The sequence below is a fragment of the Oncorhynchus kisutch genome, linkage group LG5 (assembly GCF_002021735.2).
Source record: "Oncorhynchus kisutch isolate 150728-3 linkage group LG5, Okis_V2, whole genome shotgun sequence".
Lineage (NCBI taxonomy): Eukaryota > Metazoa > Chordata > Actinopteri > Salmoniformes > Salmonidae > Oncorhynchus > Oncorhynchus kisutch.
Genome location: NC_034178.2, coordinates 50,147,570 through 50,394,454, shown reverse-complemented (window position 1 = coordinate 50,394,454; position 246,885 = coordinate 50,147,570). Strand labels below are relative to the sequence as shown.

The 246,885-nt window shown below is 44.4% G+C and overlaps 2 protein-coding genes across 7 annotated transcripts; one reads left to right on the top strand and one right to left on the bottom strand.

Moving 5' to 3' along the window:
- The first annotated feature begins 82,531 nt into the window (after positions 1-82,531).
- On the top strand, positions 82,532-231,759 carry LOC109891584 (low-density lipoprotein receptor-related protein 1-like). Of its 5 annotated transcripts, none has more exons than XM_031825268.1 (88): positions 82,532-83,087; positions 125,873-125,995; positions 149,068-149,205; positions 152,117-152,236; positions 152,420-152,548; positions 152,782-153,042; positions 160,405-160,567; positions 162,030-162,252; positions 163,324-163,513; positions 163,634-163,777; positions 164,641-164,877; positions 165,088-165,268; positions 166,057-166,279; positions 166,667-166,856; positions 167,496-167,621; positions 168,205-168,345; positions 168,607-168,732; positions 169,148-169,264; positions 169,478-169,558; positions 171,745-171,912; positions 172,617-172,799; positions 173,072-173,269; positions 173,527-173,772; positions 174,276-174,473; positions 175,287-175,491; positions 175,741-175,905; positions 175,996-176,240; positions 178,782-178,913; positions 180,227-180,454; positions 180,713-180,887; positions 184,994-185,088; positions 185,187-185,330; positions 185,554-185,694; positions 185,838-185,963; positions 186,835-186,966; positions 187,187-187,321; positions 190,121-190,250; positions 190,345-190,471; positions 191,079-191,230; positions 192,314-192,438; positions 192,857-193,231; positions 197,182-197,371; positions 199,888-200,092; positions 200,221-200,413; positions 201,134-201,265; positions 201,785-201,913; positions 202,299-202,418; positions 202,533-202,646; positions 202,968-203,114; positions 204,107-204,229; positions 204,332-204,448; positions 204,601-204,729; positions 204,916-205,038; positions 205,233-205,373; positions 205,612-205,799; positions 205,931-206,114; positions 206,556-206,641; positions 206,759-206,878; positions 206,987-207,174; positions 207,427-207,632; positions 208,101-208,289; positions 208,397-208,545; positions 208,918-209,011; positions 209,109-209,345; positions 210,716-210,838; positions 211,383-211,508; positions 211,691-211,807; positions 212,582-212,688; positions 213,061-213,193; positions 213,615-213,737; positions 213,856-213,978; positions 214,086-214,226; positions 214,318-214,455; positions 214,553-214,672; positions 215,281-215,546; positions 215,736-215,914; positions 216,136-216,242; positions 216,797-216,916; positions 217,163-217,339; positions 217,630-217,770; positions 217,915-218,088; positions 219,795-219,956; positions 228,889-229,072; positions 229,156-229,257; positions 229,362-229,435; positions 229,593-229,686; positions 230,213-230,357; positions 230,519-231,759. In XM_031825268.1, exons 1-88 carry the CDS (start codon positions 82,991-82,993, stop codon positions 230,657-230,659), a joined length of 13,656 nt encoding a protein of 4,551 aa, XP_031681128.1. In that variant the 5' UTR covers positions 82,532-82,990; the 3' UTR covers positions 230,660-231,759. The 5 variants fall into 5 exon arrangements, with proteins under 5 accessions (XP_031681128.1, XP_031681125.1, XP_031681126.1 ...); XM_031825265.1 differs by having other exon boundaries at positions 230,213-230,366; XM_031825266.1 differs by having other exon boundaries at positions 208,101-208,295.
- Positions 231,760-232,578: 819 nt separating this feature from the next.
- On the bottom strand, positions 232,579-240,425 carry LOC109891199 (E3 ubiquitin-protein ligase DTX3L-like). Of its 2 annotated transcripts, none has more exons than XM_020483555.2 (10): positions 240,222-240,425; positions 239,499-239,585; positions 236,887-236,988; positions 236,655-236,708; positions 236,366-236,410; positions 235,935-236,175; positions 235,475-235,647; positions 233,819-235,354; positions 233,459-233,676; positions 232,579-233,211 (listed from the first exon to the last, which is right to left on the bottom strand). In XM_020483555.2, the coding sequence occupies exons 2-10, from the start codon at positions 239,538-239,540 to the stop codon at positions 233,142-233,144; spliced, it is 2,481 nt and encodes an 826-aa protein (XP_020339144.1). In that variant the 5' UTR covers positions 239,541-239,585; positions 240,222-240,425; the 3' UTR covers positions 232,579-233,141. The 2 variants fall into 2 exon arrangements, with proteins under 2 accessions (XP_020339144.1, XP_020339143.1); XM_020483554.2 differs by lacking the exon at positions 240,222-240,425 and adding an exon at positions 240,027-240,186.
- Positions 240,426-246,885: the final 6,460 nt, after the last annotated feature.

Below are 246,885 nucleotides of genomic sequence, written 5' to 3'. Positions count from 1 at the left end.
CCAGTGTGTCTCCCCAGCCTGGTAAGCCCTGTGGCAACTCCACGCATCAGGCTTCTAGTACGTCTCCTCAGTCCGGTGAGACCTGTTCTGGCTCCATGTACGAAGCCTCCAGTGATGATCCATGGCTCGAGCCTCCAGTGATGATCCATGGCACAAAGCCTCCAGTGATGATCCATGGCCCGAAGCCTCCAGTGATGATACATGGCCCGGAGCCTGCAGTGATGATCCATGGCACGAAGCCTCCAGTGATGATCCATGGCCCGGAGCCTGCAGGGATGAACCATGGCACGAAGCATGCAGTGATGATCCAGGGTAAGGAGCCTCCAGCGATGGTCCCCAGTCCGGAGCCTGCAGCGACGGTCCCCAGTCCGTCCGGAGTCTCCAGCGACGGTCCCCAGTCCAGAGCCTCCAGTGACGGTCCTCTATGTATTCTGTTTCTTTGTTTTTGGCCGAGTGTGGTTCCCAATCAGAGGCAGCTGTCTATCGTTGTCTCTGATTGGGGATCATACTTAGGTAGCCCTTTTTCCCACATTTAGGTTGTGGGATCTTGTCTTTGTTTGTTGAATGTGTTGCACTCCGAAGCTTTACGTTCGTTGGGTTCGTTTATTGTCTTTTTGGTGGAACATTTAATAAAGAAAATGTACACCTACCACGCTGCACCTTGGTCCGGTCATTCTACCACTAACGACGGACGTAACAGCTGCCCTATGGTACTCCCAATTACAACCGGTTGTGATACAGCCTGGAATCAAACCTGGGTCTGTAGTGATGCCTCTAGCACTGAGATGCAGTGCCTTAGACCACTGCGCCAGTCGGGAACCCTTGTGAGGTGCTGTACAAATTTGACAGTCACAAGACGGGACTTCAAATAGGCCCATGGCATGTCAAGGGAACTGTAGCCTACTGTCTAGATGGATTAAATGGAAACTGAAATCTGGACACTGACTGTAGGTGTATAACCTCTCACATAGCCTTAATAATAACTCCTGCAGAATTAAGCATTTCTGATACACAATGTATCTTTGTTCCATGGTATAGTTTCTTCTTCTTTTTGTTAAGTTACATGATTTCTCAATTTACTGTATGTTTGCCAATCTGCTGTGTTCTCAGACTTATTTGCTATTCCCTTTGCCTCATCACTCTCAGCCATACAGTTTTTCAATTAATCGTCTATCAATGGGGATTTGGCAGTTCTAACAGTCAGTTTCTTGATGGGCGCAAAAGGCACATGACAGCCTGCTTGGAGTTTGACAAAAGGCACATAAAGACTCTCTGTCACGCCCTGACCTGAGTTATCTCTGTTTTCGTTATTATTTTGATTAGGTCAGGGTGTGATGAGGGTGGGTAGGCTTGTTTTGTCTTGTCTAGGGTTTTTGTATGTCTAGGTATTTTGTACGTCTAGGTAATTGTATGTCTATGGTGGCCTGAATTGGTTCCCAATCAGAGGCAGCTGTTTATCGTTGACTCTGATTGGGGATGCTATTTAGGTTAACATTTTCCCTTTTGGTTTTGTGGGTTCTTGTATATGTGTAGTTGCCTGTCAGCACTCGTTTTGTATAGCTTCACGTTCGTTTTGTTATTTTGTTAGTTTGTTCAGTGTTCTTTCTTCATTAACCTCTCTGGGATAGGAGGGACGGTAGCGTCCCACTTGGCCAATAGCCATGGAAAATCCAGAAATCACATGTAAGATACCAAATTAAAGCTACACTCGTTGTGAATCCAGCTAACATGTCAGATTTCAAAAAAGTCTTTTCGGCGAAAGCATAAGATGCTTTATGATGATAGCACAACAGTAAACAATGAGAGAGTAGCATATTTCACCTCTGCAGGCGCGATACAAAACACAGAAATAAAATATAAATCATGCCTTACCTTTGACAAGCTTCTTTTTTTGGCACTCCAATATGTCCCATAAACATCACAAATGGTCCTTTAGTTCGATTAATTCCATCCATATATATCCAAAATGTCCATTCATTTGGCGCGTTTGATCCAGAAAAACACTTGTTCCAACTTGACCAACGTCACTACAAAATACCTCAAAAGTTACCTGTAAATTTTGCGAAAAACATTTCAAACTACTTTTGTAATATAACTTTAGGTATTTTTAAACACAAATAATCGATAACATTGAAGACGGGATGATCTGTGTTCAATACAGGAAGACAACAAACTCAAGCATGCTTTCTGGTCTTGCGCAACTATCAAACAGTACACATGACGTGACACTTGTTCAAGATGGCCGTACTCCTTCATTACACAAAGGAATAACCTCAACCAATTTCTAAAGACTGGTGAAGTGGAAGCCATAAGAACTGCAAAAAAGTCCCTTAGAAATCTGGTTTCCCAATGAAATCCCATTGAATAGACAGTGACCTCAAAAAGAAAATCTGAATGGTTTGTCCTCTGGGTTTTACCTGCTACATAGGTTCTGTTATACTCACAGACATGATTTAAACAGTTTTAGAAACTTCAGAGTGTTTTCTATACAAATCTACTAATAATATGCATATCTTATATTCTGGGGATGAGTAGCAGGAAGTTGAATTTGGACATGCTATTTATCCAAAAGTGAAAATGCTGCCCCCTATCCCGAAGAAGTTTTAAAATAAGAATGTATGCATATCACGCTGCACCTTTGTCTCCTCATTACAATGAATGTGACACTCTCAGACCATGAGAAACAAGATTCACTTCCTACGTGAATAGGCTTTAGGTGAGGCAGAGGAACATGTACAGTCGTGGCCAAATGTTTTGAAAATGACACAAATATTAGTTTTCACCAAGTCTGCTGCCTCAGTTTGTATGATGGAAATTTGCATATACTCAAGAATGTTATGAAGAGTGATCAGATGAATTGCAATTAATTGCAAATTCCCTCTTTGCCATGCAAATGAACTGAATCCCCAAAAACATTTCCACTGGATTTCAGCCCTGCCACAAAAGGATCAACTAACATCATGTCAGTGATTCTCTCGTTAGCACAGGTGTGAGTGTTGACGAGGACAAAGCTGGAGATCACTCTGTCAAGCTGATTGAGTTCGAATAACAGACTGGAAGCTTCAAAAGGAGGGTGGTGCTTGGAATCATTGTTCTTCCTCTGTCAACCATGGTTACCTAAAGGAAACACGTGTTGTCTTCATTGCTTTGCACACAAGGGCTTCAGAGTCAAGGATATTGCTGCCAGTAAGATTGCACCTAAATCAAACATTTATCGGATCATCAAGAACTTCAAGGAGAGCAGTTCAATTTGAGTGAAGAAGGCTTCAGGGCACCCAAAAAAGTCCAGCAAGCGCCAGGATCGTCTCCTAAAGTTGATTCAGCTGCGGGATCGGGGCACCACCAGCACAGAGCTTGCTCAGGAATGGCAGCATCTGCCATTGAGGCGAACCCCAACTCACGCCCTGACCAAACCAAAATAGAGACATAAAAAGGATCTCTAAGGTCAGGGCATGACAGTACCCCCCCCCCCCCCCCCCCAAAGGTGCGGACTCCGGCCGCAAAACCTAAACCCATAGGGGAGAGTCTGGATGGGCATCTATCCGCAGGCTCTGGCCGCTCCGGACAGGAGGGAGGCTCTGGCCGCTCCAGACAGGAGGGAGACTCTGGCCGCTCCGGACAGGAGGGAGTCTCAGGCCGCTCCGGACAGGAGGGAGTCTCAGGCCGCTCCGGACAGGAGGGAGTCTCTGGCCGCTCCGGACAGGAGGGAGGCTCTGGCCGCTCCGGACAGGAGGGAGACTCTGGCAGGTCCGGACAGGAGGGAGTCTCTGGCCGCTCCGGACAGGAGGGAGTCTCTGGCCGCTCCGGACAGGAGGGAGGCTCTGGCCGCTCCGGACAGGAGGGAGGCTCTGGCCGCTCCGCACACGAGGGAGACTCTGGCCGCTCCGGACAGGAGGGAGACTCTGGCCGCTCCGGACAGGAGGGAGACTCTGGCCGCTCCGGACAGGAGGGAGACTCTGGCCGCTCCGGACAGGAGGGAGACTCTGGCCTCTCCGGACAGGAGGGAGACTCTGGCCGCTCCGGACAGGAGGGAGACTCTGGCCGCTCCGGACAGGAGGGAGTCTCTGGCCGCTCCGGACAGGAGGGAGTCTCTGGCCGCTCCGGACAGGAGGGAGACTCTGGCAGCTCCGGACAGGAGGGAGTCTCTGGCCGCTCCGGACAGGAGGCAGTCTCTGGCCGCTCCGGACAGGAGGGTGGCTCTGGCCGCTCCGGACAGGAGGGAGGCTCTGGCCGCTCCGGACAGGAGGGAGTCTCTGGCCGCTCCGGACAGGAGGGAGACTCTGGCAGCTCCGGACAGGAGGGAGTCTCTGGCCGCTCCGGACAGGAGGCAGTCTCTGGCCGCTCCGGACAGGAGGGTGGCTCTGGCCGCTCCGGACAGGAGGGAGGCTCTGGCCGCTCCGGACAGGAGGGAGGCTCTGGCCGCTCCGGACAGGAGGGAGGCCCTGGCCACTCCGGACAGGAGACAGGCACAGAACTAACCAGGCTGGGGGGACACACAGGAGACCTGGTTCTGGGAACAGGCACAGGACTCACCATATTGGGGAGACATACAGGCGGCCTCCTCCTTGGCCGAGACACCGGACACAATGGGCCGTGGAGGCGCACTGCGGTTTCGAGCGCAGAGCTGGCCCCACCCGTTCTGGCTGGATGCCAGCTTCCACCCAGCAAATGCGGGACGCTGGCACCGAGCACACCGCCTGTGAATCCTCGGCCGAGACACAATGCGCATCACCCCATAGCACGAGGCCTGACCAATTCCATGTTCGCCACGGTAAGCACGGGGAGTGGGTTCAGGTCTCCAACCTGACTCTGCCACATTCCCTGTGTGCCCCCCCAAAAGGGGGCTGCCTCTCAGGCTTCCTTGCCAGCCGTGTTCCCTCACACCGCTGGTTCCCTTCTCCTGCTGCCCCCGCTCTCCTGGCTCACCTGTTCGCATGAAAAGCGATCCCTTCCAGCCAGGATCTCCTCCCATGTGTAGGATCCCTTGCCATCCAGAATGTCCTCCCATGTCCAGTCCTCTCTTCCACGCTGCTTGGTCCTTTGGCGGTGGGTTGTTCTGCAACGGTTGTTTGAAGAAGAGGACCAAGGTGCAGCGTGGTACATGTTCATGATTTTTAATAAAACTGAACACTGAATAACAAAACAACAAAGAGAACGAACGAAGCCGAACCAGTTCTGTCTGGTGCAGACACAAAAACAGAAAACAACTACAAACAAACACAGGTGGGAAAAGGCTACCTAAGTATGGTTCTCAATCAGAGACAACGATAGACAGCTGCCTCTGATTGAGAATCACACCTGGCCAAACACACAGAAATAGAAAACATAGAACAAAACATAGATTGCCCACCCCAACTCACGCCCTGACCAAACCAAAATAGAGACATAAAAAGGATCTCTCAAGTCAGGCCGTGACAGATAGGGAACCTAAAGTTGTTTCCAGGTCAGGATCTGGGTAAAACTAGTGATACATCTAACTAAGATCATATCTTATGTGCCAGCTAACAGCCATGAACTATCTTTATTTATTCAAACTTATTCATTTGAATAACCTCTTTTACTTATTATGTGACTTCACAATTTAGAAAGGGATTATTTTTTAAATAATTTACACTTTATCGCTTCTGACAACAATTCAACTCAAGCAGGATAAAAACCTCCACCACCCCCCCCTTGCATGCAGGGAGAACCCCATATCCCCCATACATCTATACGCCAAGCTCAAAGCAACACTTTTGTGGGAATGAACAGTGTGCACCAACCTTAAAGTGGGTGGATGTGGGAGGAGAGGAGGGAAGGAGCTTGTGGCGTCGCTGTGAATGGCAGTAGTACAGGGTTCAGGGGGTTCATGTGTGTCTGTGTGTGAGGGGGTGGGAAGGGGTTAGGGGGTTGAGTCATTGAGACTGTCATCAAGATCAGAATGTGGACAGAGCAATAGGAGAAAGAGCAGAGAAGCGGTCATAACACAGGCACCTTGGCTACAGAGTGAGAGAAAGAGGGAAGCCAAAAGAGAGGATAAAGGGACAGAGAAAACGGGGGAAATTATGGAGAAAAGGTGGAGAGTGAAGAAACTGGTAGAGAAGCAGAAAAAAAGAGTCACATTTTAATTGATCAGAAATTGAGTCTAGACACAGATGCACAGAGAGAATTTCATAGACTGAGACAGCGTGTGTATTGGTGACTCCAGATAAAAGTGATCGTCTCCAGAAGAGACCACACACACAACACAGACAACATCAGTCAGTCAGTTCTGTTCCTGAGGGCTGGAATGTGTGTGTGTGAAAGAGGAGGATTGGGGCTTTGTAGAGGGTTAAAGGGAAGGTGGGTAATTGGTGCACAAGCCCCACTTAGCCATTAACAGATGAAAGACAATACTCATATGGGCATTGTTGATTATATGTGTGTGTGTGTGTGTGTGTGTGTGTGTGTGTGTGTGTGTGTGTGTGTGTGTGTGTGTGTGTGTGTGTGTGTGTGTGTGTGTGTGTGTGTGTGTGTGTGTGTGTGTGTGTGTGTGTGTGTGTGTGTGTGTGTCTGTGTATATGGGAGATGAGTTTGTGAGTAGTGTCTCAATAACAGAAAACAGTATCTTGTTGCTCATTTAGGCACCAAAGATATGTTTAGGAGGACCTAAAAAAAATGGTTGTTCTCAGAAGACATGATAGTGATTTATATGTCGAATGAAGACAGAGATGGCATTATGTCTGCACCAGCACTGGGAAATCACTCTAAACACAACCAACCCGTCTTGACTGGAACCACCAGTCTTCCACAAGCAGTGTTTTACAGCTTTAAGAATGCTTTGTGTATGGTGTGGAAGGAACTACAGTTGAAGTCGGAAGTTTACATGCACTTAGGTTGGAGTCATTAAAACTAGTTTTTTAACCACTCCACAAATTTCTTGTTAACAAACTATAGTTTTGGCAAGTTGGTTAGGACATCTACTTTGTGCATGGCACAAGTAATTTTCCCAACAATTGTTTGCAGACTGATTATTTCACTTATAATTCACTGTATCACAATTAAAGTGGGTCAGAAGTTTACATACACTAAGTTGACTGTGCCTTTAAACAGCTTGGAAAATTCTTGAAAATTAAGTTATGTCTTTAAGAAGCTTCTGCTAGGCTATTTGACATAATTTGAGTCAATTGGAGGTGTACCTGTGGATGTATTTCAAGGCCTACTTTCAAACTCAGTGCCTCTTCGCTTGACATCATGGGAAAATCAAAAGAAATCAGCCAAGACCTCAGAAGAAAACTGTAGACCTCAACAAATCTGGTTCATCCTTGGGAGCAATTTCCAAATGCCTGAAGGTACCACATGCATCTGTACAAACAATAGTACGCAAGTACAGTGGGGCAAAAAAGTATTTAGTCAGCCACCAATTGTGCAAGTTCTCCCACTTAAAAAGATGAGAGAGGCCTGTAATTTTCATCACAGGTACACTTCAACTATGACAGACAAAATTATAAATTGTTACCAGAAAATCACATTGTAGGATTTTTAATGATTTTGAAGTTTATCTCAATACTTTGTTATATACCCTTTGTTGGCAATGACAGAGGTCAAACGTTTTCTGTAAGTCTTCACAAGGTTTTCACACACTGTTGCTGGTATTTTGGCCCATTCCTCCATGCAGATCTCCTCTAGAGCAGTGATGTTTTGGGGCTGTTGCTGGGCTACACGGACTTTCAACTCCCTCCAAAGATTTCCTATGGGGTTGAGATCTGGAGACTGGCTAGGCCACTCCAGCACATTGAAATGCTTCTTACGAAACCACTCCTTCGTTGCCCGGGCGGTGTGTTTGGGATCATTGTCATGCTGAAAGACCCAGCCACATTTCATCTTCAATGCCCTTGCTGATGGAAGGAGGTTTTCACTCAAAATCTCACGATACATGGCCCCATTCATTCTTTCCTTTACACGGATCAGTCATCCTGGTCCCTTTGCAGAAAAACAGCCCCAAAGCATGATGATTCCACCCCCATGCTTCACAGTAGGTATGGTGTTCTTTGGATGCAACTCAGCATTCTTTGTCCTCCAAACACGACGAGTTGAATTTTTACCAAAAAGTTCTATTTTGGTTTCTTCTGACCATATGACATTTTCCCAATTTTCTTCTGGATCATCCAAATGCTCTCTAGCAAACTTCAGACGGGCCTGGAGATGTACTGTACTTAAGCAGGGGGACACGTCTGGCACTGCAGGATTTGAGTCCCTGGCGGCGTAGTGTGTTACTGATGGTAGGCGAAGTGTACCTATGAAAATTACAGGCCTCTCTCATCTTTTTAAGTGGGAGAACTTGCACAATTGGTGGCTGACTAAATAATTTTTTGCCCCACTGTATAAACACCATGGGACAACGCAGCCGTCATACTGCTCAGGAAGGAGACGCATTCTGTCTCCTAGAGATGAATGTACTTTGGTGCGAAAAGTGCAAATCAATCCAAGAGCAACAGCAAAGGACCTTGTGAAGATGCTGGAAGAAACAGGTACAAAAGTATCTATATCCACAGTAAAAACGAGTCCTATATCGAGACAACCTGAAAGGCCGCTCAGCAAGGAAGAAGCCACTGCTCCAAGAATGGCATAAAAAAGCCAGACTACGGTTTGCAACTGCACATGGGGACTAAGATTGTACATTTTGGAGAAATGTCCTCTGGTCTGATGAAACAAAAATAGAACTGTTTGGCCATAATGACCATCGAAATGTTTGGAGGAAAAAGGGGGAGGCTTGCAAGCCGAAGAACACCATCCCAACCATTAAGCACGGGGGTGGCAGCATCATGTTGTGGGGGTGCTTTGCTACAGGAGGGACTGGTGCACTTCACAAAATAGATGGCATCATGAGGCAGAAAAATTATGTGGATATATTGAAGCAACTTCTCAAGACATCAGTCAGGAAGTTAAAGCTTGGTCACAAATGGGTCTTCCAAATGAACAATGACCCCAAGCATACTTCAAAAGTTGTGGCAAAATGGCTAAAGGACAACAAAGTCAAGCTATTGGAATGGCCATTACAAAGCCCTGACCTCAATCCTATAGAGAATTTGTGGGCAGAACTGAAAAAATGTGCCTTTAAACAATTTAAAGGCAATTCTACCAAATACTAATTGAGTGTACGTAAACTTCTGACCCACTGGGAATGTGATGAAAGAAAAAAAGCTGAAATAAATAATTTGCTCTGTCACGCCCTGGCCATAGAGAGGCTTTTTATTCTCTATTTTGGTCAGGCCAGGGCGTGACAGAGCAAATTATTTATTTCAGCTTTTTTTCTTTCATCACATTCCCAGTGGGTCAGAAGTTTACGTACACTCAATTAGTATGTGACTAGGGTGGGCATTCTATGTTCTTTTTTCTATGTTTTCGTATTTCTTTGTTTTTGGCCGGGTATGGTCCTCAATCAGGGACAGCTGTCTGTCGTTGTCTCTGATTGAGCTCTTGCCCACATGGTTTTTTGTGGGTAGTTGCTTTCTGTTTTTGTGTCTGCACCAGACAGAACTGTTTTGGTTGTTCCTTTGTTTTGTCATTCAGTGTTCTGTTCTATTAAATAATGATGATCACATACCACGCTGCACCTTGGTCCTCACCTTTTTCCACTAACAGACGTTACAGAACTACCCACCAACAATGGACCAAGCAGCGTGGTAAAAAGGAGGAATGGACATGGGAGGACATTCTGGACGGGAAGGGATCCTACACATGGGAGGAGTTCCTGGCTGGAAGGGATCGGACACACTAGGCCGTGGAGGCGCACTGACGGTCTCGAGCGCAGAGCTGGCCCCACCCGTTCTGGCTGGATGCCAGCTTCCACCCAGCAAATGCGGGACGCTGGCACCGAGCACACCGTCCTGTGAATACTCGGCCGAGACACAGTGCACATCAACCCATAGCACGGGGCCTGACCAATCCCATGCTCACCACGGTAAGCACAGGGAGTGGGCTCAGGTCTCCAACCTGACTCTGCCACACTCCCTGTGTGCACCCCCCATTTTTGGGGGAGGGGCTGCCTCTCGGGCTTCCCTGCCAGCCGTGTTCCCTCATACCGCTGGTTCCCTTCTCCTGCTGCCTCCGCTCTCCTGGCTGCCTCCACCTGTTCCCATGGGAGGCGATCCCTTCCAGCCAGGATCTCCTCCCATGTGTAGGATCCCTTGCCGTCCAGAATGTCCTCCCATGTCCAGTCCTCTCTTCCACACTGCTTGGTCCTTTGGTGGTGGGTTGTTCTGTAACAACTGTTTGAAGAAGAGGACCAAGGTGCCGCGTGGTACATGTTCATGGTTTTTATTAAAACTGATCACTGAATAACAAAACAACAAAGAGAACGAACGAAGCCGAACCAGTTCTGTCTGGTGCAGACACAAAAACAGAAAACAACTACCCACAAACACAGGTGGGAAAAGGCTACTTAAGTATGGTTCTCAATCAGAGACAACGATAGACAGCTACCTCTGATTGAGAGCCACACCCTGCCAAACACACAGAAATAGAAAACATAGAACAAAACATAGAATGCCCACTCCAACTCCCGCCCTGACCAAACCAAAATAGAGACATAAAAAGGATCTCTAAGGTCAGGGCGTGACAGACATGGAACCTAAAGTTGTTTCCAGGTCAGGATCTGGGTCAAACTAGTGATACATCTAACTAAGATCATATCTTATGTGCCAGCTAACAGCCATGAACTATCTTTATTTATTCAAACTTATTCATTTGAATAACCTCCTTACTTATTATGTGACTTCACAATTTAGAAAGGGATTATTTTAAAATAATTTACACTTTATCGCTTCTGACAACAATTCAACTCAAGCAGGATAAAAACCTCCACCACCCCCTCCTTGCATGGAGGGAGAACCCCATATCCCCCATACATAGATACGCCAAGCTCAAAGCAACACTCTTGTGGGAATGAACAATGTGCACCAACCTTAAAGTGGGTGGATGTGGGAGGAAAGGAGGGAAGGAGCTTGTGGCGTCGCTGTGAATGGCAGTAGTACAGGGTTCAGGGGGTTCATGTGTGTCTGTGTGTGAGGGGGTGGGAAGGGGTTAGGGGGTTGAGTCATTGAGACTGTCATCAAGATCAGAATGTGGACAGAGCAATAGGAGAAAGAGCAGAGAAGCAGTCATAACACAGGCACCTTGGCTACAGAGTGAGAGAAAGAGGGAAGCCAAAAGAGAGGATAAAGGGACAGAGAAAACGGGGGAAATTATGGAGAAAAGGTGGAGAGTGAAGAAACTGGTAGAGAAGCAGAAAAAAAGAGCCACATTTTAATTGATCAGAAATTGAGTCTAGACACAGATGCACAGAGAGAATTTCATAGACTGAGACAGCGTGTGTATTGGTGACTCCAGATGAAAGTGATCGTCTCCAGAAGAGACCACACACACAACATCAGTCAGTCAGTTCTGTTCCTGAGGGCTGGAATGTGTTTGTCAGAGTGTGTGAAACAGGAGGATTGGGGCTTTGTAGAGGGTTAATTGGTGCACAAGCCCCCTTAGTCATTAGCAGAGGAAAAACAATACTCATATGGGCATTGTTGATTATATGTGTGTGTGTGTGTGTGTGTGTGTGTGTGTGTGTGTGTGTGTGTGTGTGTGTGTGTGTGTGTGTGTGTGTGTGTGTGTGTGTGTGTGTGTGTATGTGTGTGTGTGTGTGTGTGTGTGTGTGTGTGTGTGTGTGTGTGTGTGTGTGTGTGTGTGTGTGTGTGTGTGTGTGTGTGTGTGTGTGTGTGTGTGCTTGCGTGTGTGTGCTTGCGTGCATGCGTGTGTGTGCGTGTGTGTGCGTGTGTATATGGGAGACGAGTTTGTGAGTAGTGTCTCAATAACAGAACACAGTATCTTGTTGCTCATTTATGCACCAAAGATATGTTTTCAAGGACCCCAAAAAAATGGTTGTTCTCAGAAGACATGATAGTGATTTATATGTCGAATGAAGACAGAGATGGCATTATGTCTGCACCAGCACTGGGAAATCACTCTAAACACAACCAACCCGTCTTGACTGGAACCACCAGTCTTCCACAAGCAGTGTTTTACAGCTTTAAGAATGCTTTGTGTATGGTGTGGAAGGAACTACAGTTGAAGTCGGAAGTTTACATGCACTTAGGTTGGAGTCATTAAAACTAGTTTTTTAACCACTCCACAAATTTCTTGTTAACAAACTATAGTTTTGGCAAGTTGGTTAGGACATCTACTTTGTGCATGGCACAAGTCATTTTTCCAACAATTGTTTGCAGACTGATTATTTCACTTATAATTCACTGTATCACAATTAAAGTGGGTCAGAAGATTACATACACTAAAGTTGACTGTGCCTTTAAACAGCTTGAACAATTCCAGAAAATTAAGTTATGTCTTTAGAAACTTCTGATAGGCTAATTGACATCATTTGAGTCAATTGGAGGGGTACCTGTGGATGTATTTCAAGGCCTACCTTCAAACTCAGTGCCTCTTTGCTTGACATCATGGGAAAATCAAAAGAAATCAGCCAAGACCTCAGAAGAAAACTGTAGGCCTCCACAAGTCTGGTTCATCCTTGGGAGCAATTTCCAAATGCCTGAAGGTACCACGTGCATCTGTACAAACAACAGTACGCAAGTATAAACACCATGGGACAACGCAGTCGTCATACTGCTCAGGAAGGAGACGTATTCTGTCTCCTAGAGATGAATGTACTTGGTGCGAAAAGTGAAAATCAATCCAAGAGCAACAGCAAAGAACCTTGTGAAGAAGCTGAAAGAAACAGGTACAAAAGTATCTATATCCACAGTAAAACGAGTCCTATATCGAGATAACCTGAAAGGCTGCTCAGCAAGGAAGAAGCCACTGCTCCAAGAACGGTATAAAAAAGCCAGACTACGGTTTGCATCTGCACATGGGGACAAAGATTGTACATTTTGGAGAAATGTCCTCTGGTCTGATGAAACAAAAATAGAACTGTTTGGCCATAATGACCATCGTTATGTTTGGTGGAAAAAGGGGGAGGCTTGCAAGCCGAAAAACACCATCCCAACCATGAAGCACGGGGGTGGCAGCATCATGTTGTGGGGGTGCTTTGCTGCAGGAGGGACTGGTGCACTTCACAAAATAGATGGCATCGTGAAGCAGAAAAAGTATGTGGATATATTGAAGCAACATCTCAAGACATCAGTCAGGAAGTTAAAGCTTTGTCGCTAATGGGTCTTCCAAATGAACAATGACCCCAAGCACACTTCAAAAGTTATGGCAAAATGGCTTGAGGACAACAAAGTCAAGCTATTGGAATGGCCATCACAAAGCCCTGACCTCAATCCCATAGAAAATGTGTGGGCAGAACTGAAAAAGTGTGCCTTTAAACAATTTAAAGGCAATTCTACCAAATACTAATTGAGTGTACGTAAACATCTGACCCACTCTGTCACGCCTTGGTCTTAGTATTTTGTGTTTTCTTTCATTATTTGTTCAGGCCAGGGTGTGACATGGGTTTGTGTGTTGTGTTTCATATTGGGGTTTGTAGTATTTGGGATCGCGGCTGATTAGGGGTGTTGTATAGGCTTGGCTGCCTGAGGCGGTTCTCAATCAGCAGTCAGGTGCTTCTCGTTGCCTCTGATTGGGAACCGTATTTAGGTAGCCTGAGTTCGCTTTGTCTTTCGTGGGTGATTGTTCCTGTCTCTGTGTTGTGTCACCAGATAGGCTGTATTAGGTTTCACGTTCCGTTTGTTGTTTTTGTATTTATTAGTTATTTCATGTATCGTCACCATTTCCTCATTAAAGATCATGATTAACCACCACGCTGCATTTCGGTCCGACTCTCTTTCGACAAACGAAGAACGCCGTTACAGAATCACCCACCACATACGGACCGAGCGGCGTGGTTACAGGCAGCGACCGCAGGGGAAAGCGAAAGGAGGACGTTATGGACAGCAATGGCATGGAGTATACGACGTGGGTAGAAATCGACAGGTGGGCGGCCGACCCAGAGAGAGTGCAGGAGCCCGCATGGGATTCGCTAGAACAGTGCGAAGAAGGCTATAGGCGAATGGAGTTGGAGAAACAGACACGGCGGCGCAGAGCGAAACCCGAGAGTCACCCCAAAAAATGTATTGGGGGGGGGCTCAGAGGGAGAGTGGCTGAGTCAGGAGATGGACCTGAACCAACTCTCCTTGTTTTTCGTGAGGAGCCAAGGAGGAGACCAGAACCAGAGCCGGTGTTAGAGGTGATCGAAGCAGAGACTGTGAAGGAGTTAATGGGGAAAGTGGAGTGGAGAGTAATGAGGGAGTTGCTAGCTTGGTGCTATAGATATCATATTCGTCCGACGGATCGTGTCGGGGATTTGATGGCACCTGAGTTAGCGCTCCATACTCGTCCTGAGGTGCGTGTTAGTCGGCTGGTGAAGTTGGTGCCAGCCTCACGCACCAGGCCTCCTGTGCACATCCCTAGCCTTGCACATCCTGCGCCACCTCCACACACCAGTCCTCCGGTAGCAGCTCCCCGCACCAGGCTTCCTGTGCGTGTCCTCGCTCCAGTATCACCAGTGCCCGCACCATGCATCAGGCCTACAGTGCGCCTCGCCTCTCCTGCGCTGTCGGAGTCTCCCGCCTGTTCAGCACAGCCAGAGCCTTCCTTCCCTCCTGCGCTGTCGGAGTCTCCCGCCTGTTCAGCACAGCCAGAGCCTTCCTTCCCTCCTGCGCTGTCGGAGTCTCCGGCCTGTTCAGCGCTATCAGAGCCTTCTCTCTCTACAGCGCTGCCGGAGCCTCCTGCCTGTTTGAAGCAGCCTGAACCGCCAGTCTGCAGGGTGCTGTCAGCCTGCATGAAGCAGCCAGAGATGTCAGTCTGCATGAAGCAGCCAGAGATGTCAGTCTGCAAGGAGCTTTCAGTCTGCAAGGAGCTGTCAGTCTGCAAGGAGCTGTCAGTCTGCAAGGAGCTGCCAGTCTGCAAGGAGCTGCCAGTCTGCAAGGAGCTGTCAGCCTGCATGGAGCAGTTAGAGCTGTCAGTCTGCATGAAGCAGCCAGAGATGTCAGTCTGCATGAAGCAGCCAGAGCTGTCAGTCTGCAAGGAGCTGCCAGTCTGCATGAAGCAGCCAGTCTGCAAGGAGCTGTCAGTCTGCATAGAGCAGCTAGATCCGCCAGTCAACCAGATTCTTCCAGATCAGCCTGTCAACCAGAATCTTCCAGATCTGCTAGTCAACCTGAATCTTCCAGATCCGCCAGCCAGCCAGGATCTACCGGAGCCTACTACCTACCTGAGCTTCATCTCAGTACTGGGCTTCCTCTCAGTACTGGGCTTCCTCTCAGTACTGGGCTTCCCCTCAGTTCCGGGCTGCCCCTCAGTTCCGGGCTGCCCCTCAATCCCGAGCTGCCCCTCAGTCCCGAGCTGCCTCAGTCCCGAGCTGCCCCTCAGTCCCGAGTTGCCCCTCAGTCCCGAGCTGTCCCTCAGTCCCGAGCTGTCCCTCAGTCCCGAGATGCCCCTCAGTCACGAGCTGCTCCTCAGTTCTGTGGGGTTCTGGTTGAGGACTATTAGGACATGGTCGGCGGCGAGGGTGGATTATCCCAGGACGCGAAGGGGAGGAACTATGACATTTATGGAGTGGGGTCCACGTCCCGAGCCGGAGCCGCCACCATGGACAGACGCCCACCCGGACCCTCCCTATGGTTTTGAGGTGCGTCCGGGAGTCCGCACCTTGGGGGGGGGGGGGGGGGGTTCTGTCACGCCCTGGTCTTAGTATTTTGTGTTTTCTTTAATTATTTGTTCAGGCCAGGGTGTGACATGGGTTTGTGTGTTGTGTTTCGTATTGGGGTTTGTAGTATTTGGGATCGCGGCTGATTAGGGGTGTTGTATAGGCTTGGCTGCCTGAGGCGGTTCTCAATCAGCAGTCAGGTGCTTCTCGTTGCCTCTGATTGGGAACCGTATTTAGGTAGCCTGAGTTCGCTTTGTCTTTCGTGGGTGATTGTTCCTGTCTCTGTGTTGTGTCACCAGATAGGCTGTATTAGGTTTCACGTTCCGTTTGTTGTTTTTGTATTTATTAGTTATTTCATGTATCGTCACCATTTCCTCATTAAAGATCATGATTAACCACCACGCTGCATTTCGGTCCGACTCTCTTTCGACAAACGAAGAACGCCGTTACACACTGGGAATGTGATGAAAGAAAAAAATCTGAAAGACAACGACAGACAGCTGTCGTTGTCACACCCTGGCCATAGAGAGGCTTTTTTATTCTCTATTTTGGTTAGGCCAAGGTGTGACTAGGGTGGGCATTCTATGTTCTTTTTTCTATGTTTTTGTATTTCTTTGTTTTTGGCGGGGTATGGTTCTCAATCAGGGACAGCTGTCTGTCGTTGTCTCTGATTGAGAACCATACTTAGGTAGCTCTTGCCCACATGGGTTTTCTGGGTAGTCGCTTTCTGTTTTTGTGTCTGCACCAGACAGAACTGTTTCGGTTGTTCCCTTTGTTGTTTTGTCATTCAGTGTTCTGTTCTATTAAATAATGATGAACACGTACCACGCGGCACCTTGGTCCTCACCTTCTTCCACCAACAGCCGTTACACTCTCTACTATTATTCTGACATTTCACATTCTTAAAATAATGTTGTGATCCTAAATGACCTAAAACAGGGCATTCCTACTAGTATTAAATGTCAGGAATTGTGAAAAACTGAGTTTAAATGTGTTTGGCTAAGGTGTATGTAAACGTCCGACTTCAACTGTATTTACCCTGTAGCTGTTCATTCAAATGTTTCATTTTAATGTGTTGTAAATGCACACTCCATGTATTATATTATCGTAATGAAAATGTAAGAGAGGAACATAAGCAAAGAGTGAGAGCGTCACATCAATAACTTGCCGTTTGCACCATGGTAACCTTCTCTCCTCTGGATTCCCCCTTCCATTGGCTGAATTAAAAATGCACCCTATCTTTAGAAGCAGCAGTTGTATAAAGCCTGTCCTGTCATTTAGGTAGGTACAGCCAACCACACCTCTTTATGTATGCTCAGTGGGAATGTTGTTGTTTTCATCTGAGCAGGTGTGTTTGTTTTTGAAATGGCTAGTCACAACATTCACATACTATATTTCAGTCCAATTTAAATTAACATATAATTTATAAAGGGTTTATAAAAGGTTTGTAAGTAGTTAATAAACGGTTAATTACTGGTTCATAGACTATTACTAGTTTGTGGAATAATGTAGACATCCATATTACGTTTTTCTGCGTTGAAATGGGTGTGACGATAGACTTGTTGTGGTCTCATAATGTTAATCATCACTGTCTAGAATGCACCTACTGTCAAATGAACACCCTGTTTACATTTTTGGTAATAATTCTTGAAACAACTTCTTATGAAGTAAAGTGAGAGAGGCGAGAGACGTCATGAAATATTGTGAATGTATTACATTACAGCTGACAATATCACAGCTTTCATGCCTTAATGTCCTGTTATACAGTTTGTTGATGCGTTATGACTGTCTGTAAGGTGTTGTACATGTTGTTAAGGCAACGCTTCATAAAAAGCCACATTAAGTAAAGTGTTACCCAAGTAGGTTGTTTGTTGTTCCTTCAATTAAGTAATTAGATAAGTAATTATGTGTCAATTACAGTGCCTTCAGAAAATATTAATACCACTTGATTTATTCCACATTTTGTTGTGCTACGGCCTGAATTCAAAAGGAATAAAAAATAATAATTCTCACCCATCTAACACACGATACCCCATAATGACAAAGTGAAAACAGATTTTTATAGATTTTAGCAAATTTATAAAAATGAAATACACAACTATCTCATTTACATAAGTATTCACACCCCTAAGTGAATACATTTTAGAATCACCTTTGGCAGTGATTACAGCTGTGAGTATTTCTTGGTAAGTCTCTAAGAGCTTTGCAGACCTGAATTGTAGAATATTTGCACTTTATTATAAAAAAAATTCTTCAAGTTCTGTCGAGTTGGTTGTTTATCATTGCTAGACAGCCATTTTCAAGTCTTGCCATAGATTTTAAGAGTCAAGCCTAGTGAGAGTTAAGCCTAGTGATCTTGGGGACCAGTATCTTCAGACTGTCTACTCTCCTTCTCTTCACACAAGTTCCCAGACTGCAGAAGATTTTCCTGAAGAGTCCGGTGGGTTAAAATCACCCAGCATTTGGGAGCGCTTAACTGTACACGCAGTGTTCTAGACTTATGACACTCTGTTTTCTTTCTCTTTTTTCTTTACTGGAGTCCAGAATCACCAAAGCTAAGTATTTACTCCACTCTCCAGATGGAAGTCATTTGAGAAACAGATTTCTGAGACTGAAGAGAGGGAGAAAGAGAAAGCGAGGGAAAGGGAGAGGAGGGCTGGGGGAAGGAAGGAGAAGGGAGGATAGGGAAGGGCGGGAAGGAGGGATATGGAGTAGAGCATATGGGGGAAGGGCTGTTTGTGCATGCTTGGCATTCCTTATGTGTTATCAGCATAGCCAGCTCTGTAAAACACACAGAAACTCTGCTACATGCTAATGCTCTTGCCTACTCGAGTATAGTAGAGCGAGAGTTTGTTGGTTAAGTCCTTAAGAGTCTATTGACGCACTAATAAACATAATAAAAACATTCCCATCAAAATCTGTCAGTTTAAAATAGAGATAGCAGTTTCTTTACATGGGCTGCATCTCAAGACACAGCATCTGCCTGAGGAAGAACTACAGCTGTTTGTTAGACCAGGAGACATCCCTAAAATCGGTATTATCACAAAAACGTCTGTAGCATCTGAACGGTTTGGCCTACTAACTAATATGTCTGAAGGTAGCCCAGTACCTGTTTAAAAAAACATATGGAGGTAGTTTTGTGCCAACAAAAAAGGCTATATTAGTAAAGCCCAAATTCAATATTTTATCAAATATATATACACTACCGGTCAAAAGTTTTAGAACATTTACTCATTCAATGGTTTTTGTGTCGGCATCGAGTAATTGTCTCTGGCCCCCTCCCAGTTAGGGGGAGTGATGAGCTCTACAGCAGTCTCACAACTCAATCGCTGGTTGAAAACTGTTTTCTGCCCCTCCCAAAAGATAGAATTTGTAGATAATTGGCCTCTTTCTGGGACTCACCCATAAACAGGATCAAGCCTGACCTGCTGAGGAGTGACGGACTCCATCGTAGCTGGAGGGGTGCTCTCATCTTATCTACCAACATAGACAGGGCTCTAACTCCTCTAGCTCCACAATGAAATAGGGTGCAGGCCAGGCAGCAGGCTGTTAGCCAGCCTGCCAGCATAGTGGAGTCTGCCACTAGCACAGTCAGTGTAGTCAGCTCAGCTATCCCCATTGAGACCGTGTCTGTGCCTCGACCTAGGTTGGGCAAAAATAGACATGGTGGTGTTCGCCTTAGCAATCTCACTAGGATAAAGACCTCCTCCATTTCTGTCATTATTGAAAGAGATCATGATACCTCACATCTCAAAATAGGGCTACTTAATGTTAGATCCCTTACTTCAAAGGCAATTATAGTCAATGAACTAATCACTGATCATAATCTTGATGTGATTGGCCTGACTGAAACATGGCTTATGCCTGATGAATTTACTGTGTTAAATGAGGCCTCACCTCCTGGCTACACTAGTGACCATATCCCCTGTGCATCCCGCAAAGGCGGAGGTGTTGCTAACATTTACGATAGCAAATTTAAATTTACCACAAAAAAAAGACATTTTCATCTTTTGAGCTTCTAGTCATGAAATCTATGCAGCCTACTCAATCACTTTTTATAGCTACTGTTTACAGGCCTCCTGGGCCATATACAGCGTTCCTCATTGAGTTCCCTGAATTCCTTGTAGTCATAGCAGATAATATTCTAATCTTTGGTGACTTTAATATTCACGCGGAAAAGTCCACAGACCCACAGACCCACTCCAAAAGGCTTTCGGAGCCTCTGGACCCACTCACTGTCACAGTCATACTCTGGACCTAGTTTTGTCCCATGGAATAAATGTTGTGGATCTTAATGTTTTTCCTCATAATCCTGGACTATCGGACCACCATTTTATTACATTTGCAATTGCAACAAATAATCTGCTCAGACCCCAACCAAGGAACATCAAAAGTCGTGCTATATATTCACAGACAACACAAAGATTCCTTGATGTCCTTCCAGATTCCCTCTGTCTACCCAAGGACGCCAGAGGACAAAAATCAGTTAACCACCTAACTGAGGAACTCAATTTAACCTTGTGCAATACCCTAGATGCAGTTGCACCCCTAAAAACTAAAAACATTTCTCATAAGAAACTAGCTCCCTGGTACACAGAAAATACCCGAGCTCTGAAGCAAGCTTCCAGAAAATTGGAACGGAAATGGCTCCACACCAAACTGGAAGTCTTCCGACTAGCTTGGAAAGACAGTACCGAAGAGCCCTCACTGCTGCTCAATCATCCTATTTTTCTAACTTAATTGAGGAAAATAAGAACAATCCGAAATTCCTTTTTGATACTGTCTCAAAGCTAACTAAAAAGCAACATTCCCCAAGAGAGGATGGCTTTCACTTCAGCAGTGATAAATTCATGAACTTCTTTGAGGAAAAGATCATGATTATTAGAAAGCAAATTACGGACTCCTCTTTAAATCTGCGTATTCCTTCAAAGCTCAGTTGTCCTGAGTCTGCACAACTCTGCCAGGACCTAGGATCAAGAGAGACGCTCAAGTGTTTTAGTACTATATCTCTTGACACAATGATGAAAATAATCATGGCCTCTAATCCTTCAAGCTGCATACTGGACCCTATTCCAACTAAACTACTGAAAGAGCTGCTTCCTGTGCTTGGCCCTCCTATGTTGAACATAATAAACATCTTTCTATCCACCGGATGTGTACCAAACTCACTAAAAGTGCCAGCAATAAAGCCTCTCTTGAAAAAGCCATACCTTGACCCAGAAAATATAAAAAAACTATCGGCCTTTATCAAATCTTCCATTCCTCTCAAAAATTTTAGAAAAGGCTGTTGCGCAGCAACTCACTGCCTTCCTGAAGACAAACAATGTATACGCTTCAGTCTGGTTTTAGACCCCATCATAGCACTGAGACTGCACTTGTGAAGGTGGTAAATGACCTTTTAATGGCATCAGACCGAGGCTCTGCATCTGTCCTCGTGCTCCTAGACCTTAGTGCTGCTTTTGATACCATCGATCACCACATCTTATCTGTTGGAAAGATATCAGTTTGTTACTGTGAATGGTTTGTCCTCTGACAAATCAACTGTAAATTTCCGTGTTCCTCAAGGTTCCGTTTTTGGACCACTATTGTTTTCACTATATATTTTACCTCTTGGGGATGTCATTCGAAAACATAATGTTAACTTTCACTGCTATGCGGATGACACACAGCTGTACATTTCAATGAAACATGGCGAAGCCCCAAAATTGCCCTCGCTAGAAGCATGTGTTTCAGACTTAAGGAAGTGGATGGCTGCAAACTTTCTACTTTTAAACTCGGACAAAACAGAGATGCTTGTTCTAGGTCCCAAGAAACAAAGAGATCTTCTGTTGAATCTGACAATTAATCTTAATGGTTGTACAGTCGTCTCAAATAAAACTGTGAAGGACCTCGGCGTTACTCTGGACCCTGATCTCTCTTTTGAAGAACATATCAAGACCATTTCAAGGACAGCTTTTTTTTTCCATCTACGTAACATTGCAAAAATCAGAAACTTTCTGTCCAAAAAATGATGCAGAAAAATGTATCCATGCTTTGGTCACTTCTACGTTAGACTACTGCAATGCTCTACTTTCCGGCTACCCGGATAAAGCACTAAATAAACTTCAGTTAGTGCTAAATACGGCTGATAGAATCCTGACTAGAACTAAAAAATTTGATCACATTACTCCAGTGGCTTCCTGTCAAGGCAAGGGCTGATTTCAAGGTTTTACTGCTAACCTACAAAGCATTACATGGGCTTGCTCCTACCTATCTCTCTGATTTGGTCCTGCCGTACATACCTACACGTACGCTACGGTCACAAGAAGCAGGCCTCCTAATTGTCCCTAGACTTTCTAAGCAAACAGCTGGAGGCAGGGCTTTCTCCTATAGAGCTCCATTTTTATGGAATGTTTTATTTATTTATTTATATTTTTATATATATTTTTGGAATTTTACCCCTTTTTCTCCCCAATTTCGTGGTATCCAATTGTTTTAGTAGTTACTATCTTGTCTCATCGCTACAACTCCCGTACGGGTTCGGGAGAGACGAAGGTTGAAAGTCATGCGTCCTCCGATACACAATCCAACCAAGCCGCACTGCTTCTTAACACAGCGCGCATCCAACCCTGAAGCCAGCCGCACCAATGTGTCGGAGGAAACACCATGCACCTGGCAACCTTGGTTAGCGCGCACTGTGCCCGGCCCGCCACAGGGGTCGCTGGTGCGCGATGAGACAAGGACATCCCTACCGGCCAAGCCCTCCCTAACCCGGACGACGCTAGGCCAATTGTGCGTCGCCCCACGGACCTCCCGGTCGTGGCCGGTTACGACAGAGCCTGGGCGCGAACCCAGAGTCTCTGATGGCATATGACCCACAGTCTCTGATGGCACTGCAGTACAGCGCCCTTCACCACTGCGCCACCCGGGAGGCCTGTGGGTCATATGATTGAGTGTAGTCTGGCCCAGGAGTGGGAAGCTGAACGGAAAGGCTCTGGAGCAACAAACCGCCCTTGCTGTCTCTGCTGGCCGGTTCCCCTCTTTCCACTGGGATTCTCTGCCTCTAACCCTATTACAGGGGCTGAATCACTGGCTTACTGGGGCTCTTTCATACCGTCCCTGGGAGGGGTGCGTCACTTGAGTGGGTTGAGTCACTGATGTGATCTTCCTGTCTGGGTTGGCGCCCCCCCTTGGGTTGTGCCGTGGCGGAGATCTTTGTGGGCTATACTCGGCCTTGTCTCAGGATGGTAAGTTGGTGGTTGATGATATCCCTCTAGTGGTGTGGGGGCTGTGCTTTGGCAAAGTGGGTGGGGTTATATCCGTCCTGTTTGGCCCTGTCTGGGGGTGTCCTCGGATGGGTCCACAGTGTCTCCTGACCCCTCCTGTCTCAGCCTCCAGTATTTATGCTGCAGTAGTTTATGTGTCGGGGGGCTAGGGTCAGTTTGTTATATCTGGAGTACTTCTCCTGGCCTATTCGGTGTCCTGTGTGAATTTAAGTGTGCTCTCTCTAATTCTCTCTTTCTCTCTTTCTTTCTCTCTCTCGGAGGACCTGAGCCCTAGGACCATGCCTCAGGACTACCTGACATGATGACTCCTTGCTGTCCCCAGTCCACCTGGCCGTGCTGCTGCTCCAGTTTCAACTGTTCTGCCTTATTATTATTGGACCATGCTGGTCATTTATGAACATTTGAACATCTTGGCCATGTTCTGTTTTATCTCCACCCGGCACAGCCAGAAGAGGACTGGCCACCCCACATAGCCTGGTTCCTCTCTAGGTTTCTTCCTAGGTTTTGGCCTTTCTAGGGAGTTTTTCCTAGCCACCGTGCTTCTACACCTGCATTGCTTGCTGTTTGGGGTTTTAGGCTGGGTTTCTGTACAGCACTTTGAGATATCAGCTGATGTACGAAGGGCTATATAAATACAATTTGATTTGATTTGATTTTCTTGATTTGTACTATTTTCTACATTGTAGATTAATAACCTTTTTAGAGATAGTGGGCAGCATTTTCACTTTGGATGAATTGCGTGCCCATAGTGAACTGCCTCCTACACTCTTCCAGATGCTAATATATGCATATTATTATTACTATTGGATAGAAAACACTCTGAAGTTTCTAAAACTGTTTGAATTATGTCTGTGAGTATAACAGAACTCATAGGGCAGACAAACTTCCAAACAGGAAGTGGAAATTCTGGGGCTGGTTGATTTTCAACTCATCGCCTATTCACATCCAAATAAGATATGGATCTGTTCGCACTTCCTACGCCTTCCACTAGATGTCAACAGTCAGTAGAACATAGAATGAAGCCTCTCGTGTGATGTGGGACCGGATGGCAGCTATTTGAGTCACTGGTCTGGCAGAATGCCAGTTCCTGGTTACGCGCAGTAGTCATTATATCGCCTTGCGTTCCATTACTCTGTAGACAAAACGAATGCTCCGGTTGGAACGTTATTGGATATATATGATAATAACATCCTGAAGATTGATTCTCTACTTAGTTTGACCAGTTTATTCGACTTGGAATATAACTTTTTGAAGTTTCCGTCCGAGTTCGCCTGGACCAGCGCCAGCTTTTGGACATGTGAACTAAACGTGCTAGCAAAAGTAGCTAATTGGACATTAGTAATGGACATTATGGAACAAAACAACAATTTATTGCGGAACTAGGATTCCTTGCACTGCATTCTGATGAAAGATCGTCAAAGGTAAGGGAATATTTATGATGTAATTTCGTATTTCTGTTGACTCCAACATGGAGAAATATATTTACGTCTACACTTTTTTCATAACGTTTTAAAAAAATCTGACACAGCGGTTGCATTAAGAACCAGTGTATCTTTAATTATATGTAAAACATGTATCTTTCATCAAAGTTTATGATGAGTATTTCTGTTATCTGACATAGCTCTCTGTAATTTCTCCGGATATTTTGGAGGCATTTCTGAACATGGAGCCAATGTAAACCGAGATTTGTGGATATAAATATGCATATTATTGAACAAAACATAAATGTATTGTGTAACATGATGTCATATGAGTGTCATCTGATGAAGATTATCAAAGGTTAGTGATTAATTTTATCTCTACTTCTGCTTTTGTGACTATCTTTGGCTGGGAAAAATGGCTGTGTGTTTTTGGATTTGGTGGTGATCTAACATAAATTTATGTTGTTTTTTCGCTGTACAACATTAAAAAAATCGGAAACGATGGGTAGATTTAATTTGCTGTATTGGACTTGTTAATGTGTGAAAGTTAAATATTTAAAAAATATATTTTTGAATTTCCAGCGCTGCCTTTTCATGTTGGGGGGGGGGGGTTCCATTAGCAGAATTTGTGTCCTAGACAGGTTAATAGTGAAGACATAAAAACTATGAAATAACACATATGGAATCATGTAGTAACCAAAGAAGTATTTTATATTTGAGATTCTTCAAATAGCCAAACTTTGCCTTGATGACAGCTTTGCACACTCTTGGCATTCTCTCAACCAGCTTTATGAGGTAGACACCTGGAATGCTTTTCAATTAACAGGTGTGCCTTCTTAAAAGTTCATTTGTGGAATTTTTTCCTTCTTAATGCGTTTGAGCCAATCAGTTGTTTTGTGACAAAGTAGGGGTAAAATACCAAATCCATATTATGGCAAGAACAGCTCAAATTAACAAAGAGAAATTACAGTCCATCATTACTTTAAGATACGAAGGTCAGTCAATATGGAACATTTCAAGAACTTTGAAAGTTTCTTCAAGTGCAGTCGCAAAAACCATCAAGCGCTATGATGAGACTGGCTCTCATGACGACTGCCACAGGAATATAAGATCCAGAGTTACCTCTGCTGCAGAGAAAAAGTTCATTAGAGTTACCAGCCTCAGAAAATGCAGCCCAAATAAATGCTTCACAGAGCTCATGTAACAGACACATTTCAACATAAACTGTTCATAGGAGACTCGGTGTGTCAGGCCTTCATGGTCGAATTGCTGCAAAGAAACCACTACTAAAAGACACCAATAATAAGAAGACACTTGGTTGGGCCAAGAACATTAGACCAGTGGAAATCTGTCCTTTGGTCTGATGAGTCCAAATTGGAGATTTTTGGTTCCAAACGCTGTGTCTTTCTGTTTATGTGTACTCCCCACCGTAAAGCAAGGAGGAGAAGGTGTTATGGTGTGGGGTTGGTTTGCTGGTGACACTGTCTGTGATCTATTTAGATTTAAAGGCACACTGAACCAGCATGGCTACCACAGCATTCTGCAGCGACACACCATCCCATCTGGTTTGGGCTTAGTGGGACTATCATTTGTTTTTCAACAGGACAATGACCCAACACACCTCCAGGCTGTGTAAGGGCTATTTTACCAAGAAGGAGAGTGATGGAGTGCTGCATCAGATGATCTGGCCTCCACAATCCCCCGACCTCAACCAAATTGAGATGGTTTGGGATGATTCAGACCGCAGAGGGAAGGAAAAGCAGCCAACAAATGCTCAGTATTATGTGGGAACTCCATCAACACTGTTGGAAAAGCATGCCAGGTGAAGCTGGTTGAGAGAATGCCAATAGTGTGCAAAGCTGTCATCAAGGTAAAGAGTAGCTATTTGAAGAATCTCAAGTATAAAATGTATTTTGATTTGTTTTTAACACTTTTTTTGGCTACTACATGATTCCATATGTGTTATTTCCTAGTGTTGATGTCTTCACTATTATTCTACAATGTAGAAAATAGTTTTGAAAAATAAGGAAAAACCCTTTGAGTCAGTGTCCTAAAACTTTTGATAGGTAGTATATATATATATATAGATTTTTTTCCTACGGAGGTCCTAAAATTCAAAATCAACTAGGTAAATGATCCATGGTATGACGATCTGAAAACAATTCCATACAGTACCTTCTCTCACACCCTGATCTGTTTTACATGTCTTTATGCTTGTCTCCACCCCCCTCCTGCTCCTGTTTCTAGTCCTTCCCAGTTCTGACCGTTCTGCCTGCCCTGACTCTGAGCCTCTTTACCTTGCCCCACTTCACTGGATTATTGACGCCTGCGCTGACCCTGAGACTGCCTGCCGTTCTGGATCTTTTGCACCCTGTTTGGTTTACTGACCTCTACCTGCTTTTGACCTGTCTTTTGCCTGTCCCTGTACTAGAAATAAACTTTTGTTTCTTTGATACTGTCTTCATCTGGGTCATACCTGAAACCTTCGTGAACTGTACCGAACCCTTGACTTTTTCCACATTTTGTTACGTTAAATCCTCAGCAATCTATACACAATACCCCATAATGAAGAAGCGAAAACAGGTTTAGACATTTTTGTTGATTTATTAAAAATAAAAAACAGAAATAGCTTAGATTAAGATTAATACAAAGGCAGTGTCACGATTGTTTGAAGCATACTCGGACCAACGTGCAGCATGATCTGGGTTCCACATCTTTATTTAGTGAAACACACAAAACAATAAAGCAAGAATGAAACGTGATGACAATGGAGTGCAACCCCCCCCCCCCCAAAAGGTGCGGACTCCGGCCGCAAAACCTGAAACCAAAAGGGAGGGTTTGGGGGGGGGTCTAGCGTCGGTGGCGGCTCTGATGCGGGGCGAAGTACCCGCTCTGCTCGCGGATCTACCAGCTCTGGTGCGGGCCGAAGAACCCACTCATCCCACGGATCCAGCCATGGACCTTGGCTGAACACTGTGCCAGGACTGGATGTAGATGCCGAGGAAGGTTCCTGCCATGGAGCAGGACTAACCGCAGTGTCTGGACTGGAGATTGGCACAGAGGAGAGCTCCTGCCATGGAACTGGACTGGATGCCGTGTTTGGAAGCTCCGGACCATTGACCCTCGCCGAAGGTTCCGGACCGTTGACCGTCGCCGGAGGGTCCCGGTCCGTGGACCGTCTCAGGAGGTTCCGGACTGTGGACCGTCATTGGAGGTTCCGGACTGGGGATCGTCGCCGGGAGCTCTGGACTGGGGATCGTCGCCGGGAGCTCTGGACTGGGGATCGTCGCCGGGAGCTCTGGACTGGGGATCGTCGCCGGGAGCTCTGGACTGGGGATCGTCGCCGGGAGCTCTGGACTGGGGATCGTCGCCGGGAGCTATGGACTGGGGATCGTCGTCGGGAGCTATGGACTGGGAACCGTCGCCGGGAGCTCTGGACTGTGAACCGTCGCCGGGAGCTCTGGACTGGGAACCGTCGCCGGAAGCTCTGGACTGGGGAGACGCACTGGAAGCCTGATGGGTGGGGCCGGCACAGGTGGCATCGGACTGGTGACACACACCTCAGGGCGAGTGCGGGGAGCAGGCACAGGACATACTGGGCTGTGGAGGCGTACTGGAGACCTGGTGCGTATAGCCGGCATCATTGGTACCGGTTCGATGACACACCTCGCACGGCAAGTGCGAGGAGCTGGCACAGGACGTCCTGGGCTGTGAAGGCGCACTGAAGACCTGGTGCGTAGAGCTGACACAGATGGTGCCAGGCTGAGAAGGCGCTTTTCAACGCGCCTGCGCTGCAGCAAACTCCTTTCCAAAACCTCTCTCCGGTATCTCTCATTACCTTCTTCTATCGACTCCCACAGAGGCTCTGGCTCACTCCCCGGTTCCGCCGACCACCCCATGAGCTCCCCCACCCCAAGAAAATTTGGTCTGTCTTTTGGGCTTTCTCTGTGGCCGCGAACCCCGGCATCGTCGCTGTCCTCCCTCTTCTCCTTGCGTCTCCCGCCAAGGATGGTGATCCTGTCCTGCCAGGATATCCTCCCAAGTCCAGGATCCCTTCCCATCCAGAATCTCCTCCCAAGTCCATGTTACCCCTTCCTGCTGGGCACGCTGCTTGGTCCTGTTGTGGTGGGATATTCGGTCACGATCGTTTGAAGCATACTCGAACCAACGTGCAGCGTGTTCTGGGTTCCACATCTTTATTTAGTGAAACGCACAAACAATAAAGCAAGAACGAAACATGACGACAATGGAGGGCTGACATATAACTACCCATAAACAATATCCCACAAAACACAGGTGGAAAAAATGCTACTTAAATATGATCCTCAATTAGAAACAACGATTACCAGCTGCCTCTTATTGGGAATCATACAAAATCACCAACATAGAAAAACAAAACTAGAACCCCACAGATAAATAATAAACTAGACTAAACCCCCAGTCAGGCCCTGACCTTTTTAATTTTTTTGTTAACCTTTATTTAACCAGGCAAGTCAGTTAAGAACACATTCTTATTTTCAATGATGGCCTGGGAACAGTGGGTTAACTGCCTGTTCAGGGGCAGAACGACAGATTTGTACCTTGTCAGCTCGGGGGTTTGAACTCGCAACCTTCCGGCTGCTAGTCCAATACTCTAACCACTAGGCTACGCTGCCGACCTACTCCACCATAGAAAATAACGGCTCTCTATGGTCAGTACGTGACAGGCAGATTATGTTTATGCTGTTCTTGGTTAAAATCAGATTAGTGGGCATCACCCTTGAATTGAGGTAATCTTGATTCTGAAAATTATATTTCCCTAGGGACTCTGCCTCTCCCAGACTTGATCTCAACTCAGTCTTCCTGTGAATTAATTCATCTCAGGTTTGTGACAGTATCCAGCAACCCCATAGTGTCTTTTGAATGTTGTTCCCTTGGTAACCCAGGTTGATTATGCTGTCCAATACTGCTAAATTCTGACAGGGAAGCCCTGACCTCCCAAGGTCAAGGTCAACCAATCACATAACAGTTTGCAAATCAAGGTTGGTGGCACCATAATTCACAACACACACTACTATGGAGGGTGGAACACTTAAATTGATAAGCCCTTTGCAGTATTGCATCTTTCTATCTGCCATGTCCTATCTGCCATGACAACTCATCTTCTATAATTTCAATAATGGTCATTGCATAATCCATTGCCAGCATAGTTTACATGAACGAACACACAGGAAGAACACACAGGAGAATCACACAGGAAGAACACAGAGGAGGATCACACAGGAGGATCACACATGAGGAACATACAGGAGAAACACACAGGAGGAACACATGCAACCCTCTGAGATATCCCCTGAGATAAAGTGAATAGTGTCTTGATTATAATGAGAGACAGACATCGCACTCACCTTACACAGGAGCACCAGAGCGATGAGCAGACCTGTAAGACCCCCCCCCCCCCCCACAAACCAAACCTGTACAACCCTTGACTGTTTCCAAATGTTTTGGTATTACAGCCTGAATTTAAAATGGATTCAATTGAGATTGTGTGGCAATGTCTTACAGACAATAACCTATAATGTGAAAATTGAATTCTGTTTCTCGACATTTTTACAAATTTACACAGATTGGAAAGCTGAAATGTCTTGAGTCAATAAGTATTCAACCTCTTTGTTATGGCAAGCCTAAATTATTTCAGGAGTAAAAATGTGCTTAACAAGTCACATAATAAGTTGCAATAATAGTGTTTAACATGATTTTTTAATGACTACCTCCTCTCTGTCCCCCCCCCCCCCCTAATACAATTATCTGTAAGTTCCCTCAGTCGAGCAGTGAATATCAAACACAGATTCAACCACAAAGACCAGGGAGGTTTTCCAATGCCTTACATAGAAGGGCACCAATTGGTAGTTGGGTAAAAAAAAAGCAGACATTGAATATCCCTTTGAGCATGGTGAAGTTATTAATTACACTTTGGATGGTGTATCAATACAAAGACACAGGCGTCCTTCCCAACTCAGTTGCCGGAGAGGAAGGAACCCGCTCAGAGATTTCACCATGAGGCCAATAGCGACTTTAAAACAGTTACAGAGTATAATGACTGTGATAGGAGAAAACTGAGGATGGATCAACAACATTGGAGTTACTCGACAATACTAACCTATTTTACAGAGTGAAAAGAAGGAAGCCTGTACAGAATAAAAAATATTCCAAAACATGCATCCTGTTCGCAATGAGGCACTAAAGTAAAACTGCAAAAAATGTAGCAAAGAAATTAATTGTATATCCGGAATACAAAGTGTTACGTTTGGGGAAAATCCAACAAAACACATCACTGAGTACCACTCTTCAGGGTTTCTGCGTCAATTTATGGGTATGCTTTTCATTGGCAAGGGAGTTTTTTGGGGGATAAAAATAAATGGAATAGAGCTAAGGACAGGAGGAAAACCTGGTTCAGTCTGCCCTCCAACAGACACTGGGAGATAAATTCACCTTTCCGCAGGACAATAACTTAAATCACAAGGCCAAAAATACACTGGAGTTGCTTACCAAGATGACATTGAATGTTCCTGAGTTGTCTAGATACAATCTTTACTGAAATCAGCTTAAAAATCTATGGCAAGACTTGAAAATGGCTGTCTCGTAATGATCAACAACTAACTTGACAGAGCTTGAAGAATTTTGTTGAACAATCCAGGTGTACAAAGCTTTTAGAGACTAACCCAGAAAGACTCAAAGAAGTAATTGCTGTCCAAGGGGATTCTAACATGTTGAATACTTATCTAATCATACATTTTTTTACATGTTAGAATCACAGAGTACTTTGTGTAGATCGTTAACAAAAAATGACAATTAAATCCACTTTAATCTCACCTTGTAACGCAAAGCCCCATCCAACGACCTAAGAGGCATTCACCAGATGCTCAGCATGCTCTGCTCACAAGTAATGGTCCAATACTAAAGCACACGAATAACACTGGACACTATGGAACACAAGGTTTTTACCTTCACATGCCTGGAGGTAATCTGCCTTTGGCCTAAAGAACAGGAACCCAGACTTCACCAAAGAAATCAGAGATACAGACATTCCTATTCTACAAGAAACATGGTATAGAATAGATGGACCCACTGGTTGCCCTCTAGGTTAAAGAGAGCTGGTAGTCCCATCCACCAAACTACCAGGATTTAAACAGGGAAGGGACTCACGGGGAATGTGAATTTGGTATAGATCAGACCTAACCCACTGTTTTCAATTAATCAAAACAGGAGCATTTTACATGTGGTTAGAAATGAATAGATAAATTATCTCAACAGAGAAACATTTCCTCTTGTATGCTACCTATATCCCCCCAATAGAACCCCATACTTTAATGACGACAGTTTCTCCACCCTAAAGGGGGAGATCAACCATTTCCATGCCCAGGGACATGTACTAGTCTGTGGCGACCTAAATGCCAGAACTGGACAAGAACCTGACACTGTCAGCACACAGGGGGGCAAACACCTACACGGAGGTGACAGCATTCCCTCCCCAATATCCACCCCTAAACACAACTGCGTCAAAACAACCAAAATGGCGGGTCACAACTCCTGCAGCTCTGTCGCAAGCTGGATCTGTACATAGTCAATAGCAGGCTGTAACGTAACAATATATGGAAAAAGTCAAGGGGTCTGAAAACATCAGTTTCAACGTCAACAGTGAAGAGGCGATTCCGGGATGCTGGCCTTCTAGACAGATTTCCTCTGTCCAGTGTCTGTGTTCTTTTGCCCATCTTAATCTTTTTAATCTTTGCCAGTCTGAGATATTGCCTTTTCTTTGCAACTCTGCCTAGAAGGACAGCATTCTGGAGTTGCCGCTTCACTGTTGACATTGAGACTGGTGGTTTTGTGGGTATTATTTAATGAAGCTGCCAGTTGAGGACTTGTGAGGCATCTGTTTCTCAAACTAGACACTCTAATGTACTTGTCTTCTTTCTCAGCTGTGCACCGGGGCCTCCCACTCCTCTTTCTATTCTGATTAGAAACAGTTTGAGCTGTTCTGTGGAGTAGTACACAGCGCTGTACGAGATCTTCAGTTTCTTGGCAATTTGTCGCATGGAATAGCCTTCATTTCTCAGAAAAAGAATAGACTGACGAGTTTCAGAAGAACGTTATTTGTTTGTGGCCATTTTGAGCCTGTAATCGAACCCACAAATGCTGATGTTCCAGATACTCAACTAGTCTAAAGAAGGCCAGTTTTATTGGTACTTTAATCAGCACAACAGTTTTCAGCTGTGCTAATGTAACGGATGTGAAATGGCTAGCTAGTTAGCGGTGTTCGTGCTAAATAGCGTTTCAATCGGTGACGTCACTTGCTCTGAGACCTTGAAGTAGTAGTTCCCCTTGCTCTGCAAGGGCCGTGGCTTTTGTGGAGCGATGGGTAACGACGCTTCGTGGGTGACTGTTGTTGATGTGTGCAGAAGGTCCCTGGTTCGCGCCCGGGTATGGGCGAGGGGATGAGGTATAGTTATACTGTTACACTAACATAATTGCAAAAGGGTTTTCTAATGATCAATTAGCTTTTAAAATTATAAACTTGGATTGGCTAACCCAATGTGCCATTGGAACACAGGAGTGATGGTTGCTGATTATGGGCCTCTGTATGCCTATGTAGATATTCCATTCAAAATCAGTTGTTTCCAGCTACAATAGTCATTCACAACATTAACAATGTCTACACTGTATTTCTGATCAATTTGATGTTATTTCAATGGATTTTTTTTTGTGCTTTTCTTTCAAAAACAAGGACATTTCTAAGTGACCCCAAACTTTTGAATGGTAGTGTATATCAATGAATTGGTGAGGGTACTAGAACAGTCTGCAGCTGTTTCTGTCCCCAACCAAGGAGGGCCTATAGCAGAACCTAGATCTTCTGCATGAATTCTGTCAGACTTGGGGCCTGACAGTGAATCTCAGTAAGACAAAAATAATGGTGTTCCAAAAAAGGTCCAGTTGCCAGGAAAACAAATACATATTCTACCTAGACACTGCTGCCCTATAGCACAGAAAGAATAATACCTACCTCTGCCTAAACATCAACACCACAAGTAACTTCCACAAGGCTGTGAACAATCTAAGAGACAAGGCAAGAAGGGCCTTCTATGCCATAAAAAGGAACATAAAACTCAACATCCCAATTAGGATCTGGCTAAAAAATACTTCAATCCATTATAGAACCCATTGCCCTCTATGTTTGTGAGGTCTGGGGTTCACTCACCACCAAGAATTCACAAAATGGGACAAACCAATTGAGACTGCATGCAGAAATCTGCAAAGATATACTTTGTGTACAACACAAATATCCAAACAATGCATGCAGTGCAGAATTATGACTATACCCGTTAGTTATCAAAATCCAGAAAAGAGCTATTACATTCTACAAGCACCTAAAAGTAAGCGACGCCCACACATTCCACTACAACAGCCAGCTGGTTCTGGGGCTCAAAAAGACTCCACGGAGCCCCAGGCCAGCAACACAATTAGACCCAAGAAAATTATGAGAAAGCAAAAAGATAACTATCGACACACTGGAAAAAATCAACCAAGAAAAAGAGCAAATTGGAACGCTATCTGGTCCTCAACAGAGAGTACACAGTGGCAGAATACCTGACCACTGTGACTGATCCAAAATTATGAAAATGTACAGACTCGGTGAGAATAGCCTTGCTATTGAGAGAGGTCACCATAGGCAGACCTGGCTCTCAAGGAAAGACAGGATATGTGCCCACTGTCCACAAAATGAGGTGGAAACTGAGTTGCACTTCCTAACCTCAAGCCAAATGTATGACCACATTCGAGACACATATTTCCCACAGATCACACAGATCCACAACGAATTTGAAATCAAATCCAACATACCACAATGTGCAATCGCAGCAGCAAGATGTGTGGCCCGTAGCCATGAGAAAAGGGCAACCAGTGGAGAAGAAACAACATTGTAAATACCACCAACACTTATCTGTTTATTTATCTTCCCTACTATTCCAACTACAACTATTTGCACATTGCTAAAACACTGTGTCACGCCCTGGTCTTAGTATTTTGTGTTTTCTTTATTATTTTGGTTATGCCAGGGTGTGACATGGGTTATTTATGTGGTGTGTTTTGTCTTGGGGTTTTTGTAGGTTTGGGATTGTGGTTAGTGGGGTTGTCTAGAAAAGTCTATGGTTGCCTGGAGGGGTTCTCAATCAGAGGCAGGTGTTTATCGTTGTCTCTGATTGGGAACCGTATTTAGGCAGCCATATTCTTTGAGTGTTTTGTGGGTGATTGTTCCTGTCTCTGTGTTTGTTTGCACCAGATAAGGCTGGTTCGGTTTTTCACGTTATGTTTTTGTATTGTTTATCATCTTTATTAAAGATGTTTAATAATAACCGCGCTGCATTTTGGTCCTCTCCTTCACCGGAAGAAAACCTTAACACACTGTACATAGTTGATAATATAACACTTAAAATGTCTTTATCATTTTGAAACCTTTGTGAGTGCAATGTTTGCTGTTAATTTCAAATATTTTTTTGTTTATGTTAAATTAGTTTCTTTTCACTTTTGTTTATTGTTTAATTCACTAGCTTTGGCAATGTAAACATAATTGAATTGAGAATGTGAGAGGGAGGGAGAGAGAGGGTTTTGCTGGGCTTGAAAAGGGATGCTCTCCTCTCTATATAGAACTCAGCTGGACTGTGTTGGGTTGGGAGAGCTGCTGTCTGATTGCCAGGAATCACTGTGTTCCTCTGTGGATAAGAGGACTGTGACAACCCCGCACTGATAAGAAGATCTTGTTCCTGTCTCTGGATTCTCTCTCAATTCAATTGAAGGACTTCTCTCTCTCCCCCCGTCGCCCACCTCTCTCTCGCCGTCGCCCCTGTCGTGTCTTTACTATCATTAAATTGAAGACTTCGTTTTTATCAAAGATTCTCTGTAATTAGTATTATGTGATCAAACTGATTAATCATGTAACTGTAATTAACTAGGAAGTCGGGGCACCAAGGAAAATATTCAGATTACAAAGTTATCATTTCCTAAAATAACTTTTCAGATATTTTCATATATGATCCATAGTCTTCTGATTAATTAATGATTTACTTTACCTCACGTTAGTCTCATTCCAAAAGTCGTAAATTGTTGGTTATCTGCACGAACCCAGTCTTCACTATGAGTCATCCATACATCAATTGTCTTAAATCATTTATTTATTACTAAGAAATTCACAGAAATGCATAAACAAACAGTAAATATGGTTACAAGAAATTATAGGAGAATGTGGGCTAAACCGGCATCGTGGCTTGGTGGACAAAATGGGGAGTGGGGGTCAGCTAAGAAGGCACTACAGAGTTGCTAATTATAACAATTGAAATGCTAATCCTTTATACATGAACGCTCACTCATTCGGGAACAATTGCAATTAATATATATATATTTACGCTCAGTGTGTCGTCTTGATCGCTGTTGAAAAGTTTGTTTCTTTTGTAGAATTGTCCGTCTCTCTCTCTCTCTGTCGTGGTTATAGTGGATAGTTCAGGGTGACATTCATTCATGTTGTTGTAGAATGGATGTTTCGGTGGTTGTCGTTCTTCGCGTTCAATGATACCGAATTCCTAGCTGCAGTCTAGTAATTAATATCAAAGACTTGTTCTTATTCTGTCGGGTATCATAGTCTAAGAGTTTAACCATTTGGTATGGTTAAAAGATTCAGCAATGGTCTGCAACCTTTGTCCCCTCCTAATGGAGAAAAACATGGTCTCGTGATCATTTCTCAAAGTTCAGTTTAATTCGGAATTGTAGAAAAGGGGCTGTCCCAGGATGCCTGACCCTAACAGGGCTCAGGGGCGGTCCTCTGATTTAGTTCAACTCAAAAGGGAATTGGAGTTTCCTTCATTAAACAGTCCAAAATCACATTGTACAATTGTGTAAACAGTGTCATACTCACTCATTCATCTTATACAGCAATTAGATGTAGTAAACCTCATATCTGAGGCTATTATATAAACAGCGTTATGGTAATGTGGCCACACCGTCTCCCATGAGCTTCCCCAAGTTGTAACAAACGGAATAGTTCGTAGCTGGATTCTTCACCGATCTTTTATACCTTTTCCGGAACATGAAATTTGTTCGGACCTCAAGTTCTGTGAGGTGGAAGAAATTCCTTTGTTCTCTATAAAAATTTACTCTGTCTCTTATACTGTGTGGCCATGAGGCAGGGTCTTCTCCTCAGGAATTTACAACCTCTCTCTGACCACAGCAGCCTAGTTGAAGGAGGCAGGGAGAGGGGGATGGGGCTTGCTGTACCCAAAGAGGGCAATGTCATGACACCCCCTCTCCGTCTCTCTCTCCGTCGCCCCCTCTCCGACTCTCTCTCCTTCGCCTTCCTCTCCGACTCTCTGTCCGTCGCCCCCTCTCCGACTCTCTGTCCGTCGCCCCCTCTCCGACTCTCTCTCCGTCGCCCCCTCTCCGACTCTCTCTCCGTCGCCCCCTCTCCGACTCTCTCTCCGTCGCCCCCTCTCCGACTCTCTCTCCGTCGCCCCCTCTCCGACTCTCTCTCCGTCGCCCCCTCTCCGTCTATCTCTCCGTCGCCCCCTCTCTGTCTCTCTATCCGTCTCTCTCTCCGTCGCCCCCTCTCCGACTCTCTCTCCATCGCCCTTTCTCCGACTCTCTCTCCTTCGCCTTCCTCTCCGACTCTCTCCGTCGCCCCCTCTCCGACTCTCTCTCCGTCGCCCCCTCTCCGACTCTCTCTCCTTCGCCTTCCTCTCCGACTCTCTGTCCGTCGCCCCCTCTCCGACTCTCTCTCCGTCGCCCCCTCTCCGACTCTCTCCGTCGCCCCCTCTCCGACTCTCTCTCCGTCGCCCCCTCTCCGAATCTCTCTCCGTCGCCCTTTCTCCGACTCTCTCTCCTTCGCCTTCCTCTCCGACTCTCTCCGTCGCCCCCTCTCCGACTCTCTCTCCGTCGCCCCCTCTCCGACTCTCTCTCCGTCGCCCCCTCTCCGTCTATCTCTCCGTCGCCCCCTCTCTGTCTCTCTATCCGTCTCTCTCTCCGTCGCCCCCTCTCCGACTCTCTCTCCATCGCCCTTTCTCCGACTCTCTCTCCTTCGCCTTCCTCTCCGACTCTCTCCGTCGCCCCCTCTCCGACTCTCTCTCCGTCGCCCCCTCTCCGACTCTCTCTCCATCGCCCTTTCTCCGACTCTCTCTCCTTCGCCTTCCTCTCCGACTCTCTCCGTCGCCCCCTCTCCGACTCTCTCTCCGTCGCCCCCTCTCCGACTCTCTCTCCATCGCCCTTTCTCCGACTCTCTCTCCTTCGCCTTCCTCTCCGACTCTCTCCGTCGCCCCCTCTCCGACTCTCTCTCCGTCGCCCCCTCTCCGACTCTCTCTCCGTCGCCCTTTCTCCGACTCTCTCTCCTTCGCCTTCCTCTCCGACTCTCTCCGTCGCCCCCTCTCCGACTCTCTCTCCGTCGCCCCCTCTCCGTCTATCTCTCCGTCGCCCCCTCTCTGTCTCTCTATCCGTCTCTCTCCGTCGCCCCCTCTCCGACTCTCTCTCCGTCGCCCTTTCTCCGACTCTCTCTCCTTCGCCTTCCTCTCCGACTCTCTCCGTCGCCCCCTCTCCGACTCTCTCTCCGTCGCCCCCTCTCCGACTCTCTCTCCGTCGCCCCCTCTCCGACTCTCTCTCCGTCGCCCCCTCTCCGACTCTCTCTCCGTCGCCCCCTCTCCGACTCTCTCTCCGTCGCCCCCTCTCCGTCTATCTCTCCGTCGCCCCCTCTGTCTCTCTATCCGTCTCTCTCTCCGTCGCACCCTCTCCATCTCCGTCTCTCTCTCTCCATCGACCCCTCTCCGACTCTCTCTCCGTCTCTCTGTCACCCCCTCTCCGCCTATCTCTCCGTCGGCCCCTCTCTGTCTCTCTATCCGTCTCTCTCTCTGTCGCCCCTCTTTGTCTCTCTCTCTCTCTCTCTCTCTCTGTGGAAAAGACTCTAGCTATCTCTATTGTTATGGATTACATTCCCAAACTCCTGCCAAACCCTTATGCAATGTATTTCTTTGAAGCACTGTTTTAAGAGGTTTTTGTGCCTGGGCTAGATTTGCTGTTTCCTGTTTGAGTCCTTTGCAAAGTGTAGATAAATAGAGAGTGGGGCTGATGAGGTCATTAACTTTTTTTCAGTGAAGAATTCTGACTGCTTTCTCATTGGCTGGGGATAAAGTATTGGTGGGATACACAGAGCAGGCATAGAGCTCTGGGAGACTTGACTGATGAGATAATCCATCTGGCTCTGAGGCTAGTGGAGGTAGGGAGGGGAGGGAGGGAATGAGGGAGAAATGGGAGGGGGAGCACAAACTAAGGAGGGGATGATTATAGTTCCAAATAATGATGTAACTCATTATCTTATTTAGGAGTTAGGGAATGTTAGAAATGTACATAATTGTTACTCAGAGGAAAATGGAGGGTCATGCTTTTAACATTCTTGTCAGGGCAAGGGTTTAGTATTTTTAAATTTAGTCCAGGGGAGGATCATGCAGTTCATTTGTAATTGATTAAATATCATTTTGCTTAGGGTTTAAGAATGAGTTGCTTATTATAGTATCTCGATGTGTGCCTTATGATGCTCCACACTAGGGCAATATCAATTGTGCCTAGTGTGGTCTCAATAATATTATCCATTGCCTATACTATAGGCCTAGGCTATATGAAGACCATGCTCGGAGAAGCACAGGGCAAAGTTATATTTTTAAGACCATGTACTTCCTTCCCAGGTTTTTGCTCTTCTGGTATGGTGTATATAAAACTAGGCTACACTGCGTTATACACTGCAATGGATAGGTGTTCTCAATCATGAGCCCCGGCCTGCCCTGCTCTTGCTGACGGAAATCCTTTTGTACTGCCTAATCAATGACTGTGCTGTGTACAGTGGCTGATGTAAGTCCTTTTGTACTGCCTAATCAATGACTGTGCTGTGTACAGTGGCTGATGTAAGTCCTTTTGTACTGCCTAATCAATGACTGTGCTGTGTACAGTGGCTGATGTAAGTCCTTTTGTACTGCCTAATCAATGACTGTGCTGTGTACAGTGGCTGATGTAAGTCCTTTTGTACTGCCTAATCAATGACTGTGCTGTGTACAGTGGCTGATGTAAGTCCTTTTGTACTGCCTAATCAATGACTGTGCTGTGTACAGTGGCTGATGTAAGTCCTTTTGTACTGCCTAATCAATGACTGTGCTGTGTACAGTAGCTGATGTAAGTCCTTTTGTACTGCCTAATCAATGACTGTGCTGTGTACAGTAGCTGATGTAAGTCCTTTTGTACTGCCTAATCAATGACTGTGCTGTGTACAGTGGCTGATGTAAGTCCTTTTGTACTGCCTAATCAATGACTGTGCTGTGTACAGTGGCTGATGTAAGTCCTTTTGTACTGCCTAATCAATGACTGTGCTGTGTACAGTGGCTGATGTAAGTCCTTTTGTACTGCCTAATCAATGACTGTGCTGTGTACAGTGGCTGATGTAAGTCCTTTTGTACTGCCTAATCAATGACTGTGCTGTGTACAGTGGCTGATGTAAGTCCTTTTGTACTGCCTAATCAATGACTGTGCTGTGTACAGTAGCTGATGTAAGTCCTTTTGTACTGCCTAATCAATGACTGTGCTGTGTACAGTAGCTGATGTAAGTCCTTTTGTACTGCCTAATCAATGACTGTGCTGTGTACAGTAGCTGATGTAAGTCCTTTTGTACTGCCTAATCAATGACTGTGCTGTGTACAGTGGCTGATGTAAGTCCTTTTGTACTGCCTAATCAATGACTGTGCTGTGTACAGTGGCTGATGTAAGTCCTTTTGTACTGCCTAATCAATGACTGTGCTGTGTACAGTGGCTGATGTAAGTCCTTTTGTACTGCCTAATCAATGACTGTGCTGTGTACAGTGGCTGATGTAAGTCCTTTTGTACTGCCTAATCAATGACTGTGCTGTGTACAGTAGCTGATGTAAGTCCTTTTGTACTGCCTAATCAATGACTGTGCTGTGTACAGTAGCTGATGTAAGTCCTTTTGTACTGCCTAATCAATGACTGTGCTGTGTACAGTGGCTGATGTAAGTCCTTTTGTACTGCCTAATCAATGACTGTGCTGTGTACAGTAGCTGATGTAAGTCCTTTTGTACTGCCTAATCAATGACTGTGCTGTGTACAGTAGCTGATGTAAGTCCTTTTGTACTGCCTAATCAATGACTGTGCTGTGTACAGTGGCTGATGTAAGTCCTTTTGTACTGCCTAATCAATGACTGTGCTGTGTACAGTAGCTGATGTAAGTCCTTTTGTACTGCCTAATCAATGACTGTGCTGTGTACAGTAGCTGATGTAAGTCCTTTTGTACTGCCTAATCAATGACTGTGCTGTGTACAGTGGCTGATGTAAGTCCTTTTGTACTGCCTAATCAATGACTGTGCTGTGTACAGTAGCTGATGTAAGTCCTTTTGTACTGCCTAATCAATGACTGTGCTGTGTACAGTGGCTGATGTAAGTCCTTTTGTACTGCCTAATCAATGACTGTGCTGTGTACAGTGGCTGATGTAAGTCCTTTTGTACTGCCTAATCAATGACTGTGCTGTGTACAGTGGCTGATGTAAGTCCTTTTGTACTGCCTAATCAATGACTGTGCTGTGTACAGTGGCTGATGTAAGTCCTTTTGTACTGCCTAATCAATGACTGTGCTGTGTACAGTGGCTGATGTAAGTCCTTTTGTACTGCCTAATCAATGACTGTGCTGTGTACAGTGGCTGATGTAAGTCCTTTTGTACTGCCTAATCAATGACTGTGCTGTGTACAGTGGCTGATGTAAGTCCTTTTGTACTGCCTAATCAATGACTGTGCTGTGTACAGTGGCTGATGTAAGTCCTTTTGTACTGCCTAATCAATGACTGTGCTGTGTACAGGTTCTGATGTAAGTCCTTTTGTACTGCCTAATCAATGACTGTGCTGTGTACAGTGGCTGATGTAAGTCCTTTTGTACTGCCTAATCAATGACTGTGCTGTGTACAGTGGCTGATGTAAGTCCTTTTGTACTGCCTAATCAATGACTGTGCTGTGTACAGGTTCTGATGTAAGTCCTTTTGTACTGCCTAATCAATGACTGTGCTGTGTACAGTAGCTGATGTAAGTCCTTTTGTACTGCCTAATCAATGACTGTGCTGTGTACAGTAGCTGATGTAAGTCCTTTTGTACTGCCTAATCAATGACTGTGCTGTGTACAGTAGCTGATGTAAGTCCTTTTGTACTGCCTAATCAATGACTGTGCTGTGTACAGTGGCTGATGTAAGTCCTTTTGTACTGCCTAATCAATGACTGTGCTGTGTACAGTGGCTGATGTAAGTCCTTTTGTACTGCCTAATCAATGACTGTGCTGTGTACAGTGGCTGATGTAAGTCCTTTTGTACTGCCTAATCAATGACTGTGCTGTGTACAGTGGCTGATGTAAGTCCTTTTGTACTGCCTAATCAATGACTGTGCTGTGTACAGTAGCTGATGTAAGTCCTTTTGTACTGCCTAATCAATGACTGTGCTGTGTACAGTAGCTGATGTAAGTCCTTTTGTACTGCCTAATCAATGACTGTGCTGTGTACAGTGGCTGATGTAAGTCCTTTTGTACTGCCTAATCAATGACTGTGCTGTGTACAGTAGCTGATGTAAGTCCTTTTGTACTGCCTAATCAATGACTGTGCTGTGTACAGTAGCTGATGTAAGTCCTTTTGTACTGCCTAATCAATGACTGTGCTGTGTACAGTGGCTGATGTAAGTCCTTTTGTACTGCCTAATCAATGACTGTGCTGTGTACAGTAGCTGATGTAAGTCCTTTTGTACTGCCTAATCAATGACTGTGCTGTGTACAGTAGCTGATGTAAGTCCTTTTGTACTGCCTAATCAATGACTGTGCTGTGTACAGTGGCTGATGTAAGTCCTTTTGTACTGCCTAATCAATGACTGTGCTGTGTACAGTAGCTGATGTAAGTCCTTTTGTACTGCCTAATCAATGACTGTGCTGTGTACAGTGGCTGATGTAAGTCCTTTTGTACTGCCTAATCAATGACTGTGCTGTGTACAGTGGCTGATGTAAGTCCTTTTGTACTGCCTAATCAATGACTGTGCTGTGTACAGTGGCTGATGTAAGTCCTTTTGTACTGCCTAATCAATGACTGTGCTGTGTACAGTGGCTGATGTAAGTCCTTTTGTACTGCCTAATCAATGACTGTGCTGTGTACAGTGGCTGATGTAAGTCCTTTTGTACTGCCTAATCAATGACTGTGCTGTGTACAGTGGCTGATGTAAGTCCTTTTGTACTGCCTAATCAATGACTGTGCTGTGTACAGTGGCTGATGTAAGTCCTTTTGTACTGCCTAATCAATGACTGTGCTGTGTACAGTGGCTGATGTAAGTCCTTTTGTACTGCCTAATCAATGACTGTGCTGTGTACAGTGGCTGATGTAAGTCCTTTTGTACTGCCTAATCAATGACTGTGCTGTGTACAGTATCTGATGTAAGTCCTTTTGTACTGCCTAATCAATGACTGTGCTGTGTACAGTGGCTGATGTAAGTCCTTTTGTACTGCCTAATCAATGACTGTGCTGTGTACAGGTTCTGATGTAAGTCCTTTTGTACTGCCTAATCAATGACTGTGCTGTGTACAGTGGCTGATGTAAGTCCTTTTGTACTGCCTAATCAATGACTGTGCTGTGTACAGTGGCTGATGTAAGTCCTTTTGTACTGCCTAATCAATGACTGTGCTGTGTACAGGTTCTGATGTAAGTCCTTTTGTACTGCCTAATCAATGACTGTGCTGTGTACAGGTTCTGATGTAAGTCCTTTTGTACTGCCTAATCAATGACTGTGCTGTGTACAGTGGCTGATGTAAGTCCTTTTGTACTGCCTAATCAATGACTGTGCTGTGTACAGTGGCTGATGTAAGTCCTTTTGTACTGCCTAATCAATGACTGTGCTGTGTACAGTGGCTGATGTAAGTCCTTTTGTACTGCCTAATCAATGACTGTGCTGTGTACAGTATCTGATGTAAGTCCTTTTGTACTGCCTAATCAATGACTGTGCTGTGTACAGTATCTGATGTAAGTCCTTTTGTACTGCCTAATCAATGACTGTGCTGTGTACAGTAGCTGATGTAAGTCCTTTTGTACTGCCTAATCAATGACTGTGCTGTGTACAGTGGCTGATGTAAGTCCTTTTGTACTGCCTAATCAATGACTGTGCTGTGTACAGGTTCTGATGTAAGTCCTTTTGTACTGCCTAATCAATGACTGTGCTGTGTACAGGTTCTGATGTAAGTCCTTTTGTACTGCCTAATCAATGACTGTGCTGTGTACAGTGGCTGATGTAAGTCCTTTTGTACTGCCTAATCAATGACTGTGCTGTGTACAGTAGCTGATGTAAGTCCTTTTGTACTGCCTAATCAATGACTGTGCTGTGTACAGTAGCTGATGTAAGTCCTTTTGTACTGCCTAATCAATGACTGTGCTGTGTACAGTAGCTGATGTAAGTCCTTTTGTACTGCCTAATCAATGACTGTGCTGTGTACAGTAGCTGATGTAAGTCCTTTTGTACTGCCTAATCAATGACTGTGCTGTGTACAGTAGCTGATGTAAGTCCTTTTGTACTGCCTAATCAATGACTGTGCTGTGTACAGGTTCTGATGTAAGTCCTTTTGTACTGCCTAATCAATGACTGTGCTGTGTACAGTAGCTGATGTAAGTCCTTTTGTACTGCCTAATCAATGACTGTGCTGTGTACAGTGGCTGATGTAAGTCCTTTTGTACTGCCTAATCAATGACTGTGCTGTGTACAGTAGCTGATGTAAGTCCTTTTGTACTGCCTAATCAATGACTGTGCTGTGTACAGTAGCTGATGTAAGTCCTTTTGTACTGCCTAATCAATGACTGTGCTGTGTACAGTGGCTGATGTAAGTCCTTTTGTACTGCCTAATCAATGACTGTGCTGTGTACAGGTTCTGATGTAAGTCCTTTTGTACTGCCTAATCAATGACTGTGCTGTGTACAGGTTCTGATGTAAGTCCTTTTGTACTGCCTAATCAATGACTGTGCTGTGTACAGTGGCTGATGTAAGTCCTTTTGTACTGCCTAATCAATGACTGTGCTGTGTACAGTAGCTGATGTAAGTCCTTTTGTACTGCCTAATCAATGACTGTGCTGTGTACAGTAGCTGATGTAAGTCCTTTTGTACTGCCTAATCAATGACTGTGCTGTGTACAGTAGCTGATGTAAGTCCTTTTGTACTGCCTAATCAATGACTGTGCTGTGTACAGTGGCTGATGTAAGTCCTTTTGTACTGCCTAATCAATGACTGTGCTGTGTACAGTAGCTGATGTAAGTCCTTTTGTACTGCCTAATCAATGACTGTGCTGTGTACAGTGGCTGATGTAAGTCCTTTTGTACTGCCTAATCAATGACTGTGCTGTGTACAGTGGCTGATGTAAGTCCTTTTGTACTGCCTAATCAATGACTGTGCTGTGTACAGTAGCACATCAGGAGGTGAGTTAAAAGCTTCTTCTGAAAATACTTTTTTATTTGTTTTAAAAAAATCTATATCTGTGCGCACAGACTAGGCCTAATGATGTCCTGTTCCGTTTGAGAGGGAGAGTGTAAAGATGAGGACCGGGGGTAAGCTTGCTACTTCTATAATTGATTTGAATAAAAACAATATGTTTCGTTGCCCATAATGAAGCTATTTATCAGAGTTATTGACCTCAAAATAAGCCATATTCGAGTCATTTACATAACTTAGATTACTATGAAGCAGCAGCCGCGGAGATGGACAACGCATGGGTGCTGAAAGAAGGCTAATCGAGAAGGCCTAATTCATTTAAACAGTCTTCATTTTAATTTGACTTTAGGCAACTAACAACAAGAGGGCTTTGTGTTGGAGCCTAGTTCTTCCTATTCAAGAAATAAGAGGTAGACCTACCTGTTTGACAGATGGAATTATAGTGTACTATCCATAGATTTTGTCAGCCAGGTCCTTCAGTCACTGTGCACTCCTTAAATATCTCAGTGTCAGTGAAGAGCTTGGTGTGTTAAGTTAAAACCAGGGCTCGAATTGAGGAGGTATGTGAGGGTACTGTGGCTTTTGTTAAAGAAAATGGCTAAAAGCATAGGCTTACCCCTTGTTAGCTTTTGAAAACAATTTAATGGACCTGATTATTTAAAGCGATATACTGTATAACATTGTTTGAGTCTGCAATGCTTAGTGCTATAAAACAAGCTGTAAAAAGTTAATGGTCAATAATGTATTGTGTCATTTTGGAGTGACTTTTATTAAGAATATAATATGTTTCTAAACACTTCTACACTACCATGTTTACAGATAATCCTCAATGAATCGTGAATAATGAGAGTCACAGATCATACCCCCAAGACATGCTATCCTCTCTACATGCTAACATCCCCTGTTAAGGGTGAGAGGTTAGCATGCCTTGGGGGTATGATAGTTAATACTAATAGTATTAAATAATATAATTTCCATGTTTTTAGCTGAGTATTTAAATTATCTTAATTATTGCTCATCTTTATCAAGGGAGTCAAGCAGTTCAGACCATTTAACCCAATCCCTCTGAATCAGAGAGGTGCGGGGGATGCCTTAATCAACGTCATCAGCGCCCAAGGAGCAGTTGTTGGGTGTTAACTGCCTTGCTCAAGGGCAGAACGGCAGATTTCTCCACATTACTGGCTTGGGGATTCAAACCAGCAACCCTTTGGTTACTGGTCCAACACTCTTAACCGCTAGTCCACCTGCCACCTTCAACAGGGAACTCACATTATTGAATTAATGATTTTATATGAATATATTTGCAGTTTAAAATGTGGCAGGTCTGTCATTCATTTGCCTGTGTCACATGCTTACCAAAGAGGCATTTGCATCGTTTTTGACATCCCCTAGCCTGGTGCCTAGAAACGCCTCCCCTTACAACATTCTCTCAAACTATTTTCTAGTTCAGTTTTTTCCCTTGAATGTTCTGTTCTATGCTGTTCTCTTTCCCCCCCCCCCCCCCCTTAGTCTTATCTTCACCTCCCTGCACTCCACAGCTGGTCCTGCGAAGTCTGCTCTGCTCTGAAGTGGGATTGTCTACAGATGTGCCTGCCTCAGTCTTGAGAGTGGCCAGCCTCTCAGCCCCAGCACAAATACAAAATGGTCTGCCTCCCATGTTGCATGGCTGCCTGTCCTTGCACCTGTCACTGACTGCAACAGCTCAGGAACATCAAAATACTAAACAATGACACTCTTCCATTGTGTTTGGTTGAATAACCTCCAATGAATACAGACATGGCATTTTTAACATCATGGGACACCATTACTCATTAGCTGCTGCGTCAACTGATGCCATTAGACTAGACCGATGTCAAAAACACACTCACACCCACCAACTCACACACTGTGGGAGAGAATAAGGGGTGGTGTTGCAGAGTACACTCTTAGAAGAAAAAAATAAATAAAAAAAGGGTTCCAAAATGCTTCTTCGGCTGTCCCCTAGGGAGAACCCTTTTTGCTTCCAAGTAGAACCCTTTTTAGTTCCAGGTAGAACTCTTTTGGGTTCCATTTATAAAGGACCCTCTGGGGAAAGGGTTCTACCTGGAACCAAAACACGTTCTTCCTGGAACCAAAAGGGGTTCTTCAAAGGATTCTCCTATCGGGACAGCCAAATAACCTTTAGGTTCTAGATAGCACCTTTTTTGTAAAAGTGTAATGAAGGCCTGCATGTCCTGTCCCGGTTACACCCATATGGCCCTACGTCGCAGGACTGAGTCTTCGCCACTCACACTGATGCGCACCAGATCTCCAGCTGAGCCCTGTACCCATGGAGATGGTGTCAACAAACAGAGCAAGCAGCGAGCACTGATCCAACCGTACAACACCAGATAGTAGCCTAATCACCCAGTGAGCTACATCCCCACCATGGTAGACGGCTACCACTACTACTATTATCAAATCAGATTTATTTATATAGCCCTTCGTACATCAGCTGATATTTCAAAGTGCTATACAGAAACCCAGCCTAAAACCCCAAACAGCAAGCAATGCAGGTGGCACCTACTACCACTCTTCTATTATCACTACTACTACTCAAATTAAGTAACATTGTTTGGTCACATACACATGGATAGCGGATGTTATTGTGAGTGTAGCGAAATTCTTATGCTTCTAGATCCAATAGTGCAGCAGTATCAAACAGGTAATATCTAACAATTCCACAACAAAACCTAATATTTAACAAATTCCTCAAAACTAATACACACATTCATTAAAGGAAACGGATGAGAATATATAAGTATAAAATATATGGTTGAGCAGTGACAGAGCGGCTAAGACGCAGTAGATAGTAAAGAATAGATACCACCAATACTACTACCACCATTACTTCTACTACCACTTTTTATTTAGTATTTTATTAATTTAACTAGGCAAGTCAGTTAAGAACAAATTCGTACTTACAATGACGGCCTACCAAATGGCAAAAGGCATCCTGCAGGGATGGGGGCTGGGATTAAAAATAAAATAGTAGGACAAAACACACATCACAACAAGAGACAACACTACATAAGAGACTTAAGACAACACAGCATGGTAGCAACACAACATGACAACATGGTAGCAACACAACATGGCAGCAGCACAAAACAGGGTACAAACATTATTGGGCACAGACAACAGCACAAAGGGCAAGAAGGTAGAGACAACAATACTTCACACAAAACAACCACAACTGTCAGTAAGCGTGTCCATGATTGAGTCTTTGAATGACGAGATTGCGCTAAACCTGTCCAATACTCTGTGCAAACATGCAACATCACATAGACAATAACCCACAAACCACAATACAAAACAGGCTACCTAAATATGGTTCCCAATCAGAGACAACGACAAACACCTGCCACTGACTGAGAACCATATCAGGCCAAAACACATAGAAACAGACTAACTAGACATGCAACATAGAATGCCCACTCATATCACACCCTGACCAAACAACTCAAATAATGGTCAGAGTGTGACATTTTGACAGTTTTGGAAACTTTAGAGTGTTTTCTATCCAATACTAATAATAATATGCATATATTAGCAACTGAGACTGAGGAGCTGGCTGTTTACAATGGGCACCTTTTTATCCAAGCTACTCAATACTGTCCCTGCAGCCATAAAAAGTTAACAATATCACTGAAAATATAAAAAAAAGAAGGTCCAAGCGTCTTCGACAGAGGGGATCAAGCTGGTTCTATACCAATTTACAGAGACCAGGTCATGAAGGAATGCTTACTCTATAAAGTTATTTTAGCAAGCATCTATGACAAATCAGTACAGGTCATTTCACTGAGCAGCTATTGTGAACACAGGCTGTACAACAGTGATCACTAAGGTCATTACAGAAAACACCAGACTGATACGTGTCAGAATTATTTGTGAGGATAACATCAAGGAGAGTAGCCTTTTCTGGGTGTTTGGAGTCATACCTTGTGGGATTGGTAATAATCTGAGAAAGTTTTTGTCCCATTACTTTAGGACTTGGACAGGTGGTTGTAAAGGAGTGTGTAACTGGCTGCAGGGAAGTCAGGCTCAGGAAAGCAGAAATGGGTAGCAAACGGAGCCCTTTATTGAGGTGAACAAAACACGTTACTCAGAAAACTAAACACACATGGATTAACATAACCCGGCACAAACCAGCCTGGAGTGCACATACATTACACGTAACAATTCCACACACAGACATGGGGTGAAACAAAGGGTTATATACAAGATGAGTAATGAGGGGATGCAAACCATGTGTGCGGGAAAACAAGACAAAACAAATGGAAAATGAAAGGTGTATCGGCGATGGCTAGAAGACCGGTGACGTCGACCTCGGCAGAAGTCGTGACAGTGGTTTAAGTAGGTCCAGTTTAGGTAACCTAGCAGGACAAATTCAGACTTAGTGTAAAGGGCCAGGAGAGAGCTTAGGGCAGGTAGGGTACAGGCCGGAGCTAATGGAGGACCATAACACCCAGCAGTCATCGAAGAGCTATTTGAAAGTTTAAAGCTTAAAACCAGCAAATCAAATTGTTTGGGGACAAACTTGGTGGAGACAACCGAGCACTGAAGGTGATCCTTGGTAAATCCTTTCCATGCCCCACCTTTGGAAGATCTGTCTTGCCAAAAAAGGTTATAACCAGAAAAGCTTACATCAGTATTCAAAACACTCTTTCTTAACCACGTCTTAGTAATGACCAACACACTACTACCACTATTATCACTACTACTACTATTACTACTACCACTACTACCACTACTACCACTTCTACCACTACTACGTCCTGCGATGTCCATTGCTTTATATCAGTGCAAACTAGTATGGCTGCAAAAACAACACAAGGTTCTCATTGACATGTGAATTCTAGCAGTATATGCAGTGCAGGTCAGTATGCTGGTCTGGGATGCAGTTCTACAGGATGTGTTTAAACAAACTTAGCATCCAAAATTCCAACTGTCTGACATTAGAATCAGGTGTTAAGCAGGCAGAAGGATGAAATGGGTTTTTCCACTTCCTTTGATGTTAATAATAGGGGCTCGATGCCCTGTAATACAACATTGTATCCGTAAGTACGGTCCTTTCTGAAACTTAAAGAAGACCAACAGTCGCCTGATCTTCCCAAAAATCAACCTGTGTCTTCTTCAGGGGGGAATGTCAGATTATTATTTTTACTCTAGAGAAAAAAGGATGATTGTAAGTGGACATAATGACCAGCTGCAACATGACCCCTGTGTGTGTGTGTGTGTGTGTGTGTGTGTGTCTTACACCACATGCCTGCCAGACTTGAGCATTCAGAGTTTTGAGTAAAGCACCCTTTCAAGCTCACAGCTCCCATGAGAGTGAAGGGATGGTACGTGCCTTTCACTGAGTCCTCTGTAAAAAAGTTGGGAAAAGCAACTGTAAGGTGCCTTGTCAGAGGGGAGAAAACAAAATAGCTTGATTTGTTGATTGTCTCTCTGAATGGACAGAACGTCCAGTTTTAATCACTTTTCTGTTGACTGTTGGTTTGTGGAGCGAGTGTGACAAATGCCAGGAAGATGGCGCCATCTTGAGGTCAGGAGATGGACTGTGTGTGTGTGCGTGTGTGTGTGTGTGTGAGTGTTTGTGTGTGTGTGTGTGTGTGTGTGTGAGTGTTTGTGTGTGTGTGTGTGTGTGTGTGTGTGTGTGTGTGTGTGTGTGTGTGTGTGTGTGTGTGTGTGTGTGTGTGTGTGTGTGTGTGTACATATGTGGGGGGGGGGGGAGTGCGTGCGGTGGGTGTGTGTGTGTGTGAGTGTTTGTGTGTGTGTGTGTACATGAGAGTGTGCCCATTAATACACATAGTGTATTTTCTTGTAACTCCTTACTTTTCCTCATTCTCCCTCAAATTATGTCTCTGTGTCTGTTTTGATTTCATTTTAGGAAGTTGATCCAAAGTTCCTAGTAGGAGGAGCCTGCTTGGACCAGGCTGCTACATTTGATAGATTAACACGTCCCTGTCGTCAGTTACTGCTGCTATGTGGGCTATCAGACACTCAACTCTTGGAAACCAAGTAACAACAGCGGATTACGCCCTCAAGTTCCTGCCAAAGCACTCCAATATAGCAACTAGCTATGATGCCCAAGGTATCAGGCCCAGAAAAGCAGAAGGAAGAACAGAGCGATATTCTGTATGGAAGTGACTCTGAACAAAGGCTGTGTTTGAAGTGGTTTAATCTGGGAAGCCTTCACAGACGGAGACAGGAAGAGGAGGAAGTGGTAGTCCAGAGGGGTATAGGGAAGGTCAGGGTGACCTTATTCTGCATGGGGCTCCTGTTCTATCTCAATCCGTATTTGTCCAGGATTCTTCACCTCCGGTCTCCACGTCTACTCACCTCCCTCTCAACCGTATTGGGAGTTTCAAGGTCCTTCCCCTCTGATGTACTTCTTCAATGTCTTTTGAGCAGAAGGCGTGGAGAGAGGATGCTAGGAATCAAGGAAAGATGAATTGAGAAAGAGCCAAGAACACAAATGAAATAGGATAAAGCCAGTAACAGACAGCTACAGCAACATTAAGATATGAAAAGTATCATAACATTAACAAACACAACAATGATGATACAGCTATGGCCCGAGTTCCATTCCCCAGATCACCTTGGCTTCTAGACCTATTGTGCTGCACCTGGACAAAAAAACACACTGTGTTCCCTCAGAACCGCCAGGAAACTGTGAGCAGGATAAATACGGTGGTGAGGAAAGGGAAAGGGAGGACAGATGACATTCTATTGACGTTTCGTGGTGACCTTGTGTTCCTCCAGCGATGTCCTCAAGGGAGAATAGAATGCTGTGGTAGCCTTCAATGACAAGGATGATTTCGTCTCCCCTCTGTTTAATTGCAGTTTTTCCATGACCTTCCTCTCTTCTCATTCCTCTCCCTATCACTCTCATTGTTTGGAATGAGAAGAAGAAAAGTGTTTTGAACAAAGCTGAGGCATCACCAAGAAAGTTACCCCATAATGACAAAGTGGAATTATGTTTTCAACATTTTTACAAATTAATAAAAGTGAATAGAAGAAATGTCTTGAGTCAATAAGTATTCAACCCCTTTGTCATTACAAGCCTAAATTAGTTCAGGAGTAAAAGTGTGACAGCATGATGCTGCCACCACGATACTTCCCTGTGGAGATGGTGTTCTCGGGGTGATGAGAGATGTTGGGTTTGCGCCACACATAGCGTTTTCCTTGATGGTCAAAAAGTTACATTTTAGTCTCATCTGACCAGAGTACCTTCTTCTATATGTTTGAAGAGTCTCCCACATGCCTTTTTGTGAACACCAAACATGTTTGTTTATATTTTTCTGGCCACTCTTCCGTGAAGCCCAGCTCTGTGGAGTGTACGGCTTAAAGTGGTCCTATGGACAGGTACTCCAATCTCCACTGTGGAGCTTTGCAGCTCCTTCAGGGTTATCTTTGGTCTCTTTGTTGCCTCTCTGATTAATTCCCTCATTGCCTGGTTCGTGAGTTTTGGTGGGCGACCTTCTCTTGGCAAGTTTGTTGTGGTGCCATATTCTTTCAATGTTTTATTAATGGATTTCATGGTGCTCCGTGGGATGTTCAAAGTTATGGATATTTTTTTATAACACAAACCCTGATCTGTACATCTCCACAACTTTGTCACTGACCAGTTTGGAGCGCTCCTTGGTATTCATAGTGCCGCTTGCTTGGTGGTGCCCCTTGCTTAGTGGTGTTGCAGACTCTGGGGCCTTTCAGAACAGGTGTATGTACATGTGACACTTAGATTGCACACAGGTGGACTTTATTTAACTAATTCACAACTTCCGGCGCCGAAAGAGATGGCCGCCTCGCTTCGCGTTCCTAGGAAACTATGCAGTATTTTGTTTTTTTATGTGTTACATTGGTACCCCAGGTAATCTTAGATTTCATTACATACAGTCGGGAGGAACTACTGAATATAAGAGCAACGTCAACTCACCATCATTACTACCAGGAATATGACTTTCCCGAAGCGGATCCTGTGTTTTGCCTTCCACCCAGGACAATGGATCGGATCCCAGCCGGCGAACCTAAACAATGTCGCCGTAAAAGGGGCAAACGAAGCCGTCTTCTATTTCAGGCTCCGGAGACGGGCACATCGCGCACCACTCCCTAGCATACTACTCGCCAAAGTCCAGTCTCTTGACAACAAGGTTGATGAAATCCGAGCAAGGGTAGCATTAAAGAGAGACATCAGAGACTGTAACGTTCTTTGCTTCACGGAAACATGGCTCACTCGAGAGACGCTATCGGAGTCGGTGCAGCCAGCTGGTTTCTTCATGCATCTCGCCGACAGAAACAAGCATCTTTCTGGTAAGAAGAGGGGCGGGGGGGTATGACTTATGATTAACGAGACGTGGTGTGATCATAACAACATACAGGAACTCAAGTCCTTCTGTTCACCTGACTTAGAATTCCTCACAATCAAATGTCGACCGCATTATCTACCAAGGGAATTCTCTTCGATTATAATCACAGCCGTATATATTCCCCCTCAAGCAGACAAATCGATGGCCCTGAACTAACTTTATTTGACTCTATGTAAACTGGAAACCACATATCCTGAGGCTGCATTCATTTCAGGCTTTTCTTTTCAGAAAAGCTGACCACGACTCCATTTTGTTGCTTCCAGCCTACAGACAGAAACTAAAACAAGAAGCTCCCGCGCTCGGGTCTGTTCAACGCTGGTCCGACCAATCTGATTCCACGCTTCAAGACTGCTTCGATCACGTGGATTGGGATATGTTCCGCATTTTGTCCAACGACAACATTGACGAATACGCTGATTCGGTGAGCGAGTTCGTACCCACAGCAACAATTAAAACATTCCCAAACCAGAAACCGTGGAATGATGGCAGCATTCGCACGAAACTGAAAGCGCGAACCACTGCTTTTAACCAGGGCAAGGTGACCGGAAATATGACCGAATACAAACAGTGTAGCTATTCCCTCCGCAAGGCAATCAAACAAGCTAAGCGTCAGTATAGAGACAAAGTTGCAATTCAAAGGCTCAGACACAAGAGGTATGTGGCAGGGTCTACAGTCAATCACGGATTACAAAAAGAAAACCAGCCCCGTCGCGGACCAGGATATCTTGCTCCCAGACAGACTAAATAACTTCTTTGCTCGCTTTGAGGACAATACAGTGTACAGACAATCCGGTGTCCTGTGTGAATTTAAGTATGCTCGCCCTAATTCTCCCTTTCTCTCATTCTCTCGGAGGACCTGAGCCCTAGGACCATGCCTCAGGACTACCTGGCATGATGACTCCTTGCTGTCCCCAGTCCACCTGGCCGTGCTGCTACTCCAGTTTCAACTGTTCTGCCTGCAGCTATGGAATCCTGACCTGTTCACCGGACGTGCTACCTGTCCCAGACCTGCTGTTTCCAACTCTCTAGAGACAGCAGGAGTGGTAGAGACTCTTAATGATCGGCTATGAAAAGCCAACTGACATTTACTCCTGAGGTGCTGACTTGCTGCACCCTCGACAACTACTGACAACAACTATTATTATTATTTGACCATGCTGGTCATTTATGAACATTTGAACATCTTGGCCATGTTCTGTTATAATCTCCACCCGGCACAGCCAGAAGAGGACTGGCCACCCCTCATAGCCTGGTTCCTCTCTAGGTTTCTTCCTAGGTTTTGGCCTTTCTAGGGAGTTTTTCCTAGCCAGCGTGCTTTTGCACCTGCATTGCTTGCTGTTTGGGGATTTAGGCTGGTTTTCTGTACAGCACTTTGAGATATCAGTTGATGTACGAAGAGCTATATAAATACATTTGATTTGATCTGACACGGCCCGCTACCAAAACCTGCAGACTCCCCTTCACTGCAGCCGACGTGAGTAAAACATTTAAACGTGTTAACTCTCGCAAGGCTGCAGGTTCAGACGGCATCCCCAGCCGCGTCCTCAGAGCATGCACAGACCAGCTGGCTGGTGTGTTTACGGACATATTCAATCAATCCTTACACCAGTCTGCTGGTCCCACATGCTTCAAGAGGGCCAGTATTGTTCCTGTTCCCAAGAAAGCTAAGGTAACTGAGCTAAACGACTACCGCCCCATAGCACTCACTTCCGTCATCATGAAGTGCTTTGAGAGACTAGTCAAGGACCATATCACCTCCACCCTACCTGACACCCTAGACCCACTCCAATTTGCTTACCGCCCAAATAGGTCCACAGACGACGCAATCGCAACCACACTGCACACTGCCCTAACCCATCTGGACAAGAGGAATACCTATGTGACAATGCTGTTCATCGACTACAGCTCAGCATTTAACACCATAGTACCCTCCAAACTAGTCATTAAGCCCGAGACCCTGGGTCTCGACCCTGGGTCTCGACCCTGCTCTGTACTGGACTTCCTGACGGGCCCCAGGTGGTGAGGGTAGGTAACAACATCTCCACCCAGCTGATCCTCAACACTGGGGCCCCACAAGGGTGCGTTCTGAGCCCTCTCCTGTACTCCCTGTTCACCCACGACTGCGTGGCCATGCACGCCTCCAACTCAACCATCAAGTTTGCGAACGACACTACAGTGGTAGGCTTGATTACCAACAATGACGAGACAGCCTACAGGGAGGAGGGGAGGGCCCTCGGAGTGTGGTGTCAGGAAAATAACCTCACACTCAAAGTCAACAAAACAAAGGAGGTGATCGTGGACTTCAGGAAACAGCAGAGGGAGCAGCCCCTATCCACATCGACGAGACAGTAGTGGAGAGGGGAGTAAGTTTTAAGTTCCTCTGCATACACATTACGGACAAACTGAATTGGTCCACCCACACAGACAGCGTTGTGAAGAAGGCGCAGCAGCGCCTCTTCAACCTCAGGAGGCTGAAGAAATTTGGCTTGTCACCAATAGCACTAACAAACTTCTACAGATGCACAATCGAGAGCATCCTGTCGGGCTGTATCACCGCCTGGTACGGCAACTGCTCCGCCCACAACCGTAAAGCTCTCCAGAGGGTAGTGAGGTCTGCACAACGCATCACCGGGGCAAACTACCTGCCCTCCAGGACACCTACACCACCCGATGTCACAGGAAGGCCATAAAGATCATCAAGGACAACAACCACCGAGTCACTGCCTGTTCACCCCGCTATCATCCAGAAGGCGAGGTCAGTACAGGTGCATCAAAGCAGGGCCCGAGAGACTGAAAAACAGCTTCTATCTCAAGGCCATCAGACTGTTAAACAGCCACCACTAACATTGAGTGGCTGCTGCCAACATACTGACTCAACTCCAGCTCACTTTAATAATAGAAATTGATTTAAAAATTGTATCACTAGCCACTTTAAACAATGCCACTTAATATAATGTTTACATACCCTACATTACTCATCTCATATGTATATACTGTACTCGATACCATCTACTGCATCTTGCCTATGCCGTTCTGTACCATCACTCATTCATATATCTTTATGTACATATTCTTTTTCCCTTTACACTTGTGTGTATAAGGTAGTAGTTGTGGAATTGTTAGGTTAGATTACTCGTTGGTTATTACTGCATTGTCGGAACTAGAAGCACAAGCATTTCACTACACTTGCATTAACATCTGCTAACCATGTGAATGTGACAAATAAAATTTCATTTGATTTGATTTAATTATGTGACTTCTGAAGGTAATTGATTGCACCAGATCTTGTTTAGAGGCTTCATAGCAAAGGGGTGAATACACATGCACTTTTCCTATTTTTTTCTTTCTTTAGGAAACAAGTACATTTTTTCATTTCACTTCACCAATTTGGTCTATTTTGTATATGTTCATTACATACATTTTGTGTATGTCCATTAAATTACAGGTTGTAATGCAACAAAATAGGAAAAACGCCAAGGGGGTGAATACTTTTGCAAGGCACTGTATGTTTGGGGCAAATCAAATACAACACATTACTGAGTACCACTCTCCATATTTTCAAGCATAGTGGTCGCTGCATCATGTTATGGGTGTGCCTGTAATCTTTAAAGACTGGGGAGTTTTTCAGGATAAAAAAGCGCAGGCAAAATCCTAGAGGAAAACCTGGTTGTCTTCTTTCCACCAGACACTGGGAGAGGAATTCACCATTCAGCAGGACAATAACCTAAAACACAAGGCCAGTGAATGCTCCTGAGTGGCCAAGTTACAGTTTTGATGTAAATCTACTTGAAATTCTATGGCAAGACTTGGTTGTCTTGCAATGATCAACAACCAATTTGACAAAGCTTGAATAATTTTGAAAAGAATAATGGGCAAATGTTGCACAATCCAGGTGTGGAAAGCTGTTATAGACTTACCAAGAAAGACTCACAGCTGTAATCGCTGCCAAGGGTGCTTTTACAAAGTATTGACTCAGTACCAATCAAAGGTTTTGGACACACCTACTCATTCTAGGGTTTTTCTTTATTTTTAATATTTTCTACATTGTAAAATAATAGTGAAGACAACAAAACTATGGAATACCACATATGGAATCATGTAGTAACCAAGAAAGTGTTGCACAAATCAAAATATATTTTATATTTGAAATTCTTCAAAGTAGCCTCGCTTTGCCTTGATGACAGCTTTGCACACTCTTGGTATTCTCTCAACCAGCTTCGTGAGGTAGTCACCTGAAATGCATTTCAATTAACAGATGTGCCTTGTTAAAAGTTCATTTGTGTTTATGTTTAGTTGCCTGTTCGCACTGCATTGTCGTTACGGTTTGGTTATTCTTTATTTGTTTTGTATTTACTTAAGTTTCACTTTATTCATTAAAAGTATGTGGAACTCAAAGTACACTGCGCCTTGGTCCGACCATCACTATTACAAACATCGTGACAGAAACACAACCCACCCAAGCCGCACTGCTTCTTGACACAATGCACATCCAACCTGGAAGCCTGCCGCACCAATGTGTCAGAGGAAACACCATACACATGGCGACCTGGTCAGCGTGCACTGCGCCCAGCCCGCCACAGGAGTCACTTGTGCACCATGAGACAAGGATATCCCTGCCGGCCAAACCCGGACAACGCTGGGCCAATTGTGCCCCGCCTCATGGGCCTCCCGGTCACGGATGGCTGCGACAGAGCCTGGGCTTGAACCCAGAATCTCTGGTGGCACAGCCACCCGGGAGGCCTATTTCTTTCCTTCTTAATGCTTTGAGTGAGTCAGTTGTGTTGTGACAAGGTAATGGTGGTATACAGAAGACAGCCCTATTGGTAAAATACCAAGTCCATATTATAGCAAGAACAGCTCAAATAAGCAAAGAGAAATAACAGTCCATCATTACCTTAGACAGGAAGGTCAATTAAATCGGAAAATCTCAAGAACTTTGAAGGTTTCGTCAAGTGCAGTCATAAAAACCATCAAGTGCTATGATGAAACTGGCTCTCAGGAGGACCGCCACAGGAAAGGTAGACCCAGAGTTACCTCTGCTGCAGAGGATAAGTTCATAAGTTCACCAGCCTCAGAAATTGCAGCCCAAATAAGTGCTTCAGAGAGTTCATGTAACAGACAGATTTCAAAATCAAATTTTCAGAGGAGACTGGGTGAATCAGACCTTCATGGTCGAATTGCTGCAAAAAAATAACTATAAAGGACACCAATAAGAAGAAGAGACTTGCTTGGGCCAAGAAACATGAGCAATGGATATTAGACATTAGACTTTGTACCCATTAGACATTAACATGTACATATTACCTCAGCTAACCGGTGCCCCCGCACATTGACTCTGTACCGGTAGCCCCCTTTATATAGTCTCCCTATTGTTATTTTACTGCTGCTCTTTAATTACTTGTTACTTTTATTCCCTATTCTTACCCATATTTTTTACAACTGCATTGTTGGTTAGGGGCTCGTAAGTAAGCATTTCACTGTTCTATTTGGCGCATGTGACTAATAACATTTGATTTGATTCGAATTTGATTCGATCAGTCCAAACGTGAGATTTTGGGTTCCAACCACCGTGTCTTTGTAAGACACAGAGTTGGTGAACGGATGATCTCTGCATGTGTGGTTCCCACCTTGAAGCATGGAGGAGGAGGTGTGATGGTGTGGGGTTGCTTTGCTGGTGACACTTTCATGATTTGTTTAGAATTCAAGGCACACTTAACCAGCATGGCTACCATAGCATTCTGCAGCAATACACCATCTCATCTGGTTTGCGCATAGTGGGACTATCATTTGTTTTTCAACAGGACAATGACCCATCACACCTCCAGGCTGTGTAAGGGCTATTTGACCATCAGATGACCTGGCCAGCACAAGTGCTCAGCATATGTGGGAACTCCTTCAAGACTGTTGCAACAGCATTTCAGGTGAAGCTGGTTCAGAGAATGCCGAGAGTGTGCAATGCTGTCATCATGGCAAAGGGTGGTTACTTTGAAGAATCTAAAATCTAAAATATATTTTGATTTGTTTAACACGGTTTTTGGTTACTACATGATTCCATATGTGTTATTTCAAAAAATAAGTAAAAAATTGAATGAGTAGTTGTGTTATTTCAAAAAATAAGTTAAAAAAAATTATGAGTAGTTGTGTCCAAACTTGAGTAGTTGTGTCCAAACTTGACTGGTTTTATACGTAAATTAGATATCTGTATTTCATTTTCAATAAATGTGCTAATATTTCTGAACGTGTTTTCACTTTGTCATTATGGGATATTGTGTGTAGATTGGTGAGAGAAAAAAAAACAGTTTAATCCATTTTGAATTCAGGCTGTAACACAACAAAACGTGTAATGAGTCAAGGGGTATGAATACTTTCTGAAGGCACTGCATCTGTGGGCTACAATAGTGTAGGATATCTTCATCTTTAAATTAATGATCTAAGCTTCATAAGAGAGATTAAAGTAGATGTCACGTGTCAAATTTTTGATTGATGACCCTATGTGAACCTATGTGAACTCTATGTGAACCCTATGTAGTGATGACGTGTGCATGTCTTCTGGTCAGGCAAGCCTGGTTAGGTGGGGGCTATGGGGTGAGTAAGGGTCCATTTGACAGGCCGTTAATGATTGATGACCCAAGCCTGATAGGCAAGCCTGGTTAGGTGGGGGCTATGGGGTGAGTAAGGGTCCATTTGACAGGCCGTTAATGATTGATGACCCAAGCCTGATTTATGACCCTATGTAATGATTTATGACCCTATGTCATGTAGAAGGGTGCATGCCCAGGGTTGAGTAAGTGACCATGTGTCAGGTCAACCTGTTACTGTTTCTCACGGTTTGGGTTGGTTAATGCCCCTTATAAAGCGCCTGAACAATTCCTGTTTAAGAGTGCACATGATAACCCCCCTGAATATTAAACAAAAATGACACCTATGCCAATTTTAGGGATGTTATGCTCGGCTTGTCATGAACCCAGTGACCAAAGCCTTGAAGAAGTTCTGTGTGAAGCTCCAGAATGTTTTAAAGGATTTTTGGGTACGAGTGAGGGCCACATGTCTTACATATTCCACCCGGAGGATTCTACGGTAAAGATATTCACAGACCGTGGACCCAAACCCCTTTATCCTGCAAAACCTGGGAGTTTTCCCCCGGCTCTGGGGATGAGAGAATGGCTAAACATCAGGCTGGCTCTTTGTAAAATTGAACAGGTCCTGAGTGTTACAAATGTGCCAGGATATGCGTTGGAAGAACAGGTCTGCGGCCGCAGTGATCTCAAGGCTCTAAGAATTGCTTCAATGGACTATAGCCCTGACAACAAAGTGACAATTTTAGCCTGTGACCTTTATGATAAGTCTAATGCTACAAAGTCTGTCAATTCTCCTGTAGCTTCCAGAGCACGCAAACATGTAAACTTTTTTATTCCTGTGTTTAGTTTTAAATGGGTGGATTATCCAATTTTCATAACACTTATGAATAAGCTGGACATTCTCTTCCAAAATGGGGAACAGTTAAAGCGCTGGGCGAGGCTTTCCTTGAGACAGAGTCAAGACCAAAAGGCCCGACGGAGGATCTACCCCTGGAGTGAAAACTTACCAAGTGTTGATGGACCTAGCAAGAGAGCCTTGCCTTTTGAGGGCGAACTCGACACGGACAATGGCGGTTGGTTGCATAAGCTCCCAGGATCTGTAAGAAAGGCATCGTAAAATACCTTAAGAATGTAAGGATATAAAATGTATGTACTAAATATTTTGAATGAAATAAATGGTTTTAAAATCAGAATCTCACCACGTTATGAACTCTCGCGTTTGTTCACTCTTAGCGCAGTCTGTCCCTGAGAAAAAACTTGCGGAAAAAGCCATGTGCGCGCGTATGTGCGTGAGGGAGTTTTCTGTAGTGGCTGTGTGTGTGTGTGTGTGTGTGTGTGTGTGTGTGTGTGTGTGTGTGTGTGTGTGTGTGTGTGTGTTTCAAAAACAGAAAAAGGGGGGGGCGGGTTGTTTGTTAAAAAAATACCCTTGCATGCCTGGTGGGTCGTTTGAAACCAAGGTTTACACTAGCCTGCAAAACAGATGCCTACCCCCCAACAATAATATTGTGTCTTACGACTCCTAATCTTAAAGGCCTTTCATAAAACTATTTTTTTAGGTGGGCTAAAAAGTCATTCATCCCAGCGATGTCGAGACCAACCCACCCCCATGCATCTAGGTGCTAGCACCCCGGAGATTTTAGAAGATCCAAAAGGATCCTAATGTTTAGACACACCCAATACCATGTGTTTGAAATGTGTCAAATATACCATGGGCGGGGGTATAGCCCGAAAAAAACGACAAACCCCAAATGCTATGTAAAAAATCATTCAGGGGTTTTTCTCTAGGTCGTAGGGTACAAAAGCGCTAGAAACCATGGGCAATGTTAGCAGAGTTTTAGTTCCGATGCAAACAGCACCTCCAGAAACTCCAAGAATCGTTATCGGACTGAAGCGTTAAAAAAGATAATCGGGGAAAACAGTCTAATGGATCTATCGCAAGGTGAGTTCTTGAAATAAATCTTTATTAGATTTGGTTGTTGTGGGGAATTGTTTGAAAAGCGTGGGATGTTATAGAAATATTAAACAATCATTAGGATCAGTATGCTTACCGTATAACAAGGCAATATTAGCTAAAGTGATTATAGCTTTAATATTGTCGAATGTTTTATAGATTCTGAAGCATTCACGCAGATACTCCGAGGTATAACTGAGCTCGAACCATCCAATGGGGCTCCGGAACAAAGTGCAGACAAACAAACGCCTGCCCTGAATTGTAAACGTAAGTAAGCTCCAAGAATTCCATACATAAAAATATTTATACCTTAAAAACAAAAAGTGTGGGCATCTTATATTAAAAGTTATTTTATATGTTTACAGAGGACCTAAAGCCTAGAAGGTTAAACGAGGCCCTATGGAGCCTGAACGGTTTCTGCGAAGCATATGACTACGAGACAATTCTGCCCTACTCCCAGGATGTATTTACACAAAAGCAGCGAACAGAGACTTTAAACGGCAGGTCAACTCCCCTTGGCCAGGACAACGTTGTCCCCCATATTTCTAAACACCAAAGGATAATTAGTGCTCAGATCCACAGTTCCGCTTCACCCGAACAATTCTACTTGGCCGATATTCACGAGACGTCGTTCCAAGGACAAGGTATGAATCAATTATTATTTATATATATTATTATTTTAATATTTATATATTTTTTTTATGCCGGAATATTTTTTTTATGCCGGAATATGTTAAAACAAGGCCCAATGCTGTTTTTATTTTTTTTGTTTTTTTTTAGTTTTGTTTTTTTCAGGCTCACCATCTACCGAACCTGCAGATGCTGTAATACAGGTTGAACAAAGACATCAGCCCCTGGTTTCAGAGCTTCTTCAGAACAGCCCTCGTCAAAAAAGCCGAGGTATTTAATTAATGTATTGTTAATATATAGGCTTATATCTGAAATGTATTTGGCATTTTTAACATATTTTAGGGTTAATAACCTATTTTTGTATGTATTATTTTTATTTCAGACTCCTCACCGGCTTATAAACACAACGCACAAACATCGGAGGATGCCCAGACAAGCATCCCCGAGGAGGCTCCAAAGACACCAGTCAAGAAAACAGCGAAACCTGATGATGTCAAAGATTTAAATGACATTTCTGAGGTAGACGATTTGATGTTCTGTGAAGCTGCCAACCTTCTTGAATCGGCCAATTCTGTGGGGGAAACAGCAGATTCTGAAATAGACCAAGAACGTTTTTTCAAAGCGTTTACCCTGGGTTTAAAATCACGAAAGGCTCTACTCCAGAGGCGCATGTGTATTCTACTCGAGCATCAATACAATCAGGATGTGTCATTCTGGCGTAGCGAGCTACCCCGTATGTTAAAAAACATTAGGGCTAAAACAAGCAAATACCGCCGTTAAAAAACACACATGTAAACACACACACACACACATCCTTAATTAGACAGATGGCGCCCCCTATAGACCAAAGTGAGACAATTGAAACCCTCTTAGCCATGATCCCTACAGAGCTCCAAGATATAGTTAACCATATGAATGATTCGGGGGTAATTGACATAATGACAATAGATGAAAATCTATTATCACAGATTCCCTCCGAACTCATAGACATTATTACACGTATGAATGAGTCAGGGCCTTCCGAGGAAAACATGTTAACACAGATTCCCGAAACCATCATATCTCTAATTACCCAGCTTAACGCGAGCCCTAGGTTTAATTCGGCCCCACAGACACCTCTAAGACAGCCTTTAACAACATTGTCCGAAGAGTCTGAAAGTCAATATGATGTTTTTGAACAGTTGGACAAATGTCTAGCAAATCTGGAGGGGGGCGGTCTTGAGATCAGTGTACAGAACGAGAGCGCTAGGTTTAATTCGGCACCCCAGACACCTATAAATCAGCCTTTAACACCAATGTCCGAAGAGTCTGAAACCCAATACGATGTTTTTGAACAGTTGGACAATTGCCTAGCAAATCTGGAGGGGGGAGGTCTTGATCGAAGTGTACATGTTTTGCGTCGAAATAAATTCAGCAATATTGAGGTTCGCCAGTTTTTCAATTTCGCATGGGGGGGTCAGATTCGGGAATATGCTGTGTTTTACGTAATGCTTATGGACACTTTGAATGAACTGTTAGCGAGGATTAGAGATTATAGCGAACCTAGGGATCTCTTACAGTTGGAAATTTGTGGAGACAGTCTACAGAGCAAGGTATCGCTTATTTTACAGAATGGTGAAGCAGAGCTTGAACAATTTGTTAAACTGCTAGAACGCCTTGTTCAGTCAAATTTAAACGTGCTAGCAGATAGGACCCTCGAACTTGTAGTACAATTAGTACGCCAACCACAAGGGGGCGGGGGTCAGAGACGAAAGCTCGAGAGTTTAATGCAGTCCGAAATCATAAGCAATAAAAGGGCCTATCTCATAAACGTTCACAATCCAGGTAATAAGCTATGTTTTGCCATAGGTTTGGCCCACTTACTCAGCCCAGGATGTACTGATCAAGCCGCGTTACAAAAAGCTCGAGAGCTACAAACTGCGGTGGGTCTCGGTATACAGGATGCTGTGGCTTTCTCAGACATAGTCAAATTTGAAAACTTTCTGAACATCAAGATTGTGGTTTTGTACCACAGTAGGGCTAATGACGCTCTCCTCAAGTTCCAAAATATACCCGAACCACATCCTAAGACTATGTACTTTTATGTGCAAAATGAGCATTACTATGCCGTAACTAACATCACAGCCTTTTTAGGCGCGCCATATGTCTGTCCAGCCTGTCATACCGGCTACACACGCATGGGGGGGCACTCGTGCCGTTACAACTGTTCAGTATGTCTGGATAAACATTGCCCTATGCAGCCGCTAAACTTGACCCCCTGTGCGGATTGTCACCGCACATGTCGTTCGGCCTACTGTTACGAAAAACACAAAACTGAAACATGGCATCCCAAGGCATGTAAATCTGTAAGCAGTTGTGACATTAACAAGAAATGTCCAAAATGTCATTGCAATTACAACCTTAAAATAGATAGCCCTAAACCTCATGTTTGTGGAATTATACACTGCCCAATCTGTAAAGGTCCTTTGAAAAGCAGAGACGCGGAAGCGGTTCAAGAAGTAACACATGAGTGTTACATTCAGCCCTTGGCTGAAGATGAACATACAGAGAAATATGTGTTTTATGATTTTGAGACAAATCAGCAATCAGGGGTTCATTTGCCTATTTTTGTGTCAACCATGACTTTCAAGGGTGAAAAATGGTCGGCCGAGGGACCCAATTGTGCCCGGCTCTTTCTAAAACATTTTAGAAAAGCCCAGTACAGAAACTTCACGTTTATAGCTCACAATGCTAGGGCCTATGACGCCTATCTGCTTCTGAACCCTTTGATACAGCAAGGCGTGGCCCCCAGTGTCATAGCTCAAGGGAGTAAAATATTATGCTTTGTTGACCCCGCCTTCAAACAGAGATACATTGACAGCTTAAGCTTCTTACCCATGAGATTGGCTCAAATGCCAGAGGCCTTGGGTTTTGAAAACTCTGTCAAAGGCTATTTCCCTCATTTCTTCACATCTGAGGAGAATCTACATTATATAGGATCTTATCCAGCCCCCGAAATGTACGGGTGTGATCAAATGTCTCCCAAAGAGCGTGAGAGATTCATGACATGGTACGAGACCGTAAGACATGGCACTTTTGATTTCCATAAAGAGATGGAATCATACTGTGACAATGACGTTGTTATACTTCGTGAAGGATGCCTCAGATTCAGAGAAGAGGTAATCAAAGATGCGGGCATTGACCCCTGGAGCTGTACAACTATTGCATCAGCGTGCATGAAAACCTATCGTACACACTATCTAACTCCTGAATCTATAGCTATCCCATCGCCAGACAACTACCGACGCCAATTCAAGGCCTACTCTAGTGGTTCCATTCAATGGTTGGAGTACTTGGCCCAGGATAAAGATATTTTTATCCAACATGCTTTGAATCGGGGGGAGAAGGCTTTTGGGCCTTACCATGTAGATGGATACACACAGATTGACGGGGTTGAGACAGTGTATGAGTACAACGGTTGTTTCTTCCACGGTTGTAAATTATGCTTTGTCCCCCAGACCTTGTGTGTCCTAACCCAAAAGACTTTTGGGGAAATGTACCAAGAGTTTCAAGACAAACTGAATTCTTTAAAGGCTACTTACGGGTTAAAAGTTGTGGTTTTGTGGGAGCACGAATGGACAGCCCTCAAAAAGGCAGATCCTAGTGTTAAGGCCTTCCTTACCCATTATGACCCTCCAGAGCCCCTGGAACCGCGACAGGCCTTGTTTGGAGGCCGGACCAATGCTTTGACATTGCGTTATGTAGCTCAACCCGACGAGACAATAGGCTATGTAGATTTTACATCCCTATATCCTCATGTAATGAGTTCCTCATTCTATCCTATAGGGCATCCTGAAATTATTCACAGCGACTTTGACGAACCCCAAAATTATTTTGGTTTAATCAAAGCGACTGTCTACCCTCCTAGGGGGCTGTTTATACCTGTGTTGCCTTACAAGGGTCCTAAAGGAAAACTTTTCTTTCCCCTTTGTCGCACATGCTGTGAAAACCACAACCAGGAAAACCCCTGTGATCACACAGATCAAGAAAGAGCCCTGACCGGTGTATGGGTCACTGTAGAATTCTCTAAGGCTTTAGAGAAGGGGTATCGTGTGGCCAAAATCTTTGAAGTGTGGAACTTTTCCAGGAAATCAGACACACTTTTTAAAGAGTACATCAAAACCTTCTTGAGATGCAAGCAGATGGCTTCAGGCTATCCTGCATCGGTCACAGATCAAGAAAGTAAAGACCAGTACATTCAAGACTACCATGACAGAGAAGGCATACTTCTTGACCCTGACAGAATAGAGGTCAACAAAACCAAAAGAAATGTGTCGAAATTGTACTTGAACTCCCTTTGGGGGAAATTAGCGCAGAGATGCAATATGCTAACAACTTCGATCATTAAAGACCCCGAAGAATTTTTGGAATTTGTTTTTTCGGACCAATACGAAATTTCACATTTTTCCTTCTTGAGTCAAGACATTGCCTTGGTGCAATGGAGGCGCCACCAAAAGTGGGTTCTACCCCCGGGTAATGTAAATGTGTTTCTTGCAGCATTTACCACAGCCTATGGCCGCCTTGAACTGTACACCCTCATGGAACAGCTTCAGAGGCGGGTTCTTTACCACGACACAGACTCTGTGGTCTATGTAAGCAAACCGGGGGATTGGACCCCCCCACTTAGCAACTATCTTGGGGGTTTAACGAGTGAACTCGAAGAGGGTGACCATATTACAGAATGGTCCTCATGTGGTCCAAAAAGCTATGCTTTTAGGACTAAAGCCAATCACGTGGTGTTGAAAGCCAAAGGCGTGACTCAAAACTATGAAAATGCACCGCGTGTAAACTTGGAATCAATCACGCGCTTGGTCGAGGGGTTCGTAAAGGACAAGAATAGTGACTTGGAGATTTTGAGCTCCTACAACAAAATAGTGAGGGATAAAAAGGGGTTCCATCTAAGAAACGCACCACTCACTAAAAGATTCAGGGTAGTCTATGACAAGAGACAGCTATTGCCTGACGGTACCACATTGCCCTTTGGCTACTGACTTATGCTACAAGCCCCAGTGTGTCTTAAAGCTTAAGATATTATGACTGCTGTCGAGGGTTTTGACCCCCGTCTACAATTGCCTTTTTCAGCATTAATTGCAGGCCCTTCAAACAGTGGTAAAACTTTTTTTGTAAAAAGTATTTTAGAGAATTCTGAACATGTGTTATCTCAAAAGCCTGACAATATTGTATGGTGTTATTCATGTTACCAACCTCTGTATGATGAATTATTGAAGACAATAAAAATCAAGTTTGTTGAAGGAATACCCGATTCTCTGTCTGATGATGAACTTCTCCCCCCACATGTAAATAATCTGCTGGTTTTGGACGATATGCTATTTGCTGGTAGCGAACACCCTGAAATTGCACGAGCTTTTACCCAATATACTCATCATAGAAACCTGTCCGTGCTTTACTTGGTCCAGAATGTGTTTCACCAAGGTAAAAATAGTCGGACCATTAGCTTGAATGCCAACTACATGGTATTGTTTAAAAATCCTAGAGACAAACTGCAAATTAGCACTCTAGCTCAGCAGATGTACCCTGGACGGAAATCATACTTTATGGAGAGCTATGAGGACGCTACCAAAGAGCCATTTTCTTATTTAATCGTGGATTTAAAAGCAAATACTCCAGAACACCTTAGGCTACGTACAGGGCTGTTTCCGGGGGAGAGGCCTGCTGCATACCTTCCTAAAAAGTAAACGCTATGTCTCTGCGTTTAAAAAGAAACCTCCCCCTCTTGAGAAGGCTAGTAGGTTCTACAGCTAAAGAACGGAAGGCCATCTTGGGTCGCTGTTCTTCAGATCTCATATTAGCCCTATGTGAGATTGCTTTGAATCTTCTCAAAGGACGCATTCCACTCACCCTGAACCAATTGAAAAAATTAAGGAGACAAAAGACAGCGATCAAACTCTTTGCCAATAAAAGGGCCAGTCTTCAAAAGAAAAGACATAGTATACAACAGTCTGGGGGTTTTCTTCTACCTTTACTCAGTATAGCCGTGCCCTTCATCACCAGCCTTATTGCGGCCAGACGTGGGGGTTGAACACGTGGTGTGATGGCCACTAAAATGTACTTGGTGCCTCAACAAGAGTTGGATAGACTTAAAAAACAAATGCAGGGTCCTGAAGATATCAGACAAACAGCGGAAAATGATTTGGATACGGCCATGAAGGATGTTTTGAACCGAAAAGGATTGAACCCCTATGATAAGATTCAAAAATACACAAACCTAATGCAAAGGTATTTGACTCGGGTAAAGCAAGGGGAGAGAGAGACTAACCATTTAACCCTTTCCCTACCGGACCCTTTAACAGATGTCGAACCTAACGATAGCCATGCCCCTGTAAGGCCTGTACCGTCGATCTTACCTAGTGGAGATAATATGTCGGGTGAAGCTCAAATGCCATTTGAAGATAAAGTTATGCATGACCTACTGACACATGTGCCTTTACGTAACAGGAAGAATGTTAAATACATTATGAACAAGATAAAAGACTCAAAGGGGATAGCTGCTTGGAACGACTCTGGAGAGTTTATCCTTCAGGGCTCTGTGGTTAGGGGGTCCCATATGCAGGACTTGCTTAAAAGTACCACGGCTGCCCACAAGGTTGCTGATGACCGAAGGCCTCCCGGCTGGCGTCAGTTTCTTAAGGCCCTGGCAATCCTCAACATCCCCCTCTCCGGTGTACCCAACCATAAGCTTCGTCAACAGATTCAAGCTTTAAAACAAAAGCCTTCAACGAGATACAGCACCCCTAAAGATGCCCCAACGACACCGTCCCCCTATGAAAGCGATGATGCTAACTCATTTACTCCCATGAACGTCTCAGGACCTTTTCCTAAACCCGATCTCTCGGCGTGGTTAGACTTTTGAAAATGACTTTTGAATGACTATGATTAAATTCAATAAATTTTTTATTTGAAAAATAAGCAAGTTAACATTTGTGGCATTCTTGAAACATATGACGTGAGCATACGCCTTGATTACGCGTTCTTAAAGGACACACATTTGAACACTTTTGATATTTTCTAACAAAACAAGATACAAGGTTATCATTACTTCTTAAATCATCCTTATAAAGAGACATAACATCTTCAAAAGAAACTCCCCGGGCTCTTTGGCACAGGTAAAATACACAGTGGTGACCGCATGTAGTGGAAAGGTTATCTTGCACTTGTTTGATGTTGTAGTAGATCTTTGTACCGTTTAGGGTCAAAAAATCTTTAATAGATTTAGGGAAATGTGAAAAACCGGGGGGAAAGCCATAGGAATCAAAAAAAGTTGAGATTTTTCGTCCACCTTCCTGTTCTAATGTCATAGCTAGCCAATGTTCACCAGGCATGTGTTTAGGATGGGTATTGACAATAAACATTGCAGGCCTCTCAGGCCATATCTCAATAGGTAATGCATCACAAGCCAACACTCCACAAAATTGTTTTCCAATCAAGCGGCTCATGAGCCCGTCCAACTCTTGGGTATTCATGTCTTTGTTCAAAGGTCCTTAATAATAATCCACTAAGACCTGTCTTCGGGCATTCACTTCCAAGATTGAATCAGAGCATGCGTAAACAATCATGCTAACTGTACAGGCTAAAGGTGTACGGAAACGCATTTCCAGCCTGAGGTTACCTTGGGACACCACAGACAGATTTCCTGAGGTGTCATCATCAGGTGATAAATTGAAAGCATACAATGTGTAACCCTCTGCAAAATCATTTCTGTCAATAGGTAAAGAGAGATCTTTTAGATGTCGCCCTGTAGCCAGGAATAGATTGTAAAATTCTCGCACAGATATGTTGTTATTAAATTGTGGTTGGAAAGCCTTCGCCGGAACCTGACGTCCGTCCTGACAGAGCGCTACATACTCTGCATTGAAGTGCTGAAAATTAAAGGGGTTTTTATCTAAACTGCCCGTATTAGAGGCGTGATCAACCAGACCTATAACCACATATCTAGGTAAAGGGCCTAGAAATAGGTTTTCTTGACTGCAGATTCTACTGCCCACAGGTATGCTAAAGGTTTTCATGGTAATTCTTTGGAGAGGGTAAAGGGCATTTCCTTTCATCAAAGCATGTGAGTGACCCAGGCGCACGGCCGGAGATACAGATACTTTTTTAATAAAAAGGGTTGCCCCCAACACTTTCAAACTAAAATCCCCGTCTTGGGGAGACATCAGGCAAAAATCATCCTTGGCCCTGGTTAATTTTAATCTTAAATCAACCGAATTTAAGAGTAACCGTTCTTGAAAGAAAATGTCAGAGTGTATAGGGCCTAGCAAATGAAACTCTCGAGATTCGGCGCAGTAGCGAGCTCGTGCCGCTAGTCCTTTGTTTGCACCGGTGGAAGGGTCTGTCGATTCCATAGAGGCTCCTGCAGTATCCTTGCTAAACAGCCCGGCGCTAAATTGGGTTTTGAGAGTGTCTTCGGAGTAGTTTAGTAAACACTCCATGATGGCTCTATAAGGGTATGTAGCGCTGCTTTGACTGATTAGGCGTTCACCCAAAGTCACATCAACTTGGGAGAAAATGGTGGCCAAGGGGTAATTAATGAGACTCACTTTGGCATCGTCTGCAATATTAGACCCATCTCTTTTGGTCACTTTTAGACGTAAATGCACCAAGGTGTTGTTGAGGTCCAGATAGTTGTCACCATGGCCTGGTATGAAAAATTCGATAGGCCCGTTATCGGTAATAGCAGAGAGAGGGGCTATCTCCACATAACTGGATCTATCTATTGAATGCTGCGTTAACGGTGCCGTGAAAAGATCAAGTTCTGTCTTTATAGCTTCAGAGGACATTCGATGTAAAAGAGCCATGTCACTTATTCTTTTAGAAAATACTTCCTAGTATTCTTTTAGCCTGTTTTGGTACAGACCTCCTCACTTTACCCCGTCTTTGACTTACTGAGGTTCTTTTAACAGTTAACCGCCGCTTTTTAGGTGCCGGCCTACGCCTTAAACCAGGGGGTCTCTTTTTTGGCCTTCGAGACAATATCATAAGCCCCGAGCCTTCTTGATGCTCCACCTCTGGTGACGCCCTTTGGGTCATAGCATTGGCTACAACCTCACTTACTATATTTTTAGCCGCTGATTTTAAATGTGGTTTGGCTATGCTGAAGCCTCTCTTCATAAACGGTAAAACCATCCTGAAGAGGTTACGGAATATACCTCCTATCCCCGAACCATACATTGTCGGCGTTCCATGATATCCTGGTAGTCCATTACCCACTTGATCCACATAGTATGAAACATAACGTTTAGGGTCGAGCTGATGGTGCTCCATAACACTTTTATTTGTATTATGTTTATAAATATAATACAGCTATTATATATGTAGAGAGGTTTTGGTGGGTCTAAAGTGGAGTTTTACAATCGTTTTACCATAAGTAAATTCAATGTTTTCGTTCTGATCCGTTTTAAGCTCAACCAGAATGTTTTCAATATAGTTCTTGCTGACATGTACGTAGTGCGGCTTGTCATAATTGACAGTGACGATGTCCCCATCCTTGCCGTCTATATGAACTGTTCGCAGGAGGGGCACACAGCTGTCTCCGACCCTTTGATAGGTTATGATGTCGGTATAGACAAATATGTTGTAAAAGCCTGCATGTATATCCGCAGGGAATGGGAATAATTTATCGTTCACATACGTCCATTTATTGGGACCCATCCCCAACATGTAGGATAAATTACCGCTGGTCTTTATACCTCCGTTAGCAGGCCCTGAGATTTGTATCCTTTTATGGATTGGATTGTAGAATAGGAATATTTCCATCTTGTTCAGGGTTAGGTGTTCATTCAACTCTGAGACGATCCTGTCGACGGTTCTATAGAAACCTTTTTTAAGCTTAATAAGTATCGCAGGTTCCGAGAACCTTTTGCAATAAAAATCACGGTCCTTAGCTTTGATATTATACCAACTATGGGGGTATGTAATCTCGCTGAGACCTACTTCCCAAGCCTCTGATAACTCTATAGGCTTTGGAAAATTGGTTGTATACTTCGAACTCTGATTATTACGATATATCTGTGCCGACGCATTACTGGGGAGAGTCAGGTAGAAGCCGCTGTGTTCCATGATGCCCAACTGTGTACACGCGAATGATGCGCTAGTTATCATGACTAGGGGTTTAAATTAAGCCCCGTTGCCTCCACCACATCCTGCTCCAATACCCAACTGTTGAACTTTTGAGGCCAGTTTTTCCAGCGGACCAGTAACCATTTTTTACCCTTTTCTCTCTTCTGATCTAGAATCTCCTCCACGTGAAAGACTTTGTCTTTACCCAACTGGACCTTCTGTAATTCCTTCTCATAAAAAGATCCCTCTATAAGATCCCCGTCATAATCTTTTAATTTGTAGACCGGCGGAATGCGTGGCAGACATTCGGTAACGGTAAACAACTCCGAGCTAAAGCCTTGTTCGTATTTTTTGTCGAAAACACCCCTCAACTTTGATATACGCACCAAGTCACCCACTAGGAATTTAAAAGTCATTTTTTTCTTACGGCGAAGTGGGAACAAACCATACATATTTTTAAAGACTTGAAAAGAGTTTTCCGAAGAGACCTCCGAGGGCTTCATACGTATAGTCTTATGGTAGCTGTGGTTGTACCCGTTTACTAAATCCTGAACTATGTCTGTATATCGGTTGGTGTTGTGAGCTGTAAAATAGCGCCACATCCGCTCTTTCAAAGTCCTATTAAAGCGTTCCACAACCGAAGCTTTCAAATCAGAGCCTGTAGCAAAATGTACTATATTATACTTATTCATTAGCTTCTGAAATGTTTTATTAAAAAATTATTTTCCGCCATCCGTCTGCACTTTCTTGGGGGCGCCTCCTGCCTTCAAGATCGATTCAAAGGCCCTGGTCACCTCTGCCCCGCTCTTATTTTTTAACACCCTTACATAGGCTAATTTAGAGAAAATATCTATAACCGTTAGCATGTAGCGATTTCCATCATTTTTATCGGCAAGGGACTGCATGTCACATAGATCCGCCTGAAATTGGGATAATGGATGCGTAGAAAAAACTCTATTTCTTGGAAAATGTTTTCTTACAGGTTTATGTAGAGTGTAGGCATCTTGCTCTGATAACCATTCATTCACTTTAGCATCGCTTAACAGACTACCTGTTTCTTCGACTATAGCTCTCTGTAAACGCTCTTTACCCCCATAAGACCCGGGGTTAGAGGGATTATAATATATGTTTTTCAACAGCTGCTCAGCCATCCTTCTTGCCTCTCTGAGGTACAATAACTGTAATGAGCCACTTTCATATAACGACAACATTTCAGTTTGTGAATTTTTATTTTAAGAATGCAACAATTATTACGTATACAGACAATTCAGGATTTGTTGCAAGATACAAGTCCCCGTTTTCTCAACAATCACAGCATGCAACACCCTGTATATATTGTTTAGATTTACAGGTTTGTTTCGCTGAATTTTTAAAACACACACGTCTGATATATAAGTATATAAACAACAAATATGATACACATTCACATTAAAGGGTGGTTCAAACAAATAATGTAAAATCTTAGCCAAAGTTATTTCTAGTTCTTCAGAATCCTCAACAAGCCTTGATACCATATGTGACCATTGTAAACTCTCGCCCGTATGTCGGACATGTTTCATGATTTGCTCCATTTTTAACACACGCTCTACAATAACCCCTGTATTGTGGGTTGTGTAGAACTTTACATTGTTCACTTTATTTTCAATAATCTGATGCATAACATTTGTAAGGTCTCTCAAAAGAAAAAATGTATTTATTCGCTCAAACATCGTAGACACATAGTTACCCATAGCTCTAAATAAACAAAATGTCACTCGGTCTCTTGGGATTTATTGAGCCAGAAAAGCATCACATCAGCCACCACAGCTTCCCTGTATTTGTTGTCGTCCACCAGGGTGTGTCGGATTTCTTTGAGTTTCTCATGGATGAAGATGGCCTCCTTCAGTTCATGTAGGAAGGCTTCGGTTACCCCGTAAACTCTAGGGATAGACGGCGCAATACCCATAGACTCCAGGGCGATGACCAGCGCTGGTATAAAACGGCAGGACCACAGTCTTTTCACCAGCTCCTCAAAATGATTGAAAAAGTAGTATCTAGGAGGGTCGTAGAGGCAAGGATGACGACGCTGGCTGGGATGATTGATCTCACAGCCGATGCATTTTTCTCGTATATATTCGCCAATCACCACGTTTAAAAGTGTAGCTACAGAGGCCTTGATTGTATCCACAAAAATAGTACTGGCCACCCCATCAAACACATCCTCAGGCTGGGTAAATGTCGGGGGTGTCACGGGTCTTGCCAGGGGTGCGTAGAGTGTAGGGCTTCGTGGCATAGAGTCTTTAGTGTCGGGCCCCCATGACGTAGTGGCTTCCTCGTAGATGGTCTGGAGATCCATGGTGTATGCTGAAATGAAGAACTGGCTGCTTTTTTCTTTTTATTGTAGAACAAGGCCCTTGGGTATCTGGGGGGGCGGGGTTAAAGCATCCGCTTACTTAGTTTTCTTCTGACGCTGTATCTTCTTGAGGCTCTTTTGCATCGTAATCTTTACGATTCGTATATATTATGCACTTCTTTAAATGAACAAGGCTCTGACGCTGTTGGCTCTGTACAAAGAGAGCATCCAACGGTTGCAACATTTTCAATTCCAGTACATCCCAACTCTTAAAAGGAATAAGTAGACGCAGTCGGGTATCCCCAGTCAGGCCACCACCCCTAAGGTTGTGGTTTCGGATTGCCTCGGTGCCGATATAGAACTCCACGCTGCCGCACGGTCGGCCATTCTTTCTTTGTATTTTCACCCTGTGAAATATTTGTCCTGAGGAGTCAGGGGTACCTTCCCAACGGGTCTCGTGGCCCGTGAACACACTATACCCCTTGGTGATAAGGCTCAGTTCAGGACATACAACCTTGCGAAAAACCGACCAGTCTTCAACACCATATTCCAAGCCTACAGTCTGGTCTGTATATTCTTCTCCTTCATCTACCGTATAGAGGGTCACTCTACAGGCCAGGTAATCAAACCGATACCCCCACTGCTGGCCATTAGACATCAACACTTGATCTGTCAGAGCATTTGCTGGCGGTATTTGGGTTCTATACACATTTAAAAAACGTTTTTTTGGCGCATCATATATTGCTGGTTGATACTTTGCCCTTGCTCTATGGGCAACCCGAGGGCCTGCTTCAGTTGTTACCGTCATCACTTGTTTGGTACCGATCCCAAATTCCATGGTTATTCTTAAGATCTTGTGCACTCTTAAACAGGAATTGTTCAGCGGCTTTATAAGGGGCCTTAACCAACCCAAACCGTGAGAAACAGTAACAGGTTGACCTGACACATGGTCACTTACTCAACCCTGGGCATGCACCCTTCTACATGACATAGGGTCATAAATCATTACATAGGGTCATAAATCAGGCTTGGGTCATCAATCATTAACGGCCTGTCAAATGGACCCTTACTCACCCCATAGCCCCCACCTAACCAGGCTTGCCTATCAGGCTTGGGTCATCAATCATTAACGGCCTGTCAAATGGACCCTTACTCACCCCATAGCCCCCACCTAACCAGGCTTGCCTGACCAGAAGACATGCACACGTCATCACTACATAGGGTTCACATAGAGTTCACATAGGTTCACATAGGGTCATCAATCAAAAATTTGACACGTGACATCTACTTTAATCTCTCTTTCATATCCTACCATATCCAATTCCTGAATCCTAAAATGTTAAAGAAAGTTGTTCATCATTCATGGAAATGTTCTATAAACATCTGGTTGGATATGTTGCTCATTTGAAAACGGTGTACTATGTTTCAAGTTTCACATTTTATTAATCACATGTATATGATCCACGTTTGTTCTCAACTATGCAACACCAATAAGAAATAATAAAATATACGAATACGGCGGACATGTGGCTGTTGACCAAGAACATTGGAAGCTTTATAACTAGATATACATGAATACAAACCATTTATCAACAGTGTGCTGACATATTTCCTTTTAATAGCTGTGTTACGTTGTAAAAGTATTTTCTTTCTCCAAAACACAAAGGGCCACTGTTCTACCGCTCGTTAGTGTATGCTATTTCATCATAGCCACAAGAGGTCCGACTTGTGCCACATGTTACTGTTAATGCATGCACTGAAGCTTTGGGCTCAACCTATCAGTCGCGGTCGGTGCTGTTTTAGATGAGGGAGTACGATTATTTTTTTATGAGCATGGCCTTATTTCTATTACAGCATATTGGATGACTGTCATTCATTTTCCATTCACCCAGCTCAATGTAACATCGATAGGTTTAGGCTACTTCATGATACTCAAATTTTCCCTATACCCATCATGAGGTTGCTGCAAACTCACATATGAATTAAAGTTTACAACATACGTTAATTGCTCAGGTTGAGAGAAATTTCAATCATCAAGGTGACAGACATTGACACATTCAATACCGCCTTGCACACTCTTGCCTGGATCTAGCTGATCTAGGGTGTAATAATTTATCCAAAGAGAGATTCTACTGGACAAATATAGGTATGTTTATTCCCATTTAGATCCGTTTGCTTCCGTTTAAGAAATGTTTTTCAACAGAGTCGGCGGATTGAATATACCCCTGATCACACGCAAACACAGTTCACTTTCATAGCAGCCACATACAGTACATACAGCATGATCCCTTTGATCATTGGATAATTTCTTCTCGCACCTACATGCTCTCCTCCTCTCACCTTTTCTCTTTGCTTGTGGACATCAGTGCACAACACATCAGCTGTCTGTGACCAGTCGAAAAAACCTTTCCAAGTTAAACTTTCATATCATAACCGCTACACACAGCCTACATCATTGTCACCATATCATAACGTCATAGTCAACATTGCTACTAGAACTAACGCCTTAGAAAACCTCCTAAAATCATGCAGTATAGTGTACAGTGTACAGTCAGCAAGGAATTTATCAGTTACACTGGTGAGCAACGTGGGGCAATAAATTACAATTTTTTCCAACTGCTTACACATGTTTTCAAAACGGTCTCCTTTTTTTCAAAACTCTACACACAATTCCCAAAACTGCACACACAAAATTCAAAATGCCTCACATCTCCTTCAAAATGTAACACTGCATTCAAAATGCCATAAACACATGTCAGAATGAAGCATTTGCATCAAATGGCAAACACTGCTTTCATAATAGTACATTTTGGGATATACCATGTAAACACTGTTGTTCTAAATCTAAAGCTCTTTGGTCTTTCATAGGCTTATATCTACATTTCAATTTAATGTTCTACAGTGAAAGTAATCTGCTGAGAGGGGTAACAAGTACACTGTAAACACCAATGCAATGTAGAAACAGAAAATATTTATTCGGCCAAACATTACTGTTGTATACAGTAGCATACGACAAAACCATAAACATATGTAAACCAAAAGTATATTCTTTAGAATACAGTAAAGAGCACAATTATGTGTGTGGGGTCCCGGGGGGACAGTGCAGGAATTGGTAGGGGGGGGCAGTCACCAGTGCTAAGCTACCCTTCATCTCTTCTCCGGCCTGGGTCTGGCCACAATACTTCGTCCACATCACAATATACGTTTTCTCTTGCCAAACATCGAGGGAAGTATCTCCTAGCGTGGCGTATCCAACCTTGGACAGAGGCAACCTCTATGTCTCCATATGCGTCCTCCATTGCCTGGAAAAGCGGCATGCGGGCATAGGGTTGGCGATCATACACTTTCCAGCGCCGTGACGAGAAGAATTCCTCTATGGGATTTAGAAAAGGTGAATATGGGGTAGGTACAAAACTACAAATTGTGGATGGGTGGCAAAGCAGTTTTGGACCAGAACAGCCCGGTGAAAACTAACATTGTCCCATAAAACCACTAATCTAGCAGGCTCCTGATCTGGATCAGGGACAAGCATTGTGTAAATTGCATCCAGAAAAGTGAGCATATGGCCGGTGTTGTACAGACCCAGTGTGGCATTGTGATGGAGGACCCCATTTTGAGTGATGGCAGCACACATAGTTATATTACCCCCACGCTGTCCGGGGACAGCCCTCTGTCCTATTACATTTCTTCCGCTGCGTCTGGTTTTGGTGAGGTTGGTTGAAGCCAACCTCATCCACATAAATAAATTAATGGTGAATTACATGGGCATCCAGCTCCAATACTCTCTGTAACAGACAAAAGGATATACAGATGAGGAAATATGGTATGTCTGAAGTACTGGAAGTAGTGTTGCATACATACCTCTGCAAAGTCATGTCGCATATTCTTGACTCTGTCAGAGTTTCTCTCAAATGGCACCTTGTAAAGTTGTTTCATCGTCACTCGGTGCCGTTGGAGGATGCGTTGTATGGTCGACAGGCTTACAGCATTGATGTTGTTAAATATGGTATCATTATTCAAGATATGCTCTCTTTTCTCTCGAATCCTAATTTGCCAAAACCATATATATAATTGCAGTCTCTTCTTCTTCTGTAAACAAGCGTCCTCGTCCTCCATGATGTCTTTGCCTTTCCACTCTGTACAGAATTCAAACACAGTATGTGTTCAGCATAGGAACTGTAAACAATGTACAAAAAAATTTAGTACAGCATGATAACCAACCTCATTCATTCAATGCAGTGCAGTAAATGGATGGCTTAGAGTTACAAATGTGTATGCAATACTATGCAGTCATACGTATTTTACAGTACATTACTGTAATGCTAAAATAGTCATTATATAGTTGCATACCTGTTCTCATTTCTGAAGGTTCGAATTATGGACGCCACTGTAAATCGACTCAAGTTGTACTCTCAGTCCAGCCTCTCTCATGGTCAAATCGTGGTTGATCACATGATCAACAAGTGTTGCCCTAATCTCATCAGAGATGGCTCTCCTTCCTTCTCTTCTTTTCCCTCATCCTCTTCTTCCTCTTCCTCTCCCTCCTACCCCTCTTGCTCTCTGTCCATTGTTGGCATCCATTGTTCAAAACAGGTAATCTGACCTATGACCTATTTATAGGCCTATACTACAGTAAAGCAGTGATTAGTTAGTGATCAGTTAAGCTATTAGTGTTTGCACATGTTTGCACATGTGAGGAGTGTGTGTGGTGAATAAGTGTAGCATTTTGATTGGTTGTGTTTGGAAAAGGAAAGCAAGTCACTTCCTGTTAGATTTTTGTGTTTTAGGTTGAGAATTGTGTGTAGTATTTTGAAAAAAGGGTTTTATGCAATTGACAACTAAGTCAAAGGCTGAGAAATAGCTTATGGTTTTTCACATTTGGTGTGTAGTTTTGCACTTTGAGTGAGAGGTTTCAAAAATTGTGTGACATGAAAAGATTTTGTGTGTAAGCAGTTGGAAAACACTGTAATAAAACCAAAAGCTTACCTTGACTTGGAAGAGTTCCAGTGGTAGATAGCCATAGCCAGCTAGCTAACATAGTATCCCTCTTTGTTTGAGCTGAGTGTTTGATTAGGTTTAACAAGCTAACGGTATCTGCATTCAATAGCTAAGTAAGTGAAAGTTTAAAAAATAGGAAATATAGATAGCTCCCTCTCTCTCCCTCTTGCTCTTTCCCTTTGAGTCAACTATACACCACATGTTATGCACTGCACTGCACTGCAAGCTGTAGCTTATGCTTTCAGTACTAGATTCCTTCTCTGATCCTTTGATTGGGTGAACAACATGTCAGTTCATTCTGCAAGAGCTCTGATAGATTGGAGGATGTCCTCCGGAAGTTGTCATAATTACTGTGTAAGTCTATGAAAGGGGGTGAGAACCACGTGCCTCCTAGGTTTTGTATTGAAGTGAATGTACCCAGATGAGGACGGAAACTAGCTGTTCTCCGGCTACACTACAGCGCTACCGTACAGAGTGCTGTTGATGCTCTATAGACCTTCATTGCAAAACAGTGTGTTTTAATCAAGTATTTTGTGGCATGTGAATATATTTGATATAGTTTTATGTAAAAGGGATAACTTTTTTAATGTGTCACTATTTGCATATTTCTGAAATTCACTCTTCCTCCCCTGAGGAGCCTCTACTATTCTCTGATAAGTTACCTCTCTCTGTTTCCGGAGTTAGAATGTACTAATTAACGATGCAATAATATAAACACATATCAAATCAGCAGAACTATTTCATTACCTGTGCTTTTGTTATCAGTATTTAGATGACTAACTAGAGGAGACCATCGTGTTTTAACCACTATTTAACCACACCGGCAGATGGGTTTTCAAGATCAACACAGATACCTTTCAAAGTATCCCATAAATCCTCTCACCAGCTTGCTGCTTTCTCCCCTAGAGAATGAATTGTCATTCCACTCATGTGAAGACAGCGAAAAGATAGAGAAGAACAGACAAACAGAGGAGGACGACAGGGGTAAAGCAAGATGTCCATTTAATTAACCTATTAAAGTGACACACTGCCCTGGCAATTTAATATTGTGTGTGTGTGTGTGTGTGTGTGTGTTATTGTACACGCCTGTGTGCATGTATGTATGTGTGACAGGCTGTCAGAAGACTAAACGCTTTTGGGAGACATTGGCCTCTCTCACTAAAGTGTTGCTGCCTCCGCATGCTTATTAGGGTTTATCCATCTACTGAGATAGAGAGACAGCTACAGCCTGGTGGAGAGAGAGGGGAGAGAGACAGACATGGAGAGGGAGAGGGACAAAGAGAGAGACACTATATCTCCTTCCTCCAAGCTTATCTGGGCAGTCAGTGTATACTAGCTCAAGCCAACAGATGTCAGAAAGTAGAACACAGCTGAACTCTCCTGTTGCTTTCTGGTGATTTATACGTCTTGGGCGGGGACCTGGGCCTTGTGTGGATTATAAAACCCTCTCTTAGAGATGGGCAGAGGACCAGGGGGGAAGGCTTTTCTCCGAAAATGGGACTGAGCTTTTAAAATATACCTCTGGTGAGTAGCCATCTTAGGCTATTAATCTTCCTCCGTGTACATACATAAACATTGTGTTAGGGTATGCCGTTTTTAGCATGTACTGCTCAACACTGTTCACAGTTCATTTTTTATGTATTATGGGATGTTTTAGCCCCCATCCCAGAAACAAAGTTTTCTACTGTTTAGATAGAGTCCTGAAAACAGTGCCAATAAATTATACATCTGGAAATATGACTATGTTAACACTTCTGAAATATGCACCTTTACCCAAACATAAATGGATCAAAATTATGTCATGTTTTCATAAATGTGTTTCTCTGCTATGACATAAACAAATCAAGGTTGCCGTGCCACTGTAGGCCTATCCATACTGAAAATATATATAAATGCAACATGTAAAGTGTTGGTCCCATGTTTCATGAGCTGAAATAAAAAAAATCCCAGAAATGTTCCATACACTCAAAACGCTTATTTCTTCAAAATGTTGTGCACACATTTGTTTACTTCCCTGTTAGTGAGCATTTCTCCTTAAACAAATTATTTAATCCATCTGACAGGTATCAGTATCAAGAAGCTGATTAAACAGCATGGTCATTACACAGGTGCACCTTGTGCTGGGGGACACACACAAAAAAAGCCCCTTTAAACTGCAGTTCTGTCACACAACACAATGCAGATGTCACAGATGTCTCAAGTATTTATGTCTGTAATAATGCCCCATTTGTGGGGAGAATGGCTGGGTCTGGCTCCCAAGTGAGTGTGCCTAAGGCCCTCCCATGGCTGCACCCCTACCTAGTCATGTGAAATCCTTAGATTAGGGCCTAATTAATGTATTTCAATTGAATTATTTCCCATATTGGCATCGGGAACAGCTTTTGGATGAGGAGTTGATTATGCCACTAGCATTTTAATGAAAACATATTATATTGAGACATCTAAAAATCGATGCCACTATGATAAACATACACTCATCGCCCTCTAGTTTGATTCGTGGAAATTGTCACCGAAAAGTATTTGGCCAATGGTCGCCTAGCACGCTGAATGCTAGTGGACAGAGATGTGGCCAGCCATTGGTATACCGACGTCACAAACATCAGCCCGTTTAACGGGTTGAGGCTCACTCGCGACTCATTCTGTGTTACCACCAGCAACAAAGGTGGTGGTGTTGGGGAACGACAAATTGCTATTACTTGTTTTTCCTGTAGTTGCTGTCAGAACTGTATCACCGGCTATCACGGAGAACAAAGAAAATGACACCCCCTTATGGTTTGGGCACATAGACGCTGTCTCTCCCTTGCCTTCATGTGCAGCAAAACTAACAGATAATTCCAACTAGCTAGGTGACATGGTATCCATGTATTAAATGAATCCGTAGCATTCCAGGGGCTTGAGAAGCCTTGGCTTTAGCTCTGAGAGAATACGCCGTTTTTATTCTCGTTGCGGGCACAAAGCCCTTGCGCTTTCTGATGCGCAACGGAGCTGCATGTCAGAAGAGCATCGCAAGAGCACGGCAACATTTCGTGGACTGCCTGCGAACTCCCGCTTGATGGGACTTAAAAGCTGTGGTGTACGAGTTTTATTTCGTTTGAAATATTCCAAACAAGATCATGTTGCGCGCCGCAGCAAACACGCTGGTGCGTGGGTTGCTTTTTTTTGGATTCTTGCACAGTTTGGAAGTAATCGTTCCAGCCAGAGCCATCGACGGTAAGCAGCACTGGTTTGCAAGTATCACCTTAACTAATAGTCTTTTACGCGCCTGTCCTTACTGCCTCTTCTTGAACCACTTTCAGAAAAGACCGTTTGAATCGCTTAGGCAGAAATGATCGCAAATAGCCTTATGTTTGCCCGGTACATTGCTACATGAAATGCACATTTGCGCTCAAGTGGTTAGGCTGTGGCAATTTAGTTTATCAATCAACACAGACACGCTGTGGAGGTGTGACGTGAGTAGCAAGGAAAGTTACTTAATTGTGTAGGCTAGCAGCCATTGGAATGAACATCTGTTATCAATTGCCACAACTCCGTTGAATAATCGAGTTATTTTGTTGCGAATGTTACATTGTGATATTCCTCACAGAAAACGATGCGATACATTGTCACATCTGCATTCATGTAGCTTGGTCTTTGGTTACAGACAAAATGTAATCAGTCATTAGTAGCCATTCATTTTGACATATGATATGAAGATGAGGGTTGAGGCTACTATGTTGCAACTGCTTACTGGCGTCCACTTTCAGCTCCTTATCAATATCTAATTAGTACTGCATTGGTTGTCGTTAAATCGGCTACTTCTCGTGAAATACCTGTAGCCTACCAGTTTTCTTTACTTGATTTCATATAGCCTGTGTTGTGTAATTCTTTAAACGGCAAGGCCTGCTTATTTCATGAGCTTGCTCAGTTTATTTTCATCAAACACCAACGCAGCTGCTTTCCTAAAGAAAGCGTTCAGGTTTAAAGCCTCTGTTCCAAGTCACAACTCCTCCTCACCCGGTCTCTTTTTATTCAATGCAACATGCTGATGAGGGTGATAAGCATGAGGCCTTCTGGAAGGCTAACCAACTTTAAAACAATATATAAGCCGAAGGAGTTTGCAATTGCCCGACGTCTGAGTGGCTCCAGAGGAGCCTTCTGTGCTGCCCATAACTTTGTTTTATACATTAAAGCGACACCCAACCTTGATTGGACACCCCAAATTACTAGCGTACACTTCATACAGGAAAAGGGCGTGTTCAACGGAGGTGTCAGACTTTAAGAATGATTCTTGAGTTAGCCAGTTGCAGTTTTTGTCCCAGCACTGCTAAACATACGTTATTTCTGTTCAGGGTAATGCATTGTTGGTACCATAGAATGTTTGTATGCCCTAAAGCCCTCCTTCATAATTTAGGTACTCATTATCTATTCTAAAGAACTGATAATCACAGATTTTGGGTTTGTCTGGAAAACATTTAGGAATTATCATCTGGGACTCATAATTGCAATGTAAGTAATTTAGTTGGTGATGGATAATAAATTGACCATACTGGGGATATAGGTCTACATGCCTCTTCAAATCATGCTTTTCTCTTCATGAAGCCTTTGCCCCATTCTTGTTCAGATACTGTATTGAAGACCAAGGTCCTGAACCATCAACATACCCTGTGTTTAATTGGACCCCAAATGCACTTTCTTCTCAAGGGAAATCTCATCTAATAGTCTGAAATCGTCCATTGAGAGCTGTTAATTTGGGGGCGCTACTTCCTGCAGCTATGGACCTTGACACAGAAAAATGTCATGTCATGCTGTTTTTTACCCTGTTTGTAAAACATACAGTGCCTTGCGAAAGTATTCGGCCCCCTTGAACTTTGCGACCTTTTGCCACATTTCAGGCTTCAAACATAAAGATATAAAACTGTATTTTTTTTTTTGTGAAGAATCAACAACAAGTGGGACACAATCATGAAGTGGAACGACATTTATTGGATATTTCAAACTTTTTTAACAAATCAAAAACTGAAATTGGGCGTGCAAAATTATTCAGCCCCTTTACTTTCAGTGGAGCAAACTCTCTCCAGAAGTTCAGTGAGGATCTCTGAATGATCCAATGTTGACCTAAATGACTAATGATGATAAATACAATCCACCTGTGTGTAATCAAGTCTCCGTATAAATGCACCTGCACTGTGATAGTCTCAGAGGTCCGTTAAAAGCGCAGAGAGCATCATGAAGAACAAGGAACACACCAGGCAGGTCCGAGATACTGTTGTGAAGAAGTTTAAAGCCGGATTTGGATACAAAAAGATTTCCCAAGCTTTAAGCATCCCAAGGAGCACTGTGCAAGCGATAATATTGAAATGGAAGGAGTATCAGACCACTGCAAATCTACCAAGACCTGGCTGTCCCTCAACTTTCAGCTCATACAAGGAGAAGACTGATCAGAGATGCAGCCAAGAGGCCCATGATCACTCTGGATGAACTGCAGAGATCTACAGCTGAGGTGGGAGACTCAGTCCATAGGACAATAATCAGTCGTATATTGCACAAATCTGGCCTTTATGGAAGAGTGGCAAGAAAGCCATTTCTTAAAGATATCCATAAAAAGTGTCGTTTAAAGTTTGCCACAAGCCACCTGGGAGACACACCAAACATGTGGAAGAAGGTGCTCTGGTCAGATGAAACCAAAATTGAACTTTTTGGCAACCATGCAAAACGTTATGTTTGGCGTAAAAGCAACACAGCTCATCACCCTGAACACACCATCCCCACTGTCAAACATGGTGGTGGCAGCATCATGGTTTGGGCCTGCTTTTCTTCAGCAGGGACAGGGAAGATGGTTAAAATAGATGGGAAGATGGCTGGAGCCAAATACAGGACCATTCTGGAAGAAAACTGCAGTCTGCAAAAGACCTGAGACTGGGACGGAGATTTGTCTTCCAACAAGACAATGATCCAAAACATAAAGCAAAATCTACAATGGAATGGTTCAAAAATAAACATATCCAGGTGTTAGAATGGCCAAGTCAAAGTCCAGACCTGAATCCAATCAAGAATCTGTGGAAAGAACTGAAAACTGCTGTTCACAAATGCGCTCCATCCAACCTCACTGAGCTCGAGCTGTTTTGCAAGGAGGAATGGGAATTTCAGTCTCTCGATGTGCAAAACTGATAGACATACCCCAAGCGACTTACAGCTGTAATCACAGCAAAAGGTGGCGCTACAAAGTATTAACTTAAGGGGGCTGAATAATTTTGCACGCCCAATTTTTTAGTTTTTGATTTGTTAAAAAAGTTTGAAATATCCAGTAAATGTCGTTCCACTTCATGATTGTGTCCCACTTGTTGTTGATTCTTCACAAAAAAATACAGTTTTATATCTTTATGTTTGAAGCCTGAAATGTGGCAAAAGGTCGCAAAGTTCAAGGGGGGCGAATACTTTCGCAAGGCACTGTAGTAGGCAGCACTTGGGCTGTGTCTCCTCCTATGTCAGTGATGTACTGTAGTCACCTACCTTGGCCAATGGGCTGTGTTACAGGGAGCCCTGTTAAGAAAATGGACATTCAATTGAAGCCCCAATTTGGGGCATTTCTTCACTGCAAAGGTGTTACATTTACATCCCAAGCTTGTTGACATCCCAGAGCCAAAAGGGGTTTGAAAGGGAAGGGGACGAGAGACCATATGAAACGGAGGGGGGAAACATTCCCCCTCACCCCACCCCTTCCAGGAACATCTGGATAGAGAAAGGTCATTCATCTGGGAAGTATGTGGAGTGTTGGGGATGGGATGTGTGGGGTGAACGGGATGGTTACCCCTCACTCACTCACTCCAGATGGAGTTCTCAGTTCTTCTTGGTGTTGACAGTCAAGATGAGGAAGGAGGAATGATTTTCATAGACTGATGAGAGGAGCCATGAACGTGAAAATCTTAATACTTAATGTTGACTGTACTGGGCAAAGGAGAGTTCTGCAGTCTCCCATTCTTGCCTCAACTCTCTTTCTCCACTCCCTAGTCCTGCCTCTCTGCTCCAATACCATGTTCTTTTCCAAGTTGACTCAATGCACTCAACCCTCAGTTATCATGGTGCTCCATTTATACAGCTGCCTGGCTATTTACCTAAGTCAGCCAGGTTAGGCACACTAGCTCAGGACTTGTATTGCAGCATGCCAGCTGCCTAGGTGGACTGGTGCTCGCGGGATATATTCATTTTATTGAATAAACTTTCATACACATGTGGCACCACTTACAAGGGATGGGTGACATCACCCCATAATGGAAATAACTATCAGGATTACGGTATAAAGTATATGAGCACTCCTATTATACTGAACAAAAATAAACGCAACATGCAACAATTTTACTGAGTTAGAGTTCATATGGAAAACAAATAATTAATAATCTGTGAATGTCATATGACTGGGAATACAGATGAGCATCTGTTGGCCATAGATACCATAAAAAAAGAGAGGTGTGTGTGGATCAGAACCAGTCAGTATCTGGTGTGACCATTTGCCTCATGCAGTGCGACACATCTCCTTCACATAAAGTTGATCAGGCTGTTGATTGTGGCCTGTGTAATGTTGTCCCACTCTTCAATAGCTGTGTGAAGTTGCTGGATGTGAAGGTCATGAAAAAACTGGGACATTTTCAGCTTCCAGGAATTCTGTACAGATCCTTGCGACATTGGACCGTGCATTATCATGCTGAAACATGAGGTGATTGCAGCAGATGAAGTGCACGACAATGTGCCTCAGGATCTTGTCACGGTATGTCAAATCAAATGTTATTAGTCACGTGCCGAATACAACCGGTGTCGACCTTACAGTGAAATCCTTACTTACGAGCCCCTAACCAACAATGCATATATATATTTTTTAAATATGGAAGAATAAGAAATAAAAGTAACAAGTAATTAAAGAACAGTAGTAAAGTAACCATAGCGAGACTATACACAGGGGGATACCGGACAGAGTCAGGGATACCGGACAGTGTCAGTGTTTTTGGGGGCACCGGTTAGTTGAGGTATTTTGTACATGTAGGTAGGGTTATTCAAGTGACTATGCACAAATGATAACAGAGTAGCAATGTGATGTACTGGGCCATTCACACTACTATGGAGGCTGAGCAGTTTCCATACCAGGCAGTGATGCAACCAGTGGTGCAGCTGTAGAACCTTTTGAGGATCTGAGGAGCCACAAATCTTTTCAGTCTCCTGAGGGGGAATAGATTTTTGTCGTGGTATGCTTGGACCATGTTGGTGATGTGGACACCAAGGAACTTGAAGCTCTCAACCTGCTCCACTGCAGCCCCGTCGATGAGAATGGGGGCATGCTTGGGTCTACTTTCCTGTAGTCCACAATAATCTCCTTTATTTTGATCACGTTGAGGGAGAGGCTGCTGCCTTGGCACCACATGGCCAGGTCTCTGACCTCCCTATAGGCTGTCTCTTCGTTTTCGGTGATCAGGCCTACCAAAGTTGCATCATCGGCAAACTTAATGAAGGTTTTGGAGTCGTGCCTGGCCGTGCAGTCATGAGTGTACAGGGAGTACAAGAGGACTGAGCACGCACCGCTGAGGGTCCCCTGTGTTGAGGATCAGTGTGGAGGATGTTGTTACCTACACGGCCCGTCAGGAACTCCAGGATCCAGTTGGAGGGGTTTAGTCCCAGGGTCCTTAGCTTATTGATGAGGTCTGAGGGCACTATGGTGTTGAACGCTGAGCTGTAGTCAATGAATAGCATTCTCACATAGGTGTTCCTTTTGTCCAGTTGAGAAAGGGCATTGTGGAGTGCAATAGAGATGGCATCATCTGTCGATCTGTTGGGGCGGTGTGCAAATTGGAGTGGGTTTACGGTTTCTGGGATAATGGTGTTGATGTGAGCCATGACCAGCCTTTCAAAGCATTTCATGGCTACAGGCGTGAGCGCTATGGGTCGGTAGTCATTTAGGCAGGTTACCTTAGTGTTCTTGTGCACGGGCACTATGGTGGTCAGCTTAAAACATGTTGGTATTACAGACTCGGAGAGGTTGAAAATGTCAGTGAAGACACTTGCTAGTTGGTCAGCGCATGCTCACATTACACGTCCTGGTAATCCGCCTGGCTCTGCGGCCTTGTGAATATGCTGTTTAAAGGTCTTACTCACATCGGCTGTGGAGAGCATGATCACACAGTCGTCCGGAACAGCTGATGCTCTCATGCATCTTTCATTGTTATTTGCCTCAAAGCAAGCATGAAGTAGTTTAGCTCGTCTGCTAGGCTCGTATCACTGGGCAGCTCTCGGCTGTGCTTCCCTTTGTAGTCTGTAATGGTTTGCAAGCCCAGCCACATCCGACGATAGTCAGAGCCGGTCTAGTATGAATCGATCTTAGTTCTGTATCGACGCTTGGCGTGTTTGATGGTTCGTCGGAGGGCATAGCAGGTTTTCTTATAAGCTTCCAGGTTAGAGTCCTGCTCTTTGAAAGCCGCAGCTCTAGCCTTTAGCTCAGTGCAGTTGTTGCCTATAATTTATGACTTCTGGTTCGGTTATGTACTAGAGGTGACCGATTTTATGATTTTTCGACACCGATTTATTGGTGCACCCAAAAAAAGCCGATACCGATTAACATTTTTAAACATTTAAAAATGTATTAAAATGTATCAACAGCCGACCTCGACGCATTGGTACCCATCACAATTCCAGTGGGTCAGAAGTTTACATACACTAAGTTGACTGTGCCTTTAAACCGATTAGAAAATTCCAGGAAATTAGGTACCACGTTCATCTGTGCAAACAATAGTACGCAAGTATAAACAACTTGGGACCACACAGCCGTCATACTGCTCAGGAAGGAGACGCGTTCTGTCTCCTAGAGATTAGTTAACGTACTTTGGTGCCAAAAGTGCAAATCAATCCCAGAAAAACAGCAAAGTACCTTGTGAAGATGCTAGAGGAAATAGGTACAAAAGTATCTGTATCCACAGTAGAATGAGTCCTATATCGCCATAACCTGAAAGACCCCTCAGCAAGGAAGAAGCCACTGCTCCAACACCGTCATAAGAAGCCAGACTACGGTTTGCAACTGCACACGAGGACAAAGATTGTACTTCTTGGAGAATTGTCCTCTGGTCTGATGAAACAAAAATTTAACTGTTTGGCCATAATGACCATCGTTACATTTTGAGGAAAAAGGGGGAGGCTTGCAAGCTGAAGAACAACATCCCAACCGTGAGGCACGGGGGTGGCAGCATCATGTTGTGGGAGGGACTGGTGGGAGGGACTGGTGCACTTCAAAAAATAGATGGCTTCATAGGGCAGGAAAATTATGTGGATATATTGAAGCAACATCTCAAGACATCAGTCAGGAAGTTAAAGCTTGGTCGGTGGGTCTTCCAAATAGACAATGACCCCAAGCATACTACTGAAGTTGTGGCAAAATGGCTTAAGGACAACAAGGTCAAGGTATTGGAGTGGCCATCACGAAGTCCTGACCTCAATCCTATAGAACATTTGTGGACAGAACTGGAAAAGCTTGTGTGTGCAAGGAGGCCTACAAACCTGGCTCAGTTACACCAGCTCTGTCAGGAGGAATGGGCCAACATTCACCCAACTTATTGTGGGAAGCTTGTGGAAGGCTACACAAAACTTTTGACACAAGTTAAACAATTTACAGGCAATGCTAACAAATACTAATATAGTTCTGTAATTGCTGGACTATTAAGTGCACCTGAATATAAACCGCACCCACTGAATTATAAAAAAATATGTATTTTGTACATATACGCCGCACATATCTATAAGCCACAGGTGCCTACCGGTACATTGAAACAAATGAACTTCCTCCTCCTGTGCACTGAAACCACTGAAGTCATCTCCTTCGGTGTCTGAGATGAATAGGCTCAGAATTGCTTCATCCGATGTTGGATCGTTTTCATTGTCGCTCTCGTCACTTTCAGCCGAAGGCAATGCTCCACGCTGTCAGGACCCACTGGCAGACTTGACCATAAGTTGCTCTTCGCATGCAGCCCATTTTAGTGAATGATTTCTCCCCTCTTGTCATCCAAGACTCCCACTGAACAAGGAGCGCCACCTTAAATGCACGATTTACACTGATGTCGAGTGGCTGCAAATACTTTGGGCCATCTGCTTTTCTTCCCTCTGAAAGCCTTTGTTGTCTTTTTGCACTGAGTCAGTTCCTCACGCTGCTGTTTCCAACGTCTTATCATCGACTCATTAAGGCCAAGCTCCCGTGCAGCAGCTCTCTTTCCAACAGCCAGATCGATCGCCTTCAACTTGAAAGCTGCATCATATGCATTTCTCCGTGTCTTTGCCATGATGAGGGTGACAAAATTACTACCGTAATCAAAATGATGAAGTTTGAGCGCGCTCGATTTTATGTCACATTATGTGATGGTGCTCAGTTTTTTGGCGGCATGAATCTTGTGAAGCGGGAAAAATCCATAAATTAGCCGCGTCATTGTATAAACCGCGAGGTTCAAAGCGTGAGAATAAAGTAGCGGCTTATAGTCCAGCAATTACGGTATATGTAAACTTCTGACCCACTGGGAAATGATGAATGATATTATTCTGACATTTCACATTCTTAAAATAAAGTGGTGATCTAACTGACCTAAAATTGGGCATTTTTAGTAGGATTAAATGTCAGGAATTGTGAAACTGAGTTTAAATGTATTTGGCTAAGGTGTATGTAAACTTCTGACTTCAACTGTGTGTGTGTGTGTGTGATATATATTTTCTTTTTTATATTCCTAGCAGGCTTTAAGGGATGATTTTGACCATATGGTTAATTAGGAGTATTTCTTAATGCAAATAGCCACGGTCTTGAATGACCCCTGAGGCTGAAAACCATTTGATATATATATATATATATATGATGCTTGCCAAAAACGTGTGATTTATCAAATAATTCAATGTGTATGTACATTCTAGTTTCTACACACTATTTGATGAAAAGGACCCTGGAGATGGTCAGAATGCCAGCAGTACAAATTTACCACACATCCATAACACAATACCAATGAATGCACAACATACTGCTCAGACCTACTGCTGGCAATGTTGCAACTTAGGCCCTACATCACTACAACAAGAATTCCAGGACTTGAAATGATCCACCACCTCTCACTGGTAGGCAACAGAGTGCTTGTGCAATTCAGGTATTGCATGCTGAGCTGTCAGTCTTGGGTAAGGGCTATGCAATTTGCCAGGCCATTGCTCGGGCCTGGACAGAGGTGATGGTAATGCTTCCTATAGATCAGAAACCATAGCTTGGACATTTAGTCATTTACCATGCTGGAGAGCGAGCCTGAGAAAGGGAATGTGTGAATTGGCAACAGAGGGGGTGTTGAAGTGAAGAAGCCCATATTTTTTTAAATAAATAAATGTTTATTTAACTAGGCAAGTTGGTTAAGAACAAATTCTTATTTTCAATGACGGCCTACCAAAAGGCCTCTTGCGTGGACAGGGGCCTGGGATTTAAAAAATAATAATAAATACAATATAAATATAAGACGAAACACACATCACAATAAAAAAGACAACCACTACATAAAGAGACCTAAGATGACAAAATAGCAAGGCAGCAACACATGACAACAGCACAAAACATGGTACAATTATTATTGGGCACAGTCAACAGCACAAAGGTCAAGAAGGTAGAGACAAAAATACATCACACAAAGCAGCCACAACTGTCAGTAAGAGTGTCCATGATTGAGTCTTTGAATGAAGAGATTGAGAACTGTCCAGTTTGAGTATTTGTTGCAGCTCGTTCCAGTCGCTAGCTGCAATGAACTGAAAAGATGACGAACCCAGGGATGTGTGTGCTTCGGGGACAGTTAACAGAATGTGACTGGCAGAACGGGTGTTTGTGGAGGATGAGGGCTGCAGTAGATATCTCATATAGGGGGGAGTGAGGCCTAAGACGGTTTTATAAATAAGCATCAACCAGTGGGTCTTGCGATGGGTACAGAGATGACCAGCTTACAGAAGAGTATAGAGTGCAGTGATGTGTCCTATAAGGAGCATTGGTGGCAAATCTGATGTCCGAATGGTGAAGAACATCTAGCCGCTCGAGAGCACCCTTACCTGCCAATATATAAATTACGTCTCCGTCATCTAGCATGGGTAGGATGGTCATCTGAATCAGGGTTAGTTTGGCAGCTGGGGTGAAAGAGGAGTGATTATGATAGAGGACACCAAGTCTAGATTTAACTTTAGCCTGCAGCTTTGATATGTGCTGAGAGAAGGACAGTGTACCATCTAGCCATACTCCCAAGTTCTTGTATGAGGTGACTACCTCAAGTTCTAAACCCTCAGAGGTAGTAATAACATCTGTGGGAAGAGGAGCATTCTTCTTACCAAATCACATGACCTTTTGATTTTGAGGTGTTCAGAACAAGGTTAAGGGTAGAGAAAGCTTGGTGGACACTAAGCAACCTTTGTTGTAGAGCCTTTAACACAAACTCTGGGGAGGGGCCAGCTGAGAATAAAACTATCTGCATATAAATGGATGAGAGAGCTTCCTACTGCCTGAGCTATGTTGTTGATGTAAATTGAGAAGAACGTGGGGCCTTGTATTGAGCCTTTGGGTACTCCCTTGTTGACAGGCTGTGGCTTAGACAGTAGATGTTCTGACTTCATACACTGCAGTCTTTGAGAGGTAGTTAGCAAACCAGGTCAAAGACCCCTCAGAGACACTAATACTCCTTAGCCGGCCCACAAGAATGGAATGGTCTACCGTATAAGACGCTTTAGCCAAGTCAATAAGTCAATTTGAGCTTCATCTGGTTGCAGTCACAAGAGTTCCTGTTACACAATAAATGTTTGTTTTGTTCAATAAAGTTCCTCTTTATGTCCCAAAAACTCTGTTTTCTTCAGTAATCCACTGGCTCAATGCCGGTCACAACATGCAGACGAATACATCCTAATAGTACCGGTAAAGTTTGTCAAACGATGTTTATAATTAATCCTCAGGTTGTCTATTGTCTAAATAATCTATAATAGTTCAACCAGACAATGGCGTCTTCAATAGAAAGGAAAAACAATGAACGGCGCTCAATCGGTCACACGTGCAAAGGAGCTCTGCTTAATTCTGCATGCCACTTACAATATGGTCTCATTCTTCCTCATTATTCAGAAAACAAGCCTGAAACAGTCTAAAAACTGTTGACATCTAGTGGAAGCCATAGGAACTGCAATCTGGGTCCTAACCCAACACATACTGTATAGGCAGACAGTTAAACTACACACATCAAAAATATCCCACTTCCTGGATGGATGTTCCTCAGGTTTTTGCCTGCCATATCAGTTCTGCTATACTCAGACATTATTTTAACAGTTTTAGAAACTTTATAGTATTCCATCCAAATCTACTAATTATATGCCTGAGCATATATGCCTGGGCCTGAGTAACAGGCAGTTTACTTTGCACACGTTTGTCATCTAGATGTCAAAATACTGCCCCCAAGCCATAACAAGTATTAAAGAAGAAAGAGTCTAAACCATCTGACCCAGATGTTTGTTTGGGGTCAAGTTTAAGGAGCTCCTTTAGCACCTCAGACTCGGTGACTGCCTACAGGGAGAAACTTTGTAGTGGGGCAGGGGAAGAAGAGGGAGAAGCATCGGAGATAGTCGTATTAGAAGGGGTGGGAGATGAGGAAATGTTGGACGGGCAGGAGGCATGGCTGAGTCAAATAGGAATCCTGACTTAATGAAGTGGTGATTTTAAAGAGCTCAGCCATGTGCTTCTTGTCAGTAACAACCACATTGTAAGGGACATGGGCAGCTGTGAGGAGGGAGGATTTATTCTCCAGGTCTTTAACCGTTTTCCTAAACTTCTTGGGGTTAGACCCACAGACCGAGAGCTGCTTAAAGTAACTAACTATGGCCTTCCGAATAGCTTGAGTGCACTTATTTCTCATTTGCCTACAAGAGAGCCAGTCAGCCTGAGTATGCGTGTGCCGAGCCAAATGTAATTCCTGAGGTGGAGTAACTCTGCAAGATCACTGTCGAACCACGGGCAAAACCTGTTTTTAATTCTCATTTTCTTTGGGGCCATGTTTTGTTAACAATACCACTGAAAATATCAAAAAAGAAGGTCCAAGCGTCTTCGACAGAGGGACTCAAGCTGATTCTTTACCATTTTAGAGGCCAATTCATGAAGGAAGGCTTGCTCATTAAAGTTTTTAGCAAGCGGCGTTGACAGATCAGGACAGGAGAGTTACAGAGTTGCAGAGTTACTCCACCTCAGGAATTACATTTGGCTCGGCACACGCATACTCAGGCTGACTGGCTCTCTTGTAGGCAAATGAGAAATAAGTGCACTCAAGCTATTCACCTTTGGAAGATCTGTCTTGCCGAAAAAGGTTATAACCAGAATGGTTAACATCAGTATTCAAAATACTTTCTTAACCACGTATCAGTAATGACCAACACATCTGGATTAGAGGTCGACCGATTCATCGGAATGGCCGATTTTAATTAGGGCCGATTTCTAGTTTTCATAACAATCGGAAATCTGTATTTTTGGGCGCCGATTTCCGATAATTTGTATTTTATTTGTATTTACCTTTTTATTTAACTAGGCAGGTCAGTTAAGAACACATTCTTATTTTCAATGACTGCCTAGGAACTGTGGGTTAACTGCCTTGTTCAGGGGCAGAACGACAGATTTTCACCTTGTCAGCTCAGGGGTTCCAATCTTACAACTGCACAGTTAACCATTGCACTCCACGAGTAGCCTGCCTGTTACGTGAATGCAGTAGAAGCCAAGGTAAATTGCTAGCTAGCATTAAACTTCTCTTATAAAAAACAATCAATCATAATCACTAGTTATAACTACTAATCCAGTTTAGCAGGCAATATTAACCAGGTGAAACTGTAATTTCTCTTGTGTTTATTGCACGCAGAGTCAGGGTATATGCAACAGTTTGGGCTGCCTGGCGAACTAATTTGCCAGAATTTTATGTAATTATGACATACATTGAAGGTTGTGCAATGTAACAAGAATATTTAGACTTGGGGATGCCACCTGTTAGATAAAATACAGAACGGTTCCGTATTTCACTGAAAGAATAAATGTCTTGTTTTCGAAGTTATAGTTTCCATATTCGATCATATTAATGACCAAAGGCTCGTATTTCTGTGTGTTATTATGTTATAATTAAGTCTGATTCAATAGAGCAGTCTGACTGAGCAGCAGCAGGCCCGTTTTCATTCATTCAAACAGCACTTTCGTGTGTTTTGCCAGCAGCTCTTCGCAAGCACAGCGCTGTTTATGACTTCAAGCCTATCAGCCTAATGGCTGGTGTAACCAATGTAAAATTGCTAGCTAGTTAGCTGGGTGTGCGCTAATACTGTTTCAAACGTCACTCGCTTTTAGATTTGGAGTAGTTATTCCCCGCGGCTTTTGTGGAGCGATGGGTAACGATGCTTCGAGTGTGGCTGTTGTCTATGTGTTCCTGGTTCGAGCCCAGGTAGGGGCGAGGAGGGGGACGGAAGCTATACTGTTACACTGGCAATACTATTGCCTATAAAAACATCCAATAGTCAAAGGTATATGAAATACAAATGGTATAGAGAGAAATAGTCTTATAAATACTATATTAACTACAACCTAAAACCTCTTACCTTGGAATATTGAAGTCTCATGTTAAAAGGAACCACCAACTTTCATATGTTCTCATGTTCTGAGCAAGGAACTTAAACGTTAGCTTTTTACATGGCACATATTTTACATGGCACACATTTTTACATGGCACATATTACGTTCTTCTCCAAAACTTTGTTTTTGCATTATTTTAAACCAAATTGAACATGTTTCATTATTTATTTGAGGCTAGATTTATTTTATTGATGTTTTATATTAAATTAAGTGTTAATTCAGTGTTGTTGTAATTGTCATTATTACAAATAAAAAAATTGGCAGATTAATCGGTATCGGCTTTTTTGGTCCTCCAATAACCGATATCGGTGTTGAAAAGTCATAATCGGTCGACCTCTAATCTGGATTGGAGCTGTGAACCCACACTTTCAATTGATCCATTTTAGGTAATACTCTTCTAGTGTTAACGTGCAGAAATCAGTGAAGCAGATATCTGAGCACATGTCAAAATTGGGGCTAGCAACAGTAGGTGGCCCAGGGTATACATGCCCCTTTCCAGATATCTCTTTGAACAGCAGGAGGTGGCGTCAAAGGCTCCTGACACTTGTTGGGCCCAAAGGCCTTTTACTTCACACCTTAGTGCTAATTGAATTTGTAATGTGGCCTGTCCTTGCAAACATGGGAGTCTTAACTCCGTATTGTCCCCATAAAGTACAATATATAATTGTAATCTACTTTATTTAAAAAAATTATTGGCTTTCAAAATGGCAGCAGACCAAACACTACTCACTCAGTTCCAGGTTGGAATGGTGTTTGGAGTTTTGATCTGGAGCGAAGGCCATGCTGTGGAGGGTAGCATCCTGCATATGTACCTGCCAAAAAATCTATCTCCAAATCTATCCTTTTGTAAAAAAACATGTTGAAAAATGTGAGCTCACATTAAGCTGTATCTCTCCGAGGGGGGCATATCTACATCTGTATGTTTTTCTCCTTGTGCATTTTGTTATTTTATCTAGTTCTGCTGCTTATCTGTCTGGGAGCAAGAGTGGGAAGAATAGGTGGAGGGAGGGATAATGTAAATAGCTTTTTATCAATTGCATACTCTACGTCCTATCTATCGGCTCATTCTCAAACCCATTGGAGGAGAAGGTCAGAGGGGAGGGACCTCTTTCTTTCTCATCCAATGTCAAATCAAATCAAATTTTATTTGTCACATACACATGGTTAGCAGATGTTAATGCGAGTGTAGCGAAATGCTTGTGCTTCTAGTTCCGACAATGCAGTAATAACGAACAAGTAATCTAACTAACAATTCCAAAAAACTACTGTGTACAATGTGTTTTGAGAGGGAGGACTCGACGAGTATGCTATTGACAAAATAGTCACCACTAGCCAGCCTCCGCCCAGTAACCTGCAATTGCGTCATCCGTGGATCTGTTGGGGTGGTATGCAAATTGTAGTAGGTCTATGGTGTCTGTTAAGGTGGAGATGGTATGATCCTTAACTACGCCTTGACAAATGCTAGGTTCAAACAGGACAGACCTCAATAACAAAGAGAAAGCAGATTTGATATAATTTAGGCCTACATGGGAAATGTTGGGTTGAACTTTTGGTGGAGAGATCAGTCTGTCATGGCTAAAAACTTTTCCCAGCTGCCCCTGGGTCGGTGTGATCTCGAAATGTCATATTTAAGAGATTATGTTCATGATATCTTTTAAAGAGGCCAGATTGTGGATTTAGATTGTATGTCGGTGAGAGTGTGTGAGACTGGCAGAGGAAGCTCATTTTAGATATAAAGGCTGTTACCATTGTGGAGCTGTGAAAAAGCTATTCACACATCCAAACCATCCTCCTAAGGCCTGGAGATGGAGGGAGGGAAAGAAAAATAGAGAGAGTAGGTGTTGGTGTGATATTGATCGATAAATGTCTGATTTAAAAAGGAGCAGATACAAAGGATTTGTCTTGGCAGGGCAGAGATGTGAGTGACTTATCCTGTGAGCAGTGATGTCATCTCATAAAGCCATTGCCCTTCTCACCCCCTATGAACCCCTAGATGTTTTGATTTAGTCCTGTACTTATCCGTCTTGTTCAACATTTTGTTTGTAAAACTAGGGGCAATCAGTGTTGGGTTCATTTGTATTGTATTTTACTGAGGAGTAGATCTAACTGCCCACCCCATAACCAATCTTCTTAATACAATTAGCTTCTCTAGCCTCCCTTTCCAGATCTCAAGTGTAACAAACTGTCAGCCTTTCTTCCATTTATTTTTTGGAATTTGAAAGCAATTTATTCTTGAGTGACTATTATTCTCTGTTGTGGGTTTCAGCTATTCCTAGGAAAAATGGACACCATTGGTTTAATGGCGCAATGATTTGGTATGAAGTTTTGGTCAAACTTTATTTGGCTAGCCAATCTGTAGTATGAACATGGGTAGAGCATCTATCTGTTGATAAGCAACTGCTTGCTAATGTTAAGAGTTAGGGTTAGTAGATAATTAGAGCCTCTACACTTTTTATAAATATACCGTCAGCTACACATATTACTAAAATGTAAACTTGCGTACTTCTAGACCTCTACCTCTGGAGTTAGAGCACGACATGCCTGAAAGTTTCCCCCCTTGAAGCAGGGCAGTGTAACCCGTTGTCTTGTTGAGTCAACACTCCTACAGTATAAATGGTAATAGCAGAGCAATGTTTTTGAAACTGCTGAAATATATAGACATTTTCCTAATTTTATACTTTTTTTGTAGTTTTTACGTGAAATTGCAGTAACATCCTGTAACATTTTGAAATTGTCGCAGTAGCTGCCATCTGCATTGAGCCACATAACTATGGAAGCCTATCCCCACCACCAAAAACATGTAAGATCATACAAATAGGATACGTCTTTTTCATTTGTAACATTGTGGTGATTTCAGGCGGCACCACAGGTCCCAGAGTGGTGGAGGGGAAATTGTCTTCCTGGTGCCCAGAGTTTTCCCTGATGTGGTAGTAGACAAACCTCAGTGGTGGAAAAAGTACTCAATTGTCATACTTGAGCAAAAGTAAAGATACCTTAATAGAAAAAGACTGGTAAAAGTCACTCAGTAAAATATTACTTGAGTAAAAGTCTAAAAGTATTTGGTTTGAAATATGCTTCAGTATCAAAAGTAAATGGAATTGATAATGTACTTAAGTATCAAAAGAAAGTATAAACCATTTAAAATTCCTTATTAAGCAAATGAGATGGCCCAATTATTATTATTTTTTATTTTTTTTACATATGTCCAGGGGCACACTCCAACACTCAGACATAATTTACAAACAAAGTATTTGTGTTTAGTGAGTCCGCCAGATCAGAGCCAGTAGGGATGGCCAGGGATGTTCTCTTGATAAGTGTGTGAATTGTATCATTTTCCTGTCAAAATGTAACGAGTACTTTTGAGTGTCAGGGAAAATGTATGGAGAAAAAAATATTTTCATTAGGAAAGTAGTAAAGTGGGCAAAAATATAAATAGTGAAGTACAGATACCCCCCAAAAATGAAGTAAAGATACTTTAAAGTATTACTTAGGTTTGTCAGCGGTGTAAAGTACCTATCCAACTCCGCACCCTAGTTGTTGTAGCGTATGACGGTAATAAATCAGCTTGAAAAAAGGTTTTATACGGGCTATGATGGGACAATAATTTTTTATCATTTGATTATATGCAAAAAAAAAAACAATCCTGGCCCAGGGAGGATGACAAAATGTAAAATCCTTTACACAGACAGAGACAACTGATTGGACACAACCTAACAAGGCTGACCTCGCTGTATGCAGGGTTGCATCATGTAAGGCTTTTGCATCTGTAATTAAAAAGATACTCATACAGTATGTCAACACTATGTTGATTAATTCAAGTCAATCCTTTTGGTTGAAGACCTAGGTAGCCTAGCCACCTGAAGTGTGAATATAAACCAAATTTGATCACGTTCCCATTTTAGGCTATAAATACAGTGCATTCGGAAAGTATTCAGACCCCTTCCCGTTTTCCCCATTTTGTTAAGTTACAGCCTCCATTTTAAAATGAATTAAACATTTGTTTATCCTCATCAATCTCTATACAATACCCCATAATGACAAAGTGAAAACAGGTTTTTAGAAATGTTTGCTAATTTATTATAAATTAACATAACTTACGTAAGTATTCAGACCCCTTGCTATGAGACTTGAAATTGAGCTCCGGTGCATCCCATTTCCATTGATCATCCTTGATGTTTCTATAATTTGATTGGAGTCCACCTGTGGTAAATGCAATTGATTGGACATGATTTGGAAAGGCACACAACTGTCTATATAAGGTCCCAAAGTTGACAGTGCATGTCAGAGCAAAAACCAAGCCATGAGGTCGAAGGAATTGTCCGTAGAGCTCTGAGAAGTTTTGTGTTTAGGCACAGATCTGGGGAAGGATACATTTCTGCAGTATTGAAGGTCCCCAAGAAGACAGTGGCCTCCATTGTTTTTAAATGGAAGAGGTTTGGAACCACCAAGAGTCTTCCTAGAGCTAGCCGCCCGGCCAAACTGAGCAATCCGGGGAGAAGGGCCATGGTCATGGAGGTGACCAAGAACCCAATGGTCACTTTGACAGACCTCTCCAGAGTTCCTCTGTGGCGATGAGAACCTTCCAGAAGTACAACCATCTCTGCAGCACTCCACCAATCAGGCCTTTATGGTAGAGTTGGCAGACAAAAGCCACTCCTCAGTAAAAGGCACATGACAGCCTGCTTGGAGAAATAAGATTCTCTGGTCTGATGAAACCAAGATTTGGCCTGAATGCCAAGCGTCACATCTGGAGGATACCTGGCACCACTTTCAGCGGCAGGGACTGGCAGACTAGTCAGGATCGAGGGGAAAGATGAACGAAGCAAAATACAGAGAGATCCTTGATGATAACCTGTTCCAGAACACCCAGACTGGGGCAAAGTTTCACCTTCCAACAGAACATGACCCGAAGCACACAGCCAAGACCACGCAGGAGTGGCATCGGGACAAGTCCCTGAATGTCCTTGAGTGGTCCAGCCAGAGCCCGTTCTTGAACCCAATCGAACATCACCTATGAGACCTGAAAATAGCTGTGCAGCCTCGCTCCCCATCCAATCTGAAAGACCCTGAGTGGATCTGCAGAGAAGAATGGGAGAAACTCCCCAAATACAGGTGTGCCAAGCTTGTAGCATCATATCCAAGAAGACTCGAGGCTGTAATTGCTGCTGTAGGTACCTCAAAGTACTGAGTAAAGGGTCTGAATACTAATGTAAATGTCATATTTCTGTTTTTTTGCTAACATTTAAAAAAATTATGTGAACGTGATCAACTTTAGTTTATAGTCACATTTTGGTTGGCCAATTACTGTTCATAGCTTAGGCTATAGAAACATGACATTACATTTCCCCTGGCCCAGATGGGGTCAGAGTGCATAAGCTTCTCTATGCTACCTGCAGCTGTAGTAGGCTACAGTGTTTTTTTTAAATGTATTTTTTACATTATGTATTGCAATAATCATCATGAATATTAAGGCTATATGCACTACATGTTACACACAGACACTCAACCATGTAAATTGGCAGTTATTATTTATTTGGACATCATGCATTGTAGTCTTACTCTTATACAGACATCGTACACACACTCACTAAATCACATCCAATATCATACACATCAACGTACTCAGATTTACTACACACACATCTTGTCTCAATTTTCTAACATCTGCGGCATTGTCTCACAGGAAAACAGGCAAGGGAATAAAACAAATATTTCTAGAACCTATTTCATGAATTCTAAATATCAGACATTTGAAAGCTCTTAATTTGACCGTCATAATATCTTTGATGGCAGTAACTTTGCAAGCACTAAATTATGGTCAATTTAGACTGAGTATAGTGTCTATGGTAAGGGGTGAAATAAGTATAGCTAATTGTAAAGGTTTAGCAGATTCTAAAAAAAGAACCGTCTTTACTTTGCTAAAAGAAAAGGAATACAACATACTGTTTACAGGAAACTCATTCTACAGTCGTGGCCAAAAGTTTTGAGAATGACACAAATATTAATTTTCAAAGTCTGCTGCCTCAGTTTGTATGATGGCAATTTGCATATACTCCAGAATGTTATGAAGAGTGATCAGATGAATTGCAATTAATTGGAAAGTCCCTTGCCAAGAAAATTAACTGAATCCCCAAAAATCATTTCCACTGAATTTCAGCCCTGCCACAAAAGGACCAGTTGACACCATGTCAGTGATTCTCTCGTTAACACAGGTGTGAGTGTTGACGAGGACAAGGCTGGAGAGCACTCTGTCATGCTGATTGAGTTCGAATAACAGACTGGAAGCTTCAAAAGGAGGGTGGTGCTTGGAATCATTGTTCTTCCTCTGTCAAATATGGTTACCTGCAAGGAAACACGTGCCGTCATCATTGCTTTGCATAAAAAGGGATTATTCTGTGTCGCTCTGAATGGGAGTTCTGTTGGATGACTGGTATGTAGTTGTTGTGCGGCCTCACTGCAAGTATATCTTCTCATGACTCTCAAACCTGCATGCGGGAGCGTAACCATAGCCTCAAACTAATTAGCATAACGCAAACATAAATCTTCCTAGAAAATCTTCCTATTCATGAAAATCACAAATGAAATATATTGAGACACAGCTTAGCCTTTTGTTAATCACACGGTCATCTCAGATTTTCTAAATATGCTTTACAGCCAACGCTAGACAAGCATTTGTGTAAGTTCATCATGGCATAATGCTATGGCTAGGCTCTGCTACCAGCAGGCAACATTTTCACGAAAATAAGAAAAGCAATCAAATTAAATCATTTACCTTTGAAGAACTTCAGATGTTTTAACTCAGGAGACTCCCAGTTAGATACCAAATGTTCCTTTTTTCCCAAAATATTATTTTTGTAGGCGAAATAGCTCTGTTTGTTCTTCACGTTTGGCTGAGAAATCGACCGGAAAATGCAGTCACTACAACGCCAAACTTTTTTCCAATTTAGCTCCATAATATCGACAGAAACATGGCAAACGTTGTTTGGAATCAACCCTCAAGGTGTTTTTCACATATCTATTCGATAATATATCCGTCGGGACAATTGGTTTCTCATAAGAAGCGATTGGAAAAATGGCTACTTGTGTACTTTACGCAAGATTTTCTGCGGGAGCCATCATGTGACCACTTGCTAAATGTGGTCCCTTACGGCTATTCTTCAACATAAATGCGTAAAAAAAGCCTTCACAATGCTGTAGACACCTTGGGGAATACGTAGAAAACGTAAGCTCATTCGTAGCTCATTCACAGCCATATAAGGAGTCATTGGCATGAGGCGGTTTCAAAAAATGCGGCACTTCCTGATTGGATTTTTATCTAGGTTTCGCCTGTAACATCAGTTCTGTTGCACTCACAGACAATATCTTTGCAGTTTTGGAAACGTAAGTGTTTTCTATCCAAATCTGTCAATTATATGCATAGTCGAGCATCTTGTCGTGACAAAATATCCCGTTTAAAACGTGAATGTTTTTTATCCAAAAATTAAAATACTGCCCCCTAGTCGTAAAAGGATATTGTATGTTTTGGATATTCAATAAAAAATACACCATAGGCAATTCAATGCTTTCCTTGTGAGGGAGAAAAATTGCTAGCAGTCATCAAAGGCTTATCACACCTGATTGGGCAGAGACAGAGAAAGTGGCTGTGTTTTCTATTGTTATATTTTTTTCTATTTTTTTAACCTTTATTTTACTAGGCAAGTCAGTTAAGAACAAATTCTTATTTTCAATGACGGCCTAGGAACAGTGGGTTAACTGCCTGTTCAAGGGCAGAACGACAGATTTTGTACCTTGTCAGCTAGGGGATTTGAACTTGCAACCTTTCGGTTACTAGTCCAATGCTCTAACCACTAGGCTACACTGCCGCCCCATGATGATGATGATGATGATGATGATGATGGGACATCAGGGACACACTGTCCCACTGATGTCCTCGATCTTCACACCTGATTGACCAGGGACAGAGCGAGAGAAGTGCACTGGTGATTGTGGACCAAAGGGGATCGACCCAGACACGGGTGATGTAACATCACTAAAGCAGAGGAAATGTCATGTCAGGCTGGTGTGTGCCAGCAGAGATGGAATACATACTGTATCTTGGCAGCTCTCACCCTCTTTCTCACTGCCCTTTTACTGTGAACGATAACATACTGACATAGCGTCTTCTGCTTACTGCATCTTTAATTATGTAGCATGTTGCATCAAGCTTTGTTAGACCTCCAGCCCACCAATTCAATTGAGGGTAGATTACTTATCTTGTGGTCAGTGGCTCCAGTCCATCACATTAGGTTTTCGGTTGGGTTGTAATTGTGCATCAGTTGCATGAACAGATTCGCTGGGACCACAGGTAAAATTGTGATGGTTTTGGTTACGATGCCACCACTGCTATTGAATCATCTTCCCTTGGGGTGTCTCTTACACACCTCATCTTTGGGTGTCTACAGTGGATGACAGACTGTTTGTTTCACCTTGTCGAATCAGATGTTCGTCCTGCAGGCATTGTGGGTAAGTGCAAGTGAGAACGTTCTAGAGAAATGAAGCTGGATCTTTGAAGCCCAGTGCTTCACACTGCGTGCTTCACACTGCGTGCTTCACACTGCGTGCTTCACACTGCGTGCATGATTGTGTTGGTCCCGTGAGAAGGCACTAAAGGATTTCATTATAATTCCCTCTAAAAATGTTTCCCTCAGCAGCAATCTAAGTAGCATTAATGGTCATGCCTGGCCTACTTCACTAGTTATAGACTGTACAGTGCCAGAATTGTGTGGTGAAGTTGGGTCTTGTTTGGAACATCATTACAGATTTCCTTATTGTTAACAGGGGAATAGGATTGGGGTTGCACAATGGAAGCAATAGTCTCGTGGCTTTTCCTCTTCTCTTGCAGTTGAACTTGTGTGTAATCCTCATGCCAATGTGATTGGAGGTTAAGTCTCCAACTTCTGTCCCAACATACTGTACGGAACACACACTGGTCACAGTCGATGACTGCCTCGCGGTTGATACACGTGATTCTCACAACTGACATTTGACCAAAACATTTTCTTGTCATTTTTCACAATTTCCACTTGGATCACTGAGTTTAGGATCTGTACTTTTCTTTTTCAAAATTGTCAGATATTATGCATTTTACCACAATTTACACACAATAGTCATTAACACAACAGTCAAAGAGTTATAAACAAACATCAATTAACAATTAACGTTGCTCTGTTAATGAAAAGGTCTGGGTTGAGTGGGGCAAAGGGGATGTTTTTAGGATAAGAACCTCATTCTGAATGTAAGCAAATAAATTCACGTCTACCACTCCTAGATGATGCATCATGGGTGACTACAACTTTATTTAAAAACGGATTGGCGTTTTTACAGGAACTTGAAAAAGTTCTACGTTAATAAGATGTAATAGTTTATTTATTTGACCTTCAACTGTCATATTTCTATGATTTTTTTTATGGGCTATAGGCTACAGCAACATGTTTTGTTCAAATAATTTAGAAAAAAAAGTAAAATTGCATAAAAGTACCAGAGAATTTAATTTGGATGCATTTCGGTATTGAGAATTTTGGGTAAAAAATTGACAAAGTTTTGCCAAATGTAATTAAAATAAGACACTTTGCCAAAAACTAGACATCTTAGTCCTCAGAATGATAGTTGATTTTTGCAGATGCATCATGGTTTTGTAACTGTTTGGTACAGACATTTATAAAACTGGCTTCGTGAGAATCACCCACATGGTACAAACTCAGGCAGATGTCCAATCAGCACATTAATAAGATCACATATGATGGGTTCATTCCCTTAATGGGGCTTGCTTCTCCATACCACAGAAGCATATGTAGATCGATAGTGTCTACTACTTAGATCTGACCTGTAAAATCTAAACAGGTCTCAGGGCTGTAGTGTCCCGCATGTCCAGACCTATTTTACTTGGTAGCCCTCCCCGGACATGAACGCATTCCTGCTGTTAATTCTCCACTGTGCTCTAACATATATATATATATATATATATATATATATATATATATATATACACACCATACTATAAATACATGCTGAACCACTCCTGCTGACGCACGTACACACACACACACACAAGCGTCCTATCCTCTTTGATATAACTTTAATGAAGACCTTTATTTACAGAGACATCTAGGAGACTCGGCTCATTAAAATGTCCTGCTTTCAAAACAAGAAAGTAACATCCTATATTAAAAGATCAGACACTGGCTGCATTTTCATAAAACATTTACCGCAGCCCCGAGTCTAAAGTTTCAGTTATTTCGTTCAATGGTGGATTTGGTCAAGTTTTAAGTTTACAGGCCTTGTGGACTACAGGAAAAAGAGGACCGAGCACGCCCCCATTCTCATCGACGGGGCTGCATTGGAGCAGGTTGAGAGCTTTAAGTTCCTTGGTTTCCACATCACCAACAAACTAACATGGTCCAAACACACCATGACAGTTGTGAAGCGGGCACGACAAAATTGATTCCCCCTCATGAGACTGAAAAGATTTGGCATGGGACCTCCGATCCTCAAAAGGTTCTACAGCTGCACCATCGAGAGCATCCTTTCATCACTGCCTGGTATGGCAACTGCTTGGCCTCTGACCGTAAGGCACTACAGAGGGTAGGGCGAATGGCCCAGTACATCACTGGGGCCAAGCTTCCTGCCATCCAGGACCTCCTATACAAGGCGGTGTCAGAGGAAGGCCCTGAGAACTGTCAAAGACTCCAGCCACCCTGTTCTCTCTGCTACAGCACGGCAAGCAGTACCGGAGCGCCAAGTCTATGTCCAAGATGCTTCTAAACAGGTTCTACCCCCAAGCCATAAGACTCCTGAACATCTAGTCAAATGGCTACCCAGACTATTCACCCCCCCCCCCCCCCCCCCCCCACTCCACACCACTGCCACTCTCTGTTGTCATCTGTGCATAGTCACTTTAATGAACTCTACCTACATGTACATATTACCTCAACCTACCGGTGCCCCCCCCCCCCCGCACATTGACTCTGTACAGGCATCCCCCTGTATATAGTCTCCACATTGACTCTGTACAGGCATCCCCCTGTATATAGTCTCCACATTGACTCTGTACAGGCATCCCCCTGTATATAGTCTCCACATTGACTCTGTACAGGCATCCCCCTGTATATAGTCTCCACATTGACTCTGTACAGGCATCCCCCTGTATATAGTCTCCACATTGACTCTGTACAGGCATCCCCCTGTATATAGTCTCCACATTGACTCTGTACAGGCATCCCCCTGTATATAGTCTCCACATTGACTCTGTACAGGCTTCCCCCTGTATATAGTCTCCACATTGACTCTGTACAGGCATCCCCCTGTATATAGTCTCCACATTGACTCTGTACAGGCATCCCCCTGTATATATTTTTTATTTTTCTTTATTTTTTGCTGCTCCTCTTTTAATTACTTGTTACTTTTATCTCTTATTCTTATCTGTATTTTTTTAACTGCACTGTTGGTTAGGGGCTCGTAAGTAAGCATTTCACTGTAAGGTCTACCTACACCTGTTGTATTTGGCGCATGTGACTAAGAAAATGTCATTTGATTCAAAACTCCCAGAGGGCTCCATATTTAAGAGGCACAGCTGGTGCCCAGGGCTTTTTTGTTGTTGTTGCGTTTTGCAACATGAAACATTTTGGGAACTTTTTCCCTGTGCTCTTTTCACTGTTTCCCATTACTAAATCTTGAACCGTGTGTGGCTCCTGGGTAGAGAGGGAGGGGAAGGGAAGGGAGGCCACTGTAGCCACAGGGAGTTCTTGATTTGGCCGTTAGATCTACAGCGTAACCTTTTTCAGGTCAGCCCAGAGGTCAGAATAGAGGACTTCTAAAGACATGACGGGGGGTTTCCTGGGGTCTCGGACACATCCCCTCAATCCCCCATCCTTCCCTTTTTCGTCCGTCCCCTCACTCCCTCTGTCCTCAGCCTTTGCAGCTGTTTGCGTTCCCATTATTGGTCACACCTGGGCTTGTGGCCAGTGAAATCCCCAGGGTTTTAACTCTGTGTTCCCAGGTCAAGGGTGGTCATGTTTTTGGAACGTCTTATCCATCTGAAGTTGCTTTCATGTCTTTTAGTTTTGACTGACCATAGAGTCCATTTTTGGCAGGAGTGGTAGATGTATCTGAGCACTTGGCCCTTTCTCTCTCTCCTGTGAATGGGGAAAGTGCTGTTTAAGATTTGTGTGTCTGAAAAGGAGGCCGGAACTGTAAGGCTAGCCAAGAGGGGACTTCATGATGGGAGGGATTACACACAAGTTGTTTCTTTCACCCTGATGTAAAGCATGAAACGCACAGACTGCCAATAGGCACTTATCAAAGTTCCTTGTCTTGCTGGAACAAAGCGGTACCTAATGTGTGCTGACCCGGTAGCGACAAACCTACCAATGTCTACTTTTAGAATCACAATGCTCTTCAACTTGACATTGAGTCAATCAGAGAGCACAAGGGGGGGAAAATTGAGAAAAAAATAGCATTTTTCTCCACATAGCCACAGATAAGCCAGTCACATTTCATATGCATTGTAGGCTATGGTATGATAGCTATTTAAGTGCAAAGACGCAATGCATACAACACTAAATACTTCCTCCAAGCTAGCTAACCACTGTAGCTAGTATTGACATTTTAATAAATCACAATAGTAGCTACTTTCCATGAAACAGCTGCCTGTGTTCGCTGCTGAGTTAGTGCAGTGTCCTGCATTTAAACTCAGTTTTTGCAATTCCTGACATTTAATCTTAGTAAAACGTCCCTGTCGTGAAGTCAGTTAGGATCACCACTTTATTTTAAGAATGTGAAATGTCAATAATAGTAGTGATTTATTTAAGCTTTTATTTATTTCCTCACATTCCCAGTGGGTCAGAAGTTTACATACACTCAATTAGTATTTAGTTGATTGCCATAAAAAAATTTAACTTGGTGCAAACATTTCAGGTAGCCTTCCACAAGCTCCCCTCAAAAAGTTGGGTGAATTTTGGGCCATTCCTCCTGTCAGAGCTGGTGTAACTGAGTCAGGTTTGTAGGCCTCCTTGCTTCCATACGGTTTTTCAGTTCTGCCCACAAGTTTTCTGAAGGATTGAGGTCAGGGCTTTGTGATGGCCACTCCAATACCTTGACTTTGTCCTTAAGCCATTTTGCCACAACTTTGGAAGTATGCTTGGGGTCATTGTCCATTTGGAAGATCCATTTGCGACCAAGCTTTAACTTCCTGACTTATGTCTTGAGATGCTGCGTCAACATATCCACATGTTGAATGGCAAACGTTTGACAATCCTACCGGTGTGTGAGCTTTGACCCCTTGTCTCCTTTTAAAAAAGGTAATTAAGTTTTTATCACTTGTTATATAACTAGACATTTAGGATTAGACTTGTTTACGCTGTATTGTGTTCTGTCTGCGATTTTAAAATGTAGTACAGTACATGCTATCTTCACAGGACCTTATTCCCATCAGTCATTTCATGGCCATTCTTTCTTCTCAGCCTCCCATCACACACCTGGTGTCTTGTATCCGTGCCAGCTTTTTTATTCTCAGTACACATTTTACATATGCTTACACACAATCTCACTAACAATAGACCATAGCTAAGAATCTCCCTCTCGGGTGGTCTGGATGATAATGCAGACGGTTTTCTCTCAGGAAGTTTATCCAAGTAGTAGTGTGTAGGTACGCTGATGGAAACTAGCTACACCCACACTCTGTAGAGTACACAGGGACAATGGTGGACCTGCCTGCTCTGTCATTAGAACAGTCTCCTGTGATTACAGGCTAGGGTTAATGGGGTGAGACTAACTGTAGCCTATGACGGAGAGTCTGAGTCACTGCCTGCAAGTGATCAAAGCTCCCCGTCAACATCTACTGTACTATCTATGCTACACCACAGTGACATTGTCAAATAAGGGTGGCGCTGGCGGGTCTCTGACTGCCTGGGGTATAGTAACTATTTCTGTCTGGTGAGTGAGCTATGTTATGTCTGTCTGACGGTCTTATCTACTTTGGGACAAATGCCAACTTTGATGACTGGATGTTTGAGTGTCACTACTGATTTTAAATACCATCTTGACTAGATGGCTAGAGTAAACACGAGACGAGGCAATTCTGAATTCATACATTTTTTTATGTTTCCCTTAATGATTCATGACTTCAGAGGGCCTATTGTTTGTTATTAAATGAAACCATTCAAAATGTAGTTTCCAATTGAATACGATCACTGCAACATTTTCAGAAATATTACTAGATCTCCATACATTTTAGGTTACTGTGAAGTTATTTACATGGTTTAAATGACCTTCCACCAGTGCTCTCGAGAGTTGATTGAAGCCTACTTTCAGACATCCAGTATCTCTTATCATTGGCTGTGTAAGTGGAGTGGTACAGTAGACCTGACTATTGTCTCTGCCTCTGTGTCGTATAGTGCTGTGCTGTGCCCTGTGTTGGTGGGTTCCCTGGTGCAGCTCCAGTTTGTTTTATTTCTATTTCTATACTGTGGTCACTGGAGGAAATGGGTTCTGTGGCCATAGGAGAGAAGGCTGTTTTACTTGAGGGCGCTTCCTCTCCAGCCTTATTGTGCCCTTCCTGGGTGACTGTGGACAGTGGTGGAGGGTGAGCTGTTATTCAAATGGTGGTAACCCAGACCGTTTTTATGCACCTCTAGTTGGGTAAACACCGTTGAGAGGAGGACTGCTCATTGATAGCAAGTGTGACCTTTCTCCTTTTTCGGTCCAATCTCAACTAGGGCTGTTGCAGTGAAATTCCACGTGACCATTTAGTCACGGTAATTAGGCTTCTCCAAGCTTGGATGCTGCTGATAATCATTAGTAGCCTAACAAACTTCCTAACTGCCTGGTACTCAGCACGCCAATGTCCCTCTAATCACTTTGACATCAATGCAAATGTAATCGAAAATCTAATCAAACAATTCATGAGAGCCCATGAGCTCATGTTGCACAACATTTCTATAGGCTATGCAATTGTGCGGGAAATTAAAATGATGGCCTCTACTAAAAAGAGGAGGATCCCATCAGCTTCTTTGAGACGGGTGCATGATAATGGTCCATTCTAAATCAAACAAATCTCACACATAATATATGTAAAGACAAGATTAGTTTGATGACATTATTAGCATATCACTTGTGAATTATAAATATTATCACTTGTGAATGATGCCCAGCATTAGAAACTGCCTTTTTTGTGTGACCTTGTTTCTAATCCTAGTCGCACACCTCATGTAGCTTAGCCCATAGGCCTATATGCTTTGAGAAGGTTTGTATCAACAACTAAGGTGCCAAAATAATACCTTCTAAAAAATGAAGCAGATTAATCTGCTTTACAGGGGGTTTAGAGCATTCCTGGCATACATAAGCAGCATGTGTGTTTCAAGTTTGGGTAAGACTTTTCACCATAATGCACCTTTTTATAATAAAAGCATTACATGCATAATCATATTTGCGATCACTTTTGATAGTGTTTTTCTGCTAATGGAACATTTGCGCTTATAGCTTACTGCCATGTGTGCATTGCTGCGTGTATATTGTGAAGAAATAGCCTAATAGTTTATCAACATTTGTTGCATCAGCCACATTGCGTAAAACTGTTTTTGATGCTAATGGTTGTATTCATTTGGGGTCTATTGCATCCCACAACTGTCCGAGACTATGTTTTGGAATATTAGTTTCTCGCACAGAATAGGTAAAGTTTTGTATTATGGGGGATAGTAGATTAACATAGGCTAGTGCTTTTGCTGTTCGTTGGGCCTGCTCATCTTGTTGGCTGATGAAAAGTAAATGTGGACAGGTCTTCCAATATCTTCAATATGCACCTCGGAATTGGATAAGGACGCACGCAGTTGCGTCAGTCTTCACTTGTAGCCTGTGAGAGACCTGATAAGGTGATGGCGAGCACCAGTAGCCATTGCTCAAAGGGCACAATGGCTACTGGCCGCAAAAGACATGAATTTGTTTTCAGTGTGCATTACGGCCACAAAGGGAATGCCGGCGGGAAATTCAAGGCATTGTCAAGTGCTTGTTAAATTGTGAATGAGAGACTAATGAAGTGTGTACAGCCTGCGCAAAAAAACTAAGCAGAGCTCATGCCTTTCAAGGGACTTAAAAAAAAAAATCTAGTCACGCAGACTTACAACGTATTAAAAATCAAAACATATAGCCCAACATTTGTAGAACAACTGAAGTGACATTAATATCTCTAAATTAAGCATATTGGAGTACCTACAGTTGAAGTCGGAAGTTTACATACACTTAGGTTGAAGTCATTAACTTGTTTTAAAACCACTCCACAAATTTCTTGTTCACAAACTATAGTTTTGAAAAGTCAGTTAGGACATATGTGCATGACACAAGTCATTTTTCCAACAATTTGTTTACAGTGAATTATAAGTGAAATAATGTATCACAATTCCAGTGTGTCAGACGTTTACATACACTAAGTTGCCTGTGCCTTTAAACAGCTTGGGAAATTCCAGAAAATGATGTCATGGCTTTAGAAGCTTCTGATAGGCTAATTGACATAATTTGAGTCAATTGGAGGTGTATCTGTGGATGTATTTCAGGGCATACCTTCAAACTCTGTGCCTCTTTTGCTTGACATCATGGGAAAATCAAAAGAAATCAGCCAAGACCTCAAACAAATTCTAGACCTCCACAAGTCTGGTTCATCCTTGGGAGCAATTTCCAAAAACCTGAAGATACCACATTCATCTGTACAAATAGTAGTACGCAAGTATAAACACAATGGGACCACGCAGCCATCACACCGCTCAGGAAGGAGACGCGTTCTGTCTCCTAGAGATGAACATACGTTGGTGTGAAAAGTGCAAATCAATCCCAAAACAACAGCAAAGGACCCTGTGAAGATGCTGGAGGAAACGGGTACAAAAGTATCTATATCCACAGTAAAACGAGTCTTATATCGATATAACCTGAAAGGCCGCTCTGCAAGGAAGAAGCCACTGCTCCTAAACCACCATTAAAAAAGCCAGACTACGGTTTGCAACTGCAGATGGAGACAAAGATCGTACTTTTTGGAGAAATGCAAATGGGTCTTCCAAATGGACAATGACCCCAAGCATACTACCAAAGTTGTGGGAAATGGCTTAAGGACAACAAAGTCAAGGATTTGGAGTGGCCATCACAAAGGCCTGACCTCATCCTATAGAACATTTGTGGGCACAACTGAAAAAGTGTGTGCAAGCAAGGAGGCCTACAAATTTGACTCAGTTACACCAGCTCTGTCTGGAGGAATGGGTCAAAATTCACGTAACTTATTGTGGGAAGCTTGTGGAAGACGACCCGAAACGTTTGCCCCAAGTTAAACAATTTAAAGGCAATGCTACCAAATACTAATTGAGTGTATGTGAACTTCTGACCGACTGGTAATGTGATGAAAGAAATAAAAGCTGAAATAAATCATTCTCTCTACTATTATTCTGGCATTTCACATTCTTAAAATAAAGTGGCGATCTTAACTGACCTAAGACAGGGAATTTTTAATTGGATTATATGTCAGGAATTGTGAACATCTGAGTTTAATGTATTTGGCTAAAGTGTATGTAAACTTCCAACTTCAACTGTATTTCTTTGTTAACCGCTCAACACAGTGCACACTCCCTCAAATCGTTTGGAGAAAATATCCTCGATTTTATTCAGCTATGTTAAATTGTATTCTTCATACTATAAAATAATGCCATAGATTTCTAAGCAAATCTTGTCTGCTAAATGAACTAGTGTAGCCCATAGCCATATGGCATAGCCACATCAGGACCTCACATAATAAGGACAACTCAGAGTATGCTATTCTGTTCTTCTGAAATAGATTACATTTTCTTCATATCATGCTTCTTTAGACCTGTCTAAAATAAGTAATGGATAAGTTGTGAAGGTGTAGGCTATATTACATGGATTTATTAGACTTTCAAATGTAGATGTTCCAAAGGTCTGCATCAGTGGCTTGTAGGAGATAGAAGCCAGGAGATGCTAAATGTGTTTGTTAATTAACGTTCAATTACCGTGAGACCGACCAAGGTATTTGCTTGACGATCACAGGCTGACTAAATTTCATGACCGCCACAGCCCTAATCTCAACTACTCCCTCCTTCTCCTGCCTCAGCCCTCCTCCCTCTGCTTTTCCCCTGTCCTGAGCTGGCCTGAACCTCAGGCCTTTTATCTCCTCTTCCTGCTGGTCAGCAGTGGAACTTGCTGTCTCGCCCTGGTGCTCTTCCTATACCTTCTTTTGTCTTCTCTCCTTCTTTCCCTTGTTCTGTCCTTTTCTCTCCACTTTCCTCCCTACCCCCCTCTGTCTTTCTCCTTTAGCCACTTGGATGTTATCCATCAGTGTACCATTGCATAATGTATTCATTAATATACGTTACTTAACCAGCATCGCCGTTTTGGGGCCACAGAGACCTGGTGGAGGGTGTGGTGAAATGGATAAGACAGTGTCTACTACTGAATACTGCTACTACTGAGTTTTGATGCTGAGTTTTTACCCCGACTTTAAAGTCAAGTTAGGATGTGTCAGTCATCCCGTGAGAGCTTTTGTCCGAAACCCAATACAGTGTTTTAAGTATCAAGTTTAATGTCATGTGGTGGCAGCAGTGTGTAGGAGGGAGATTCCTAGATGTGAGAAGAGTGCAGGAGGACATGACATAAAGGAATGTGTAGTATCGGTGGAAAAAGTTGTCTGTAAACTGTCGGGGCTGGAGATCAGAGGTGTTCGGTGAGAGAAAGGCAGGTTGAGGTTGCCAGGATCAGAGTAGTGCATAAGGTGTTGTCGGCTGAGGCAATGAATAGCGTAGTAGTGGAAGAAGAGTCCAGGGTGAAGGATACTAAGAGGATCCCTGTGAGTAGGCCGAGGTCAATAGTGATAGGAATAACGTGCCTCAGTAATTTTGTAATATCTTTTTTACTTTTATTTATTTCATGGCCATGATTGTCAACTGTACCGCAGGAATGGAATGTAAATCAGAGGATATATGGGGTGGTAGTACTTGCTGGCCTGGTGTAGGATTAGATGGGGCCAAAGTAGTGGAATAGGGTTGGTAGGGCATTGTTTTTGAAAGTGTAATGAATTCCTACTACAGAATAGTAGGCTTATACACAACCAATACAGTAGGTGGCAGCATGCACCTATAGCATTTGCTTGTGGACCGCTGTAATACCAAAGAACTAGGTGGAATATATGCTTTATGAAAACTACAACTCCTTCTGCCCAGCGGCACATATAGTTCTGGACTTAATCTATCTTGTGAATTATTTAATTACTCTCTCGAGAAATGGCATATTGGGCTCACAAAAACCCTGAACTAAATGGAATTCAAGTAATTGAACCAAGATCAGTTAGTTGTTAAACAACCTTCATACTGTTCCTGTGCCATCCCAGGATATACGGTATTAACGGTAATGCACACAAGGGGTGCTATTTTAATTTTTCCCAAAATGTAACCCCCCCCCCCCCCCCAAAAAAAAAATGTAATTTACCAGAATGCTGAGAAAAAGCTAACAAGTACCAAGGAATTCTCATTGCGGATGCTAGGTAAATGCTAACGAGGGCAAGTATCTCAAAATGCAGTTTGCAGAACGCACAAAAATAAATACAGTGCCTTGCGAAAGTATTCGGCCCCCTTGAACTTTGCAACCTTTTGCCACATTTCAGGCTTCAAACATAAAGATATAAAACTGTATTTTTTTGTGAAGAATCAACAACAAGTGGGACACAATCATGAAGTGGAATGACATTTATTGGATATTTCAAACTTTTTTAACAAATCAAAAACGGAAAAATTGGGCGTGCAAAATTATTCAGCCCCCTTAAGTTAATACATTGTAGCGCCACCTTTTGCTGCAATTACAGCTGTAAGTCGCTTGGGGTATGTCTCTATCAGTTTTGCACATCGAGAGACTGAAATGTTTTCCCATTCCTCCTTGCAAAACTGCTCGAGCTCAGTGAGGTTGGATGGAGAGCATTTGTGAACAGCAGTTTTCAGTTCTTTCCACAGATTCTCGATTGGATTCAGGTCTGGACTTTGACTTGGCCATTCTAACACCTGGATATGTTTATTTTTGAACCATTCCATTGTAAATTTTGCTTTATGTTTTGGATCAATCTCCATCCCAGTCTCAGGTCTTTTGCAGACTCCATCAGGGTTTCTTCCAGAATGGTCCTGTATTTGGCTCCATCCATCTTCCCATCAATTTTAACCATCTTCCCTGTCCCTGCTGAAGAAAAGCAGGCACAAACCATGATGCTGCCACCACCATGTTTGACAGTGGGGATGGTGTATTCAGGGTGATGAGCTGTGTTGCTTTTACGCCAAACATAACGTTTTGCATTGTTGCCAAAAAGTTCAATTTTGGTTTCATCTGACCAGAGCACCTTCTTCCACATGTTTGGTGTGTCTCCCAGGTGGCTTGTGGCAAACTTTAAACGACACTTTTTATGGATATCTTTTAAGAAATGGCTTTCTTCTTGCCACTCTTCCATAAAGGCCAGATTTGTGCAATATACGACTGATTGTTGTCCTATGGACAGAGTCTCCCACCTCAGCTGTAGATCTCTGCAGTTCATCCAGAGTGATCATGGGCCTCTTGGCTGCATCTCTGATCAGTCTTCTCCTTGTATGAGCTGAAAGTTTAGAGGGACGGCCAGGTCTTGGTAGATTTGCAGTGGTCTGATACTCCTTCCATTTCAATATTATCTTGCACAGTGCTCCTTGGGATGTTTAAAGCTTGGGAAATCTTTTTGTATCCAAATCCGGCTTTAAACTTCTTCACAACAGTATCTCGGACCTGCCTGGTGTGTTCCTTGTTCTTCATGATGCTCTCTGCGCTTTTAACGGACCTCTGAGACTATCACAGTGCAGGTGCATTTATACGGAGACTTGATTACACACAGGTGGATTGTATTTATCATCATTAGTCATTTAGGTCAACATTGGATCATTCAGAGATCCTCACTGAACTTCTGGAGAGTTTGCTCCACTGAAAGTAAAGGGGCTGAATAATTTTGCACGCCCAATTCTTCAGTTTTTGATTTGTTAAAAGTTTGAAATATCCAATAAATGTCGTTCCACTTCATGATTGTGTCCCACTTGTTGTTGATTCTTCACAAAAAAATACAGTTTTATATCTTTATGTTTGAAGCCTGAAATGTGGCAAAAGGTCGCAAAGTTCAAGGGGGCCGAATACTTTCGCAAGGCACTGTATTAGGCAGCTGGGATATTAATCAAGGAGGGGATTGTTTCTGCTGCTGTTACCAAGAAGCTTGACCTTGGAAGCTAACATTTGCCACTTAGGTAACATTAGCAAGTTAGCAAAACCCAGCTGGACAGAATTTATTTATGCACATCTTAATTAACTTCATGGTTAAACGATATATACAGTTGAAGTCGGAAGTTTACATACACCTTAGCCAAATACATTTAATCCTAGTCAAAACATTCCCTGTCTTAAGTCAGTTAGGATCACCACCTTATTTTAAGAATGTGAAATGTCAGAATAACAGTAGAGTGATTTTATTTCAGCTTTTTTCTTTCATCACATTCCCAGTGGGTCAGAAGTTACCATACACTCAATTAGTATTTGGTAGCATTGTCTTTTTAAATTGTTTAACTTGGGTAGCCTTCCACAAGCTCCCCACAATAAGTTGGGTGAATTTTGGCCCATTCCTCCTGACAGAGCTGGTGTAACTGAGTCAGGTTTGTAGGCCTCCTTGCTCGCACATGCTTTTTCAGTTCTGCCCACACATTTTCTATAGGATTGAGGTCAGGGCCACTCCAATATCTTGACTTTGTTGTCCTTAAGCCATTTTGCCACAACTTTGGAAGTATGCTTGGGGTCAATGTACAGTTGGAAGACCCATTTGCGACCAAGCTTTAACTTCCTGACTGATGTCTTGAGATGTTGCTTCAATATATCCACATCATTTTCTCTCCTCATGATCTATTTTGTGAAGTGCACCAGTCCCTCCTGCAGCAAAGCACCCCCACAATATGATGCTGCCACCCCTGTGCTTCACGGTTGAGATGGTGTTCTTCGGCCTGCAAGCTTCCCCCTTTTTCCTCTAAACATAACAATGGTCATTATGGCCAAACCGTTCTATTTTTGTTTCATCAGACCAGAGGACATTTCTCCAAAAAGTATTATCTTTGTCCCCATGTGCAGTTGCAAACTGTAGTCTGGCTTTTTTTATGGTGTTTTTGGAGCAGTGGCTTCTTCCTTGCTGAGTGGCCTTTCAGGTTATATCAATATAGGACTCGTTTTACTGTGGATAGAGATACCTTTGTACCGGTTTCTTCCAGCATCTTCACAAGGTCCTTTGCTGTTGTTCTGGGATTGATTTGCACTTTTCACACCAAAGTACGTTCAGAACGCGTCTCCTTCCTGAGCGGTGTGATGGCTGCGTGGTCCCATGGTGTTTATACTTGCGTACTATTGTTTGTACAGATGAACATGGTACCTTCAGGTGTTTGGAAATTGCTCCCAAGGATGAACCAGACTTGTCAGAGTCTACAGTGTTTTTTCCCCCCTAGGTCTTGGCTGATTTCTTTTGATTTTTCCCATGATGTCAAGAAACGAGGCACTGAGATTAAATTGTTGCCACCCCTCTTACTAGACTGTTCAACCTCTTTCATATCGTCTGAGATTCCCAAAGATTGGAAAGCTGCCGCGGTCATCCCCCTCTTCAAAGGGGGTGACACTCTAGACCCAAACTGCTACAGACCTATATCTATCCTACCCTGTCTTTCTAAGGTCTTCGAGAGCCAAGTTAACAAACAGATTACTGACCATTTCGAATCCCACCATACCTTCTCAGCTATGCAATCTGGTTTCAGAGCTGGTCATGGGTGGACCTCAGCCACGCTAAAGGTTCTAAACGACATTATAACCGCCATCGATAAGCGACATTACTGTGCAGCCGTATTCATCAACCTGGCCAAGGCTTTCGACTCTGTCAATCACAACATTCTTATTGGCAGACTCGACAGCCTTGGTTTCTCAAATGATTTCCTCGCCTGGTTCACTAACTACTTCTCAGATAGAGTTCAATGTGTCAAATAGGAGGGACTGTTGTCTGGACCTCTGACAGTCTCTATGGGTGTACCACAGGGTTAAATTCTCGGGACGACTCTCTTTTCTGTATACATCAATGATGTCGCTCTTGCTGCTGGTGATTCTCTGATCCATCTCTACGCAGACGACACCATTCTGTATACTTCTGGCGCCTCCTTGGACACTGTGTTAACTAACCTCCAGACGAGCTTCAATGCCATACAACTCTCCTTCCGTGGCCTCCAACTGCTCTTAAACGCAAGTAAAACTAAATGCATGCTCTTCAATCGATCGCTGCCCGCACATGCTCGCCCGTCCAGGCTCTGACTTAGAATACGTGGACTACAAATACCTGGGTGTCTGGTTAGACTGTAAACTCTCCTTCCAGACTCACATTAAGCATCTCCAATCCAAAATTAAATCTGGAATCGGCTTCCTATATCGCAGCAAAGCATCCTTCACTCATGCTGCCAAACATACCCTCGTAAAACTGACCATCCTACCGATCCTCGACTTCGGTGATGTCATCTACAAAATAGCCTCCAACACTCTACTCAACAAACTGGATGCAGTCTATCACAGTGACATCCTTTTTGTCACCAAAGCCCCATACACTACCCACCATTGCAACCTGTACGCTCTCTTTGGTTGGCCCTCGCTTCATACTCGTCGCCAAATCCACTGGCTACAGGTTCTCTACAAGTCTCTGCTAGGTAAAGCCCCGCCTTATCTTAGCTCACTGGTCACCATAGCAGCACCCACTCGTAGCACGCGATCCAGCAGGTATATCTCACTGGTCACCCTCAAAGCCAATTCCTCCTTTGGTCGTCTTTCCTTCCAGTTCTCTGCTGCCCATGACTGGAACGAACTGCAAAAACCTCTGAAGTTGGAGACTCATATCTCCCTCACTAGCTTTAAGCACCAGCTGTCAGAGCATCTTACAGATCACTGCACCTGTACTTAGCCTATCTGTAAACAGCCCATCTATCTACCTACCTCATCCCCATACTGGTATTATTATTTATTTTTTGTCTCCTTTGCACCCCAGTATCTCTACCTGCACATTCATCTTTTGCCGATCTACCATTCCAGTGTTTAATTGCTATATTGTAATTACTTTGCCACCATGCCCTATTTATTTCCTTAACTTACCTCATTTGCACTCACTGTATATAGACTTTTTGTTTTCTTTTGTTCTACTGCATTATTGACTGTATTTTTGTTTACTCCATGTGTAACTCTGTTGTTGTATGTGTCGAATTGCTACGCTTTATCTTGGCCAGGTCACAGTTGCAAATGAGAACTTGTTCTCAACTAGCCTACCTAGTTAAATAAAGGTGAAATAAAAAATACTTCTGACCCACTGGAATTGGGATACAGTGAGTTATAAGTGAAATAATTGGTCTGTAAACAATTGTTGGAAAAATGTATTGCATGTACAAAGTAGATGTCCTATCCGACTTGCCAAAACTATAGTTTGTTAACAAGAAGTTTGTGGACTGGTTGAAAAATGAGTTTTAATGACTCCAACCTAAGTGTATGGTAACTTCTGACTTAAACTGTAGCTGGCAAACATTAGTAGTGAATTTCATACAAGTGTAACTTGATCAGGATATTGGGGCGGCAGGTAGCCTAGTGGTTAGAGCGTTGGGCCAGTCACCGAAAGGTTGCTAGATTGAATCCCCGAGCTGACAAGGTAAAAGACAGTTAACCCACTGTTCCTAGGCCGTCATTGCAAATAGCAATTTGTTCTTAGCTGACTTTCCTAGTTAAAAAATAAAAATCACCTCCCTTAAGTTCACTACAGAAGTGACTCACCTCAGAAAGCGCCCATTTTGCTTGTTGTGCTTCTTTGTAAACAAACTCACTTGATGGCTAAAACCGCTGTTTTGGGAAACTAGTTTTGGTAACCTTCATAATGGAAAAAGCTGTATAATGAAAAATTATCTAACGGGAGAAATGATAAACACAATCTGCTTGATCTATTATGACACATTCTGTTGTAAATGCGACCGATGAAATGAAGAATGCAATGTATTGCACAAGTTGACTGCAGGTATTTATTAAAAAAATAGCTACAAATATATTCATAAAAAAATGTTAAAGAAATAGTTTTAACAGTATTGAAAAACCATTCCGTGGATTTTCCCAAATACCCCAATATATGGTATACTGCCCAATCCTATCACTCAGCACTAGCCCCACTTTTCCTGAATGGCTTTTTAGGTCAGAATTCCTAATGTTTCCTTCACAAGCTCCCAAGCCCCCATGTGCCTGCTTGGCCTTGCATGCTAAACCAGCACTCCCTCAGCCTCCTAGACTAGACAACTAGGCTGTTTAGTGTGTGTGCACCGGAGATGATTTGAGGTGGTGCGGCTTTGAATTCTTTCGCCCCTTTTGGCTCTGGCTAGAGGACTGTTTTACGGAACAAGATGTCCTTTGATAGCTTGGAGACGTGTTGCATCAATGCTGTTGGTCTGGGAACACTGACCTAGATATTTGGGGGCAAGCCGCAAAGGCCGACAAGGCCGAAGGCCGTTCTCTCGCTCTGTGTGCCTTGCCTGTGTGTGTGTGTGTGTGCCTTGCCTGTGTGTGTGTGCGCCTTGCGTGTGTGTGCGCCTTGCGTGTGTGTGCGCCTTGCGTGTGTGTGCGCCTTGCGTGTGTGTGCGCCTTGCGTGTGTGTGCGCCTTGCGTGTGTGTGCGCCTTGCGTGTGTGTGTGTGTGTGTGTGTGTGTGCGCCTTGCCTGTGTGTGTGTGTGCGCCTTGCCTGTGTGTGTGCGCGCCTTGCCTGTGTGTGTGTGTGTGCGCCTTGTGTGTGCGCCTTGCCTGTGTGTGTGTGTGTGTGCGCCTTGCCTGTGTGTGTGTGTGTGTGCGCCTTGCCTGTGTGTGTGTGCGCCTTGCCTGTGAGTGTGTGTGTGTGTGTGTGTGTGTGTGTGCCTTGCCTGTGAGTGTGTGTGTGTGCCTTGCCTGTGAGTGTGTGTGTGTGTGTGTGCCTTGCCTGTGAGTGTGTGTGTGCCTTGCCTGTGAGTGTGTGTGTGCCTTGCCTGTGAGTGTGTGTGTGTGTGTGTGTGCCTTGCCTGTGTGTGTGTGCCTTGCCTGTGAGTGTGTGTGTGTGTGTGCCTTGCCTGTGAGTGTGTGTGTGTGCCTTGCCTGTGAGTGTGTGTGTGTGTGTGTGCCTTGCCTGTGAGTGTGTGTGTGTGTGCCGTGAGTGTGTGTGTGCCTTGCCTGTGAGTGTGTGTGTGTGCCTTGCCTGTGAGTGTGTGTGTGTGTGTGCCTTGCCTGTGAGTGTGTGTGTGTGTGTGTGCCTTGCCTGTGAGTGTGTGTGTGTGTGTGCCTTGCCTGTGAGTGTGTGTGTGTGCCTTGCCTGTGAGTGTGTGTGTGTGCCTTGCCTGTGAGTGTGTGTGCCTTGCCTGTGAGTGTGTGTGTGTGTGTGTGCCTTGCCTGTGAGTGTGTGTGTGTGTGCCGTGAGTGTGTGTGTGTGTGCCTTGCCTGTGAGTGTGTGTGTGTGTGTGTGTGTGTGCCTTGCCTGTGAGTGTGTGTGTGTGTGCCTTGCCTGTGAGTGTGTGTGTGTGTGCCTTGCCTGTGAGTGTGTGTGTGTGTGCCTTGCCTGTGAGTGTGTGTGTGTGTGCCTTGCCTGTGAGTGTGTGTGTGTGTGCCTTGCCTGTGAGTGTGTGTGTGTGCCTTGCCTGTGAGTGTGTGTGTGTGCCTTGCCTGTGAGTGTGTGTGTGTGCCTTGCCTGTGAGTGTGTGTGTGTGCCTTGCCTGTGAGTGTGTGTGTGTGCCTTGCCTGTGAGTGTGTGTGTGTGCCTTGCCTGTGAGTGTGTGTGTGTGCCTTGCCTGTGAGTGTGTGTGTGTGCCTTGCCTGTGAGTGTGTGTGTGTGCCTTGCCTGTGAGTGTGTGTGTGCCTTGCCTGTGAGTGTGTGTGTGTGCGCCTTGCCTGTGAGTGTGTGTGTGTGTGCGCCTTGCCTGTGAGTGTGTGTGTGTGTGTGCGCCTTGCCTGTGAGTGTGTGTGTGTGTGTGCGCCTTGCCTGTGAGTGTGTGTGTGCGCCTTGCCTGTGAGTGTGTGTGTGTGTGTGTGCGCCTTGCCTGTGAGTGTGTGTGTGTGTGCGCCTTGCCTGTGAGTGTGTGTGTGTGTGTGTGTGCGCCTTGCCTGTGTGTGTGTGCGCCTTGCCTGTGAGTGTGTGTGTGTGTGTGTGTGCGCCTTGCCTGTGAGTGTGTGTGTGTGTGTGTGTGCGCCTTGCCTGTGTGTGTGTGTGTGTGCGCCTTGCCTGTGTGTGTGTGTGTGTGCGCCTTGCCTGTGAGTGTGTGTGTGTGTGTGTGCGCCTTGCCTGTGAGTGTGTGTGTGTGTGTGCGCCTTGCCTGTGAGTGTGTGTGTGTGTGCGCCTTGCCTGTGAGTGTGTGTGTGTGTGCGCCTTGCCTGTGAGTGTGTGTGTGTGTGCGCCTTGCCTGTGAGTGTGTGTGTGTGTGTGCGCCTTGCCTGTGAGTGTGTGTGTGTGTGTGTGCGCCTTGCCTGTGAGTGTGTGTGTGTGTGTGTGCGCCTTGCCTGTGAGTGTGTGTGTGTGTGTGCGCCTTGCCTGTGAGTGTGTGTGTGTGTGTGTGCGCCTTGCCTGTGAGTGTGTGTGTGTGTGTGTGTTTGCGCCTTGCCTGTGAGTGTGTGTGCGCCTTGCCTGTGAGTGTGTGTTGTGTGTGTGTGTGTGTGTGCGCCTTGCCTGTGAGTGTGTGTGTGTGTGTGTGTGTGCGCCTTGCCTGTGAGTGTGTGTGTGTGTGTGTGTGTGCGCCTTGCCTGTGAGTGTGTGTGTGTGTGCGCCTTGCCTGTGTGTGTGTGTGTGTGTGTGCGCCTTGCCTGTGAGTGTGTGTGTGTGTGTGCGCCTTGCCTGTGAGTGTGTGTGTGTGTGTGTGCGCCTTGCCTGTGAGTGTGTGTGTGTGTGTGTGCGCCTTGCGTGAGTGTGTGTGTGTGTGCGCCTTGCCTGTGTGTGTGTGTGCGCCTTGCCTGTGTGTGTGTGTGTGTGCGCCTTGCCTTGCCTTGCGTGTGTGCGGGCCTTGCCTTGCCTGTGCGGGCCTTGCCTTGCCTGTGCGGGCCTTGCCTTGCCTGTGCGGGCCTTGCCTTGCCTGTGCGGGCCTTGCCTTGCCTGTGCGTGTGTGGGCCTTGCCTTGCCTGTGCGTGTGTGCGCCTTGCCTTGCCTGTGCGTGTGTGCGCCTTGCCTGTGCGTGTGTGCACCTTGCCTTGCCTGTGCGTGTGTGCGCCTTGCCCCGCCTTGCGTGTGTGCACGCCTTGCCTTGCGTGTGCGCGCGCCTTGCCTTGCCTGTGCGCGCGCCTTGCCTTGCCTGTGCGCGCGCCTTGCCTTGCCTGTGCGCGCGCCTTGCCTTGCCTGTGCGCGCGCCTTGCCTTGCCTGTGCGCGCGCCTTGCCTTGCCTGTGCGCGCGCCTTGCCTTGCCTGTGCGCGCGCCTTGCCTTGCCTGTGCGCGCGCCTTGCCTTGCCTGTGCGCGCGCCTTGCCTTGCCTGTGCGCGCGCCTTGCCTTGCCTGTGCGCGCGCCTTGCCTTGCCTGTGCGCGCGCCTTGCCTTGCCTGCGCGCCTTGCCTTGCCTGTGCGCCTTGCCTGTGCGCGCGCCTTGCCTGTGCGTGGGCCTTGCGCGGGCCTTGCCTGTGCGCGGGCCTTGCCTGTGCGCGGGCCTTGCCTGTGCGCGGGCCTTGCCTGTGCGCGGGCCTTGCCTGTGCGTGCGCCTTGCGTGCGCCTTGCCTGTGCGTGTGCCTTGCCTGTGCGTGTGCCTTGCCTGTGCGTGTGCCTTGCCTGTGCGTGTGCCTTGCGTGTGCCTTGCCTGTGCGCGTGCCTTGCCTGTGCGTGTGTGCCCTTCCACTAACGAGCTGCCAATCAGGACAACATTCTCTGAGCCCAATTAGTCCCTGTTTTAACTGTTGAGATTCAAAGCTGCCTTAGTCTTCATTCTAACAGCCAGATGACTCCACAGAAATAGAAACGTCAACAGAAACTGCGTTTGTCTAATGATTCACCTATCAATCTGAAATAACATTTAATCAACGATGATTCAACATTCTTCACATTTTTATTATACAACACGTATTATGGGATGTCTGTCAAAACATCCTTTTATATTTTTACCTAACACTTCGTTATGCAGTTCACAATTATTGAGCCGCTTTTGCCTTCTCAAACAACCATAATGCATCAAACTTTCTATTTATCATTGTGTTTCATGTTTGCTGCTACATAGTGTTATCTGCTACAGACTTTTATTGTTAATTAATATTTGTCTTGTGTTTCAGCCCCAAAGACGTGCAGTCCAAAGCAGTTTGTGTGTAAGGACCAGGTAACGTGTATCTCCAAGGGCTGGCACTGCGATGGAGAGAAAGACTGCCCAGACGGCTCGGACGAGGCGCCGGATGTCTGTAAGTCTCATTCTCTCACATGCTATCTGTCCAGCCAGCATGTCCAGTGTTCACTGTTGTCGTGCTATGAAGGAAAATAGCAACACAATGCTACTAAGTGGTAGAGGACCAAGTGAGGAAAAGTTATGAATGTAGGATTTGATGGTCGCTTTGTTTATCCCTCCTGCATCTGCAGATATTCTGTAATCATTGGTTGGATGGAGTACTTTGTTGGTGTTCCATGTCAGTTGATCGTGGGTCATAAGTAGGGCTGGGCAACGCAATATTACGATAGCATCGTCTATTGATGATTGACAGCCATCGTTGATGGTTTAACCCATTTTAAACTTGATTCCATTGCACAGCAGGGCACTACACAGGTGATATTCCAAGTAATGTGCCTATTCCTATTTGGTCTTGCCTATTTCAAAAAATATTTTATGTAGCCTACAGAACGGAAGAGAGGGATGTAGGCCAGACAGAGCAGAGAATTCCACCAAAGCAGCGCAAAATGTCCAGTCATAAAATATTGTTTCTTTCTCTGTTGGATGCACGGACACTCCTTAACTATCTTATGTCTAGGTGTTCAAAAAAAGTACCCTATATTCCCTTCTCTCTCTCCATTCGATAGGCTATGAATAAAGGCTATGCTTCATTGTTTTATGTATGGCTTTCTCTCGATCAAACAATGAATGTAACGTTCCATCTCAAAGTTATTTGAATAGCTTACAAACATATGGTATCCAGAGGACTAATATTGAGAGAGAACAAACGGGTGGGAACATCCCTCCATGCGAGGTTGAAAAACAAATGGCCAATAACCTGTCCTCTTCCTAGGCCTATCTTAAAAGCTTTAAGACAGCTACTGTTCATAACTTTAACTTTATTTCCCAAATATTCTACCCCAAGAAGGTGTTGTCCTGAAGTTGTTGTGGCTTTCAAAAATAATACGAATGGACATCTATAGACTGAGCATAGGCTATTCTCAATCAGTTATACAATATTTGTTTATTTTTCTATAATTTTATCAGGCAAATAAATCAATTATTATCCAGTTATGAAGATTGATTCTATCCAGCCCATGATGTAGGCCTATAACCCACAGTAGCTCACTACAGTTATGAAGACTGACTCTATCCAGCCCATGATGTAGGCCTATAACCCACAGTAGCTCACTACAGTAAGACAGCCTGTTCCTCATCAGACAGTCACTGCTCCATCATTGGCACGCCACACACACACCCCCCTGTTCTGCTCCTTCACCATTAAAGCTTTGCCATTGCCTTCACTTAGCCTCTGTCCAGGCTTTCAACAACATTATCTTTCACCATGATTCGTCCAGTTGCATTCTAATTCGGCACTATCGCCTAACTGTCTATTTTATATTTGTAGGTGCGTTTGGGGTGGTGTTGGTCCTCTGGCTATGAGTTGCCTCTCTTACACCCTGATACCTGTAACCATGCCCCAGATATATGAATGAGTGATGGTACAGAGCAGCATAGGCAAGATACAGTAGATGGTATTGAGTGCAGTATATACATATGAGATGAGTATGTAAACAAAGTGGCATAGTTAAAGTGGCTAGTGATACATGTATTACATAAAGATGCAGTAGATGATATAGAGTACAGTATATACATATACATATGAGATTAATAATGTAGGGTATGTAAACATTATATTAGGTAGCATTGTTTAAAGTGGCTAGTGATATATTTTACATTTCCCATCAATTCCCATTATTAAAGTTAGTTGTGGCTGTTTAACAGTCTGATGGCCTTGAGATAGAAGCTGTTTTTCAGTCTCTCGGTCCCAGCTTTGATGCACCTGTACTGACCTCGCCTTCTGGATGATAGCGGGGTGAACAGGCAGTGGCTCGGGTGGTTGTTGTCCTTGATGATCTTTATGGCCTTCCTGTGACATCGGGTGGTGTAGGTGTCCTGGAGGGCAGGTAGTTTGCCCCCGGTGATGCGTTGTGCAGACCTCACTACCCTCTGGAGAGCCTTACGGTTGTGGGCGGAGCAGTTGCTGTACCAGGTGGTGATACAGCCCGACAGGATGCTCTCGATTGTGCATCTGTAGAAGTTTGAGTGCTTTTGGTGACAAGCCAAATTTCTTCAGCCTCCTGAGGTTGAAGAGGCGCTGCTGCGCCTTCTTCACGATGCTGTCTGTGTGGGTGGACCAATTCAGTTTGTCTGTGATGTGTACGCCGAGGAACTTAACTTACTACCCTCTCCACCACTGTTCCATCGATGTGGATAAGGGGGGTGTTCGCCCTGCTGTTTCCTGAAGTCCACAATCATCTCCTTAGTTTTGTTGAGTGTGAGGTTATTTTCCTGACACCACACTCCGAGGGCCCTCACCTCCTCCCTGTAGGCCGTTTCGTCGTTGTTGGTAATCAAGCCTACCACTGTTGTGTCGTCCGCAAACTTGATGATTGAGTTGGAGGCGTCCGTGGCCACGCAGTCGTGGGTGAACAGGGAGTACAGGAGAGGGCTCAGAACGCACCCTTGTGGGGCCCCAGTGTTGAGGATCAGCAGGGTGGAGATGTTGTTGCCTACCCTCACCACCTGGGGGCGGCCCGTCAGGAAGTCCAGTACCCAGTTGCACAGGGCGGGGTCGGGACCCAGGGTCTCGAGCTTGATGACGAGCTTGGAGGGCACTATGGTGTTAAATGCCGAGCTGTAGTCGATGAACAGCATTCTCACATAGGTATTCCTCTTGTCCAGATGGGTTAGGGCAGTGTGCAGTGTGGTTGAGATTGCATCGTCTGTGAACCTATTTGGGCGGTAAGCAAATTGGAGTGGGTCTAGGGTGTCAGGTAGGGTGGAGGTGATATGGTCCTTGACTAGTCTCTCAAAGCACTTCATGATGACGGAAGTGAGTGCTACGGGGCGGTAGTCATTTAGCTCCGTTACCTTAGCTTTCTTGGGAACAGGAACAATGGTGGCCCTCTTGAAGCATGTGGGAACAACAGACTGGGATAGGGATTGATTGAATATGTCCGTAAACACACCAGCCAGCTGGTCTGCGCATGCTCTGAGGGCGCGGCTGGGGATGCCGTCTGGGCCTGCAGCCTTGCGAGGGTTGACACGTTTAAATGTTTTCCTCACGTCGGCTGCAGTGAAGGAGAGTCCGCATGTTTTAGTTGCGGGCAGCAATCGATATGCTGATAAAATTTAGGGAGTCTTGTTTTCAGATTAGCCTTGTTAAAATCCCCAGCTACAATGAATGCAGCCTCCGGATATATGGATTCCAGTTTGCAAAGAGTCAAATAAAGTTTGTTCAGAGCCATCGATGTGTCTGCTTGGGGGGGAATATATACGGCTGTGATAATAATCGAAGAGAATTCCCTTGGTAGATAATGCGTTCGACATTTGATTGTGAGGAATTCTAAATCAGGTGAACAGAAGGACTTGAGTTCCTGTATGTTGTTGTGGCCACACCACGTCACGTTAACCATGAAGCATATGCCCCCGCCCCTCTTCTTACCAGAAAGATGTTTGTTTCTGTCGGCGCGATGCGTGGAGAAACCAGCTGGCTGCACCGACTCCGAGAGCGTCTCTCCAGTGAGCCATTTTTCCGTGAAGCAAAGAACGTTACAGTCTCTGATGTCCCTCTGGAATGCTACCCTTGCTCGGATTTCATCAACCTTGTTGTCAAGAGACTGGACATTGGCGAGGAGAATGCTAGGGAGTGGTGCACGATGTTCCCGTCTCCAGAGTCTGACCAGAAGACCGCTTCGTTTTCCCCTTTTACGAAGTCGTTTTTTGGGGTCGCCAGATGGGATCCATTCCGTTGTCCTGGGTGAAAGGCAGAACACAGGATCCGCTTCGCGAAAGTCATATTCTTGGTCGTACTGATGGTGAGTTGACGCTGCTCTTATGTTCAGTAGTTCTTCTCAACTGTATGTAATGAAACCTAAGATGACCTGGGGTACTAATGTAAGAAATGACACGTAAAAAAACAAAAAACTGCATAGTTTCCTAGGAACGCGAAGCGAGGCGGCCATCTCTGTCGGCGCCGGAAGTAACACTCAACTTTTCCCTGCACATAATTGCCTGGGGCCGAGTGCACAAACCACAAAAAATCTATTGAAACTTTCACTTCTGATTTACGCTGCTGATTAAGACGTGTAAAGGTTATGTTATTTCACTTTAAGAGTTCCGTGAATTTATCATTCTACCTTATCATCGATTTATAATTTCAATGCTATTGCAATAACCACTATTTTATTACGTTGCTTAATTTGATTGCATTTGTTAACCATACGTATGACTGGAGTCAAGACTCTAACGTTATCAACTACCCTGATGATGCTTACTTACGTTTCCCCTGTTAGAAGTAAAAGGAGGTTAAGTCTTTTCAATGGAGGAGGAGGCATCCTTGGCAGGGAGGGAGGATGATTTATGCGAATTAGATAAAATGACAGGAATTACGGCTGATTTGGCAGAAACCCTTTGATCACAGATAAGGACTCTGGTTGTTCAGTGTTTCCTACAGGGCTAGTGTGAAGAATAACACTGTTATAAACCATGACCATAGAAGCTCTATTAGATAGGGTATGAAAATACACTTATATACTATTATATTTGTCAGGTTACTTATGAGAGGATAGTGTGGTTCTGTAACCCTGGTTTAGATTGACACATAATCCGATTTTACACAGTGCCCTGGGTCTGGCTGGGGAAAAAACTAAGGGAGGATTAATCCGCTACAGAGAGCGTTGGCGATTCCTTCATGTCTGCTGTAATGTACAATATACCTTATTTTAGCGCCCAAAAATGTAATACTTTCAGGTCAACTGTAATATGAATACCATTGTAAAATACAATTTCTCCCCTTTCCAGCTAAAATCAATGACGAGATCATTCATGCTGCCCGTCTCTGCATGATTGAAGAAGGCAATGAGGTCCGTCGGGTCTTTTTTTTAAATAACGGGTGGGGAAGCGAAACCTACTGCGTGACAGGGAAAGGGGAGATAAGCTGTGTGGGGAAGTGAAACCTACTGCGTGACAGGGAAAGGGGGAGAAGCCGTGTGGGGAAGTGAAACCTACTGCGTGACAGTGAAAGGGGGAGATAAGCCGTGTGGGGAAGTGAAACTTACTGCGTGACAGGGAAAGGGGAGATGAGCTGTGTGGGGAAGTGAAACCTACTGCGTGACAGGGAAAGGGGGAGATAAGCCGTGTGGGGAAGCGAAACCTACTGCGTGACAGGGAAAGGGGAGATAAGCTTGGGGAAGTGAAACCTACTGTGTGACAGGGAAAGGGGGAGATAAGCCGTGTGGGGAAGCGAAACCTACTGCGTGACAGGGAAAGGGGAGATAAGCTGTGTGGGGAAGTGAAACCTACTGCGTGACAGGGAAAGGGGAGATAAGCCGTGTGGGGAAACTGCTTTTTTCACCCGATCTGTCCAATTTATCACCTCTAAAATGTAAATGAAACAATATAAAGAGTGAATATAATGTGTCATAACTTTAGTGCTGCCCTTCAAATAAAAGTTAACAGCGGCTGTCGCGGCTTTTGAGAGTCATGTTGGCTTGCAGGGATGAACATGAATGCATTCAGTTGTACAATTGACTAGGTATCCCCCTTTACCCTGTCCCTTTCTCGTTTTTAATCTGTGAGAGAAATGCTACAGCCGGTGGGGAGAGGTTGTACGACACCGAATGAGTTGCATTATACGTGATGTACATTACGTACTAGGACATGTCGCAATTTAACGTACAACGTCAAAGGGGTCAGTCCTTTCAACTTTTCTCCAATACTATCGGGCGATTACCATGCCAAACAACACTTGAATAGAAACGTAGTTCACACCCCAGATTTTGATGCTAACACAGTTGCTACAGTCCCATTAATTTTGATAGCAGCCGCGGTTTGGCAGGAAAGATTTTTTTTTTTAAATACATTTTTTATTTCACCTTTATTTAACCAGGTAGGCTAGTTGAGAACAAGTTCTCATTTGCAACTGCAACCTGGCCAAGATGAAGCATAGCAATTCAACACACAACACATGGATTAAACAAAACATACAGTCGATAATACAGTAGAACAACATTTTTAAAAGTCTATATACAGTGAGTGCAAATGAGATAGGTTAAGGCAATAAATAGGCCATGGTGGTGAAGTAATTACAATATAGCAATTAAACACTGGAATGGTAGATGTGCAGAAGATGATTGTGTAAGTAGAGATACTGGGGTGCAAAGAAGCAAGATAAATACAGTATGGGGATGAGGTAGGTAGGTAGATGGGCTGTTTACAGATGGGCTATGTACAGGTGCAGTGATCTGTGAGCTGCTCTGACAGCTGGTGCTTAAAGCTAGTGAGGGAGATCTGAGTCTCCTGCTTCAGAGATTTTTGCAGTTCGTTCCAGTCATTGGCAGTAGAGAACTGGAAGGAAATATGACCAAAGGAGGAATTTGCTTTGGGGGTGACCAGTGAGATATACCTGCTGGAGCGTGTGCTACGAGTGGGTGCTGCTATGGTGACCAGTGAGCTGAGATAAGCCGGGGCTTTACCTAGCAGAGACTTGTAGATAACCTGTAGCCAGTGGGTTTGGCGACGAATATGAAGCGAGGGCCAACCAACGAGAGCGTACAGGTCGCAATGGTGGGTAGTGTATGGGGCTTTGGTGACAAAACGGATGGCACTGTGATAGACTGCATCCAGTTTGTTGAGTAGAGTGTTGGAGGCTATTTTATAGATGACAGAGGGTATGTTTGGGCAGCGTGAGTGAAGGATGCTTTGTTGTGATATAGGAAGTCGATTCTATATTTAATTTTGGATTGGAGATGCTTAATGTGAGTCTGGAAGGAGAGTTTACAGTCTAACCAGACAGCCAGGTATTTGTAGTTGTAGTTTGTAGTTGTTAACATGCATGAAACCAAGGCTTTTACGGTTACTGAAGTCAACAAATGACACCTGGGGAGTGCGAGTGGAGCTAGGCACTGCAGGGCCTGGATTAACCTCTACATCACCAGAGGAGAAGTAGGATAAGGGTGCGGCTAAAGGCTATGCGAACTGGCTGTCTAGCACGTTCGGAACAGAGAGTGAACAGAGCAGGTTTCTGGGCACAATAGCATAGATTCAAGGCATAGTGTACAGACAAGGGTATGGTAGGATGTGAGTACATTGGAGGTAAGCCTAGGCATTGAGTAATGATGAGAGGGATATAGTCTCGAGAGACGTTTAAACCAGGTGATTTCATCGCATATGTAGGAGGTGGAAGAACATGGTTGGTTAAGGCATATTGAGCAGGGCTAGAGGCTCTACAGTGAAATAAGACAACAGTAGCTAGTGTTTGACAGCTAGTTTGCAACAGGTGTTATCAAAGAGGATTTTGCTACTTTGTTAGCTTATCTCTTTTCAAGAATAACTTTCAACAAGAAGTTCAGTTTCAAATAAATGTCATGTTTTATTTTTATTGCAGCGCGCTTGCATTTAGCCATCTCTTTTTCAAAATAACTTGTGTGGAAGACATTGTTGCATTTAAAGTGGAGCTGGCAGCATTTTAGCATCATCTTATTCAAATCTGTTCATATACACCCCCAGGAAGAATGAGACTTAAAAAACAAAGTTTTGACAAGCAACCACTTAGATATGGTCATTTTCACATTTTCATAAATTCTTAGAATGTTTGGGAACTGCTTATTATAAGGCATTTGTGAAAATTCTATTGCAATATAAAGTGGGAAAGCGGCTGTGCTTTTTGGACAATTAATAGACACTGCAGTAAATAAAATGAAACACAAACATCTGTCTTGTCCAGGACTGGCATCTTTTCAGACCGGTGCGCTATAGCCAATCAGAGCTACAGTAGGCCTTTATACAAACAAGGCATTTGCCACACGGGCCTGCCATCATTCACTTTGAACTGGACTGTCTTTATAGGCAGTTGCAACAGCGTGACTTGAGATCATTAGAACGTGTTTGCCAAAAGCCACAAACTTCACCTGAATGGATTTCTGCAAATATGTAAACACCAAGGGAGTCCTCTTAAATTTGGGAACTTTACAGTTCTATTGATCAAATGACCATGACAATGTAGGCTCTCTTTCCCTCAGTTATGTACAACAACAAGATCAACAAGTAATGCTAGCCAGAGCAAGATGAGCTAAAATCTAACGACGTAACATTAGATGGAACATTAGATAAACCCTCTCAAACTTTTTCAGCTAGTTGGCCGTCAAACTTGCACTGATAAACAATGGGGAATTGTAGCCTCCTCGCCTTTTTGCAGCTTGCCTGCCAATGCATGCACCCAAGCTAACTGGCTAAAGTTGGCTAGCTTGCTAGCTAGCTACTTCCAGGCACAAATGAGAGAACACCTCACTCTGACAATTTTACTCGCCGTAGCAGAGACAGGTTAGGCTGTTTACATGTTATCTAGCGCATTCTTGATTAACTATCACTTTTTTTGCCTACTTTTACTGGCACTAGTCATATTCAGCAGGTGTTGCGTGTTCGTAAAAATTTATAAATTCTGCACTCTGGCACACTCAGACGAGAGTGCTCTGAAATCGTATTAGATGGCCAGAGTGAATTTGCAAATGCAAGAGATATGCTAACTATATAGCAGTTGTTCAAGTTCTTGCTAGACAACTAAAAGGCATCTCTAGCTATCGAAAAACAATATGAGGGGGGAAAAGTCAGTCACTCACCCACTCCAATGACATCAAATCAAAATCAAATCAAATGTATTTATATAGCACTTCGTACATCAGCTGATATCTCAAAGTGCTGTACAGAAACCAAGCCTAAAACCCCAAACAGCAAGCAATGCAGGTGTAGAAGCACGGTGGCTAGGAAAAACTCCCTAGAAAGGCCAAAACCTAGGAAGAAACCTAGAGAGGAACCAGGCTATGTTGGGTGGCCAGTCCTCTTCTGGCTGTGCCGGGTGGAGATTATAACAGAACATGGCCAAGATGTTCAAATGTTCATAAATGACATCCTATCAGTGAGCTAGCTAGCTATCTAGCTAACCTTAGGCTCTGTTTTTTTAGTTTGCTACATAAATAGATATGCTAGCATATTAGCCATGTGATGACTGACTTGTGATCATTGCCCTTGCTAGTTTAATTGTATTGACATTCCCAGCCTTAAGTTACATTTGTCCATTTTTGTCCAGAATATTGAGTCATTAAAACTGAAACGGTGCATCCTGAATGGAGGCAGAAAACAATGTACCAGGCCAGCTGTGATTTACAACTTGATTGTAATATTTTTTGGACTACCAAGAAATGTGTTGGTGAATTATATTAGTCATGCATAGAACTGCATCCATCTATTCTGCCAACAATGCCTTGCTGTCATGGAACGTTGAGTCAAATGGAACCTACTGTATTTTTATAAACTCTTATGAAGTTGGTTTTGTAACACAAACTGGGAATTAGATTTTTTTTTTACTGATATGATTGTCTGTTTCATATCCGCAAAATAGTTAACGCTGTCCGTTCCACTTTAAACTTTAGGTCACTGGTTGCTTTTCGTGCTAAACACAATGTTTTTTGCAATGGTAAGTAATAGTTGCACAGTACATTTTGATTGGGAAATGCTCAATGATTGTGTTTGTGTATCATTATGATTGGAATCTACTGGCTTATTATTTCAGAGTTTATGGACTGCTTATCCTTTAACATCATGCTGTGTGTGACTGCTGTCTTTCCATCGGACCTATGCAATGGTATAGTGGTGTCTGGAGAAGTACGTATACTGTATGCATATTTTGCCCAAAAGTTCCCAAATGGAAAATCCTATATTTTCCTGTTGTTTTTGTTCATATTTTCACTCTCAAAAGCACACTTAATTTTTTTGGGGGGGAGAGAAAATACAACAATTTAAGTCCACAACAATGCTTAAACCACATCAATCTGATTGGGTGGGCCTGTCAGATTGGGTGGGCCTGTCTCCCCAGTGGGTGGGCCTCTGTCCACCCAGGCCCATCCATGTTTATGCCCCTGATGCGAACAGTGCAGGATGACAATTGCGCATCACAAATAGTCTACTAACCAACGCTTCAGACTAGGGCTGTGGCGGTCACAAAATCTCGTCAGCAGGTGATTGTCAAGCAAATAACTGTCGGTCTCACGGTAATTGACCGTAAGTTAACAAACACATGAGCATCTCCTGGCTTCCACACAAGCCACTGATTTTGGATCATCTACATTTTAAAAGTCTAATAAATCCATGAAATAGAGCCTACACAATCACAAGAAACATAATGATATAAAGAAAATGTAGTCTATTTCAGAAGAACACAATAGCAGACTAGTGGGCTACACTAGTTGATTTAGCAGAGAATATTTGCTTAGAATTCCATGGCATTGTTTTATAGTATGAAGAATACAATTGAACAAAGCTGAATAAAATAGAAATATGTTCTCTAAACGGGCTGCCCCCAGGTGGTAAGGGTAGGTAACAACACATGCGCCACACTGATCCCGCCCCTCAGGGGTGTGTGCTCAGTCATCTCTTGCTCTCCTTGCTCTTTCACTCATGACTCCAAAGCCATTCACGAATCCAACACCATCATTAACACCACCAACAGTGGTAGGCCTGATCACCGACAACGTCGAGACAGCCTATAGGGAGGAGGTCAGAGACCTGGCCGTGTGGTTCCAGGACAACAACCTCCCCTCAACGTGATCAAGACAAAGGAGATGATTGTGGACTACAGGAAAAGGAGGACCGAGCACGCCCCCATTCTCATCGACGGGGCTGCAGTGGAGCAGGTTGAGAGCTTCAAGTTCCTTGGCGTCCACATCACCAACAAACTAACATGGTCCAAGTACACCAAGACAGTCGTGAAGAGGGCACAACAAAACCTATTCCCCCTCAGGAGACTGAAAATATTTGGCATGGGTCCTCAGATCCTCAAAAGGTTCTACAGCTGCACCATCGAGGGCATCTTGACTGGTTGCATCACTGCCTGGTATGGCAACTGCTCGGCCTCCGATCACAAGGCATACAGAGGTTAGTGCGTACGACCCAGTACATCACTTGGGCCAAGCTTCCAGCCATCCAGTACCTTTATACCATGCGGTGTCAAACTCCTGCCACCCTAGTCATAGACTGGAGCGGAACGCCAAGTCTAGGTCCAAGAGGCAGAGGCTTCTAAACCTCTTCTACCCCCAAGCCACAAGACTCCTGAACATCTAATCAAATTACTGCTGCTCTGTAATTATTTGTTACTTTTATTTCTTATTCTCATGTTTTTTGTTGGTTAGGGTTTGAAGGTAAGCATTTCACTAAGGTTGTATTCGGCACGTGACGACAACAATTTTGATTTGATGTAGGGGTGAAGTGACTATACATAAATAAATAACTGTGAGTAGCAGCAGTGTAAGGTCTCGGCTGCATTTTGCCTGTCCAGCTACCGAATATGAGTAAGTATTTTGAAAGATTGTGCATGTGAATTGACATTGCCAAAAAACGGAAATATGTTCAGAAGAAATAAATATACACTATGTAAAAACCAGCTACTCCCTCGACAGAGATCTATCATCTCGAAAACCAAAGCAGAAAGCTTCCTACTGCGCACCACTTAAGAAGAGGGAATGGAAGCAGCCCTGTCTGTTTGGTCAGCTTCTCCCTGTGAGAGAAACGCAAAACATAAGAGAAATATAGAACCAGGGAGGGAGTGAGTGAGTGAGTGACAGAGAAGAAAGGGGAGAGGGCGGTGGAGACTGAGGGGGTGAAGGGGAGGGGAGGGAAGTCATTACAGGCTGGCCCAGACCAATGTAGAAACCTGCTGTTTTTTTGCGCCAGCCATGGCCTACACCCTTGTCTATCTAGGACAGAAACAACTGTGTGGGTGGGTGGAAAAACGAATTAAATGTGTCATGAAACTGTGAGAAAATGCCAGGAGTAGGATGATATTTGTGTTAGTAGCTGCACAGACAAATTATATAGCCCATGGTTCACTCCAGACCTGACTGACCTCGACCAGCACAAAAACACCCTGTGGCGTTCTGCATTAGCATTGAATAGCCCCCGTGATATGCAACTTTTCAGGGAAGTTAGGAACCAATACACGCAATTAGTCAGGAAAGCAAAGGCCAGCTTCTTCAGGCAGAAATTTGCATCCTGTAGCTCTAACTCCAAAAGGTTCTGGGACACTGAAGTCCATGGAGAACAAGAGCACCTCCTCCCAGCTGCCCACTGCACTGAGGCTAGGTAACACGGTCACCACCGATAAATCCATGATTATCGAAAACTTCAACAAGCATTTCTCAACGGCTGGCCATGCCTTCCTCCTGGCTACTCCAACCTCGGCCAACAGCTCCGCGCCCCCCGCAGCTACTCGCCCAAGCCTCTCCAGGTTCTCCTTTACCCAAATCCAGATAGCAGATGTTCTGAAAGCGCTGCAAAACCTGGACCCGTACAAATCAACTGGGCTTGACAGTCTGGACCCTCTATTTCTGAAACTATCCGCCGCCATTGTCGCAACCCCTATTACCAGCCTGTTCAACCTCTCTTTCATATCGTCTGAGATCCCCAAGGATTGGAAAGCTGCCGCAGTCATCCCCCTCTTCAAAGGGTGAGACACCCTGGACCCAAACTGTTACAGACCTATATCCGTCCTGCCCTGCCTATCTTAAGGTCTTCGAAAGCCAAGTCAACAAACAGGTCACTGACCATCTCGAATCCCACCGTACCTTCTCCGCTGTGCAATCTGGTTTCTGAGCTGGTCACGGGTGCACCTCAGCCACGCTCAAGGTACTAAAAGATATCATAACTGCCATCGATAAGACAGTACTGTGCAGCCGTCTTCATTGACCTTGCCAAGGCTTTCGACTCTGTCAATCACCATATTCTTATCGGCAGACTCAGTAGCCTCGGTTTTTCTGATGACTGCCTTGCCTGGTTCACCAACTACTTTGCAGACAGTTCAGTGTGTCAAATCGGAGGGCAAGCTGTCCGGTCCTTTGGCATTCTCTATGGGGGTGCCACAGGGTTCAATTCTCGGGCCGACTCTTTTCTCTGTATATATCAATGATGTTGCTCTTGCTGCGGGCGATTCCCTGATCCACCTCTACACAGACGACACCATTCTGTATACTTCCGGCCCGTCCTTGGACACTGCTATCTAACCTCCAAACGAGCTTCAATGTCATACAACACTCCTTCCGTGGCCTCCAACTGCTCTTAAACGCTAGTAAAACCAAAAGCATGCTTTTCAACCGATCGCTGCCTGCACCCGCACGCCCAACTAGCATCACCACCCTGGATGGTTCCGACCTAGAATATGTGGACATCTATAAGTACCTAGGTGTATGGCTAGACTGTAAACTCTCCTTCCAGACTCATATCAAACATCTCCAATCTAAAATCAAATCTAGAGTCAGCTTTCTATTCCGCAACAAAGACTCCTTCACTCACGCCGCCAAACTTACCCTAGTAAAACTGACTATCCTACCGATCCTCGACTTCGGTGATGTCATCTACAAAATAGCTTCCAACACTCTACTCAGCAAACTGGATGCAGTTTATCACAGTGCCATCAGTTTTGTTACTAAAGCACCTTATACCACCCACCACTGTGACCTGTATGCTCTAGTCGGCTGGCTCTCGCTACATATTCGTCGCCAGAACCACTGGCTCTAGGTTATCTACAAGTCCATGCTAGGTAAAGCTCCGCCTTATCTCAGTTCACTGGTCACCCATCCGTAGCACGTGCTCCAGCAGGTGTATCTCACTGATCATCCCTAAAGCCAACACCTAATTTGGCTGCCTTTCATTCCAGTTCTCTGCTGCCTGTGACTGGAACGAATTGCAAAAATCGCTGAAGTTGGAGACTTTTATTTCCCGCACCAACTTCAAACATCTGCTATCTGAGCAGCTAACCGATCGCTGCAGCTGTACATAGTCTATCGGTAAATAGCCCACCCAATTGTACCTACCTCATCCCCATACTGTTTTTATTTATTTACTTTTCTGCTCTTTTGCACACCAATATCTCTACCTGTACATGACCATCTGATCATTTATCACTCCAGTGTTAATCTGGAAAATTGTAATTATTCGCTTACCTCCTCATGCCTTTTGCACACAATGTATATAGACTCTCTTTTTTTCTACTGTGTTATTGACTTGTTAATTGTTTACCCCATGTGTAACTCTGTTGTCTGTTCACACTGCTATGCTTTATCTTGTCCAGGTCGCAGTTGCAAATGAGAACTTGTTCTCAACTTGCCTACCTGGTGAAATAAAATAAAATAAAAATGTAGAAGTGGGAATACAGAACAAAAAAAAAAAATAACAAAAGAGGCCAAGAAGACAAATTCAGACCAACAACAGGAATAGCTCTCATTATTTCAAAGATATGTGTGTGATATTGCATATTCTCTTGAGTGAAAGTTCAGGATGGATGCAAGAGTGGTGGTTGTTTTTTAATGCAGGCTGAATGATTCCCATGGTATTTTGTTGGTGTGTGTCTAGCGGCTATTTAAATGAAGTCGGCCACTGTGGCCATGCAGCTGGTCAGCAATCCTACGAACGGAGCAGAGCACAGCACACCCTCTACAATGGTCATCTTTGTATCCAGTCCTGCCTGGTCAGAACAGCAAGGCATTTTGATACGTTACAGCCTAATTCTAAAATTGATTCAATTGTTTTTCTTACCCTTATCAATCTATACACAATACCCCATAAAGACAAAGCAAAAACCAGTTTTAGACATTTTTACAAATGTATTAAATATGGAAATATGATATTTTACATTATTATTCAGACCCTTTACTCGGTACTTTGTTGAAGCACCTTTGGCAATGATTACAGCCTTGAGTCTTCTTGGGTATGACGCTACAAGCTTGGCACACCTGTATTTGTGGAGTTTCTCCCATTCTTCTCTGCACATCCTCAAGCTCTGTCAGGTTGGATGGGGAGTGTCGCTGCAGAGCTATTTTCAGGTCTCTCCAGAGATGTTTGATCGGGTTCAGGTCTGGGCTCTGGCTGGGCCACTCAAGGACATTCAGAGACTTGTCCCTAAGCCACTCCTTGGCTGTGTGCTTGGGTTGTTGTCCTGTTGGAAGGTGAACCTTCGCCCCAGTCTGAGGTCCTGAGTGCTCTGGAGCAGGTTTTCAGTAAGGATCTCTCTGTAATTTGCTCTGTTCATCTTTCCCTTGATCCTGACTAGTCTCCCAGTCCCTGCCGCTGAAAAACATCCCCACTACACAATGCTGCCACCACCATGCTTTACCATAGTAATGGTTACAGGTTACCTCCAGACGTGACTCTTGGAATTCAGGCCAAATAGTTTTATTCTTGGTTTCATCAGTCCAGATAATCTTGTTTCTTTAGGAGAGTCTTTAGGTGCCTTTTGGCAAACTCCAAGCGGGCTGTCATGTGAGGAGTTGCTTACGTCTGTCTGCCAATTCTACTATAAAGGCCTGATTGGTGGAGTGCTGCAGAGATGTTGTCCTCCTGGAAGGTTCTCCCTTCTCCACAGAGGAACTCTAGAGCTCGGTTAGTGACCATCTGGTTCTTGGTCACCTCCCTGGCTGGGCGACCAGTTTTAGTAAAAGTCTTGGTAGTTGCAAACTTCTTCCATTTAAGAATGATGGCGGCCACTGTGTTCTTGGGGACCTTCAATACTGCAGAAATGTTTTAGTACCCTTCCCCAGATCTGTTCCTCAACACAATTCTGTCTAGGAGCGCTATAGACAATTTCTTCGAACTCATTGCTTGGTTTTAACTCTGACATGCATTTAATCCATTTTAGAATAAGGCTGTGACGTGGAGAAAGTCATGGTCTGAATACATTCTGAAGGCACTTTATTTCCCTTATGTGGATGCTGCTTTGTTTTTTGTTTTTTTGTTTGGAGAGGACTGACCATTGTGTTGTTGAGCGAGCGAGGACGTGAGGCATGCTGAAGGCAGCACTGAATGGAAAATTGCATGCAGCAGCCAGCCTAACAGGCCATTTGGAGTTCAGTGACATTCAGGGCCAACCCAAGAACATGGGCCTTTGCTTCAGCCCCAGAAAGCACTGCCTCTCTTTTTCACTCTAAAGTGAAGCCACAAAAGAGCAGAGCATGGTGGTTCAGTTTAGTCGGTTGACTAATAATGGTCCAGGATCTGGCCTAACACCAGAGGTCACCCTCCACATGTGACGCTGCTAATGTACAATCTTACCGGGGCTTACCATACGGCTGAGGGCCACAGGCCAATTTGTGTCACCCAAACAATGGCCCCACTTATCCAGTCACTTCTTGCCCCATCCCACCTCACCATGTGACTACACCATTTATGTGAAGAAGCTTAAGGACTCAATGTGCACTTGTGCAAGCTGTCAAATCTGCCACTATCCCTGAAACCCATTGTTTTGATGGAGGCTTAAAAAAATAAATGCTTTGTTGAGTGCTGGAAAAATCACTGTACCGGTCTACTGTTATTCTTTGGAAAAGCTGTGACTCATTGTAGGGGCTTCTGACCACCTGACCTGCACCAGGACAAACTGGGCCCCTAGTTATAGACTACAACACTTAGGTCAGGTCACATAGTCAGGAAAATCTCCTGGCCCAAGCATGGGAGATTGACAGCACCCTCTAAATGAAGCCAGGAAGTTTAAGGCAGACCGCAGTTCTGCAAGCATTGTTTGCAGATGTAGGTCCTTGAACCAATTTTATTTAAAAATCGCACACAGAAGAAGTTCTAAGTATAATTTACTAGCTAATGGCAGCCTGTAGTGTCCCAGTAATCCCAGAAATATATGCATATACACTACATGACTAAAAGTAGGTCGACACCTGCTCGTCGAACATCTCATTCAAGAATCATGGGCATTAATATGGAATTGGTCCCCCCTTTGCTGCTATAATAACCTCCACTCTTCTGGGAAGGCTTTCTACTAGATGTTGGAACATTACTGCAGTGACTTGCTTCCATTCAGCCACGAGCATTAGTGAGGTCGGGCTCTGATGTTGGGAGATTAGGCCTGGCTCGCAGTCTGCGTTCCACTTCATCCCAAAAGTGTTCAATGGGGTTGAGGTCAGGTCAGTCAAGTTCTTCCACACCGATCTCGACAAACAGTTTCTGTATGGACCTCACTTTGTGCACGGGGGCATTGTCATGCTGAAACAGGAAATGGCCTTCCCCAAACTGTTGCCACAAAGTTGGAAGCATTGAATCGTCTAGAATATTATTGTATGCTGCAGCTTTAAGATTTCCCTTCACTGGAAATAAGGGGCCTAGCCTAAAACATTAAAAACAGCCCCATACCATTATTCCTCTTTATAGTTGGCACAATGCATTGTGGCAGGTAGTGTTCTCCTGGCATCTGCCAAACCCAGATTCATCTGTTGGACTGCCAGATGGTGAAACACGATTCATCACTCCAGAAAACGTGTTCCCACTGCTCCAGTGTCCAGAGTCAAACGGTGGCGAGCTTTACATCATTCCTGCCTACGCTTCGCATTGCGCATGGTGATCTTAGGCTTATGTGAAGCTGCCCGCCACTCAAACATTCAATGAAGCTCCCGACAAACAGTTATTATGCTGACATTTCTTCCAGAGGTAGTTTGGAGCTCAGTAGTGAATGTTGCAGCCGAGGACAGCGCGACGCATTTCAACACTCGGCAGTTCCGTTCTGTGAGCTTGTGTGGCCTACCACTTTGCGGCTGAGCCGTTGTTGATCCTAGACGTCACCATTTCACAATAACAGCTCTAACAGTTGACCAGGGCAGATATTGATGAACTGACTTGTTGGAATGGTGGCATCTTATGATGGTGCTATGTTGAAAGTCACTGAGCTCATCAGGAAGGCCATTCTACTGCGAATGTTTGTCTATGGAGATTGCATGGACATGTGCTCGATTTTATACACTACCAGTCAAAGGTTTTAGAACACCTACTTATTAAAGGGTTTATTTTTTTTCAACAATTTTCTGCATTGTAGAATAATAGTGAAGACATCAAAACTATGAAATAACACATAGGGAATCATGTAGTAACCAAAAAAGTGTTAATCAAACTATTTTAGGTTCTTCAAACAGCCACACTTTTGCCTTGATGACAACTTTGCGCACTCGTGGTATTCTCTCAACCAGCTTCACCTGGGATGCTTTTCCAACAGTCTTGAAGGAGTTCCCACATATGTTGAGCACTTGTTGGCTGCTATTTCCTTCACTCTGCGGTCCGACTTCTCCCAAACCCTCACAATTTAGTTGAGTTAGGGTGATTGTGGAAACCAGGTCATCTGATGCAGCACTCCATCACTCGCCTTCTTGGCTCTTGGTCCAGATTTCCACAGGTCTAATGTCCATTGTTCGTGTTTCTTAGCCCAAGCAAGTCTTTTTCTTATTGGTGTCCTTTAGTAGTGGTGTCTTTGCAGCAATTCAACCATGAAGGCCTGATTCACACAGTCTCCTGTGAACAGTTGATGTTGGGATGCCTGTTACTTGAAATCTGTGAAGCATTTATTTGTGTTGCAATCTGAGGCTGGTAACTCTGATGAACTTATACTCTGCAGAAGAGTAAACTCTGGATCTTCCTTTCCTGTGGCGGTCCTCGTGAGAGCCAGTTTCATCATAGCTCTTGATGGTTTTTGTGACTGCACTTGAAGAAACGTTCGACGTTCTTGAAATTTTCCGGATTGACTGACCTTCATGTCTTAAAGTAATGACGGACTATCGTTTCTCTTTGCTTATTTTAGCTGTTCTTAACCATATTTGGGAAAAGTCCATATCATGGTATCTTCTGTATACTCCCCAAACCTTGTCACAACACGACTGATTGGCTAAAAACTTATTAAGAAGGAAAGAAATTCCACAAATGAACTTCTAACAAGGCACACCTGTTAATTGAAATGCATTCCAGGTGACTACGTCATGAAGCTGGTTGAGAGAATGCCAAGAGTGTGCAAAGCTGTCATCAAGGCAAGGGGTGGCGATTTAATAAATGTTTGGTTATTACATGATTCCGTATGTGTTCTTTCATTGTTTTGATGTCTTCACTATTATTCTACAATGTAGAAAATAGTAAAAATAAAGAAACCTTGAATGAGTAGGTGTGGCCAAACTTTTGACTGGCACTGTATATGTGGATAAAACAGTGTGTGTAAATATTACATTACAGATTTTCAATGAGGGGGCAGCACTGAGCTAGCCTGCACTTCACTTCTTGGAGTGTCTCAAACAGCGCATGTTATGTCTCCATAGATCTCCCACATGAGACAGCATCTTCAATGACTTCCTTGTGCTATTGAGTCTTCCAATTAGAATGAATAGGGTCACGTGATCTGTGGCTTTGTCCATTCATACACTGCTCAAAAAAATAAAGGGAACACTAAAATAACACATCCTAGATCTGAATGAATGAAATATTCTTATTAAATACTTTTTTCTTTACACAGTTGAATGTGCTGACAACAAAATCACACAAATGATCAATGCAAATCATATTTATCAACCCATGGAGGTCTGGATTTGGAGTCACACTCAAAATTAAAGTGGAAATCCACACTACATGATGTCCCAGATGTGCTCAATTTGATTCAGGTCTGGGCAATGGGCAGGCCAGTCTATAGCATCAATGCCTTCCTCTTTCAGGAACTGCTGACACACTCCAGCCACATGAGGTCTAGCATTGTCTTGCATTAGGAGGAACCTAGGGCCATCCGCACCAGCATATGGTCTCACAAGGGGTCTGAGGATCTCATCTCGGTACCTAATGGCAGTCAGGCTACCTCTGGCGGGCACATGGAAGGCTGTGCGGCCCCCCAAAGAAATGCCACCCCACACCATGACTGACCCACCGCCAAACCGATCATGCTGGAGGATGTTGCAGGCAGCACAACGTTCTCCACGGCGTCTCCACACTGTCACGTCTGTCACATGTGCTCAGTGTGAACCTGCTTTCATCTGTGAAGAGCACAGGGCGCCAGTGGCGAATTTGCCAATCTTGGTGTTCTCTGGCAAATGCCAAACGTTCTGCACGGTGTTGGGCTGTAAACCCCCACCTGTGGACGTCGGACCCTCATACCACCCTCATGGAGTCTGTTTCTGACCATTTGAGCAGACACATGCACATTTGTGGCCTGCTGGAGGTCATTTTGCAGGGCTCTGGCAGTGCTCTTCCTGCTCCTTCTTGCACAAAGGCGGAGGTAGCGGTCCTGCTGCTGGGTTGTTGGCCTCCTCCAGGTCTCCTGATGTACTGGCCTGTCTCCTGGTAGCGCCTCCATGCTCTGGACACTACACTGACAGACACAGTGAACCTTCTTGCCACAGCTCGCATTGATGTGCCATCCTGGATGAGCTGCACTACCTGAGCCACTTGTGTGGGTTGTAGACTCCGTCTCATGCTACCACTAGAGTGAAAGCACCGCCAGCATTCAAAAGTGACCAAAACATCAGCCAGGAAGCATAGGAACTGAGAAGTGGTCTGTGGTTATCACCTGCAGAATCACTCCTTTATTGGGGGTGTCTTGCTAATTGCCTATTTCCACCTGTTGTCTCTTCCATTTGCACAATCGCATGTGAAATTTGTCAATCAGTGTTGCTTCCTAAGTGGACAGTTTGATTTCACAGAAGTGTGATTGACTAGGAGTTACATTGTGTTTAAGTGTTCCCTTTATTTTTTTGAGCAGTGTATATACAGTCATCGGGCCGAACTCGCGTTTCTAGAATTGCTAGCTCCCTAGAAGAGTAATCATATAGCCTGCCCATCTGTTGTATTCCTACTGAAATGTAGATATGGATTGAAACATTGAGAAGGCCATTTGGTTAGCGTAACTTATCTCTTGTAGTCTCAACAAGCATTGACTCTAGCAATGGCTTGGCTGGGGCTGATTGTGTTTGTACGAGCTCTGGTCTGGGTGTGGCCTGTGATGGAGGATGAATATGGGAATGAGTGTTTGTTTAGGGATGTGCTGGGGATGGGATGAACAGTGTACTGTACAGCCCAAGGCCTCTAGAGATTCAAACAGCCAGACCTATGGAAGAAGTGAGCAGCACAGCTCTGGTGTTTGGTGTGGCTGACTATATGATGTCTATGGGACTATCAGGACGGTCACTGGTAAAGGCCTCCCTCTAACCTGCATGGGACACTCTATGGCACTTCTTCAGTCCTCCACCAGTCTTCCATCAAGCTTCAGGGGAGAATGATAAACACAGTTTATGTAATTTGGCATTATCACAGTTTGTCATTTGTTAATGGAGGCACTAGGATGCTTTTATTTAACTTGTTTCTCCCTTAAGCTTTTTCTCATCTGGTCCCAACCCAATAGTCAGAGAACAGTTAATTTTGTGTGATCGCATGCGTGTGTGTGCAGTGCAGAGCGAAAGACCCATTGACAACAGATACCCTTTGGCCGGCATCATTTAAAAGTCATCTGTGCCTCCTGTAATCTCAAAACAAATGGTGAGAAAATAGTTGGTGTTAAACAATTTCAGTGTTTAAAATAGTTAAACAGTGTTGGTGTTAACTGTTACTACTAGTGTCCTAATGAGAGCATGAACTCTGGTGTTCCTGCTACCCTGGGTTTCTCTTCTAACCTGGCTCTTTCCACCCAGCTCACTTTAAAGTGGGGTTCATGCCTCTTCCTCCGAATGATCCCCTTTTTCTCTCGCGCTTTTTCTTTTCTTCTCTATTTCTTTCTTTTTCACAATTGTTTTCTTTCTCACATTATGCCCTCTATTGTTTTTAAATGAGTCAGCAGATGGGGTTGCCAAGACCAATAGTTTGGTTTTCTGCATTGGCAGAGAGAGATGGACCCTTAAGAGAAGAGAACGGAGTGTTCAGTTCCAGTCTTCTCCTGTTCTGCACCCCACAGACTGTCATCTGAATACCCTTGCATCTGAATACCCTGCAAAATACCATTCAGCAAGGAGGAACAGTTTACACATATCTATAAAGAAAACGCTGCCCCTTGACGTGTTACCAATCATAGCATGCTAATTTTGGCCAACACTAAGTTTCAGTGAAGGCTCATCTTGCAGCTAACTGGCAGTTAGCAGGATTTATGTTTGTATTCTGTTTGCAGTTTGAAAATATGGACCATTTAACCATAATCCATACACTCACTTCCCTGTTCTACACTGTTAGCAAACGTTGTTTTTGTGATCTTCTGATCTTTGCTACGTCTTCCTTGAAGTCCCCCTATGTAAACCCAGGGAATGTCCATGGTATTGTGTAAAGGCACTGAATCAAAGAGCGGGACAAACAGGAGAGTTCCATCCAGTCTGTCTGGGTGACTCAGTGAAAAACACATGATGCCATGAGCAGTCTGCCGCCGGGGGTTTGCGTTTGGCCACAGATTTATGAGCACGCTCCGAACATGATGCTACAGTACGCTCGCACAAACAATGATTTCATACAAATAACAGACTGACAGACAGACTGCGGGATTGGCTGGACCTGGACAACAGTCAGTCAGTCGACTGGCGTGGTTGGACTGATGTTCCTAATATAGTCTGTCATTCACAAAGACCCTCTTGTGGGCAAAGCTCTAGTCTGGTCTGGTCTACTCTGGCTGAGCAGCTCTGGGCAGGAGTCTGGCTGGGTCCTAGGTACACTAAGAGGACAACTCGCCTAAGCAGAGGCCCACCTTTGCTTGGCGAAGGCTTTTATGCATTTTAAACAGATTGATATTAAATGAAGCCATGTTGATGGAGTGTGTTGAAGAGAGTAGCGTTCTCTACCTGGCCTTTTGAGCTTAAGCAGGACTTGCTCGTCCCAGGGACCTACTGTGATGCACATCTTCGTTCTTGCCCAGCACTGAAAAGCATGATTCATTTTTGATAAAGGGCTTGATGATCAATTGAATCTGTTTATCCCCCAAGAGTTGTGCACATTTGTCTGTGGTTGAACTTGTCTATACAACTGCTGCAAAAGGTATGTCTAAATAGAATCAAGAGGATGTGCTGGAGACTGAAATGAGATGTTTGAAAGAAGGGTGGTGGTAGAGCACAGGCACATGGAGTGAAGTGAAGAGGATTCAGTGAAGGTGGGGAGCTGTGGAAGAGTGAATAATAGGAAAACAGGCCAGTAGAAAATGTTTGTATTTTTGAAGAAAAGTACCTCAGCTAATTCTTCCTTTTTCTCCTTGTTACAGTTGGTCTACATCATGTTTTATCCCTGTCTGTGTTTCAGGTCCACACAGCCATGTTTCACGGTGCCCCCCCAGTGAGTACCAGTGTGGGGGGACAGAGCTGTGTATCCACATGAGTAAACTGTGTAACGGGGTCCCGGACTGTACCGACGGCTGGGATGAGGGTCCACACTGCAGAGGTATTAAACACTCTCCCTCACTCCTCCATTTAAGTAGCCTGTCCAGATAGCTTAGTGTATTGTACCCTAACCCTCCCCATACATTCTCTAACCAGGCAGGGAATCTTGCAGCACTACAATGGAGGGGAGATGGCCTGGCAGATTTGATTCTAACATGGCCGTGCACTAAGGCTTATCCTCCTACCCCCACATTAATGTACATAGCACATGCATGCTGCCCACTTCAAATACAACACTCCATCTTTAAAATTGGATTATGATTATGACGGATTACTGCAGATTGACATGTAAAGAAGCATGTGGGAGTATAATAACATGAAAGTATAATAACATGAGTTGGTTTATTTTCCACCAAGCATTGTATGAACTCCCATGGGGGTTTGCAAGTCCAACTACCTACAGCAGGCCTGGCCAACCCTGTTCCTGGTGAGCTACTGTCCTGTAGATTTTCGCTCCAACTTTAATCTAGCACACCTGATTCTAATAATTAGCTGGTTGATAAACTGAATCAGGTTAGTTATAGTAGTACTGGGGTTGGAGCAAAAACCTTCAGGAGGGTAGCTCTCCAGGAACAGGTTTGGGCAGCTCTGACCTACAGTATTGCTCCTATTCTTGGCCCTGGTTTACTATAATTAAACTGAAATGTATAATTAAACTAATGTGTTTAATGTATAGTACAGAGTGGACAGACTCACATTATACTGCAAAATTATTTAAGATTTAGAGTGAATTTATTAACATTTAAAGAGCAAAATTATTAAACACATCTCCCATCACACACTTGTTTTTTTCTCATTATTACATCAATGAAAGTATTGTTCTGTAAGCAGGGTTGAGTATTAGATATGAGTGTATGAAGGTCCGACTTCTGGCTTTCCCAAAACAAAACCTGGAGCACACTCAAATCATGATTATGTGGCTTAGATGATCTATTTTTCAGATGAACCTTTGCATTCCTAGCTAAAACCATGTGCTGATTCTGATTCGGTTGGCCAAATGGAGACATAGGCACTCATTTCAGCCAATCACGGCTAGCTGGAAGGTTGCGTACTTTTTCCTTGGCTAACCCAACAAGGCCTCGTAATTTAACAATTGTATTCATAATTACAGATGTCATACAAGTTTATTATTATGGCACATGAAAGTTCACATGTTCAAGAAGGTATTTCTGCCCCCAAATAAGCTTGCGTTCAAATGGCACTCCTGTGAAGTAGTGACGCGCGACATATGCCTAGTTTCCTGAAACCAGTCACATATATCAATCACAAGTGATAGGCTAATATTCTCACCCATCACACAATTCTTGATTTAATCTGGTCTTTACATATACAAATAATGTGTGAAGTTTGCTTTGAGTTTAAAGGACCGTTATCATGTATCAGTCTCGAAACGGGCAGCAAAAAAAATACATGTCATCTATGCACTTAAATAGAGAATGGAGGACGCTTTTCCATGGTTAATTTTCATGCCAGCCAGGTAGGATATACTCCTGTTTTAAAGATAAGCAATGTGCTTAATATTTCGGAAAGTTGAGAAATAGAGTAAGCCTAGCCCATAGAAAGCTGATGGGGGACAATAGAGTACGGGGTACCAGGCAGTTAGCAAGTTTGGCAGGCTACTAATGACCATCAGCAGCATCAGAGCTTGGAGAAACTTAATTTCTGTGACTAAACGGTCACGTGGAATTTGACTGCCATCATGACTCGTGACCGCCGATATGGCAGTAATACGGTCACCATAACAGCCCTACCCAGAGACCCATTTTGCAACCCCAAGCTTTCCTGCTTCCCCATGCCCAGAGGCAAGACCCCAGCTCTGGGTCTGATGGCAGACAACAATATCCTTTAGGACGAGAGCCTGGGCTATTGATTCCTGCATATAAAATGACTAACGTTTTGTAGTTTTCCGCGTGGGTTAATGTCCATTATAGACAGACTATGACGTTTTTATAGATCACAGGCACATCTAAGGGAAAAATGATTGACCTACTATACATAACAACAAAGGCTGAGCTAGTCAATCTTCTAGTAGGCTATTTGGCAGCAGACACACTGACAGTAAAGTACACCCACAACTTCACTGTCTCATCTGCAGATACATATTTCTTAATGTCCTTATTGTTGGAGAATGTTTTTGAATTGTGACATTTATTTGCATGAATGCCCCTTTCTCCATCATACCCATACTATCTCCCTGGGTCCTGCTCTCTGCTCTACCCCATCTCCATCATACCCATACTCTCTCCCTGGGTCCTGCTCTCTGCTCTACCCCTTCTCCATCATACCCATACTATCTCCCTGGGTCCTGCGCTCTGCTCTACCCCTTCTCCATCATACCCATACTCTCTCCCTGGGTCCTGCTCTCTGCTCTACCCCTTCTCCATCATACCCATACCATCTCCCTGGGTCCTGCTCTCTGCTCTACCCCTTCTCCATCATACCCATACTCTCTCCCTGGGTCCTGCTCTCTGCTCTACCCCTTCTCCATCATACCCATACCATCTCCCTGGGTCCTGCTCTCTGCTCTACCCCTTCTCCATCATACCCATACTCTCTCCCTGGGTCCTGCTCTCTGCTCTACCCCTTCTCCATCATACCCATACCATCTCCCTGGGTCCTGCTCTCTGCTCTACCCCTTCTCCATCATACCCATACTCTCTCCCTGGGTCCTGCTCTCTGCTCTACCCCTTCTCCATCATACCCATACCATCTCCCTGGGTCCTGCTCTCTGCTCTACCCCTTCTCCATCATACCCATACTATCTCCCTGGGTCCTGCTCTCTGCTCCTTCTCCACCCTCCTCTAACCTCCTCCACCCCATCCCTTGTTTCTACAGAAATTGCCTCTTGATTGCTCCTCAAAGTGACCCCAACATATCATTACCTCCTTACCTCCTCCTCCCTGTCTCTACAGAATTCGCCACAAACTGCACTCTGTCAGGTTGCCAGGACAACTGTTCTGTGACTCCGTTGGGCGCTGCATGTTACTGTAAGAGTGGATATGAAATAGGGCTGGACGGCAAGACATGTAAAGGTGAGTTCTGACAACCTTTAGCCTTCTAGACATTGTGACAACCTGCTACTGACTTTACAAATAGTAGGCCTATACCTAGTTAAAGTCTGGTGGGCAATTGTCCCTATCCAGCTCAAAGGACCATCAAAAAGAGCTGGAGGGGTTTGTGCATAAACAGTAGCTAACCGTGTGTGTGTGGGTCAGATTTTGATGAGTGTAGTGTTTACGGGGCCTGCAGCCAGTCATGTACCAACACAGAGGGCTCCTACACGTGCAGCTGTGTGGAGGGCTACCTGCCCCAGCCCGACAACCGCTCCTGCAAGGCCAAAAATGGTATGTATTATTAGGACCTGCCACCACTCACCTCGTTATTTTATCGAAAGGTACCCTCGAAGCTTTCCATGGGGCTTTTAAACTAATGTACTGTAAATATACTGTAGGATTTGTATTAGCTGTTGACCACTTTTTTGATTGCCTACCCTTACACCTTGTCGAGACAACAACCTCTGCTCCAAAGTCCTCTCACACTCCTCCCTCCTCCCATTCCCCGATCTCTCCTCTCCAAGACCCAGTAGAAAGGAACTCGGTGCTGCTGATCGCCAACAGTCAGAACATCCAGGCCACGTCTCTGAGTGGCACCACGATCAGCCTGCTGTCTACCACCACCAAGCAGACCACCGCCATGGACTTCCTCTACGCCCAGGAGCAGGTCTGCTGGATCCACGTGGGCGACTCACCCGCCTCCACCCACCTCAAGTGTGCCAAGATCCCCAACCTCAAGAGCTTCACAGACGAGAGGGTCATCAACATCTCCCTCAGCCTGCACCGTGAGTTCTATAATAAAATATGATACAGTATGATACTCCAACATCTCACCCCGCTTAGACTGTGACTAAACTGTAGTATAGTACAGTATAGTGCAGTATAGTATTAGTTCATAACTATACAGTACAGTATACTACATCTCACACCACACTGCTCAAGGATTCTAGAGTGAGTAGCACAGTGGGATAATTCAACATCCACACCATCAATAATACCCCATCCACAAACTGGTAGTACAATGGAGGACACTGTTACAGCAGTACAACATGAAGAGTAAAGTAAGGTACGCTGTTACGACAAAGCAGGCACATTACATCATAGCATCAACATCTCCCTCCCTCTGTCTGCACCAGTCAACAGTTGAATATGACATACTTTAGCAGTTCTACATGTGTGTTCATGCATGTGTGTGGTGCTAGAAATGGCATGTGTGAGGGTGTGCCCACATTTTTCTGTGTGTGTGTGCCTGCGTTTCGTGTGTGTGTCACTGTTGATACTATAGCCGGAGTTGTGCAACGGCCAGTTTGGAAGAATACCAAAGCCAGTTCCCTTCCAGTAAAAAACGGAAAGATGGAGCCAGTGGATCTGAGGAAAAACATGTGTGTGTGTGTGTGAGCAGGTGTGTAGGTTATAGGTCAGCTCCCCCTTATCCCCTTCCTCTGTCTCCCTTCAGTCCCTCCCTCCTCCACATCAAGACAGACGCACAGACTCACGCAGGCAGGCAGACAGACTCACGCAGGCAGGCAGACAGACTCACGCAGGCAGGCAGACAGACTCACGCAGGCAGGCAGACAGACTCACGCAGGCAGGCAGACAGACTCACGCAGGCAGACAGACAGACTCACGCAGGCAGGCAGGCAGACAGACTCACGCAGGCAGGCAGGCAGGCAGGCAGACTCACGCAGGCAGGCAGGCAGACTCACGCAGGCAGGCAGACTCACGCAGGCAGGCAGACTCACGCAGGCAGGCAGACTCACGCAGGCAGGCAGGCAGGCAGGCAGACTCACGCAGGCAGGCAGGCAGGCAGGCAGACTCACGCAGGCAGGCAGGCAGGCAGGCAGACTCACGCAGGCAGGCAGGCAGGCAGGCAGACTCACGCAGGCAGGCAGGCAGGCAGGCAGACTCACGCAGGCAGGCAGGCAGGCAGACTCACGCAGGCAGGCAGGCAGGCAGACTCACGCAGGCAGGCAGGCAGGCAGGCAGACTCACGCAGGCAGGCAGACGCAGGCAGATGCAGGCACGCAGGCAGGCAGGCAGGCAGGCAGACTCACGCAGGCAGGCAGGCAGGCAGGCAGACTCACGCAGGCAGGCAGGCAGACTCACGCAGGCAGGCAGGCAGACTCACGCAGGCAGGCACAGACAGGCAGGCTGGCAGACACAGACAGGCAGGCAGGCTGGCAGGCACGCAGAGACGCACAGACAGGCACGCACACGGACGCACAGACAGGCACGCACACGGACGCACAGACAGGCACGCACACGGACGCACAGACAGGCACGCACACGGACGCACAGACAGGCACGCACACGGACGCACAGACAGGCACGCACACGGACGCACAGACAGGCACGCACACGGACGCACAGACAGGCACGCACACGGACGCACAGACAGGCACGCACACGGACGCACAGACAGGCACGCACACGGACGCACAGACAGGCACGCAGAGACGCGCACACACACGGACGCAGAGACACACAGACACACACACGCGCAGACACGCGCAGACAGAGAGACGCGCAGAGACGCGCAGACAGAGAGACGCGCAGACAGAGAGACGCGCAGACAGAGAGACGCGCAGACAGAGAGACGCGCAGACAGAGAGACGCGCAGACAGAGAGACGCGCAGACAGAGAGACGCGCAGACAGAGAGACGCGCAGACAGAGAGACGCGCAGACAGAGAGACGCGCAGACAGAGAGACGCGCAGAGAGAGGCGCGCAGAGAGAGGCGCGCAGAGAGAGGCGCGCAGAGAGAGGCGCGCAGAGAGAGGCGCGCAGAGAGAGGCGCGCAGAGAGAGGCGCAGGCAGGCAGACTCACGCAGGCAGGCAGACTCACGCAGGCAGGCAGGCAGGCAGACTCACGCAGGCAGGCAGGCAGGCAGGCAGACTCACGCAGGCAGGCAGGCAGGCAGGCAGACTCACGCAGGCAGGCAGGCAGGCAGGCAGACTCACGCAGGCAGGCAGGCAGGCAGGCAGACTCACGCAGGCAGGCAGGCAGACTCACGCAGGCAGGCAGGCAGGCAGACTCACGCAGGCAGGCAGGCAGGCAGGCAGACTCACGCAGGCAGGCAGACGCAGGCAGATGCAGGCACGCAGGCAGGCAGGCAGGCAGGCAGACTCACGCAGGCAGGCAGGCAGGCAGGCAGACTCACGCAGGCAGGCAGGCAGACTCACGCAGGCAGGCAGGCAGACTCACGCAGGCAGGCACAGACAGGCAGGCTGGCAGACACAGACAGGCAGGCAGGCTGGCAGGCACGCAGAGACGCACAGACAGGCACGCACACGGACGCACAGACAGGCACGCACACGGACGCACAGACAGGCACGCACACGGACGCACAGACAGGCACGCACACGGACGCACAGACAGGCACGCACACGGACGCACAGACAGGCACGCACACGGACGCACAGACAGGCACGCACACGGACGCACAGACAGGCACGCACACGGATGCACAGACAGGCACGCACACGGACGCACAGACAGGCACGCACACGGACGCACAGACAGGCACGCACACGGACGCACAGACAGGCACGCAGAGACGCGCACACACACGGACGCAGAGACACACAGACACACACACGCGCAGACACGCGCAGACAGAGAGACGCGCAGAGACGCGCAGACAGAGAGACGCGCAGAGACGCGCAGACAGAGAGACGCGCAGACAGAGAGACGCGCAGACAGAGAGACGCGCAGACAGAGAGACGCGCAGACAGAGAGACGCGCAGACAGAGAGACGCGCAGACAGAGAGACGCGCAGACAGAGAGACGCGCAGACAGAGAGACGCGCAGACAGAGAGACGCGCAGACAGAGAGACGCGCAGACAGAGAGACGCGCAGACAGAGAGACGCGCAGACAGAGAGACGCGCAGACAGAGAGACGCGCAGACAGAGAGACGCGCAGACAGAGAGACGCGCAGACAGAGAGACGCGCAGACAGAGAGACGCGCAGACAGAGAGACGCGCAGACAGAGAGACGCGCAGACAGAGAGACGCGCAGACAGAGAGACGCGCAGACAGAGAGACGCGCAGACAGAGAGACGCGCAGACAGAGAGACGCGCAGACAGAGAGACGCGCAGACAGAGGCGCGCAGAGAGAGGCGCGCAGAGAGAGGCGCGCAGAGAGAGGCGCGCAGAGAGAGGCGCGCAGAGAGAGGCGCGCAGAGAGAGGCGCGCAGAGAGAGGCGCGCAGAGAGAGGCGCGCAGAGAGAGGCGCGCAGAGAGAGGCGCGCAGAGAGAGGCGCGCAGAGAGAGGCGCGCAGAGAGAGGCGCGCAGAGATCCCCCCCCCCCCCTCCCCAGACAGACAGACAGTCTTTGGTCGATGGGCTGTTGGTCGACTTCTTTACTCGAGCAGTCGCAAATATATATATATATATATATTTTTTTAATGGTGCACAACACACCTGACTGATTTGGGCCTTTCTCAGTGGACTATTCCATTGTGGACGCCAGGGGGATGGTACAGTCTATCACTCTAAGACGTGATACTGAAATTGTATATAGTGATATATGTCAAAAATAATGTTGCAACACTAATAAATATAGTATTATTTTATAAGAAGAGCACTTTCTCCCATGTTAGATAGTGGTCTCTGTCTGCAGTTCTGAAACATAACCTTCAGTGCGCCGTTGAATTGGTGCCTTTCCCTATGTTGCTACTTACATAACAGCAAAGTTAACCAGAATATTGGTATTGAGAATAATGCGGCGGAGTGAGATGAGGAAACAGCCCTTGCCTTAATTGTCTAAGAAATTTGAGGAGAGAGGAACCCCAACTTAATTAGTTCTATAATAGCCTAACTGTTAAATGTGCCTGGATTTATAAATCATCTTTTACCAAATAGGGATATCTTCTGTATACCACCCCTACCTTGTCACAACACAACTGATTGGCTCAAACACATGAAGAATTCCACAAATTAACTTTTAACAAGGCACACCTGTTAATTGAAATGCATTACTGGTGACTACCTCATGAAGCTGGTTGAGAGAATGCCAAGAGTGTGCAAAGCTGTCATCAAGGCAAAGGGTGGCTACTTTGAAGAATCTCAAATATAAAATATATTTAGTTTAACACTATTTTGGTTACTTCATGATTTCATATGTGTTCATAGTGTTGATGTCTTCAGTATTATTCTACAATGTACGAAATAGTAAAAAATAAAGAAAAACCCTGGAATGAGTAGGTGTGTCAAACTCTGGGGTACACTTAATTAATTTAGTGTTTACACTGTTCCAAATGAACAATGTTGTAATCTAACAGCACCTGTTTGGTTAACGTAATACTCTCGCAACGCTTGCTCCTCTACCCTCCTTTTTCTTGATCTCCAATAGTTTCCACAACTAAATTAAATGTCTTCCATATATCTGACTTCCCCTTTCCCTCCTGAGCAACCAGTAAACATTTGCCCGTTTTGAGTTTCTTTTTCACGTCCTCCGCATCCATTTTGCTGTCACTTGTTATGTTGTTGTGAAAAATAGATAGCTAGGTAGTTGGCTATTTAAGATTCTTTACATCAGTTTGATCCAGTCAACACAAGCACTACCAGATGGGATGATGGATAACTAATGGAATCTACAAGTTTGTAGTCTGTATGGCTACTCTCTCGCACGCACCATATCAAACTCACCGGCCACTGCCCAAAACACTGCTGCAAGCAAGAGGTACCCAAGTCATGCAGGCTGCGCAGCAACCAGTTCCCAAGTTTAAACAAGTTATATTTGTATTTATTTTTTACATGTATTTAAACCAAGAATGGGCCATCCCTGGGAATTTAGTTGGGGTCTCAACTTACTGTTGCGAGTTAGAATAGTAAACACAAGGTACAATTTTGAAATCAGCTGTTTTTCTCTCATGTCAGGCACGGATAGTCAGTCAATTAGCCCATGTCAGCTAACATTTTTTTGATCGGTAAGTTAGTTTAACGGCCAGTTGTCAAAACTTGTAGTAATCATGGTGGAATTACCGTCCCCATCGATTTTATTTGTCAGTCTCACTTAGATATTGTATTAAAAACTGCAAACATTTCTATCCACCCTATGGAAAATGGGTGGTGGTGGCACAACTGCAACCCCTTATGATGAGTTCAGATTTTTTGTGGCCCCCACCACAATCAAAGTAGCCCATCCCGGATTTAGACTGTCCTAAAAAATATAATTATGTGAATAGGGATGTTATTTAAAATGCCCATCCCGTGTGTGTGTGTGTGTGTGTGTGTGTACATATTTTACTATACTTGTGAGTACCAGAAGTCCTGACAAGAATAGTAAACAAACTCAAATTCAGAGTAGTGAGGACATTTTGCCGATCCTCCTATTTTTGGCTAAGGGTTTACGTTAAGGGTTAGGGTCAGGGGTTAGGTTTAGGGAAAACAGGATTTTGAATGGGAATCAATTGTTGGTCTCCACAAGTATAGTAAGACATACAGTTGAAGTCGGAAGTTTACATACACTTAGGTTGGATTCATTAAAACTAGTTTTTCAACCACTCCACAAAATTCTTGTTAACAAACTATAGTTTTGGCAAGTCGGTTAGGACATCTACTTTGCATGACACAATACATTTTTTAACAATTGTTTACAGACAGATTATTTAACTTATAATTCACTGTATCACAATTCCAGTGGGTCAGAAGTTTACATACACTAAGTTGAATGTGCCTTTAAACAGCTTGGAAAATTCCAGAAAATGATGTCATGGCTTTAGAAGCTTCTAACAGGCTAATTGACATAATTTGAGTCAATTGGACCTGTGGGTGTATTTCAAGGCCTACCTTCAAACTCAGTGCCTCTTTGCTTGACATCATTGGAAAATCAAAAGAAATCAGCTGTCGTGACGTTGGACCGATGGGGGAGGTTTATGACCCCCATAAATACCTTTCCCCTTTTTCCTCTCTCTACTCTACCGACTTAAATCTCTGTTAATTAACATTGAGAGAGAGTATGGTGACATCAAAAGATGGGGAAACGGAACCATATTTTGGTAATCCAACCAGTTGAAAATATTTTTTGGAACTTATGGAATATGATGTCAGTTCAGTTGGTGTCTGAGACATGATTGCTGATGATAGGACAACATAAACTGTATCTTGGAAAATCTACACATTCTAGTTATCAGATAAACATGGAATTGTTGTGCAATTTATGGTCCCTCAGACCTTCAATACGTTATACTGCTGCACCATTGAGTGAATCTTGACTGGCTGCATCACCACTTGGTATGGCAACTGCTTGGCATCCGACCGTAAGACGCTATGGAGGGTCGTGCGTACGGCCCTGTACATCACTGCCGTCCAGGATCTCTATACCAGGGGGTGTCAGAGGAAGGGCCTAAAAATTGTCAGACTCCAGCCACACTAGTCATAGACTGTTTTCTCTGCTACCGCATGGCAAGAGGGTACCGGAGGACCAAGTCTGGAACCAAAAGATTCTACCCCCAGCTTCTATAAGTCTGCTAAATAGGTAACCAATATTATCTGCATTGACCCTTTTGACTCTTCACATGCGCTGCTGCTACTGTTTATCCTGTTGCCTAGTCACAGTTAACTCTTACCTATATGTACATATCTACCTCAGTTACCTCGTACCCCTGCATATCGACTTGGTACTGGTACCCTGCGTACAGAGACAGTTCCTCATTGTGTTATTATCCTTCTATGATTTATATTTTTCTCTCTGCATTGTTGGGAAGTAAGCTCTGCGTTGTTAGTCTAAACCTGTTGTTTACCAAGCATGTGACATACAGTTTCATTTGATGTTTACTTAGCAATTAGACAGTCTGACAGAAAGCTAAGCATAGCAGGACAGTTGCATGCAGTTCATGGGACTGCAAAGTCATGATGGAGCTCTCTACCATTACCTCAGTCTTACCCACCATTATGTTTACCACTGCACGACACAGTACATCCACGGATAGTACAGTATAGATGCCCTCAAAGATGACGCCAGAGAGAAATAACTGGTCTATGAAGATGCATCAGTCAATGGGAACATGTACAGTAAATTCATCTGTTTCTCATATTTTATGTTTTCTTTCTCCCTACCTCTCTCTGTCCCCTGCCTCTTCTCTCTCCCTCTCTGTGCCTCGTCTCTTTTTTCCCCCTTCTATCCTATTCTGTCTGCTGTCCAGATGTGGAGCAGATGGCTATTGACTGGCTGACAGGAAACTTCTACTTTGTGGATGATGTGGACGACCGGATCTTTGTGTGTGACAAGGACGGACAGACGTGTGTCACCCTGCTGGACCAGGAGCTGTACAACCCCAAGGGCATCGCCCTGGACCCCACCATGGGGTGAGGACACACGCAGGCAGGCACGCACATACACTTATGCATAGGCTGTATACACCTTTTAAGGTGTATACTCAGATTGCATACTGTAGGTGTCCATGTTTTGCCTTCCATGTTATGTTAAGTTCCATCCTACTAAATAACATGTATTTGAATTTAATAAATGTACATACCTGTAAAATCCAAACATAAGCATTTCACAAACACATGCTCATACACATTCACACTTACAATGATCCATGCTCCCATTTGTTGGTCAGGGTTGAATAGGCATGTGCTTGCATGGACCCAGTGAGTCACTGAAATACACACTGTGGTCTGTCGGTCTATCCTCCTTCCTTCATCCCATGGGAACAGACCAATGTCCCAAGGACTACAGCTGAGACACACACACACACACACACAACCCGCATCACAGTACGTGCATCTAACACACCATAACAGTCCCATGAGAAGCCCAATATTTTGGCCACAGTAGTCTGTCATTGTTACACAACTTAAAACAATGGGCTGAGGGGTGGGTTGAGGTTCGGAGGGGGTTTGAGTTCTCCGAAACACTTGGAAGGGTTCCTTTCCTCTCTCTGATTAGTACGTGGGCCACTGACTTGAAGAGCTCCCGAATCCTGCCTTTCCCCAAAACATTCTACAGTCAGGTTTTCATTTCAGCCCTGACATTTATGACGGAACTCAAACTCAATTCCTGGAGGTGTGTGTGTGTGTGTGTGTGTGTGTGTGTGTGTGTGTGTGTGTGTGTGTGTGTGTGTGTGTGTGTGTGTGTGTGTGTGTGTGTGTGCGCGCAGTTCTTTGTTTTTCATTCCAACCCATTTCCACAGCTATAATTGATTGTGCAGTAATATACTCTGGTATATTTACTCCAGACTCTTTCCCTGTGATGTTGTCCAGCTGCTGTTAGGGATGACAATAATATTCTTGGCTGTAATTTAGAGATTGTATAATATTAGTAGACAGATTCATTTTTTTCTAAAATAGTGAAAACAACAAACCTTCTAAGAATTGCATTGTGACTGATTTATCTTTTTCTGGGAGCACATCCAATATATGATTGTTTGATAGTTCCCTCCTGTTTAGGAATCCCAGTGAGAGGGCTATTTCAGCAGGGCTATTTCAGCAGGGCTATTCAGCAGGGCTATTCAGCAGGGCTATTCCAGCAGGGCTATTCCAGCAGGGCTATTCCAGCAGGGCTATTCAACCACATATGTTCTAACACCAGTTTGCCCTATACTTACATAGACATGGAAAGTAGGAATTTATTAATGAACCTGTCAATCAATCATTCACTCTGTCAAAACAGCTGTCGCTCTTCTTCCCTGCAACTCTTACCTACTGTAGCTTGTTGCTGTAACTGACAACATACTCATGCTCAGTCAACATACCTGCTAAAATACATTTGGAATAAATCCATCAATGAATTAGCTAATCACCCATCATCTCTTTCCTCCCAAAGTAAAGTGTTCTTCACAGACTACGGTCAGATCCCCAAGGTGGAGCGTTGTGACATGGATGGTCAGAACCGGACCAAGCTGGTGGACAGTAAGATCGTGTTCCCCCACGGTATCACCCTGGACCTGGTCAGCAGGCTGGTCTACTGGGCCGATGCCTACCTGGACTACATAGAGGTGGTGGACTACGAAGGCAAAAACAGACACACCATTATACAGGGCCTGCTGGTGAGGCTATCAACCTGCGACAGACTAGCACACTTCTTCAGGGTTCTGGAACGGAGCGTTTAGGAGGGTTTAACATTTAGGAATGTTGCAGATTTTTGGGTTGTTGTGAGGAGCGGAAGGGCATTTCCTTAATTTAGAGTAAAGAGTTTTACATAAGAAGACTTAATAGCTGTGAACTTTACATTCCTTGTTATCCAAGCAGAGTTAACTTAAATCCAAGGTAAATACTTGGTTGCCACTAAAACCAAATTCCCCCATCTATGTAGAGGTTCCTGTGTATTCTCTCCTGTGAGGATCCTCTCTCTCTCCTGCTGCTGTAGTAATGTGGTGCTGTTCAGTGAGCTATGGCCAGAGAGCAGGGAGCTTTTTATTAGAGAGCTGATTAATAGGAGTTAAAGCAGAGCTCTGTGGATGGTGCCGTGGCTGGTACCTATTAAACTTGTTAGCAGGGCTTTTAGCGCTAGCTGTGTATCTGCACAAGTAATGCCCTTCCTTTACTCAATGGACCTGGGGGCACAGCCAACTACACACACACACACAGCCCCTTTTAATTGTGTGTGTGTGCGTGCTCTATCAAGTCTGTGTGTGTATACAACCAGGTGTGTGTGATTGCCATCAGTGGCAGTTTAAAGTCTGTGGATGGTTATTGATGGTGAGGGTACAGGCACTATTGCAGAGGCCATGTATTTTATTCCTTCCCCAGCCTGATCTTAATGGATGCTAGTCACTCTGATCTGAAGAGATGATCGACCACCACTTTCATCTATTTCACTTTACTTTAGTGCTGTTTACTGGGACAGTGAGGCCGGCTTTCTTCTCCTCACAGATGGATAAGTGTGATATGCTTGTTTAGACCTGTTAGGGTGTGTTATGGGAAATGGAGGCCTGAGTCAGGCTATGGGTCATTTGGGATTCTGAATCAGCTGTATAGTGTTGGGCTCCATACATACTGAGTGAATGGGTGTTCAAGTGGAATTCTGTATTGATTGTGGTTTTTGGTTCTTTGTCACTCATTCTTTCTTCTTCGCTCTCCCTCCTCCCATCAATCTCTCCCTCCTCCCCCTCTCCCAGATTGAGCACCTGTACAGTCTGACAGTGTTTGAGAACTACCTGTATGCCACTAACTCAGATAGCGCCAACATGCAGCCTAAGACCAGTGTGATCAGAGTGAACCGCTTCAACAGTTCTGACTACCAGGTGGTGACCCGCGTCGAAAAGGGAGGGGCCCTGCACGTCTACCACCAGAGACGACAGCCGCCAGGTAATTGTTATAGGGTTCTATATTCTATGCTGCCTGCACATATTGTCAAATCAATTCTATATTTAACCCACCAACATAGTGGTATAGTTGAAATTCACTCAGAAATCTCCTCTCCTCCAGTGCGTAGCCATGCATGTGAGCCAGACCAGTTTGGGAAGGCTGGAGGCTGCTCTGACTTCTGCCTACTGGGGAACAGCCATAAGACCCGTACCTGCCGCTGTCGCTCTGGATTCAGTCTGGGGGGTGACGGGAAGTCCTGCAAGAGTAAGTACCACATAGCCAATCCCCTCTCAGATACTCCACAGTACAGCCAATTATCTGTTAGGCACTTTACAAAATAAGACAATAAAATGTTTCTACTTTTGTCTGCGTAGTAACAAAGTACATCTCCCTCCCTGATTGATTCAGCTTGCCTGAGAGGTGTGTATTAATATTCTATGCGGATATGAAAGCAACCACATATTGATCTGTTTCTTGACAACCCTTAGGTGCCCTTGAAACCACACCATTGCCGATAGATTCAGCCACAACCTATTCTGTCCACTACACCATATGGAACAAGTCGTCAAATGTGAATTAGAATTATTGAAAATACCTTACATTCCCGTGACGTTTACGGGGTTATGCTTCTCTTGCACAGTTTTTATCAGTTTAATCAATGCAAATGATATGGGGCAGTGCTATTTACAGTGTTACAGCATTTTAACTGTCAATTCTTTGGAGAAGATATTCATTACTAGACAGAGGAAAGGCAGGAATTGTGGAGGTGATTGGAATCCTATGGATGTTATTTAATGGTAAAGGCCTCATCAATGCTCTCCTCCTCTTCCTGTTTTGTCTGTCTGTTTATAGCATTGTAGTGTGATTTGAAATCGTTTCAGAAGCTACCTCCTCATGAGAAGGTTGGCCGGACTCGATTATGCGTTTTTATGAGTTTACAGGCCAGGGCCTGTCCTATTCATAAAGTATCTCCGAAAGTGATCTAGGATCAGTTTTGCCTAATTAGATGTAATGCGTAAGTTTAGGTGGACATGGGGGTCTGATCTGAGATCAGCACTCGTACTCTGAGACGCTTTATTTATGAATACAGGCCCAGTAAGTCCTCTCTCTCCCATGTTTTTTTCCAGAGCCGGAGCATGAGCTGTTCCTGGTGTATGGTAAAGGTCGTCCAGGGGTCATCCGAGGCATGGACATGAATGCTAAGGTCCCAGATGAGTACATGATCCCCATAGAGAACCTGATGAACCCCAGAGCCCTGGACTTCCACTCAGAGAGTGACTTCATATATTTCGCTGACGCCACCAGCTACCTCATCGGCCGCCAAAAGATCGACGGCACAGAGAGGGACACCATCCTGAAGGACGGTACAGTAACTGCCTTGCATGGTGGCCATTTTGGGGCATCATTGCTGTAATGGAGAGTAGTGGCCATTATGGCTCCAAAATCATGCTAGCAATGTGTCTTGGTAGTTTCTGCTGTTAGTGGCAAGGTGGCCGTTTTGGATCTACCATGTCAAGTTTTGTGGTGTATAATAGGGCAACTGGCCTCTCACCACCTGTTCCTCTGTGTTCCAGGAATCCACACAGTGGAGGGTATAGCGGTGGACTGGATGGCTGATAACCTGTACTGGACGGACGATGGGCCCAAGAAGACCATCAGTGTGGCCAGGCTGGAGAAGGCTTCCCAGACCCGCAAGACTCTCATCGAGGGCAAGATGACCCACCCCCGCGCCATCGTAGTGGACCCCCTACATGGGTGAGAGAAGGAAGGAGGGAGGGAGAAAGAAAAGAGGGAGGGAGAGGAGGCCTTGGGATGGAGTGATGCATGGAAGAGTTTAGGTAATGGTTGTTTGGGGATGGGGATGTTGGGGTGAGAGAGTGTGAAGGATTAGGCCTGCCAGAGGTTTTACTGCCATTAGCAGTAAAGTGTTACTGTCTGCGTGGTGGGACTGTCTGCTTCTTAATAGATTATTTAGATATTCTGCTGAGCCTTTCCCATGGGTGTGGGATGTGGCTGGAAGATGATTGGAAAGTTGACCCTGGGGTGTGTGGGTTTCTGTGTGTGTGTGTGTGTGTCCATGTTTGTTTGTTTGTTTGCATTTATACGTGAGTACGTACATGCATACCGGTGTGTGGGGATGAGAACAAAGCAGGCTGTTGGTATATTTTCCTGTCACTGATCCACCACTTTCTGCTCACAGCACCTTAAACCAATTATATCCCGCAAGTGTGTGTGTGTGTGCGCGCATTGCTTTTGTATGACCCATTTGTGTAGTCGCTTTTCTTTTCTATGGGAGAAGGGGGAGCGTCTTCATCGTGGTTTGTGAAAACGTAACAAAATGATTACAAAAGTTCAAATGAAGTCAGCATATTCACAGCCAGACTCGGACACTCCCCTGTGACCTGCGTAGTGTGTGTGTGTGTGGGGGGGGGGGGGGGGGGGGGGCAATAATAGAGTTCTACTCAATGTCCCCTGCGGCAGAATAGCCCGGTCACGACGGACCAAAACACACACCCCCTGCTCATCCCCCTCTCTCTCCCCAGGTGGATGTACTGGACAGACTGGGAGGAGGACCCTAAGGAGAGTAAGAGAGGGAAGATAGAGCGGGCCTGGATGGACGGTTCTAACAGGAACGTGTTCCTGACCAGTAAGATGGTCCTGTGGCCCAACGGTCTAAGTCTGGACATCCCACAGGGAATCCTGTACTGGGTGGACGCATACTACGACCGCATCGAGATGGTCTACCTTAACAACACTGAACGCAAGGTCAGTCAGACTGGTCACTAGCCCTAAAACTAACCCTAACCCCAAACCTACTACGACCGCATCGAGATGGTCTACCTTAACAACACTGAACGCAAGGTCAGTCAGACTGGTCACTAGCCCTAAAACTAACCCTAACCCCAAACCTACTACGACTGCATCGAGATGGTCTACCTTAACAACACTGACCGCAAGGTCAGTCAGACTGGTCACTAGCCCTAAAATTAACCCTAACCCTACTACGACCGCATCTGTTGTCTACAGTACCTCAACAACTCAGAACGCAAGGTCAGCACATGACAAATGTTACCATGATAATGTATAACTAGTTTATTGGATATGCAGTCTCTGAGTGTACTGGACACATCAACACCTGTATTGTGTTATCAGACGGTATATGAGGGTCAGGAGTTGAACCACGCCTTCGGTCTGTGTCACTACAAACACTTCCTGTTCTGGAACGAGTACCGCAGTGGCAGCATCTACAAATTGGACCAGGTCACCAAGACAGTCTCCCTGCTCCGCAACGAACGACCACCCATCTTCGAGATCCGCATGTATGATGCCCAGCAGCAGCAAGGTACAGGACACTAGTCTGTTCATCCATCTATTCACCTACCCTTCTATCTATCTATCCATCCATCCCCTTAGATAATACACATTAATGTCTGAACATATCTCTCTCCCCGCTCGCTCTCTGTCTGGCTCGCTAACTCGCTCTCTGTCTGTCTGGCTCGCTCTCTGTCTGTCTGGCTCGCTCTCTGTCTGTCTGGCTCGCTCTCTGTCTGTCTGGCTCGCTCTCTGTCTGTCTGGCTCGCTCTCTGTCTGTCTGGCTCGCTCTCTGTCTGTCTGGCTCGCTCTCTGTCTGTCTGGCTCGCTCTCTGTCTGTCTGGCTCGCTCTCTGTCTGTCTGGCTCGCTCTCTGTCTGTCTGGCTCGCTGTCTGGCGCGCTGTCTGTCTGTCTGGCTCGCTCGCTGTCTGTCTGGCTCGCTGTCTGTCTGTCTGTCTGTATGTCTGGCTCGCTGTCTCTGTCTGTCTGTCTGGCTCGCTGTCTGTCTGTCTGTCTGTCTGTCTGTCTGTCTGTCTGTCTGGCTCGCTGTCTGTCTGTCTGGCTCGCCCTCTGTCTGGCTCGCCCTCTGTCTGGCTCGCCCTCTGTCTGGCTCGCTCTCTGTCTGGCTCGCCCTCTGTCTCTGTCTCGCTGTGTCGCTCTCTGTCTACAGGTTCTAATGCGTGTCGTGTGAATAACGGGGGCTGCAGTAGTCTGTGTCTGGCCTGCCCTGATGGGAGGCAGTGTGCCTGTGCAGAGGACCAACAACTGGATGACAGAGACAACACCAGCTGTAAAGGTGAGAGGTCAGGGAGCAGGGGTCAGCTACAGGAGAGCAGGAGTTTAAATTCAAATCAAATGTTATTTGTCACATACACATGGTTAGCAGATGCTTAATGCGAATGTAGCGAAATGCTTGTGCTTCTAATTCCGACCATGCAGTAATATCTAACAACAATATACTAATGTGTATGTGCGTGTGTGTGATAAATCATATGGAAGGGAATTTTTTTGAGATTAGCCTAGGATGAAACGGTCTATTTCAAAGTTGAACTGTCAGTGTGTGTGTGTGAGTGTGGGAGGGAGAGCGAGAGAACAATTGTGTGTGTATATAGTATGCAAATTGAAATCCTTCTTACTCATGGAGCAGTCAGCCCAGATTTTGGTGTTGTGGAGAGGGGCGGGATTAGGGACTGACAGTAGTCCTGACACATACTAGGCTCATGTTGGCTCACTGCTCTGACAGGGTTTGTGTTTGTTGTGGACTGCTGAGATGTGACAGAATATTAGCTAGTATCTCACTGTCCCACCCCACTCATTTAGCTTTGTTGGGGAAATGTGTTATTTGAATGCTCAACTTCTCTCTCTCTCTCTCTCCCCAGTCAACCCGTCCTACATCCCTCCTCCTCAGTGTCAGCCCGGGGAGTTTGCCTGTAAGAACAACCGCTGTATCCAGGAGCGATGGAAGTGTGACGGTGACAACGACTGTCTGGACAGCAGTGACGAGGCCCCTGAGCTCTGCCGTGAGTTTACACACACTGATTGTAGAACGACTACCTTTCGCATGTATTTTTGTGTGTGTGAGGGGGGATGTTGGTGGTTCTGTAAAAAGCTTGGCTTGTTCGTAGTCAGATTGCAGACAGGTTCCACTTCCAGACAAAACACAAGCCTGGTCAGTCTGTCTGTCTCCTACAATCTGTACCCCTGCTCTCCCCCTCTATCCTTCCTCCATCAATCCCTCCCTCCATACTCCCTTTTCCTTCTCTCCCTGTCCCTCCCTCCAGACCAGCACACCTGTCCCGCTGATAAGTTTAAGTGTCAGAACAACCGCTGTATCCCGTTGCGCTGGCTGTGTGATGGAGACAACGACTGTGGCAAAGACGAGGATGAGTCCAACACCACCTGCTCTGGTAGGACGTTCAGACGTACACACACACGGTTGCATACGGTGCACACACAATACGTAACACACTCATACACACATTCTGTACAGACACACACCTTATTTTCTTTCTTTTTCTTATCTCTTTCCCTGTCTTCTCTCTCTCGGTCTTTCTGTCTCTGTCTCGGTCTCTCTCTTTAGTACACATCATTCAGACAATGGTTGTTGAGGGCTGACCTTTCTCTCAGCCTCGCCCAGTGTACATGGACTGTAGTCTCAATGCTCCCAAGATGCTCAAAATGCCATTTGCCATTTGTGGTCGCTGTATCCCAACTACTGTTATAATATTTCAAAGGACAACCTCATAACATCCTATTGGAGTCGTTCTCCTGGGGAGAAATGTTTAGTAATCTCAATGCCCCCCCCCCAACTCCTACCTTCAGCTCGCACCTGCCCCCCCAACCAGTACTCGTGTGCCAGTGGTCGCTGTATCCCAATCTCCTGGACATGTGACCTGGACGATGACTGTGGGGACCGCTCAGACGAGCCTGCATCATGTGGTGGGTCACCTGCCTCACTGTCACCTTTGACCCCTTGACCCTTATGTTTCAACACAGAACATTATCTTCCAATAAAAGACTAAACACGATGCCCATATCACTGAAACCCAGGCCCACAGGGAGTCCGGGAACTATAATGGTTATAGCAGATAAAGTAGTTAGTTACTGCTGGGTTCTTTCTCTTCCATTCTCTCTTTCTCTCTCTCCATCCAGCCTACCCCACCTGTTTCCCTCTCACCCAGTTCACCTGCAATAACGGACGTTGCATCAACATCAACTGGCGCTGTGACAATGGTACGTGTCCCTCCTCCTCATCTTCGTCCTACTGTGTGTGCTTGTATCTCCCAGTCATTATCAGATTTATCACTGGCTCGTTGCTACGTCATTTTATGTCCTCATACCTCCTTGCTACAGCTTTCTTTTCTCTATTTGGTATATTGTGTCTTCTGTTGTTGTTGTTGTTGTTCCATGCGTGTTGTTGTCGTGCCGTGCGCCCACTCCGCTGTCTCTCCATTCGTTTCTTTGTTTCAGAAAGTGATTGTGGGGACGGCTCTAGTTGAATTGTCCGACCCTGCCTGGTTAGAGCATACAGTCGTGGCCAAAAGTGATGAGAATGACACAAATATTAATTTCCACAAAGTCTGCTGCCTCAGTGTCTTTAGATATTTTTGTCAGATGTTACTATGGAATACTGAAGTATAATTACAAGCATTACATAAGTGTCAAAGGCTTTTATTGACAATTACATGACGTTGATGCAAAGAGTCAATATTTGCAGTGTTGACCCTTCTTTTTCAAGACCTCTGCAATCCACCCTGGCATGCTGTCAATTAACTTCTGAGCCACATCCTGACTGATGGAAGCCCATTCTTGCATAATCAATGCTTGGAGTTTGTCAGAATTTGAGCCACTTAGTTATCACTTTTGCCTTATGGCAAGGTGCTCCATCATGCTGGAAAAGGCATTGTTCGTCTTCTCCGGACAAGCTTTTTTTCCGGATGCACCAAACAATCGGAAAGGGGATTCATCAGAGAAAATGACTTTACCCCAGTCCTCAGCAGTCCAATCCCTGTACCTTTTGCAGAATATCAGTCTGTCCCTGATGTTTTTCCTGGAGAGAAGTGACTTCTTTGCTGCCCTTCTTGACACCAGGCCATCCTCCAAAAGTCTTCACCTCACTGTGCGTGCAGATGCACTCACACCTGCCTGCTGCCATTCCTAAGCAAGCTCTGTACTGGTGGTGCCCCGATCCCGCAGCTGAATCAACTTTAGGAGACGGTCCTGGCGCATTCTGGAATTTCTTGGGTGCCATGAAGCCTTCTTCACAACAATTGAACCGCTCTCCTTGAAGATCTTGATGATCCGATAAATGGTTGATTTAGGTGCAATCATACTGGCAGCAATATCCTTGCCTGTGAAGCCCTTTTTGTGCAAAGCAATGATGACGGCACATGTTTCCTTGCAGGTAACCATGTTTGACAGAGGAAGAACAATGATTCCAAGCGCCACCCTCCTTTTGAAGCTTCCAGTCTGTTATTCGAAGTCAATCAGCATGACAGAGTGCTCTCCAGCCCTGTCCTCGTCAACACTCACACCTGTGTTAACGAGAGAATCACTGACATGATGTCAGCTGGTCCTTTTGTGGCAGTGCTGAAATGCAGTGGAAAAGTTTTGGGGGATTCAGTTCATTTGCATGGCAAAGAGGAACTTTGCAATTAATCTGATCACTCTTCATAACATTCTGGAGTATATGCAAATTGCCATCATACAAACTGAGGCAGCAGACTTTGTGAAAATGTATATTTGTGTCATTCTCAAGTTTTGGCCACGACTGATAATGGAGGCTCTTGCTGCTTCTACTTATGCAGTAGAAATACATGTTCTATTGTAGTTCAATTGGACAAGAATCCAAGACAGAGAAAACAGGTTGTTTGTGGTGGTGAGGTATTATCATTATTGAGGAACAACCAATTAGAATATCTGTAATAGTGTGCTTGCTGTCTATTTATCTGACAGTGGACAATATTAAGGTTTAGTTACCAGAAGAACCTCCCTGTTAGAAGTGCTTAGATAAGGAAGGGTTTGGGGAAGCATCTCCTCTGCTGCCAAGCTCAATGTATCAGTGCTGGGTACATTCACTCATGGTGCATGTGCAGTTTCTGTGATTATTTTACCCTTCTCTTTTTTTCTCACATTGAAATGAATTTGTAAACGTACTTAAGTGTTTTGTATGTGAGTATGTATTTTCTGTTGTGGAGAGTAATGGGAATTGCATTGTGAACAATAGTTCTCTAACAGCTATTTACTTTAACTTGAATGTTGTCTGAGTGTAGAGATCACGGACATTGACAGTTCTTCGTAACTAACATAAATCACCAGGTACATATAACCTGGGTGATTTGTTTTAGCCTTTCCTTATAGTCTGTGTATGTTGTGTGTGTGACTGGTGTTACGTGGAGGTTTGACTGTGTTTTCCTTAGACAACGACTGTGGGGACAACAGTGATGAGGCAGGCTGCAGCCATTCCTGCTCCAGCGCCCAGTTCAAGTGTAACAGCGGCCGCTGCATCTCCAACTACTGGACCTGCGACGGGGACAATGACTGTGGAGACTACAGCGACGAGACCCACGCCAACTGCACCAATCAGGGTGAGTGTCAGCTCAGTAACCCACTAACCGGGACAACTTAATGCCATATTACTGTGTGTGCTATAGGCTACTTAAATGACAGGATGTGAGCTTATAGATAGCGATTGACTGTTTGAAACCTCAGTACAGGACAACAAGCCTAAGCACACAGCCAAGACAAGCAATCTGGGTCTGACTATGCCAGCTGTTTATTGATTTATGCAAGTCCCTTTGATTTTTCATTGAGTGAATAGTGATTTAATTGTGTCCATCACTGAAGCATGATGTTCTGTTAAAATGTGTTCCCTGTGACGGTGTGCTTGTTTCCCATTGGACCACCACAGTGGGAGAGAGGCGAGGTAGTGAATCACGTTGTGCTAGTTTCCCATTGGACCACCACAGTGGGAGAGAGGAGGTAGTGAATGACTGTGTGCTGTGAGAGCTCTGTCCTAATGAAGCCTGTGATTATGTCACGCTCACTATGACATCATGCAGCATCTTTCTTTACCGTAACTCAAATTTAGCCTGCTCAGAAAACTACAAACAGCAGGGCCCCCAGTTTTTCTTAACGATGTGACTTGACCAAGAAAAAGTTCTAGTTTATGACAAGGGCTCATAGTTCCTGTGATGTTTTGTTACATTTCCTTCTCTGTTCATGTTGTATAAGTGTTGTTTCAGTGTTATTGTAGTGACGTAAAACTCCTTATCCCCCTCTCCCTCCCCAGCCACGCGTCCTCCTGACGGCTGTCACATGGATGAGTTCCAGTGTCGTATGGACGGCCTGTGCATCCCCATGCGTTGGCGCTGCGACGGGGACACAGACTGCATGGACCTGAGCGACGAGAAGAACTGCGAAGGCGTCACACACACGTGTGACCCCGCCGTCAAGTTTGGTTGCAGGGACTCTGGTGAGGAGAATGGGGATGGTTGTGTCACATCAATAAAGAGCAAATGAGTGGAGTCTAAGTGAGAGAGGAGAGAATGGATGACTGGGTTATTTTCTGGTTGTAAAACATAACTGTAACAATATTGAAATGGGTAGCTTAGCATTATCTGGTGGAGATGAAGGACTGGATTTGGTTTTAGCTGCTGTGAAAAACTGTTGGGCATATTTGTTGTTGTGGACAGCGTCTGCCTGTAAGGTCAGACTTTTGACCTTTCCCCTCTGACCTGTCCCCAGCCCGCTGTATCAGTAAGGCCTGGGTGTGCGACGGGGACCGTGATTGTGAGGACAACTCTGATGAAGACAACTGTGAGGCGTTGGTGTGTAAGCTCTCTCACCATGTGTGTGCCAATGACTCCACCATCTGTCTGCCCGCTGAGAAGATGTGTGACGGCACTGACGACTGCCCCGACGGCTCTGACGAGAAACTCTGTGGTAAGACCTGCTGCTATTAAAAATGACATTACCCATGGTGCACTGGAAGATAGAACAAGGACCCCACTGCTGACACCAACAAGCCAGAGAAAAACCTTGAGCTGTCATGAATGTTTATGATACCGGTTATGTCATTATTATGACAGTGTTGTGTGTCCATCATGACAGAGGGCTCAAGAACAGTGTTACCCATTTGTTTTGTTCAGTGTTACCTCTCTTCTTAACACCCATCTCTCTTTTTCCCCTTTTCCCTGCAGACCTGTGCTATCTGGATAACGGGGACTGCAGCCATAACTGTACGGTAGCCCCTGGGGAGGGTGTGGTGTGTTCCTGCCCCCTGGGCATGGAGCTGGACCCCAACAACAAGACCTGTCAGATCCAGAGCTTCTGCGCCAAACACCTGAAGTGCAGCCAGCGCTGTGAACAAGACAAGTTCAGTGTCAAGTGTTCCTGCTACGAGGGCTGGGAACTGGAGCCTGACCAGGAGAACTGCAAGAGCACTGGTGAGGGAGGGAGGGAGGGAGGGAATGGAAGGGGAGGTTAGAGGGTAGGAAAGGAGAAGTAGAGAGGGGATATGGTCAGATGGTGGTTTGGAGTGAAATAATAGAGAAGGGGGGGGAAGCTAAGAAATCTAATGATCATGAGAATAAAACACACTGGCGTTGAGGTTGTGTGGTGAGGGAAAGATATTGGGGTTTGGGAGTGTTGTTTCCTGCAAGGGCAGGAGAAGGAGCATGGGTGAAAGAGGAGGCCATACAGTACATTTCCAGGAAATGTTGTGGTTTTGGTTCAGGGGAGTGAGTGAAGGAGGAGAGTGAGTAGGAGAGAGATGATGGGGTATTTCGGCAGGAAGCTGTGTGGTTTCAGTGGTCCCACTAAGCATACCTGTGCAAGAGGAGAGGGAGAGAAGGAACGGGATGGGAGGGGAGGGTGCACTGTGTGCAAAGTAGATACAACAAGCACCGCTATATCACAATGATCATGTGATCTCCTGTATTCTCCTCAGATCCCTTCAAGCCCTTCATCATCTTCTCCAACCGCCATGAGATCCGTCGGATTGACCTGAACAAGGGGGAGTTCAGCGTACTGGTGCCTGGCCTGAGGAACACCATTGCCCTGGACTTCCACCTGGCAGAGAATGCCCTCTACTGGACCGATGTGGTAGAGGACAAGATCTACCGTGGCAAAATGTCAGAGAACGGAGGTGAGTCTCTTCTTCTCCACGTTTTAGCACTAGATTGTTAATAAGCAGTGAGAAGAATAGCACACTTCTTTGTCTTTGGCGTAGTACTCCAGCTTTCATGACACATTTCCCAATTGTCTTTACAGCGGGAATGCTGGGAATCGTAGTTGTACTGTTGTGCAGCCTTTAGTCCTACAACTCCTGAGCGGAAGTTGCTAGTAAATAACAAAGCAGATGGTCCAGTTCCACGCCGAAAGACAAAACTAATCAATCAAAACCACACTGTCACCTTCCTAACAGGCAAAGCCAATCAATCAAAACTAAACCGCTACCATTAAAAAGGCAAAGCCAATCAATCTATAGAGCCATAGCTTCAGTGCTCTGACTCTATAGATGAGGCCCTCTCATTACAGTAGGAAGGAATAACGAGTATGTGTGTGGTGTGTGCGTGCTCCAATCAGAATGATGACTAGTCTCAGATGATTAGACCATTCTCTTTGATTAGGGAGCTGGAAAGGAAAATGAATGGGTGAGAGAGAAGGATGACTTCTCCTCTTGTTTTATTTGCTCTGGCGCCTGATGTCGTGACATTTGCTCAGGCCCAAACAGGAATAGGATACATCCTGTCAGTAGTAGGGAAAGTTGTGGCTTTGTAGGTGGCATCATTAGATATTCCGGGGCTGCATTGGCATTACAAAGTCTCTGCGTGTGATTGATGTTCATGGGACTGGTCAGACACACTGACAACTTGAATGACTAGAGTTGAATAGGTCTACAGTAAGGAGGAATGACACAACAAAGCTTCACATTCAACTTAACCACACTGCCCCCCAGCTCTGACCAGTTTTGACGTGGTGATCCAGTATGGACTGGCCACTCCAGAGGGTCTTGCGGTGGACTGGATAGCAGGGAACATCTACTGGGTGGAGAGTAACCTGGACCAGATAGAGGTGGCCAAGCTGGACGGAACCATGAGGACCACTCTGCTGGCTGGGGAGGTGGAGCACCCCCGTGCCATCGCCCTGGACCCCCGCTATGGGTGAGAACCAGCATGCTGCTGGGAATGGGTTAGCCTGGTCCCAGATCTGTTGGTGCTGTGTTGCTAACTCCTATGTTGACAATGACCAAAGGAGTTGGAAAGGCAGCACAAACTCTTCTGGAACCAGGCTAGGAATGAGCTAAAACATGGCTTAAAACAGGGTCTTGACCTGAGTCATTGGCTTTGTGTTTACTGGAGCACGAAGTTAGTTGAAGCCACCCCCCCACCCCCACCCCCCCTTCTCTGTAGGATCCTGTTCTGGACTGACTGGGATGCCAGTATGCCAAGGATCGAGGCAGCCTCTATGAGTGGGGAGGGTAGGAGAACCATCCATAAGGAGACCGGCAACGGGGGCTGGCCCAACGGACTCACTGTAGACTACCTAGAACTACGCATCCTGTGGATCGATGCCAGGTCAGAGAGAACACACACTGTACACACACGCCATACATATGCAAGCTCTCATAAATCACTGTATTGTGTTGTCTTCCATTCATCCTCCAGGTCAGATGCTATTTACTCAGCCAAATACGATGGTTCCGGCCTGATCGAGGTTCTGAGGGGACACGAATACCTGTCGCACCCATTCGCAGTCACTATGTACGGGGGAGAGGTTTACTGGACGGACTGGAGGACCAACACACTGGCCAAGGCCAATAAGTGGACCGGCAACAATGTAACCGTGGTCCAGAGAACCAACACACAACCTTTTGACCTACAAGTCTACCATCCCTCCAGACAGCCTCAGGGTAGGACACACACACGCCTGGTAACACACATGAATGATGTTTAAGAGAGGTTAGCTACTTTGCTTTGGGTCACCACAGTATTACCTACCTTGAATGACCTTGTATGTAAATGAGTGTTGCCCACAAGCCCATACTGCTGCCACTGATCTCTAGAGAGAGACCAGAGTCAGAGTGACAGCTTCTCTAAGTCCATCTGTCATTCAGGAGAGTAGTAGCATCTGGCCTCCCCTGTCACAACCTCTCCCCTCACAATGGCCACACTCAGAAAACGATCCATTTATGGATGAAACAGATAGGCCTGCTGCCTGTGGAAAGAGTTGTTTTATATGCACATACTGAATGCCACAAGAAAAGGTCAGCCAGTGAAGAACAAACGCCATTGTAAATACAACCCATATTTATGCTGATTTATTTTCCCTTTTGTACAGTAACCATTTGTACATCGTTACAACACTGTATATAGACATAATATGACATTTGAAATGTCTTTATTCTTTTGGAACTGCTGTGAGTGTAATGTTTACTGTTCATTTTTATTGTTTGTTTTACTTTTGTATATTATTTATCTCACTTGCTTTGGCAATGTTAACATATGTTTCCCATGCCAATAAAGCCCCTTGAATTGAATGGAATATATATTTCCTCTCAACATATTCCTTTCCCCATCTTATTCACTCTCCCACCCTTCTCCTCCCATTTATTTCTCTACCACCCTGCATTTTCTTTGTTCTTACACTTTACCTGTTTCTCTATTTATCACTCTTTACCTGTTTCTCTATTTATCACTCTTTACCTGTTTCTCTCTTTATCACTCTTTACCTGTTAATCTCTTTATCACTCTTTACCTGTTAATCTCTCTATCACTCTTTACCTGTTTCTCTCTCTCACTCTTTACCTGTTTCTCACTCTTTACCTGTTTCTCACTCTTTACCTGTTTCTCACTCTTTACCTGTTTCTCTCTCTCACTCTTTACCTGTTTCTCTCTCTCACTCTTTACCTGTTTCTCACTCTTTACCTGTTTCTCACTCTTTACCTGTTTCTCACTCTTTACCTGTTTCTCACTCTTTACCTGTTTCTCACTCTTTACCTGTTTCTCACTCTTTACCTGTTTCTCACTCTTTACCTGTTTCTCACTCTTTACCTGTTTCTCTCTCTCACTCTTTACCTGTTTCTCTCTCTCACTCTTTACCTGTTTCTCTCTCTCACTCTTTACCTGTTTCTCACTCTTTACCTGTTTCTCACTCTTTACCTGTTTCTCACTCTTTACCTGTTTCTCACTCTTTACCTGTTTCTCACTCTTTACCTGTTTCTCTCTCTCACTCTTTACCTGTTTCTCTCTCTCACTCTTTACCTGTTTCTCTCTCTTTACCTGTTTCTCACTCTTTACCTGTTTCTCACTCTTTACCTGTTTCTCACTCTTTACCTGTTTCTCACTCTTTACCTGTTTCTCACTCTTTACCTGTTTCTCTCTCTCACTCTTTACCTGTTTCTCTCTCTCACTCTTACCTGTTTCTCACTCTTTACCTGTTTCTCACTCTTTACCTGTTTCTCTCTCTCACTCTTTACCTGTTTCTCTCTCTCTCACTCTTTACCTGTTTCTCTCTCTATCACTCTATACCTGTTTCTCTCTCTATCACTCTATACCTGTTTCTCTCTCTATCACTCTATACCTGTTTCTCTCTCTATCACTCTATACCTGTTTCTCTCTCTATCACTCTATACCTGTTTCTCTCTCTATCACTCTATACCTGTTTCTCTCTCTATCACTCTATACCTGTTTCTCTCTCTATCACTCTATACCTGTTTCTCTCTCTATCACTCTATACCTGTTTCTCTCTCTATCACTCTATACCTGTTTCTCTCTCTATCACTCTATACCTGTTTCTCTCTCTATCACTCTATACCTGTTTCTCTCTCTATCACTCTATACCTGTTTCTCTCTCTATCACTCTATACCTGTTTCTCTCTCTATCACTCTATACCTGTTTCTCTCTCTATCACTCTATACCTGTTTCTCTCGTTATCACTCTATACCTGTTTCTCTCGTTATCACTCTATACCTGTTTCTCTCGTTATCACTCTATACCTGTTTCTCTCGTTATCACTCTATACCTGTTTCTCTCGTTATCACTCTATACCTGTTTCTCTCGTTATCACTCTATACCTGTTTCTCTCGTTATCACTCTATACCTGTTTCTCTCGTTATCACTCTATACCTGTTTCTCTCGTTATCACTCTATACCTGTTTCTCTCGTTATCACTCTATACCTGTTTCTCTCGTTATCACTCTATACCTGTTTCTCTCGTTATCACTCTATACCTGTTTCTCTCGTTATCACTCTATACCTGTTTCTCTCGTTATCACTCTATACCTGTTTCTCTCGTTATCACTCTATACCTGTTTCTCTCGTTATCACTCTATACCTGTTTCTCTCGTTATCACTCTTTACCTGTTTCTCTCGTTATCACTCTTTACCTGTTTCTCTCGTTATCACTCTCTTTCCCCTGCTCTGTCTCGCTCTCGTCTGTCTCTCCACACAGCTCCTAACCCATGTGCAGCTAACGATGAGATGCGTCCCTGTTCTCACCTGTGTCTCATCAACTACAACCAGACCTTCTCATGTGCCTGCCCTCACCTCATGAAGCTGGGAGCAGACAAACACACCTGCTATGGTAAACACACCTAGTACTTGAATTATGCACACACCTGCTACGGTAAACACACCTTGTACTTGAATTATGCACACACACCTGCTACGGAACACACCTAGTACTTGAATTATGCACACACACACCTGCTACAGTAAACACACCTAGTACTTTAATTATGCACACACTTGCTACGGTAAACACACCTAGTACTTTAATTATGCACACACTTGCTACGGTAAACACACCTAGTACTTTAATTATGCACACACTTGCTACGGTAAACACACCTAGTACTTGAATTATGCACACACCTGCTACGGTAAACACACCTAGTACTTGAATTATGCACACACCTGCTACGGTAAACACACCTAGTACTTGAATTATGCACACACCTGCTACGGTAAACACACCTAGTACTTGAATTATGCACACACCTGCTACGGTAAACACACCTAGTACTTGAATTATGCACACACCTGCTACGGTAAACACACCTAGTACTTGAATTATGCACACACCTGCTACGGTAAACACACCTAGTACTTGAATTATGCACACACCTGCTACGGTAAACACCTAGTACTTGAATTATGCACACACCTGCTACGGTAAACACACCTAGTACTTGAATTATGCACACACCTGCTACGGTAAACACCTAGTACTTGAATTATGCACACACCTGCTACAGCAGCAAGGAGACACTAAACTGCTGTTCCTCCTCTAGCTTGGCAGAGAGATGGAGTTGTTGATTGTGGCACAGTGGGATTCATATCATCTCTGTGCTTCAGGGTGTGTGATTCACTGTTCGTGACTATGATCGCAAGACTGTACAACAGGAACTGACTATGATTCTGTGTGTGTGATATGATTTAGAGACGGGTCTCTGTTCCATTACCCACGTACAGAGGTTTACCCACGTACAGAGGTTTACCGTTTGTACTGTTTACTGTTTGTATGTTTAGTATTCACGGTATGGCAGTTTCTATTATCTGCGGCGTAATGGAGGCCCACACTGTTTAATGCAGGCATCCACCACAACTCTGTCATTCACAACCTAGAGCACAACACACTCGCCTGGGCTATCTGATCTAGACAGGCTGAGAAGAGTCAATACTGCACCTCTACACACACGGTACACACACATGGGAATGCACACGCTTGAGCACACACATACCACACACTCATCACAATTTAAGCCTCTACCCTTTTCCCCTCTCCTACAGTCAGTTCCCGCTGTATGCCCATGCAATCAGACCATCTTAACACGCACACTCTACCCCAACCATCTCCCTAACTCCCCTCTCCTCCCTCTCCCTCGCCCCATCCAGAGTCCCGTCAGTTCCTGCTGTATGCCCGTCAGACAGAGATCAGGGGAGTGGACATAGACAACCCCTACTATAACTACATCATCTCCTTCACGGTGCCAGACATAGACAACGTGACTGTGGTGGACTATGACGCGCTGGAGAACCGGATCTACTGGTCAGACGTTCGAACCCAGACCATCAAGAGAGCCTTCATCAACGGCACCGGAGTGGAGACCGTGGTGTCTGCTGGTAGGGAATATACTGTGGAAATATCTAACCTACTTAGGGTCAACTAATGAAATGCCTATAGAATGAATGAGTCAATCAATCAATCAGTCAAAATGTTAATGTAGGTTTTCTAATTGGCTATCAGTAAGGGATAGTTCACCCAAATTACAAAGGGAATTTGTTGAGTATCCTTGTCCAAAGAAACACCTATGTAATTCTGTCATTTGGATGAACTATTCCTTTAATGAAATTGCATATTTTTGTGTTGTCTTCTTCTAGACCTGCCCAACGCCCATGGCCTGGCAGTAGATTGGGTGTCTAGGAACCTGTTCTGGACCAGTTACGATGCCAATAAGAAACAGATCAATGTGGCCAGACTGGATGGATCCTTTAAGAACGCTGTTATCCAGGGTCTGGATAAACCCCACTGTCTGGTGCTGCACCCTATACTGGGGTAGGTAGAACCCATGTGTGCATGCACACTCGCCCAACACCCCCCTCAACATACACACAAACACACAGAGACCATCTGGCTGTCAGACGGGCTCCCCACTGATAGGAAGGGTAGTTTAGATGATGGCTGACCTCTAGCAAAGAGCAGCCAGCTCTCCCACTCTAGACGGGACCTAAATTCCTCATCTTTCCCTTTACATCTCTCCCTCGCTCTCTCTCTCTCGCTCTCTCTCTCTTTCTCAACAGATTGCTGCTGTGTTGAGAGCCAGACTGCACTTCTACATTTCTTTACACACCGTCACACACTGGCCCAATTCTAGCTCTCTGTGTCCGTTTCTCTCTTCTCAATTGTCTTATCTTACTCTTTCCCTCTAACTCTTTTTCCTGAGTCCCTCTCTCTCTTAATTTATATTTCTCTCTCTTACACATTCTCTCTCTCTTTTGCTCTCACTCCTTCTCTCTCTCTTTTGCTATTACTCTATTTTTATTTCTCTCTCGCTCTCACTCCTTCTCTCTCTCTTTGGCTATTACTCTATATTTATTTCTCTCTCACTCCTTCTCTCTCTCTTTGGCTATTACTCTATATTTATTTCTCTCTCACTCCTTCTCTCTCTCTTTGGCTATTACTCTATATTTATTTCTCTCTCACTCCTTCTCTCTCTCTTTTGCTATTACTCTATTTATTTCTCTCTCACTCCTTCTCTCTCTCTTTGGCTATTACTCTATTTATTTCTCTCTCTCTCCTTCTCTCTCTCTTTTGCTATTACTCTATTTATTTCTCTCTCACTCCTTCTCTCTCTCTTTTGCTATTACTCTATATTTATTTCTCTCTCTCTCCTTCTCTCTCTCTTTTGCTATTACTCTATATTTATTTCTCTCTCACTCCTTCTCTCTCTCTTTGGCTATTACTCTATATTTATTTCTCTCTCTCTCCTTCTCTCTCTCTTTTGCTATTACTCTATATTTATTTCTCTCTCACTCCTTCTCTCTCTCTTTTGCTATTACTCTATATTTATTTCTCTCTCACTCCTTCTCTCTCTCTTTTGCTATTACTCTATTTATTTCTCTCTCACTCCTTCTCTCTCTCTTTGTCTATTACTCTATATTTATTTCTCTCTCACTCCTTCTCTCTCTCTTTGGCTATTACTCTATATTTATTTCTCTCTCACTCCTTCTCTCTCTCTTTGGCTATTACTCTATATTTATTTCTCTCTCACTCCTTCTCTCTCTCTTTGGCTATTACTCTATATTTATTTCTCTCTCACTCCTTCTCTCTCTCTTTGGCTATTACTCTATATTTATTTCTCTCTCACTCCTTCTCTCTCTCTTTTGCTATTACTCTATTTATTTCTCTCTCACTCCTTCTCTCTCTCTTTGGCTATTACTCTATTTATTTCTCTCTCACTCCTTCTCTCTCTCTTTGGCTATTACTCTATATTTATTTCTCTCTCACTCCTTCTCTCTCTCTTGCTATTACTCTATATTTATTTCTCTCTCACTCCTTCTCTCTCTCTTGCTATTACTCTATATTTATTTCTCTCTCACTCCTTCTCTCTCTCTTTTGCTATTACTCTATTTATTTCTCTCTCACTCCTTCTCTCTCTCTTTGGCTATTACTCTATATTTATTTCTCTCTCACTCCTTCTCTCTCTCTTTGGCTATTACTCTATATTTATTTCTCTCTCACTCCTTCTCTCTCTCTTGCTATTACTCTATATTTATTTCTCTCTCACTCCTTCTCTCTCTCTTTTGCTATTACTCTATTTATTTCTCTCTCACTCCTTCTCTCTCTCTTTGGCTATTACTCTATATTTATTTCTCTCTCACTCCTTCTCTCTCTCTTTGGCTATTACTCTATTTATTTCTCTCTCGCTATTACTCTATATTTATTTCTCTCACACTCCTTCTCTCTCTCTTTGGCTATTACTCTATATTTATTTCTCTCTCACTCCTTCTCTCTCTCTTTGGCTATTACTCTATATTTATTTCTCTCTCACTCCTTCTCTCTCTCTTTGGCTATTACTCTATATTTATTTCTCTCTCACTCCTTCTCTCTCTCTTTTGCTATTACTCTATTTATTTCTCTCTCACTCCTTCTCTCTCTCTTTGGCTATTACTCTATTTATTTCTCTCTCACTCCTTCTCTCTCTCTTTGGCTATTACTCTATATTTATTTCTCTCTCACTCCTTCTCTCTCTCTTGCTATTACTCTATATTTATTTCTCTCTCACTCCTTCTCTCTCTCTTGCTATTACTCTATATTTATTTCTCTCTCACTCCTTCTCTCTCTCTTTTGCTATTACTCTATTTATTTCTCTCTCACTCCTTCTCTCTCTCTTTGGCTATTACTCTATATTTATTTCTCTCTCACTCCTTCTCTCTCTCTTTGGCTATTACTCTATATTTATTTCTCTCTCACTCCTTCTCTCTCTCTTGCTATTACTCTATATTTATTTCTCTCTCACTCCTTCTCTCTCTCTTTTGCTATTACTCTATTTATTTCTCTCTCACTCCTTCTCTCTCTCTTTGGCTATTACTCTATATTTATTTCTCTCTCACTCCTTCTCTCTCTCTTTGGCTATTACTCTATTTATTTCTCTCTCGCTATTACTCTATATTTATTTCTCTCACACTCCTTCTCTCTCTCTTTGGCTATTACTCTATATTTATTTCTCTCTCACTCCTTCTCTCTCTCTTTGGCTATTACTCTATTTATTTCTCTCTCACTCCTTCTCTCTCTTTGGCTATTACTCTATATTTATTTCTCTCTCACTCCTTCTCTCTCTCTTGCTATTACTCTATATTTATTTCTCTCCTGCTCCTTTTCTGTCTTTTGGTCTTTTTAAAGAGACAATGGCTGAGCAGGCATATAGCCACTCCTAAAATCACTAACCGACATTGTGTGTGTTTCTCTTTGTGTGTGTGTGCTCTACTTTGTCGATGTGTGTTTGTGGGTATGCGTGGGGTGGAACCAGAGAGGATATTTTCTTTGAGAATGCCTCTGCCTTTTTCCCCCAGGTTTTTTCAGTGTTTTGAGAAACTTACTGAGCTGAAGAATGTTTCCCATCTGGGCTGTGCTGCTTGCATGGGGGAAACCAGAAGCACTGCCTAGAATGAATCCAGGACAGGAGGGGGTAGGGAAAGGGGGGTCGGGGGGTCGGGGGAGAGAGACAGACGAGAGACTAGGTTTAAATTGTTTTCAGGAACTCTATTGAAACGCAAGAGAACTAAACAAATGCAGGGTGCGGTGGAAGTGGTTGTTTTAGAGGAAGTGGAGGGGGTGATGGGTATTAAATAGTGACACCCATGCTAAAGTAATCACAAATACACATGAATTGCCCTATGTTTTTCAGATAGGCATCACATCAAGTGTGTTTTTGTGAGCGTGCATTAGTGTTTCATAGAAGTCTTTGATTGCGTATGTTTCTGTATGAGTTTTGTTTTTATGAGTGCCTATTTCCGCCCACTTTTGTGTGTAGCCTGAAAATGATGCCTCTCACAGAGAGAGTTTGAGAATTCACGAGAATAAATGGAGAGAAAGAGAAGCCATTCATGTTGCATTTAATTGACTGCAGTGAAATAGAATTGCAGCAGGACTCTACACTAGCCCCACTGACATGTTTTCTGCTCGGCCTAACCCAATCAACATCCACCCACCCACACTCTTCTAAACTAGCCTTGACCCTGCAATAAGTAAGACCAGGCTCCTGTACTTTATACCCAATGAAAGATGCTGCTATTAAAACACTGAGGTTTTGATTGTAAACTAGCTGTATAACTACCTTTCCATCTGTCAAGGAGACGTTCAGTAGATATACAGGTGCCACGGCTAGGCCACGGCTAGGCCACGGCTAGGCCACGGCTAGGCCACGGCTGCTGAATGCTTTGCTAGTTTTGCACCACAATTTATTTTCTCACAAAAATTATGGATGATTGTTCTGATGTGTTGCCTTATTGTGTGTGTGTTTTGTGAACTGAATAAACAGCTTTCACACATTTAAAGATGATAATACAGACAATTAGGTGCTATCAAGTCTAACAAACAAAAGGTATTTTTCCAGTAGTGCTTTCAGTAGCATGATGTGACATTTTGTCTCTGTGTTCCAGGCAACTGTACTGGACAGATGGAGACAACATCAGTATGGCCAACACTGATGGCAGCAACCAGACTGTCCTCTTCACCAATCAGAAGGGCCCAGTGGGTGAGTGGTTCTGGGATAAAAGTAGTACACTATAGGTAATAGTTTGCCATCTGGGATCATTGTAATCGCCTCTTTCTCCGTCTCTCCTCTGTCTCCAGGTCTGTCCATAGACTTTGACACAGAGCAGCTGTACTGGATCAGCTCAGGGAACAGTACCATCAGCCGTTGTAAGCTGGACGGTTCGGGTCTAGAGGTTCTGGAGGGAGTCAAACTGACGAAGGCCACAGCTCTGGCCATCATGGGTGCATAACATGGCTCCTCTCTTACTGGGATCGTACATTCTGCCTTCCAGCTGCATTTCTCTTTCAGTTCTGAAGTGTTTGAATACTCACCTATGGCTGCTACAGTAGATCTCAACTTTCATTATTTGTGTGATTGGAGTATGAATATGATGGGTCATTTTGATTGGCCCAATTGTGTAAAGAGATTAAATGTAATTTTGTGATTGTTGTGTGCTGTATGTAGGTGAGAAGCTATGGTGGGCGGACCAGGGGACTGACCAGATAGGAACCTGTGACAAGAGCGACGGAGGGAACTGGAGGGTCCTGAGAAACAGCACATCTCCCATGATGCACATGAAGATCTACAACGAGACTGTGCAGAAAGGTGTGTGCGCGTGCTTGCTTCTAGATTATAAGTAAACATTTAATCTATCCTTGCAAACACATATTTGTCTTGTTTTTATTCTATAAAAGTAGACACTTGTGTGCAGGTACCGCAGCATGTTTGTTTTTGTGTTGTGTTTCCAGGCACTAATCTGTGCAGTATTAACAATGGAGACTGTTCCCAGCTGTGCCTGCCCACCTCCCCCACCACACGAGCCTGTATGTGTACCGCTGGATACAGCCTCAGGAGTGGACAACAGTCCTGCGAGGGTGAGACACACACACTGTGAATAAGTTATTTATAGGTAACAAAAATATAAACTCAACATGTAAATTGTTGGTCCCATATTTTATGAGCTGAAATAAATAAAAATCCCAGAAAAGTTCCATACGCACAAAGTCTTTCTCTCAAATGTTGAACACATATTTGTTTACATCCCTGTCAGTGAGCATTTCTCCTTTGCCAAGATAATCCATCCACCTGACATGTCTGGAATATCAAGAAGCTGATTAAGCAGCATGATCATTACAGTGCTGGGGACAATAAAAGTCCACTCTAAAATATGCCGTTTTGTGTCACTACACAATGCCACAGATCTCCAGTTCTGAGGAAGTGTGCAATTGGCATTCTGATTGCAGGATTTTCCACCAGAGCTGTTGCCAGAGAATTGAATGTTAATTTATCTCCCATAAGCCACCTTCAACGTAATTTTAGAGAATTTGGCAGTACTTCCAACCGGCCTCACAACCGCAGACCACGTAACTACACCAGCCCAGGCTCTCCACATCCGGCTTCTTCACCTGAGGGATCGTCTGAGGGGAGAGGGGTGCTGAGGAGTATTTCTGTCTAATTAAGCCCTTTTGTGGGGAAGAACTCATTCTAGTTGTTTGGACCTGGCTCCCCAATGGGACATGAGTGTGCCCACCCCTTCCCAATGGGAGCCAGGCCCAGCCAATCTGAAAAAAAACCTGTTGAAATTGATAGAAAATCCAATAAAATGGTGTGGACACATTTTCTTTCAATTTCAACTTATTTGAGAAGAAATTGGGAATTATTTATGGAAAGCGCAAGGTGCCAATATGTTTGCCTGTAACTGTATATCCAATCCTAAACTCTGGGTAATTTTTCACTTGGCCTCAGGTGTGGGCTCTTTCCTGCTTTACTCTGTTCATGAGGGCATCCGTGGCATCCCCCTGGATCCCTCGGACAAGTCAGATGCTCTGGTGCCAATGTCGGGCACCTCCCTGGCCGTGGGCATAGACTTCCATGCAGGTATGGACACACACACACACACACACACACACAGCCACCTTAAAGAGAGGTTTTCAAACACTTTATATAACCAAAGTAGATCAGTAGTGAGGAAAGACATCATGAATAAATGCCTGAATCCAGACTGTAGATTCATTCCACATGAGCCTGTTAATGAGTATGATGGGTATAGTATCTACTCTCCTGTAATGTACTTTTGTGATCGCCGTCTCCCCTCCAGACAATGACACTATCTACTGGGTGGACATGGGCCTGAGCACCATCAGCAGAGCTAAGAGAGACCAGACCTGGAGAGAAGACGTGGTCACTAATGGTATAGGCAGAGTGGAGGGCATCACTGTGGACTGGATCGCTGGTAAAGCAAACACACCATGCATACAGACTCATACGCTCAGATGTACCACACGTGCACATGCATACAGACTCATACGCTCACATGTACCACACGTGCACATGCATACAGACTCATACGCTCAGATGTACCACACGTGCACATGCATACAGACTCATACGCTCACATGTACCACACGTGCACATGCATACAGACTCATACGCTCAGATGTACCACACGTGCACATGCATACAGACTCATACGCTCAGATGTACCACACGTGCACATGCATACAGACTCATACGCTCACATGTACCACACATGCACATGCATACAGACTCATACGCTCACATGTACCACACGTGCACATGCATACAGACTCATACGCTCAGATGTACCACACGTGCACATGCATACACTCATACGCTCAGATGTACCACACGTGCACATGCATACAGACTCATACGCTCACATGTACCACACATGCACATGCATACAGACTCATACGCTCAGATGTACCACACGTGCACATGCATACAGACTCATACGCTCACATGTACCACACGTGCACATGCATACAGACTCATACGCTCAGATGTACCACACGTGCACATGCATACAGACTCATACGCTCACATGTACCACACGTGCACATGCATACAGACTCATACGCTCACATGTACCACATGTGCACATGCATACAGACTCATACGCTCACATGTACCACACGTGCACATGCATACAGACTTATACGCTCACATGTACCACACGTGCACATGCATACAGACTCATACGCTCAGATGTACCACACGTGCACATGCATATAGACTCATACGCTCAGATGTACCACACGTGCACATGCATACAGACTCATACGCTCAGATGTACCACACGTGAACATGCATACAGACTCATACGCTCAGATGTACCACACGTGCACATGCATACAGACTCATACGCTCACATGTACCACACGTGCACATGCATACAGACTCATACGCTCACATGTACCACATGTGCACATGCATACAGACTCATACGCTCACATGTACCACACATGCACATGCATACAGATTCATACGTTCACATGTACCACACGTGCACATGCATACAGACTCATACGCTCACATGTACCACATGTACACATGCATACAGACTCATACGCTCACATGTACCACACGTTCACATGCATACAGACTCATACGCTCACATGTACCACACATGCACATGCATACAGACTCATACGCTCACATGTACCACACGTGCACATGCATACAGACTCATACGCTCAGATGTACCACACGTGCACATGCATACACTCATACGCTCAGATGTACCACACGTGCACATGCATACAGACTCATACGCTCACATGTACCACACGTGCACATGCATACAGACTCATACGCTCAGATGTACCACACGTGCACATGCATACAGACTCATACGCTCACATGTACCACACGTGCACATGCATACAGACTCATACGCTCAGATGTACCACACGTGCACATGCATACAGACTCATACGCTCACATGTACCACACGTGCACATGCATACAGACTCATACGCTCACATGTACCACATGTGCACATGCATACAGACTCATACGCTCACATGTACCACACGTGCACATGCATACAGACTTATACGCTCACATGTACCACACGTGCACATGCATACAGATTCATACGTTCGCATGTACCACACGTGCACATGCATACAGACTCATACGCTCACATGTACCACATGTACACATGCATACAGACTCATACGCTCACATGTACCACACGTTCACATGCATACAGACTCATACGCTCACATGTACCACACGTGCACATGCATACAGACTCATACGCTCACATGTACCACACGTGCACATGCATACAGACTCATGCGCTCACATGTACCACACGTGCACATGCATACAGACTCATACGCTCAGATGTACCACACGTGCACATGCATACAGCCTCATATGCTCACATGTACCACACGTGTACATGCATACAGACTCATACGCTCACATGTACCACACGTGCACATACCAACTGATACTGTACACACACTCACGCATTCGGCATCTATCACACTCACGTCTATCACGCTTCACAGCTTTACAGAAGAGAGAGGAGATTTTCATTCTGCTCACATCAAGAGAGAGGGAGTTGTGGGGAAAGAGAGAGGGAGTTGTGGGGAAAGAGAGAGGGAGTTGTGGGGAAAGAGAGAGGGAGTTGTGGGGAAAGAGAGAGGGAGTTGTGGGGAAAGAGAGAGGGAGTTGTGGGGAAAGAGAGAGGGAGTTGTGGGGAAAGAGAGAGGGAGTTGTGGGGAAAGAGAGAGGGAGTTGTGGGGAAAGAGAGAGGGAGTTGTGGGGAAAGAGGAGGGAGTTGTGGGGAAAGAGAGGGAGGTGTAGAGAGAGGGAGGGGGAGAGAGAGAGAGGTCACATGACGGGGATGTGGACAGAGTGAAGACTTACTGCAGGATGTGTAATGAACACTGCAGCATTACATCAGCCCTCTGAGGTTATGCTGGGAAACCCCTTTATACCTCAACACCAACCAAACAATAATGACTGCATTCTCCATTGGCCTAGTTGTATTTAGATGTAGTGTTATATACAGTGGCGAGAGACATGTATTTTTTTCACAAAATACAGTAACCTTCCGCATAACTCCTGTATCAGTTAGACTCTAGTGGTTGATCCCATTAATGCTCTTGTACTGTAAAACATGTTGATTGTTTAAATGACACTGTAGCTAAAGTGTGACAGGTCTGTATTGTTGTTCTATTGATTGTTGGTGCTCTGTCTTGACCCTCAATAGGGAACATCTACTGGACTGACCAGGGCTTCGATGTGATTGAGGTGGCCAGACTGAATGGCTCCTTCCGCTACGTAGTCATCTCCCAGGGCCTGGACAAGCCCCGTGCCATCACTATCCACCCAGAGAAAGGGTGAGGACAGTGGGGGGAGGGGTAACCCTAAATTAAATGGAGGGAAGGGCAAAGTGACTTCTCTTACTGTGTGTGTGTGCGTGCATGTTTACAGGTATTTGTTCTGGACAGAGTGGGGTCAGTACCCACGGATCGAGAGGTCTCGCCTGGACGGGTCTCAGAGAGCTGTTCTGGTCAACGTCAGCATCAGCTGGCCTAATGGCATCTCCATAGACTACCAGGTACAGTATAACACACAAACTCTCTCTTACACACAGACAGACACTGATTATGCCAAACATTAAAGCACCTTCCTAATATTGAGTTGCACGCCCCCTTTTGCCCTGAGAACAGTCTCAATTCGTCAGGACATGGACTCTACAAGGTGTCGAAAGCGTTCCACAGGGATGCTGGCCCATGTTGACTCCATTGCTTCCCACAGTTGTGTCAAGTTGGCTGGATGTGCTTTGGTTGGTGGACCATTCTTGATACAAACAGGAAACTGTTGAGTGTGAAAAACCCAGCAGCGTTGCAGTTCCTGATACACACAAACCGGTGTGCCTGGCACCTGCTACCTGCTAGGCACTTAAATCTTTTGTCTTGCCCATTCACTATTTGAATGGCACACAAACACAATCCATGTCTCAATTGTTTCAATGCTTAAAAATCATTTTATAACCCGTCTCCTCTTCATCTACACTGATTGAAGTGGATTTAACAATTGACATCGATAAGGGATTGTAGTTTTTACCTGGTCAATCTGTCATGGAAAGAACAGGTGTTCTTAATGTTTTGTATACTCAGCGTATACACACACAGAACTCACTGTCTTGCAATGTGTGTGTGCAGGAGGGTTTTCTGTACTGGTGTGATGCTCGTACAGACAATATAGAGCGTATCAACCTGGAGACCGGAGAGAACAGACAGGTGGTGCTGGCTAACAACAACATGGACATGTTCTCTGTCTCCGTGTTTGAAAGCTTCATCTACTGGAGTGACAGGTCCGTGTCCATCAGTCTGTCTGTCGCTCTTTCTACATACATCTTTATCTCTCTCCCTCCAATGTTATCTATCACGTTTCTCTCTCTGTGTCTCTCTCTCTCTCTGTGTCTCTCTCTCTCTCTGTGTCTCTCTCTCTCTCTGTGTCTCTCTCTCTCTCTCTGTCTCTCTGTCTCTCTCTCTGTGTCTCTCTCTCTCTCTCTTGTCTCTCTCTCTCTCTCTCTCTCTCTCTCTGTGTCTCTCTCTCTCTCTGTGTCTCTCTCTCTCTCTCTGTGTCTCTCTCTCTCTCTCTCTGTGTCTCTCTCTCTCTCTCTCTCTCTGTGTCTCTCTCTCTCTCTGTGTCTCTCTCTCTCTCTCTCTCTCTGGTGTCTCTCTCTCTCTCTCTGTGTCTCTCTCTCTCTCTCTGTGTCTCTTCTGTGTCTCCTCTCTCTCTCTTTCTCTCTCTGTGTCTCTCTCTCTCTCTGTGTCTCTCTCTCTCTCTGTTTCTTCCTCTCCATCTAACATACCTCCTCTCTCTCTCTCCTCTCTGTGTCTCGTCCAAGTTTTTCTAAGGTTATCAGAACCATGGTCAAATATTTAGCCACGGCTTTGTACTGTCGGTTTAGGGCCAGATAGGCACTGCATTTTGCTTTGTGTTTGTGTTTCCCAATAAGCAATATAGTTTTGTTTTGATGGTGTTGTAATTTGTTTTATCCTGATTGATTGGATGTTCTGGTCCTGAGGCTTCAGTGCGTTAGTAGAACAGGTTTGTGAACTCAGCCCCAGGACCAACTGGATGAGGGGACTCTTTTCTTTGCTCAGCTCTTGGCAGGACCAGGACCAGTCTCTCGCTGTCTCTCTGTCTGTCTCTCTCTCTGTGTGCTACATTCACTCCTCTACTTATTCATTGTATCTATAATTAATTCACATCCTCTCTGTCATGTCACCTTCCTCTCAGCTGCTTTCTCCATCCCTCCCTCCTCACTCATCTGCCACCTTCCTTCTCAGCTGTTGTCTCTCACTCATTATTTTACTTAGTCTGTCTCTCTTCCGGATGTCATGTCTCTCTCGTTCTCTTTCCCCCTCCCCTCTCTGGCCTGTCTTAGGACTCATGCCAATGGCTCCATAAAGCGAGGCAACAAAGACAACGCTACAGACTCTGTGCCCCTGCGCACTGGCATCGGAGTACAGCTCAAAGACATCAAAGTGTTCAGCAGGGCCAGGCAGCAAGGTGGGCAGGAGCCTTGTACTGTGGATTTGTTATTTTAGAGTCTACTCAAACATGTGGCAATAATGCTGTACAGTTTGGCCAGTAACCGAAAGGTCGCTGGTTCGAATACCCAAGTCAACAAGGTGAAAAATCTGTCTGTGCCCTTGAGCAAGGCACTTAACCTCATTTGCTACTATGGCAGACCCTGTAAAACAACACATTGCTCCTATCCGGTGTGTGAAATTATTATTTTTTTAAATGATAATACACTTATTTGATATACCAAACCCATTCAATTTGATATTTTTCATATTTGAACATAAAATGATCTGCTTATTTAATTGTCCCCCCTCCTCCTCATGTCAATAAATTATTTGTGTTATCTAGACACACTTTGTTATCTAAAGTGACTATGAAATATGTTTGCCCATCTACACAGGAACTAATGTGTGTAAAGATAACAACGGAGGGTGCCAGCAACTGTGTCTTTTCCGTGGCAACGCAGATCGTACATGTGCCTGTGCTCACGGTATGTTGGCTGAGGATGGACGTGGTTGCCGTGACTACGACGGCTACTTACTCTACTCAGAACGGACTATTCTAAAGAGCGTTCACCTATCGGATGAAGAGAACCGAAACGCTCCTATAAAACCGTTTGAGGATCCTGAGCACATGAAGAATGTTATAGCTCTGACGTTTGACTACCGTGGAGGAGGAGGGAAAGGAGCCAATCGCATCTTCTTTAGTGACATCCACTTTGGGAACATCCAGCAGATCAATGATGATGGCTCGGACCGCAAGACACTGGTGGAAAGTAAGTTACTCATCCTCTATTCTACGCTCATATTCATACAATCTGTTATCATCCCTCTAATCCTATAGCAATCCATCTCTTCCCTCCCTCATAACCCATACCCCATTGATTTACCCTGTTGCAAATGACTCCTGTTAAGGCCAAGTGAATGTAGGTAAGCACTAGTTAATCGGGTTATTTGACCTTGAAAAATGTGCTGAAACATTATTCCTTCGTTAGACGGTTCTGTTACCCAGTTAGTTAAGCACCATCTTTCATACCTCCCTCCCTCCATCCTCCATCTCACCTGAAAACAAACCTTCTCAAAGATAAAGTCCTACAAAACTGGTTTTGGACCTCCAACTGATAAACTTGTTTCCAACTCTATTCTTTCTTTGAGTCTGGAAAACAAAGTGCAAAGCTTTCACATCTACCGAAGTCTGGGAACACACTGTACATAAAAACCTAACCCAGACTGAGGCACAGATAGACCTTCATTCTCTTTATCTCAGAAGAACATAACAGAAATAAAGAAACGTTTGGCAGAAGAATGGCTTTACTGTTGCTCTGTACAATTTTTACTAGCATACAGTGGAGCAAAAAAGTATTTAGTCAGCCACCAATTGTGCAAGTTCTCCCACTTAAAAAGATGAGAGGCCTGTAATTTTCATCATAGGTACACTTCAACTATGACAGACAAAATGAGAAAGAAAATCCTGAAAATCACATTGTATGATTTTTAATTAATTTACTTGCAAATTATGGTGGAAATAAGTATTTGGTCACCTATAAACAAGCAAGATTTCTGGCTCTCACAGACCTGTAACTTCTTCTTTAAGAGGCTCCTCTGTCCTCCACTCGTTACCTGTATTAATGGCACCTGTTTGAACTTGTTATCAGTATAAAAGACACATGTCCACAAACTCAAACAGTCACACTCCAAACTCCACTATGGCCAAGACCAAAGAGCTGTCAAAGGACACCAGAAACAAAATTGCAGACCTGCACCAGGTTGGGAAGACTGAATCTGCAATAGGTAAGCAGCTTGGTTTGAAGAAATCAACTGTGGGAGCAATTATTAGGAAATGGAAGACATACAAGACCACTGATAATCTCCCTCGATCTGGGGTTCCACGCAAGATCTCACCCAGTGGGGTCAAAATGATCACAAGAACGGTGAGCAAAAATCCCAGAACCACACGGGGGGACCTAGTGAATGACCTGCAGAGAGCTGGGACCAAAGTAACAAAGCCTACCATCAGTAACACACTACGTCACCAGGGACTCAAATCCTGCAGTGCCAGACGTATACCCCTGCTTAAGCCAGTACATGTCCAGGCGTGTCTGAAGTTTGCTAGAGAGCATTTGGATGATCCAGAAGAAGATTGGGAGAATGTCTTATGGTCAGATGAAACCAAAATATAACTTTTTGGTAAAAATTCAACTCGTCGTGTTTGGAGGACAAAGAATGCTGAGTTGCATCCAAAGAACACCATACCTACTGTGAAGCATGGGGGTGGAAACATCATGCTTTGGGGCTGTTTTTCTTCAAAGGGACCAGGACGACTGATCCGTGTAAAGGAAAGAATGAATGGGGCCATGTATCGTGAGATTTTGAGTGAAATCCTCCTTCCATCAGCAAGGGGCATTGAAGATGAAACGTGGCTGGGTCTTTCAGCATGATAATGATTCCAAACACACCGCCCGGGCAACGAAGGAGTGGCTTCGTAAGAACCATTTCAAGGTCCTGGAGTGGCCTAGCCAGTCTCCAGATCTCAACCCCATAAAAAATCTTTGGAGGGAGTTGAAAGTCTGTGTTGCCCAGCAACAGCCCCAAAACATCACTGCTCTAGAGGAGATCTGCATGGAGGAATGGAATACCAGCAACAGTGTGTGAAAACGTTTGACCTCTGTCATTGCCAACAAAGGGTATATAACAAAGTATTTAGAAACTTTTGTTGACCAAATACTTATTTTCCACCATAATTTTCCACCATAATTCATTAAAAATCCTACAATGTGATTTTCTGGAATTTTTTTCTCATTTTGTCTGTCATAGTTGAAGTGTACCTATGATGAAAATTACAGGCCTCATCTTTTTAAGTGGGAGAACTTACACAATTGGTGGCTGACTAAATACTTTTTTGCCCCACTGTAAATGTCTTTCTCCAGGATGTCTCTGTACTCTGCCATGTCCCAGGAGGCCCTCTAGATTCTCTGTGTTCAGATCCTCCTTTTAGACTGTTGTCTCAGTGGGGAGGAACTTTCCTTCCAGTGCTGTCCCTGAGTTGAACCTTGGAGCTGAAGAGAGGTTTGCACCACACCTTAGTGTCAGTTGTGTATCAGGGAGATTTAATGAGAAAGGGTTTTGTAGTTCCGGAGCTATTATTGTGTCGCTTTTGTTTTTGTGCTGCTCTCAGGCATTCGATTTTCAGTCCCCATCCGGGTTGTCATGGACAAAAAGCATAACCTTCAATACAATTCCCCCTGTATAGTCCTGTATAGAGTGGTCTGTGGTCACCCCCCGCTACACAGTTTCAGCAGGTCCTGTCTGAACTTCTGGGACATGAGAATGGAGGTGGCCATGAGGCGGGCGAACACACTGAAGGGTCTGTAGTGGGGTGATGGCCCCGTGGCTGCGGCCCCCCAGGAGGGCAAAGGTCAGGCTGTAGGAGGGTGGCCAGCACCAGCAGCGCCACGGTCTGGGTTACCTTCTGCTGGTATCGCTCTACCTGGAGCGCCTGGCTGTCCCTCCCACTCTGCCACAGGAACAGGTAGATCCCGGCATAGGCCACAGCGATGAAGGACTGCAGGATGTGGCAGGCTCCATAGGCCAGTTGACCGCCGTGCGACAGGAAGTTGAAGCAGGCCAGACCATCAGGGGGCGATGTGCAGGATAACCACTGAGCAGAAGGCCAGCTGTGGGGCGATGCGCGGGGTAACTACTGGGCAGAAGGTCAGCTGTGGGGCGATGTGCAGGATAACTACTGAGCAGAAGGCCAGCTGTGGGGCGATGTGCAGGATAACCACTGAGCAGAAGGCCAGCTGTGGGGCGATGTGCAGGATAACCACTGAGCAGAAGGCCAGCTGTGGGGCGATGTGCAGGATAACCACTGAGCAGAATGCCAGCTGTGGGGCGATGTGCAGGATAACCACTGAGCAGAATGCCAGCTGTGGGGTGATGCGCGGGATAACTACTGGGCAGAAGGCCAGCTGTGGGGCGATGTGCAGGATAACCACTGAGCAGAAGGCCAGCTGTGGGGCGATGTGCGGGGTAACCACTGGGCAGAAGGCCAGCTGTGGGGCGATGCGCGGGGTAACCACTGGGCAGAAGGCCAGCTGTGGGGCGATGCGCGGGGTAACCACTGGGCAGAAGGCCAGCTGTGGTGCGATGTGCGGGGTAACCACTGGGCAGAAGGCTGGGCTGGGGTTAGCTGAGCTGGGATGGGGTGGGGTAGTGCTGGGCTGGGCTGGGGTAGTGCTGGGCTGGGGTAGTGCTGGGCTGGGCTGGGGTTGGCTGAGCTGGGCTGGGGTAGTGCTGGGCTGGGGTGGGCTGGGGTGAGGTGGGGTAGTGCTGGGCTGGGCTGGAGTTGGCTGAGCTGGCCTGGGGTGGGGTGGGGTGGGGTAGTGCTGGGGTGGGCTGGGCTGGGCAGCGCTGGGCTACCTCAGCCAGTTACTCACTAGAAGGCTATGGAGCAGAAAAATGCAGGGAACCTTCCCGTACGTAGTCTCTCTACTACCTCTGCTATGTTATTTGGCTCTGCTCTGTACACTACTGTGCCAGCTCAGTGCCACTGCCAGTCATGTCCTTTTAACATGCAACTGGGGTTGATGTGTGTATTTGTCTCTTCTCCTCCCTCCCTGTCTCTCTCTCCTTACTCTATTTCTATCTCGCTATCTCATATATATATATATATATATATATATATATATATATATATATATATATATATATATATATATATATAAAGATGTGGGTTCGGTGGAGGGCCTGGCATACCACCATGGCTGGGACACTCTGTACTGGACCAGCTATACCACCTCTACCATCACCCGCCACACGGTGAACCAGAACCGCTGGGGCGCCTGGGACCGTGACACTGTGGTCACCATGTCTGGAAATGACCACCCCCGGGCCTTCGTTCTGGACGAATGTCAGGAGTGAGTGTCTGTTGGACCATAATGGTCATAAATTGCAATGTTCCAAGTTTCTGACCCAGATCATAGGGTTTTAATTCATGTTAATTTTGTTCATCTTTATTACATTGTCAGGTATCTGATGCTAGAACGTTGCAGTTAATCTGAAACTAGCTACTGTTCCCATATCCTGACCTTATAATAAGGTTTTGAATGGATTAATACAGATTGAGGGACAATAGTTTAGATAGTTTAGCTTTAGTATAAGTAGATTTTCATTGGTTTTTCTCTCACTGTCTCTTCCTGGATAACGTTTAGCTAATCAAATCATACACTTCTTTGGAATCTTAATATTTTTTATTTGATTTATTCCACCTTTATTTAACCAGGTAGGCCAGTTGAGAAGTTCTCATTTACAACTGCGACCTGGCCAAGATAAAGCAAAGCAGTGCGACACAAACAACACAGAGTTACACATGGAATAAACAAGCGTACAGTCAATAATACAATAGAAAAAATGTATACAGTGTGTGCAAATGAAGTAAGGAGGTAAGGCAATAAGTAGGCCAATAGTGGCGAAGTAATTAAAATTGAGAAATTTACACTGGAGTGATTAATGTGCAGATGAGGATGTGCAAGTAGTGTGCAAAAGAGCAGAAAAACATAATATGGGAATGAGGTAGTTGGTTGGATGGACTATTTACAGATGGGCTGTGTACAGATGGGCTGTGTACAGATGGGCTGTGTACAGCTGGGCTGTGTACAGCTGCGGCGATCGGTAAGCTGTTCTGACACCTAAAGTTAGTGAGGGAGATATAAGACTACAGCTTCAGTGATTTTTGCAGTTCTTTCCAGTCATTGGCAGCAGAGAACTGGAAGGAAAGGTGGCCAAAGCAGGTGTTGGCTTTGGGGATGACCAGTGAAATATACCTGCTGGAGTGCGTGCTACGGGTGGGTGTTGCTATGGTGACCAGTGAGAGCATACAGGTCGCAGTGGTGGGTAGTATATGGGGCTTTGGTGACAAAACAGATGGCACTGTGATAGACTGCATCCAATTTTCTAAGTAGAGTGTTGGAAGCTATTTTGTAAAGGGCATCGCCAATGTCAAAGATTGGTAGGATAGTCAGTTTTACGAGGGCATGTTTGGTGACCAGCTCAGAAACCGGATTGCATAGCGGAGAAGTTACGGTGGGATTTCGAAATGGTCGGTTATCTGTTTGTTAACTTGGCTTTCAAAGACTTTAGAAAGACCGGGCAGGATGGATATAGGTCTATTACAGTTTCGATCTGGAGTGTCTCCCCCTTTAGAGAGGGTCATGACCACGGCCGCTTTCCAATCTTTAGGAATCTCAGACGATACGAAAGAGAGGTTGAACAGACTAGTAATGGGGGTTGCAACAATGGCGGCGGATAATTTTAGGCAGAGAGGGTCCAGATTGTCTAGCCCAGCTGATTTGTAGGGATCCAGATTTTGCAGCTCTTTCAGAACATCAGCTATCTTGATTTGAGTGAAGGAGAAGCATGGGGCTTGGGGCCAGTTGTTGCAGTGGTGCAGAGCTGTTGGTAGGGGTAGCCAGGTGGAAAGCATGGCCAGCTGCAGAGAAATGCTTATTGAAATTCTCGATTATTGTGGATTTATCAGTGGTGACAGTGTTTCCTAGTCTGGGAGGAGGTGCTCTTATTCTCCATGGACTTTAGTGTCCCAAAACTTTTTGGAATTACTGCTGCAGGATGCAAATTTCTGTTTGAAAAAGCTAGCCTTTGCTTTCCTAACTGACGTTGTGTATTGGTTCCTGACTTCCCTGAAAAGTTGCATATTGCGGGGACTATTCGATGCTAGTGCAGAACTCCACAGGGTGTTTTTGTGCTGGTCAAGGGCAGTCAAGTCTGGAGTGAACCAAGGGCTATATCTGTTCTTAGTTTTAAAAACATTGAAAAGGGCATGCTTATTTAAGATGGTGAGGAAAGCACTTTTAAAGAGCAACCAGGCATCCTCTACTAATGGGATGAGGTCATTATCTTTCCAGGATACCCGGGCCAGGTCAATTAGAAAGGCCTGCTCACAGAAGTGTTTTAGGGAGCGTTTGACAGTGATGAGGGGCGGCAGCGTAGCCTAGTGGTTAGAACGTTGGACTAGTAACCGGAAGGTTGCAAGTTCAAACCCCCGAGCTGACAAGGTACAAATCTGTGGGGTGGTCGTTTGACCGCAGACCCATAACGGACGCAGGCAATGAGGCAATGAGGCAGTGATCGCTGAGATCCTGGTTGAAAACAGCAGAGGTGTATTTAGAGGGCAAGTTGGTCAGGATGATATCTATGAGGGTATCTGGTTATTTAGCAGATCCATTCATCCAAAGTGACATAAAGTGAAGTGGTATATTCAGTGTGCTGTATACAGTATGTGGACCATGTGGAAAGCTTTACATCTGGTGTTGGAATGGAAGCTCCATGCTTATACCAATTGTGCCATTTGAATCAGAAACGTTTACACACATCTGCATTATATTCTCAAATTCCCTCTTGTGTTGTCACCCACCAGCCTGATGTTCTGGACCAACTGGAATGAACAGTCCCCAAGTATCATGCGTGCCACCCTGTCCGGTAACAATGTACTGGTGATCATAGGGAATGACATCCGCACCCCCAATGGCTTGGCCATAGACCACCGCGCTGAGAAACTCTACTTCTCCGATGCCACCCTGGACAAGATCGAACGCTGCGAGTACGATGGTAGCCGGCGCTACGTGAGTCTCACACACACACACACGCGCGCACACACACACACACACACACACAGATATGTACACACATCAACCCACCCACACTCTCAAAGCCCACTCATTGGTTTAACGTTCCCTGCTGCCCCCTGTAGGTGGTGTTGAAGAATGAGCCAGTCCATCCATTTGGCCTGGCGGTGTATGGGGACTACATCTTCTGGACTGACTGGGTCCGCAGGGCAGTCCTCAGGGCCGATAAATACGTGGGCGGAGACATGAAACTCCTCAGAGCCGACATCCCGCAGCAGCCAATGGGCATCGTCGCTGTGGCCAACGACACCAATAGCTGTGAGTTCTAAGGAAAAGAAGGTGGGGTTTGGGTGGATGTGATTCTTTTTTTTTTTAGGGCGGATAAAGGATTGCAGGGTTGGCATGGGCAAACAGAGTGACACACACACACACACACACAAACAAACACATACCTGCATACACACACAAACACTGCTGCGCCACCAAAGTTAATGAGGTGCCAGAAGTAATCAGAGAGTGTGACACAGCTGAGAGAAGCTCCATAGACCTGGAGAATGAGACCACCTGATAATCCCCTGCCCCAATCCATCACCCTGTACAAACACACACTTACGCACACTCCCCATCTTCTGCCCCAACAGTTCCATGCCACACATTATTCCTTCTCATCTCGCCACCTCGCGCAAGTCAATTCACACTTCATCTCAGTGAGCTTTCAATCTCCCCCTTTCACTCCTAATCAATGGTTCTGTCTTTCTTACCCCCCCCCCCCCCCCCCCCCCCCCACACTACATATACACACATACACATGCATTCTCCCTCAACATTAACTTCCTACTTGCCTACCTCCTCCTCACTCTCACTCACAACACACGCAGTGAACCTGTGGTAATTGCAACAAATCCTATTTAGATTGTCTCAGTTTATATTAGACTCAAGTAGCAGGAGAGCTGTTGGTTTCTGAACACTGTTTGTGTGTGTGTCGAATGTGTGTGTGGGAGTATGTTTGCATGTTGTAAATGTTCTCTCTGTGTGTAGGTGAGTTCTCCCCGTGTCGGTTGAACAACGGAGGTTGTCAGGACTTGTGTATCCTGACCTCAGAGGGAAGGGTCAACTGTACGTGCCGTGGCGATGGCGAGAGGAAACTGCTGGAGGACAACACCTGCATCGGTGAGAAAGGGAGGAGGAAACGAGAGTGGGGAAGAGGGAATAGGGAAGGGTATGAGGAAACGAAAGCGGGGAAGAGGGAATAGGGAAGGGTATGAGGGAATAGGGAAGGGTATGAGGAAACGAGAGCGGTGAAGAGGGAATAGGGAAGGGTATGAGGAAACGAGAGCAGGGAATAGGGAAGGGTATGAGGGAATAGGGAAGGGTATGAGGAAATAGGGAAGGGTATGAGGAAACGAGAGCGGGGAAGAGGGAATAGGGAAGGGTATGAGGGAATAGGGAAGGTTATGAGGAAATGAGAGCGGGGAATAGGGAAAGGTATGAGGAAATGAGAGAACTACAATACTGCATGGGGAGAGTGGATGAGAGCATTTTGTCATGTCATTAATGATGAAAGAACAGCCAATGGGGGTCATGTTTCAAACCTACTTTGGAACGTTCAGCACTAAATCCATGTTGTTTTATGATGGTGCAGTTAAGTGTCTCTTTCTCTGTCGCTCTCTCTCCCTCCATCGCTCTCAGCCCAAAACACCACATGCAGCAGTGTAGATGAGTTTGAGTGTGGGAACGGAGACTGTGTGAACTACACCCTGACCTGTGACGGCATGGCCCACTGCAAGGACAAGTCAGACGAGAAACAGTCCTACTGCGGTGAGTGAGATAGACAGGGAAATTGCTTTACAGTACCTCTATAAGCCATAATGTAAATTTTACCCACTTTCTCTCCCCAATTATGAGATTACGATCTTGTCTCATCGCTGCAACTCTCCAATGGACTCTGGAGAGGCGAAGGTTGAGTCGTGCGTCCTCCAAAACATGACCCACCAAACCACGCATCTTAACACCCACCTGCTTAACCCGGAAGCCAGCCGCCTTATGGGACTCCCGGTCATGGCCGGCAATGACACAGCCTGGGATCAAACCCCAGGCTATAGTGATGCGGCAACACTGCGATGCAGCGCCTTAGACCACTGCGCCACTCGGGAGGCATAATGTAATGTTTCTAATGTTATTTTCTCCTGACCCTCGTCTCCAGCTAACCGTATTTGTAAGAAGGGCTACAGGCGGTGTGTGAACGGCAGGTGTGTGGGACACAGCTCCTGGTGTAACGGACAGGACGATTGTGGGGACAACTCAGACGAACTCTTTTGCAACAGTAAGCAGTGCTAGCTATCTCATGCAGTGTACTCTCTGGAGGCTAGTTTGTGGTGATTTTCTGTGGACATGTTTGTGTGTAGTATTTCACCAGCGTATCATGTGTGTGTTCCAGCCACCCTGTGCACAGCAGAGCAGTTTCAGTGCAGAGACGGACGCTGCATCACCAACTCAACCAAGTGTAACCAGGTGGTGGACTGTGAGGATGCCAGCGATGAGATGAACTGCTGTGAGTCACATTGGACGCCCGACGAACTTAAGACCCTAGTTTCAACTAAACCTAAGGATCGTTTCAACTCTAACCCAGACCTAACTCTTGACTCATGAACTCTTAACTCATGAAATATCACAGACTAACCTTTAGACTAGACTCAACTAAATCTAACATCAAATGTAACTCTAAACCAGACTTAACTATAGACTACCTCAGTCAGGATTGCTCTGTATAATGTAACCTTAGTTAGATATGGTGCTGAAGCTAGTGAACTAGATTTGTTTTTAGACTGACTTTATAAGACTCACTGTTTAACCTTTGCCCTCTGTTCTGCAGCCACTGACTGTTCCAGCTACTTCCGTCTGGGGGTGAAGGGTGTGATCTTCCAGAAGTGTGAGTTCACCAGCCTCTGTTACGCCCCCTTCTGGGTGTGTGACGGAGCCAACGACTGTGGAGACTACTCTGACGAGAGGAACTGCCCAGGTGAACATACACATGTGGACGCATGCGCACACACCCACACCCACACAAAGATAGACACTTAAACACACACACACAATGAAGATCTAAAATGTTTCCTGGGTGTTCTCCTTCTGGACTAAAGAGTGTACATTAAAACACAAACATTCTTCTAAATCAAATCAAGCTTTATTTCTACAGCACATTTCAGACAGAATGCAACACAATGTTCTTCACAGGAAAAAAAATAATAAAAAAAACAATGAAAATAAAAGCTGAAATATTTACTACACAACAAAGATAAGATAAAAAAATATATATTTAAAAAACAATGACAAAAACTGAATGACTAATAAGCACACTAAGGAAAAGCAGGGCTAAAAATATGTTTTAAATATGTCCACAGTTTAGGCCAGCCTCAGGTTCTCTCTGGGAGGCTATTCTGGGGGCATAATAACTAAAGGCTGCCTCTTGGTCTTAGGCTTTGAGATAGTTAAAAGGTCAGTGCCAGAGGACCTGAGGGATCTACTGGATACATAACTTAAAAGCATGTCTGACATGTATTGGGGTGCACAATCGTGGATTGATTTAAAAACCAATAGAATAATCTTAGAATGAATTCTAAAACTCACAGGCAGCCAATGCAGATCTTGGTCAGTACCCGTGCTGCAGCATTCTGTATGTAGACCAGACAGGAGAGCATTACAGTAGTCAAGCGATCTTGTAATAAAAGCATAGATGAGTCTCTCTGTATCAGCCTGAAAGAGAAAACACAGCCATTAACAAACAGCATGTGTTGCATCTATTAAACTCTTTCAAATACAAGATGAAAAGTAAAGAGGGACTGAAGACGTTATACTACTGCAAAATTAGAAAAATATAACTTTCAGTAAACAAGACAAACATGCCAATCTATTACAAACATGCTACTCTTGCCGTGCATTTCATAGATCTATTTATTTAGTGCCAATCTACTTTAATATTACTATATTAACCACTGTCTGTTTGTCAAACAGACCGGAGGAAGACCAAGTGCTCTGCTCCATTCTTTGCGTGTCCCAGTGGTCGCTGTATCCCTATGAGCTGGACCTGTGACAAGGAGAACGACTGTGAGAACGGCGCTGACGAGGCCCACTGTGGTCAGTTCAACTCAGCTGCCTTTTTACTGAATTCACTGCTAATATTCAGCCATTTCTGACTGTCTTTCTCTCCATCACACCACCCTCTGCTCTTTCCTTTAGATAAGTTTTGCTCGGCCAGCCAGTTTCAGTGCGGTAACCACCGCTGTATCCCCAACCGCTGGGTATGTGACGGCGCTGACGACTGTGGTGACGGGACTGACGAGGACGGCAAGTGCAGTGAGTGTCATTCACATCATACACGCAACCTCTCACTATTAAACAGGGAGGACACTTATGTGGAAAAAGGCAGAGTGGAAATACTAGACTAAAATAAATGCACTCAAAACTATTCTGTCTCCCCTCCTCCCTACTTGCCTCTTTCCTGACAGAGAATAAGACATGTAGTCCACATGCCTTCCAGTGTCCTGGCTCTCATGTGTGTGTCCCCCAGCACTGGAAGTGTGACGGGGACAAGGACTGTCCTGACGGGGTGGATGAGAGTGTCAAGGCTGGATGTGGTGAGTGATGGATCAGTCCGAGGAATGGATTATTACTGATACCTGATCGATACTTACCTATGGACGTATGTCCTATGCGAAGTCTTGTGCAAATCATCATTAAATCATTACTTGTTATACAGATTATTTTCATAATGCAGGTCCTTATTGACTGACTGACTGTCCCTCTGTCTGTCTTTGTGTCAGTGTTCAACAACACCTGTGATGCGAATGAGTTCATGTGCCAAAACAGAGAGTGCATCCCCAAGCACTTTGTGTGTGACCATGACAATGACTGCAGTGACAGCTCTGACGAGTTCCTGGAGTGTGGTGAGTTGACTCTTGACCCTTGACTCTCGTTGTACCAGTGTAATCTGTCTCATATATTATAATTTCTAGTCTTTAACATTTAGAGTGAATGTTCTGTTTTTATCGTATTAAGTAACCTCTGCATTCTCCTTAGTACCCTATGAGTGAATTAACTGTTGTTATCATAGGAAGTAACCTAATCTTTGCCCTTCCAGAGTACCCGAAGTGTGGGCCCAATGAGTTCCGTTGTGCCAACGGCCGTTGCCTCCTCCAGAGCTCCTGGGAGTGTGACGGAGAGTTCGACTGTCACGACCAATCTGACGAAGCCCCTAAAAACCCCCGCTGCAATGGCCCAGGTTAGAAAGATACACACACACACACAGATGGTGCTTACTGTCTATTTGCTCTAGGGGCTAAGATATCTCCTCCTCAGCCCACTATTTGCAAGGGATTTTAAGGGATTTACTAAATCTCTGCTAAATTGCTAAATCAGATGTAGACCAAGTCCCCTCTTCCTTAGATATTCACTCCCTGTTCATTCTCCTTCTGACCGACCGTCCTTCACCTCTCCTCCAACCCCTCTCCCCGAAACAGAGAAGAAGTGTAATGACACGGCGTACGCCTGTGGTAACGGGAACTGTGTCAACGAGACGCTGCTGTGTGACCGTAACGATGACTGCGGTGACGGCACTGACGAGCTCAACTGCTTCATCAATGAGTGTCTGAACAGCAAGCTCAGCGGCTGCTCTCAGCTCTGTGAGGACCTCAAGATAGGCTTCAAGGTAAGGATGCACCTATTTGTTATTACGATTTACACTGTTAACTATGTCACAATTTTTGACCGAAAGGTTAACAACTGTGAATTAGTACACACAGCCTTACCTGTCCTCTCCACTCCTGTGTGACTGTGCAGTGCAGATGCCATCCTGGCTTCCGTCTGAAGGATGATGGGAAGATGTGCGTGGACATAGACGAGTGTACGACCAGCTACCCCTGCACCCAGCGCTGCATCAACACCCGCGGATCCTTCCACTGTCTCTGTGTGGAGGGCTTCCAGCTCAGCCCCAGCAACACCACCATCTGCAAGTCCACCTCCGGTAAGACCTGGAGGGGGAGGGGTGTATGTGGGGTGAAGATCTGAAGGGTGTACAGTGGGGCAAAAAGGTATTTAGTCAGCCACCAATTGTGCAAGTTCTCCCACTTAAAAAGATGAGAGGCCTGTAATTAGGTACACTTCAACTATGACAAACAAATCCAGAAAATCACATTGTAGGATTTTTAATGAATTTATTTGCAAATTATGGTGGAAAATAAGTAGTTGGTCTAGTAGGAGGAAGCTCTGAAGGGGTGTATGGAGGGTTAAGCTCTGAAGGGGTGTATGGGGGGTTTAAGATCTGAAGGGGTGTATGTTGGTTGCACCATAGTGCTCTACCCACGGAACCAACCACATCTTAATGAATAAGCTGCATGCATGGGTGAATAGGGACTCAGTTTGAGCTTGTTGACCTAATCTACATAAAAATACATATTTTGTCCAGAGGAGGAGCCCTTCCTGATCTTTGCCAATCGTTACTACTTGAGGAAACTCAACCTGGATGGTTCCAACTACACCCTGCTCAAACAGGTGAGACTGAAGCCTCAACACCTCTTAGACTTACAAACAGATTAAAAGAAACCATTGTACCCTTTGACCATCACGCTAAATTGATCACTTCTCTCCCATTGTGTGTATCTGCATTAGGGTCTGAACAATGCCGTGGCGCTGGACTTTGACTACAGACAACAGATGATCTACTGGACAGACGTGACCACTCAGGGCAGCATGATACGACGCATGCACATCAACGGCAGCGATGTACAGGTCAGTGTGGGTCCATTACCTTTTTGACGTCTTAGAAATATACAACATTTGTTTGGTACATTTGGTCGAAAGGAACTTAACCAGGACTTCTGATTGGCTCTTTGGAAGGTCCTTCACCGCACATCTCTCAGCAACCCTGATGGTCTAGCTGTTGATTGGGTGGGAGGGAACCTGTACTGGTGTGACAAGGGGCGGGACACCATTGAGGTGTCCAAGCTAACTGGGGCCTACCGGATGGTCCTGGTCAACACCGGTCTGAGGGAACCACGCGCTGTGGCGGTCGACGTACGAAACGGGTATGAACATAAACAGAACTACAAATAAGAAGCGGGAACTGGTTAAATTCCTTTAATATTTTCTCATTGATGAGTGCTGCTCAAATATTGACTATAGCGTTTCAAATGTTGAGTATATAGGGTTGATTATTTTAGTACAAGAGAGAATAGCATTGATCCTCACTTTGCTGAACATTTAGTGTGATATTATGACCACTCGCATGGGTGTTCTGAGTGGTTCTGAAGCCTCACACTGAGCTGTGTCCCTACCAGGTACCTGTACTGGTCAGACTGGGGTGACAACCCCCACATAGGGAGGATAGGGATGGACGGCTCCAACAGGACTGTGATCGTAGAGGACAGGATCACCTGGCCCAATGGCCTCACTCTGGACTTCATCAACGACCGCATCTACTGGGCCGATGCCAGAGAGGACTACATCGAGTTCGCCAGCCTGGACGGAACCAACAGACACACTGGTAACACACTCTGTCTCACACACAATATCATACACATCTTTTGATACAGATATTACAACACACACATTAAACAGAACTCACATACACTATACACACCACACATTAAACAGAACTCGCATACACTATACACACCACACATTAAACAGAACTCACATACACTATACACACCACACATTAAACAGAACTCACATACACTATACACACCACACATTAAACAGAACTCACATACATTAAACAGAACTCACATACACTATACACACCACACATTAAACAGAACTCACATACATTAAACAGAACTCACATACACTATACACACCACACATTAAACAGAACTCACATACACTATACACACCACACATTAAACAGAACTCACATACACTATACACACCACACATTCTCATCAGTAAATACATCACTGTTGGCAGACTTGCTGCTTGTTTCTGACGTGTGTGTTTCCCCGCCCTGCAGTGCTGCGCCAGGACATCCCCCACATCTTTGCCATGACTCTGTTTGAGGAGTACATCTACTGGACCGACTGGGAGACCAAGTCCATCAACAGGTGTCACAAGACCCAGGGCACCAACAAGACCATGCTGATCAGCACGCTCCACCGGCCCATGGACGTCCACATCTACCACCCTTACCGCCAGCCAGAGGGTATGAGTAAGTCTACTGTTACCGCCACCTGAACACCTCGTCATGTATCGACGTGTGCTTGCACTCCCCTGACCTGGGCCTATTGTGTGTGTTTGGTTAACCCATAGTGGCCAACCACCCGTGTCAGACAAACAACGGAGGATGCAGTAACCTGTGCCTGCTGTCGCCTGGTGGGGGGTACAAGTGTGCCTGTCCCACTAACTTCTACCTGGCTAGTGATGGGAGGCAGTGTATGTCCAACTGCACCGCCAGCCAGGTGAGTTTAACCAACTTGTCTCTTAGCTGTTTCATGATGTTGTGTGTTGTGCTCAGAATGAATCTTTCCTCTCTTCCTCCACCATCTTTCTTCCTCGGTCCCTCTTGCTTTTCCCATTCTCTATCCGTCTCTTCTTCTCTCTTCCTCCACCATCTTTCTTCCTCGGTCCCTCTTGCTTTTCCCATTCTCTATCCGTCTCTTCTTCTGTCTCTTCTTCTCTCTTCCTCCACCATCTCTTTCTTCCTCTGTCCCTCTTGCTTTTCCCATTCTCTATCCGTCTCTTCTTCTCTCTTCCTCCACCATCTCTTTCTTCCTCTGTCCCTCTTGGTTTTCCCATTCTCTATCCGTCTCTTCTTCTCTCTTCCTCTGCAGTTTGTGTGTAAGAACGACAAGTGCATTCCGTTCTGGTGGAAGTGTGACACAGAGGATGATTGTGGGGACCGGTCAGACGAGCCTGCGGAATGCCGTGAGTGACAGACAGTCCTAGTCCATGAACACTAACTATCATAGCTGCACTGTACTAAAGTCCTGGTTGACTGATGCTGTATTGGTATCCCCTGTAGCTGAGTTCAAGTGCAGGCCCGGCCAGTTCCAGTGTGGTACAGGCATCTGTACCAACCCAGCCTACATCTGTGACGGAGACAACGACTGCCAGGACAACTCTGACGAGGCCAACTGTGACATCCACGTGTGTCTGCCCAGTCAGTTTAAGTGTAGCCACCCCAGCCGCTGTATCCCTGGGATCTTCCGCTGTAACGGCCAGGATAACTGTGGAGAGGGAGAGGACGAGAAAGAGTGTCGTGAGTAGACTGCCTTGACTATACTATTGACTAGTATGAAGAGGTTAAAGAGAGGGAATATGTACAGGTGTTAAAGTTCTCTGTCACTGTAACGGATTTCCGTCATATGGATTCTGGAGGGGTTGTTTTCTCATTTTTAGGGTGTAGATCAGTTTTAATATTGCGGATTGTAGCTTCCATCAATGTAATTATCCCCCCCATATATATTTTTTATGTATGTATGCTGACAGGGGTATAAATCGAGCACATAGCCATGCAATCTTGATAGACAAATATTGGCAGTAGAACGACCTTACTGAAGAGCTCAGTGACTGTCAACGTGGCACTGTCATAGGATGCAACCTTTCCAACAAGTTAGTTTGTAACATTTTTGCCCTGCTACAGCTGCCTCAGTCAATTGTAAGTGCTGTTATTGTAAAAACGTCTAGGAGCAACAATAGCAAAGTGGAAACGTCTAGGAGCAACAATAGCAATGTGGAAACATCTAGGAGCAACAATAGCAATGTGGAAACATCTAGGAGCAACAATAGCAATGTGGAAACATCTAGGAGCAACAATAGCAATGTGGAAACATCTAGGAGCAACGATAGCAATGTGGAAACATCTAGGAGCAACAATAGCAATGTGGAAACATCTAGGAGCAACAATGGCTCAGCCACAAAGTTGTAGGTCCACACAAGCTCACAGAATGGGACTGCTCTTGCTCTCACTAATGCTGTTGTGGTTGAATGGAAGCAAGTCCCCGCAGCAATGTTCCAACATCTAGTGGAGAGCCTTCCCAGAAGAGTGGAGGCTGTTATAGCAGCAATGGGGGGTCCAACTCCATATTATGCCCATAATTTTGGAATGAGATGTTTGATGAGCAGGTGTCAACATATGTTTTGTCATGTAGTGTACTTTAACTGAGCTTCTTAGTCCTTCTTCATAAAACATATCATGGGGAGGACCCTGAGCAAGGGATTGGAATTGGTCAAACTTGTAATTTAATACATGTACAAAATGATATCCCTAAAAGCATGATGAATTCCCTCTTTCCCTAAAAGAATGATGACTTTCTTACATGAAAGGGGAGGTTAACTTGGCCCCAGACAATCATTCTGAGATCCACTTCAGGTTCAGTCATGGGGTTTGTTTTGCTTTAACCCTGAATGAGGAGGATATCCAAGCTGTAGTGTACTGCACCAACTTCTTTTCGTCTTTTTACATCAGGGTTTCGTGTTCGTTTCAAACTATATGTTCTACGCATATTGAAATTAAATGTAGAATTATTTAAAATCTATATTTACAAAGACTTGGAGACTAGGAGAAAAAGCCATGCATCATGTACGGATATTGGTAAGGGACTGTCTCTTCTCTTCTGTCCCCCGTAGCGGATGTGACGTGTGCTCCTAACCAGTTCCAGTGTGCCATCACCAAGCGCTGTATCCCTCATGTCTGGGTGTGTGACAGGGACAATGACTGTGTGGATGGATCTGATGAGCCTGCCAACTGCAGTAAGGACCCAGTCTACTGTGACATCTAACATCGCTCTCTTTCTCCTTGATTCCTCTTCCTTATTTTTTTTTTATAGCAGGTGAATTTGAGTACTATTTAAGAAGGTCCGGTCATACAAATGTGGCAAAGGTCCGCATGGACTTACTGTTGAGAGTTAGAATAGTACAATACACTAGGTGCAATTTTGAAATTTGGTTGTGCAGTTTTTCTCCTATATCAGTCACTGGCAGTCACTCAATTAGCCCTTGCCAGCTATATATATATTTTTTAGTAGTAAATTAGTCTAGCAAGCTATCTAAACTTGTAGTTTACGGTTGAATCAGATATCTTATTAAAATATACAATCAGTTCTCTCCACACTATGGAAAAATGTGTACAATTGCAGGAAATTTGTTGTAAATTTGCAACATCTTCTCTACAGTTTTTGTCCACTGTCCCTCCCTCTTTCTACCTACCTGCTTTTATTCTATGATATCTAACCCCCCCCCCCCCCCCCCCCCCCCCCCCCCCCCCCGATATCTCTCGCTCCCCCTCCCTCCCCAGCCCAGATGACGTGTGGAGTGGATGAGTTCCGCTGTAAGGACTCTGGTCGCTGCATCCCGGCCCGATGGAAGTGTGACGGAGAGGATGACTGTGGAGACGGATCAGACGAACCCAAGGAGGAGTGTGGTGAGTGATGGAGAGAGGGATGGGGTAGAGACATTAAGACGCAGGAGGGATGGGGGGGTGGACCGAAAGGAATGGAGAGATTCCCAAGCATCTTTTGTGTTCTGTGTTTTACATAATTGTCTATTAATTAAAATATCTGATATAATTCCTTCCTACTCTGACGGTATTTGTTGTGTCCTCAGAAGAGAGGACGTGTGAGCCATACCAGTTCCGCTGTAAGAACAACCGTTGTGTCCCTGGTCGCTGGCAATGTGACTATGACAACGACTGTGGAGACCACTCTGATGAGGACAAATGTGGTAGGTCCCCTCTATCCTGCCTTTAGGCTCCCCTTCATGTATTTGATGCCAGGGCTATCGCTAGTGTTCCTGCCTCATGTCCCTTATCATTATGGGTAGATAAGAGCTACTGAATAGGTGTATAGTACATCTGCCTTCATCTGGACAGACTTTCTTTCACTGAATGGTTTCAGCCACATAGGTTCCCATTGACAGATCATTTAATAGTTTGTAAAGGATAAATAGTTGATTGTCTATGTGTGTTCTCTCAACTGCCCTGCACAGTCAAGATTTGCTTTGCTTTGATTTACTTTGTGACCATTTGCACACCTCATCTCATGTTTATTCTGCATTTCACACTGGCCTGTTGACGTGGGTTAGCGGTAGGTCTCTTCACTATCAGCACGAACACCCCAAAACCCCCAATCTACCCAAACGTCTTCCTACAGTAACTATCCCTCCTATATCCATCAGGAAAAATAGATATACAAAACATTTAAAAAGTAACTATCCTCCCTGCCTCGTATCTTAAAGTGGACTTACTCTATCCAGATTCCAAGATCCTGCCCAATCCTACTAGCCTTCTAGACCCCTGCTGTACCATGTGACCCATTGTACTCCCATCCCCATTCCCCAATCCTTCATTTGTCCCTTTACCAGTCTTTTCCCCCATCGTTACAGCCATTTACCCTCATGACTTTCTGTGATATGTCTGTGTCTGGAAGTTCTTATTCTTTCCCACAACCCTTCATCTCCCCTCCTCCCCCTCTCCTCACATCTCCTCTCTCCCTCCAGTGCCGAGGCAGTGTTCAGAGAGTGAGTTTTCCTGTACAAACGGTCGCTGCATCGCCGGGAGGTGGACGTGTGATGGAGACCATGACTGTGCTGATGGATCAGATGAGGTACAGTGACACAAACCATTATTGAAAATAGTGGAAAATTACACACATCAAATGAATGGAAAGGGAGAAGTCCCTCACTGCTCCATGCTCTCTTGTTAAAGCTTAGTGATGTGAATAATCACTGCCATCCTACAAGTCCTAGCTCATTGTCACAATGAATACATTAATGGACTATAGAGGTTTGTTCCTTTACACATGAATGGCATTGTCATTAGAGTAACATATTAAGGGAATGGGGCAAACCTAGTCAGTTGCATAACTGACTGCATTCAACCAAAATTAGTCCTCTGCATTTAACCTAACCCTTCTGAATCAGAGTGATATGATGATGATAATAATAATAATAATAATGTCCTGTGTGTCCTGTTGCAGAATGGCTGTGATGTGAAGTGTGACAGTGATCAGTTCCAGTGTAAGAACAGCCACTGTATCCCCATCCGCTGGCGCTGTGACGCAGACCCTGACTGTATGAACGGCAGTGACGAGGAGAAGTGTGACATCGGAGGTGAGTTTCACACACAAACACTTACACTGGAGAATTATCATACAGTCCGGCGTGGCAGGGTGGACCAGTAATCGAAAGGTTGCAAGTTCAAATCCCAGAGCTGACAAGGTACAAATATGTTGTTCTGCCCCTGAACAGGCAGTTAACCCACTGTTCCTAGGCCGTCATTGAAAAGAAAAAAAAAGAAAAGAATGTGTTCTTATTAACTGACCTGCCTAGTAAAATAAAAAATTGTAATGTTTGTTTGTGTCAGTTAATCCTATAAGGGATGGGTTGCTAACTGGAGATTTTACATGAAAATACAACTTCATTCATTAATTATACACAAACATTATTGTACTGTACTTATGATGTTCATTAAGTACAATATGTGGGTATGTATTTCATAGAGAAAAGTAACTCTTTCTCTTCTCTGTCTCAGTGGGTAGACACTGCCCCCTGGATGAGTTCCAGTGTAACAACACTCTGTGTAAACCCCTGGCCTGGAAGTGTGACGGAGAAGACGACTGTGGAGACAACTCTGATGAGAACCCAGATGATTGCAGTGAGCCCACCATTACCCCTGACATCAATAACAGAACACGGTCCCTGAGGATCTTTCAACTCCTACCTAACACCTGTCATCTCTGCTCTCCTCCTCTAACTTGCTTTCTATCCCTCAGCTAAATTCCAGTGCCCTCCCACAAGGCAGTTCCGCTGCCACAACGACCGTGTCTGCCTGCCATTAGCCAGGCGCTGTGACAGTGTTGACAACTGCGGGGACAACAGTGATGAGATCAACTGCCGTGAGTTTGTTTCTAGTGGTAGAGAGTTATGGAGTTGACTTTTACAATAGAGTTACGGAGTTGACTGGATGGTTATGGACTTAACATAATGTCCCCTGTACCTCCAGGGACTCCTCCTACCACGCCAGTCTGTCAGAAGGATGAGTTCCAGTGCTCCAACGGCCGCTGCATCAGCTCCAACCTGCGCTGTGACTACTTCAACAACTGTGAGGACTACGGCTCTGACGAGATCGGCTGCAACAAGAAAGGTGTGTGCGTGTGGTGTCGGTCCTGTCTGTCTCTGTGTGTACATGCAATTGTCTGTAAGTTTAACTCTTTATCCTGTCTCGTCCTATTCAGACTCTGCCCTGAATGACTGCCGCAGTAACAGGACAGTGTGTGGCGATGGTGATGAGGCCCATTGTGTGGTGAACGGCTCTGAAGCCTTCTGTGCCTGCAAACTTGGCTTCCAGACCACAGGCAACAACAGATGTGAAGGTCCATTAGAGCACCACCGCACTGGTCCAAATACACTCTGTTACTGTACGTCTAGTGATCTGTTACCTGAATTATTATGCTGGGTGTTTGTTCTCAGATAAGAATGAGTGTAAGCAGTTTGGAGTGTGTTCCCACACCTGCAACAACACCAAGGGCTCCCACAAGTGCAGCTGCCACAAGTACTTCACCAGGATCAACGACAGCTGCAAGGCTGACAGTGAGTACTGCTCGGATCAGTAATACCAGTGAATCAGTTAGTCACTGCTTCTGTCTTTAGAAACCTGTCTGAATTTGTCTGTTTGAAGCCGGTGTCAGGATGTGTGGTTATATAGTCTAGTGTGTGTGTGTGTGTGCGAAGTAGCTTTTAACGACACAAGACAATTTTATTGTTGGATTCTAGCTTGAAATATACTTATTGATGTTTAAGGAATGTATATGTTGGGTCAATGAAGGGTGGATAGTAAATGTGTGTATGTAAAGGTACTGAGTGAGACAGGGAAGTGCAGAAAGTTAATATCCTGTTCCTAAGGAGGGAGGCAAAGGGCAACGGTTTAGTTAGTCTTTAAGGCTGGCCAGCTGCAGAACTAGGCTCGAGGTGAAGTGAACAGATGAAGTGAGAGGAAACCTCTGGGATAGAGGGGCCCACTACAACGGCTGTTTGACCGAGGTGGTGAATAAACTTGGTTTGAGCTTTTTCGTTTGAGCTTTAGTCGTCCCATTTTGAGTTTTTAGTCTGTTTGTTTAGAACCTAACAGTGAGTCTTAACCATAAGTCAGAGGTGATGTCCTAGCTCAGGCTGTGATCTCACTTCCTGTGTTCTCCCAGACCTGAGACAGGTGCTCTACATCGCCGACGACAATGAGATCCGCAGTCTGGACCCTGGCATACCCAACTGGCGCTACGAGCAGGCCTTCCAGGGCGATGCCAACGTGCGCATTGACGCCATGGACCTGCACGTCAAGACCAACCGCTTCTACTGGACCAACTGGCACACGGGCAGAATCTCCTCCTACGAGCTGCCATCCTCATCCTCCTCACCTAACAACAACCGCAACCGCCGCCAGAGTGACTCCAGAGTCACCAACCTGGAGGTGTGTGTGTGTGTGTGTGTGTGTGTGTGTGTGTGCGCGCGCAGCTCAGATATCAGTTGTAGCCGAGCTGGGTTTTTAAAAGTAAGTGTGTGTGCATCTGTATCCCTGTGTCTGTCTGACTGCTTGTGTGCCATGCCCTGTGTCACACAATGATTTAACTCCCCATTCTCCCCCTCTCCTTGTGTTCAGATCCCCGGTCTGAAGATGCCCCGTGGCATCGCCGTGGACTGGGTGGCAGGGAACATCTACTGGACAGACTCTGGCCGGGATGTGATTGAGGTGGCCCAGATATCAGGCAAACACCGCAAGACCCTTGTATCCGGCATGATCGATGAGCCCTATGCCATCGTAGTGGACCCCCAAAGAGGGTGAGTCTGCCTGGGGAGGGGAGGACAGTGGGGGTGGGAGAGCAGTCTGGAGTGTGGAAATAGATGGATCTGGAAGAGAATTCCTGAGTACTGAAACACATCCTTATTTTGATGCTGTATTTAAATGATAATTCAAGATGGAAAGAGTTTTACAGTGACAAATCAATTGTACATAAAGTAGATATTTATTTAACCGGTTGTTGACCCTGTGTACCCGTAAGGACCATGTACTGGGCTGACTGGGGAAACCACCCTAAGATTGAGACTGCTGCCATGGACGGAACCATGAGAGAGACACTGGTACAGGACAACATCCAGTGGCCAACAGGTAACAGGCACGTGCGAGCACACACAGACCATGCACACACACGCACACACAAATACACACACATTTTACAGGCTGATTGACAGCTCCGTCCTTCCACAAATGAGTTGATGTGTTGTATTGAGCTTTGTTTCCCTCAATAGGCTTAGCCTCAACTGTCTCAATGACTGCTCTCACTCTCCCTGTCTCTCCCTGCTCTCTCTCTCTCCCTGCTCTCTCTCTCTCTCCCTGCTCTCTCTCTCTCCCTGCTCTCTCTCTCTCCCTGCTCTCTCTCTCTCCCTGCTCTCTCTCTCTCCCTGCTCCCTCCCTCTCTGCTCCCTCCCTCTCTGCTCCCTCCCTCTCTGCTCCCTCCCTCTCTGCTCTCCCTCCCTCCCTTTCTCCCTCCCTTTCTCCCTCTCCCTCCCTTTCTCTCTCTCAACTCTCTCCCTCCCTTTCTCTCTCCCAACTCTCTCCCTCCCTTTCTCTCTCCCTCCCTTCCTCCCCCCTCTTGCTCTCGTGCTCGCTCTCTCTCTCTCTCTCTGTCCCCCTCCCTCTCTCCTCCCTCCCCCTCTCTCCAGGCCTGGCGGTGGATTACTTCAACGAGCGTCTATACTGGGCTGATGCTAAGCTGTCAGTGATAGGCAGTGTGAGGTTGAATGGCAGCGACCCGGTGGTGGCTGTGACCAGCATAAAGAACAGTTGAGTGACCTGCTCTGGTCTGGGTCTGAAGACCTGGCCTGACATGGCTAAGCCACAGAATCATGTTCTGGTTTTAGATAAGTGGGCCCATTTGTGGATGTGAAGTCTTCTCCTGGCATCAGAACAATAAAAAATGCAGATATCCTCAGCAAGTTAAAAATCATGTATTTTAGCATAGCCTATAGTGTATCTAAGTGGTATAGAGTCGGTCTGAGCTGTGGTGTTTTCTGTCTTGTTTGTTCCAGAGCTCCACCACCCATTCAGTATTGACGTGTTTGAGGACTACATCTATGGCGTCACCTACATCAACAACTTTGTGTTCCGGGTCAACAAATATGGCAAAGGCCTCATGGAGAACCTGACCACAGGAATGAACCACGCCACAGACATTGTGCTCTACCACCGCAACAAACAGCCAGAGAGTGAGTGGACATCGCCGGCCAAACTGGACATGATGCATGCATATTCTTCACTAACAAATACATATACTGTAGATGCATACTGGTGCATTGACTTTCACAGTCCCTTTATACTGCTAGTAGATTTTAATATCCAACTGCTCTCTCAATGTAACTGACTGGCTTGCAAGGATCTCAAGTTAGACTCAGGTGTTTGGTGAATGGTCTCAGATACAGATGATGGATAGTCTTACAGACCAGTATCACTGTATCACTGTATCACTTGGTTAATGTGTGTGGCCTCTGTCTGTCAGTGACCAACCCATGTGACAGGAAGAAGTGTGAGTGGTTGTGTCTGCTGAGCCCCAGTGGTCCAGTCTGTACCTGTCCAAACGGACACACTCTGGACAACGGCACCTGTGTGGAGCTCTCTACTCCTACACTCTCCCCTATTTGTGAGTATACACTAACACCCTTAGACCTAAACTGTTATATTCAACATGTATTGCATTGTCTGAGTATACACACTCATACATCCACACTCATCTCTGCCTATAATTATACACACACTCACCCCCATCGCTCCTCTCCTCCCCCAGCTCCTCCCAGTGGTACATGTAATGTTCAGTGTCTGAACGAAGGCAGTTGTTTCTTCAACGCCAGGAAGCAGCCCAAGTGTCGCTGCCAGCCCAACTTCGGAGGAGACAAGTGTGAGGTGGACCAGTGCAGGGACTACTGCCAGAACAGAGGCACCTGTACAGCCTCTCCTACAGGTAGTACACTATATACAGTATATATACACAGTGCATTCAGAAAGAATTCAGACCCCTTGACTTTTTCCACATTTTTATACGTTACAACCTTATTCTCAAATGGATTAAATCATTTTTTTCTTCATCAATCTACACACAATACCCCATAATGACAAAGTGAAGTAAATAAAAAAGATACCTTATTTACATAAGTATTCAGCCCCTTGCTATGAGACTTGAAATTGAGCTCGGGTGCATCCTTTTTCCATTGATCATCCTTGAGATGATTCTACTTGATTGGAGTCCACCTGGGGTAAATGAAATTGATTGGATATTATTTGGAAAGGCACACACCTGTCTATATAAGGTCCCACAGTTGACAGTGCATGTCAGAGCAAAAACCAAGCCTAGAGGTCAAAGGAATTGTCCGTAGAGCTCAGAGACAGGATTGTGTCAAGGCACAGATCTGGGAAAAGGTACCAAAACATTTCTGCAGCATTGAAGGACCCCAAGAACACAGTGGCCTCCATCATTCTTAAATGGAAGAGGTTTGGAACAACCAAGACTCTTGACAGAACTGGCCGCCTGACCAACTGAGCCAAAAGGCACCTAAAAGACTCCAAGACTACAAGATTTTCTGGTCTGATGAAACCAAGATTGAACTCTGGCCTGAATGCCAATCATCACATCTAGAGGAAACCTGGCACCATCCCTACGGTGAATAATGGTGATGGCAGCATCATGCTGTGGGGAAGTTTTTCAGCAGCAGAGACTGGGAGACTAGTCAGGATCGAGGGAAAGATGAACGGAGTAAAGTACAGAGAGCTCTTTGATGAAAATCTGCTCCAGAGTACTCAGGACCTCGGACTGGGGCGAAGGTTCCCCTTCCAACAAGACAATGACCCTAAGCACACAGCCAAAAAAACACAGGAGTGGCTTCTGGACAAGTCTCTGAATGTCCTTGAGTGGCCCAGCCAGAGCCCAGACTTGAACCCGATCTAACATCTCTGGAGAGACCTGAAAATAGCTGTGCAGTGCCGCTCCTCATCCAACCTGACAGAGCTTGAGAGGATCTGCAGAGGAATGGGAGAAACTCCCCAAATACAGGTGTGCCAAGCTTGTGGTGTCATATCCAAGAAGACTCGGTTGTAATTTCTGCCAAAGGTGCTTCAACAATGTACTGAGTAAAGGGTCTGAATACTTATGTGATATTTCTGTTTTTCTTTATTTTATACATTTGCAAAAAAAAATCTAAAAACCTGTTTTTGCTTTGTCATATTGGGTATTGTGTGTAGATTGAGGGGCAAAAAAATTAAATCAATTTTAGAATAACGTTGCAACGTAACAAAATGTGGAAAAAGTAAAGAGTTCTGAATACTTAGCAGATGATTTTATCCATAGCGACTTACAGTAATGTGTGCATACATTTTAAGTATAGCTAGTCCTGGATATCAAACCCACTGTCCTGGCGTTGCAAGCATCATGTTCTACCAACTGAGCTACGGAAAACCCCTACCCTGACAGGAGGCTGTTTGAGTTAGAATAGACCATTAAGCCAGGAACAGTGAGACATATAGAATAATAATACAACTAGGCAGCCGTGTATTGAGTCAACGACTTTACCCTCAATGAGCAGTCCTGACGTTAGTTTGATGTTAGAGGCCAAGTCTCCTCTTCCTTTCTCATCCTGTCCATCTCGGTCTGACCATCTGTCTCTCCCTCCCCAGGCTCCCCTACGTGTCGCTGTCTGACAGGGTTCACTGGTCCCAACTGTAACCTACACACCTGTAAGAACTACTGTCAAAATGGAGGGAACTGCACGGTCAGCGCTGGCAACCAGCCCACCTGCCGCTGCCCTGCTGACTTCCTGGGGGACCAGTGCCAGTACAGTGAGTCTGTCAGATCAAATTGTATTTGTCACATGCGCCGAATACAACAGGTGTAGACGTTTCAGTGAAATGCTTACTTACAAGCCCTTAACCAACAATGCAGTTTTAAGAAAAATACCCACCAAAAGTTTAGAAAGAAAAGTAACATAATTAAAGAGCAGCAGTAAAATAACAACAGCGAGGGTATATACAGGGGGTACTGGTACAGAGTCAATGAGCAGGGCCACCGGTTAGTCGAGGTAATTGAGGTAATATGTACATGTAGGTAGAGTTATTAAAGTGACTGTGCGTAGATAATAACAGAGTATCAGCAGCGTAAAAGAGGGGGGCAATGCAAATAGTCTGGGTAGCCATTTGATTAGATGTTCAGGAGTCTTTTGGCTTGGGGGTAGAAGCCTTTTGGACCTAGACTTGGCGCTCCGGTACCACTTGCCGTGCAATAGCAGAGAGAACAGTCTATGCCTAGGGTGGCTGGAGTCTGACAATTTTTTGGGCCTTCCTCTGACACTGCCTGGTATAGAGGTACTGGATGGCAGGAAGCTTGATCCCAGTGATGTACTGGGCCGTACGCACTACCCTCTGTAGTGCCTTGCGGTTGGAGGCAGAGCAGTTGCCATACCAGGCAGTGATGCAACCCGTCAGGATGCTCTCGATGGTGCAGCTGTAGAACCTTTTGAGGATCTGAGGACCCATGCCAAATCTTTTCAGTCTCCTGAGGGGGAATAGGTTTTGTCGTGCCCTCTTCACGACTATCTTGGTTGGACCATGTTAGTTTGTTGGTGATGTGGACGCCAAGGAACTTAAAGCTCTCAATCTAATCCACTACAGTCCCGTCGATGAGAAAGGTAGGTGGTAGGTGTGCTCGGTCCTCCTTTTCCTGTAGTCCACAATCATCTCCTTTATCTTGATCACGTTGAGGGAGAGGTTGTTGTCCTTGCACGGTCATGTCTCTGACCTCCCTATAGGCTGTCTCGTCATTGTCGGTGATCAGGCCTACCACTGTTGTGTCATCGGCAAACTTGATGATGGTGTTGGAGTCGTGCATGGCCGTCATGGGTGAACAGGGAGTACAGGAGGAGACTAAGCACGCACCCCTGAGGGGCCCCTGTGTTGATGATCAGCTGTCTCGCTGTCTGTCTCGCTGTCTTATCTTTTTTATTGAATATTGTCTTGCGCTGTTCTTGTCTAACTGTTATTATTTAGATTTTTAATAAAATAATATACAGTTACACCCGATGGCATCAAACGTTACATTTTAAAAACAGTTATTTTCAAACACTATTAGATTTGCAGTGACGTGGGGTTCAAGAAAATACCCTCCCTCTGGCTAGAAACTCAGAAATTGCAGGTTTTGATATTAAAAATGTGTCTTTTGTTTTAAAGGACCTCTCAGAGGAAGTTGCCATCACTATTTCAACTTAATTCCTTTCCTTGTGTGGAATTGCTGTTTGCTTCCACCCTCCGAACATCGACGTCTGGCTCCTTAAATATTGATTCATCAGGCGTGCACATCTCCACCTTCCTCTGTGTGCACGGCCCATACCATCATATTCCGCGAATTGTGAACACACTAAAAAGTCAGGGTAGCTTTGCTAATCGCTAACTTACAAAGCACAGCTAGCTTGGATAAGGCAGAGGACCATCCATTCAATTCAAAGGGCTTTATTGGCATGGGAAACACATGTTTACATTGCCAAAGCAAGTTTAAATAGACAATAAATAAAGGGGACATAAACCACCAGAAATTAACAGACGATGCAGGAATAAAATCAAAAAATGCCTGTGCTACAGACCTCTGTCTATATTGGTCCGCTAATACAGGACTAGTAAAGGATCAGTGCACTACTTTTGTGAAAATGGTTTAACTAAATGTATTTCTGAGTGTTTAGCACACACAGAGAGAGTCCACACACAGAGAGAGAGACATACACACAGAGAGAGAAACAGAGAGAGAGAGAGACACAAAGAGAAATAGAGAGAGACACACACACACACACACAGAGAGAGACAATTTGTAACCTGAGTTTACCATCATTTGTAACCTTCAAAACAGTTCATCTGATAATACTTATATTAAAATACTTGCTTGATTGGTTTTCTAGTTTCTTGAAATACTTTGCAAATGCAACTTATTTCTATGTTAATAAAACTGAAATGGCCTATTCATTCCTTTTACATTTTAGTAGATGCACTTATCCAGAGCAATATACAGTAGTGAGTGCATACATTTACATCCTTTTTTGTACTGGTCCCCCGTAGCGTTGAAAGCACCACGCTCTACCAACTGAACCACATCACAAACCACTTGATGTCTCAATATACTCAATTACTGTATTGTGCATTGTTTTTCTTCATACTCTACAGGAACAAACCTGTAGGCAAAAAGTGGTTGTTTTCTATGTTATTTGATCAAGAAAAATATTCGATTTGATGTGGATGTTTTGGGTCTTTGCCCATAACGTTGCACTTTTTGATGTAAATGTTTCAGAACAGGGTTTTGTTCTTTGTGGATTCCATTAGAATGAAGATCACAGAGAAAGGGACAGGGCAACAACTCTTACAATTCCAATGACTGAATCCTGCAAGATACTCTTTTTAATTATACAACTATCTTTTTTTTTGCCAAAGTGGAGATGCTAGTAAAGGGACAGTGCAATACTTTAGTGAATTTTTTTATATTTTTCTACAGGTTTTTAGAAATGTTAGCTAATTTTTGAAGATAAAAATAAACGGAAATATCAAATTTACATAAGTGTTCAAACCCTTTAGTCAGTACATGGTTGAAGCACCTTTGGCAGCGATTACAGCCTCGAGTCGTCTTGGGCATGACGCTACAAGCTTGCCAAACCTGTATTTGAGGAGTTTCTCCCATTCTTTCTCCCAAGATCCTCTCAAGCTCTATCAGGTTGGATGGGGAGCAATGCTGCACAGCTGTTTTCAGGTCTCTCCAGAGATGTTCGATCGGGTTCAAGTCTGCGCTGTGGCTGGACCACTCAAAGACTTGTCCCTAGCCACTCCTGCGTTGTCTTGGCTGTGTGCTTAGGGTCGTTGTCCTGTTGGAAGGTGAACCTTCGCCCCAGTCTGTAGCAGGTGTTCATTAAGGATCTCTGTACTTTGCTCAGTTAAGGTTTGCCTCCATCCTGACTAGTCTTCCAGTGGTGACAGCATGATGCTGCCCACCACTATGCTTCACCGTAGGGATGGTATCAGGTTTCCTCCAGATGTGACGCTTGGCATTCAGGCCAAAGAGTTGTTGAGAATCTTGTTTCTCATGGTCTGAGAGTCATTAGGTGCCTTTTGGCAAACACCAAGCGGTCTGTCATGTGCCTTTTACTGAGGAGTGGCTTCCGTCAGGCCACTCTACCATAAAGACCTGATTGGTGGAGGGCTGCAGAGATTTTTTATTTTTTTATTTCACCTTTATTTAACCAGGTAGGCTAGTTGAGAACAAGTTCTCATTTGCAACTGCGACCTGGCCAAGATAAAGCATAGCAGTGTGAGCATACAACAAAGAGTTACACATGGAGTAAACAATTAACAAGTCAATAACACAGTAGAAAACGAAGGGGGGGTCTATATACAATGTGTGCAAAAGGCATGAGGAGGTAGGCAAATAATTACAATTTTGCAGATTAACACTGGAGTGATAAAAGATCAGATGGTCATGTACAGGTAGAGATATTGGTGTGCAGAAGAGCAGAAAAGTAAATAAATAGAAACAGTACGGGGATGAGGTAGGTGAAAAGGGTGGGCTATTTACCAATAGACTATGTACAGCTGCAGCGATCGGTTAGCTGCTCAGATAGCTGATGTTTGAAGTTGGTGAGGGAGATAAAAGTCTCCAACTTCAGCGATTTTTGCAATTCGTTCCAGTCACAGGCAGCAGAGTACTGGAACGAAAGGCGGCCAAATGAGGTGTTGGCTTTAGGGATGATCAGTGAGATACACCTGCTGGAGCGCGTGCTACGGATGGGTGTTGCCATCGTGACCAGTGAGCTGAGATAAGGCGGAGCTTTACCTAGCATAGACTTGTAGATGACCTGGAGCCAGTGGGTCTGGCGACGAATATGTAGCGAGGGCCAGCCGACTAGAGCATACAAGTCGCAGTGGTGGGTAGTATAAGGTGCTTTAGTGACAAAACGGATGGCACTGTGATAGACTGCATCCAGTTTGCTGAGTAGAGTGTTGGAAGCCATTTTGTAGATGACATCGCCGAAGTCGAGGATCGGTAGGATAGTCAGTTTTACTAGGGTAAGCTTGGCGGCTTGAGTGAAGGAGGCTTTGTTGCGGAATAGAAAGCCGACTCTTGATTTGATTTTCGATTGGAGATGTTTGATATGAGTCTGGAAGGAGAGTTTGCAGTCTAGCCAGACACCTAGGTACTTATAGACGTCCACATATTCTAGGTCGGAACCATCCAGGGTGGTGATGCTAGTCGGGCATGCAGGTGCAGGCAGCGACCGGTTGAAAAGCATGCATTTGGTCTTACTAGCGTTTAAGAGCAGTTGGAGGCCACGGAAGGAGTGTTGTATGGCATTGAAGCTTGTTTGGAGGTTAGATAGCACAGTGTCCAAAGACGGGCCGAAAGTATATAGAATGGTGTCGTCTGCGTAGAGGTGGATCAGGGAATCGCCCGCAGCAAGAGCAACATCATTGATATACACAGAGAAAAGAGTCGGCCCGAGAATTGAACCCTGTGGCACCCCCATAGAGACTGCCAGAGGACCGGACAGCATGCCCTCCGATTTGACACACTGAACTCTGTCTGCAAAGTAATTGGTGAACCAGGCAAGGCAGTCATCCGAAAAACCGAGGCTACTGAGTCTGCCGATAAGAATATGGTGATTGACAGAGTCGAAAGCCTTGGCGAGGTCGATGAAGACGGCTGCACAGTACTGTCTTTTATCGATGGCGGTTATGATGTCGTTTAGTACCTTGAGTGTGGCTGAGGTGCACCCATGACCGGCTCGGAAACCAGATTGCACAGCGGAGAAGGTACGGTGGGATTCGAGATGGTCAGTGACCTGTTTGTTGACTTGGCTTTCGAAGACCTTAGATAGGCAGGGCAGGATGGATATAGGTCTGTAACAGTTTGGGTCCAGGGTGTCTCCCCCTTTGAAGAGGGGGATGACTGCGGCAGCTTTCCAATCCTTGGGGATCTCAGACGAGATGAAAGAGAGGTTGAACAGGCTGGTAATAGGGGTTGCGACAATGGTGGCAGATAGTTTCAGAAATAGAGGGTCCAGATTGTCAAGCCCAGCTGATTTGTACGGGTCCAGGTTTTGCAGCTCTTTCAGAACATCTGCTATCTGGATTTGGGTAAAGGAGAACCTGGAGAGGCTTGGGCGAGGAGCTGCGGGGGGGGCGGAGCTGTTGGCCGAGGTTGAAGTAGCCAGGCGGAAGGCATGGCCAGCCGTTGAGAAATGCTTATTGAAGTTTTCGATAATCATGGATTTATCAGTGGTGACCGTGTTACCTAGCCTCAGTGCAGTGGGCAGCTGGGAGGAGGTGCTCTTGTTCTCCATGGACTTCAAGTGTCCCAGAACTTTTGGAGCTACAGGATGCAAACTTCTGCCTGAAGAAGCTGGCCTTAGCTTTCCTGACTGACTGCGTGTATTGGTTCCGGACTTCCCTGAACAGTTGCATATCACGGGGACTATTCGATGCTATTGCAGTCCGCCACAGGATGTTTTTGTGCTGGTCGAGGGCAGTCAGGTCTGGGGTGAACCAAGGGCTGTATCTGTTCTTAGTTCTGCATTTTTTGAACGGATGGTGGTCCTTAAGGTATTAATTAATTGCACTAGCTACAGTGCATTCGAAAGTATTCAGACCCCTTTACTTTTTTCACATTTTGTTAGGTTAGAGCCTTATTCTAAAATGGATTAAATCTGAATACATTCCAAATTAACTGTATATACACTCAATCTCTCATCATTGAAAGCAAGCTTGCGAGCTAATTAAAACAGAATTATGTTTTGTCCTTACAACTTTACCTGAACTGTAGTTTGCACGTTTTGATATGACTTTGGAAAATTTTGTATTACATAGACCAGCAAGCACACACTCGCGTTGACAGCTAGGTTACTGTAGAGACACCTTGCAGTTTTGGAGACAGCTTTGCAGTTTTGGAGACGTGTTTGGTAACACAAAAGCAGTAAGTAGCATTAGCTAGTACTGGTAAATCAAGTATTCAACCCCTTTGTTTTGGCAAGCTTAAATAAATTCAGGAGTAAAAATGTGCTTAGCAAGTCACCTAATGATAAGTGTTTACATTATTTTTTTAAATGACTATCTCATCTCTTTACCCCACGCATACAATTATCTGTAAGGTCCCTCAGTCGAACAGTGAATTTCAAACTGAATCAACCACAAAGACAAGGGAGATTTTCCAAAAACGCAGACATGGATATCCCTTTGAGCATGGTGAAGTCATTAATTACACTTTGGATGGTGTATCAATACACCAAGTATTTAATCCTACAAAGGTAAAGGCATCCTTCCCGACTCAGTAGCCGGAGAGGAAGGAAACTGCTCAAGGTTTTCACCATGAGGCCAATTGTGACTTTAAAACAGTTAGCGTTTAATGGCTGTTATAGGAGAAAACTGAGGATGGATCAACAACATTGTAGTTACTCCACAATACTAACCTAAATTGACATTGTGAAAAGAAAGATGCCTGTACAGAATAAAAAATATTCCAAAACAAGCATCCTAATTGCAACAAGGCACTAAAGTAATACTGCAAAACTGTGGCAAAGCAATTAACATTTTGTCCAGAATACAAAATGTTTTACAGTATGTTTGGGGCAAATCCAATACAACACATTACTGAGTATCACTCTCCATGTTTTCAAGCATAGCGGTGTTTCTCAGAATAAAAAAGTAACCGAATGGGAGATGAATTCACCTTTCAGCAGGACAATAACCTAAAACACAAGGTCAAATATACACTGGAGTTGCTTACCAAGATGACATTGAATGTTGCTGAGATGCCTAGTTACAGTTTTGACTAAAATCACCTTGAAATTCTATAGCAAGACCTGAAAATGGCTGTCTAGCAATTATCAACAACCAACTTGACAGACCTTGAATCATTTTTTTAAAGAGTAATGTGAAAATGTTGTACAATCCAGGTGTACAAAGCTCTTAGACTTACCCAGAGACTCACAGCTGTAATCGCTGCCAAAGGTGATTCTAACATGTATTGACCCAGGGTTGTGAATAATTGTGTACATTAGATATTTCTGTAATTTAATACACTTGCTAAAATTTCTAAAAACATGTTTTCACTTTGTCATTATGGGGTAGTGTTTGTAAATGGGTAAAACAAATCCATTTTGAATTTGGACTTTAACAAAACTAAATGTGGAATAAGTCCAGGGGTATGAATACTTCCTGAAGGAACTTCACCGCACCGTCACCTATACTATAGCTAGCTAGCAAGCCAAACTTGTATATAGTTAGTGACCCATAGGCCAACTCTTGCTGCTACTTTAGCGCTGCCGTGCATAACGTCTCCAGAAACTACGATGTATCACAGCCGTGTTGACATTTCATGTCTTCATCCACTTTTGATGTCACTAATGTTAGCTAGGTGATGCTCCTATTATACATCGTTCAGTTGACGTGTGCCTTGCCGGGCTGCTTACTATAGCCAAGTGAACGAAATTAGCTCATAATAATATTAGCTATTTTCTTACTCACCATTTCACCGTCAGCTCATTCAACAGCTCCAGCTCGAACTAAGTGCATTTGTAGACAGCAGTAAGCAGTAGTAACTACCAGGTTGTAAACAGGAAGTAATGAGCCCGTACATGTTTTGCAGGTGGTTCCAAATGAACTAAAGCCATCCCTCATCAGATATAAATATAATTAATCTTATAATGAAACACACAATCCAATATATTACACATAGACTAAAACAATGATTTATTGACTTAAATCGTTGTGCAATATCAGGGGTAAACTATGGGCATCTTTCAGCTGAAAAAGTGGAAGATTTTAGCTGGTGTGGGCATTTAAATCTACTTTATGATTAGGGGTAGGTGAGCATTTTAATCCTACTTTATGATTAGGGGTAGGTGAGCATTTTAATCCTACTTTATGAGTAGGGGTAGGTGAGCATTTTAATCCTACTTTAGAATTAGGGGTAGGTGAGCATTTTAATCCTACTTTAGAATTAGGGGTAGGTGAGCATTTTAATCCTACTTTAGAATTAGGGGTAGGTGAGCATTTTAATCCTACTTTAGAATTAGGGGTAGGTGAGCATTTTAAACCTACTTTAGAATTAGGGGTAGGTGAGCATTTTAATCCTACTTTAGAATTAGGGGTAGGTGAGCATTTTAATCCTACTTTAGAATTAGGGGTAGGTGAGCATTTTAATCCTACTTTAGAATTAGGGGTAAGTGAGCATTTTAATCCTACTTTAGGATTAGGGTTAGGTGAGCATTTTAATCCTACTTTAGGATTAGGGGTAGGTGAGCATTTTAATCCTACTTTAGGATTAGGGGTAGGTGAGCATTTTAATCCTACTTTAGGATTAGGGGTAGGTGAGCATTTTAATCCTACTTTAGGATTAGGGGTAGGTGAGCATTTTAATCCTACTTTAGGATTAGGGGTAGGTGAGCATTTTTTAGGGCTTTTAACCACATATGGAAATGCTCCATATTCACATATGTAGACACACACGGGTGTGCTGCTGTGGAGGTAAGGAATATGCGGTTGAAAAGTGGCCGAATTGCCCTTTAAGATGAATAAGTATAATGCAGTATAATACTCAAACACTACTGAATTAGAGAAGTGGAGGACTACAAAATGTTAACTGCCTGGCACTCTTTTGATATCCATCTCAAGACTCCTTGCTCTCACTATACTCAGACGGATAGTTGTCTCTCATGTATGTGTGTGTGTGTTTGTGTGTGTGTGTGAGTAGGTAGCTGCGAGGGCCACTGTCTGAACAGAGGCACTTGTCTGCAGAGTGCCAGCGGGGCGCGCCAGTGTCGCTGTCTATCCCAGTTCAGCGGCAGCACCTGCGAGGTGGACAAGTGTCACTACTGCCGTGACGGCAAGTGTATCCCCACCAACTCCTTCCAGCCCACAGGAGAGGTCACCTGCATGTAAGTGTCACACTCACACACACACACACACACACTCACACACACGTCCTCCTAACCTATTGTTACCTGTGTGTGTCCTGTAGCTGCACAAATGGCAGAGTCCAGCTCAGCTGCTACACATGTGATGAATACTGTGCTAATGGACAGTGCTCTGTCAACCCACGCACACACCTACCAGAGTGCAAGTAAGTTCTCTCTCTTTCTATCTCGCACTCTCTCACATACATATATTATAGTAACACTGGTTACTGTGCGGTTACATCTGTCTGTGTCTATCTCTCTCCCCCAGGTGTTCTGCAGGCTGGGTGGGGCATCGCTGTGAGGTGGTGGCCTCTAGTGTAGACTCCTCAGAGTCTGGTGGACGTAAGTAAACTGTCCTCAACTTTTCTGAAGGTTTGCAAAAAGAAGATCTGCTGCTCTACATTTTACACATATTATTGTGGCTGCACATCAACTTGACGCTACCTGAAGTCTCCTGCCCAACTGTGTATGTATACTGTTTCTGTGTATCCATGTGCAGGTGCTGCCTCCATAGTGATCCCACTGTTGATGCTGCTGTTGTTGGTTATGTTGGTGGGAGGAGCTGTGTTCTGGTACAGGAGGAGGATGAGTGGGTGAGGAACGTTACACTAGACAATACAACACCGGGGCACTAGCGGAACACTGGGACAATATCTACCTTAACCCCCTATCAAGCTCTCTTCTTCTCAGGCTGTCTTTAATGCTGCTTCTTACGGTCTCTGCACTTTCTCTCTCTTCCCTCCCTCGCTCTCTCCTAAGGTGACCACATGTCCCAGATTGTGCGTCCCACAATCAAACAATCATGTCCCATATTTTATGAAGAATTTAAAGCTCCACTTCTTTACACAAAAAGTTAGATTTGTCCTGTAAGTCAGACTTCCTATTAATTTCAATCTGTATCTTTTGCAGTCACATTGCGCTTATGACAAGATGTGTATATATATATCATAAGTTTGTGGTACTGGTGATGTTAAACACTTCTCCAATCGTTGATGAGATTGAATACTGCACAAGACGAGATGTAAATAGCCGTATTAGGTCATTTCATCAAACGCTGTGTGGACGTACTCAGGACCCGTCCGTGTCTAAGGGATCATGCTTTCACCTCTGTATCTGCAGGGCCAAGGGCTTCCAGCACCAGAGGATGACTAACGGGGCCATGAATGTAGAGATAGGAAACCCAGCGTACAAGATCTACGAGGGTGAGCCAGACGACGATGCCGGGGATCTTCTAGACTCAGACTTCACACTGGACCCAGACAAGGTAAACAAGGTATTACAAAGTAATACAAGCAAGCACACAGACACTTGCACCATGTCACACATACCTGCACAAGCAAACGGACACAAATGAGGCAACATACAAACACAGACCTACTACCATGTATTTAGTTGATCTAATGGTCCTCCCTGGTCTCTTCCCAGCCCACCAACTTCACCAACCCAGTGTACGCCACCCTGTACATGGGAGCCCACAACAGCCGCAACTCCCTGGCCAGCACAGATGAGAAGAAGGAGCTTCTGTCACGGGGGGATGAGGAGCCCCTGGTGGACCCGCTAGCATAAACTGTCTATTATCCTGGGGCGTAACATTCCAAACACACCCCTCTTTTTGCCTTTGAAAGAGAAACATAAAGAAAATAAACAGAAAAGGCGTGCACACTGTATAAATTGTACAAAAATCGACCTTTTTGTATGTGATTGCAGTATTATATTTTGTCCTTTTACGATTCCTCTGGTCAAAAATGAACAAAAACATTTTATAGAATACATTTTTTATTTACTATTTTTGTCCCTTTACCTAAATAGCCACTACCTCTGCACAAGGAAATGGAAGAAAAAAAACTATTAGAAGAAGAAAAACATAATTGGAGCAATTTGTTTTGTATGAATTGTATAGAGAAAAAAACATTGTTTAAATTAATTTTGTTTGTGTTAATTTTGAGCAGGGGAAGGCGAACTCAGTTTTGTAAGTCGGTACCAATGTTGTCTTGATGACAGTTTTGTCTGCAGGGGTGTAAGACAGGAATAATACAGTACGATTTGTGTACAGCACGTGTAAAATGTCAATACCGGATGACAACTTATTTCCATATTATTTTCTCAGAAAACTATGTTCATGAAATTGTTTTCTTTCTTGCACAGACAATGTTTTATGGCGTATATACCGTAAGATGTAACGCGGGTCAATATATGTTTGTTTCTATCCTTAAGGTGTGTAGGGCTCATATGATGTTAAAATAGCATAATCAAAGTGTTGTTGAAGCGACTGAGAATGAGTGACTGACTGATTACTGGTGAGATGTGATGATTATGACGATGTTGAAGATTCCAGGCTTGGGAATGCGTCCATATAGTGGGCTGTGGGTGTGCCCAGTTCCCATGTCATGGCAGGTCAGAGGATGCTAACAATGGGACGGACCAGGTATACTGTGAGAAGATGTGTGACACCTTTGCTGAGAAGGTCACCAATCTGCACCCCATCAGTGGACTGTGGTGCCAGAGGACAAGTGTCTTAGTTACAGCTGTGTGGATGGACATAGGAGATGGGATAACTAATGGTCTAAGATATGTTTGTTTTTCGCAGCATTTCCTCATGTGGTTTATGTAAGGGCTTGACTGTTCTCCTGGCCCTGTCAGACATCAGTACAGATTAATCCTTCTAACATGAGAATTAGTTGTGCTTTAATGGTTTTGTAACAGCTCTCTCTGAAGGGCATTCATTTCTTTCTTTCTTTTTTACTGTTATGTAGCGTTTCCCTCCACTGTTCTTCCTTTAGCCGTTTCTGATCATCTGTCTTTTTGTACCCTGCTGCTAACGCTGCCGTTTTGGTTGCCCTGACGTGTCGGTTGCCCTGACGTGTCTAAGCTCAGCCACTGTCCCAAAATGCTGCTTCTGTCAGGTGATCAGACATATTTTAATGCATGTGAGAAAAGGCAAACAAATGTTCAAGTAACTAGAATAACAAATCCATATTTTGCTTATGCAAGTCAGCAAGTGTTATTTTTTATTTATGCGGTTGCATTTTATTTCATTTTTTTAATTGAAAGGAGATAAAGGTACAATCATTTTACTTTAAAGAACATTTTTGCAAAATCATACATGCATTCTTGGATTTAAGTTGTTTTTGATTAGTCCTTGTTTTCTGAGAAATTACACATAGCTTTTATAGTACAAAATGCATGGAGGCTCAAACTTTATTCTGGAAAGAGAATGTTTGTTTTTGGTAAGAGTACTTTCAAGCTAAATAACAGATTGTTATAAATACAATTTTAAAAACTGTACAGAAAACAATCAACTGGATTTGTGTTCTTTTAGTGCCTTTTATGATGTCATTTTATTTCGAGTTCGATGTTACATCGTTTGGTCAATTCTGTGGTTGTGTTTTCATATCTAGCTGGACAGGACTAGAGTTTGCATATTGTGGAGGATACAACAATTAGTACCAAATTCACCACAAATATAAACAAATGTGAGATCAGTCTTAAATTAACATTTTATTGTCATTACCAATCATCAAACAAAATTCCACAAACTTGAGTTAATCACACAAGAACACATTTATTGGGCAAGTGGATCTGTTGATCTAATAATGAGATGACCAACTGATAATTATAATATGTTGAGGTTGATTTGAAATCTGAATGTTACCATTCTGTTTAAAAGCACTGACATAATCAAACAAGATGAATGTTCCATATTTTGTCATAGCTCACACGTTAGCCTAGATCCAAGCATCTAAAATAAAAAATAATACCAGTATACCAATCAGAACTAAATCCCTCGAAAGTTGACATTTGTTTAGACAAATGGCTTCATAAAACAAAGAATCTGAACCAAAAAGGTCCCTGACACCAAAAAAAAACATTTTCCAAGAGACTCTTGTACTGTAGTATTGTCACAACCCAGAGAGGAAACAGTGATATGGCAAACAATCAACAAACATCTTGATTCCATAGTATAGCTTTCCCCTCTCTGTATCATTTTAAAGTATGCAGCTTCGAATCTCAACTGAACTAGTCTTCTGTTCTATTTCCAAAAATGTCTTCATTTGATGCCTTTGGCTTTCAGCTCATCCTTCACTCTGCTCAGGTAGTCATGGTCAGGATAGCCGAAACTGGGCAAACACAAAGCACACACAACTTTGAATTAAACACATTCTCCAATTATTTCTGAGCTTGCTTCTGGTTTAAATCTCATGAGGGATCAATGTTGTTCCCCCAGACAAGGTAGTAGTAGACACTTGACCTGAATTAAGTCAATGCAAAATATACAAAAAACATTTATACATAAGAAATGTTAACTATGTTAGTCACTAGAGGCATACAGAAGTTTATTCATATCTATAGTCTTAGATGGTGTACTTTTGTGCCCCTCCTCCGATGTTGGTTTTGTGGTGAATGTCATTCCAGGTCACTACGTTTTCTGCCCCAGTGGTTCTGGAGATCCCAACTGTGAAAATCAGCCTCTGATTAAATGCTTTCTCCAGCAGCTTCAGGACCTCATTCCCCTCAAAGTTATTGGGTAGATAAGCCCTTCTTTGGGTCCCATAGAAGTGCTTTCCAGGGTTGGGATGTTTCTTCTGAAAACAGACAATGTAAACAAAAACTAATAGCAAAGGCAACAAATGGCTGTGTAAATATAAAACACTGCAGTGGAAATTGGGAGCTAATGTATTGTCAACTTTTACATTTACAGTATAATGAAGAACCTGAGGCTTTTACCGTCTGTTTTCCATCTGGAATATCATAGTTGATAACTATCGTGTCACATTGAGTGAATCCAGGTAGGTTGGTGTAAGAAATAGTGTGTGTCATTGTTCCATCAGGCTGGTCTCCCTCCACCTTCCCGTACACATCCTTACACACAGGACAGCTGGGACCCATGGATTCCACTGACCGCCTCAGACACTCTTTACAAAACTCATGGGTGCACGACAACTTCTCCTTGTTGGTAAATATATCCATGCATATGGGGCATGTCGCTTCTCCAGCTGCTCCCACCTCAGCTGCTCCAGTGTTGAAGTCTTCAGGATACACAATCCTCTGCTTGTCTTCCTCTTTAAACACAGGCCCACCCAGCTTCTCTTCAAGCTCTTTGACAGCAGGGCCTAAATGTTCCGGTAGGCCAATCAGCCTCCAGGGACCGTATTTTTCTCCTGCCCCAACACATTGGTGTCGAGAGCGGATCTTCTCCAGCATATCCCCCACAGTCCCTGCCTGGGTAGTGTCTAGCAGATAGCAGCTCATTGTTGACGTAGCAACCTTCTGGTAGAGGTGCATGAGAGCTCTGATGGCGTGGCTTTCCAGAGAGGCAGTGTGTTGGGACTTGATAGGTCTGGTTGTCACTCTGACCTTCCCCTGAGAGGGATTATTCATGAAAACTACTCCAAATTTATTTTGGATTGCTTTTATTTGTTCATCAAATATTTTTTGAATCAGCTCCCAGTGGGCTGGGTCCATGGACAGCCCACTTGACACCAGTGGGTCTTTGATGTCAAGCACAATCTTCTGTGGAATCTCTGTAGATCTCCTTCCAGATCCAAAGGCCTCATCTGTGGAGCTGTGATCCATTCCGAAGGTCTTCACTGTGGAGCTGTGGCCCACCCCAAAAGCCTTCCTGACTGCTACCATGCTCTGCTTCGGCCCAAACACATTGCAACTGTTGGCGGACACATTCAGCACCAGCCTGGACTCCTCATTCTGGATGTTCTTCAGCGTATTCTGGAGGTCTTCTAGATTCATGTGTGGCAGATGTGCGGAGAGGCTGTGAAAATCACCTGCACACTTCTGGAAGAGGTCAATAAACTCCTGGTAGGCTTTGGGCAGCAGACAATCTCTGCCTGTTTTCTCTGAATCTTCTTTGATGGACACCTTCACATCTGCATTGATTTTGACTCCATTTCTTTTCTCTATGTCCTCCATCTCCTTCTGGTAGGCCTGGTTAATGTACCCAAAGTGGATCAGTGGGACTGGAAATCTCATTTCTGTTTGCCCAGGAGCTTCATGGGTGTTCATTCCCTTGTGAGTCATGCTTGGTGTCGCTGCTAAACCATTCCAATCACCTGCTGGCCTAGCCTCAGCTTCCTTGATGACCTTGTTCACCTCTCTTTGGAACTTCTCCACTTCCTCAAAGTTCCCAGTAAAGGTCAGTGAGTGATAAGTGCGGTACTGACTGAACCTGTTCTGAAGGGCAACCTGTGCTTCATGTGGGATGCCACTGAGATCAATGATAGTATTTACAGTCATTTTGAGTTTGACCTAGTGGGAAAATATCATATTAAAAAGATTTACATATCTTACATCTATACTTTTTATATTATAGTTGATTTTGAAAATGCAATCAAATAATCAAACATTTACAAAAGCAAAGCCAATTACATCCTGTGGAGTGTGTGATGTTGGAGGAGATCCATCCATTGAGCTAGGTTTAAAGTCTGATTGGTTCCAGGATGTAGATGGTGCAGTCTTGTGAAACTGCACAGTAGCGGTTGTCTTGGCCTGGTCTTTGAAGGTCATCTGTGTTGCCCTCTGATTCAGAAGTACTTTTAGATCTTCAATAGGGCAGATTAATATATTAAGATTAACATTAAGAATCAAAAAAGGATTTAAGATAACAGAATAACTGTAACCAAATCAAACATGCTGACATATCTAATAAAATATTAGTTCCCAGATAAAAGCATGCATTTGAGAATTCACTCTGCAACACAATAATGTACTGTTGATGTGAATATTTTCTTCTTAGCAACACCACCATGGCTTGTTTATCCTCAACATTTAAAATGGGTACTAGGTATTTTTGTAATGAACTTCACATTTTTGACTCCATCATTCTCACCTGTTGAGGGAGTTATCTTGACCTCAGCCCATGACCCATTGTAATAAAGACCTTTCAAGGTACAATCTGTAGTCTTATCACCAAAGTCTTTATTGAGCCATGACTGGAGAGTTTTCTCTAGTGTAGATTCCCATTTTGGTGGAAGGTCTTTCCTAGGCCACTTCACAGTGACGTAGACTGTAGCCTCATCTGGAGATGCTGATGGCTGCTTTCTCTCTTCAACCTTAGCTTGATTCAGATCCTGAAAAAAATGACTGAGCATAAATATGGTTGTTGACGCAACAGTTTATTCAGTCCTACAGAGGACCTGTAGTTTAGTTTCATACCGGATAATCAAATTTTGCTCCTGGGTACAAATCAGAGCCCGATTTATTTATTTATTTTTTTAGTCTTTTTTTTTTTCCTCCTCCAGCAGGAGCATCCACACTCACCTCATTTCCCTCAATATCCTCCTTTGCCCGATACAGATCTGTGCCCTGAAAAAATAAGAGATTAAATAAGATTTTGACCTAACAATCAATTTCAACTCCATTTGGACAACGTCTTTAAAAGGTGAGCTGTAGAAAGCATAGCTCTGATAGCTACATCTGTCATCAGAGCTTTAGAAAAAACATTTAATAAAAAATAATGATTATTCTTTAACATGTACTTTACATACTATATAACGTCTTACATGTCATTCAGATATTTAAAAATATATTGTCAACTTGTGGTGTTAACCTGGGGTGGTGTATCCAGTCCTTCTTCAGATTCATCATCTGTCAAATACAGGTCCTGAAAGAATAACTGGACATCGGTATGATGTTGATCTTACCCTAACTTTAATTGTGATTGGTTTTGGTAACTTCATGAAACAGCATTGGATAGTCTATGCAAACAGGTATGATAAAGATAAGATCGCCTGAGTCAGAGACTAGTTGACATGATCATAATTACACTGTTTACTCCTTACCTTTTGCTTATCAGTCAAAACAGTCCTTTGGGTGTGACTGCTAGGACATGAATGTGGCTGTGTTACTATCACTGGCTCCCCACTTGTTCCTGAAGAATAGGTCTAAAAGAGATAGGAGGGGGTTCATATTTTCACTCATCACAGAATAGCACATTTCATAATTGTGGTCTTTTACCTAAAAGGTGGCTAAGTAACTTTTAAGTAAACCCTCTCATGAATAGCTTTATATTTACATTAATTTTTAAAGAATGCGGAGGGCTCCGTATAGACATGATTGGTTGACGGTAGGTGGGAGCGGGAGGTCCTGTATAAACATGAACTCACTTCCTTGACCACGACCTTTACAACAACTCTGCTCTGAGCAGCACAAGAAGTATGAATGCCCTGACTTCTGTAGAGGCTGTATTGCGGTAAATGCTCTACAGCCACTGCAGACATCGGATTGACCATGCAGAGCCTTTAATAACAGCTCTTAGCCATGGTATACTGAACAAAAATATAAAGGCAAAATGTAATGTGTTGTTGGTCCCATGTTTCATGAGCTGAAATAAAACATGAAATGTTCATATGAACAAAAAGCTTATTTCTCTCAAATGTTTTGCACAAATTTGTTTACATCTCTGTGTGCATTTCTCCTTTGCCAAGATAGTCTATCCACCTGACAGGTGTGGGAAATCAAGAAGCTTATTAAATAGCATGATCACAGGTGAACCTTGTGTTGGGGACAAAAGGCCAGTCTAAAATGTGCAGGTTTGTCACAACACAATGCCACAGATGTGTCAAGTTTTGAGGGAGCGTGCAATTGGTATGCTAACTGTGGGTATGCCCACCAGAGCTTTTGCCAGATAATTTAATGTTAATTTCTCTACCATAAGCCGCCTCTGTCGCCATCCCAGGACCACCACATCTGTCTTCTTCACCTGCGAGATTGTCTGAGACCAGACACCCAGACAGCTGATGAAACTGAGGAGTATTTGTCTCTAATAAAGCCCTTTTGTAGGGCTCCCTAGTGTGTGGACATGGCTCCGAAGCGGACAGGCGTATGCCCTCCTTGCCCACCCATGGCTGCGCCCCTGCCCAGTCATGTGAAATCCATAGATTAGGGCCTAATTCATTTCAATTGAATGATTTCCTTATATGAACTGCAACTCAGTAAAATTGTTGAAATTGTTGCATGCTGTGTTTATATTTTTGTTCAGTATGTAATGGCAATACACCACACCCCCTCGGGCCTTAATGCTTAAGTATATCCCTGGCTATCCCAGCTGCATCGTTTTGATACGGTACTTATGCTATAAACCTGCCCTTGGGAATTGTCATGTGGCCATTGCTGTGATTGGTGCTCTCATGCAGATTCACCGCTACCAGTATCAGGAGAATTTACTGTCTCGAATGTTGCAAGTGCACAATTATCTGTGAAGAAAGTAAGAGGTAGTTAGTTCCCTTTGTCATTTAAGATTAAAAGGTGGAAGGTAGCCTAGTGGTTGAGAGCATTGGGACAGTAACAGATGGCTTGAATCCCTGAGCCGACTAGACGTTCAATGTGCTTTTGAGCAAGGCACTTAATCCTAAATCGCTCTGGATAAGAACGTCTACTAAGATGATACGTTTAATTCAAAACTGTTAGAAATTGAACTTATGTCAAACAACTTATCTATTACTGCTGTTCAATATCCAAAATAATATACCCATTATATCAAACAAGCTGCTGTTTGGCTAAAAATAAGTTGATGTATAAATATTGTAGCGAATTCATATTCCAGGAACCCGGGTCCAGTGACTGTCAACCCAACGCAGTTACTCTCCAAGAGATCCAAACCTCTTGACCAGGTTGCTAGGTGTTTTTCATTACTAAGTCCCTCCCGCGCCGCGCCACCCCACTTCTGACACCAATGTAATGAAGTAGCCCCGACCGGGACCCTAACCATACACCGTACATACTGACCACACTGCACTCGTTGCAAAATAAATGTACAGATACATGTTATTCAATCACTGCACGCACACTCCTCGTGTGTGTCAATGAGCATCAGTGTAGCCAGGCGCTACAATGGAACTTGGTTTTACTTGTGAAGCTTGACATGCTGCAAGTCCCACCTCTCCCATCAGTTTTTAGGAGCATATACCTACGTGGGTGATTGATAGGTGAACTGAGGTCCACAGTCCAGTTGGTGGTGGTGGTAATGCACCTTACCGCCATGTAAAGTTCAAAGAAGAAGCCTGAAGGAGGAGATATTACTATAAACTGTTACCATTTTATCTGTGGATTAATTGTTGGAGTAGAGGACCTAGAGGACCTGCATTTCATGTAAAATAACAACCCAATGTTTATATCCCAGGAAAAATTTGCAAACTAGCTAACATAAATTTTTCATGCTTTTCGACCTGTCCCCAAATGAATAGTTGGTTCAGAGTTCGTTTTCATATGTCAACCTGCATGTCCTGGTCACGTCTAGTAGACGGACAAAATCAACATGGAGGAGAGATGCGGTCAGCATGTTATCAGTTACGCCATGAGATCTGAACCTCTTAACGAGGTTCGCTGGGTGTTGCTTTCGGTCGCTGCAATATTAAAGGTACTCATGTATTTGTCCTCAAACCAGCCTACTCACATTATCATACACTTCCATCATGTCAACGTCATTTTCTGCCATGTTGATTTAAGTCTTCTTGCTTCACCCGGTCAAACTCAGTGTGTCCTAAACAGCAGGAAATAGGCCTTTGTTGGATGAATATCATCAATACGAAAATCTTATTGCCGTTTTGTGCCAACTCGCGACGCCACAGAAAATAGTATCACTTTCGTTTCACAAGTTGCAACACAGCCCAAGGTTGACGATAGCCTATCTCGATTTAGTAGCCTAAAAAACTCGAGGCTACTAAATCCGAATGAATAGGCCTAGTTAGAATATAACGCGTGTAGTTTTAGATTAAAACATAAATACACATCGAGAATAATACATTGTTCAATTGATTTAATTCACCGATTATTCAATTGATTAAAAAATAAAACATTATGAACTTGTAATTTTCTATGCATATTTTATATTTTAACATTACGGCTATGCTATAGTTTATTAAATTGTTTTCGCTGCCAGGTGGGCCCGAAGTTTTGCTAAAATATTGTCTAGGTTACATACCAGGCGTGTACAACTGTCTCAGTTTTTAATGTCATCTAATTTGTAGACGTGGAAGCGAAAACGAAAGTAACGATGATTCAAGAATGCAACACTATAGCTGGCTAGACGCACTTTCCGTCAAAAGAGGGGTAGTAATCACAGCTATTGTAGCCTATGGCCCATTGTAGGGTTTAATTTGCTAAATTTATTACTCACTGTACTGTATCCGGGGGATGGACCAAAGTAACCATAATCCACATAGACGGTACATGAAAATACTGTATAGCCTTTATTCTCACGATCCAACTTCCAAACAAAATTCAATTATCGTTTTTTTAAAGGTAAATATATTGAGTTAATCGTTAACTCTTTCAATTAATGTGTTGTCGGCGGACTAGTCCAAATAGGCTACTCCTGCCAAAGAGATATTGCATCTAGTCGGGTCCGTGTACTTTCTGGACAATATTATTTCCTATTAGTAGATGACAAGATTTTAAAAAACGAGCAAAGGGTTGCTAATTTATTTGATTGAATCTGAAATCAAACAACACACGTTTATTTTATTTTTTGTCTGAAGGTCATATTAAATAACGAGAAACTAAATAATGATTTCATGTTTTTAGTGATCCGTTCTGGTTCAACCCGTGCACCATAAGTTTTGGCCAGTTAATATTCGTGGCATACTGACAACACAGAAATTATAATTTACAATTACATTTTTTTATCTTACATATTATGTCATCAAATAAAAAAAATGTAATGTATTTTTATTTCATTCCAATGATTTGATGATTGACAGTCACTGTAGTGGGTCACGTGTCCAGTCCAAATTGGCTTAGGTCAGTGAGACAGCCACTTCCACAACTTTTACAACATTAAGCACTTTAACCTGTAGTCTATATAATTGTGGATAGGCTCAATAACATACAACTGATCAACACAAGCTTGAGTACCTATGAGTTTAGACAACATAACCACTAAATTTGACAGGAAAGCATGAATGTCATTCGATATTCCATTATTGGGTCATTTAATCATGGGGCAGGCAGCCACAGTCTGTTGAAAATCACATCATAAGCTAGGATCTACACATGACCCATGGAGAGCAGTTTCTAGTTTTGCCTAGTTCAGGATCTGGATGTTTCTGATGAGCCTATAAACTACATCAATAATTATGTATGACATAAAAACTGAGCTCTGTCCGCAGACCTATGAGCATATTGAAACGCTGGTTTATTCCCAGTGCTGAGCTAGTAGTGTAACTGACATGTAACGTTAGTTAATGTTTCATCCCACTCGACTGATGTGAATGAATTAGCTAGCTAGTAGCAGCTGTTCAATCCTAAACTTACTATGTGGGCTAAGTTAGGATATTATACTGAATTGAATCAACCAGACTCGGGGGTCAAATTCAACATGTTTCTACTCCATCACTGTCCATGTAAAAAGCCACACATTCCTTTTACTGACGTGGTGACGTCATATATCAGTACATCACATCAATACACGACATCCCCCTTTACTTGGATTTGAACTTCAATGCCAACCTGACATACACAACCACACTCATTCTTTACCTGTATAGCAACCTTTGTTACCGAAATCTGAAATCTGTTTTATGTTGTTATTTCTGTTCTCCTAATTTTAGTTTTTTATGCAACCTTTATAATAATTAGCCAAGTCAGTTAAGAACACATTCTTATTTACAATGACGGCCTACCCTGGAAAAACCCTAACCCGGACAACGCTGGGCCAATTGTGCGCCACCCTATGGGATCTACAAACTACAAATACTAGGTATCTGGTTAGACTGTAAACTCTCCTTCCAGACTCACATGAAACATCTCCAATCCAAAATGACTTACTACATTTGCACACTGTATATAGATTTTTCTATTGTGTTATTGACTGTACCTTTGTTTATCCCATGTGTAACTCTGTCTGTTTTGTCGCACTGCTTTGCTTTATCTTGGCCAGGTCGCAGTTGTAAATGAGAACTTGTTCTCAACTGGCCTACCTGGTGAAATAAATAGAATAAAAAATCTAAACCAGAGTCTATAGTGACGCCTCAAGCACTGTGATGCAGTGTCTTAGACCGCTGTGCTACTCAGGGGCCCAAATAGACTTTCCCTTTAAGCTTACTTCTAAGCAAAACAAAACAGTATTGTTCTTTTTTTTTCTTACTGTAGCAAAACATTCTGCACCTTTTTCACAACATAATTCAAACATTGAGTCTTTGCATGCGTCCTCCTTTTTCAGTTTATACTGGTTTTCTTTACCCCTTGCAGTGTTAACTTTTGTGGCAGTTTAATTATTCTGTGAAGCCTGACTGGCTTGGGAATCTGTGGTCTTCGTGGTGATCCATAACAGAGTCTCTGGTTTGGATTCAATGTAATATCTCAGAGTAGGACTCTGTTCCACAGTCTCTTTCAGTTGTGAGGTGTACTTTATTTGTGGATCTGGTTCCTCAATTGTATACCTCTTCCCAAATGCTTTATTCCTTGAATACCTGGCTCGGGTTGGAGATTGAACAACCGCATTGTTTCCCTCTTTATTGATCACAGTGTGTGGTGTCTTGTTGAAGGTTGTTGTGAACTTGTCTGTTTTGTGCTGTTTTAGGAGAACCTAATATCCAATGTCCACGTCAGAGTGTTTGGCTCTGCAAAGGTTGTCTGCATAGATCTTGGTTTTACCTTCTGCTCAGCATCATAGTCCCGTGTCTCCAGGTCACTCTGTGGTGTAGCTATATCTGGAAGCTTCCCCCTAATTTTCCTTTTGAAAAGGAGTTCAGCTGGGCTCTTGCTCGTGGTAGAGTGATCAATGGACCTATAGACTGTCACGTACTTGCCTACCTCCCGCTTCCAGTCCAGCAATGCGAATCCGTTTCATGAGGGAGACATTTTGCCGCTTCACCATTTGCCTATGCCCATTGTGGCATAATTTTTCCATGCTGAATCCCATTTTCCTGGCAGAAGTTCTGGAACTGGGATAACATGTACTGTGGGCCACAATCCAATCAGATTATTAATGGTTGACCATGACGACTGAAAATAGTCTCCAGACTATCAATTACATTTTCTGCTGTAATAGATTGCATGAGATCATATTCATATTATCTGCTGTAATAGTCTACAACTACTAATATTGAGTGTCCAGTTGGTAGTGGAAACAATCAGTCAGTGGCGATGTCCTGCCAAGGCCCATCAGGTAGCACTGTGGGTCTCCGCGATTCTGGCACATCTGGTCGTACTACAGTCTGACAACCATGGCATGACTTGACGTGTCTCTCTGCAGCCTTGTCCATGCCCAGCCACCATACTTTACTCCTGAGATGTTGTTTTGTGCCTGCAATGCCCAAATGTCCCTCGTGAGCTAAGGATGGAGAACTGGCATAAAGTGCATGTGGCAAAACAATGGGTGTTCCCCTTAGGACTAATTGTCCAATTACACACATTTAATTTGCAATTGGTGCATATGCCTGGCATGTCTCCTAACACCCACTCTGAATAGCATTTCTCACCTCTCTTAGCTCTTCATCTGTAGCTGATGCTTTCTCCACTTCCCTTGTGGTCATTGCATTTGGAGTTGCGTTCACAGCCACAAATCTCACATGCTCCGTGTGTGACTTTCACTGTAGTCTTTCCAATTAGACGAGACAGAGGGTCAGCAATGTTGTTTTTCCCTGGTATGTGGACAGCACGAAAGTCATACGGTTGTAGTCTCCACACCCACTGTTCGATACGAACTCGTGGCTTTGGGCGAGGACTGTAAATAGCCTCCAACGCCTTATGATCAGTCACTAGATCAAATTCCCTGCCATATACAGTGCCTTGCGAAAGTATTCGGCCCCCTTGAACTTTGCGACCTTTTGCCACATTTCAGGCTTCAAACATAAAGATATAAAACTGTATTTTTTTGTGAAGAATCAACAACAAGTGGGACACAATCATGAAGTGGAACGACATTTATTGGATATTGCAAACTCTCTCCAGAAGTTCAGTGAGGATCTCTGAATGATCCAATGTTGACCTAAATGACTAATGATGATAAATACAATCCACCTGTGTGTAATCAAGTCTCCGTATAAATGCACCTGCACTGTGATAGTCTCAGAGGTCCATTAAAAGCGCAGAGAGCATCATGAAGAACAAGGAACACACCAGGCAGGTCCGAGATACTGTTGTGAAGAAGTTTAAAGCCGGATTTGGATACAAAAAGATTTCCCAAGCTTTAAACATCCCAAGGAGCACTGTGCAAGCGATAATATTGAAATGGAAGGAGTATCAGACCACTGCAAATCTACCAAGACCTGGCCGTCCCTCTAAACTTTCAGCTCATACAAGGAGAAGACTGATCAGAGATGCAGCCAAGAGGCCCATGATCACTCTGGATGAACTGCAGAGATCTACAGCTGAGGTGGGAGACTCTGTCCATAGGACAACAATCAGTCGTATATTGCACAAATCTGGCCTTTATGGAAGAGTGGCAAGAAGAAAGCCATTTCTTAAAGATATCCATAAAAAGTGTCATTTAAAGTTTGCCACAAGCCACCTGGGAGACACACCAAACATGTGGAAGAAGGTGCTCTGGTCAGATGAAACCAAAATGGAACTTTTTGGCAACAATGCAAAATGTTATGTTTGGCGTAAAAGCAACACAGCTCATCACCCTGAACACCATCCCCACTGTCAAACATGGTGGTGGCAGCATCATGGTTTGGGCCTGCTTTTCTTCAGCAGGGACAGGGAAGATGGTTAAAATTGATGGGAAGATGGATGGAGCCAAATACAGGACCATTCTGGAAGAGAACCTGATGGAGTCTGCAAAAGACCTGAGACTGGGACGGAGATTTGTCTTCCAACAAGACAATGATCCAAAACAAAGCAAAATCTACAATGGAATGGTTCAAAAATAAACATATCCAGGTGTTAGAATGGCCAAGTCAAAGTCCAGACCTGAATCCAATCGAGAATCTGTGGAAAGAACTGAAAACTGCTGTTCACAAATGCTCTCCATCCAACCTCACTGAGCTCAAGCTGTTTTGCAAGGAGGAATGGGAAAAAATTTCAGTCTCTCGATGTGCAAAACTGATAGAGACATACCCCAAGCGACTTACAGCTGTAATCGCAGCAAAAGGTGGCGCTACAAAGTATTAACTTAAGGGGGCTGAATAATTTTGTACGCCCAATTTTTCAGTTTTTGATTTGTTAAAAAAGTTTGAAATATCCAATAAATGTCGTTCCACTTCATGATTGTGTCCCACATGTTGTTGATTCTTCACAAAAAAATACAGTTTTATATCTTTATGTTTGAAGCCTGAAATGTGGCAAAAGGTCGCAAAGTTCAAGGGGGCCGAATACTTTCGCAAGGCACTGTACATACGGGTGAAGCATGTCATAAGCCCAAACCAATGCAAGGGCCTTACGCTCAGTTTGTGAATATCTGCGTTCACACTCTGACAGACTTGTTACCTGTATTAATGGCACCTGTTTGAACTTGTTATCAGTATAAAAGACACTTGTCCACAACCTCAAACAGTCACACTCCAAACTCCACTATGGCCAAGACCAAAGAGCTGTCAAAGGACACCAGAAACAAAATTGTAGACCTGCACCAGGCTGGGAAGACTGAATCTGCAATAGGTAAGCAGCTTGGTTTGAAGAAATCAACTGTGGGAGCAATTATTAGGAAATGGAAGACATACAAGACCACTGATAATCTCTCTCGATCTGGGGCTCCACGCAAGATCTCACCCCATGGGGTCAAAATGATCACAAGAACGGTGAGCAAAAGTCCCAGAACCACACGGGGGGACCTAGTGAATGACCTGCAGAGAGCTGGGACCAAAGTAACAAAGCCTACCATCATTAACACACTACGCCGCCAGGGACTCAAATCCTGCAGTGCCAGACGTGTCCCCCTGCGTAAGCCAGTACATGTCCAGGCCCGTCTGAAGTTTGCTAGAGAGCATTCGGATGATCCAGAAGAAGATTGGGAGAACGTCATATGGTCAGATGAAACCAAAATATAACTTTTTGGTAAAAACTCAACTCGTTGTGTTTGGAGGACAAAGAATGCTGAGTTGCATCCAAAGAACACCATACCTACTGTGGAGCAAGGGGTTGAAAAATCATGCTTTGGGGCTGTTTTTCTGCAAAGGGACCAGGACGACTGATCCGTGTAAAGGAAAGAATGAATGGGGCCATGTATCGTGATATTTTGAGTGAAAACCTCCTTCCATCAGCAAGGGCATTGAAGATGAAACGTGGCTGGGTCTTTCAGCATGACAATGATCCCAAACACACCGCCCGGGCAATGAAGGAGTGGCTTCGTAAGAACCATTTCAAGGTCCTGGAGTGGCCTAGCCAGTCTCCAGATCTCAACCCCATAGAAAATCTTTGGAGGGAGTTGAAAGTCTGTGTTGCCCAGCAACAGCCCCAAAACATCACTGCTCTAGAGGAGATCTGCATGGAGGAATGGGCCAAAACTTTTGACCTCTGTCATTGCCAACAAAGGGTATATAACAAAGTATTGAGAAACTTTTGTTATTGACCAAATACTTATTTTCCACCATAATTTGCAAACAAATTCATAAAAAATCCTACAATGTGATTTTCAGGATTTTTTTTCTCATGTTTTCTGTCATAGTTGAAGTGTACCTATGATGAAAATTACAGGCCTCTCATCTTTTTAAGTGGGAGAACTTGCACAATTGGTGGCCGACTAAATACTTTTTTGCCCCACTGTACTTATGTCATGCAATAAAATGCAAATTAATTACTTAAAAACAATACAATGTGACTTTCTGTATTTTTGTTTTAGATTCCGTCTCTCACAGTTGAAGTGTACCTATGATAAAAAATTACAGACCTCTAGATGC

Excerpts from the sequence above, each read along its gene's own strand:
- LOC109891584 (XM_031825264.1), top strand. The coding sequence starts at position 82,991 with ATGTTGCGCGCCGCAGCAAACACGCTGGTGCGTGGGTTGCTTTTTTTT. Across the intron at positions 207,175-207,426 it reads GCGGTCGACGTACGAAACGG|GTACCTGTACTGGTCAGACT; the intron begins GTATGAACATAA and ends TGTCCCTACCAG. Across the intron at positions 207,633-208,100 it reads CGGAACCAACAGACACACTG|TGCTGCGCCAGGACATCCCC; the intron begins GTAACACACTCT and ends CCCGCCCTGCAG.
- LOC109891199 (XM_020483555.2), bottom strand. The coding sequence starts at position 239,540 with ATGGCAGAAAATGACGTTGACATGATGGAAGTGTATGATAAT. Across the intron at positions 235,648-235,934 it reads CAAGATAACTCCCTCAACAG|ATCTAAAAGTACTTCTGAAT; the intron begins GTGAGAATGATG and ends GCCCTATTGAAG. Across the intron at positions 235,355-235,474 it reads CATCACACACTCCACAGGAT|GTCAAACTCAAAATGACTGT; the intron begins GTAATTGGCTTT and ends TTTTCCCACTAG.